This window comes from Cydia splendana, chromosome 20, assembly GCF_910591565.1.
Source record: "Cydia splendana chromosome 20, ilCydSple1.2, whole genome shotgun sequence".
Lineage (NCBI taxonomy): Eukaryota > Metazoa > Arthropoda > Insecta > Lepidoptera > Tortricidae > Cydia > Cydia splendana.
This window is the reverse complement of record NC_085979.1, coordinates 7,680,517-7,918,997: the sequence shown is the minus strand read 5'-3', so window position 1 is coordinate 7,918,997 and position 238,481 is coordinate 7,680,517. Positions and strand designations below refer to the sequence as shown.

Genomic DNA, 238,481 nt, shown 5'->3' with positions numbered 1-238,481 from the left:
ATATTAAAACGTTATACTAAAATGAATTCTGTTTATAGGTAAATAGAATTCATTTTTAGTTTAGGGCGGCCAGTTACTAAAAGCGGCCAGTTACTGGCGAGTTACCTTATATTCGCAATATTTTTATTTACGCGCAGATAAAACACATGAATATTTCGAGAACCTCGTATTATTGTGACATCCATAGCTAACATATATTTGGGTTGGTATTCTACCTATCCAATTTATTTGTCCAATATCAGTGCGTTTCACTCTCTTATTAAGCAAAATGTGAGACGCGATACACAAAACGATGGACATGAACCCAATTATGGACATATTTTATGGACATATTTTTTTTCTTCAATAAACTACGGAAGTTATTCTTATTTTAAAGAAATTAAGGGATGCATTTATTAACCCTTTTCCAGGCATAGTACGATTTATCGACCACATACGCGCCAGACCAAAATTTCAACTTTAGCATTCCGATTTAAGATTCAAATTAGATTGCACTTTCGGGAAATTTGACTTGTCTTCAAATGAATCATCAAAGCTGGATTAATTGGAATATATTTGGATTTTTCGAAAAAAACATTGTAGATTGGTGCGGCCTGGAAATGGGTTAAACAGCAATCAATTTATAGCCGTAAGATCTTTAACCTTTTGAACGCCACAGACGGCAATTGACGTTAACGCAAAATCGTGACAACGACGCCAAAGACGGCATTTGACGTCGATCGTTTTTTGATGAAAATCTCCTGAAAAACTCCATTTTTAGGTTGGCATTATTTATTCATAAAACTAAATTTTACCCCCGTGGCGTCAGTGGCACGACAAATGGATGCGCCGTTTGGCGTTCAAAAGGTTAAATTATGTAGTGTCCATCTATGGCCTATGCCATTATAAAGAGTCCATTACTGGTCGAGGTCACAATATGCGGGTTCTCGATGGAATATGGCAGCGTCATCAAATTGTCATAGCGTTTTTTCCAGTTCTATAAAATTTGTTAGGTTTACTTAAATTTAAGATTACATTATGTGTCATACTAAGTGTGGTGACGTAACAAATAAAACGAAATGATGTATGCGGTTGTTTCATTTTAGCCAAACCTTTTTAGGGTAAAAACGGGACCCTATTACGAAGACTCCGCTGTCCGTCTGTCTGTCTGTCACCAGGCTGTATCTCATGAACATGATAGCTAGGCAGTTGAAATTTTCACAGATGATGTATTCTGTTGCCGCTATAACAACAATTACTAAAAACAGAGCAAAAAAATATTTAAGTGGGGCTCCCATTCAACAAACGTGATTTTTTTGCCGTCTTTTGCGTAATGATACGGAACTCTTCGTGCGCGAGTCCGACTCGCAATTGCGACTGGTTTTATCTAACGTTTAATCTCAAATTAATCTTTAGCATATTCAATGCGAGCGCGAGCTGCCCTACGACCGGAGCTGATAAACAGGAAAATCCCTATGTAGTGAAAAGCGACTACGAACAGATAATCCTCCTAGTAGGTCGGCAGTGAATGTGTTAAAAATAACGTTTTTACAGACTTATTTATTTTGCATTCCACAAGAACGTTGGTTAGAGTCTTAGAGCACTTAATAACTGGAGACTTGGCTGTCATTTTCTGTACGAAACAGTGCCGATTTTTGCGGGGAGGGGACGTCAAATGTATTGCTATTTCTACATGATTTGTACGTAACGTACAAATAGCCATGTCGATACAAAAGTTTGCACAATTGTGCAAGTTTTTCGGCAGAGGGGTAAGCTCTTAAAGGCGACTCCAGTTATTAAATGCTCTAAGGTTAGAGTAGAGAAACGGGTACCTAACAATAAAAATGCATTATATGATGGATCTATATTTATTTATCGGAACAATTCACTTTGTATGATATGAAACCAAACAACTTTTGGCATTAAACATCGAGACATGTCTAATTTCTAACATTGCACGTTCTATTTTGACTAAATCTATCTAAAATACTAAAAATAACACTACGACATTAACAGATTTATATAAAAATCAACAGAAAGTAGGTAACAATTTCAAAGTACCACTTCTAAGGAAAAATATTTTTATGAAGTGGCACTTTTTATAAAAAAAGTAACAAATTTATAATTATTCCAATAGTCCTAAAGATTTTATATAAAATAGTTCTGATAATAAATTGTATTAAAAATCTGTCAGATCTAAATAAAATAATAGGTAACACAGATAAGGGGCTATTCATAAATTACGTCATTTCAAATTAGGGGGGGGCGGGTCTGGACATCGGATGATGGTAGCATGACGTAGGAGGAAACGGGGTCATTCGAAGCATGTTTTTTGGATGATTTTAAGGGGGGGGGGGGGGGGGTCAAAAATCGTTAAAAAACGATGACGTAATTTATGGACAGCCCCTAAACTGCAGTGTAATTAATATAAAGTAAATGATATATGTAGGGTAATTCGCCAGTAATTGGCCACCAAATGAATTCTATTCACCTATAAACCAGGGACCGAATACCGGTATATTTTTCATACAAATTAACCGGTATTCAATTTCGGTATCTTGGTTGTTTATGTATATTTTTGCACTTAATTTAGCTAATTTGATCAACCACTATCCTTACCTAAATACTATTCTATAATATCAAAGAAAATAAATGAATTCTGTTTATAGGTGAATAGAATTCATTTTTAGTTTAGGGCGGCCAGTTACTGGCAGATTACCCTAGATGGTATAATAGGGTCATTGCGCTAGTTTCCTCATGCCTCAATACTTTTTACAAATAATTTATTGCATGGACATACTTTTATGATGAATTTCATGTAATATTTTGTATTGTTATTGTACGAACAACGATATATGAAAAGTACTATTACTCATAATAAATATTAAATATAATATATATTCTGCCAAACAACGGGTCTGAGTAGCAGAGGGCCTACCGCGAAAAATGAAGAACGAAATTTCGATATCTGCCTCTTTATCGCACGAATACGCTTATATATAGTTTGTCAAAGGACTGTCTCATTTCAAACATAGAGAGAATCATACTATCTTTGTCTTAAGTACTAGAACCCAAAAGATAAGGATGAGTATAGTTTCTTTGTTCTTATTTACTGACAAATTTGGTTTGACCAACTATAGCTTGGCTAGTGATAGAGTCAGATAACGAAATTTCGATTTTCGTTATTCGTCCTTTTAATAGGTACGTAAGAATCTGACTGCCATTACTAGAATCATTGGATGCCAGTTAGAGTCAGACCAAGAAAAGTCTGCAGCGATTTTGATAGCCCACGCAGTGCAAATGTCATTTTAAACGTCAAACTTCTAGGAAATTATGACGTGTAGGTGAATAACACTTGCACTGCGTGGGCTATCAAAATCGCTGCAGACTTTTCTTGGTCTAATTCTAGGACAACTGATTTAAGTAAGGGCATGCAATAAAATAAAATAAAATGTGAAGAGTTTCTTTCAGCGGCTTCAAGGCCAACCGTATTTGATAAACTCATTTCCATCGATAGTAGAACAACAACAAATACATAGATATGAAAACGACGTTATAATAAGAAACATTTAACAGTGTATTTATAATAATTCATTTAAACTTCCAATGTCATGGTTTAAAACTTAAAAACAACATGTACTGACCAATACTTAAAAATAAATTCTTTCGAACTAAATTTTCATATTATATCGCTTTTTCAACGTGATTTTAATTTTATTGTCAACTTTTACCAAACGTAACTTGACGTTTATTCAACGTTTTTGAACGTAACTAATAACGACTAACTGTCTAATACAAAATATAATAGGTACATTATTATAACAAATTTTGAAAATTATTCGCTCTTAAGATTTCATATTAATATCATTTTTATATTAATTTACTTAAGACATAAACGTTATTTTCACGTTTTTAAACACTTTCTCACATAACGTTTTTTTTTTTCGTCATATAATAACGGTTTATTATTGTATCTAAACTTTAGTTATTACAACTATCACAATATTTTGTGACATACTTAAATAAATACAATACTATTTTACAAAATTGGAAGACATTTGAAGATTTTGTTGTATACTTTTTACATTTAAATTAGGTATTATGCCTAGTAAATTACTTAGATTTAATTAATAGCTATTATGATTTAGGATTGTTTTATGGAAATCTTTTATGTTGATGATTTTTCCTGTATTAGCATTAGGGCAATCTAAAAAATAAGATAAATCCTTTCTTTACAAAAATAGTAAAATTTTAAACAGTCAACATGATAGAAGAAATAACTAGGTAATTCTATAACTTCTAAACTACGCAAGCCAAATATAACAGTTTCTAGCTTATTATGATAAGCCCAATCAGTATTTTGGCAAGAAAGGACCTGTATTTTACCGTAAATAACAAAGTCAAATCTGGCTTGGCAGGCTCAAGATGTATACGCCACTTGAGCATATTGCGAATCTTAGTCTAATGAGCAATGTTCAGTTAAAATAACACATAGTCAAAGTCTTATGTTTTGAAGATTTAAAATCATATTAATATGGACTCAAACAAGTATTACGTAACTTTAATCCTTTAATTTATACAATAATCACGAGAAAATGCTCAAGTAGGTGAAAAATCTTAACTGTATGGCCTATTTCTGTAGTAACAAAATTCTCGATTTATTTAGCTATTTCTAATTGAGCGTTGTCTTAAACTATAAGTCTAGTGTATAATAGATATTATTTTGATAAAATATTTATTTGGTTTATTTTCTACAAAAATAATTAACAAACAGCACCGTTTATATATCACTGCGTTTCGTTGTTTTTAGATTAAAATATTATATAGTGAGAACTCAGAATACAAAATAATGTATTCAACATATTTGAAGAATTCTGTGAGAGGAACTACTTAAAGAGATAAATACATTTTTACATAAGATTTATAAATAAGATATGTATAAAATTGTAATAGATTTGCACGATTTACGTTTTGGTAGAATCTGTAAATGTTATAAAAATATTTGTGAAAATTCTTGCGTACTGGTACACTAGTTAATGTGCCACTAAATTATTTAAAAATAACAACAGATAAGTATATAGATTTTTTGGGAAATAACATCGAAATATTCAGAAAATTGCAAAAACGTAACGTGTAGCTTACCTATTTATAAATAATATGTTTGTAATAAAAATAATATCATAATGATATAATTATTTGTCTGAAAATATCACTATATTTGAGCCATTAAATTATTATTTTGTTAGACATTGATGGCAAGTGATGTTTTACTTTCTGTTGCATAAATATCTAAAAATACAATTTTCACATTTTTTTAAAAACTAAGCATCGCTGTCAACATATTAAAATGACACGTATGCTTGTAACGTTCAAAAAATATACACAATGAATAAACATCATGAAATAGACTATCAAAATATTAAAAAAATAATGTTCATTAATTTTTAGTTGTGTTGTGATTACTACGGTCTATACGAGTAGGTCCAATTAATTTTGAGCCAACAAGAAGCTTGACTAATTGACCATGTATATGGGCCATTCCGGACAGGCCGCGGGAGGGGGGATGGGGAGGGGGGACCCGCCTCCAACTGACACCACATCCGGCATCTGCAAAACAATTAAACATAGGATTTCATTTTTAGTTTCTATCGCAATTGAGTTTTCATAGTAAGCTACGAAAGAAGAAAAAATAAATACAATTAAAAGTAATTATTTTTCATAAGTGACTGAAACTGGGCTAGGCTACGAGAACTGCTTACTCTCAGGCGGGCTGTATGATTTTTTGCAACCGACTTGGTATAAAATTAAAAAATCAGCAGCTGATTGATTTTTCGCTCACCGTTCGTGCGCTTGCAAAACACGAGTGTCGACTATACTTATATTGCTTGGCAAAGTTAAGGTCTTTACATCGAATGGGGTCCGCACGCCGCTACGTTGTGCGGATTCGGATTAGTTTTGTGTTATAAAATAAGGTAATTTAGTAAAATTTTAATTTTTATCAAGTAGAAGTCTGCAAACGATGCTATTAAGCTTAGAATAAATTTAAAAGTGGAAAAATTACTCATACAAGACATTACTTTTTCCACTTTAAAATTTAAATTTAGTATGATATACAAGAACTCGTACAAGTGTTCGTTACCATAGTCTGCGGATGGTGAGGCGGGTGGTAGTAGTGGGCGGGCGACACGGGGGGCGTGGGGTACGTCCAGTACACCAGCGGCGGCGGCAGCGTCGGGCCCATCGTCGGGTAGTAATATGTGAGAGGCCCTGTGCATAAATATTAATTCAGCATGCTTATATGTATGCCATGTTATAAAACGCCATAAGTATATAAGTTTATAGGATGTGAAACTATAAGAATTAAACATTATTTAAGTTTCATAATCATCAGACTATATGTATAAGTCCTACTGCTACATATCTAATTGTGTTGTTTATCTCGATGTTTAAAAAAAAACGTAGTTAATTAATATGAGTCTAGGTTTTGACGACACAACCTACGTTTTGGGATTCCTTAGAGCTTGCCTACCAGCACTAAGTTATCTATAACTATTTTGATTACTCTTTAAGCGTAGGCCATGAATTCTATGAACTTAGTTATGTTTAGCAATAAAAATGTTCATATTATATTACAAATAACTAAGTCTTTCAAGAAAATAAATGAGCGCACAAGTAGGTACTTCTTACTCATACGAAAATGAGACTTGTGTAAATGACATATGACCACGCATATTCACTTTTTTTATAAGGTCGATTTATTGTGATAGTCTATAGACTCTAAAGTACTAACTACATATTACAATTTTGCAAATATTCTAATGATTTATTACGTTTATATTTAATGATGAATTGATCCATGGTTTATGATTGATAATTTCGTAAAAATGTTTCGTTTGTCAAGTTTGCGATTACCAATGGAGACGGATCATATAATATTTCAAGTAACCATTGAAGTAAATAAACGGTACACAAAATCAGAATCATGCATTTTTGTTAGTCACGCAATAACTACAAGGTACTATATTTAGAATGTATGACGTATTTCATTTTTCGGAATTAATGTTAATATTTTAGTATAATTATATAATATGCCAAATGCTATTTCCCAATAGGACCCACCAATGTATTTCCTTAGGTGCTTATAGAGCCCATATAAATAGATATGTAGATATTTTTTCTTGTTGTGAAGGTTAACATGTGTAACTGAGAGTTTTTGGCACTTATATTAATAAAAAAATTAATAAACATTTTTGCAAAGAAAAATTTACACAAAATGCTTAATAAGTAATATTAAAAACTTAATAACGTTGTTTTGATAACGGTAAAAAACGAGATCCACCAAAATCTCTCAGATAAACATAGAACGTCATTGCGTAAGTAACGGTACAAAGAGACATACACAATGTATGTATTAAAAACAAGATGAACACTCACCATCAGAGTCTCAGTACGTTAACAGTCCACCAAAGCAGTGCGCAACTTACACCAATCGGTTACACACGGCGCCGCCGACACCAAGCTGCGGACTTTACCAGACTTATGCTTGCCTAGTACCCTACTACGACCTCAGATTAACTAAAGCTAAGCATGAATCCCTTTCAATAATATTATGGATTTTATTGGTCTGCCTGCAGAAGTAGGTATATGATAGAAAATTTATTTAAATAAGATAATAAGTATTATGCTGAAACACGGAGTTGTTTTTAAACGTAAAAATATAAAATGTAAAATATAGTGAAGCAGATGACAACCTTAAGTAACTATTTAATACAGAATTTTGCAACCCCGGAGAACTTAATTATCGACCACCTCACGTTGCATATTTCCAATTTTAACCAATTTTTAATTTCGTACTTAGATACGCTTATTTCAAAAGCACTGTTAGCAAATTGAAAAGCAAAATCATTAAGCTGAGGTTGTAGTGCGATAATAAACAGAAGGAAACTTTGTTGTGAACCCTCAACAATGTATACTTACTTCTCCAGCTGTACGCTACACCTGGCCATTAAGGGACCCTCTTAAATCCACTATATTAAGCACAAAAACAGTTCTTCTACAACACACTAAGCGGAGATCCCTGTTATACATGTTTATCCATCTCTGTCACCTGTACATGCATTTGGAAGCAGGTCATGTAAAGGCAAGCATAGACTGCGACATGAATAATGTCAGTCCAGTTAACTTTGTGACACGCCACGTTGTTATAATTCATATATATTAGGGTGTTGGTTTGGCTCCACTTTATAATTCTGCAAAATATCTGAAAATAATGTAATTTCTTATATTTTGCAAAATATATTTCTTTGTTTAGTATCTGTAGAGCGACTACTGACGTTCTAATTACGCTGTTTTCGTGCAACATAATACCTAATCATCAATTATTATTTATATCAAATAAGTCTAAGAAAATAATCGCCGTAATTAAAACGTCAGCAATTGTACCCACCACATAAAACATGAACAATAATGTCGTAATCTAAGCTGGCCTTATTGTACGTATTATCCTTTATGAAACCTGTGCTTTTTTGTGAAGGAACCTTCCCCCGGAGACTTTTTAGCCAATGTTCTAACTAGGAAGTCTTTTAACACATATATGCATGTCAGTCTGCATGATCCTCGAACAAGTCCAGAGCAAATCAAGGAGCCGTAATAATGTTACATATATTTAGGTATATAGGCATTATCTACGGGTTACTAGACTGCAGCAGCTCTGTGATTGGTTAATTGACTTCAATTGGCCTTCCAATCAGAGAGCTCCGCCTGTTAACCGTCTAGTTATTGGCCATAAACATAGTTAATTTAAGCTATATGTTAGGGGAGGACGGGATGATTGTGCTATTTGAGTAATGACTTGGTCACCTGTGAAGGGAATATTTTGTGATAACCTGCAAATGGATAAAAAATGTGCAGTGGTTTAGACATTTTGCTCCGTGAACGATTGTACATGTGTAGTAATGTGCACCCTAAAGAATTTGAATATACGGTATAATGTAATTGTATTCCATAAGTAAGTACCTAAATCTATTATTGTGTACTTATATCTACATGCCTGAAAATAAATCAATAGATATTATTTTAATGGTATGGTTGGTAAATAAAATGATTATATAGCAGTAAGATATATATATAACATATGTTAGTAGAACATATATTTACGTCAATTTGTAGGGCGAGGACAAGCCAAGTGTGTTAGACCCTTCACAGTACCAATTCTATGGACACAAGCCTACGAAGAAACAAAAATAGCACAACCAACCAACCAGAGAAACTTGCAATATCACGAAGATAATCGCTTTATTTAAAAATACGCAATAAACTATAATTAGCCAACTAAAATAATTATAATAAAAATCAATGCGACACTAACAAGGTGATTAAATTACACGGAACGCCTTAGTTCTACTTATTGATGTTTAAGAAAGTAAAAATAAAAGCTAAATTTCCGTTATAGTGATTTCAAATATAAACTGCGGGCGTGTTTCAAAAGTAGCAAGAAATAGCAACCGATAACCGAAATTAAGCTTGTATTTTTAATCATTAATAATGTTTCCGTTAAAATTAACCGTTAATTTAACCGTTATGCTGACGAGAGTTCTACCTATTCCTCACACCACTTCCCCCAGTCACTGTTTAACAAAACTATATTTCAACAAGTTTTTGTACTAGATCGTTTCATATTACTGTGTTCAAACCCATATATGCGTTAATTACCGTTAACTATAAGTTACTAAATTTGATGTTAGTCCATAATATTGAATCATAATTCCAAGAAAGTTCCAAATACAGTATGACCAACCACTCCACTTTACGTAACATTAAAAATAAACCGATCATTTTAAAAGTCATTAGAAAACATAACTTTTATAAAAATCATCAATGACGCAAAAATATTTTTATAGCACTAAAAAGATCGTTGAAATATATAATTCGAAGTGAAAGCATATAAAGGCTCAGAATAGCAGAAGAAAAAGCTGTGGATATAGCGCTAAATGACTGGAGGAGACCCGAATACCTAGTCAGAAATTGACATTATGGTCTCGATAACCGTTATCTTGGTAAATTGATAACTCGTTAACTTTATGTAGAGTCGAGTTCTAAAAGAGTAGACTTATGTTCATAAAGAACTCTATTAAAAAAGATTATTCTTTATATAAACATACTAAAGATGCCAGTACAAATATGTATTGATATTTAAGTACATACTTACTTCTATTAGCAATATAAACCTTAATTGTCTATCAGTAAAAGAACGATTTTAATTATAAATAAGCGTGAGTTTAAAATAGAACTTACCAAGTAAGGTTTAGAGACCATATTACCAAGTATAGAACGTTGTACAATTAATAGAATATGTCGTTGTATCCGGCGGCTGTGCTGTGGAAAACGTTCACTCTACAAAGCGAAAGTCACGTCGAGCCATGCAACCCCGTCCTTAAAATAAGATAAATTAAGCAATCCATGCTAACCTTATTTCTATTCAGAAATTATGAACCACTAATCGAGTGACGAGTCTGCCGAACAAGAGACATTTTTTTAGAGTAGGTACTTTAACAATAACGTTTCTCTGTGATTTTTAAGGAAACGAAAGAGTCCGATATAATATTATATATTGATCACTAGCGACCCGCTCCGGCTTCGCACGGGTTAGCAAATTATAAACCTAATCCTTCCTCAAGAATCCCATATATACACATATATCTATTGATAGGTGACAACCGCATGATAATTCGTTTAGTAGTTTTTGAGTTTATCGCGAACAAACACACAAACAGACAGACGCGGCGGGGGATTTTGTTTTATAATGGTAGGCGGGAACACGTAACAAGAGCGATTTATTTTTGTTTGGAACTGAGGGTTCAAAACAACAAACTGTGGAATAATTTGATGCACAGCGTTAGACTCTTTTTGAAACGTTAAAAAATCACAGAAAAAACGGTATTAGTCACCGGTTTCGTACAAAACGACAGTTCTAAAAACTAGTGATTACCAAAATCTCGAATAGAACTCTAAACGATCAGAATGTCCTTCATAAATATATATAGTAATGAGTGCAACTTACCGATTTACCACAAAACATGCCCATTTTCCAAAACACGACCCCTCGGATACACCAATTAAGTTACACACTTCATCGCCATGTAAACAATTCCATGGTATACTTAGTACGTATAATATTATGTTCATTATAATTTTGTTTAAAGCAAAATCAAGGTTATAATGAACACCCATAAACAAATTTTCATCGACATAAAGTATCCTCTCCCTCTTACACATGTAAGAGTGAACGGATCACTATGATCGATGAAAAACTTGAACCAGGGCAATTTATCAGTAAATACATTTTAGAAATGACAGAACAAATATATTAGCCTTTCCACCGTGTGAAAGCCCAGGACCTATAGTGATTGAGACATGGCAACACCATAGACAACATGACGTTATTTTAAGGAATACTAAGTTCATTATACAGGTCACCCAGTTTAGTACTAAATTCCAAAACTAAAGTTCATGTTTGTTGCAAAATAACAAAGCATTCGTCACTTGGTTACCATAGTGTGAAAGAGACACACGCTTTATATTTTATACAAAAACTAAATATGTAGATGTAGTATATGGTATAACGTTATATTTTAAGATAAACGTTATCGAAACGTTTATTTTTCGTTATGACACTGCTGGTAGTTTTTGGAATTTCGTACTAAATATCTATTGATATTTTAATACCTTTTAAACTAAGTGGTGTGAGGTAAATGATGATGACTTTAAGCTTGGTATCTATGCAAAAAATTGTTAAAGTGAATGCGTCCTAGAAAAGGAGGGAAAGGAATCAAAGGAAAGAGAGATGGGAATAGCGATGCTTCACCTATTACTAACGACACGATAAACCTAATATAAAATTGCTGCTCGAATAACCAACTGCGCTAAGCAAAAAATAGGACGTATTTTATTTATAGATATATGTAGCTACGCTTGTGCAAAAACGTCTTAGCAAAAAATTCGAACTCGTATAGAATGTATAAGTATAAACAAAATATGATTTACAAATGCGAAATCTCGCGGTATATACTAGGCATTTAATATTACTTAAATTGATTCCTCGTGCTAAAAACGCAAAAAACACAACATCTATACATATACAGACGCCTAACATAAAAAGTGTATACTAACCACAAAAGTGCATTGTACTCATAAAAACGCAAAAAAGTACTAACATAAGTACATAAAAGAAATCAGCATGTTTTTCAGACTTCTGATCAGTCTCTAAAAAAATTGGCAAAAAACTTTGTCTTTAAATCATGGAATGTCTAAAGTTAAAAGTAATCACATTTTAACTAATCACACTTAGGTATTCTAACTTGTCATAATATAAACAACCTCTGATTTTTAAAATGCTCTATCATCTCGGGAAACAAAATTCAGCTAAATATTATTTGGACATTTTTATTTAACCGTACTAAAGGCAAATAAGTAACCAGTTATTTATTGATTCATTAAAAGCTCTGGCAGTGAAAATCGCCCAAATGATATACCGGCTAAAGGTATTTGACGAAATGATGGAACATCCCTTACTTATATTCTTATATTTAATTGATTAAAAACACGACGATTCAACAACATTAAAGTCAGTATAAATTCAACAAGAACTTGATTGTAGTATAGTAAGTACTTAACGTAACGAAAATATCAAGCTGCTAAAAATAACTGCCGTTAAAAATAACCGTTAAATGTTAACATAACTATAGATAGTTTGCGTGCAAAGTTCAAAGTAAAGAGAACACTTATGATTTCCATTAAAGCGTAAGAAATAATGTGCCGAAAATGCCAACGTATTTATTTTGGAATGTGTCTCCTAAACGCGTCAAACTGGTATATTTAGCTTAAATCTATAGCTGTCTTATTTTAATAAATTCAATAAGCTACAATATCAATAACACGGACACAACACTGTTAAACTTTGAGCTTGGTTTACCCTGTTTCAACGAATTGTCGATAATTTTACGATATTAGTACCCTAGTACTCTAATACTAATTAATCTTCCTATATTGTTGTTATTAAAACGGGGGATTATTTTTATAAAATGTACTTAAATTTTACTTAAAACCCGGATAACATCCAAGGCACTGTTCCTTAATTCAACAATAAGTATTCTAACTTTTTAAGTAAACGCATTTTTCTGCTATACAAAGCGCCTTAGATCATAAGGATCGAGGATCGTATATTTTTCTAAAGTTAACCATAGTTAACTTTATAGGTATACTTAGTTAGTATTCTCATTTCGCTCTCATCAGATAAAATATCTATACGTATTAAAAACTTTCGTATACATCGTCTACCGTTTGACGTCAATCTATTATTGATATGTTATAAAAAACGCAAATTCCTAAGCTTTAAACGCCAGGGTAGTACGGATACATGGATTGCAGCATTGAAAACGTGGCCGGAAACGGCGTAGTCATAGTCGGAGGCAACGCCGCCGACAACGCCGTACCGTACCCGGCCGGCATGGCCGCCGGTAACCCCGCCTGAAGCGCGTTCGCGTACGAGAGCATCGCCGGACTCGTGTTCGCGTAGGAGAATATAGGAGTGGACGTTCCGTAGGACAGACCCATAGGGAGGGACATAGAGGGTGCTAGCTGAGGCGGTAGGTACTGCCGCTTGGCCGGAGGCGCCTCCGTAGTTTGAGTGAAAGCGCGCTCGTAAGACCTCTTATTTGTGATCGGAACGACCGGTTGGGGTAGGAACTGTTGGAGCTGATACTGCGGCGCCGGGGAGGGGGAGCGGATCTGGTAGGTGGGCAGCACGGGGAGCATGGTGGGGGGCGGGCGCATGGAGGCGAGGAGCAGGTTCTCGTGCTGGCGCGCGAGCAGGCTCTGGTGCGCGATGTGCTGCGCGAGCAGGCGCGGCGCGGGGGGCGGGGGGGAGACCAACGTACCGGGGGACAGCACCTTGGGCGAGGTGGCGGGCGTCACGCCGCCGGTCAGCACCAGGTTCATGTCGTCGCCGGAGCACTGGAACACCTGCCAATAACGTTTTCATCAGAAACCGGCTACAAATATCTTAATGACTTGAAAAAAATGTCTAGTCCGTGACAACTAAAAATAAAAAAATATTTACTAGTTACCCTAAAAATAACTTCGTTAATTACCGTTTTCTAACAACGGTATGACTTTATTATTACCTCAATGTACCGCTGCTTCTTGCCGAACGTCATGTACCGGTGGTGCTTCTGCTGCGCGCACAGGAACGCGCTCGTCTCGCTGTCCATCTGGATGAACGCTTCGCCGCTCGGGTGACCCTGGGTAAACAAACGGTTGTAACAGTTTTTCAGTTTTATAAGTCTAGTGAAACGGTTGTAGGTATTATATGAAATGACACAATCTCCTAAAATCCTAATTTTTTGTTGAAGATATTAAATTTTATTTCAAATAGCAGAGAGCTATATGAAATTAAAAAAGAATAAGAGGCCTAGCGGAATTTAAAGTAAGAGTAAGTAAGAGGTATACCTACGTTTGGATAAAGGATAGAGTAAGAGCACTCAGCACTTCATTTTCTATAGAAAGTTGATCACCGCGGCTATCTATAGAAAATAAAAAACACCTCGGCATGGGCCCGGACCGTTCTAACGTGAATGAATCATCCCTAAACGTTTTGAATCAGTAAACACACGGTCAACGGTCTTCCGAACTGGACTAACCTGGGCATTATAAACCATGTGGACGCCCTGGACGACGATATTCTTTGCAAACTCATCCAAGAAAGTTAGGATGTTTTCAACCTGCAAACAAAATGTTATAATCAGAAAGAATTATATCAGAATCAGAAATTGATAATAGGATAGGACGTTAAATGCGTTTTATAAGGCAGATCGTATATGCCATATAAGGTGGTGGTACTGGTGCTCGACGCGATCCCAGTACATGTCATCTTGAAACTTAAATCATTGTCAATAGAGGTGACAGCAGGGTGTCATCTATTAGGCATTAGCATGTCGAGCACTAGTACCACCACCTTACTCTGCTTCGACGGTTGAAAGCGCCACCCCCAGCATATTATCCGTGCCACACACTCATCTTGTTGGCAAGGGAAGTAGCGAGGAAAGTAAGCAGACGTAGTGTGGGAACGATACTCGTCATGCCGCACATCATACCCACCGATCCCTATTTTGTGAGTTTTTTGGCACGAGTCAAGGGACCGGCAATACATATCTAGTGCGGAGCGTTAGGATTAAATGTGCGAGTAGAGCATTGTGGCCAGAGAGGGCAGTCGTGGCAGCGCGAGGAGCATAGTGTGGCGGGGATAAGTATTAAGTTTTCACAGATAGCAGTTATAATATCGTAGGTATCGTAGTAGTTAGGGTGTCGTGTTTCGGAGGTTCCGGAGCAAACTGCCGAATCCGACACAAGAGCAGCCGAACTAACGGAGCCTTGCCGTGTTGTCCCTTAAATAGTGTTTAGTTTTAAGTTTATGAAATACATATGTATGTTAGTCTGTAAGGTATATAAGGTATAGGTATGGGCCTTGTTGCCTGATTTAAATTTTAAATAAATATGGTATCCCAATTTTTTATCCAACGGTTGAAAGCGATGACATTACCTGCGCTTCATAAGGCAGGCCGCGGAGCCTGACGCAGTCCTTGGCGGTGCCGGAGGTGATGACGTGCTGCGGCACCAGCGCCACGGGCAGCAGGCCCTCGGCCGGCGCGGGCGCTGCCGGCGTGCTGGCTGGCGTGCGCGGCTCTAGCGACCGGTTCAGCACCTGTTCAATAAAATAAATTTCTTAATCATCAAATCTATATACATAGTTTGGCAAGCCAGTTCCGTCAGTAGAAAAAGGCGGCATATTAAAAAAATGTAGGCGCGAAGAGTTATCCTAATGAAAAATTTAATTTCACGCCTTTTTCTAGTGACTAAATGTGTTTGCCAGATACATTAGGATTGATATTGGCTAAAAAAGCATTTTTATATATAACCTCGTAAGGCCAACATATTAAAATTATCCATTATTTATTTTAGATAGAGGCGAGAATTTGGTAAAAATTTGGGACGAATTTCGTTTGTTTAAAACAGCAACGAAATAAAAGAAATGCCACCAATTTGTAATGCACTGCACTGGGCCTTACTAGTTACGATACATTTTTTACTTAGTTACCTATTATTTAATAGTCCTTATAGTGTCAGACCTAATGACCTACCAAGAAATGCTTACCGTCTCTCTTTGGCTGGCTATCAACACAAAATGATTCTGATCAGACTTTTAAGTAATTAATAGTTGTTTCTTATATCTATCTCTTCTATGAGTACCCCGTTTTTTTAAAGATTAGAATTTTTATAATCTAAAAGTATAGTTCGTTTTTTTAGCATTAGAAAAAAGGTAAACAATCTTGATGTGTTTTTTAATTGAAAAACACGATTTAAAAATAAGTCGATATGAATCTAATACGATCATTTGTATTATTCTGCTTTCATAAGCAATAGTTACTGATTTTTATAAGGCTTTTTTTAATTAAAAGACATGTCAAGATTGCTTACCTTCTTTCTAATGCCAAAAAAATTGAACTATGTGGTAATTATCTTTTTCTTCCGAAATGCTAGGGTTCCTATGATATATAATATCGTGGTACAATAATATGTAAACGACACTATATTTCCGTACATATTTACTCAGATTTAATTTTGGAGGAAAAAAGTTACCACTACTTTTGAGATTATAAAGTTTGTAGTCTGAAAAAAAACGGGGTTTAGGTATATAAGATATAAGTACCTAGTATATCGATCGAGTAAAGTGAGTTCTTAGGGTCAATTAATTATTACAAGCTTTTATTTACTTTCACCTGTCCCGTTGTCTGTAATCAAATCTTGCAAGTTAGATTTGATCCACTTGCCGGTTTCCGATTGAGCTGAAATTTTGCATGCATGTATAAATCGGATGACAATGCAATATTATGGTACCATCGAGCTGATCTGATGATAGAGACAGGAGGTTGCCACAGGAACTCTGTGATGAAACAACGCAACCTAATTATGTTAGGGGTTTTTAGAATTGTCTCCATGAGTATTAGTTGTCTGTCGAAAAGTACAGTCAGCGATAAAAGCTTGTACCAGAAATGAAATTTTTGCCAAAAACTTATTAAGAGTGCAGTTTTCATTTTTGTATGTTACATGTTTAATAGATGATACGAGTCTTGAGTATTCTTTATTAAAATTCATGATATTTGTGCAAGCAGGAACTTAAGTAAATGTTTTAAGTTACAATACAAGAATTGAATTAGAGAGATCAAATCATCAAAAAGATCTCCATTCAGTTCGATCTGCTAGTTAAATAATATAATTTTCTTATATGAACCCTTGCGTAGGAAGCACATACTGTATGTATTATTTACACGTCTGCATATAGCGGTGTTAGTATTCGATAACATTATGTTCATGTGCCCGAGCGTTAAGTATACCTATCGATACGTTATCGAAAGAATTGCATACCGATAAGAGCACCGTTTTAGATTCTACACCTTGGGGTTTGATTCAAGGAAAGTGATGGTTGTTTTGCTATTTTTGATGGTTTTTTTTTACACTATTATACAGAATAGAAAAACAGAGAGGCAGAGGAAGACGTGCGTCTCGTTATACCAGGCCAAAGAGAAAATCAACGTAGTGACGTATCAGGAGCTAAAAAAAATGTGGCAGAGAGAAGAACGGAATGGCGATTACTACCACCGACAAGAGCCAGGCTCTTATGAATAATGATGATAATGACTTTTTACACTAGAACGATTTTTATTCGTAAATAGTATTTTTGGAATTTTTTCATTTCTGGTACCAGAAAGGTACATTTCTGGTACAAGCTTTTGTCACTGACTGTTGTTGTTTTTCATCCACAGGCACTCATCGAGACAATTCTAACAACCCTAAACACAATTTGATTGCGTTGTCTTATTACAGAGTTCCCTTGGCAAACTCCTGTCTCCGTCATCAGATCAGCTCGATGGTACCATAATATTGCATTCTCACCCGACTTACATATGTATGCAAATTTTCAGCTTCATCGGAAACCGGAAAGTGGGCCAAATTTAACTTGCAAGATTTGATTACAGACAACGGGACAGGTGAATGTATATAATAGTTATTTACGATACAAGTGCGAAAAATAGGAAATTCGCAACGAGTAGCGAATTTTAAAAGACGACCGAAGGAACTGACTAAAAAACATTTCAATTTGTTCCAATCTCTAATAAACAGTGTGCCTAGTATTACAGTAAGTACATACAAATGTCAGTTAAATCAAAGAGAATTGTTAAATGATGAAAATAAGTGTCTACGGCCGATAAGAACCAATTAAACCGTTTTATGATTGATCGTAAGCACCTAAATGGCTTCTGGATTTGATTGGAGAGTGGCTTCGGAGAAGCGATGACTAAACAAGTATATTATACAGGAAAGTTTTCCATAAGTATCTTATATAGGAAACAATGCAAGTGGGCCACTAAACTACTGTCGTGAAAAGGGAATATTAGACAAAGCTCTTGCGTAGGTGGCACCACTAGCACATACAGTAAACAAACCTCATTGACATCATCAATGACACATCATGCGTCACTAGGTCAATCACATCCTGGCCTACCGCGAAACACGACAATCGAAACTATCGAAAGTTCGGTTTCTGGCAGTTTCGGCCTATCACTCTAGCTTATTCTATTTTCGTGTTTCGCGGTAAGGTAGGCCACCTGTAAACAAACCGCGTTGGTGCATCAATGTCATAGTGAAAACTTGTCAAAAAACTGTTTAAGGCTTAGTATGTATAAGTTACTCTATGGTTTACTAAACAAATTAGTGCTGCACTCTGGCGGCAGAACATTGCAGTAATACTCCCTATTGCGATAGTGGGATGCTTCATAAATTATTTCACACCCTAAAGTTTAGAAGTACAGAATCGTCGCAGGTGGCGCGGCCGTCGCATCGACCAAAGAGAATAGAGTGTATTCAAATTATCTTTGCCTCGACGGATGAACATTTTGTAGGTTTTAGGTGCTAAATTTTAACATGCCCTCATAAATATTAGTTGATATTAGTAGGTTGCAACTTGGAGATTTTTTCAAATTCCTTGTTATAAGGACCGCCTTCATCGCCATAGGCAACAGTGGAGCCATAGTAGTAAGTATAGAGTTAGACCAAGAAAAGTCTGCAGCTATTTTGATAGCCCACGCAGTGCAAGTGTTATTTATACGTCATAATTTCATAGAAGTTTGACGTTTAAAGTAACACTTGCACTGCGTGGGTTATCAAAGTCGCTACAGACTTTTCTTGGTCTACGCTACTGTAGGTATTTCGGTGTCTGAAAAACGCCTAGAGCAGCATGAAAACAGTAAGTAACTCATGAAATAAAGCTATTGAAACGGATTATATCGCGTATATTGAATTCATACTACATCCCGACTTTTAGAATCCTTTACAGCGTTCGTGGTCAACGGGTGACTGAAGAAAAACTACACAGTGCAAAAACTACCCACTTACAAAATAATGAACCATCATAAACTATAAATTTTAAGGCCAATTGTTTCATAAGGCTAGTTCAATAACAATATACATAGTTAATAGTTTTATTTCATGAGTAACTATCGCGGTAACCGAAGACAATATTCAGTAAGTACCTGTTGAACTTCAGCGGTAGTAGACCGGAACAGCTCAATATATCTCTGTCCGATCAGCTTCCGATGCCGCGACAGGGCTTTAGGCGAGTCCTCCTCCTTAGAGAACAGCACGAAGGCATCTCCGGTGGCGCGGCCGTCGGCTCGTCGGACGAATAGGACGCCTTCAGCGCCATCTAGCACTTGGACCGGGTCGTCGCCGGTTGCGAAGAAGTCGAGCTGGAAAAGAAGTATATGGTTCGGATGAGGTGGACCTCGCGAGCAGAGCTTAAAACTAATTCAATGTATGGCCAGTACCGTCTTTACCATAAGGGCACACGGGGCCCCCATCCTCAGGGGGCCCCGAAGGACAGACAGTAACAGTATATTTGATTACCCATAATAAATAGAAGATCATAGTAGAAAAATGTTAGTTTGATTCGCTTTCTTTACTTTCCAAAAGGGCCCCAAATTCTTATGTGCCAAAGGGCCCCAGCATAGTTAAAGACGGCCCTGTGCTCCGGACATACAAAAGCATTTTTGCCCAAGCCGAAATGGAGAGCTTTGCTAACGCTCGGTCAAACATGTATTGATACTACATACTGGCTTATCGGCCCGGAAATATACAGACATTTTCAGTGGCAGGTGTTTGTCGGTGCACAGCAAAAATCACCAGTACGGTTACCATCAGTTTGTCACTGACATAAACGCCGTCGAGAACGTAATTTACTTTCTATACATCTCGCTCGCACTCGCATATTAGTGCAAACGGGATGTATAGAAAGTAAATTACGTTCTCGACGGCGTTTATGTCAGTGACAAACTGATGGTAACCGTACAGGAGATAAGAAGCGACTAGAAGCATACTGACCACTTGCGCAGGGGTGGCGTCGTAGGGCAGCCCGCGCATGCGCACGATGACCTGCGCGCCGCGGGAGAGGAACGCGGCAGCTTCGCACGTCGCACCGCCCGCCACCGAGAGGAAATCCTCGCCGCTCGCCCGGTACACCTGACCACATTCATTAAAACACTTACTTTTAAAGGTTTGATAGAAACAAGATTGCTTTTGAGTCGTGGTTTTAGAGAATGACGAGAGTTACATGAGGCAACATGGGACTCTCGCGCAGGCAGCTTTCTCGCGCAAAGGATTGCCAACGCTATACAGCGCGGGAATGCTGCCTGCGCGATGGGCACCTTAGCTTTGAAGGTAGGTGTGTTAGGGATTTTTTTTGTTAGGTTTAATTTTAGTTATTTCATTTTATAAGGTAGTTAAGTATTAAGTTTGTATTATTTACCTTAAATAAACACTGCCTTCTTGCTGCAAGGAAAACTAGAAAGTCCGTGTTGAGCAAAATAAAAACCTCCAAGCACCTTTCAATCTGTCACAGACAGCCCTAAAATTGTTTACTCATAGCACCAGATTAGGCTAAATTTAGGACAGTCACAACAAGGATTGCTATTTAGTAATCTTGGGGCTAAGTGGTCTTAACTACACCATCAAGAACATCTGTTGTTCCAATAATGGGTATTAGTAATATGGAAGATCACAATCTGCGCGGTTTTAAAGTAAAGGCGTGACTAGTAGGTAGATAACATATTTATGATTGTGTTACGAATGCAAATGAACGGCTTTACTTTAATCAAACATATTTCTCGCGCAAGTAACCATCAATGCCTGCGCACACTCCGATGTCGGGAAGGCGCCCTCATGCTAAAAGAGTTGGGCGAAGCCCAACGTCGTGGGGCGCTGCGCGCGCTTTAATACCAGGCACCTTCGGCACCTCAATACTAAAAACAGTGGGGAGACACTCCTGACTTCGGGCAAACTCGTCTCCGTTCGGCTCAGCATTGCTCCGAGCAATTATTAGAGTTGATACAAGTGATACAACTTGACGACCCTTTGCGTGCACGACGACAGATAAGATAATAACTTGAATTTCAACAACCCTAAATAGCCGAAAGGGATAGTGACATAAGTATGAAAGGGATATCATGATTCGACCCTGAACCGCTGTCAAACTTCGGTTTTGTAGGAAGTGTCCTTTCTGTACGGTAGTACTATTACTTATTCTGTGCTAAAAGCTACATGCGCTGAAGTAAAGCTAAGCTAAATGTCGAAAGCGGCCGTATATATAAAGCACTCAGTCCGAGATTGGCACAATATTGTCAGTGAAGGCTCACCTCGATGTACCGCGGGCCTATGTGGTGTTTATGCCTCTTGAGCGCCATGTCCCGGTGCTCCTGTGACACGAAACGCACCAGCGCCTCGCCGTTCCGGCGGCCCTGGGGGGATAGGCAGAGCGCTACTCCGCCCCTGTAAATAAAAAACAAAGTTAGGTGTGGTAGATTCTAATTCAAGTCAGTTTTTGAGGTTCGAGGACACATAAGACTTGATATGTACATATATGTAAGCAATTATAATTAAATAAATAAATAAATTATAGTTCTGCTAAGAAAATTTCAATTTATAAATTACAGGAAAAATGTAAAATTCATAGCTTCCAGCAAGATTTGAACTCACGACTTTCTGGATTAATAGTTAATTGGGCCCTATTTATTCGTATAGAGTTAGACCAAGAAAAGTCTGCAGCGATTTTGATAGCCCACGTAATGCAAGTGTTATTTATACGTCATAATTTTATAGAAGTTTAACGTTTAAAATAGCACTTGCACTGCGTGGGCTATCAAAATCTCTGCAGACTTTTCTTGGTCTAACTCTAATAAGCTTTTAAGTACAACAATAGATATACAGATAGAATAGGTACTCTTTATTGGCACCCCTCAGTAAACGATACAGCTTAAGGAAAAACAATAATATTTCGATAGCTGTTTCATTAATCGTTAATATTACTGGGAATACTTACACAGTCCGTTAGCAGGAATCGTATGCTTTTAGGAAATAAAGAAATAGTTAATAATAATCGGTAAAAAAACCTTTTTGAGGGTAGACGCATAACTTTTTTTTAGTCATACCTCCCTCAAAAATCTGCGATCCAACTAACAAATTGGTACAATTTGTAAAGTGGTTTTGCCTCTAACTGCGTCATTCAAATAATAGTCACAGTCAAAATGAAAGTTTTCGAAGTTATTTCGAACCATCGTTGAGAGATTTTTGACTAGATGAGAGACATAGTGAGATGGAGATATCTCCATCGTGTCTCACGTATAGTGGCGTGCCTGTCGTCCGCCTTCTCACTTCTACGTATTCCTGTGTCCCTGTCGTCAGTTACTACATTCGAGGTATAAATGATGACTCACGCTAGACCGGGCCGAGGCGTCTGACATGACATTTTCTATGACGACTGATCGGTGATCACTTGGTGCTTTCCATAGAAAAAGAAGCGCCGGAAGGTCCAGCCCGGTCCCGGCCCGGGCGGATTTGTATTGAACTGTCAAAATTCTCGTAAAAAAATCCACACCAGCATACGTGAATAGACGAAGAACCAACGTAGCCGTTCCGCGCGGTGCAGCGGCGCCGTGTGTCCGGTGTAGGCAGATTACCTACACCGCCTATTAAAGGTTAGCTGGAAGAGATCCCTTAAAGGAATAAGTTCGCCTTTGTAGACATTTACTGCATTCTCTATGTGTTATGTACATATTTTATGTAATAAAGTTTCTTCCGTGATACAAAATTACCGCTAAGTGGGTTCTTCGCCTTAAATTTAACGTGTACAGTCAGCAATACTATTCGCTTAGCACCTTGGCATACAAACTTCTATGCAGGGGAGGGGGGTTCACTTTCTGCAGCTGACTGTACTTACTTGGCCACATTGAGTCCTCGGAAGAATTTGGCGATGTCCTGGTCCGAAGACTGCCAGGGCAGGCCCCGCGCGCGCACTATGCAGTTACCGTCGATCTCATCGTCTTTTGAACTGGAACAAAAACATGTTGTTAAACAAAATACCGGCCGAGTGCGAGTCGGACTCGCCCACCGAGGGTTCCGTACTTTTTAGTATTTGTTGTTACAGCGGCAACAGAAATACATCATCTGTGAAAATTTCAACCGACTAGCTATCACGGTTCATGAGATACAGCTTGGTTACAGACAGATGGATAGACAGACAGTGGAGTCTTAGTAATAGGGTCCCGTTTTTACCCTTTGGGTACGGAACCCTAACTAGCTTTCACAGCCAACTGGCGAAACATAGACCATGAGAACATGTGACACTGACATATTCGCTAGCGTGTGCTTAACTTACTTTATATGCTTCTCGCTCGTACTACATCATATTAGTGCGAGCGAGATGTATAGAAATTGACAATGTCACGTCAGTGGTAAGCTCATGCGTAGTCGTACAGGTGTCTCTTTCAGTAACTGGCGCAATTTTTTATCATTACACCTCATAAAACAAAGTCCCGCGCTGCGTCTGTCTTTTTGTGTTTTTTTTTTTGTTCGCAATTAACTCAACAACTACTGAACAGATTTTCATGCGGTTTTCACCTGTCAATAGAGTGATTCTTGAGGAAGGTTTAGGTGTATAATTTGTTAACCCGTGCGAAGCCGGGGGCGGGTCGCTAGTAGCAGTACAAAAAAAGATGTAGATGATGTGTAGATGTGTGTGCATAATTGTTTGCCGTCGTATTTTCTCGGAAACGTTCGTATAATTGTCATGCAACTTCAGTCAACCTCAGTACTTATTGTATTGCGACTAACTGAAATAGCTTGACACATTCGTGCGTTTCTGTGAAAATACGATGGCAAACAAAATATGCACTAACATCTGTATTAACGTTTTCTTGACAGCCGTTATCTTTTTCCTTAAAAACAGAACATATGTACCAACTTACATACCTACTTTACATTTCATCATTCTTTAATCTTCAACTTAACATTTATGTCATCATTAGGTACTCTTATCGATAAAAATTGACAACGACCGATTACTGATCGATTGGATTACAAAATCAACACACTTTCAGCGAAGTTAAATTATACCTACTTGGCACCGATTTTCTTATCAATATACAAGTCTTTTACGTTATCGAAATTCGTTTATGTAGGTACCTTGTTCAACATACAACATAATAAAACTTGGGTAGATTCAGCAAACAAGCATACGGCCCACCAGATGGTAAGCGGTTGGCCGCCTGCAACTCCAGGGGTGTTACATGCGCGTTACCAACTCTTTAAAAAGCTGTACTCTCCTGCTTTGAAGAATCCTATACTCCTATAAAACCCCTATCCCTAAAAACATCGGATGGGAGCCGGACCGTTTTACCCTTTGGGTACGGAACCCTAAAAACGCACAGTGCGCGTTCAAAGTTCTAGGGTGTATGGATAAACACTCTGCCGAAGTGCCGACGGCGAGCGGTGTGTAATATTTAGGTAGTATTGTTACTACTACTACAATTATACTACTAGTATATGGGGCATTATCTATGAAAAGGATCCTTATTATCGATGGCGCTTACGCCACACAGCGTCGCGCGACATTGTATTTATATCGGAGCATCATTAACAATGGCGTAAGCGCCATCGGCAATAAGGTCCCTTTTCATAGATAACGTCACATATTATCTTGACCGTGAAGACACACAATTGAATAGTTCTAAATGCCTATATTACGACAATGACAAAATAACTGAACAGCGACATTACGTGCATTCTTACATCATTTTCATACCTATTGGCGTGTAGTCAAACAAATATTAGGTATCATACGTGTAGGAAAAGGTGGAGGGGAATAACATTTAATTTTTAAGATGGTTTGTTAGTACACACAAGTAAGTTGGGGAAACTTTTCAAATAGTTGAAAGGTAATAAAAATTTAGTAATAAAGAAACTTTCCATTTTGACAATAGAAAATATCGATATTTATTAAAATGTGAAATACCTATCACTAAGGTGGTGGTACTACATAGTGCTCGACATGCTAATGCCCAATAGATGACACCCTGCTGTCACCTCTATTGACAACGACTTAAGTTTCATGATGACATGTACGTCTGTGTTTGTATTGATCGCGATAAACTCAAAAACTACTGAACGGATTTTCATGCGGTTTTCACCTATCGATAGGTGATTCTTGAGGAAGGTTTGTGTATAATTTGTTAACCCGTGCGAAGCCGGGCCCGGTCGCTAGTTAGTTCATAATATTTAATATAATCTGTCGTTTCTCAGGGCCCACGGTGTAAGTACAAGACACTTGTAACACTTGACAACCACTAGTTATCGTGTAATGGGGGCAAGATTATCAGCTCGTTATTGATAAGGACTTGTAACGATCATCCGTTACCGCGATGTATTTATACATTCATTCCTCACACACGGACAGTCCGACGTTGCAGTTGCCGTGCAGTTCCCATACAAATTGCAGTCCGTCTGTATCGGCCCTTAAGTACCCATACATAGTCGCCATACAATCTGTACGTATAGAAAAGTGGATACGTATGTTAGGGAACCTACTGTACTATAGTGGGTCAAGCAAATCTTGTCAGTAGCAATGTAAAGCAAACTAAAGTAGGACCACACTCAAAGAGTAGTATTGCGCTAAGAAAAGCAGCAATGTACATCAAACCAAAACTTTTTTTCCGCTGAGCGCGCCCTACGTGCGTCATTTCAAATTGTCACTCGCAGTTTATTGAAAATGTTTGAAATTGTTATTAATATTTTGTATTATGTGTATTATAATGTTTGAAATTGATAAAATGATTAACAAACTTGAAGATCCTAAAATAAAATTAGAAGCGGACTATGCCGTTAAACAAGAATGTCCCTATGGATAAAATCATTGCTTCCGCAGGTAGATGTCCTACTGGATTTTAATATTTTATTAGATTTCGCAGTTGGCACTGTAGGCATTGTGGGCACCTTAGCTTTGCTTAAGGTCATGCACAATCTTATTTAATATACCTATTTATTGGTATTTAATGGTGACACAGCAGAAATATCTCTTGAAATAGAAACGATTCAGAGTGTAAACAAACAAGATGATGGCTGTCATTCACGATCCACATTCCACAGATAAAACACAGATGACACGCGATTTTCGAATTATTCGAACACAGTGTTGCTAACCCGCGATTTTTCAAATTTGCCGCCGTTTGCTACTGACAAGATTTGCTTGACCCAGTATATCTACAATCGACAGTTTGATTAACGTAATGTAATTGTTATGATGACCTCTATAGATATAGCTGTTGTAACTGATACTGTCAGAACTGCACAGATAGCTGCTAGTCTTAAGACCTGACTTTTATTCTATTGAAACTCTAAGATTCACTTAAAGGATGACTCACGTTAGACCGGGCCGTGTTCGGGCCGGAGCTTCCGGCGCATCGTTTTCTATGGAAAGCGTTACGTGATCGCCTGTCATGTCATAGAAAAGTAAGCGCCGGAACCTCCGGCCCGGACACGGCCCGGTCTAACGTGAGTCATCCTTTAAGGCTGCCTTACACAGAGGCGGAGATGCGAGACGTGCGGAAATCTAACTAACCAAACTAACTATTTTGGCTCAGCGATCCAAAGAGAATCTTGGCCTCCGAAACGAGAACACCTGTCCTGATCCTGCGCAACTTCCTGCCAGTTACTGACGCGAAGCTGAAGCAGATCCGCCGTCACACTGTCTTCCCAGAGATACCTGGGCCGACCCACCGGACTGGTAGCCCAGTCGATCGTCCCAAAATCGGCCTCTTGACAGCCCGATCCTCTCCTATTCTGAGTAGGTGAAACATCCCTGGATGTTGCGAATATTCGCATCCGCATACGCGGAACATCCGTAATATTTTCAACATCCGCATCTGCATCCGCATCCGCATAAAATCGATGCGGTTTCGTTTTTTTTAAATAATAAATGCTAAAAATGAAATATTTGACGTTTTTTAAGTACCAAATCTTGACATCCGCATCCGCGGATGTGAGGCTTTAAATATCCGCATCCGCATCCGCGGTTTCAAAAAATCTGCATCCGCAACATCCCTGGACCCAACCGTGAGGAAATCAAGGAATCAAGCAATATAATCAAGTCATCGTCTTCAGACATTACTGTGGTAATGTCTGAAGTCACTTTGTCATCAAATCAAATGGCGTGCAGAGTAAGCTTGGTCCGAAACTAGTGACCTATTCCATATGTCATATATTTTCTCGGTTTAAGCATGTTTAAGTAGGCACATGCAATTTCTCAATGAGTAGACGATTAAATCAATATGTTTACTAGATAAAGAGGTTGTGTGAAGGGCGAATATTAGTTAGATTGTGATCTGCCATTTCACCCTTGACTGTAGATACTAATGTTAATAGATGCACGATATAAGTGCATAGATAGAATGGAATTGGAAACCTTTTTATTGGCCTCAGGGCGGTTTGAGGATGACATCTGTTTCAGTTTTAACCCTTAAATGCATGATTTATTTTATTTTTGCCCGAAATTAATATATGTATCACATAAATTGTTTGCCGATTCTAGGAAAAATAGTACAAAAAATATATCATCGATTTTCACTGCGAAATCAGTGTTAGAAGTTGCATAGGCTATAAATCATATTTTTGTAAATATATGTATAACTATTAGTAAAGGATATTAGGAAAAATTCTACTGCCATCATAAAGGTACACTATTTGTGTCTGCAACAATCTGCCTCAAATCACATACTAAAAATCATCAACTTCCAGGTTTTTCCAAGTTTTCCGACATTTCGTCTTTAAACAAATGTAATTTTTATACATTAAAATACTGCGTAAATTTATGTAATAATTCAGAAAATGGATTAGTTTTACTATTGAAACAATATACAGGAACAAATAAAATTTGTTTTCATATCTCATGCTCTGAAAGTGGGTCGTTGTTGTTCTTAAAGGTGCGCAGAAAGTGATACGTTTATGCTCTAGCGCAGAAAAGTGGTGTACTCCTCTGCGTCCCCGTCCCACGAATAACTGGGTGGAAACAAAATGGAAAAATAGTGTCTTTATTTCCTCGCCTGGAACAATTGGTAATTGTTTAATTTTACTAATCCCACGTTGATCCTTTTTTTTATAAAAAATGATGTAAGTAAATTGTTAAAAACAAATTATTCTTGATTTTTTTCGTTGAATTGTATTTACTCGATTTCATATGGCGGGAACCAAAAGGAATACACCAAAAATATTTTTTTAAACCTTACACTTGCGTAAATGAGCAAAGGCAGAATCTTATCCAGCCACAGTTCAACGTTTGTACGATATTAAATGGGTTTTTAAAGTTATTTAGCACCATATTAATGAAAATAAAATAAAATACAAGATAAAAATTGCTTATATTATTCTTTAAATTGTTATTTAGTATTTAAATTATTTAAAATACTTTTATTCTGTTATTACGTGGTGCGGCGCACCAAGGTCGCGGTGCGGTCCGGTAGTCTGTTACGGCTTTTAGAACGAAAAAGTAAAAAATTAAAAAGTAAGAGGCAATCCCGGTGATTTTCATATTATAATGAACAAATAATTTTAAAATTACTCCAGTTTGTTAAAATATGTGTGTTTTCGTAAATATTGCAATCTATATGTTTTTCGCTAGGGGTTATTCTACCCTGCTAAGCCAAGGAGCGTTATCTCAAAAGAAGATCCATTTCTAAAATCATTTGTTTTTCAGATAGCGCTATTCGGCTTAGGAGGGCAGTATATTCTTCACACATGTAAAGTCTCCGATTGCAAGTAAGTCCTAAGGAAAAAATAATGGCCGTAGGTCTATTAGGTAGTTTAATTACTGATTTTGTGAAATTGCCTTGTCTTTTTGGTTTCCTCGCATTCGATATGAAAAGTAGAGTGTTTAACTCGGGTGAAAGGCACCATTTCCGTCTCGGACTATTGGCGCTCTCACTGCGTTCGAGCGCCAAACTACCTCGACAGAAATGGGTGCCTTTCAACCCTTGGTTAACAATCTACTATTAATTATGTTTAAATGTTTATGTTGTGATGTATAAATACACCACTTTGCATTTAAAGGGGCCCACTGATTAACAGTCCGCCGGACGGTATCGGCCTGTCAGTTAGAACAAAATTTTGACAGTTCCGAACAACTGACAGGCCGATACCGTCCGGCGGACTGTTAATCAGTGGGCCCCTTAAGGGTTAAGGCAGTGGGAACCAAAAAGATTGTAAGCCGTCAGTTTTGAAAGCACTATGCGAACAATCCTGTAAGTTTACCAATGTCGTCCATAACAATGGCGAACAATCGCCAGTCGCGTCGTGCTGTAATAACATTATGGATTTGAGAGATGGAGTGAACAATGACGTCAACTTTGGTAAGTAATGGCAAAGAGATTAAAGTGGATTACCGAAGTAAATTATGGAGCCACTGTAAATTTACTGCCATCTTTCGACAGAAGATTAAAATTGTTAGAACGCCATTTGACTTTGTCCCTTATTCTTTCACTGATATGTGTTAACTTGTTAAATATTAATATTAACGCCATCTACTCGACTGTAGGCCAAAGGTATGGTACAATCTTTTCGAGCGATGGCACCATAACCTTCAGCCTGGATTTTAGATGGCGTTAATATTAATATTTAACAAGTTAACACGTGAGTGAAAGAATAATAAAATGGCATTCTAACACTTTTAATCTTCTATCGGAAGATGGCCGTAAATGTACTGTAGTTAACATAAATTTACCATGACAGAAACTCTCTATTTCTCATTCTCTTTGGTAACGGTCAGCTGTTTTTAGTGCTCCGTACAAAACTTCGCTCACGGAGCACTTATGGGATCACCTCGGTGTTGAAAATCTGCTAAATGCGTTTTTCTCGAAGACCGTTTGACGTAGATACCAAAAATTTTGAGCATTTATGTTAACTACCACGTTACTGTGAATAGGTAAGTCAAAACAGCTTGTTTCTTATTTTAGGGGGAAATTTAGGGGGGTTGAGGGTTGAAAGAGATAAGCTAAATTTATTTTCAAATAATAAGATTGGATAAGACAGCGAAGGCTGAATACTCGGTGCTTAAAGGGTTTTTTTGTCACTATCTTCAACGGCAAATAATCAAACATTTTTATAAGGTGATGCTTAATGATGTTTATAAATGTCAACGAAAGGTACATTTTGATGAATGTTTTCGCACTTTATCCTCCGATATGATTCGCCCGACACGAAATCGGGATTTTGATTCGGTCAAATAGTGTTTTTTGAAAAACAAATTATAGCCAAGCATTCAATGAATGTAGTATGATACCTTTGGGTATGGTGCTTTATGCACACTAGTGACCCATCCCCCTGACGCAACCCCCCCTTTTAGCATGAGATATGTCCCGGTTGACCCATCTTGCTAGAATAAGAAGTTTTTTAAGTAGTTGCATCACTAAATAGTTCAATAGTCGGGTGGTACAAAAAAGGGACAAGACACTTTAAGCATAAGTGAAAACAAAACCAAAAAAAAGGGCAGTCGTTAACACCATGTGAAAGTCATCAATATTCGTACAAAAAACATATCTAACGTGTTAACCGATTCTCAACTTTATTACTTGACTAATAGGCATTAGACATTTTTATTTTAGAGACTGTAAAATGTTAAACAAATTCTGATGGTGTTTGCTCAATGGTTTCATACCGTTTTGCTGATCATAACCAATCAGACTGTTTACATAATTGCCACTGAAATTAGCTAAATGACAGAAAAATAATTTAAAAACGAACGTTCCTCAAATCAGCATTAAACATAAAAATCTAACCTTAGAGTACAATAAATAAAAATTACACTCGAATATCTACCTAATGCGAGACAAAAGAACGGCTACTTTACCAAACAACTTATGTTAGCTACTCAAAATCAGCACTAAATTTCATCCAATCTAAAACGTAATACATTCACAAATATCACAATCAAATAAAAACCTAACTGTGGTCCTAATAAGGTTTATTTTAACACGCAAACAGTTTTTAGTTAGGATGTAATACGCGTAGGTTTCCGAACGTGTTCGGTTACGCGCGCGGCGCGCTTGGGCAGGCAAAACGTGCTCGACCGACGTGGTGAGTCCGATTACATTCTGGCTAAATCATTAAGGCGATGCTATAGTTCCATAGTTTAACGGTTTCGACACAAATATACCTATTATAAGTAATAATAGTAGTCCTAGAGAGGATAGGTAGGAGTTAAATACTAACCACCCCCTTCTTCTACAAACCTCAATTAGCTAATAATCGTTTGTCTTTATCTGTCATTTGAGACTTATGTATTTGTAAGAAAGGGATAAAACAAAAATCAGGCCCGACTAAAGTTTTATGAATAAGGGTGTAAAACTACGAAATTTTGGAGCTCGTGGCCTTGACCAGCCGGATGTACCTACCTAAAAGTAGCCGAAAACACCTCGCGTGATTTGTGCACAGCCCCACAGAACAATAACAGGACGTAGAGTACCTAAGAGGGACAGGGAACGTTAAGATTCACAAAAAATACCAAGAATCATTGATCATTTTACTAAGAACAGTCCGTCCGTCACCTTCGAGTGTTTCTGTTTACGCTCGAGCTGTTAACTCGGAACGTGGGCTGATAAAGGCTAATTCGAAATACATTGCGTGTCGTTAAAAATAACATTAAGGTTATGATATGATAAGACCGTCTTAAGTGTGCGCTTGTTTTGAAAAAGTTTTGTTATAAATAGCAACAAACTATAACACTTCATGAACGGCCAGTCAAATTAGATTTTTCCGGGAATTAATTCCCAACAAGATTTGGTTCTAAATTAGATTAGTGTAATCTGAGTTTGCTCCATTCCAGGAGTTGTGGAAATTTTGCTCTTATTCAGTTTTTTGCTTGTAGTTCAAAAACGGTACGTCAGACGGAAAATTTGCTCTAAATAATCATGATAAAAATTTACATCTGAGGATCCGAAAGGTACGTAGGTACATATTCTAGGTATCATATATATACAATTGAAAAACCAGAACGGGATAAAAAACGAGGGAAGAAGCGAGATGGCGCCTTACAAATTTCTAAAAAAGTTTTGACACGTTTCTCGAATACGACGCAAGTATGATAAGAAAAACCTGTTCAAATCAATTATCTACATATGGGAATAGAACTAGAGCATAAAAACTATCGCTTCCGATGCGTATTTAATTTACAATAAGGAAAAGACATTTTCATAACAATCTTCATTTTACGACATCGGCCATTTCTCGGCAACTCTCGGTTGCTTTCGTTTGGCGGTGCTGCAGATTAGAACAAATAATCCGTAAGTTAAAGTAAACTAAATTATGTTTGTCATGTTGGTATACAGGTATTTCTGAGTTTTTTTACACGAAGTAAAATAAAAAGTGCTGTCAACCTCAACCTTAGTCTATAGAGCCCATACGAGTGATTTATGTCATATATGACTTATCATTCTTATCAATCAAAGTAATTACTATATTATTATTATCAATTTGTATTTTGTTGTTTTAAATTTATTTTTGAGTTATATTGTTCAGATTGACTTTCACGGCTTCGGCAAACATTGCCATTCGTCCGGGAAACGGGCTAAGAATGCTGAGATGGGCCAAAAATACAAAGTTGATAGTAAGTTATGTAGGTAGATTAAAGTGCATGTTCAGATATTATTGAGCGACCTGATAAAAATAAGCAAATGTACAGTCAGCAGTCAGCCAAATATCGTAATATAATTTTGTTGCCATAGAAATAAGGATGTGGTCCGATATAGTGGCGAAAGATTGAGAGACAAAAGCGGCTAAATTCAGTGGTGGCTCGGACACTTAGAGAGAATGGGAGAGGATCGTGCCGTGAAGAGAGCGCAGGTACTTGGGACAACAAAATGGGAGACGCCCGAGTGGACGTCCTAGGTACCGCTGAAACGACGTAGTTGCTCAAGACCTGCTCAACCTCGGCCATGGCGACTGGCGAGAGCTATCGCAAGACTGAGAGGACTAGACTACCTATGTTTGTATGAAAAGGCGATTTAAGGGCGGTGGTCGTCCATATTCGTCTTAAGGCGAAAATTAATCTAATGAACGTTTTTGCAACTAGGCTTATAAGAACAAATAATAATGTTATCTTGAAACAAGTTTTAAATAAATACGTGTAGATGAAAAAACCGGGCAAGTGCGAGTCGGACTCGCGCACGAAGGGTTCCGTACCATAATGCAAAAAAAAAAACGAAAAAAAAGCAAAAAAAAAACGGTCACCCATCCAAGTACTGACCACTCCCGACGTTGCTTAACTTTGGTCAAAAATCACGTTTGTTGTATGGGAGCCCCATTTAAATCTTTATTTTATTCTGTTTTTAGTATTTGTTGTTATAGCGGCAACAGAAATACATCATCTGTGAAAATTTCAACTGTCTAGCTATCACGGTTCGTGAGATACAGCCTGGTGACAGACGGACGGACGGACGGACAGCGAAGTCTTAGTAATAGGGTCCCGTTTTACCCTTTGGGTACGGAACCCTAAAAATACAATCTTGCCTTTTATCAAATCACATCATTTTTTGACAAATTTGCGAAATTATCCAAATAACGGCTACAAATAAGAAATCCCTATCACAGTTTTAAACCATGGCAGGGTTGAATACATAATAATGTCGGTATTTAACTAAACATAAGACGAACTCTTTATTTAAAAGATAAAGATTGTAAAAAACGTCCGCCACTTTGAATTTCTTTTTTTTTTTTTGTTTAAATCCGAAAAAAATTTCACCGGTGTCTGAGCCACAATCATTACTGGTAGTGACATTGTAATTTATGGTGAGTTCCTTCTATTACATCGTGTGGTTTTGTCAATCCAAGGTAATATGTATCTCCCAGGGCTCCCAAAATAGTTGTTAGGTACTAACTGATTTTAAAAAGAATCGTTATTGATTCGACTTTTTCTACACTACAATCGAAAGATGAAGATGATTAGCAAATTACGTCTATTTTTAACCGACTTCAATTTCATAGAAGGAGGAGGTTCTGTATTCGGTTGTGGCTATTTTTTTTTTTTTTTTTTTTTCTATGTACGTTCACCGATTACTCCGACATCCGTAGTCCGATTTGAGTAATTCTTTTTTTGTTTGAAAGGAGCTACCTCCGAGTTGGTCCCATTTTAATTTGGTTCTGTTCTGATGATGGGATCCATGAGAAATTGAGGGAACTCCTCAATTTTTAAAGGCACATGCATGGTGTTTTGGGCGTTTTCTTAAGCAACTCGAGCACTTTCTCCCGAAAACCACTAATTTGATGAAGTAGACCTGATGATGATGATTATTTTGATGATAATGATGATGATTTCTTTAAATGTAAGTATGTTCACCGATTACTCCGGCACCTGTGATCCGATTTGAGTAATTCTTTTTTTGTTTGGAAGAAGTTACCTCCACGGTGTTTCCGTATTATTTTTGGTTCTGGTCTGATGATGGAATCCATGAGGAATTGAGGGAACTCCTCAATTTTTAAAGGCACGTGTTAAGTGATTTCGGGGTTTTCTAAAGTAACTCGAGCATTTGCTTCCGAAAACCACCAATTTGATGTACTGCAACTGTAGCCTTACCACGAGTTTGACATTGACATATTCGCTAACGTCTTATGCATCTAAATGTAACTTTTTATGCATCTCGCTCACACTAAGGTTAGTACGAGCGAGATGCATAGGAAGTAAGTTACACACATGCTAGCGAATATATCAATGTCAAACTCGTGGTAAGCTGGTAAGGCTATTACTGATCGGGGGTTAGGGTTAGGAGTTAAGGGGTCAGAGATTAACGGGTCGGGGAATGGCGGTTGAAGGGTTGCTGGTTCAGGATCGAGGGGTTCCTGGATCAGGGGTTGATGTGCTGTGAGGTTGAGTGATCGGGGGGCTGAGGGATTGGGTCAGTGGCGGGGCGGGCGGATGGATTTAGTTGACAGGAATTATAATTTCCCAGACGGACTCGAGAAAATTCCTGGTTCAGGGTCGAGGGGTTCCTGGATCAGGGGTTGATGCGCTGTGAGGTTGAGTGATCGGGGCGTTGAGGGATTGGGCCAGTGGCGGGGCGGAGGATGGATTTAGTGTAGTAGTGACAGGAATTATAATTTCCCAGACGGACTCGAGAAAATTCCTGATTACATACATATTTATTAAAGTAATAGGTACACGAATTTAGTGTTAAACATGATCTTGTTTTTCATTCATGCGTCGCGCTCTTAACAATGCGTTAAAACTAAAAATGGAAAAATAAAAACTTTTTACAAAAAAAAGCAAACCGACTTCAAAAAGGATGAAATAAAATTTTATTCTTTTTGAAGTCTATGCGTTACCAACTGATATGTTTGAAGTCGGTGCCAAGCCAAGTAGTAACAATACCAGTCAAAATAATCAGCTTTATGGCTATAAATCCCATTAGAACTGCACTAATAACTATTACAAATGTGTAAGTAATTTTGTCTGCCTCTTTGTCGCCTTTTCAAGGCTAAACAACTGAACCGCTTTAGGTGAAATTTGGCAAGAAGGTAAATTTCTTAAATTGTTTTATATTTTGAAATGTAGTCCTCTGGATAAGGGACGGGAAATTACTCAGTCCCAATCTCACACTTGCGTGCTATAGACTGTTCGAGCATTAGTAAGAAATGCTCTTTAAAAAATACGACGAAAAAAATGCATTGGATTTCCACTAATGTGCCGACAAACATGGTACAGACTGCGCCAAGAAGGTTTGATCGTGTGTTCTGAGGTGTGTTCTTAAGCCTCCTCCACACTCGTGCGCGAATCGCGGCGCAAAGCCGCGAACGCGAGTGTGGAGTCCTGAACGCAGACCTGCGAAATCGACTCCACACTCGCGTTCGCTGCTTCGCCCGCGATTCACGCGCATAGTCTGGAGGGGGCTTTAGATACAATCGACGTCAAAGATATATTTACACTTTTGCACCTTACTCCTTTGTAATAAGGCGAAAAGTGTAAACATATTTTTAACGTCGACTGTACCTACAGAAAGTACGTTCATTGTCGTCGTGTAAGGCAATCCAACGTAGGTACCTTATCGAATCGCACCAAAATCATGGTATGCTTCAAAATTTGGCTTGGCACCGACTTCAAACATATCAGTTGGTAACGCATAGACTTCAAAAAGAATAAAATTTTATTTCATCCTTTTTGAAGTCGGTTTGCTTTTTTTTGTAAAAAGTTTTTTAATGAAGTGTTATATATAGTTGTTGTTAAATATTGATATTGAACACCGATCCGCTGATATGTTGTCTTAAGTTCCGAGACGCTGCGATCTTTGACCCTAGGTCTTCTAGGTTACATTTATCGTCGATATCACATGCGAGCTCAAGCCAGTTAGGTAATTGTATAAAAATACTAGGTTGTAAATATACAGACTCACGGACCAGTGATTTAGGTATAATGATAGGTTCTTGTCGGGTGTCCTGGACCCTGCCCCAAGCTAACATTTATTTTTATCGATACCCTACCGATTGGAACAGCTATAATATTGGGGTCATAGGCGCGATATACTATACTATATCTTTGGGCGCGACTTTGTCGCCCCCTTGGCGGCTATAGTATACCTACATTTGTAGTTACGAGTACTTGACAGTTGATAATGTCAAACTGGAAATATTTGACCACGAAAGTGGACATGGTTAGCTAGGCCGATATTTAAAAGCTAGTATACCTATACTTGTATTAAGGCCTATACTGACCGTGGTATTGCGTAGTTGCTTGACATTCCTTTTCAAGCACAAATATGTATGAAATATTGTAGTGATATTGCTAGTAGCATTCCAAACATACGGCGTATTTCAATGCGATATCCTTTGCAACGACATTTATGATATAAACAAAATGACGGTCTTTAATGAAATGACGTCAGTTAAATCTTGCTGGTCTTGCAAATCCGTCTAGAACTCCAAATGTTTGATAAAGTTAAGATGCTCATAAACCAGCGGGTTACAAACTGCCGGTCGCGGGTCGGATGCTTCTTGGACTGCCAATTTGGCCCGAGAAAACTAGAAAATTCTATATCACAATTCGAACCGCGAAATGGCCAGGCGGCTTTGGCCCTCAGATCAAGAAGTTTGGAGGTGGAACTTTATGTAGTCCATCTATCACTAGACATACATAGGTCTTCTGCTGACGCCGTAACCTGAGGGCCAACCGTGGACACCGAAGTTCGCAAATTGCGGGCATCTTATTCCAAGACTAGTAACTAGAGTGACAGAGAAAGATGCCCGCAATTTGCGAACTTCGGTGTTCACGGTAAGCCGTCTGCACAGAATCATACTGCAAGGCATGTAGCATTTCTTTAAAACTTGAGAGCGTAAGCCATCAGAGCCATGTTTGAGGCAATGTAGATCTAGATCTAGGTATAGATTTCTTTGCACTTGGTCTGCAGTTCAATAAAGAATCTAGTAGCATTTACAATCCTTAATAGAGTTCTTAGAAAAATCAAAAAGGTACGGTGCTCGACGAAGTCCCAGTACATGTCATCTTGAAACTTAAGTCATTGTCAATGGAGGTGACAGCAGAGTGTGATCTATTGGGCATTAGCATGTCGAGCACTAGTACCACCACCTTAGATACTGTAGGTAGAGTTCTTGAGCGACATCATTTAGTGTCTCCTCTAGGTAACCTTTAATTCAAGATGGGTATTGGAGGAGTTCCGCGGTCGATTTCTTGTAGAACTTAGCTTTGTTTCGGGCTAAATTTAGTTGAGGTGTTCCCTTCATCCTATATGTTTAGGTCATCAGCTTCTTAATTACAAGTAGGTAATATGATCATGTATTAAGTATCACTCTTCAAACGCAAATAGGTCGTGTCACACGAAAAATATAACCTCAGCGCGTCTTAAGATTCGGACCAAACTGCGTATGATTTTGCAATGATAGAAAAAGGGAGTGAAAATAGGAAGTTTATTGTGGCACCTTTCACACTTTGTCACGAAATGTTCGTGCAGAGTAAGATTGGACTTTACAAGTGTGTGTTTTTTCACTCTTTTTAATACGGTTTGGACACATTGCGTACACCAGTGCCTATTGCTCGTGTGATTTATTTTACACAGTTTCACCTCAAAGCATACTAGAGGTTAAAGGAATATTGCTTCAAAGCAGTCAATCTATGTCAGCGTTTTACAAGTAAAACTCCGTACAATAAAATGTTTTCTCGAAAACAATGTTTGGACACTTTAACCCATTAAGTGCGTTTTGACTTTTTAGACGCAAAGCAAAAGTCACGCGAGGATTATTCTGCCCTCCTAAGCCGAATAGCGCTAGCTCAAAAACAAATGATTTTGAAAATGGAATTCTCAGTTATAGAAACTAAAGTATAAGTTACTCGTAGTGTTGAATTTTCTTTTGAGATAGTGCTGTTTGGCTTAGCAGGGCAGTATTTAAGCAGCAGACGTAATCAAGAAGCTATCGGCACTCACCTCCTTATCGTTCCCGAAAGCACTAACAAGTAACAACACGTTATCACCACACTGTTTACCGACGTGCGCGCGAGTTGGCGGTTGGGGACGGAGTGGGGACGTGGTGGGGCAGACCGCAGAGCGCACACGGTAGATAGAACACTCCATGGTCTTCTATTCCCAGAGTGACACGGGCCTACGTCACAATAACATTGCCACTTTATTTCAACATAACATGTTACATGGGTACATTATACCTATGGTTAATAAGTTAAAATATTTCTTTATAATTTTATAATTTTCATTTATATGTATTTTATCTTAAATTTTACAATAACACGTCATTTTTAATTATTCGTTAGCAATATCTTCCGATTCACTAAAGAAATTTCAGATGTTCGGGTAATTCTGTTTACATTACTGGCAACACAGGATAGCGCTGTCACATTTGACAATTCGGATCTAGATAACTTCATGCCCTGACCGTCATCCTTGTCGAACGCGTGTTAATTGTTATTTCCTTCTCGCTCAGTGTCAGCAGTCGCAGTGTTTTTCAAACTTTTCACGTCGTAAGCTTGGTAATTAATGTGTAACTGTGAATTAGTTTTTCAAACGTTTGTCTTGTATAGATAAATAAAGTTTAATTTAATACATTAGATTTGTTTTATTTTACTATGTTTCTACATGAATAACTTAAAATTAATGCCGTTAAAATAATTTTCACCGTTGGTTAAAATTCTCCCACATTTTAAAGTTTGAGAACCTGTAAACAGCATGATGACGTAGGCCCGTGTCAGTTAGGTCATACGCGAATCTCGGAATAGAGTTCCAGGCGGAGTATATTATTATACCATGGAACACTCGAACAATTCAACTTAAGAGCCCATCAACGTGCAGTCGTGAATACTAGCGCCACTGCTAAATAATCGTGATTATTTAAATTTAACGATAGGTATTTAAAAAAAGGTGGCCGCTACGTACTATATTTTGTATTTAAGTACCTTTTGAATTCATCAATTACTACTACTAGTAGAACTAGTTTTTATGTTGCTGGATTCGTCAATCTATGCGTCCAAAGTTAAAACGGCCGTTTTTGTTTTGAGTTCATAGATCCACGAATTCACGATTATTTAGCAGTGGCGCTAGTGTGCACGTTGATGGATTAAAGCGCCTGGAGCTCAGGAGTTCAGGTTCAGGAGGCAGGGGGGCGCGAAAGGGGGCGCTGATCCTTTCGAGCATTTTCGGCTCTGTTCGGCTCAGCATTGCTCCGAGGAATTATTAGGATTGGCACAACTTGACGTCCCTTCGTGTACGACCACAGATAAGATAATGACTTGAATTTTGACAACCCTAAATAAATCACGCACACCGTAGACAGAGCATAGAGTGCGTCTAAAATTTCACACACCTTAATTCAGTCGTCCTAGCTGGCATCCTAATTAGGATCAAAAAAAAATGTTCCTACTTAATGCAGTCAGAGTTCAGACTCTTAATTAACTCGGATACACATTTACATTTAGGATTCTTTACATAAGTAAGATATGTGAAGCGCTTAAGCTAACTTTTTGCCGATTTGTTTTCATAGAAATGTGACATTAATGATGACATTGTCATGTTTTGTCATTACAAATGCCATGTAGAGTTAGCTTGGTCTACGCTAATCCAATGCGTATCCCTTAAGGCTCGCAAAATATGCCAGTCAGTCACTGATAAAATTTGCAAATTTTTAGATGTTTGTAGGTCTCTCAATAACCGTTTGATATTTATAAAATTTGTTCTAGTTAGACTTTCGGGTCTAAATAAATGAACAAAAAGTCATGTGTTTACAATAATATATTATGAAGGGGTCACAACTGTCACAAGCGGTTTCTACAAGATTTTAGAGAACGGAATTCGTAATTACAAATGGTAGATGAGAGCGAATCTTCGAAGGTTTAAGACGCACGACTAAAAACACAAACACAAAGAAGTGAAAAAGCGTCTCTACGTGGAGATCTTGAGTCCTAAATGCTTCAATGCGAAGTCTGCCGGAGGTAGTCTATATTTTAACGTCTTGAGTAATATTCTAACAACCAACCGAACCAAAACAGAAGAACCATTATAAGTTTGATCCCCAATTATACATAAGTATTATGGATTTTAGGTCAACATTATATTGGTTTGAAAAATGTTATTTTCCTGCGTTTTAAAAGCGATATTAAGAACAATGTTCCTGTATTTTATATGAGAGTTAAGTACCTATAATTATTTTTATGGAATTTGTGGTGGAAGTGTTTGCCGTGGCAAAAATGTCACATCTCGTGTGTTTACATTTTACAGCCTGGGAGAATTGCAACTATGGGGCAAATGCAACTACTCTAAAGGGGCCCACTGATTAACAGTCCGCCGGACGGTATCGGCCTGTCAGTTGTTCGGAACTGTCAAAATTTTGATCTAACTGCCAGTACGATACCGTCCGGCGTCCGGCGGACGGTTAATCAGAGTCTAGATCCGTGCCAAGAACTTATTCTTAGTTCACAATTTATCTCAATTTAAGGTTCAACCACAGAATAAGTAATAGCACTACGGGGCTGTCCATAAATTACGTCATCGATTTTTGACGATTTTCGACCCCCCCCCCCCCTAAAATCATCCAAAAATCATGCTTCGAATGACCCCGTTTCCTCCTACGTCATGCTACCATCATCCGATGTCCCCCTAATTTGAAATGACGTAATTTATGAATAGCCCCTACCGTACAGAAAGGACACTTCCTACAAAACCGAATTTTCTTCCTACAAAGGGTCGAATCATGCTGTCCCTTTCTAATGTATGGCACTATCCCTTTCTGCTATTTAGGGTTGTCAAAATTCAAGTGACTATCTTATCTGTGGTCGTGCATACAAAAGGACGTCAAGCAGTGCCAACCCTAATAATTGCTCGGAGCAATGCTGAGCCGAACGGAGCCGAGTTTGCCCGAAGTCAGGAGTGTCTCCCCACAGGTTCAACTCAGTCTTACAATAAATCATTAAAACGACTGTATGATGAATCAATCATCTCGTCATAAATCCATGAAAAACATTAATCATTTTATATTATTGTGCTATAAATGATCATATATTTATTGACAGTAATTATGGATTAAATTACTATCAATAAATATATGATTATATTTAACATATATGTCAGCGAATCTTATCAATGGGTATAATCATTATTTGATTACAGACCGATAAAGTCTGGCTAGCCAAAATTTGTTGACAGATATTTCGTTGTTGTATCACCAATTGTCTATGATTTAAAAAAAAGCTAAAAGTCAGTTGTCGATTTATGTCATTCATTTAAATTGTTTGCGGTTTATAAGGGGTTTATTTTAAATAATATTAATAAAATCCATACTGAGTGAGGTTCGCCAACTATTATTTAAGCTCGTAAATAATTACGACAATGTGCGAAGTCGACGTGTAGCGTTGTATAACGAAAACTGCAATGTTTACAACTCCTAAACAAATGTAAACAAACTAGGAGGTTGGTGCTCTATTAATATTTTGATACTTAGCATTTAGCATATTTGGCATAGTACTTATGTATTTTTTTTGTGATGGATTAATATTACGGTATTATTGAGCTAGGTCTTATTTACACTACATTTCATTTTTCGCCTTGTTACAATGGTATATGGTGAGAAAGTGTTAACATATGTGTTTATCGTTGACTGTACTATACATAGTGGTAGAAATTATGTGAGCTGACTTTGAGTGCACGTCAAATTATATTTAACTTATATCCTTAGGTACCTTACGTGTGCACAGAAAATCAAAAATATTTTCTAGTATCAAAACTATAATTCCTACTACACAAAGTGTGACCAGCCCAAGATTTTATGAATTTCTCGCCAAACATTTGTGTAATATTTCAGTAGCCAGACTCTAATAATGATAATAGAAGAAAATAAATCATTACAATAAAAAAACATTCTTAACGCCTGTAGATATGATACTGTAAGAATGGGTTTAATGTTGTATGAACAAATTATTGCTATGAGAAATAGCGTAGGCGCTAAATAAAAACTCTTCGAGTCAAATAGCTAAAATAACACTTTCCTAATATTATAATATTGTATTTACAAAAGCAACTTTCTTATGTATATATTTTCACAGAAAAAAGTAGAAACAATTGTATATTATAAATGTAGCGATTTAAAAACTAAACTAAAATTAAAATAAACCTACTTAAAAATTTAACTAATACTTATAATATTATATAAAAACTAAAATATACTAATAAAATATATGAAAATAAAAAGAAGTTATAAAGAGAATACCCCTTCTAGAACCTCCGCCTGCGGCATTGAGCCCATAACGCTGGCTGCGTTACCTCTCTGTATTGCCAGCGATATGCGCTGGGAGAGGTAAGCGCCAGCTCTATGGTCTCCCGAAGCGTCGACCAGCCGTGTCGACAGGTCCCCCATGAAAGTTTTCATGTCCGCCGACCAAGGACCCATTGTTTCCACTGCAAGCGCCGCAAACTCATAATCTTGCAGTAAAGATGAGTATTTGCGGCGCTTGAGTAGTTGGGCCTGGTCGGCAGCAGCGCCAGCCTGTGCCCGGGTAGCCTGGATGTGGGACTGCGCAAAGGTGTCTACGCATGTAGCGTCCCACACCAAAGGCCTACCCAGTCTCCACGGCACCAGTGTGGCTCCGTCCGGTCGCTTACCATCGTCTCTCGCCATGCCTGAGGGTTCTAAAGTAGCAGGCACAGAAACGGTAGCAAGCGACCGCCGGACCAAATCATTAATGGTGCCGTGGCGATATAAACGGCCGGCGCTTTTGATGCAATATTGTATTGTATTGTAGTATGCTTGTATAAGAGAGATACAAAAGTTACGGTGAGGACCAGAGGCGAATATATTGACATTTTTAAATTCATAAAAGTGATTATTGTTCGAAATTATACTTTCGTGAGACATATTTTAAACTGTTTAGACGACAACGGTTTCACTCACGAAGTGCAGCCGCCGCGAGCACGCGAGCCTGAGGAAGGACCCCCGACGGGCCCGAAACATGTCGCCAATAGCGACTAAAAATTCAAATGAGTGAAACCGTTGTCGTCTAAACAATGATTATTGTTGGTCAAAGGCGCCTAGGCTTTCAAAGATAGCATACACCAGAGAATTTGGAATGGGTGCCGCCGTGACCGGGTGGTCTAGTGATCAGGACGTTAGCCGCGTAAGCTGAACGCGGGTTCGATGCTCGCCTCGGCCAGCGGTGGACTTGGTCCCTTTTTTGGTGTATAATATCTATTTCATTTTATGATTACAATAAACTCACCATATTCCAGTTTCTAATACTAAGTCGACCGTTTCCGGCAGCTCTAACCGGAAACCTGGAAAGTAAATATGACGTTTTTAGTACAATATATGAATATAGGTACAGTCGAGCTCAAAGATATGTATACACTTTTGCATCTTACTCCTTTGTAGTAAGGCGTAAGATGCAAAAGGCGTAATATCCTTGACGTCGCGTCGACTGTACTGAAACAAATTAAAATGCAATTGCAAAAATATACGAATTATTACGATTTATATTAACTGTGCTATGGGTCGCTCAATTTTATATGCGCAAAATTAAGCCCTTTTTCTCTTTTTCCCAACACCAATATCCAATCGAAATAAGGACTAATATGCGCAGTTTATGTTTTTTTTTAATTAAATGCCATAATTAATATATCCATAACCGATTAATTTTGCTCCTAAGTTATCACATAGGCAAATTTAGTCAGTGGGCAAAGTTAAAAGATATTGGGCATGGGCAAAGTAACCCTCAAAATATTATTAGAATTAAATTTTTGTGAGCCTACGTTCACACACACAATCACATTGAATAAACATACACATATACGAAATACAAATAGACATTCAAAATAATGTAAATACATACATATAATATGTAATGAAAGCTTACCATCTGAAATTATTCTCCTAATGACACTGGCCATGTCTTTGACCTCAGCTGCGTAGAAATTGTCTCCCGTGTACGGGGGTATACCTAAATCTGATTGGAGGATGTAAGGAAAATTATATGATAACATTACTAGTAAACCAGTCAAATTAGAAAAGTAACTACTTCTTAATTACTTCAAGTAGAAACACTACTAATACTACTATATAAACATTAAACTATTACCAAAGACATATGTAACTTCGTATAAGACGAATAAAGTCTAAGGAAAAAAACGTGCCTCGGAATTCAAGTAAAAGTCATTCTCGAATAGATGCCGCACACACCTTTAGCCTATCCTCGGCTAGATGTCGTGACGACACCGTTTCATATTTAACAATTTTAACACATAGATATCAGTGAATGAACATGGATCAAAATGATATAAAAATAATAAAATCATTTATCCATATATATACATTTTTTGATAACTTTATACGTTTTCATTTTGAGTTTTAGTCGTGTGTCGATAGATGGCAGTAAATTTACAGTGACTACAAAATTTACAATGACAGGACCCCTCTATACTATCTATTCTTTTTGCTATTACTGACGTATATAACTGGCACAGAGAACCAGAAAGTATTTTGCGCCATGAGTTGATGTCGTTTTGACAACAAACCATAGAAGAGGAGCGTGAATCTCGCGACATAAACGCGTAAGCGCCATGAAATTTCACTGCGCTTGCGACGTTTTGGTCTCGTAGGCCTACTGTCCACGGAAGCGTAGCTGCATAGACGCGTATTCGTCATTGTACGCTTGGTGTACGCTTGCTTGCAGCCTCAGCAACGGCAACGTCGCGTCAGCCGCTCCGTGGACAGAGTCGTGCGGTTTTGTATGTAGGCTGCAAGCAAGCGTACACAAAGCGTACAATGACGAATACGCGTCTATGCAGCTACGCTTCCGTGGACAGTAGGCCGTAGTTACGATTGCGACAATTTCATTGTTTAGTATAGCTTTTTTCTGACAAGTTATTTATTTCATAGACAATTTAGGGGTTGCCTACCGTACTCAAATTGTTTATTTCGACATAACGATACTGCCCACCCCGTTATAGTAATGTGTGTGCTAAGCTGTCGCCCGCGGTATTTCCGGACCGATACGACCGTGAAACCCCTCCTGCTGTCGAAGGTGTCTATGAGCGACGGTAATTGTTTACTAGCCATGAACATTTGGTAAAGGATACAAGTAAGCATGTCTTGTAGCGCCGTGGGCTCGGGCGGCGGGACGGCGCGCAGCGCGTACGCGCGCATGAACTCCTTGCGCAGGTCGTGGAAGCGCGCGTAGTGCGCGGGCAGCGTTAACTCCTTACTGCATGCTTCCGGGTGGAGACATTGTCTGGAATGGTAGAAGGTATAGTTGGTCAAGCAGATCTTGTCAGTAGAAAAAGGCGGCAAATTTGAAAAATGTAGGCGCGAAGGGATATCGTCTCATAGGAAATTTGAATTTCGCGCCTTTTTGTACTGACAAGATTTGCTTGACCATCTATTATAAGTATCGTAAAAGTATACAACTTTGCCTTTTCACATAACTTTGCCCACCCCGTCACAGTTCAGTAAAAGCGAAATAACTTAAAAGTAGTTACAGATCAGAAAGTGTACTTTTACGGTACATATAATTATTTTATTTATATGAATATGAGCCTAGAGTGTCCCATTGCTGAGCAAAGGCCTCCCTCCTCCCTTTCCACGTATCCTGGTCTAATAGACCCGGCCTTGACACATAATTATACAAAATTAAAACATAGCCCAGTATTAATTGATTTCGCCCAATAGCCTAGTTCATTCTAGATTCCATCAACCCCCAACAGTCCTTACATCCTAGCGGATGCTGCCTCTAGGGCGGCCCATGACACGGCCAACACAGCACCCGCTCGGTGTACCCCTATTATATATCTTTAAATTGTTAAAAGGACCTCTAAGGCCTCCGCGTTTTCCCAGAGATAAGACCTAGCTAGATCGATTTTTCGACCCCGAAGACCCTATATAGCAAATTACATTGAAATCGTTAGAGCCGTTTCCGAAATCTCCGAAATATATATTATATAAACAAGAATTGCTCGTTTATGTAACAAAACTACGATTCACGATCAACAATACATTACAAATCCGGTTCAAAACTTCCCAAATGATTAGTGACGTTTACAAGCTAAACAATCGAAGTACGCAACACCAAATTGTCGATAAGGTCGATTTCCATTCCAACTTTTATGGCAATATCGTCCTATTGACTGCTGTCAATAAGAGCCGTTTTGCTGTAGTGCACATTTAATTGCTTTGTTTATTTAAATGACTCCAGGTTTACCCGTGACCCCTGGCGCAGGAAGCGAGACGCTTCCATTTTAATGCGTGAATGACATTAGTATCAGGTGCGACTCCATTGAACCGATGACGTGTCGTTCGAAACGATAACGGTTAAGCAGTTTAAACATAATACTCGCGTTTTATACCTATCTGTACACGATGATTTTTAATTGGTGATCAGGAGTAGAAAAATATTAAGGTAAATGTACGCTCCACCGAACGCTTAAGACCAGAAAGCACGTTTCTTTTTTTAATTAGCTCTGGTATTTTCATACGCATATGTTCACTACTATAATAGAAACACAGGTAAATTTGTCCTCATTTAAACATACCTATAAATTACTGAAATGATTGCACGTATATTAAAAACATTTTTAAAGTCATTATTCCGGTTTCCTTGATTTGTACCATTTACCGAACTAAGAAACGTGATTTGCACATTATACCGAATAGGGAGGCCGCATTACCGAACTAGGAAATAATTGTATGAAAATATGGTGTTGAGTGGTGCTCAAACTTTAGTAGTTCAGTATTAAACCCCTACTATACTTTGTTTTTTAGCATTAGAAAGACGGTAAGCGATCTTGACGTGTCTTTTTTTATTGAAAAATAAGTCGTACCAAATAGGTAGGTATGCAACAATTATAAAACATGTACGTATATGTATAAAAAAAATTTGGCTGTTTCATACATTTTAATTGGTCCATTTTCTATGGAAGGGTAAATTTTTTTTCGCGATTTCGGGGTTGGTCCCATAGTAAAAGTTGCTCGGTATAATCCCAAAACCTCGCTGACAATCGGAATGCAGTTATTTTTTAGGCACCCTGTATGGGAACCCCGGAATATCATAACAAAAGTTAAAAGTTTATAAAGTCACAATCGCCCACTCCACGAGAGGGTCCAAAAAAAATTTTGGACGTCAAGTTTTGGACCATCCTGTATAAAATATTATTGCTGTATTATTTTTATTATCTTATTGAGTTTTTTTGTTCACAATCGGAGACTATTATCAGGCGTCCAGTAAGTATGTCTAAAGTTTGAGAAGCGCTGGCATTGAAATCATAGTCACAAAAAATAAACATATAAATATCGACCTAGCCGTTATCGTAATAAGGATGATATTCTAATGAACGTTGAATAGAAACATGGCCAACGCAACATGAGTTCGGTAGCAGAGACCATGGGTACCATTCACCGAACGGCCGTTCGGTGAACGAACCATGGAAAATATGTGGAACCTATTTCGCGAACAGGTTTTGAAAATAGTATTTAAATCGTAATCAATATGGTATAACTACAAATATATTATTAAATTTAATACTTGAATCCATTACAAAACCGTACATGTATAAAATTCTGGCTAATACTGACGTAAAATATCTAAAATTATTGTTTGATAACAGTCTTGCCAAAAACCTTATTTTGATGCCAAAAAGTCGTAAAACATGAACATTTCTAACGCAGTTTTATAATAATCTATATAGGTTTTTGTTGTTCGGCAATTGCTCATAAAATTACAAATACATTAATTTATTTGTGAAATTAAGTAGTTAATCTAAATAGTTCGTAATCCACCACTAGAAAAATAATTTCAAAAACATACGCTTTCCCTGATTCCGGACGCTGTTCGATAATACCTTCCAATCAAATTGTTGGTATACTCATCACCGAACTCACATTAAGCTTAATTTCTAATAATATAACTGCACTATATTAATTAAATTTACTAAAATACACAAACTAATTAGGTAATCACACTGTAAAACCATACTTTGAAACACAGAAATAATTTTAAAAGGTTTTATGACCTTAACAAATATACGCAACTTGTTAACGATTTCTTTAAGGTTGCCCATACAAAGTGACAATCGGCAGCGATGATCCGTTTCGATCAGTTGCCACGTCCCAACTGCGGCACAAATTGGCCGACTCTGGGGCATAATGGAAGGGATAGGTATTTAGCTCGTGGAAAAAAAATACGCAACGAAATATCAGCTGTAGGTAATCGACTTATAGCCTAAAATAGAAGAAATTCGGTGATACGGACGGATTTTGAGCGTTCGGTGGAGCGTACATTTACCTTAATATCTAGCCCAAATTAAACTTATTAGGCCTGGTCTCAACGCAATTATCTCATTGTTTAAATAATTAAAAGTTAAAACATAATTAAAACTAATAACCACTAAATACATGGTTATCCTACATGAAGTAACTACGATACGTCAAGTTTAGTGCCATCGATATGGCGGGAAATTTGACGGATCTATGACTTTGTTTATGCATATGACAATGACAAGTTATTACTCATACATTATCAATTGCCATTAAGTTTGTAAAGAGGCTATAACTCATAGATACCGATTAGTAGAGTGACAAGGATTTTAGGATAAAATTGATCTCAAAATTAAAATTATGATAAAAAACAAGTTTGTTTCCATGTAATTACGACTTCAACGTGATCTACATCAATTACTGCGTTAGAAAAAAATGTTCCTGATCACCGATTAAAAATCATCGTGTATATCTATTTAATTTAATACCTTTAAACGAGCGATTCTTGTATATTTATTTATTTATACATAAGTACATATAATAATATCGCCCCCGAAAATCCCCATATAGCAAATTTCATCGAAATCGTTAGAGCCGTTTCCGAAATCCCCGAAATTCTTGTTAAGTATATGTATTCTTTTTTCTTATATTACAAATGCTAAACTACGGAATTATCCTATTTTGTGATTTTTTCTAGTTTTTCTCAAACTGGCAGTCAACACAGTGGGCAAAGTTGAAAGTTGGCACATACTTATTTTTGTGGTCCTCTAAAATTCACGCGCGAGTTCTAAAAAAACTTTGCTGCCCAAATACATGACTCATTAATGCAGAAAATGTGTAGGTTTACAAAGCTAATATTAAGCTAATATAATATAATATTAAGCTAAATTTATATGTTTGCGAGAGAATGGACACAATTCAGAAACCACACCGGATGTTTTGTATCTAGTCAATCTGTAAACTAGCGATAGATAATTTCGATATGATATACAATACCGTAGTTCAATTTTAATGACGTTTGGATGACAATATCAGTAATGACAATAGTATTGAAGTTTAAAAATAGACTTGATAGTGGAATCGTGGCATATATTCATATTCTATTGTGTTGGAATATTTATTTACATACCAAAAATGCAAAGATATGGATCAAACGGAAGAGGATAATACGTATTAAAATGAGAACGTAATCTACACTTAAGAGCAGTGAAACGGATTGTTTTGGCCATACAAATAGATCCAATATTTATATTTCATAAATTACGTCATTTCAAATTAGGGGGGGGGGGGGGGATCTGGACATCGGATGATGGTAGCATGACGTAGGAGGAAACGGGGTCATTCGAAGCATGATTTTTGGATGACTTTAGGGGGGGGTCAAAAATCGATGACGTAATTTATGGACAGCCACTAAGGCCAAGTAGCCGGGCCTAGGGCGGCAAATGGTGACAAAAAATTTGCTGATGATAACAAGAAATAACTCAAATGTAGTAAATATGATGGGTGGTGAAAATGGGGCGGCTATAGGGCCTGGGGACTAGGGCGGCAAAGACTGCATATCTACCACTGTATGTATCTACACTGGTATGCCTTGAAAAAGTGATAATGACTTCGTAAGTTTTATAGCAATTTTAGTGCAGCTCTCTAGAAATATATTTCAGCAATCTAAAATACGTCTAGTGATTATTAGTAAATAATACTTACAGTTAAGGGGCCCACTGATTAACAGTCCGCCGGACGGTAACGGCCTGTCAGTTAGAACAAAATTTTGACAGTTCCGAACAACTGACAGGCCGATACCGTCCGGCGGACTGTTAATCAGTGGGCCCCTAGACTAAGAAAAGTCTGCAGCGATTTTGAAAGCCCACGCAGCGCAAGCTTAAACGTCAAACTTCTATGAAATTATGACGTATAGCGTATAGATAGATCACTGCGTGGGCTATCAAAATCGCTGCAGACTTTTCTTGGTCTAACTCTATACAAACCTAAGTGGGGGTTGTCCGTCTGTGACTAGCCTGAAGAGGGGGGAGTGTGGGTCCACTTGTAACGAGCGCGCGAACTCGTCGAACTGAAACATGTTCAAAACAAAGTTATAAGTTATGGAAATAAAAACAAAGCTGGGCAAGTGGCAAAGTTATATAAGTTTAATTAGGTAGTTACAAAAAAAAATTGTAAGCACCTAACAAAATAACGCTCGTTATTAACTTATTAGGCAAAGTTTGTAATTATAAAATGAAACAATAGCCCATTCAGCAGGCGAAAAAAAATATTATTAGAATTGTTGAAGGTTTCCGAATCGTAGGAAGGTAACATTAAGACACTACAAAAAAGTTCATTATGTATTATAACGCCTGTTTCTATAGTCTGTATCTTTATGTAGGTATTTAAATAAAAGTAAACAAAATCTATCCTCAAATAGATCCTTAAGGCAGTTGAGGGTAGATGAAAACATTACATGATCAAAATAATGTAGGTTAAAGTCAGGTCGTTCAGTGACTGATCCAGGCGGTTTTGTATTTGGTCGGTTAACCAATAGATGTTGTAACTACCCTAAAATGTACGAACTACTTTTTTTAATACCTAAAGATACAGATTATACTGGTAATATCGTTGTGAAAACATATGATATAGGCAGACATTGCTACTGACGATGACATCTGTAACGTCATTAAATTAAAACATACAAATGTGCCAAAACTTTTAAATGGGAAGTATTTGTTCTATGGCAAAGTTGCTATTTAATGGGCAAAGTTGTACTATTTTATTTTGGTAGGTTTTAATTTCAAAATAACACCTTCCACTCATTATGATGAGATTATGTAAGTAAGCAGGTTATGGTGTACATTTAATTTTATTACAAATTCTGATTATTAAGATGTAAGAATAGATTATTTCCATGCATGCATTTCTATGAATCTCGCTCGTATTGGCATATCAGCGAGCGAGATGCATAGAAAGTAAGTTACGCACACGCTAGCGAATGCGAATATGTCAGTGTGAAACTCGTGGTCAGGCTAAAGGTTCGAACCACGATAACCTCCGGTTAGTTAACAATTAAATTTTATTGCAATAGGTATCAGTTTCTATATTTAGAATTCATACTTTAGAGCATTTAGTAACTGGATACGCCATGGCTGTCATTTCCCGTACAACACAGTCTGCCGATTTTTGCGTTACGTACAAATAGCTATGTCAGATAAACGTCAGTCCATACAAAATATTGCACAATTGTGCAAGGTTTTCGGCAGAGGGGTAAGCTGTTAAAGGCGACTCCGGTTATTAAAAGCTCAAAGATCCATACAAATACAAACGTGCCTAAAAACATTCGGCATTCTTACGTAATGCCCACGCAGTCGACGCTCAATGACGCCATCCCGTTGCCATGGCAAACAAACCACGGTTTAATTATAAATATGTACCAGTATATTGACAGTATCGCTTAGCTGTTCGTTACCGTAAAACTCACGAATTATGGTACAAAATTAACTTGAATAAGTATGTTCGTTAATTTAGGTGGGACTATTATTTAAATCAAAGTAGTTATATGGCTAAACATTTTAAAATGAAAAAAAAAACGCAGGCAAAAACCTAGAATATTGGTGCTTGAATGTGGACACTAATTAAATAAATAAATAAATAAATATTAGGGGACATCTTACACAGATCAAACCTAGCCCCAAACTAAGCAGAGCTTGTACTATGGGTACTAGGCGACGATATACATACTTGTATAGATAAATACATACTTATATACATAGAAAACAACCATGACTCAGGAACAAATATTAGTGTTCATCACACAAATAAATGCCCTTACTGGGATTCGAACCCAGGACCATCGGCTTAGCAGACAGGGTCACTATCCACTAGGCCAGACCGGTCGTCAACGACCAATATGTACAACAATTGTAGTACATATTGGAGTTGGACCATGGTACTCAAGTTTTATAACTGTATAGACTGCGAAACATTACTTTTACTAATAGTTTAAAACATTCCTACATATTGTAAATTAATAATATCATTTTAATCACATTTTGGAAGATTTTAAGGAATTTACCTAATTAGCATTCCGGGGTTATAAGACAGGGAATCTCACATGTACAATGTATGTACCTACTTGTTTCGTTGGCTATCCTTGTAGTAGTTTTGAATAAAAATAGAATAGTGGTATATTTTATAAAACAACTTACTTATAATTTATAAAATGGTTACATATTTTAGTAAGGGGACGAGATGCAGTGCAATTGCCGTCATTAGCGATAGGGCGTGGCTAGATGTCATAGCTATCATAGACTATTTTGTTAATGCAGCGTCACACTGTGTCTATTAAGATGGCTTTACACTCTATTACAATCCTCAGAAAAACCTTGTTGAACTATCTCATAATCAGAGATCGGACAAATTGGCGACATTGCTCGCAATAATGTGGACATGACTCCAAATTTGATTCAATAATTAATCATTTAATTATTTTTTTTCCTGAGATTTAATTTTGTTCCCCAGTCAATAAATAGCACTTAAATATATTTTTGATATAAAAAATGAGTACCTACAGAAAATTTGGAATCCATACTGATTATTTTCTTTAATAAATTTACATTTATAAGAAATCTTTGTGTTATTTATTGATTAGGAATCAAAAGTAAACCTCAGGTAAGAAATTAATTAAATGATTAATTATTTAATCAATTTTGGAGGCATGTCCACATTATTGCGAGCAATGACGCCAATTTGTCCGATCTCTGCTCATAATGTACCTCTCCGCCTAACTAGGAACCGACTTAAGTTGAGCGTTAGGCGTGTAGTTAATGTACCGTTTAAAATAATTTAACCGTATAATGCATGGAGTTATGGGTACAAAAAATAACCACCAAAAAACGTAAGCAAATATTGTTTACAATTACCAAGAGTTGTTTATATGCTAATGTTATGTTATTGTTTATACTTTATAGTAACAGTAATTAACGAATTGTTCGTCTTTAGAACATCCAATGGTCACGAACTAATCGTTTTATGCTTTATCTAATCGTTGCATGCATTTCCTAGTTTATTTTTTAATTATCTAATTTTAATTTACCGAATTTCCCACTAGATGTCGCTGTGTTGTGTGTGAAAAATTCTACTTCGCGCTATTAAGATTTTTCCTGAAAACACGCCGTCGCGGCGGTACCACAGCCGGTACCGTTGTACCTCATTGAATATGTTATAATATAATATGGATAGTGATAATTAATAACAATGCTTTTAGATATTTATGGAGAAAGGATAACTGTCAGTGAGACGTCTGAGAGCTTCAATATTACATTACGATACTAGTGCGAAAAGTAGGAAATTCGCAACGAGTGGCGATAAATTGAAACATGACCAAAGGGAGTGCCTTAAATCGACACGAGTTGCGAATTACCTTTCCGCACGTGTATTATACAACGTTTTACAGTACATATCGTCGGGTGACAAGCAAAAGTCACTAAGTAGGTACTATCAAAAAATTAAAGTAACAATGCACTTTATTACACTTGTAACACGGTTTATTGTCCAATAATTTCAATGGTGTTAGTTAGTGACTTTTGCTTGTCACCCGACGATATGGCCCTTTAAATTTTCGACATAAGCACGTATTGTGTGCTAGTTACCGCACTAGGGCGATAAAGTAGCACCATATGTAATATAATATTACGCCTCTGCGATTTCTATACATATAAACTACCTATTCGGTTACTAAATACTCGGTACTTGGCTAAGCACCCAGTAACGGAACAGCCTAAATTAAACAAGTATATGGTTACGAACCCATAACGTTTACGTATCTAACCTTCACTCAAAAACGCATTCATCTTTCTCCTCTCACACATACCAACATTACCAACTAGAAAGAGACGACAGCATCACAGCTTACGGTATTACGCTACATTCTACACGTGTCTATTCATTGACAGTTGAAAAACAGCAATGGCGGCCAGTGAACCCTTGCGCAAAACCTAACAACGACTGAATGTCGACCTTAACCCCTTACAATAAGGTTTAACCACAATCAGTGATAAATGTACGATGGTACAGTTACCGGGAACAGGTTCCTTTTCAGCCAAAACGCCTGTAATGTTCGTTTGAGCGAAAAACAACCCTGTAGCTGTATGAATAAGGTTGGGATTTAATTGGGTGAAGGTTGGTGTTTTTATTCTGCTTAAATTATTGGGAATCGAAATGGTGAGAGTTTCGGCTTAAAGTCGCAACTTTTTAAAGTAGGTATCTTGATTTATTCACTAACTACTAAGCCACCAATATTGGTATCGGACATCGGTATCGTTATCGTATCTGCAAAATCATGTATCGTTACATCCCTAAATCCCTATACTCTGTATCTTTAGGTATTTAATAATTTTATATTATAAGTAAACAAATAATTTGTACATTTTCGGGTAGTTATAACATTAATTGGTTAATCGACCAAATACAAAACGCTTGGATCTGTCACTGAACGATCTGACTTTAACCTACATTATTTGATCGTGTAATGTTTTCATCTACCCTCAACTGGGTTAAGGAGCTATTTGAGGGTAGATTTTGTTTACTTTTATTTAAATACCTACCTAAAGATATATAGTATAGTATACAGACCATAGGTACCTATAAACTAAAAGATTATATCTTGGCCTAGAAACAATTAAGTGTCTTAATTAATTAATAATTAATAGGTTAATGATTTTAGAGGTGATTAAGTCAGTCTCCGACATTTATCTCAGCTTATATCTTTAATACTACCTAGTCATAAAATAATTAAATAAATAAGGTACATAAATATAATAAGAATCATAACAGTAGTTACAGTAGTGATCTTATTTTATGATGACAATTATTTAGTAGCCCTACCACAAGTTGACACTTGACGTTTTCATTAGCGCATGCGTAGGTATTAAAACTCTACAACTGATCTATTGAGCGATAGAGAGGGAATGAGATCGAGTTCATGCAGTCGCTACTTGCAAACCACGTTCGTACGTTTCCGTGAAAATACGATGGAAAAAACAATTATGTACTACTACTGGTTGTAACAATTAATGATTAATATTACATTACTACAGAGGCCGGGACGAAAGGGGTTGCCGGCCGAATTCGCGAGGCCGGATAGGTCTGAGCGCGGGCAACCCCATTTCCCGCCGAGGTATGTATAGTGCTTTTCTCAAACATGCAATGAAATAAATAAAATAAAAAATCCACGAAACCCAAGTTTTATTTATAGAAAAAACTAAAAGTAAAGTACACCCAAAATATAACCAACACGGTACCTATATCATTATCACGCGTATGTTTTACACGAGTCGTGTATTTTTACTACCCGTATATTTTCATGTATCTTTGATTTTTTCGTCTTGTATCCGTCTGTCTGACTGTCGTTTTCGTCACATAAGTTTACATAGTCTTTCATGTTGATATCATGTTTCACATACATCGTTGCTTTATGCACGGAGTAAATAAGTATAATTTCCACAGTGTTGACGAATTTGTAGTTACATCCATTTAAAATATGCCACAAAACTGTTTCTAATAAACTGTAAGCCATTTTTCTTAGTTTCTCAAATAATAAAATTGCCATAAGCAACCATATACATACTTCGTCTTTGACTTGGCGGCAGAGGCAGCAAGATATTAAAATAAATTCTGCCTGCCAATTCCAACGCCTACGATTACAATTAATATTAATTTCATTATTTCGTCGGAACTCATATTAAAGTCAAAAAATCAACAACGCACCATAAATCCAATAAAACAGAATGAATATTTTTCAACTTTACCTCCATAACAACTTAACTAGATTTTGCCCTGTGCGCGGGGCCCGAGGGCCCCGCGGTCTTCTTGTAGTTTGTTGTTGGTGCTGTTGTTGATGTGTTGTTGTTGTTGGTGCTGTTGTTTGTGCTGTTGTTTTTGTTGTAGTAGTAGTAGTAGTAGTTTGTTTTCCAAAGGGAAAAAAATAAATAAAGTTGTACTTTTGCTAGGACGAAAAGATCCGCGTGGGAGCACTTCATTCCCGCAGCTCGGCCTTCGGCCTCGCGTGCATGGGAAATCTAAAAGGGACGCTCCGGGCCTTCGGCCCTACGCGGAGCTCGGCCTTCGGCCTTCGCTGGGTTCCGGAGCTCAGCGTCGGGCCTTCGGCCCGCCGCTTCGCTTATTAAAATACTTAGGATGGTTGGTTTTGCTTCGGGGCTTAAGCGGGAAGTTGGAGCTTAAACACGACCCTACGGCCTTCGGCCTTCGGCCCGCCGTTTCGCTTGTCTAAGACACTTTTCCTATTGGGTCGTGTTTAAGCTCCAACTTCCCCCTCTCGTGTGACGCTTCGGGCCTTCGGCCCTACGCGGAGCTCGGCCTTCGGCCTTCGCGAGCCTCGACGCTTCGCCGTCGGGCCTTCGGCCCGCCGGCTTCGCTTATCAAGACAGTTGACTTTGTAGAACGCTTGGGGGAACTGCATTCACGCAGCTCGGCCTTCGGCCTCGCGTTTTGGGAGTCGGGGTGGAGGCTCCGGGCCTTCGGCCCTCCGCCGGGGTCGGCCTTCGGCCTCCCGGCCTGAAGCTCGCCCTTCGGGCTCGCTTAACACACTTCTTGTATAGGATTTTGCTTTGTTCGTCATTCCCGCAGCTCGGCCTTCGGCCTCGCCCAAAATTACTGGGGGTGGGGCACGCTTGGACATTCGGGGTGAAGCTCCGGGCCTGACGGCCCTCCGCGGGGTCGGCCTTCGGCCTCCCGACCTGAAGCTCGCCCTTCGGGCTCGCTTAACCTACCTGGAAATTTGAATTTTGCCCGTGTCGCCCACCATTTTGGATTTTTCCAAAAATTTTTTTTTACATTGTAATGTTGGGCCCCCTAGCTCGCCGCATGCCAAATCTCAGCGCACTCGGACCAACTTGAAAAAAAAAAAAAAAAAAAAAGTCGGCCATTTTGAATTTTTTTTAATGCAGTTTGCTTTGTCTCGGGGCCCTCTATGACATTTGGTCGAGCACCCCCCACCTATCACGCACCGTTTAAAAGTTGCCATACAAAATTAAAATGACCATTATTTCCGCCATCTTGGATTTTTTCCAAAAATTTTTTTTTTCATAGGTATCTAGAGGCCTCTATCTCTCGCCATGCAAAATCTCAGCGCGCTCGGACACACTTGAAAAAAAAAAAAAAAAAAGTCGGCTATTTTGAAAATTTTTAAATGCAGTTTGTTTTGTCTCGGGGCCCTCTATGACATTTGGTCGAGCACCCCCCACCTATCTCGCACCGTTTAAAAGTTGCCATACAAAATAAAAGTGGCCATTTTTTCCGCCGTCTTGGATTTTTTCGAAATTTTTTTTTCCCATACGAATCTAGAGGACCCCGAGATTCCGTGACCAAAATTTCAGCGCGCTAGGACAAACTTGAAAAAATTAAAAAAAAAAGTCGGCCATTTTGAAAAAAAAATGGCGGCGTCAAAAACTGCCAGGGTCCCTCTATGACATTTGGTCGAGCACCCCCCACCTAGGTTTCACCGTTACGCCAGGCCGTTGAACATTTTTCTGACCGGAAGCGGTAGACCAAAAGTCGGAATTTTCTGGAGGTCACGAGACCGCCCTCTATACGACCGTACCAAAGTCAAATACCCCACGAACCCCCTTCTGGGAGAACAATTCTGTCATCAGTCAGTCGTGTTGCAGCTTTAAATAAGATTAAAAAATTAAAAAATATAACTACGCGTGTTTGAGTAGACCTTTTTACCGCTAACGTTTAGATGAAATATTTTAAATGTTTTTATTTGTGTAGGTAGTTAAATTTATAATTTAAAATTATAAAATTATAGAATGTATTATTTATTAAGTTCATGTTGATTTTATACAAATAAAACTGCAAATTATAGCAAACATTGTTTTTTGTTTTTTTTTATAGGCGTAGTCACTAGTAGGGTTGCCATAAGTGTGGGGACTCAGACCGGGACATTTAAAGAAAACCGGCCAAGTGCGAGTCGGACTTGCGTCGCGTTTAAAGGGTTACACAATTTGTAACAATGTATTTTTTCATGTGAAACGTGAGTGAAATGTCTATAATTAAGTCCGACTCACGCTGCACCTTTCTAATAGGTTTTCCTATAGATAGGTAAAGAACTATATTGTGTTTTTTTTTTTCAAAATTTTAGCACAGTAGTTTCGGAGATAAATTTTCCATGTGTTTAAATGATTATTCATTGACCAGTCAAGCTACCATGTAGATTCAGGGGATTCAGGGTGAACCAGCAAAAAACGCGAGCGCAGCGAGCGCGAAATTTTTTTGACAAAATTGTGAAAGCGTGTTAAAAAGGCCGGGCCGGGCCTAAAAATCCGAAATTCCCCAGTGAGGCTAGCATTCATGCGAGGTCGAAGCCGTGCTTCAGGATAAGCTCAGCTAGAGCATAGACGCCAACCAATGTCCATTGTATTAAAAAGCGAAACCGCAGGCCGAGCTTGGCGCAGCGAGGTCAAAGGCTAAGCTGAAGAAGAGGAGATTTGGAAGACAAACCAAAAATTTAGGTATAATGTGAGGCTGAAGGTCGAGCTCAGAAATCTCCACATTACTTAATAAGCCCGAAGCGTACTTATAACCAGCGCGGTGAGCTTTCATGCGAGGCAAAAGGCCAAGCTTCTCAAATCAAATTTTTATATTTGTTAAAAATTAAGCGACGCCGAAGGTCGATCTGTAAGAAAGCAGCGCTAGTGTTACTCAACAATAATATGTGTCATATGTACAAGAGTTACTCGGAGGGCCGAAGTTCCATTGATGAGGTTTTAGGCCCTTGGGAGCCTGAAATACGAGCTCTACATTACAGACTTTAAAAGGTATAAAATAACATAATTTACATAATCATCTAATTATTGTGTGTCTGAGAAACTGATATTGGACATTAGGTAAAAGTAGGTACCATAAAACATTTTTTTTTAATTTTGGCCATACGAAACGTAGAAATGTAGTTATATTATTATTTACCAAGTCCAGCCCCCTACTAAATAACTATGATTTTTAAACCGGGACAATTTTCTTATCGGCCGGGACGCCGGGACACCGTGCTTCAAACCGGGACATGTCCCGGCGTACCGGGACATATGGCAACCCTAGCGTAGTGGCAGAGTGTCATTACGAACCATAAAGCAAATACTGCCTCTAATTTTTTTTAATGGATGAATGCCACGATGCTGTGTCACAAATATCTGTGAAATGAAAATTAAAAAAGAGGACTTTGCCGGCCTAGGCCTGCAAGATGTGTATGAAATTCCATTAACGACCTTTTGTCCTAGCCGCACCTGAAACGTCATACTTCGCAGCCTATTATAAGGAACATAACATCAATATTTCATTGCATGTTTGAGAAAAAAATATTTATTGGTAATAATAATTATTATAATTATGCCAGTTAATACGAACAATAGGACGAACACGATTCACATTGTAAAATAGAATATTATCTGTAATACAATAGCTATAGGATGAGGAAGCAGGTAAAATTACATAAAAAGTACAAGTAATTTGATGTACAATCTATTGATATTAGACATGATTGAAGTCATTAGATACATAATATTCTCTCATGCTCAAGTACTTTTCATAATTATTTCGTGTCATTCTATGAAACTTGCTAACTATGTAAACAAACCGCCACATTGAAATTGTCAAAGAATGGGGTGAGTAGGGATTGCGTGGAGAGTTGGGTTATGAATGGGGAGAGAAGGGATGCCAGGGGGGTGAGATAGTTTCTAAAGGCTACTGCTACCTAAATAATGTATTCGTATTACAAATGGAGCATAAGAAAAAAAATCGATCCAACAATGTTCCAAAATCACCTTTGTATGAAATCCCATCTCACCCAAACTACCGGGGTGAGGAGGTATTTGTGTTTATCGGTAAAGTTATGAAATGGAACTACCCAAAATCATTAAAAAAAACTAAAATACAAACGTCCGGAACATTTATTATGCCGACCAGCGGTCGGCAACCTTTTAGCAGCCAAGGGCCAAATAGTAGTTACCGAAGTTGACGCGGGCCGCACTTTGGTAATATTTGTGATTTTAGCAGACATTGTCGTTTGTCAATATTACATACAAAATAGCCAGGGAGGCTCGGGGGCCGCAAGCGAGAGGTTCGCGGGCCACATGCGGCCCGCGGGCCGCTTGTTGCCGACCGCTGATATAAACCATTAGTTTACATATGTAAAAATAAAATGTTATCGAGGTTTGAATGTCAGTTTTCTCCCTACTCACCCCATTTGACGGTAGTAGTAGTAGTAAAACACTTTATTGTACAAAAATCAAAACAAAACAAAACAGGAAAAATAACATTCGTCATTAGTACAAAGGCGAACTTATCTTATAAAGATGTGAACTTTTAAAATCTATTTGTACTTTTTTTTTATTTTATTTTACGTGACAATAAACCCCACGCAGTGCCTTATTTATAATATATGTATATACAGTGGTACTACTAAACTAAATTAATAACTAGCTTAAATCTAAAATAGGCCCTTGAGGCATTGTACCAAGGATGCTGGCGGCATTTCCTCGCTGTATCGCAATGCTGATACATTGTGCGAGGTAGCCGCCAGCTCTTCGGTCACCAGTTACGTCAACCAGACGCTTCGCGATTTCTGCAAACAACTTGTGCGCGCTGGGACCCCATGGACCTAGTTTCAACTCCAAACTTGTACTTTGAACTTTTCACCTTCCCATACAAACGGAGTTTCGTTCTTATTTTGAAACTACGAGTTGGATTGTAATGAAACTTTGCACATACAATGACATGCATGAGGTATATCTAGCCCTGTAATTAGTTTATATAGCTCCAGTTTATAAAACAAACGAAATAGAGCAAAAACAAGTTTTGTATGAAAAACTTAAATTCGCTGTATTTTTTATCTGATAGAGATGCAACGGATAGTTGTTTGGCCGGGTACCGAATACCGGATATTCGGCCTCTCCATCGGCCGAATATTCGGTATCCGGCCGCCGAATATTCGGCCGGCGGAATTATACCTTCATTTCGGTTTTTCAGGTGCGCATTGTGCAGGTTTGACCTGTTTCGTAGTGAACGTTCGCGCGGACTCATTACTAGGTTCGAAATGAGTGCGCGTGCAAGTGAGTGGATGTTTAAATTGTTTTAAAATAATAAACGAGTGCGATTATGACCGTGACTGTTTCTTTAATCCAAATCGTTTACTCCGAAATCACGGAATGTTACATCCGGTATCTGGCCGGATATTATAATAATTGCCGGATAGGCCGGATACCGGATAGTAACCGAATAACCGGTGCATCTCTAGTATCTGAAGATAAATAAACTAATTACAGCAATAGATATACCTTATCCTATTGTAAGTACAAAGTTTCAGAGCAATCTAGCTAGTCATTTTAATGGGAGCGTAACTACGTTTGTATGGAGAACCGAGCTTGCCGAGGACTTTTATATATGCGCTATCACCGAATATTGCAAATTTCGGGCATCTTTCTCTGTCACTCTAATTACGCCTTAATTGGAGTAACAGAGAAAGATGCAATTGGCGAACTTCTGTGTTCGCGGTAGGCCCTCAGATCGCGAAAGTCACCGCCATGTTTTTTTTTCGATTTCGCTTCACAGTTATTCGGCTCGGGCGTATCCCATAATTAAGGGCTCCGAACTGGCTTTCACGAATGAGGTTTAGGGTTCCGTAGATACTCGTGTCGACCCTTTCATTTTCTACCGTATTTTGAGAGGTTTGAGATTAATTTCGATACCATACAACATTGCCCTAACCCTAGATGGTAAATATATATAAAGGTTTATATTGTTTGTATGATTGTATGGTATACATTTTAATATTCTAGCACGGCGGTCGGCAACCTGCGGCCCGCGGGCCGCATGCGGGTCGTGAAACTGTCACTTGCGGCCTGCGAGCCTCTCTGGCAATGTAATAGTGAGGACCGACAATGTCTGATAAAGTCATAAATATTAACAAAGTGCGGCCCGCGTCAACTTACTCGTCGTTAACTATGCTACTAAAACTACGCAAAAAAAGGTTGCCGACCGCTGTTCTAGCATATTTATGTATGTTAAATTTTAATTTAGCTTTGTGTTTTTTTTAATAATTTGTTAATAGTAGTAGTTCAGTGGCTTAAACGTGAAGATGTAATAGACAGATAGACACACTTTCGCATTTATAATATTATAAATATTATTGTTATTGTGTTGTATTTATTTTTTATGATTTTCGACAGTCACTTTCTGCTATTTTGCTATTTCGGCTAGAGTTTATGGAACCAACAAAGAACAGAGCCGTCTCGTGCTTGCCAAGTGATTTTTTCAACGAAATGAGGTAATACTGTCAACCGATATAAAGAAGAAAGTTTGTTTTAATCAACCCGACCTAAAAAGGTGGTCCTTATTTCTGCTTATGGCACATATAATTGTATTTTTCATATCTCATGCTCTGAAAGTGGGTCGTTGTTGTTCTAGAAGGTGCGCAGAAAGTGATACGTTTATGCTCTAGTGCAGAAAAATGGTGTACTCGTCTGCGTCCCCGTCCCACAAACAACTGGGTAGAAACAAATTGGAAAAATAGTGTCTTTATTTCCTCGCCTGGAACAATTGGTAATTGTTTAATTTTACTAATCCCACGTTGATCCTTTTTTTATACAAAATGATGTAAGTAAATTGTTAAAAACAATTTATTCTTGATTTCTTTCGTTGAATTCTATTTACTCGATTTCATAAGACGGGAACCAAAAGGAATACACCAAAAATATTTTTTTAAACCTTACACTTGCGTAAATAAGCAAAGGCAGAATCTTATACAGCCACAGTTAAACGTTTGTACGATATTAAATTGGTTTTAAAAGTTATTTAGCACTATATTCATGAAAATAAAATAAAATACAAGATAAAACATTCTTATATTATTAATTAAATTGTTATTTAATATTTAAAATACTTTTATTATGTTATTACATGGTGCGGCGCACCAAGGTCGCGGTGCGGTCCGGTAGTCTGTTGCGGCTTTTAGAACGAAAAAGTATAAAATTAAAAAGTAAGAGGCAATCCCGCTGATTTTCATACTATAATGAACAAATCATTTTAAAAATACAGCAGTTTGTAAAAAAATTTGTGTTTTCGTAAATATTGCAATCTAAATGATTTTCGCTAGGGGTTATTAATCTTCATACATGTAAAGTCTCCGATTGCAAGTAAGTCTTAAGGAAAAAAAATCATGGCCGTAGGTCTATTAGGTATACTTCAATTACTGATTTTGCGAAATTGCCTTGTCTTGTTTGGTTTCCTCGCATTCGATATGAAAAGTAGAGTGTTTAACTCGGATGAAAGGCACCATTTCCGTCTCGGACTATTGGCGCTCTCACTGCGTTCGAGCGCCAAACTACCTCGACAGAAATGGGTGTCTTTCAACCCTTGGTTAACAATCTACTATTTTACATGTTTACATTCGCTGGATGTCTTCGTTAATTTTTTAATGAGCCTTTTGTTTTTTTTTTTCAACTAAAGTATTGAGCCGAACCAAACAGTAGGTGATTGACTGTAAAGGTAGAAAAGTCTAGATTTTGAACAAATTTGTTCAAAATCGGCGGGGCACGATTTGTTCTTCTTCACATTCCATAGAAGCAAAGTCCAAAATTTGCCAGTGAGCCTATAATGTAGAAACTAGAGTTGATTTTATTTGTTTCAAAATTGAAAGAAAGTAAAGAAGTACAACTCTGTTCCAATTGAACTAAATTTAAATTTTATCAAACTTAATATAATAGGCAGGACCGTGAGCCTTAGGGTTTGTTGTACCAAACCGTCTGTCACCGTTAAAGCGTTCGCTAAATTTTATTGTATGGGAAGTTTCATAGGTACCTACTACACTGCTGATCTTTATCTGCTGATGATTTGATGATTAATCAGTTCGTTAAATGTGGTTGGTGTAAATGGCCCTTAGTGAGGTAGGAGCAGACTGTGGGTAGGAGGCAAAGGGCTTTTCCATAAGAAACCGGCCATGTGCGAGTCGGACTCGCAAACGAAGGGTTCCGTACCATTATGTATAAACACGGTCACGGTATCCAAGTACTGACCCCGCCCGACGTTGCTTAACTTCGGTCAAAAATCACGTTTGTTGTATGGGAGCCACGTTTGTTGTATGGGAGGACGGACGGACGGACAGCGGAGTCTTAGTAATAGGGTCCCGTTTTACCCTTTGGGTACGGAACCCTAAAAATGAGGAAAGTCGACATTGTGCCATGATAGGGCTGTACCCTTACAGGTCACGTTCTAAGCATATGAGTACCAGGTTGGGCAACGACTAATCCGAGCGAATATAAATGCCATACTTAACTCGGTTTTGGTAACATTTGGTGATGTTTGTACGGTCAGTGTACATGGGCATTTCTCGTATTTAGTAACGGCACAGAATAAGTAATAGTACACTCCGTACAGAAAGGAAACTTCCTACAAAACCGAAGTTTGACAGCGGTTCAGAGTCAGGGTCGAATCATGCAGTCCCTTTCTAATATAGCACTATCCCTTTCGGCTATTTCATCATCATCTCATCATCATCATCTCAGCCTATATACGTCCCACTGCTGGGCACATCAGGCCTCCTCTCATGAGCGAGAGAGCTTGGGCTATAGTCCCCACGCTAGCCCAATGCGGATTGGGGACTTCACATACACCTTTGAATTTCTTCGGCTATTTAGGGTTGCCAAAATTCAAGCTATTATCTTATCTGTGGTCTTGCACGCAAAGGGACGTCAAGATGTGTCAACCTTAATAATTGTTCGGAGCAATGCTCAGCCGAACGGAGCCGAGTATGCCCGAAGTCTGGAGTTTCGCACCCCTGATGGTTGACCTATATAGTTCGTTTTTTTTTTGGCATTAGAAATAAGGTAAACAATCTTGATGTGTCTTTTAGTTGAAAAACACATTTTAAAAATAAGTTACGGCAAATATGTAACAATTATGAATCTAATACGATCTTTTATATTCTTCTACTTTCATAAGTAATAGTTATTGATTTTTAAAAAGCGTTTTTCAATTAATAGACATGTCAAGATTACCTTCTTACAAGTTCTTTCTAATGCTAAAAAAAAACGAACTATAGATATCGCTACCTTGCATCTTGCATGCCATATTAGCAGTAAAATTTTAGTATAGGTACGTATAGCCGTATATCTAGAATCTAGATCTAACTATCAAAAGCACAGAAGTATATTTTCAAAGTGAGAAAAAACGCGTGACGGCTATATTTTCCGTCGCAAATTTCGCGCGACGAGCCATATCTTTTGCTTTCTTCTAATTTCCTAGCTTTACGCTCCTTTTTAGTTAACATCGACTATCATTAGCAAAACAAACAGCACTATTTTTTTTCCGAAGAACTAGCGAAACTGGTAGAAGCAATTTAAATTTTGCATATTTAAATATAAATCAACTTAATTACGGTATCTGGACAGCGATCTGTCATCAAAACTAGTTTATTTAAATTTTTATACAAGATCTCTCTTTGATTATCATTAATAATTAGATTTTAGTAGATTAATTCGATAACATGGAATATACACAGTGGCCAAAAAATAACTGCATGCCCGTTGGCCAACCTGTATAACATTATTATTTACTAAAACCAAAGAGAATTTGAAATAGACGCGCATTATTATTGACTAAAACCAAAGAGAATTTGAAAAAAAAAACGCGGATTGTCAAAGTAAATTATGTAGCCACAGTAAATTTACTGCCATCTTTCTACCAGAAGATTTAAACTGTTAGATTGCCATTTGACTTTGATCCTTATTCTTTCACGGATATGTGTTAAATATTGAAATTCATTATATTCCACGGTAAAGGTTCCACGGCGGTTGGCGCTTATATCGCGTAGCAACGCAGTATTGGGGCGTCGTTAATAATAGCGTAAGCGCCGACCGCCGATACCGACCTTTGCCCGTGGAACGTCACATATTTACTTAGAAGAAACGTATTGATAGATATAATACAAAGCAATCACCAAGTAGTAAAAAAGCGTCAGTTTTCACGCGAAGACGTCAGCTGCGCAAGAGTGAAGGTTGCCATGTAATTATTACAATGTTACCAGCCGTAAACACAAAGGTTTATGATACAGACTACCGGGTGTGGTAACATTCAACCTCTATAGCCTTTGTGCAGTTAAAGTTAAACCAAGAAAACTCTGCAGCGATTTTGATAGCCCACGCAGTGTGTCAAACGTCAAACTTCTGTAAAATTATTACGTTATTAACGATGATCTGAGATAAATACAATGCCGCACGACGCTGTGCGGCGTAAGCGCCATCGACAATAAGGTCCCTTTTCCTAGATAATGCCCCAAATAACACTTGCACTGCGTGGGCAATCAAAATCGCTGCAGACTTTTCTTGGTCTAACTCTAACATTCAACCTCTATAGCCTTTGTGCAGTTATTTTAGACTCTACGACCTACGTATGTGTTGAGTTGCATTAGAATGAAAATTCTTGTGACTTTTCGGTTTCATATTTCATATTTTTAGTGTTCCGTGCAAAACTTTGTTCACGGAACACTTAATGGGATCACTTCGGTCTTGCAAATCAGTTAGGTAAATGCTTTTTTCTCAGAGACCGTTTGACGTAGATACCTAAAATTTGGAACATTTATAGCAATTACCACCATTAACATTGTAAATAAGCCAATACTGCTCATTTCTTATATTAGGGGGAAATTTAGGGGGTTGAGAGGGGTAAGCTGATTTTTTAAAAATCTGGATTCACATTCTAAAAGTTCTCATGCCTATATTTTTTACAGTTCAGGTTCAGAGAAAGTGCATCTGATAACTGTGTGAGACCCAAACTCGGTATTTACTATTTAGCATACATTTGCATCGCGTTGACCTTCAAAAGTGTCATAAAAATGTGTTAAAAATGTTAAAATATGACCTGTCAACTGTCGTTTATGTATCCCAATTAAAAACATACAAACTAACCTGTTTTATTGGTATTAATTCCCTTGAGCGTACTCCGTAAGTTGTAAATTTTATGATAATCGGTTAGTTGAGCAATCAACGATTTATCTGAATTATACAATAAAATAGATGTCATATAATATAAGTACTAAGGAAAGGTGACTAAGCCATCCAGTGGCGGAGGCTGAGGGCCTACCGACGTGTTGCGTCCCTGTCACACTTACGTACTAATTTACAAGTGCGACAGCGAGGCAACACGTCGAACGTGGTTCGCGGAAGGCCCTCAGGATTCCAGCCGACGTCTTTAGGACTTGGCCGGTTCCAGCCGACGTCTTTAGCACTTGGCCGGTTTTCTTCCGTGGTTTTCATAGAGTCGGCCATAAAAGGGTAATTTCAAAGTTGGAAGCAAAGCCCTAAAATTAGCATAACTCACCTGTTGAACAACTACTTCTAGGGGCTGCCCGGTCTGGAGTTCCTCCGAGGGCCTCCGCGTCGGCCGGACGGCATATTCCCGTTCTCCGATCACCTGCAAACAAAATTAATAACATTAGAAGTTAGAACCTATAAGCGGTGGTGGCCGAGTGGATCTGACGTCTGACTTTCAATCCTGAGATCGCGGGTTCAAATCCTGGCTCGTATAGTCCATCGATTCGTAACTGGCCCCGATGGCTAATCCTTTGTCTATTGTCAAGTAAAACCGCACGTGCTACTTATACCTGCAAAAAAGGGTCTTAATTATTCTAATTGGCACTTGAGCGCGGGCTAGTCCAACGCTAAAAAAACCAGTGTAGGTGCGCTCTCCGATAACGCGCCTTTGATACGCATCTCGATGACACATTTTAGACTGGTTCTGTGGCAGTAACCGTAGTACTGAGTAACTCCACCAAAAGGACCACACACAGCCTAGAAAAATATTTTTCCATTAGTTCATTTTGAATCTTATTGCAATTTCCATAGGAGTTGTAATTCAATAACCGGTTAAAGTGAACGAACGATTTTTTTATGCAGGTGGTATAATATTATACCAATGAGTTTTTCGGAACTTATGTACGGAATATCATTTGATTCGGTGAAGGAAAACATCGTAAGGAAACCTGCATCCGCAAAAGGGGTTTAGTCCGTAGGCGGCTGGTAGAAAATTCTCCAACACAGCCGAGTCGGGCATGCTGCCGGATACCGGGCCGGCAGTATCCAATGAGGATTACCTCCACCTCTGACAAAAAAATCACATGAATTTTACCGTCTTCGGCAAATAGATTACAACTTCTGTAGTTTAATAAAATAAACAAATTAATTAACGCCCTAATAGCAATAATTGAAACCTCTGTCACCTTCACACTTATACTTATATATAAAAACGCTAAAAATAGAGGGATCCGTTACGTCACACGCCATTAGAGGATTCACACTAATTGGCTGTCAAACAATCCGTCTGTACGTATCCAAAACCGGCCAAGTGCAAGTCGGACTCGCGTTCCAAGGGTTCCGTACATTACCCAATTTTTAACAATGTATTTTCTACATGTGAAACGCGAGTGAATTGCCTTTAAAAAACCCGTATAATAGAGATCGGATCAAAAACTAAGTAATTAGTCCGACTCACGCTTGACTGCACATTTCTAATAGGTTTTCCTGTCATCTATAGGTACTATTTTTTTTTTTAGCCCGTCTAGTTTCGGTAGGGTTGCCAGATCGAATGGCACTATTATCGGGAAAAAATTTCAATTTTTCGGGATTTTGGGACTTAAGTCGGGAAAAAAAAAACATTCAAATTAAAGTAATTGTATTAAAAACAACGATATTTTACATTATTGGCACTACGTCAGCTGCTCTGCCCAATAGACGTTTTTATATAAAAATAGTATAAATTCTTTGAGATCTTGAACAAACAAAGTCTTCTACCTATATTATCAACGCGGGTCGCTCGCTCGCTCGACGACAGTTTGGAACATGAAATTATTGTTTTATAACCTGAAGCTGTTTTTCGGGACAATTTTCACTTTGTCGGGAATCGGGAACACATGCTAAAAATCGGGAGAATCCCGCCAAATCCCGACCATCTGGCAACCCTAAGTTTCGGAGATCCTATAAGGGTTCGGTTTTGTCCTTTTGAGGTACGGAACCTTAATAAATATTGCCACTAAAAACTCTAAAAAGCAACCTAAATCATACCTAAATGCAGTTGGCGCTTACGTGATGAAGTATCACAATTTTATTTGAATATCGATAAAAATGTAGTAACTGCCAAACACACTGATGTTGTAAATCACGTTTCGAAAGATCCTATTGGTATTTTACAGTTTTTATTGGCAATATAGCACCATTTATAGGTTAAATACACTCTTTCTACATCTTTCTACTAATACCTTTAAACGAGCAAATCTTGTTTATATATATATATGTATATATTTCGGGGATCTCGGAAACGGCCCTGACGATTTCGATGATGCTTTATGGGGGTTTTCGGGGCGATAAATCGATCTAGCTAGGTTTTATCTCTGGGAAAATGCGCATCTTTGAGTTTTTATATGTTTTCCGAGCAAAGCTCGGTCTCCCAGATATTAACTCTTATAAGGCACCAAAAAGATACAGGCCTAGGACTGTCTCATCCTCATCTCAAACATAGTCAGAGAGAATCATACTATCTTTGTCTTACGCTAGTACGAGCACCCAAAAGAAAGGGATGAGTAAGTATAGTTTTCTTCGTTGACTTCGTTCCTACTTACTGACAAGTTGTGTTTGCCAGACTTGATAAATGTGTCGTTCCAGTAATAAAGGTCTGTGCCTCGCGGCATTTATCATATACCCCACAAAATTTGTTATTTTGTTAATAATGGCGTGTACGTCATTCTACGAAAAGTCCCTTTTCTTACGGATTACATAATTTACATATTATGTAGTAATTTTATTGCTACAAATTAGTGGTTAGCTGATATGGGCAACATAGTTAAATTTTGTACTTTAAGCAAACGACCTAAGGTCATTAATGCAATACCACGATTTTTATTTTATTTTATTTATTTATTTAAGGTTTACCAACAGATACAACACTACAGAAATTACAGATAAAAGCCATAAGTACATGAATAAGTGTCTATCCAATTATAGGTAAACACGACATGCGTTAATTCTTAGTACATATCTAATTAATTAAGACCTAAAGTATAAAGTAATATAACATACTTATAGTTAAATTAGATCTTATTAGCATACATGTAGCTAGCGTTATTATACTATACTACACTATAGCATTTTTATACAAGAAATTCTTAAAACTACTTTGACTTATGGATAAGATGTCGACTTGGGAGGCTTTGAATAACTTGTTGTGTTCCCTACATATTCTGGGTATAGTGCCGTGAGATCCAAGGTTAGTTCGGTAAGTTTTAAGAGCGAAAGGACGGAAGTTGACTATACGAGAGTTTGGTCTTGGCACTGAAAAACTTATTTTACCTATAAGTTCGGGAGATTCAATGATTCCGTTCAAAATTTTATGTAGCAAGAGTTGATCTGAAATCCATCGGCGCTTCACTAAAGAAGATAATTTGAAAAAATTTAGTCGATCTTTATATGACGGAAGAGAACGGACTTTCTTTTGATGTATAGATAGGAAAAATAGAAACTGTTTCTGGATTCTTTCTATTCTATCTTCATGGCATTTGTACTGAGGGTTCCATACACTAGAACAGTATTCCAAAGTATTCCTTACTAACGAAGAGTAGGCGGTAATTAGAGCCGCACTTCCTTTAAAAATTTTACAGTTTCGCCACACAAAACCTAATAGCCTATAACTTCTTTTTACAATATCGTCTATATGGGCTTTATACGATAGCTGACTGTCCAATATGATACCCAAATCCTTTATTTCAGAGACTTCTTCAAGAGCGACAGTATTGATATAGTATGACGTAGCTAAGGGACATTGTTTCCTTGTGAATTTAATATGCTTGCACTTATTGATGTTTAACGGTAGTTGATTTAATTCGGACCATTCGACAATACGGGTTAAGTCTTCCTGTAATAAAATTGAATCAGATATAGAATTGATTACTTTGTAAATCTTTAAGTCGTCAGCAAAGAGTGAATAGTTTGAGTGACGTATTACTTTGGACATATCATTTATAAAAGCCAAGAATAGTGTAGGCCCCAAGTGTGAACCTTGGGGCACGCCAGAAGGAGCCTCAAAGCTAGATTTTGCTTAAATAACTAGCTAACGTCCTATTTTAAAATAGCATGATACGCCTGTCATTCAAATATAATCTTTATCAGTATTGTCTTAAAGTTTTCGTCTCTAATGCTCCTATATTTTACGGAGAAACGGTAGCCATATTGTTTCTCGCAATCCGAACCCACATGCGACCAGCATGTTCCAATTTCAAACGCCTGGCGAATGAGAAGCCGGCTTGCCAACTATTTATGCTGTAGTTGATTTTAAATCTTATAATTACGAAGTTAAAGTCTAATATCGTCGTAGTGAAATGCAATTTTCAATTTGAACTGTCAACCAATCCGCTCCAGTCAATGTTAGTAAACAAAAGGCGGGAATAATCTTGAGACTTTATTTATCTTTATCTTTACAATCACTAAGTATACATGTATTCATATTTTCGCTATCTTAATTTGAAATATGTTCTTATATTTTTCATCTCTAGGCAAATCGAAACTCTTTTCTGTCTTTGGAAAAGGGACCTCAGTACGATTGGCGTTTACATTACATTCGTAAATTTCGTAATGCTGATACCTACTAAAGTAAGCGCCAATAATTGCCGAAATAAAAAATATGTTTGTGAAAATATCGAAATAAAACATATGTTTGTGAAAATATAGTCACACAGACGCACACACAGAATAACTTTTTTTACATCTCGCAATTTATTGGTGTAGAACCTACAATATAGGTACTTACTCGTATTTTTATCGTAAAGAACTTAAATACCAAAATTAAAACCGACATGCCGACCTACTGTATTAAATCACTGCGTCCTTAAAAAGGAAAAAATAGAAAGTACGACACAAAATCACATTTAATTTTCAAACGTTTTCGCTATTCATCGCCCAATTTCCCATTTGTTTTCCAAAAGCAGAGAGCTTAGCGTTTTTTAAAGCATTGTATGCAAAGAGGGGTCGCGACACGCATTGCGCATGCTCGGTACTTACGGCCAAATGTCAACGTGACAATGGGCCGCCATCTTGGATCTGAGTACACAAATTAATTTAGATAATGCTACATCTATCTTTCGACATTGACATTAATTGTTGTTAAACATGGGTGTAGAGACAATTGTAGATTTGAGACCGGTTATGTCTTCGTTTTTTGTTTACTTTGCTACCGAATGGCTACCTAACTATTTGTTATTGCGTTTTACGGTAAAAAAGAGGCAAATAAAATTAAACAATCATCATCGTCACCAACCTGGATAAGTTTGACATCCGAGCAACTTTTACCAGACTTAGACTTAGGTTAGACCACGCTAAGGTTGCACAAACTTGGCAGTAAGAATGCATACCTATAAAACTCCATACATGACGTACCAGTTGGCATGAAAACCTAGCATAATGCCTCTAGAGCCCCTGCTAAATAATACCCCTGTATTATTGCGATATTGCGCCTCAGAAACTTTCGCGTGGGCCACCATTGGTTTTTGCACCGGGGGAGGGTGTCTAGTTGCTGCTGTTAGGAACAGTGCCATTCTCAATGAATGCTGAACCCCTGGAGCCTGGCTGCCGCGGGCCGGACAGTCCGCACTCGCTTTGGGTGTCGGCGGGCCGGATTGGAACGCGTCGCGGGCCGAATTTGGCCCGCGGGCCGGGGTTTGGAGACCCCTGCTCTAGACGCATAGGCCCTAGGGGCCCTATGGGCCCCTGGGGGCTATAGGTAACGTCACGGTCATATCAAAATGGAACTCGGATGAAGTCTATAATACCAGTCTATATTAATTAACTGTCTATGCTAATAATGTGCTAATGAGTTGCGGTCATTAATTTTTAAACTAAATGTTTTAATTGTTTTCTACTTTCTCTGCATTTATGTCACAGGATTGTAAAAGGTGATTTGGTATAAAACCGGCTGCGTGACGTGCACATGCGCGTGCGGCGTTGTAGTATGTAGTATACAGATCCTTATGAGAGACGGCACACAGCTTGCGTGACGTGTGCGTGTGCGGCTCCAACATTTAAGCGCACGCATACGCAAGCCGGTGTGCACAGGCCTTTAAATATTAGCACTTCTGATAGTAAACTCCCATGTATAAAAAAAGACCGGACAAGAGCGAGTCGGACTCGCCAACCTAGGGTTCCGTACTTTTTAGTATTTGTTGTGATTTGTTGTTATAGCGGCAACAGAAATACATCAGCTATGAAAATTTCAACTGTCTATCACGGTCCATGAGATACAGCCTGGTGATAGACAGACGGACAGTGGAGTCTTAGTAATAGGGTCCCGTTTTTACGCTTTGGGTACGGAGCCTTAAAAATACCGCAACCCCTTTGACTTTGACAAAATTGTATGGGTCTACTGCGACCTTCAAAAACTAAATTTTTTGCACCTATTTATTTCGTAACCCGAATTTAGTAAGAACGATAGAGATGCAGGGCACCTAGCCAAGGTGAAGATGGCTTGCGCTACGCCGTAGCGGCTACGGCAACGAACTACGTTGTCTACGAGGCCTGATCTGGGTGTGTAGCCATCATTCCAATGCGTTCCGAAGCGAACGAAACGCAACTGTCACCGTCGCACTAATATGGAAGAGTGATAAAGAGACACAAAGCGATTCGATGGCGAAGCGCAAGCGATCGTTACCTTGGCAATGCCGCCAGGTCAGAAAATCTACATTAACGGTGTCATCCCTCATCGAATCAAGATGATAAAGTAATCTATGATGATTACCATTACATAACATTCGAATACCACATTACATATCATCGGACCTAACAAGCATAGCGTGCGTGTGGACATCGGAAAATAACTGCTATCACTTAACTACCAGGGATGTTGCGGATGCAGATTTATGACATCCGCGGATGCGAATATTTAAAAGCTCACATCCGCGCATGCAGATGCGGATGATAAGATTAGGTACCTACATACTTAAAAAAGTCAAATATCACATTTTAGTCATTTATATTTTAAAAAAAATCGTTTAGTATTTGAGCAAGAATATAGGTGCGTTATATTTAATAAACAGTGACTTGGCCGACTTTTCTGGATCTAAAAGATTTCGTTATAGGTAATGACGAAATTACCTGTCACTTGCGCCGCTGCTAAGACGTTCCTGTACCAACCTGTTCCACATCCGCATCCCCATCAAGCTCCGCGTCGATTTTATGCGGATGCAGATGAGGATGTTGAAAATAATGCGGAAGTTCCGAGGTTGCGGATGCGAATATTCGCAACATCGAATTTAAACTGTTGTGAGACATACTAACATTGAATAATTTTACGGTTTAGACTCACTTGTTTTTAGTCACTCGCGCGACATGTTTCGGAGAGCCTAGGTCTCCTTTAAGTCTTTTAGGTCTCGTTTTTTTTTTAATTTTGTGATAGGACTTAATTGCCCATAAAGATCTGAATGGGACAGCACAAGTAGTAAAGATAATTCATCTATTGCACGTGCAACTAATGATGAGTCACATCTGTTATGTTTACAATACTTGTTTACTTGATATTGTTCATTCGTTTCTGATTTTATGAGAATGGAGATTTAAATAATGAATAGAGTTAGACCAAGAAAAGTCTGCAGCGATATTGATAGCCCACGCAGTACAAGTGTTATTTATACGTCATTAATTTCATGGAAGTTTGACGTTTAAAATAACATTTGCACTGCGTGTGCTACCTACATCGTTGCAGACTTTTCTTGGTCTAACTCTATCTACATATATCTAATCTACTACCTATCACAGAAATATTACATTGTCAAAAAAGAATTGACATAGGTATGTGACGTTAATGGGACGTTACCAGGGGGAGGAAGATGTCACAAGGATGAGGAGGGGACAACAAATCACGAAATTCTTGTGACGTAATTTATGGATGACCCTGATGAAAGAAGGTACTGGGCCTAGGGTTGCCAGATGGTCGGGATTTGGCGGGATTCTCCCGATTTTTAGCATGTGTTCCCGATTCCCGACAAAGTAAAAACTTTCCCGAAAAACAGCTTCACGTTATAAAACAATAATTTCAAGTTCCGAACTGTCGTCAAATTCAAATTCAATTCGTTTAATACAGTGTAAACGTACATGTCAATAAAATACAAAGAATAAAAACACACACACATCTACGTCATCACGTCGAGCGCGCGAGCTGACGTAGTGCCAATAATGTAAAATATCGTTGTTTTTAATACAATTACTTTAATTTGAATGTATTTTTTTTCCCGACTTAAGTCCCAAAATCCCGAAAAATTTATGTTGTTTCCCGATAATAGCGCCTTTCGATCTGGCAACCCTAACTGGGCCCCATACATTCTACGACTCTTCTCTTTCCGTATACAGACTCTAACAGAAAACATCAGATACATAGAAGTAGAACAGCATCTATAAAAATTCCATCTACAAGCAATTGTATTGGATATGCATGTAGATTAAGGTTGCCATACGTCCCGGTACGCCGGGACATGTCCCGGTTTGAAGCATGGTGTCCCGGTGTCCCGGCCGATAAGCAAATAGTCCCGGTTTTAAAGATCATAGTAACTATTTACTTAGTAGGGGGCTGGACTTGGTAAATATACATATACCAACAGTCCAACAATAAACACGACTAGTCTAACTAGCTAGGCTAATCGTACGTGGATAGAACGATGTAAGCGCTGACACTTGTCCGTTCACTTTTTACGAATTTACGTTAACAGTGTCAACACATTTAGTCTACTCGAGAAACTGAAAACGGTGAAAAATAGAGATACTACTCCTAAAAATACGTGTGATACCTCATTAGATTCGTAATGTTGTCTAGAAAAATGTATTGGATGCGTTTATTAGCACACAAAAAATATCAAAAGTTATTAAACAAATGGCAACCCTAATGTAGATGCAAGCTGTTTAAGGTGTGTTATTACACAAATGTATAGGTATAGAATTAAGGAATGTTGCTCTAATAAGGAAATGAGTTTCTAATGCATCTATTATTCTGACTAGGTTATTCAACTCGAGTGGAAAACCTTGATCAGTCATTACGCAGAGTCATAAATATAGGTACTAAAATTATATATGTAAATGTTCATATACATACCTAGATACCTACATATACATATACTACCTATCACAGAAATTAGTAATGCAGTCGGCATTGCTGCAAACGTCAAATTTAGTATCAGGATTTCTCTAGGGATTGCAATATGAGGTTCTTTAAAAAAGAAAAATTAAAAAAAGTACATTGACCCGCTGTTGCTATCTCTATTGCGCGCGCAAACTGTCCGTCTGTCTGTCACCAGGCTGTACATATCTCATGTACCGTGATAGCCAGACAGTTGAAATTTTCACAGGTTATGTTTCTGTTGCCGCTATAACAACATATACTAAAAAGTTCGGAACCCTCACTGGGCGAGTCCGTCTCGCACTTGACCGGTTTTTGAATAATGGGTCACTAAAACTAAAAACCAGATTTATCTGCTAATTGACACTATTAGTTTACCTTGGCTAAGACTTACGGCGATGTCGCTTCGTAAACATAACACTGCAACCTGTTCTTTTAACACGTAAACACAACAATCTCATCCTCCTAAGGCCCAAGGTCCTACCTATAGTACCTACCTCTTCAGTTCGATGAAATTTAAATCCTATTCAATTGGAACAGAGTCGCTTTTGCTTTGTTTCGTTCAATTTTCCAACAACGCAAAATCAACTCTATTTCCTACACTATAGGTTCTAATTTCAATGGCAAATTTTGGATTTTTCATTTGTATGGCTGGGCCTTAATTAGGAGGCTATTCATACGTATATTAATATAGTTATCAGTGCGATGCGATGCCAAACAGGTTTGTGTTATGAAGATAATCAGTGTTGCTAATGTGATTAGAGATTCCACGAATATTCGGGTGAATTACAGGTAATTTTGTTTTTAAACACTGATTTTCACACATTATAAAATTGTACAACGGGCCTTAATCGCGTATTTAAGTTTTAAGATTTACCTCCGACGTTTCGAGGACGGTGTTGTCCCCGTGGTCTCGGAGAAGACTGGCTAAAATTGACATCAACATCTAGCCGCGCGAGTTTTTCGAACTACCCGCAGTTGATCTGTTTATCAGTTTGAACGTTTTGCGCACTAGGATGTTACTCTGTCGACACACAACATTAACGATATTCGATTTATCGACTGTCTATATACGTATCCGTTTACATTTACTAATGACTGGATTCCATGTGGATGAGATCTTAAAACCCTCGTCTCGATTGAAATTGCAATGTTTTTTTATTTCAATGGCTTCCCGCACTTTTCTGCTGTAGAAATGGCGATCCGTGGAAGGATTTTAGGGTTAAGTCCCGTTGTACAATTTAATAATTTGTGAAAATCGTGAAAGTTTAAATCAAATAGAAACTGTTCTTACAAAAATGTTCATTAAAAATAGTCCCTATTGTTACCTTAGCAGAGTCCCTTTTCTTATGATCAAACATTATAAACGGGCTGTCGCCCACGCGCGTTACCATCTACATGTTACCATCTTCATTAATATGTACACATTTGTGTGCCTTATTCCTTTGTGATAAGGTCCTAATATGTACAGATATTTATACCTTTTGTTAAGAAACTTGACGGGTCCGGTGTGACGTAATGTTTGATTATATCTGATGGAAACCTTTCAAATTTGACATACATATTTTCCTTATTTTTATTAAAGCCCTTTCATTGAATGAATACGATGATTCTTTGTATAGGTAATTAACGAAGGCTTTTACAGCCGAAAAATGGAAGGTGCCAAATACCTTTCGAGCGTTTAAGGTAAACGTACTGGTGCTCGACGCGGTCCCAGTACATGTCATCTTGAAACTTAAGTTATTGTCAATAGAGGTGACAGCAAGGTGTCATCTATTGGGCATTAGCATGTCGAGCACTAGTACCTTATTCATTTTCTTTTCATCGTACTTGCTCATAAAGCGTGGTTTTTACGGAAGATTAGCGAGAGTTAATAATAGCCCATTTTATTCCCTAGCTAATTATAGATTTTGTTAATTATGACATTAAGTCATAATATATGAACTAAGAAGGTCAACATTTGTTAAAAATCAAGCATCTAGCTTTGGCTACAGCTATGTGAGTTTTACTTTCAAAATAGGTACAGTTAGCAGCAGAAGCGGGCGAGTTGTTCAAACTGATCTTGAAGCGACTTTATTGTTAAGAAAATAAGAGCGTGTCAAGGTAATTTTGAACACCTCGCCCGCTTAGCAACTTCTGCTGCTGACTGTGCCTATTGATGTCTATGATATAGGTAATTGAATTGGTTTACCTAGAATAATAATACAAAATATTAACGTGCTAGACCATTAGTGCTGACACGTTATAAGTACCAACTTACTGGTGTACACACTAGCGCCACTGCTAAATAATCGTGATTATTTAAATTTAACGAAAGATATTGAAAAACCGGACAAGTGCGAGTCGGACTCGCCCACCGAGGGTTCCGTACTTTTTAGTATTTGTTGTTATAGCGGCAACAGAAATACATCATCTGTGAAAATTTCAACTGTCTAGCTATCAAGGTTCGTGAGATACAGCCTGGTGATAGACGGACGGACGGACGGACGGACGACGGACAGCGGAGTCTTAGTAATAGGGTCCCGTTTTACCCTTTGGGTACGGAACCCTAAAAAGGGGGCCGCTACGTACTGTATTGTGTATTTAGGTACCTTTTGAATACATCAAACTAGTTTTTATTGCTGGTTTCGTCGGACAGGAACTCAAAACAAAAACGGCCGTTTTAACTTTGACGCATATATTGAGGAATCCAACGAGTGTGCACGTTGATGGGTTCTTAACCCTGGACCCAAAAATGACGTTTGACGCCAATGTCTGTGGCATCGTAACTCTCTAAAGAATAGATCGATTTCAACGCCATTTTTTTTTACGTTAAAACGAGTTTCCTTGGTGTTCTTAGCTATATTTGATCTCTTTTCCAAAATGATGTAAGGCATTTTTGGCATATATGTAGCTTTTTTTTTAAATTTAATAGTTTTTATAATTGCAGATAAGCAGTATAGGCTAGATGACAAATTTTCATTGATGGTATCAATCAATCAGGTTTGTTTTTAGGATCAAATGTCTATATGGGACCCATTGCATTAAAGCAATACAAAAGTCAGAAATGATAGTCAAAGTCCGACAGTCGTACTTCACTCGCGAAACGCCCCTAACAAAACGATAAATGACCGTGACGTCAAGGTCACTGAGAGTCCATCTTGAAGTATGAACACTATGAACAAAACAAGAAAATTGCGTTTTTGTCGGTGAAATATTGCGTTTATATATATACATAGTTGCTATACAATCTTTTTTTGGATAAAATGTGAGGAATCGAATGGTATCCTTACTTATTTTGTTTTTGGAAGTTAAAAAAAAACTTAAATATTGAAACTTTCAGGTGCTGTATTTTTGTATTATTTCCATTTTTTTTTTATATCCACAATATGTGATAAATTGCTCATTTGTTCTCTATTTTACTAGATTTTGTTATAAAATTCAACATGTGTCATCATCCCTATTGATAATGACCGATCAAGCTCCCAATAACTTTAATCTGTCATTATCATTATATGCCCGTTTTTTATGTGGCATAATAAGAGGAAAACCGCAGACGATGACGAAACAGTACAGTTGCACAACAACCTCGCGCACCAATAATTAACAAATATGAATTTATTCGATATTTATAAACATGTGGAGATTGTGGAGTGCGCGTCATGGAAATTAGACGAAAATAACTCTTACCTAATGTGTTAACACACACCTAAATCAATATTAATTTAAGCATGTAAACACGCCTTTATAGTAAAAACTGCTGCTGGCTTAAAGGACTCGCATCCAGGCCATAATTGTTTAAAAAAAAACTGCTGCGTGTTGCAACATTGGTTTTCATTCTCTGCTCTATCTGCTTCATAATCATACCGCTGACATCGTCAAAATGTATGGTTATCTAATTAATAAAACCTAGTAAATGTTAAAATATTATTGATTTCAACCCTAAAGGCTTCGTTACACAGGTGCGTTTTCCGCGCGGCGCGTGAGCATGGTGCGCCGCTTTGACATATAAAACGCTCACGCCCCGCCCGGAAAACGCACATGTGTGACGGAACCTTTATAAATAACTACCTTTCACTCGGTAGCAAAGTTTGTTCAAGCTTCATGCTTAAAACCTTCGCAATGCTCAAGATTCCACTGTTTTTCGCTGGCTCGGATATCAATAGCACGAGGAGTTTGTAAAACAAATAATTATTAGTTGTAAAGCAACTATGTATGTATGAACTAATATATTTACAGTTAAAATATTAACATGTTTTGTTTATACATATGTAATTATGTACATATAGCTACAATCAACATAACCCGCTAGACATTACGAAACTAGTCATATGTAATGTATTATATATTATATCTATCACAGTTTTATGCATAGGTATGTTCCATAGTTTACATAATAAAAGGTCGTTGACACGGCTAGCTCTGATCTCTCATCTAATTTTAGAATGTCTATCTAATGAATTTAACGGTGATGTTTTATATGATTCGTTGGTGCGAATATGACAGCAACGAAACGAAACGACGGACCGACATCGACACTTTTTAGTACTTATGAGTTAGCGTTTTTTTTCATCCTTTATTTACAAACAAGATGTACCTATACAGTGGTTCAGTGGTATTACTAAACGAAATTAATAACTAGCTTAGATCTATAAAAGGCCCTTGAGGCATTGTACTAAAGGTTCCGTCACATAGGCGCGTTTTCCGGGCGGGGCGTGAGCGTTTTAAGAATATGTAAAAGCGGCGCGCCCCGCTCACGCGCCGCCCGCAATACGCGTCTGTGTGATGGAGCCTTAAGGATGCTGGCGGCATTTCCTCGCTGTATCGCAATGCTGATACGTTGTGCGAGGTAGCCGTCAGCTCTTCGGTCCCCAGTTACGTCAACCAGACGCTTCGCGATTTCTGCGAACAACTTGACGCCCTGGGACCCCGACCTAGAGTTTCAACTCCAAATGGTACAAAACCGCGATAAGAGTGGCCAATAACTACTTATAGCAGTCACCCTATGTATTTATAAGTCGTGTTTTAATTGACCGAAGCGTAGCGAAGGTCTACGTTTTGACTCGGGCATTTTGCTTTTGTATGTCCGGATGTTCTCCTCTACAGGTCGCAATTCTTAACCGATTCTCGTGAAATTTTGTAACCGAATTCTATGATTCAATAATTTTTTTTTGTCGAGCCGGTATTTGGAAATTTTTTAAAATGGAAAACTTGTGACAGTTCGCGCTTAAACAAATAGTCGTATCGGTATCATAAGAGTGTATTATTTTTGAGACATGTTTACAGATTAAATGGCCAAAAATTCAGAAAATTTATTTCGCTGGTTTCGGAGGTATTGAGATATTTAATTTTAACTAATTTTAATTTGAGAATGAGTAGCTAAATTTCGTCAGCTTATCAAAGAACTATTTGGCTCAGTTTGTAAACGTTCGCTTTTTTTGTTTGCACAGAGAGTCTGGGTTCGATCCCCAGTATTTGTATGCTGGGATATAACTTTTTTTATTTTTTTACACTTAAATTTCGTATTGTTTTTTTTAATTTGCTATATTTAAAGCTCTTAGCACGATGTAATTTAAAGCTCTGCTCGCGAGGTCTACAGCTCACAGAGCCACTAGTTTATGTTTTATAACATATATAATCCGCTTATAGTTCGCCATAAAATGTATGTATTTTTCTCAGAAACCCATTTAACTTGTTGTTTACGTTGTTATTCTGTAGGTAATTATACCTGGTTTTCTGCTCTTGAACTCGCCCTTAGACCTTTGGGCCTAGGATTATTTTCCTTGGGGCTCTGTTTATGGTGTAACTTGTTATTGGTACAATAAGTATTCTCAAGATGTGTATTATGTACTTGTGTATAGTCGTACGGTTTTAAAATGTCGGTATCCACTTGAGAGATCACCTGCCGATGAATGGCATCCGCTAATTACCTGTGCAAAATAAAAAGCAATAACAACAAAAAATTCCATACAGATAACAACTTTACCGCTTAAAATAGAGTTAGAATTACAATAGCAGGTACTCGATACCTATAGGTAATAGGACCTTTTGGAATTTAGAGCCGTGGTCGCCCAGGTGCACAGACAAGACATCCTCCAGACTGAGCATAGTAGCTCTACCTCCTCTGCCACAATATACGGTAGTTTTACTCCATTTTCGAGTCGAAAGTGTCTTTGTGTGACGTCCGTGTCTTTGAACGGACCAATCACGGCACGGGACCTCGCTCACCTCGTCCTCCGCACCCCAGTATTTTTGGCAGCATCGGTTTCATGTTTATGTAATTTCCAAAAGGTTCTATATCGAGTACTTGCTATTGTAATTGAACTCTATCCTTCAAGCGCCAAAGATGTTATATGTTTAGAATCTTTTGTTGTTATTGCATTTCATTTTGCACAGGTAATTAGCGGTTTGGTTTAACAAAAGTTAACAATGCTATTCATCGTCAGGCAGTCTCTCAAGTGGATTCGGACATTTTATAATCATCCGACTATAACAATGTGCCAAAGAGATTTTGGCACATGGAACATTTTTTTGGCACATTTATATCTGTGGTCCAAAACCAAAAGCCAATACTGCTGGTAGGTAAGTACTACCTACAAACAAGTTCTCGCCAAAAACGCGATATTTGAATGTATTGCTAGTTATTAAATCCATTTGAAAGTCGTTTCCTGTAATAAAGTATTGAGGCTACTGCACTGAATTCTAGTTGCATATTTTCGAATATAAAGCGCTAATATTTATTCATACTTGTATCCGAATTATTCGTAATAATGCTTATTATTTGCCTTATTTAAAAAATTGCTTGAAATATAAATATTACTAGGCATTCAAAATGGCGGCCATTTTTAATTGCTTTATTTTTAGTACCATCGTGTAAAAAAATAATTCCTCTAAACGCTTTTTATGGATCTAATTTGATTGTCCTAATAATTAATGGTTTTATTTCAGGACTTTTACAACAAAATAAAAACACTACGAAAACTTATAAATAAAAAATTTGCCCTAAATCGTGGTCTGTAGGTAGGGTGCCCAGAAGGCTGGCCGCATTGCCCCGCTGGATAGCAATGCTGATCCTTTGGGCAAAATATTGGCCAGCCCTCTGGTCACCGGAGGCCTCTATGAGGCGCTTTGACAGCTCCTCATAGAGGCGACGCGCGCTAGGTCCCCACGGCCCCAGGGTTTCCACTCCAAACGCCGCAAATATGTAGCTACTACCTAGTGTGACATATTTGCGGCGTTTGAGGCTTTCGGCCGAGGATGCGGCCGCACCAGCGCCAACTTTGGTGCCTGGAATATGGGACGGCGCCAGGGTATCTACGCACGTAGCGTCCCAGACAAGTGGCCGTCCCATACTCCAAGGCACCAGCGTCATTCCGTCAGGCCTCTTGCCATCGACCCTGGCCAGACCGTTGGGCTCGAGGACTGCCGGTATCTTGGCACTGACAAGGGCCCTTCGAATGACGTCGTTGAGGCTGGCGTGGCGGGGGATCCTTCCAGCGCTACGGCTGCATGAGAGGCCGTGGTGGCCCAGATTATCAACCATATCTCCGCATTGGCACCGGTGGGGCATGTTTGTTGGTGCCCCTAGTCTGAGACATGTGGCCAAACGGAATGTTGTGTTATCCAAAAATGTGCCAACAGTTGTGGATGGTAATGTCTGTAACCACAGACCCGACTCCCATTCCGCAGTGGCAAGAAGACGAGCTCGATCTGTCGGACTATGTGCCGAATCTAGGAGACGGTTCCTAGTTAGACGGCAGAGAGGCTCGTCCCACTGCCTCTGCGAACATGGGTTGATAGGCGGGTCTGTGTTAGGACATGTTAACTGCCATACGTTCTTGGCCTCGGTACAGTGCGAAGCCTCCAGGACCCCAAGGGAAGGGGCTAAAATTTTCCCGATAAGGTTTTGAGCACCGTGTACCGAAGCCAAGAAAGCGGGTAACGCCACGCTGGAAATTTTGCGGATGCCCAGGCCGCCCAACCTAATGGGTAGGCTAGCCTGGGTCCATGTTCTTTCGCCAAAAGAATTGTTGAAAATGGTGGTGAGGGTTTCTAAAACTAAGTTGTCCAAGTTTGATAACAAAGAAGGGTGTTTCCAAAGGTGTGATCCGCGGAGAATGTATGTGAATTTAATGGATAATTAATGGATTCGTTAGGTACGAATTACTACGAATGATAGAGAGAATACGAATGATGGAAGAGTGATAGAGAGATAACTAACGCTACGCTACGGAGCTGTAATGATTGGCACGTTGGCTAGGTACCCAGGTCTGTTGTTAGTTCTACATATACCCTTGATAAAAAAAACCGGACAAGTGCGAGTCGGACTCACCCACCGAGGGTTCCGTACTTTTTAGTATTTGTTGTTATAGCGGCAACAGAAATACATCATCTGTGAAAATTTCAACTGCCTAGCTATCACGGTTCATGAGATACAGCCTGGTGACAGACGGACGGACGGACGGACAGCGGAGTCTTAGTAATAGGGTCCCGTTTTTACCCTTTGGGTACGGAACCCTAAAAAAACACATACCAGTCATATTTCTATAACTATTTAAGCACGTGTATTCAGAAATGGTCCGCGAATGGCCAAACCGGTGCCATTAAAATTAGACGTCTAGAATCCAGTCATGCTGCAGACTAGTCTAATTATCATAACCAGTATTTTAACTTAGATAAAAAGCGAAACGTGAGGTGGTTTCACCTCTGTCCAATAAGAACTGTGGTCCATAAGTTCAAAACAATTAATGAAGTGTCAATACTAATGTCATTTTTCGTATATATTGGGTGTTATTCGCCATTTATGAACTAATTCAAATAATAGTCTTTATTCTAACTAGACGTGCGCGCCGGTAGAAAAAAATCGGGCGGCGGCGCGCCACGAAAAAATCCACGGCGGCGGCGTAACGCCGGCGGCGTGGGATTTTCAACTTTTCAATATACGTATAATGAAAAACCAAGATTAACTCTAAATCAACAAGGGAAAAGATCTCAAAAAAAACTGTGTTACATCGTTTTTTTGGTTTATTGTAGAAAAAAAATCATGAAAAAAAAACTAATTATAATGTTGAAAAAAACATATGTCAAGTATGTTGGACGTTGCTATGATCGGTGTAAAAAAAAAGATATGCCGCGTAATGAGAATACGTCCAGTATTTTGGACACGCCGAGTATAGAGTACCTACCTACTGTATGTGTATAAGGGTTTTTTAGTCCAGTTCATTTTTTTTTTTTAATTAGAAATACACTTACTGATAATGTCAACTTATGTAATGAATTTAAGTAAGTAAGTGAAACCTATTATTTTTATATTTTTGCAATAACTTCATATCTCGTAGGTGGTAAAATTTTACCAGTCATTGACGTAATTTATTTCACATTAAATCTAACTTAGCGGGGTATCCTAGGAAGCAGTCACATCTGAGCAATGGTTTTTACAATAATGCATGCACTTTTATCTAAATTCTCGTAATAAATTTCTCAAATGAAATCGGGTCTGTCTCTTGATGAAAACAAATCCACACACACTCATACATACACCACATCCACAGGAAAAAAAAACCATAAAAATATATATTTTTAATCTATTTGGTTCATTTCGTTGTATTACCGCAAGTAATGACTTTTTAGAACGTTTAGAAACACCTAACATCCCTCTATTTAATTTATTTACCACAAAAACTACCAGAAAATTTAATAATTTTACTCTTCGCATACTTGGCAACGTCGCAACATATTGGACTTAGCAAAAGTGCCGTTTAATCGACAACGGGCAAAATAATGGACATTACACCTTTTACACTTGTTTTTACCCATAAACACAAAACAGTTTTATGTAAATCATATTGCCACGTAAAAAACAGACCAGTTAGTAACCTATTACACGTTTTAACGCTGCTTAATACTGTCATATAAAAAAAATGAAATAAGGGGAAAATGTCAGTCTGTCGGATGCTTCCTTGCAAGTTCTGCGTTCTGTAGGACTTTGACAAAAAGATTATGTTCACACTGGTTCCCAATATTTTCTTACTTAACGCAGAATTTTTTTCTTGGGATGTCCAGTATAGGTGACGTTATCGATTTAAGGGTTAAAATAAATCAAGCAATGAATTAAAAAAAACGGAACAGTCGGAACGCTAAAGCTAGGCACGTTGCACGTGCTTTATATCCATTGATTTTAAATTTGTACCCTCTTGCGGGTTATGTCTCGGCGCGAATTTTAGACTACCGGCGGCGGCGGCGGCGCGCTGTCTCCTTATGGCGGCGGCGCGCACGTCTAATTCTAACTTAGATGAAAGTGGATGACCCGTGCTTTTTCATACAAACGTAGTCCTCATTTTTCTCTTTGGATATTAACATTAGAGAAAATATTTTGACACAATTTGTTGTATATCAACCACAGCTATGCCCCTACATTAGATTTTTTTCGAATTTCAAATTATTATGATAGTTAGGAGCATTTAAAAATTCTATGATATCTAATTTTCGCTCCTAATTTTTACAATAGTCAAAAAATCTAAAAAACCGGACAAGTGCGAGTCGGACTCGCCCACCGAGGGTTCCGTACTTTTTAGTATTTTTTATTATAGCGGCAACAGAAATACATAATCTGTGAAAATTTCAACTGCCTAGCTATCACGGTTCATGAGATACAGCCTGGTGACAGACAGACGGACGGACGGACGGACAGCGGAGTCTTAGTAATAGGGTCCCGTTTTTACCCTTTGGGTACGGAACCCTAAAAAGTCAAACGTAGGGGCATAGCTATGGTTATTAGGTATACATCAAATTATCATAGACAAATTGAAATTATGTAAAAATATTTTCCATAATGTCAATATCCAGAAAGGAAAATGGGGAATACTGTTAGAGAAGCCACCGTCTCCTTTCCTCTTAAACTATCGTCTGTATCTTTAGGTATTTAGAAAAGAGTAGACAAAATCTACCCTCAAATGGCTCCTTAAGCCAGTTGAGGGTAGATGAAAACATTACATGATCGAATAATGTACATAGGTTAAAGTCGGGTCGTTCAGAGGCGGTTTTGTATTTGGTTGGTTAACCAATAAATGTTATAACTATCCGAAAATGTACAAATTGTTTGTTTACTTTTATTTAAATACCTAAAGATGCAGAGTATAAGATACAAGAGTTAGTGTTTTTCTATATTTTAGACTATAATTGGGTGGTTTTACGGTACTTATTGAGCCATTCAATATCTATTCTGTATCAGTCATTATAGTGCAAAAATGTATTGATTATACGTCGCGCCAAAATATCCGTAATTATCTACCTCTATACCAGTTTCATGGCTATTTGCTCCGAAATAACTGGTTACAACCGGATTGTGCAACAAAATAGACGGCAAAAACAAAATAAAGCTGACAACTTTACCAAAACAGAACGACCAATGTGACTTTCGTATAGTCGTAACAGCCGAGGAGAGTCGTAACACAAAGAAGGAACCATTGACGTAACTCAGGAGTCTCAGGACGGGCCTTAAGGGCACTAAAACTGGTACTAGTTCAGCGGAGTCACTTACAAATTCGAGCCAATAGTGCAGTCTAACGCAACTAGTTTTTTTTTTCGTGTAGTGCGTATGATGCGCGCCATCGCCAAAACGATCTTCAAGCTCGTATCAAAACCAGTTCAAATCCATAACAAAATGTTACATCTGAATCGGCCTACGGGTATTATGTTTTCGGCTGTTACGACTTTTTGGCAACGAAGTAGTCAAGAATAATTACAAAAAGACGAAACTCCTTATGCAATGCTTAGGTAGATACGACTTTTTGTAAATTATGCGGTAAAATTATACGACAGACATGAAAGTTGCCAGTTACTTTCTTTTTTAAGTACGTGCGTGTTGACTGGTTGTCAGTGGATGGAAAAAACATGGAAGCGAATCTCGAAATTGCCTTAAAATTGGTTTTAGGTTATAAAGTTCGCTTGGTTCCCATACTGTTCTGTTAAGGCGGGCACTGTGGCCGATCAGGTCTTGTATTCTGTATGTACCTATAGTATGGCAAGGCAATGTGACAGAAAAGGCGCAAAATTTAAAGGATTATTTTTAGGATTTTCAAATTTACGGCCTTTTTTGCTAATAAAATGGCGGACTGTTTCCATAAAGGTATTCTTTACCAGTCAATTATTAGGCTTTTAAAACAAAACTTTAATCTGACATAAATAAATTGCTAGATATTTATTCGGTACGGTACCTATTGTAAGATCGTTCGTTTTTTTAGCATTAGAAAGAAGGTAAGCGATCTTGACATGTCTTTTAATTGAAAAACGCTTTTTAAAAATCAGTAACTATTACTTATAAAAGCAGAAGAATATAAATGTTCGTATTAGATTTATAATTGTTACATATTTGCCGTGACTTATTTTTAAAACGTGTGTTTCAATTAAAAGACACATCAAGATTGTTTACCTTTTTTCTAATGCTAAAAAAACGAACTATAAAATATCGGGTGAAGTTTTCGGCTTTTGCTGATAGAATAAAAAATGTCCACCAATACCACTAGTGTAAATTTCATTCGTGACGTGACGTACGCGTTTGCTAAGTGCCATTGTTTATGGGATTTTGAGTTTCCAAAACGTCCCGTTTGGCGCTGTTCAAAATATCATACAAAAATAGACAACGCAAACGCGAACGGTCGTCACGCTGTCGTCACGCTATTGAATGAAAATTACACTATGGGTTCTGATATTAGCTCAACTATAAAGTGACGTTTGTTTGTTAGTATAATACAAACTTATACTCTGTATCTTTAGGTATTTAAAAAAGAGTAAACAAAATCTACCCTCAAATGGCTCCTTAAGCCAGTTGAGGGTAGATGAAAACATTACAATTTACATGATCAAATAATGTAAGAGGTTAAAGTCAGGTCGTTCAGTGACCGATCCAGGTGGCTTTATATTTGTTTGGTTAATCAATAAATGTTATAAATACCCGAAAATGTACAAATGTGTTTGTTTACTTTTATTTAAGTACCTAAAGATACAGAGTATAGTGTAAATACACAGTTTACTCTATTTATGACTCACTATTTTACTACCTACCGTAACTAGGGACAAAAATGCAAACTAAAGCAAATAAACACTCAGATTAGATTAGATAATTTAAAGTTATGTCATACTAGTCGAGCGGCCTCGTATGAACGTTGCAAAAGCATACGTGAATTGAATGAACAAGTGACAGGTGAATGGTTTAGGGCATTTTAGAACGCCCTTCCATTAGGGCTAAGTTGAACTGTTTAGACGGCAACGGTTTTCACTCACTTTAATTTTCGCTATTGGCGACATGTTTCGGGCCCGTCGGGGGTTCTTCCTCAGGCTCGAGTGCTCGCGGCGGCTGCACTTCGGGAACTGAGCCCCCCGCCCCCCCTGAGGACCCTCGACGGGCCCGAAACATGTCGCCAATAGCGAAAATTAAAGTGAGTGAAAACGTTGTTGTCGTCTAAACAGTTTAAAATATGTCATACGAAAGTTTAATTTCGATTAGGGCTAAGTTGGTCGGTTTTTTATCATCTGTCATCATGCCTGTCACTTTCTAACAAGTATGTAAATGCGAAAGTGACGCATGACATGACAAGTGATAAAAATGCGACCATGATAGCGCTGCAGTAATCCTGTAGTGCCAGAATTTGAGAATTGTAAAGTCAATAAGAGGAAAGCGGACGGCCGTTTCTCCATTATGGATGGATGTTTACATAATTTGACGACATTTTTAGAATTTTTGATTATTATAAGAATTGGGAGCAATTTCCATACATATTTTTAAATAATCCTAACTCTCATAATCATAATAATATTATTAAAGATTCGAAAGAATTTAAACAAAGGGGCATAGCTGTGATTCCTATCTATCTCTCTTAATACCTTTAAACGAGCAATTCTTGATTATTTATATGTCGGAACCTGACACCAGAAAGACGTATTGCAGCGTTATAGTTCATTATTTTAGACGCCTGTATAAAATCGATTAGCAATGTTGAGCTACGTATTATTTGGTTGTAACGAAGTAAATAAAGTTGCGTAGAGAGTAACGCCGTCTATTGGCGCATTGTTGAAATAAAGTTGCGTAGAGAGCCACCTATTGGCGTGTTGTTGAACTGAGATGACAGGTAGAAGGCTTTGGAACGTCGAGAGGTTTCTCTCGAGTGAGCGTAGGCACGAGTTGGCGTTTTTGTCGGTATGTTGGTAGACTGGTCGAGCAGGTTTGCCAACTTGACTGAGGCGGGAGCGGAGAGGCTCCGCCGCTGGTAGTTCTTCTTGATCGGACCGCGCTAGAGATCGGACGTACTCGTTAGCCAACCTCGTGCCTAACTCGCTACGTTCCTGAAGGCTTATACCTAAAGGATTATTCTGATAGCTTGTAGAATCCCGCGTTGTTTAACCATTTAGCTAAGTGTTTTATTTCAAGTGTTATTTTGATTTCTTATGTTTCATTAGAAGCTTACTTTTGTGAAATAAAGAAATGATGTGTTATGTGTTGTTTTAACTTGTTTTGAAAAGATTTGTCCCTCTGAGTTTGTTGCCGGTCCCATATTGGGATAAATCTTCTCATGTTAGAGGCGTAGGGTTGGAGCCGACCTAGTTTGACTTGAATAAAGATTTAAACGGTTTCTTTTTACTTTCATATCGCTCCCTTGAGTTAAACATAGCAATTAGTTCTTTTAAACATTTAGTACTGAAGTATAGTAGGCACTAGTATGGTTAACGAGTCCTAAGGTTTATTTCATGCACTGGTAGCATGGTAGCATACTGGTTTAGCTGTGAAGTAATACATTATCGTACTACCCCACGCGCCCACCGCCTTTAAGACCATCCGTATTCGACATCAGCAAGTGGGATTGCCAAGGTATCATGTATTGCTTACACAGCCACCTGGGAGCGTGGTGTATTTCTGGTGACCTACATTCCATAATCTGGACACGTGGTAATGGTAAGCTCACGTGTCTAACCTTGATTGAAAGGTGAGTGTAATTCATTGTTATTTGGTGAGAATTATTGTGAAAATGTGAATAAAATTGTGATTGAGGCAGTCGAGCATAGCGGTCGTTACGTGACGTCATCTCTGGGATCGTTACGTTTCTTTGTAATTAATTTTTGTAATCCATTTAAATCGAAGCGATCTTGAGTTATTTTGATTTGAAATCCATACTGTTAATTAAAACCGAGTATTAGCTATTACGACGTGATATTATTTTATCGCTCACTTGTGAATCTACCCTCAATAATTGATTTTTTATGAAGATAAAATTAATTTTTATAATCCATTTAAATCTAAGTGATCTTGAATTATTTTGAAGTGAAATCCATGTTGTTAATTACAACCAAATATCGGCTATCACGACGTGATATTATTTCATCGCTCACTTGTGCTTCTACCCTCAAAAATATTTTTTTTTTTTAATACAATGCACCGTTAGAAATGGATCCTGCTGATTTGCCAATGCATAGGATTGAGTAATCCCTACCCTGTAAAGTTTAGTAATTAGTAAAATTGCTACAAATTATTGCCCGTAATGCCGTGATAGATCACAAATCGTGCATACTATGAAAGCATGAGCTACGCATATGAAAATTAATGTTACAGTGTGCTGCAACCTGAGCAGGGACAACTTACAGACGCCATCACACCTGTAACACAGAAGCAGCTGTGCAGTATCGTCTGTTCTGGAGATTTGGAAATAAAAGGACAGGTTTCGTTCCAATTGTTTATTAGTGAATTTTATTATGAGTGTAATGGCGAAGCATAACAGTCTAACGTAACTAATTAGCTGTCACTTTTCGTATTGGCCCATTTTACCGTGTTACTTATTTTTGGAACACATGTTTGTTTGTTCATAGAATGAAATAAAACGCACTCATTGAAGTTTAAATTTTATTCTGAGATTTTTGAAGTCCCGTATACATTGGAAACATGTTTTTTTTGTCTGCTACATTGCATTTAATAAACCTTTGAGTTTATCCTGCTTACATGATAAACCTGATGCCGTGCTAATGATGATTTCAGTAACAGCCAGCTATGTTAAACTACATCGTGCATCTCGCCATCTGCCGCAGCAACGGCAACTGCAAGGCGGAAAGCATCAGCCTTCGTGCTTGGGTTGGACTTCACCACCACCTTTGACTGGGACGCGTGCATCATGCTTTATTAATCTGGTGAGCAGTTCCCATTCTGTTGGGATTATTTTGAGAGGATTTACTTCTGCATAGAAGTTTTGAGCGAGTTTCTGTTGTTAAAGCTAAAGTAGAAAGCTGAGTTTCTGTTGTAAAAGCTAAAGTAGAAAGCTATCTTTAGTGATTTTGATCAGTGATGTTCAGTTTCAGTTGATCAGTTGACGCTGATAGTACCAATGGTTCTGAGTAACATGATTTAAAGAACCGTTTTTATTTTCTTTTTGGAATTCACTCTTAACATTGTTTTTGCTTTCGATGGACTGAAAGCTTGTACTTTCGAAGGACTGAAAGTACGCCCGATGGACTGGGCACTACTGTTTTGCTTTCGATGGACTGAAGGCAAGCCCGATGGACTGGGCACTACTGTTTTGCTTTCGATGGACTGAAGGCAAGCCCGATGGACTGGGCACTACTGTTTTGCTTTCGATGGACTGAAGGCAAGCCCGATGGACTGGGCACTACTGTTTTGCTTTCGATGGACTGAAGGCACGCCCGATGGACAGGGCACTACTGTTTTGCTTTCGATGGACTGAAGGCACGCCCGATGGACTGGGCACTACTGTTTTGCTTTAGATGGACTGGGTATTGTTTAGTGACCGCATCAGAAGTGCCGGAGCATGTAAGAGGTGCACGTGGTCTGCTTTTTATGTGCAGAATGCTCTTTGCGAGGAGTAGCACTTACGCGGCTGAGATGGTTACTTTTGACGAGGGTCTGGTATCTACTGAAGGACTGGCAATGCACCGAAGGACTGGTGTTGTTTTGTTTATGTACTGTGTTCATATGAGTAAAATTGGCATTATCAAATCAGAATATTATTTGTTTTAAGATGTCTTACAAAAATTTAGATCACATATGACCAAAGATTTTTTTTTAATGCCAGATAATTTCCCCGTAAATTGATATTGATGACAATGGTAGTGATACTGCCGAGCAATGAATTAGAGCTGTTGTGATTTGTGTTTTTGATGTTTGAGATTGTTCTGTTTTCACATAAATTTGAGAGTATCCGCCAGATGGAGGCGATGATTATTGGAGTGTATCCGCTAGATAGCGGCGATGATTACTGATTATTTTTATTAAGTCGTTGCTCGATGGACTATTTTTGACTAGAGAAATGAGGATTGATTAATGACTTTGAACTATTTTTTGGTTTGATTGATAATAAAGTTTGATTTTAATAGTAATTTGAGAGAGACCCAAATTGTGGGTCAGGAATGACCGAGCGATGAGATACTGTGCTGAGTATTTTGTTACAGAATCAAATGCATACACCCACACACGAGGACGTGTGTAGCGCAGGACGGCCGTGTCGGAACCTGACACCAGAAAGACGTATTGCAGCGTTATAGTTCATTATTTTAGACGCCTGTATAAAATCGATTAGCAATGTTGAGCTACGTATTATTTGGTTGTAACGAAGTAAATAAAGTTGCGTAGAGAGTAACGCCGTCTATTGGCGCATTGTTGAAATAAAGTTGCGTAGAGAGCCACCTATTGGCGTGTTGTTGAACTGAGATGACAGGTAGAAGGCTTTGGAACGTCGAGAGGTTTCTCTCGAGTGAGCGTAGGCACGAGTTGGCGTTTTTGTCGGTATGTTGGTAGACTGGTCGAGCAGGTTTGCCAACTTGACTGAGGCGGGAGCGGAGAGGCTCCGCCGCTGGTAGTTCTTCTTGATCGGACCGCGCTAGAGATCGGACGTACTCGTTAGCCAACCTCGTGCCTAACTCGCTACGTTCCTGAAGGCTTATACCTAAAGGATTATTCTGATAGCTTGTAGAATCCCGCGTTGTTTAACCATTTAGCTAAGTGTTTTATTTCAAGTGTTATTTTGATTTCTTATGTTTCATTAGAAGCTTACTTTTGTGAAATAAAGAAATGATGTGTTATGTGTTGTTTTAACTTGTTTTGAAAAGATTTGTCCCTCTGAGTTTGTTGCCGGTCCCATATTGGGCTAAATCTTCTCATGTTAGAGGCGTAGGGTTGGAGCCGACCTAGTTTGACTTGAATAAAGATTTAAACGGTTTCTTTTTACTTTCATATCGCTCCCTTGAGTTAAACATAGCAATTAGTTCTTTTAAACATTTAGTACTGAAGTATAGTAGGCACTAGTATGGTTAACGAGTCCTAAGGTTTATTTCATGCACTGGTAGCATGGTAGCATACTGGTTTAGCTGTGAAGTAATACATTATCGTACTACCCCACGCGCCCACCGCCTTTAAGACCATCCGTATTCGACATATATATATATTTCTGGGATCTCGGAAACGGCTCTAACGATTTCGATGAAATTAGCTATATATGGGGGTTTTCGGGGGCGATAAATCGATCTAGCCGGGTCTTATCTCTTGGAAATCGCGCACTTTTGAGTTTTTATGTTTTCCGAGCAAAGCTCGGTCTCCCAGAATTTTATTGAAGATTCGAAAGAAGTCAAATAGTTATATAATAAGTATAATAACATTGCTCTAACTAAGCGTGTTTACTGTTGACCCAGGTACAACACTGCTATGCTGGACAACTTGATAATACACACGTATAAATAGGAAAGTGGATTTGCATAGCAAACAAGCAAATAACGAAAAGCATCCTTTACACAGTTAAAATATTCAGCACATAGACTGAGTTTTCTTTCTTACCTAAAAGTATGTTGTTTAAAACAGGTAGAGTTAGACCAAGAAAAGTCTGCAGCGGTTTTGATAGCCCACGCCGTGCAAGTGTTATTTATACGTCATTATTTCATGGAAGTTTGACGTTTAAAATAACACTTGCACTGCGTGGGCTATCAAAATCACTGCAGACTTTTCTTGGTCTAACTCTAGTACTCTGATCGTCTGTTACGTGTATATCTTCTGTAGATGAATTGATGTAAAATGTTTTATTATTTTATAAAATAGAGCGTGTAGATGTTTTGTATAACTAGTACAACGTTTACTCGCTGTACCTACATATTAGCATAATACATATTATATTACAATTCCTAGTAACGAAATGCCACAATACAATTACTATAGGTAGTTGGTCAAACCAAATTGGCAGTAAATAAGAACAAAAAAAACTATACTCATCCTTTTCTTTTGGGTGCTAGTATACTAGTACTAGCACATATAGCACACTAGTGTAAGACAAATATAGTATGATTCTCTCTATGTTTGAAATGAGACAGTTCATTGACAAACAAAATCCATGCAAAGTTTTATGTCATATTATATTATTACAAGGAAATCGTTTAAAAAGGGAAGCGTAATATCGATTATATTGGTGGGGGCTAGATTCGTGTGACGTTTAACATACTGTATTCGGGCCATTTTATTTAAAGTTGTCCCCTACACTTTTTTTTTTTAATTGGGATTTTTTTATGTTATTTCTACTCAGAATCATTAGCTCTTTTGATCCTAATAGGAGAAAAAAAGTGTCCCAAGATTTCCATACATTTTTCGATCTTTCCATTCCGAAACCAAAGTTTATGAAAAATGGTAACGGAATTGGGAAAAAACCTTGGGACACTTTTTTTCTCCTATTTAGGATAGAAAGAGCTCATGATTCTGAGTAGAAATAACATAAAAAATCCCAATTTTGAAAAAAAAGTCGAGGGGACAACTTTAAATAAAATGGCCCATTCATCTGGGTACAGTCAGCAGCAGAAGTTGCCAAGCGGGCCAGGTGTTTAAAATGATCTTGACGCGACTTTATTGTTAAGAGAATAAGAGCGTGTTAAGTTCATTTTGAACACCGCGCCCGCTTAGCAATTTCTGCTGACTGTGGGTATACCTGCACTGTGACACTAAACATAGCTCTTAGAGGCCAAAGGCCACTCATGGTGGCAACTTGGCAAGGACGGAACACACGTCAATCGCTGACGTTACATCATATACGCGTCACAAGCGTTTATATCATTTTGTTGGTGCCGCACACGTCACGAAAACGGTGTGCCGTCACTCATAAGGATCTGGATACTACAACGCGCACGTGCACGTCTACGTACACGCATCCGGTGTGCACAGGCCTTAACGAAAAAATATTATGAGCAACGCTAACTGACGCGGACGCGCGCGGCGGATTTTACCTACAATACAATGGCATAGCATAGTTTTTGAATCTCAAAATATTGTACGCCCAGACCATGACTCAACATACTGTAAGTGTATTAAGTATACCTGCACTATGTATTAAATATACTCGCGAAGCTCTTAGAGGCCATAAGGCCACTCATGGTGGCAACCTGGCAAGGACGGGACACACGTCAATCGTTGACATGACATCATACGTGAGATAAATTACCTGGAAAAGAAAATACACGTTATTTAACATGTTTAAGTACAATAAGTACACATTTATAATAACACACTTATTATATTCACTTATTATATTCACTGGAAATATAACAGGTCACAAAAAATCTTATATTATACCTTTAAACGAGCAGTTCTTGTATATTTATTTATATATTTCGGGGATCTTGGAAACGGCTCTTAAGGGGCCCACTGATTAACAGTCCGCCGGACGGTATCGGCCTGTCAGTTGTTCGGAACTGTCAAAATTTTGTTCCTTAGGATTTCGATGAAATTTGCTATATGGGGGTTTTCCGAGCAAAGCTCGGTCTCCCAGATATTGGGTCTTTTAATACAACTTAAAATAAAATGGCCACAATACATGCAACGTTGCAGCGTCATATTTCACGTTTCCTTGACGCTCACCATTTTTTAGTAGAACGCAATAGTATTAGAAGTATTAGAACAAATTAAATTATTTGCAGCCTGGGGTACCTACTGGAGGCCTTGGTCATTTTTTCTTAGTATATGACATTTATTTCAGTTTAGAACGCAATAGTCTGAAAATTGTTAGTTAATGTCCGCTGCGGTCACCCCATTTAGACCAGCCTGCGGTTTCCCTCGTAATCTGCTCATTTGAGATGATTTTAACATTTCAACTCATCCGTGAGGATGTCATCATCTTACTGTACAACCTCTCGCATAGAATGTCCCTATTACCATAGAGAGCATAAAGTGCTCACTTCATAAGGTCAATGTGGCTAATTGCGTCGTAGGGGATAGGGGCTATTCCGTCCACGAGCGTATATTTCTTTGATTTTTAATCGTAGGAAAAACAAACCATTTGCTTTTGATTGCTGAAACTATAGTGCGACATAAGATGTAGAAATAAAGTAAAATGAAAAAAAAATCCATACTAAATTGTTTCCATTTTACGTCAAAAATTAGTTTTGGTACTAAAACGACTGTTATTTTCGTAGTCAACATCTAGCATCGAGTAGCGGAATTATCAGTACCGCTACTTGATACTAGATGTCTCGAGTGTCGCGAGGTCGCGACTTGCGAAAATTGTATTGAAGTTCGGAATGCACGTAGTAGATTGATATTGGGCTAGCGCGCGTCAGTTGACGTCTTTGGCGACTAAGCGCTACTTGCACCATCCCATTAACCCGGAGTTAAGCGGTTAAACCTTTAACCCAGTGTCAAATTGTACTGGTAACCATGGTAACGCCAGGTTTAACCGGTTAACACCGGGTTAGTGGGGTGGTGCAAGTGGCGCTAAAGGGTTAACTAACCACGCCTATAAATAAGTTATCGCTCACTAATGATTTGCGAGGCGTCACCCGGATTACGAAGGCCTCACGCGTTCATATCGCCCTAGTACTTAGCTTAATGGCTTAACTAGATCTAGCAATTAGCCTAGGTGGTCTAGGTTTAACCGGCGGGTTAGGTCACGTCAGGTTGTAACATAATGAACGTGACTAGATAAAAAATTACAATGTATTTGTAAGAAAAACCTATTTTCAGTTTACTTCTCAGACGCGTTTGTTACTTTGCGTCATATCAAGCATTGGGTGGGTCAACTCTTTGGCTGGCAACTCCGGCAGCGGGAATGCCTAAAAGTATTTGAAATTTCTTTAGTCGATAGAAAGTAAAAATTCCCACAATTCTAAAACTGAATGTAATAAAATAAAATTCTACACTCAATGCAACAACGATTTTGGTGTAGGTAATAAACCGCTACTTCTTCTGAAATGAGCGTACCTATTATTTTCTAATTTTCATACTTTTACTTCTTAGACAAATATCTTTAAGTTTATTTTATACAATACCGACCAAAATAACCGTTCCGGATCCTCACTTCTTTATTTGCCTGTCACGCACAATATTTTTTAACCATAGTAATGCATTCCAAAGCAAAAAAAACAGTTTAAAAAAAGACATTGGCATTTTCAGATCTAGCTGCCGTTCCGAGTTCACGTAACTGTATAATTGTTTACACTTTACAGGTTAACTATCTGATAATAAGCAAACAGTAAACATAATTTCACTGGCCCATTAAGTAAGAGTGAGCGGACGGCGCCGTTTAAGCAAATTGCGCTAACTTAACTGTAAACTATGTTTAGACTTGATTGGACTTCTTTCGCAGCAACGCAGTTGTCAGCTGTTTAATTAGTTTTCTGGTGTATTCATTAACAACAAATAAAAACATAATACACCTTACTAAGTACAAAACCTATAGATAAAAAACAGGCCAAGTGCCAGTTGGACTCGCGTTCCAAGGGTTCCGTGCATTACACAATTTTTAACAATGTAGAAACGTGAGTGAAATGTCTTTAAAAAAATCGTAAGGGTCGGATCAAAAACCAAGTAATTAAGTCCGACTCACGCTTGACTACACATGTCTAATAGGTTTTCCTGTCTATAGGTCCCCTATCTCCGAAAGTACTGGGTCAACATTTTTGACCCAGTTGTTTCGGAGATAGGGGGCGGGATGGTCATTTAAACTATATTTATTTTAGAATTACGAAAAAAATATATTTGAGATTCTCAAAACTTGAAGCATAAGGAACCTGCTGTGATGGAAATCCACATTTTTTTTACGTCTCATCAGCTTTACTAGATATGCCATTGTACGATTTCTAAATATTTGTACTTATACTTTGTTTTAGATAAGCTATATAGCTAGAGTAAAGGCGTCAGTGCTGGGCGTTTGATTCTTTCAATAACATAAATATGTCGAAATTAGCCCATTCCCTTTCCATCATACCAATACAATCCATCATACACAAGGGACAAACGATTATTATCGGCTTGTCAACTTTAGTAAACGTTTATGAATAAGGGGGTAGATCTTTAACAGCTGAACCTGCTGAACGATTAAAAATTAAATTACGAATAAAACTAATTTGAATTTATAGCCATTTAATGCTTGCACTCGGTTTATGCGTAGGCTAAAACCATTAAAGATGTGTAGTAATAGACATTACATTACAGTTTTACATTATTATAATTAATCAATTAACGATAATATACAGGGTTACTTTTTTACCAGTACAATAAATCAACATACGTAATTGTTGCCAATAATAAAAAATACCAGCATTCTTTGTTACTACTATTTGGGAACAAAAAAACAAAAATACCAATGCCCGAACTTATCCGCTAAAGTACTAGAAAATGTGGATGCCTTACGCATCAATTAGCAAACGCACGAAGTGGCAACTGTTTGTTTACGTCATCGCGCGCGATTTAGCGAGCGGCGGCGGCACACGTATTGACATAAAAAAATACTACTTGATCCCAATTCTTCCTTCATACTTGCACGGGCTTAGGACCGTCAAAATGAAGATGTTGCTTTGTGTGAAGTATGACAAAAGGTCTCGAAATCTGATAAAATTACGAAGTAAGTCTGCAACATTTTTCATTGAGGCGTATTTAAAAAATTGGAATCAACTATGTACAATGATTGAAATCTACCCTACATACCTAATTAATGGAGTCCATTTCTCGTACTAATTCACATACTTAAGTAAATGTTCAAAATGCTGTCCGTGGTTTTGTAAACAAAGCCGTGCCCGTTTTTGTACGTTTGCTTCGATTCTTTCCAAGTAATTTTCACGTTTAATTTCGTCAAACGCATTGTCTTATCGGTCAAAGGGTTGCACTTTGCATTCGCAGTTTCCCGGATGCTTTGTTGTTGATGGTTATTTGTAAGATAAGTGAGAGTTAAATAAAACGGGAACAAATAACACAAACGTATTTTTGAAGGAAATCAAGAAGTGACGTGACAACACATGTCAGTAAGAACAGAAAAATAAAACCTATCTAATGAGGTTGCGTTCTTAGTCTCCAACAGTTGTCAAATCGTGCGCCGCCGGCCGCTCGCCCCGCCCCGCCCCTTTTACCTCATACCGTTGACACCTTGTAATTAGTGCAACCAGAAGTTACTAAATTGGTGAAGGATAAATTAATTGATGCGAAATAAAATAAAAAAAATTTTTATTTGTGCAATGTGATCTATTATCGATACCAATGATGTGGTAAAATTTATTGTACCGGTAAAAAAGTAACCCTGTATAATTATACCTATTATTATATAATATATAATTATATATTATCGTTAATTGATTAATTATAATTCTATAATTATAATGTAAAACTGTAATTTTTATTTATTTATTATATACTTAATGAATAAAGACATTAATTACATATATTTGTTTCTTTTTCTGTGCCATTATCACGACAATGCTAGGTCGCCTTTGTGGCTTTTTTCTACAAATAAATGCAATTATATGTACTTACTAGGATCCTAAGTGGACGATAAAAGCGATGCCATAGACAATTTATTGTTTTTATTGTCACAATTACGTTACCTCGTGCATCATTTAATTTCCCGCCACGTTTTGCCATTAACCAGCAATCAAACTGACTCCTTTATTTTATTTTTCTCCAAGTCTAAATAGGACGAAAAGGTAGTTTACAAAACTACTTAAACTACACATCTTTAATGGTTTTAGCCTACGCATAAACCGGGTGCAAGCATTAAATGGCTATCAATTCAAATTAGTTTTATTCGTAATTTTATTTTTAATCGTTCAGCAGGTTCAGCAGGTTCAGCAGGTTCATATAATTATATTATCGTTAATTGATTAATTATAATTCTATAATTATAATGTAAATTTATTTATTATATAATTAATGAATGAAATGAAATGAAATAATTACATAAATTTGTTTATATTTTTACAATATGTTCGCCATACGACTAGATAAATAAATAAATAAAGACAAGAATACTAATTACCTATAGTATATTCAGTGTTTATTTTTATATGCAGTAGCTGCTTCTATACTCTGTATCTTTAGGTATTTAAATGAAAGTAAACAAACAATTTGTACATTTTCGAGTAGTTATAACATTTATTGGTTAAGTAACCAAATACAAAACCGCATGGATCAGTCACTGAACGACCTGACTTTAACCATTTGATCATGTAATGTTTTCATCTACCCTCAACTGGCTTAAAGTAATAGGGTCCCGTTATTACCCTTTGAGTATGGAACCCTAAAAAGTAAGTTTTCTCAACCATGCAATGAAATATTGATGTTATGTTCCTTATAATAGGCTGCGAAGTATGACGTTTCAGGTGCGACTAGGACAAAAGGTCGTTAATGGAATTTCATACACATCTTGCAGGCCTAGGCCGGCAAAGTCCTCTTATTTAATTTTCATTTCACAGATATTTGTGACACAGCATCGTGGCATTCATCCATTAAAAAAAACTAGAGGCAGTATTTGCTTTATGGTTCGTAATGACACTCTGCCACTACGCCTATAAAAAAAAAACAAAATAATGTTTGCTATATTGTTATAGAATATATAAAATATATATTGCTATAGAGTCTTGTTTTGAATGTTGCGGTGTTACCATAAAGGATTCTAATGTAATAATTGTCTGTGTCTATAGGGCCCCTAGTTCTAACATTACTACCTTTTTTGAAAAATTAGATATAATGATATCAAGAATAACAAAAAAAATTAATCATAAAGTTATTTTGTGTGGTGATTTTAACATCAACCGCAACAATCAAAACTTAATTAATACTTCATTTGAATCTCTGTTGCTGGAATATAATTTCAAACTACAAATCCGTGAACCTACAAGGATAACCACTAAGACAAGTACTTGCATCGACAATTTTGCCTTTAATTTTAAAACCAAAAATGTTGCAGTTATTCACGATTTAAAATTATCTGACCACACTGCCCAAACAGTTGCCATACCTGCTTTAAATAAGAGAATATTAGAATCATGGTGTATTTGGAAACGCGACATGAACAAAAATAACCGTAAAAAATTTAGAGATTGCATTAATAAATTATCTTTTAGTGATACATTTAGGGCAAATAATGCTGACGAAGCATTCACGGAATTTCATGATCTTATTACTCTATTTTTTGAATTATGCTTTCCACTAGTCAAAATTAAAATATATAACACGAGAAAGACAAAATGGTTAACGCCCGGAATTAAGATTTCTGCAAAAGGTAAACGACACAGGTATCACAGATATATACATTTCCCCAATGAAAATCATAAACAAAACTATAAAACATATGCAAACCTATTAAAAAAATGCATAGTAACTTCTCACAAAATATCAAATGCAAAATATGTTGAAGGATGTAATAATATTGTGAAAGGAACCTGGAACGTTATTAATGAAAATACCAGTAATAAGGATTTACACGGCAAAGGCATAGAATCAATACTGGTCAACAACAATTTAATTTCATCACCTGACAAAATCGCTACTGCGTTTAATAATAAATTTATCGATCATATTAGTAATAACAGTGGACAGGGAACTAAATATACTAGTAATATTTTAAAATCTAGTATTTATCTAAAACCAACAGATCCATCCGAAGTCTATAGAGTTATTAAGAATTTAAAAAACACTAATTCAGTAGGCTATGATAATATTCCGACATCCCTCATAAAAGAAAATGCTGACCTACTGGTATACCCGCTAAACCATATTATTAATTTATCAATTAGAGATGGATGTTTTCCTCATAAACTTAAAATGACAATCGTGAAACCAATTCTTAAAAAAGGTAAATCTTCAGATATGGATAATTATAGACCTATCGCCCTTATTCCTGTATTCTCGAAAATATTTGAAAAAATAATGTACCATAGATTAATTGAATTCTTTAATAAATATAATATACTTACCAACGCACAATTTGGTTTTCGAGCAAATAAAAGTACGGCTTTAGCTGTATACGAGCTTGTTAAAATTGTCAGTCAATGTAGAGATGACAGGACTCCTGTATCTGCTATATTTATGGATATGTCCAAAGCCTTTGATCGAGTGTGTCATAAAAGGCTTCTGGACAAATTATATGCATGTGGGATACGTGGAAATTGTTATTCGTGGTTAATGTCATATCTCCAAAACCGATACCAGTGTACTGAAATTCAAGCACATTGCCCAATAAATAATACATTCAATAACTACAGATCCCAATATAAAAAAGTAATGTATGGAGTACCACAAGGCAGCATTCTTGGTCCGTTGCTGTTTTTGATTTATATCAATGATTTACCGATTATAACAAAACATAAGATACTGCTTTTTGCTGATGATTGTTCGATAATTATTCGTAGTGATGAGACCGAAGACTATGAGGCTGAAATCAATAATGTGTTTCATGACGTTAATGTTTGGATGGAAGCCAATAACCTTCAAGTAAATTTACAAAAAACCAAACTAATGGAATTTTACTCACCACAGGGCAAACAATTGCAACCAAAGATTAGTTATAAGGATTGTGAGCTAGAAAATGTTAACCAAATAAAATTCCTAGGCATAATAATTGATACACATAGCAACTGGCACCACCATACAGAGCATATTTTAACCAAATTAGCCAAATTCATATACCCTTTACGAAGACTAAAAAATATATCGTCAGAACAAACAGCCTTACTTGCCTTCCACTCATATATAATGTCATATCTGCGTTACGGACTAATAATGTGGGGAAACAGCAGCAATAAAGATAGAATCTTCAGATTACAAAAAAAATGCATTCGTTCAATTTACGGTATCAATCAAATGGAATCATGTAGACCATATTTCATTAATAACAGAATACTTACTTTCCCATCACTTTATATATATGAAGTCTGCATATTTGTAAAAAATAATCCAGATTTGTTTCCTGTAAAAAAGTCTACTACTCAACCAATCCGAACCAAATACATGTATGACATAATACGCGCTAACCCTAAATCGGCACTCTTATCAAAAAGCGTTATATGTATGAGTATAAAAATATTTAACAAACTTCCCACAGACCTTAAACAATTGGCATCATTACCTTTCAAAAAAAGCTTGTTTGATTGGCTAATCAAACGGTGCTTTTATAGCATAAATGACTTTTTACAGAGCTAGTACACGTTATTCATTATTATTGAGTCTATCTAGCATAGTTTATTGTTAAAAGTGTTATTGAAGTTTAAAAATTGTATTTAGTTCTAAGACAACTTACCAATATTGTACGCTTTTGTAAGGCAGGATATGGAGAACATAAATATTTTGTACCACCTTTGTAAACCTCACCCATAACCATACAATAAATATTTTTTGATTTTTTTTTTTTTTTGATATAATTTGCAGTTTTATTTGTATAAAATCAACATGAACTTAATAAATAATACATTCTATAATTTTATAATTTTAAATTATAAATTTAACTACACAAATAAAAACATTTAAAATATTTCATCTAAACGTTAGCGGTAAAAAGGTCTACTTAAACACGCGTAGTTATATTTTTTAAATTGTTATGGAGGTAAAGTTGAAAAATATTCATTCTGTTTTATTGGATTTATGGTGCGTTGTTGATTTTTTGACTTTAATATGAGTTCCGACGAAATAATGAAATTAATATTAATTGTAATAGTAGGTGGTGGAATTGGCAGCGTAAGCAGAACTGATTTTAATAACTTGCTGCCTCTGCCGCCAAGTCAAAGACGAAGTATGTATATGGTTGCTTATGGCAATTTTATTATTTGAGAAACTAAGAAAAATGGCTTACAGTTTATTAGAAACAGTTTTGTGGCATATTTTAAATGAATGTAACTACAAATTCGTCAACACTGTGGAAATTATACTTATTTACTCCATGCATAAAGCAACGATGTATGTGAAACATGATATCAACATGAAAGACTATGTAAACTTATGTGACGAAAACGACAGTCAGACGGATACAAGGCGAAAAAATCAAAGATACATAAAAATATACGGGTAGTAAAAATACACGACTCGTGTAAAACATACGCGTGATAATGATATAGGTACGTGTTGGTTATATTTTGGGTGTAGTTTACTTTTAGTTTTTTGTATAAATAAAACTTGGGTTTCGTGGATTTTTTATTTTATTTATTTCATTGCATGTTTGAGAAAAGCACTATACATACCTCGGCGGGAAATGGGGTTGCTCGCGCTCAGACCTATCATATATGTCTTCGGCCGGCAACCCCTTTCGTCCCGGCCTCTGTAGTAATGTACTATTACAACATGGTTGGAGTTAGACCAAGAAAAGTCTGCAACGATATGCACACGCAGTGCATGTGTTATTTATACGTCATTATTTGACGTTTTAAAATAACACTTGCACTGCGTGTGCTATCAAAATCGATGCACACTTACCGCACTCGTTAGACTTATCTAAGAAAGACAAAAGTGTTTTTAGAATAATGTTGTACCTAAATTGTCATTTTGTAGCTAACTGTACAGTCAACTGTAAAAATATGGGTGCACAAATCATCTCAAAAATATGTCCCATAGCTCTTATGTCAGCGAATTAAGAACTCTAATGGGACATATTTTTGAATAAGTTGGCTACACCCATATTTTTGATATTTTTACAGTTGACTGTAGATTGTCAATGTCATATAGGTATAGTAGATAAGTATACTCGCGTGTCATAAATAGATGCAATCATGGTCTAATAAAACATGGTCTTCTATTCCCAGAGTGACACGGGCCTACGTCACAATAACATTGCCACTTTATTTCAACATAACATGTTACATGGGTACATTATAGCTATGGTTAATAAGTTAAAATATTTCTTCATAATTTTATAATTTTCATTTATAATGTATTTTATCTTAAATTTTACAATAACACGTCATTTTTAATTATTCGTTAGCAATATCTTCCGATTCACGAAAGAAATTTCAGACGTTCGGGTAATTCTGTTTACATTACTGGCAACACAGGATAGCGCTGTCACATTTGACAATTCGGATCTAGATAACTTCATGCCCTGACCAACGCGTGTCATCCTTGTCGAACGCGTGTTAATTGTTATTTCCTTCTCGCTCAGTGTCAGCAGTCGCAGTGTTTTCCAAACTTTTCACGTCGTAAGCTTGGTAATTAATGTGTAACTGTGAATTAGTTTTTTAAACGTTTGTCTTGTATAGATAAATAAAGTTTAATTTAATACATTAGATTTGTTTTATTTTACTATGTTTCTACATAAATAACTTAAAATTAATGCCGTTAAAATAATTTTCACCGTTGGTTAAAATTCTCCCACATTTTAAAGTTTGAGAACCTGTAAACAGCATGATGACGTAAGCCCGTGTCAGTTAGGTCATACGCGAATCTCGGAATAGAGTACCAGGCGGAGTATATTATTATACCCATGGTATATTATTATACCCAATGAAAATTATAATATTATAAAGAAATATTTTAACTTATTAACCATAGGTATAATGTACCCATGTAACATGTTATGTTGAAATAAAGTGGCAATATTATTGTGACGTAGGCCCGTGTCACTCTGGGAATAGAAGACCATGTTTTATTAGACCATGATTATACCATGGATGCAATCAAATATTTTAGAAGCGTGACTGGATTATTTTACTAATTGGTCAATTTGACAATTATGACAAAAATGGCGGTCTCAATATGGCGACCAAGTCGCTGCCAAGGTCTTGGGAGTCTAGGGACAAACAGTTTGGACTTTAAATAAATTAGTTTAGAAAGGTCATACAACTCATACAATAGCCATACAGTTGCAAAGTTGTGCCTTTCTCGAGAACGTTCTCCGTTTACTATGGGAATATTCTCGAGCGAGAACATTACTTGATACTTTACTAGCCCCCGCTCAAGTCAGCCTAAATAATGTGACAGACGGGTAACTACCGAACCCTACACTGAGCATAGCCCGACATGCTCTTTGACAGTTTTTTTTACTGTATGGTGTGCCGATAATAGCTACTTATTTGTAATCACTGACCCTATTTTATCACCGTCATGATTTCTTCCTATTTGATGTCACAATGCACAATGGGATAATAAACTTTAGTTTATTGTTCATAATTGAGATGTTAATTCACACTTGTAATAAATATCTTTCAATAGGAAACATAATTATATTCACATAAAATTTGATTATAGTTATTTACGATACAAGTAGGAAACCCGCAACGAGTGGTGATAAATTAAAACACGACCGAAGTGAGTGTTTTATATCGACACGAGTTGCGAATTACCTATTCGCACGTGTATCGTACAACGTTTCACAGTAGGTACAGTCGCAATCAGATATATCGGAGCGGCCAAGGTGCTCAAAAATATCTGAACACGCACTCTGACGCCTTGACAATAGAGGCGTGTTCAGATATTTGTGAACGCCTCGGCCGCTCCGATATATTTGATGGCGACTGTACATATGGCTGTTTAAATCGTCATACAAGTATGACGGATGCTCTAAAACAGGGGTCTCCAAACTTTTTTACCTGAGGGCTATATTGCGCCTCAGGAACTTTCGCGCGGGCCACCGTCGGTTTTTGCGCCGGGGGAGGGTGTCTGGTTGCTGCTGTTAGGAACAGTTCCACTCTCAATGAATGCTGAATCCGGCCGGATTGAAACGTGTCGCGGGCCGGATATGGCCCGCGGGCCGGGGTTTGGAGACCCCTGCTCTAAACGAACTTGCTGCTTCCATCGAGCTGAAAAATAATATACACATGAGGACCTCTTTAATCCGAACCCTTCTGTAATCCGAACGCCCTCCCCCGCCCACTTCTTCACTCGCCTCGCAAATGCTTTTACGAAAAACGCGAGACAAAGCTTTTTGAAGTGAACACTTCTTTAGCGGCGCTGTGCACTTTTTGAGGTGGGGAAGAAATGTTAAACTCGAGACAGCGTAAGACGTAAGGCGTAACTCTCTCTTTCTACCGCGCGGCGAAAATGTATGCCTGAGCCTGCTGTTTCGTTTAGGCGGCGCAGGGCGCTTGCGTGATGTCACGTGTGACGGACAATGTCATTGTGTTTGATTTAAATGCCATCTAGTGAGTTTCCCTCAAACTGGTATTAATATGTAGTACTCACTGTGATGTGTTTAGGGGTTTTAAGTAATGCGACGAAATAACGCTAGATGGCGTTAACCTCAATTATACATAGTGCTGCAGACATTTTGCACTAGATGGCGCTGTTATTAATATTTTGAGTTACAATGTCGTTGAGATTTCACTTCTGCCGGCATTCCCGGAGTGCAACCCGTTGTTTTTTATTTGTCATTAAATACTACTCGACAAACTAAAATATAGGTATTTTTTAAAAGGTATAATGAATGTTACGTTTACAGATAAATACACATTTAATTACACAATATTGTTTGTTTTATTCCATAAAAATACCCGATAAATTCTCTGTAATATACTATAATCCGAACACTAGCCCAAACAGGGGGTAAATTTTCGGGGTTCGGATTAAAGAGGTCCTACTGGATTTGAAAAAGTATTGCATACAATTATAATCATGTCTTTCAATCTTGTACCATACTAAGGCCACTCAGCAAGCTCCGTGGCCTAAACACGGTACTCGGCTGTAAAGTTATCTATTATATCACGATTGTATAAAATACTAATTTCAATACTGTGTTTTTCCCAGCCTTCTCAGTGACGTCGACGCAGTAGTGCAACGTCATCATTCGTTGCAACGAACTTTATAAAATTATTATTTAATGTTGAATTTATATAGGTAGGTTAACTTTTTTTGGTTTTGTAAGTTAATATCTGGGAGACCGAGCTTTGCTCAGAAAACATATAGAAACTCAAAAATTTGCGTTTTCCCAGAGACAAGACCTAAGTAGCTAGATCGATTTATCGCCCCCGAAAACCCCCTTAAAGCAAATTTCATCGAAATCGTTAGAGCCGTTCCCGAGATCCCCGAAATATATAGTTAAATATACATATTTAAACAAGAATTGCTCGTTTATGGGTATTAGATTTATGTAGATTACCTTTGGGGTCATCCATTAATTACATCACACGTTTAGGGGGAGGGAGGGGGTCAAGAAAATGTGACATGTTGTGACAAGGGGGAGGGGGGGTCATAAACTTTGTGACGTCACTTTAACTTCATCAGTAACCGAAAATGTATTTAAATTATTTTATACGCTAATTGTCATTTAAATAACAAGGTTTTCAAACGATAATCGTTTTTCTTCGTTTAATTTAATTTCTTAATCAGTTTTGGGTTATAAAATTACTAACATTTCTTTTGTCAAAAATATTTTGATAAAATATTAAATAAATATTTGCCGATTTCGTTGAAGAAATGTGACGTCACACCAGGGGGGAGGGGTTTGCCAAATGTGACCAAGTGTGACAAGGAGGGGGGGAGGGGTAAAAAAACCTTGAAATTCGTGTGACGTAATTAATGGATGACCCCTTTTGTGTTTTTTGAACGATACCTATTATAGAATTATAAATTACATAAAGTTACTGTAATTTAAATCTTAGATACACAGATACCATGGATGCATCGAATAAATGATTATGGTTACGATATTAATACTATTTAATACCTACGTGTATTACTGAATACAGTAATATATACCAATACCAACATATGACGGTGTGTGTCGGCCTTACTTTCCCGCGCATCTAACGGAGATTCTACCACGCTTCCCCACGTAACGTCCGTTAGGATTCCAGTCCGTTTGCGCAAGAAAAAAGGAAGTTATGTGATTGTCTTTGCGTAGGAAGGCTACGTATGGTTTGTTGCTTACATCTACTGAGTGAGGATAGCAGAGATCTGCATCGTTATTAATGTGTTCTGTGTCTGCAATTTTCAACCTTTTTTTTTTAACTTGTTAAAAATCTTTTATTTACAAACAAGATATATACAGTGGTAATTACTAAAAGAAATTGATAACTAGCTTAAATTTAAAATAGGCCCTTGAGGCATTGTATGGCATACTGCATATACTGGCGGCATTTCCTCGCTGTATCGCAATGCTGATACGTTGTGCGATTTTCAACCTTAGATTTGTTCATTTGAAGCCATCTCTAAATTCGCCGAACCCGAAAAAGGCTTAAAAAAAACCCGGAATTTAGGCGTAAAATTGCATTTTTTCCCCGGACGTGTATTTATACGGTTTTTACCTACCTACTTTGTAGTTGTATTATAAAAAGATTCAACTCCTTTAAACCTTGCAAGAAAGGCCAGCAATGCACTTGTAACCACTGGTGCTGCAGGTGTCCATGGACGACGGTGATCGCTTACCACCAGGCGATCCATCTGCTCATTTGCCTCATAGGTATATCATAATAAACACCGATTTTCCTCAACGCAATAGGATATAGATTTGTACATTAGTTCTTACCTTCTAATATCCGTTTATCATTTTCCAAATGACTAAAACGATTTCGATGCGGCTTTCTAATCGATTCCTACATTAGCACGAAGTAATTAGAAGATATTAGAACCTAAGTGATATAATTAATTAATAATAGATTATCTGTACGGAATAACCCATTTTTGGTGAATGCTTAGGTAATTTAGACCTATAATGGAAATCTAAATGTTACCGTTATCGGTTGTGTGTACGACAGTGACGCCTGCATGTCGGCCATGGGACACTCGGCCCGGGCCGGACCGTTCTAGCGTGAGTCACCCTTAAGATGCAGTGTCGCATTTGAGTAATTGTTAATATTATCGCTATCCGCTTCAATATCCTTTTATATATTTTAATGAGTCATTTAATATACATTAATATTATATACTTATCTGAATATAAATATGTATATGTCAAATGCTTTATCCAACAGATTGAGTGCTAAATCTTATCAGTATCAAAGCAGGTATTAGGTTTTTTTTTATTCGTAGATTATGGACTACAGTTCAAAGAGTAAGTATTATCAGAGACAAGTAAATGTTCAAGACGTAAAACCTCTACAACACCGCGTTTTCCGCGTGCCCCATCATTGGACTTGTAGGAAAAGAACAGACAAGTCCAATTGAATGTTTAGATAGAAAAGGAGCAAATTATCGTAATAAATTTGACACTAAATATATATAAATGATAAAAAACTACATGTTACGACCTGAAAATTTAATCGACTTTAAGCTGTCGTGAGAAATATAGTTACTTTTAGTTTATAAGTTTTTAGACATATAGTCTGTAAAAGTTACTTGAAATAATTGATTTATTATTATTATTATAGTTGGTCAAACCAATTTGTCAGTCAGTAAGAACCAGGAAAACTATACTCATCATTTTCTTTTGGGTGCTCTAGTACTAGTGTAAGACAAAGATGGTATGATTCTCTCTGTTATATGATTGAAATGAGACAGTCCTTTGACAAACTATACTAACATTAACATGTCGCGCGAGTGACTAACAACGCGTGACATAAAATTATCTTATTCATAAAATTTAAGTTTTTTAGTTGTCAGTCTTCTTTATTTACAAGTATTACGTTGTATCGAAGTACAAAATCACTAGTTTTACCTTATTATTGTCCGTTAAAGTGCAAAGTCATTGTTGTATTATTTGTAATGGTTGCATTGTAAAATCTGTATCTGTTGTCTGTGTGTAAGTCAGATCTCTGGTAGAGCCAAGCTTCTAACTCTACAAGCCCCTAGCCCCTACTTCACAAACTCTTATCTGCACCTTAGTCAAAATAATTATGTGGCTTGGCCGTACCACAGAATAACTAATAGTACTGCCAGCAAACAACTCAAAATTTGCATTAGATTACTTTGCCTCACATGTGAATAAAATGCAAGCAAGTAAGCCTTTCCGAGCTGGTGTGGTGAAAATAAATAAATAAATAAAGAGAAGTGATTGTAATCAATGTACCTCTGGTAACAATAAATTACAAATACCTCAAATAGACCTCTAAAGCCATAATTATTGATTATGTGAATGACATCGTTTAACACCAAAGCTCTAAATGCTTATTGGTTCCTTGTTTCAACAATAAATATTATGTTTGTTAGTGATAATTATTACCAAGGTCCTCAAACCTTAGAGCATTTAGTAACTGGAGACCTCATGGCTGTCATTTTCTGTACAAAACAGTCTGCCGATTTTTGCGGGGGAGGGGACGTTAAATGTTGTGCTATTTCTACATGATTTGTACGTAACGTACAAATAGCCATGTCAGTCCATACAAAAGTTTGCACAATTATGCAAGGTTTTCGGCAGAGGGGTAAGCTCTTAAAGGCGACTCCAGTTATTAAATGCTCTAAGCCTCAAACAGCACAATGAAAACAAAAACAATCTAACATTGTTTTTTTGTGCCACGTCCAAGATTTTCTGTTTTGAGCCTGAAATATTTATGATTTCGCATATACGCAACGCAAGTAACGCAACGCCATCACAACGCGATTGGTTGATGAGTTCTCATCACGCGGGCGATTGGTCGCAACTAGTTGCGTTAGACTGCACGATCGGCTCGAATTTGTGAGTGACACCGCTGAACTAGCACCATTATTAGTGCCCGTAATAGATATATGACAATGTATGACTACGCGACTTATTGCAAAAACCATCATTTCATAGAAGTTTGATTTTAAAATAACACATGCACAATCGAAATCAAACCCCGAAACATGTCGCCAATAGCGACTAAAAATTCATGTGAGTGAAACCGTTGTCGTCTAAATAGTTTAACACTTGCACAGTCTGTGCTATCAAAATCGCTGCAGAGTTAGCTTGGCCTGACCCTAGACGTAGGTGTTCTTTCCGTGTACCATTCACATACTGAAGTGAGGAGTGACATTTCAGGTGTTGCCAGTTTTTTGCGTTCCTTAAAATAGTGTTGGACTAAAATCGATATAAATCGAAACCAGAGATTAGGCAAGAACGGTGTGAAACAGGTATAAATCCCTTTCCTACCTGTATCCAATTTCACATTGCACTCGTAATGGCATCGACACGCGATGCTTTAATGAAGCTATGGACAATTAGCGATGACCTCGTCGATGAGTTGCTTGTGTAAGGCAATGATTTACTGTCAATCAATCCATATGAGGAATGGCTTAAAAATCCTGTTGCTCGTTTTATCTGATTGCGGCAAAGTTAAAACTGTTAAAAGGATGGTGTGACTTTTTTTGGAGAATCCTAACCCGGCCATCCTGCATTCAATGTTGTCCTAAATTTATTTATTTTAAACTTTATTGCACATCAAAAAAAAAGTACAAAACGCGGACTTTATGCCTTGTGGCATTTCCTACCAGTCAACTATAGGGCCAAACAGAAAATTGAGAAGGAGGGTGCAGTGAGAACCGTTTAGAAGCAAACAAGTATTACAGAATTTATTATATCACGAACCAAGAGTTCCCAGTGCGAGAGCATTTTTAATTGAGAGTGCCAGATCGGTATGCTACGAACTTACGACCTTTCTATTTCTTTTGTTTTTTTAATTAAACGTATCGTATGTCAATTCGTCTACTTACATTTATGTAAGGTAGAGGTAAGGAAATCAATATCCATGTATCAAAAAGTGTCCGTCAAAAAACCTATAAGGCGCCTAATAGGTGGCGCTACAATACCTAGAATATTTGACAAAAAAATTCAAATCATTGACACGCACTTCACTCCGTCTACTCTGGAGAGATTTGGAACTATTATTTACAGCTAACTGCTGGACACTTTTTAAACTGTTCTACCATAAGAAATTTCGCTCCTTTTACTCTATACTCCATGCTTACATTTATCTACCCCTTATATGACGCTAAACGTCAAAGGCGTTTTTCGATAATCGATTGCCATTTAGGTTACTGCACTTGAGCCTATTTGGAAAATGATTCTTCTTTTTAGTTTCTGGTTACAGAGGTATACACGATAAACAAATTTCCAAAAGGTACACGGTCTATACCGCGAACCACGTTCGACGTGTAGTCTCTCTGTCGCACTTATAAATTCGTACGCAAGTGTGACAGGGAGGCAAGACGTCGAACGTGATTCGCGGTAGGCCCTAAGCTGCCTGACAACCAACTATATATGTATGTATAAATTCTTTTTCTCAAAAATGGACGGCAAAGTCGACTTTGCCGTTTAAAAAATAGGTTGCGAAGCGCGTAGTTTATGGTCAGTCAAAAATTAAAAAGTTAAAAACATTGCAGTCTCGATTTTGGGACTGCAATGTTGCATACAAATTCCATTATTTGTCGAGTTCCAAACTTTTTAAAAGTTGAAATGGCCATATCAAATGAAGGCACAGGCCCATTAAACAGCCAAACAGATGATTAGTACCGCGACTATTTAGCTGTCTCAAATAGGTTGGCGTATTTTCGGCAGAAAAATACACTTTTATTTTTTAATAAAAAAAAATAAAAAGGCGGCAAAGCTAATTTTTAGGGTTCCGTACCCAAAGGGTAAAACGGGACCCTATTACTAAGACTTCGCTGTCCGTCCGTCCGTCCGTCCGTCCGTCCGGCCGTCCGTCCGTCCGTCTGTCACCAGGCTGTATCTCACGAACCGTGATAGCTAGACAGTTGAAATTTTCACAGATGATGTATTTCTGTTGCCGCTATAACAACAAATACTAAAAACAGAATAAAATAAAGATTTAAATGGGGCTCCCATACAACAAACGTGATTTTTGACCAAAGTTAAGCAACGTCGGGAGTGGTCAGTACTTGGATGGGTGACCGTTTTTTTTTTTGCTTTTTTTTTGTTTTTTTTTTATATGGTACGGAACCCTTCGTGCGCGAGTCCGACTCGCACTTGCCCGATTTTTTCAATTGTTTCTACTTTTTTCTGTGAAAATATATACGTAAGAAAGTTGCTTTTGTAAAATATTTCTATGATATTTATATTTCTTGCACCATTTTTGAGAAAAGCACTATATATGACTCGGCTGGAAGGCTACTTGCTGGCTTCGGATTCAATTAAACGGACTCCCAAGGTCGTCCGTTTAAAACGAATCCTCAGCCTGCAAGTAGCTACTTCCGAGCCTCGACAATAATGTACTATTGCCATTCGTGTATACGTTATTGCATCTTACCAAACTTAAAAACGAGTTTGTTTACATCTAAGATAGACCTATAATGAAACATAAAAACCAACGTAAAACGCAATATTTAATTTGGTCAGAAAAAACTGACGTTTTTGCACAGGTCTTTGTATGTAAATAACAAATGAATACAATGTCTAAAAACATTACTTCTAAGTTATTCTACAAACAGGTAACGAGTTTTTTGGTTGTTTTGACATTATACCTGCCTAGCTAAATGTTTTAGCTTCCAAATACTAAAATTATAAATAGGATGTTGTCTGCTTTTTCAGTTATTAACAGTGATGTGACATGAAAAAAAATCTGTGAATTATTTGTTAATTGTGACACGCTGTCAATTTGTTAGTAATTATTTGTTAAACGTATATACTGCGCACGTGCAAAGTATAGGTAAACTAATTTACATGCCAATAATTATAAAATTAATGAATGAAATTCTACTTTCGTAAGAATTTATTAATTAGGTTATTTAAGTAGCCCTGTATAATAATTAAAATAAATTAATTTCGTTTAGTAGTACCACTGTATATATATTGTATGTAAATAAAGATTTATTTATTAAACACCTGATAATATAAAAAAAATAATAATAAAAAAAAAAATAAAGCGTTTATTCACAAGCTTACTTACATTTAGATACAATACATTCTTCTGCCAAACCACATAGCGGTTTGTTGGAAGATGTTGGATATACGCAAAGTTTGGTTAGAATAAATAATTCCATAATTAGCATATTTCTAAAGTCATCACAGCCCATAAATTTTCCATCAGGTGGTCTTTGTGGTTGTTTCACTACATAAAACTATAAATTAAATATAATTTGCTCAGTTTTCGTGACTACACATTATTCAACCGTGTAGAAGCAGTAAATGTCGTCGTAAAAACCATTTTTGATTTAAACGCCACTTCCCAACTAACATTAGGCGCTAAATTTAAGGGTTACAAGAGATTTATATAAGCGCCTATTTACTCTTTAGGTGTTGTTAGTACTCTAAAAATAGGAGTTATAGCCGGCTATAACCCCGTTTTAACCCCGGATTGGGCACAAATTTTATCACCGTAGATTTATAACAGTGCTACAGTAGGGTTAGGGGATAAAAAAAGAGACATAAGAGCGGTATAGTGGAGCTACAATAGTGTTAATTAATTCTTTAGGAGCTATATGGGTTGCATATAGGTGACTACAAACTGTTGTAGTAGAAGAGCGCTAAAGTAGTGCTGCAATAGCGTTGATTAACAACTTAGGATTTAAAAGGGTGCCAAATAAGCGACTACTAACTGTTTGAGTAGTAGTGTAGAGCTATATAGATGATACTTTCAGCTTTAGATGGTATATTAGCATTTAAAGTCAATATTTGTAACACTCAAGAAGGTAATTGCACATTTTTTCCTTAGCCCTGACTGCTTTGGTTGCAGATGTTTCCATTTTGTATTATTATTTGTAAGCTTGCACTGTGACAGCTTGAAGTGAAATGTAATGGCGGATAAATAAAAGCAAATAATTATTTTAGTTCACCGATGCCGGTGTTATCTGCGGATTTATGATGACGAAATTAATTACACTGTCAATAACTATATGTATTACTAACAAAATTTTAAAGGGCCTCTGATCCTTTGCATATTAATCTGAATATAATATTTTTTAAATTGTGGTCCACCGTATTTAATTTTCGCAAAATTACACAATATACGTGAAGTCCGGTTTTAAATACAACAATACTAACATTATGTCTATATTGAGTAAAATTATCGATTTTTATTAAGTATTTACGTTCTAATTAACAGTTTTTGTTTTGCTTATTGATTCATCGGTCATATTAACATGGCGCTATAGGCTTAGGTTGTAAGTAAGACTCTAATAACACTATAAGATGTACTAAGGTATTGAATAACGCCCGTCTGCGACTACATGATCTATAAAAGTGACTCATAACTTCTCTTTTCGACTGTAAGTGAGACAAGAGAGTTAAGAAGCGATTGCGAGTAGCGGAGCTATAAAAGAGTTTTTATCGCCTGTTTAGAACCTTAAGTGAAAATTGCAGCTGCTTATTACTCATATAGATGTTAAGGTGGTAGAATTCACTTTGAGCTATAACACTAGCTGCTTAAGATCCATTATAGCGGCCAAAACGGCTACTGTGGATCTTAAAGCTATACATGGACTTCTTAAAGACCTTGATGTCACCAGAGCCTGTAAGCTTAGAGTATATAGCTATTCTCCAGCCGTTATATGTCTTTAGGTGATAAAATAAGTGCTTTGTGTCGCCTAATTGTTTGTTGGGTTTGATCAGGCTCATGCATACTCTGTCGTAAAATAGTTAAGAGCGCTATTACATTTCGGCGTTGAGCGAGTTTAGGTATTTTACGCGCTGCGGCAGGCCGTGCGAGCTCAGTACGCCGATCCCTTCTACCACACTCGCACTACAATGATGGATTAAACATTCTTGATCCTTCGCGAAGCATATTGAAATCAACCATAACAACACTAACTGTACTTAACTTTTAAAGTTCTAAAACTGTTATTTGGTAAGTACGAAAATACTAAATGCAGTGCAAATGTACATAGGGGCTGTTCATAAATTACGTCATCTATTTTTGACGATTTTTGACCCCCCCCCCCCCTCAAATCATCCAAAAATCAAGCTTCGGATGAATCTGTTTCCTCCTACGTCATGTTACCATCATCCGATGTCCAGACCCCCCCCCCCCCTACTCCTCCCATTTGAAACGACGTAATTTATGAATAGCCCCATACTCGTACTTATGAAGGTATATTACTCGAAAGAAATTATAGGTACCTACTCGCTTATTTACATGTTTCGTCATTGCATTTGGTACCTATAGGTTGTAAAGTTTGTATCAACGAGGGTTTAAAAACGAACTGGTACTGAGGATCTGATGATGATTAAGGTGGTCACGGATACCAATCAACCATGTAGTAACATGATTAGGCTCGTTTGATTCGTCTCAACAAGATCTTTGACACTGAAGATACACAGGGTCTGATGATGGAGCTGGAAGGTGGCCACGGGTACCAGTCTATCATGTAACTAAACAACTTCGTGTTTGGGCTCGTTTGATTCGTCTCAACAAGATCTTTGAGACAAGACAGTACTCAGGGTCTGATGATGGAGCTGGGAGGTACCATTACCAATCAACCATGCAACTAAACCACATCGTGTTTAGGATCGTTTGATTCGTCTCAACAAGATCTTTGACACTAGGTGATACTCAGAGTCTGATGATGGAGCTGGAAGGTGGTCACCGGTACCAATCAACCATGCAACTAAACCATTTCGTGTTTAGGCACGTTTTATTCATCTCAACAAGATCTTTGACACAAGGTAGTACTCAGGGTCTGATGATGGAGCGCGAAGGTGGCGACGGGTACCTGTCAATCATCATCAGCTCCATCATCAGACCCTGAGTAGTATCTTGTCTCAAACATCTTATTGCGAGGAATCAAACGAGCCCAAACACGAAGTGGTTCAGTTACATGGTAGACTGGTACCCGTGGCCACAGTCCAGCTCCATCATCAGACCCTGAGTACTAACTTGTGTCAAAGATCTTGTTGCGACGAATCGAACGAAGCCAAACACGAAGTGGTTTAGTTGCATGGTTGATTGGTACCGGTGACCACCTTCCGGATCCATCATCAGACCCTCAGTACTACCTTGTGTCAAAGATCTTGTTGCGACAAATCAAACGAGCCCAAACACGAAGTGGTTCAGTTACATGGTAGACTGGTACCCGTGGCCACAGTCCAGCTCCATCATCAGACCCTGAGTACTAACTTGTGTCAAAGATTTTGTTGCGACGAATCGAACGAAGCCAAACACGAAGTGGTTTAGTTGCATGGTTGATTGGTACCGGTCACCACCTTCCGGATCCATCATCAGACCCTCAGTACTACCTTGTGTCAAAGATCTTGTTGCGACAAATCAAACGAGCCCAAACACGAAGTGGTTCAGTTACATGGTAGACTGGTACCCGTGGCCACCTTCCAGCTCCATCATCATTTCCTGAGTACTATCTTGTGTCTAAGGTCTTGTTGAGACGAATCAAACAAGCCTAAACACGAAGTGGTTTAGTTGCATGGTTGATTGGTACCGGTGACCACCTTCCGGATCCAACATCAGACCCTGAGTACTATCTTGTGTCAAAGATCTTATAGAAACGAATAAAACGAGCCTAAACACGAAGTGGTTTAGTGGCATGGTTGATTGGTACCGGTGACCACCTGCCGGCTCCATCATCAGATCCTGAGTACTATCTTGTGTCAAAGATCTTGTTGAGACGAATCAAACGAGCCTAAACACGAAGTGGTTTAGTTGCATGGTTGATTGGTACCGGTGACCACCTTCCGGCTCCATCATCAGACCCTGAGTATTATCTTGTGCCAAAGATCTTGTTGAGACGAATCAAACGAGCCCAAACACGAAGTGGTTTAGTTGCATGGTTGATTGGTACCGGTGACCACCTTCCGGCTCCATCATCAGACCCTGAGTACTATCTTAAGTCAAAGATCTTGTTGAGACGAATAAAACGAGCCTAAACACGAAGTGGTTTAGTTGCATTGTTGATTGGTACTGGTGACCACCTTCCGGCTCCATCATCAGACCCTGAGTACTATCTTAAGTCAAAGATCTTGTTGAGCCGAATCAAACGAGCCCAAACACGAAGTGGTTTAGTTGCATGGTTGATTGGTACCGGTGACCACCTTCCGGCTCCATTATCAGACCCTGAGTACTATCTTGTGTCAAAGATCTTGTTGAGATGAATAAAACGAGCCTAAACACGAAGTGGTTTAGTTGCATGGTTGATTGGTACCGGTGACCACCTTCCGGCTCCATCATCAGACCCTGAGTACTATCTTGAGTCAAATAAATACATATAGAATGTCAGGTCGTTTCAAATATTTTTAATCCTGTCCGGTAGTTTATTAAACTGTACCATTATAAATTATAATACTATAAAAACAGTGCTAGGATCAAAGTCTCTCGTTGCGGTTTACACGCACACAGTATAGCGTTTTACACGGCGCCCGCCGCACACAATGATAAAAAACCTCGTCGTCGCCGTTGAAAATGTGCGGAGCCGACCGACACACGTCCTGCCTCTACAAGCTCTGCCGCGGCACTGAGCTGGCGCAGCGCGCGTCATCGGTAATATAGAGTAGTTTTCAAAAAATTGCCAAAAAATTATAGTAGAATTTCATAAACACTAATGTATACCAACAGTATAAGCAAACGTTGCAGATTGCTTGAGTATGAAAATGACTTCGATATTAAGTAGATTTTCGTAGGAATTGACACTTGTTTCGGAGAGAAAATCGAGTTCGTTTTACTTTGATTTTCTCTTTCTTAAAGGTATGTAGGAAAAATATAGTTTGATATGCCTAAAGTACAGGGTATTAGTAATACAAAATAGCCAGGTTTAGCAGAGTAAAATTCTCAACATTTCCAAATAAGAGCTCGCCATTCAGTGCTTCACGGGGTTTTTCGGAAACGACCATCAGAAAAAAAATCATTACTAATTTAATAAGTCCTTTTTCTAATATTTACAACGATATTTATAAAGATAAGAAGACGCTTTTACTGGAACAAGTACTCATTGTTTCTAATAATGAGCGCAAAGTCCTGAATTTCGTCGACTAGTATCATCAATTTTGCATTATTTCGACTTTTCTTGTAAGAGCGCTCTTAAAAAACAATATGGCATTAGGTTTTAAAGTCTCGTTGTTCTATAATTCAGTGTTATTTTTATTTTTGTATTTTTGTATACAATTAATAGTTAAGATTTAATACGCTTCTTTTTATCTCTATTCAAATAAAAAAAATCTGGCTTTTAGCTGCAGGAAAGCAAGGGTCGGAAGAGGTTTCAAAGATTTCATAAGTATAAACGCATTGTAGAACTTTTCCAAAAACAACTACCGTGGGTACCGTAGACCTAGGGTTTACATAGGTGTACAGACATTTCCTAGCCTAGACGGTAAGTTACTTGTCATTAGACCCCTAATTCCAAATCCTTATTTCGCCAGAAAACGCTGTAGCTAGTAGCATAAAACCCTTTACTCTGTCCAACTCCAAACATTTAGCTTGCATTTAATTAAAATTTGTAAAAAAAACCCTGACACTCGCCAAGTCCCCCCGCAATCCTGACAAAGAACTTAACATCCTGAGTATCCTGACATGTCAGAGGAAATCCTGACGCATAACAACATTGGCAACCCTACGTAGACCTGTTTTAGGGTCTTGAAACTTTTGCTAATATCGATTGTAATAGTGCAATTTTTCGGTCGTCGGACGTATCTTATAACGATTCGTGCTTTCGTTGCTACTAGCAAAAAGTTACGTTTACGAGCGACACTTTTTTTTGTGCTTATGTAATTCTTTTAGGTGCAATGGTAAACTTGGAAAATTACTTGCTATTCTTGTTAAGGTACATAAATACACAAACGAGTTAACAATTCCCGGCTAATTAAATTTTATGAAAGTATCCAACCATAGACACTAATCGTAGGCGTACAGGTTTGGCTTTTGGCTGTCCAAGACTTGTTCGTCACAGCTCGTTTCTTCTTTTTTAGGCAATTTCGTGGGATATTGACCCCTAGACCATCCGCCATCTTGGAACTCGCTTAACTGAGCGCATCTCAGACTGACCAATGAAACAGTGAGCTCTGATTACACTAAGGGAATAGTGGACGACCGATACAAACGTAGTCCCCGTTTTCCTCTCTGGACATTGACATTATATCTTTACACGATTTGATGTATTTTCACTAAACCTTGTCCCTTCGTTTGACTTTTTGAATATTTAAAAATGATTTATTTATTTAAAACGAAAAACAAATTCCACACAAATTTATAAATGATCCCAAGTTTTATAATAATGAAAAAATCTAAAAAAATCAAACGACAGGGTATAGATGTGGTTACACATATAGGTACTGCATATTGTGTATAAATAAATTTTATATAGGTACTTAATGTTAATATTTAGAGAGGAAAATGGGGACTACTTTTGTATGGAAATGTGTTCGGTCGTCCACTTTTATTAGCTCCACAGATCTAGTAACAAATCTTGTGTGATTTTCGATAATTGCCAACTAAGTTAGGTGTAACGAGTTCAATCGACCGATAAAATGCCACAATGCACCTTGGAACTATACATAATCGCATGCAATTATTTGTATCGTCTGGCTCGCTAATATTGTTATAGGTATTTCAAGTTATGTTGGTTTTGAGGCAATGCGCAGTTGATGTGGGATTGTGGTAAACACAACTAAGAGAACTGGTGCTAATCAGCATTTCTATGATAACGAAGGGGCTGTCCATAAATTACGTCATCGATTTTTGACGATTTTTGACCCCCCCACTAAAATCATCCAAAAATCATGCTTCGAATGACCCCGTTTCCTCCTCCGCCATGCTACCATCATCCGATGTCCAGACCTGACGTAATTTATGAATAGCCCCGAATACATTTTCGTCGAAATAAGTTAGTAACTACTATTCGAAAGAGATAAATAAAAAAAGAAGAAGAATCTCTATACAAAGCCCGTTTATCGACATCATTGCTTATTTGCTAAAAACAAGGTAGACTTTGTAGACTAAAGTAAAAATATAAGGGGTCATCCGTTAATTACATCACACGTTTAGGGGGTGGCGGGGGGATTACAACTTAATTCGATTAGCCGATTTTGTTGAAAAAATGTGACGTCACACCAGGGGGGAGGGGTTTGCCAAATGTGACCATGTGTGACATGACAATGAGGGGGGGAGGGGTCAAAAAAGCCTAGAAATTCGTGTGATGTAATTAATGGATGACCCCTAACAGTTTGGAAAATATAATAGAGCTATTTTTAAAAATCCAGTCTATGAAATATGTATCTACTTACATCGGCAACATTTTGCGTAAATTACCAGTCTATCATGCCTACACTGATCTCTCACCTTTGGAATGCGAAATGATCTAATAATATCTAAGGTAATGATGACCCGTTAATGATTAACTTCACAATCGATAATTTATTTAGTCAAGGTTGTAGAGATTACGAATCAATATTATCAGTTGTTACAATGTGTTTATTTACTGTCAACTTCCAAATTATTCTAATAACTTCTGTCCGTTATGGTCGAGACAGTTTTTTTATTATTATTATCGCCCAAAATAAATCTTCAAGTGCGGGAGGACTTGCGCACGGAAAGTTCCGTACCGTCAGACAATTTTTTATAGTAACTCCTACTCTTTCACAATTGTAAGGTCGTAGCAAGTGTGAAAGAGAAAGCAATTATGATCCCGGTAGGACCGGTAGTCATTTCGTTGACACAAATGCACTTTAAAGTTTAAGGGCCACTTGCACCATCCCACTAACCCGAGATTAAGCGGTTAAACCGTTAACCCAATGTCAACTGGTACTAATAAACATGGTAACTTCAGGTTTAACCGGTTAACCCCGGGTAAGTGGGATGGTGCAAGTGGCGTTACATATTTATTAAAAGGTGAGAGTGGTGACTGGTGACTTAGCACTCTTAGTAGAACGAAAAATGCCCCTACGAAAGAAACGATAGCTACTCTTACTTGCTGAAACCGGTATCTGATGATGGCACATCACTATTTTCGTAATAAAGCTGGCAACTTAATTTGTCAGTGTGACAACTGTGACATATCAACATGTCCTTATAAAATTAAAATATTTGAATATGTATTTTAGCAATGAACACATTACCAATAGTTTAAACGTTATTCTTTGGTGGATACTGATCTACTGGATCCCTACGTATAGGTAGTTGACTTATTCAGCTTTGGAGATAAGACAGTCATTCTACCTTATATACTCCAGTAAAGATACGCTTACGTTAAACATTAATTAGTAATAGGCAATTTTTTTTTATTCCTGTTCTTTAGATCATTTTAAGATACTTTATTTTCGAATCCAAAAAACTTTCTGTCCGGAAGTAGGTATAAAAAAATAGTTAAAAAAAAGAGCCGTTCTTGTTTGTTAAAAATAGTAATAGTATTTTTAGTTCGTAAACGTGACGAAAATAATATTTATAATGAGTCGACAATGGAATCAGTCAAAATATTAACACGGAAAATAACTCATTCAATAAATGGCGGGGCCTCACGGATATACGTCGTGACTTGATATAAAAAAAAAGAAATAATTAGGTCTTTGATTGAATTACCATAAAACTACCTCATTAAGCTATTTATCCGAGAATCCGACATCAATATTATTTGTATCACTTGTATATATATTTACGCCTTAAACATGCTAGAAAAAATGGTTATAGATATAATTTCTTGCAGACTTTGTTCTGATAACGTTCAAAGTGATATTCAATACATAATCACACAAAAATATGGTCAATGTAATAAATATGTGCATTTTATCAAATTCGCTAAATGAAACTACCAAATTTGAACTCTTTGCGCTAATGCTAAGGATTACATTTCCTTGCGGCGCGCGGGGACAGTTTCAATGCGGGCGGTGGCGGGAGTTCGTGCCAAGGACGCGTGGATAGTATGTAGGTAAGTATGTACTTACCTACAAGTTGCTACAAGTGACAGGCCAATTCGAACGTGCGCGGGCGTCTCGCTCGCACCAAATATTTGTGCGGCCAAGTCTGAGCAAAATGAACGCGCGCGTGAATGATAGCTGATTAAAAATAACTGATATCATATCCAATATTATTGGTTGATGTTCAAATTATATTCGTAATTATATACGTCAATTATGACCCACTACAAAAATAAAAATTGCGCATGACTATCTATCGTTCTTATTTAATTTCAGAATGGCATAGTGTGGAGTGGCATTATAAAAGGAATACTTATTATCGTAGTCATTTGACAGTTTTGGTGACACTTTCACATTCTGTCACAGCGAAGTGTGTAGGCCCACTCTTTAATTTGATATTAACGTCTATCCAACAACTTTGTCAGTAGAAAAAGGCGCGAAATTCAAATTTTCTATGAGACAATAACCCTTCGCGCCTAAGCGTCTGTAGACTTTTTTTTTCAACAAACGTATTATATTGACTATTTCGTGCGCTTTCAATTCATAGTTTACGTTCCATAATAAGTATAACATAGTAAGTTCCATAATAAGTATAACATAGTATAATAAGAGTCGACGTGAAATATATGTTTACACTTTTGCACCTTACTCCTTTGCAATAAGGCGAAAAGTACGGCTTTAAAATGACAGCGTTTTACACAAAAATAAAACGCTAATTAAATAACTTACCATATTCGGAACCTAAGAATAAATAATATTGAGAGTGGCAACACTGTCGTAGGGGGCTATTCATAAATTTAAGTCATTTCAAATTTGGGGGGGGGGGGTCTGGACATCGGATGATGGTAGCATGACGCAGGTGGAAACGGTGTCATTCGAAGCATGATTTTTTGATGATTTTATGGGGGGGGGGGGGGCGACAAAAATCGTCAAAAATAGATGACGTCATGTATGGACAGCCCCTAGGTCGTATTGTCTTTTTCTAGCATATACCTCCCTCTCTACCCCACACTCCTACCACACAGGCAGGTTGCTTTGTCAGTTATACAAGACAAATTTTCAAGTCATTGTCTCAATATTATACATATTTGCACCATGCAGGATTAAAAATTTAGGTTCCGAATAGAGATGCACCGGATATTCGGTTACTATCCGGTATCCTATCTCGCCCTTATTTTAATATCCGGACGGATACCGGATACTAAAATAAGGGTACTAAATAACTATGCTTGATATCGGAATATAATCGTACTCGATTATTATTTTAAAACAATTTAAACGTTCCATTCACTAGCTCGCGCACTAATTTCGTACCTAGTGATAGACCTATATACCGCGCGAAAGTTCATTACGAAACAGGCCAAAACTTCCACAATGCGCACCTGAAAAACCTGAATATTTCCGCCGGCCGAATATTCGGCGGCTGAATACTGAATATTCGGCCTATGGTCAGGCCGTACCTCCCGTATCCTGTATGCGGCCAAACAACTATCCGTTGCATCTGTAGTTCCGAATATGATAAGTTATTTAATTAGCGTTTTGTTTTTGTGTAAATGCTGTCATTAAACAGCTGTACCGATATTCGGAACCTAAGAATAATATTGAAACATGTTTGTTATCGCCTGGTGGTGGGAAGACGCCAAACCAATGTGATTATACATATCCTATGATATACTTATTATGTGTATGTAATATAATTATATTATGAGTGTTTAATTAATAATGTAGTACGTACACCCTTTATTGTAACACCTGTGAGGAGAGAGATATTTAGTAAAGTATACAATTTGATAGGTGAAGCGCTGGTGGCCTAGCGGTAAGAGCGTGCGACTTGCAATCTGGAGGTCGCGGGTTCAAACCCTGGCTCGTACCAATGAGTTTTTCGGAACTTATGTACGAAATATCATTTGATATTTACCAGTCGCTTTTCGGTGAAGGAAAACATCGTGAGGAAACCGGACTAATCCCAATAAGGCCTAGTTTACCCTCTGGGTTGGAAGGTCAGATGGCAGTCGCTTTCGTAAAAACTAGTGCCTACGTCAAATCATGGGATTAGTTGTCAAGCGGACCCCAGGCTCCCATGAGCCGTGGCAAAATGCCGGGATAACGCGAGGAAGAAGGAAGAAGGATACAATTTGATAGGTACATTTTGTAAAATTAACATTTATTGTATTTATTTATTAATTCAAATAACAAATTGCACCTTACAGCTAATGCCAAAGCAGCACAATTTGGAACACATTAACAACATAAAGCATTTTTAACATTATTTATAACAATACAATATACAGCTAAGACACATGTATTCATTATGGTATGCTACTCTTAGGCATCTCTCTTTCTAATATCCTCTTGCACTTTCACATCACTATTCCGGATCGTTTTTATTTGCTAGATAATTTAACGGACAACTATAGTACATCGTAGGAGAGGACGGAAAACCGCTAAAAGATGGACGAGTGAGTTTGAGGGCCGACACATTGGTGGAGGCCCTCGAATAATACGACTCCATCTTTAGCGTTTCCGGCCGAGGCATTACATAGTGCTTTTCACGACTACTGCGAGGAAATAAGGAAACATTTGGATAACTATAAGTACTAGCCCGCGATTTCTCTGGTAGCAAATTACTAGCCACTGCCTGTGCTGTCTCTTGAATTTCGGTAGGCGTCAGCGTAAGAATATCATTTTCTTCACTAGAAGAACTCATTTTTATAGCGAGCGTAGATACGTGTTTCTTATATTTTATAGTACTATCCAATTCAGTGAGAATTTTCCGATCCCGCCTTTTTTCTTTTTTATCACATTTAAGAGGCGTTTTTATGTTGTTTGCTTCAAACGGACTCTAAACTTAGAAGCGTTTTTGCTAAAAAAACCACAAACAGCTACAAAAGTAAAAAACGCCTTAAGCGTGAATCGAATGAACTGACTGAATAAATGAATAGTTTGACATTTCGTTTTTTTTTAAACAAGAAATTGGTCCTATAAATAACCTAAATTTATTTTTGAAGGAAAAAGTTGCGCCAAAAAAGACCTTTTATTGATTTTTATGTTTTAAATTATACTCATTGCTGTAGCGAACTGTCACCAATGACAGATGATGATAATAATGAAACATTGTACACTCGCGTGCAAAAGTATTGCATCACATTGCATTTTTTCGTCCGCATCCAATATATTTGTAAACTGGTTAATTTCTCTAAATTATTTTAATGTAATCATGTTCCTTGAAGTTTTAGCTTTACGAAAAGTAAAAAAACATGGAAATCGGCCCAGTATTTTTCAAATTATCGGCATTTTCCCGATTTGTGAGCGGTTTCACGTTATCACGCGCACGAGTTGCGTTACCCTTGACCCTTATAAAACGGGGGTAGAGAAGGGGTTGTTATCAGTCACTTATCAGAAGTCGATCGTTACATATCTCCGCGTATTTTCCCGTGAAAAAGACCTGGAAAAATGGAAACCACTGAAGCTGAAGTCCGCCAAATCATCCAGCCCCTGCAAGCGGGGCGTAGCCAACGTTCAGTAGCTGCCGAGCTGAATTTAAGCCAATCTGCAGTTTGCAGAGTTTACCAGAGGTTCCAGGGGACTGGATCCTTTACTTCAAGACCAAGAAGCGGCCGCAGAGAGTGTACATCAGAGAGGGACGACCGCTTCTTTGTCACAACATCTCTCCGAGATCGACACCAGACCAGCATTGCCATCCAGCAGCGTCTGCGTGAGGTACGAGGAGTGGCTGCCAGTGAGTAGACAATAAGAAGAAGACTTAAGAAAGCGAACTTGACACCCAGGAGGCCCGCAGCGGTGCCCAGATTGCTGGCGCGACACCGTACAGCCTAAAGAGAGTTTACTGAAAATCACAAGGACTGGACCATTGAGCAATGAACCCCAGTTCTCTTCTTGAAAGAGTGCAGAATGTGTTTGAATGGATGTGACCGAAAAGGAAGAGTCTACAGAAGGCCAGAAGAACAGTTCGCTCAATGTTTCTTCTCCGAAAGGGTCGCCTATGGCGGTGGATCCGTAATGTTCTGGGGCGGCATTTCCTACGACGGGCGGACAGAACTGGTTTTCGTGCCTGGCGGGGGCCGTGACAGTGGATTGACCGCTGCCAAGTACATCACTGATATCCTGGAGGAACATGTTGTTCCTTATGCCGGTATTTTTGATGAGGGGTTCATCCTAATGCAGGATAATGTCCCGTGTCATACCGCTAGGGCCACCGCAGCCTACCTTCTCGAAGTGGGCATCGACACAATGGACTGGCCAGCGATGAGCCCGGACCTTAACCCTATTGAACACGTGTGGGACTACCTAAAAAGGAGGGTTCGAAAGCGGAATCCTGCCCTGGTCAATGTTGAGGAGTTGAAGGGAGCCTTGCCGGAGGAGTGGGACGCTATTCCTCATGATCACATTAGAAAATTAATTACGTCTATGAAAAACCACTTGGTTTGTGAAAGGAGGCCTGTAGGTGGCAATACCAAGTATTAATTTAATAATAATAAACGATATTGTATTAAAAAAATGACTTTTATTCTCAAATTTCCGGATTTATTTATGGAGCATTATGCGACTACTTTCAGTTTTATGATTTTTTATAGTCTTCAGATTCGAAATTTCATTGAATTTACCATTTTTCTAATGCGTTACATTATAAGCTTTCAGTTGATACCAAAATTTTCAGAATCGGGTATAGAATTACAAAGATATTGGGTGCGGACGAAAAAATGCAAAGTGATGCAATACTTTTGCACGCGAGTGTAGTAGTGGTGGTTCAAGTGCTACAGCTATTGCCTACTTTCCAGCTTGGTTTTAGACCATCTATTGCCACATTTCCGAACAGTGGCGTGAAAAATTTAATTATTTATTTCACACCAGCTCGGAAAGGCTTACTTTGCACTTCAAAGACTGAGAGCAAAGTTTCATTTTATTCACAAGTGAGGCAAAGGAATCAAATGCAAATTTTGAGTTGTTTTCTTATGTTTGCTGGTAGAATTGACTTTTAAATCATAAATATTTAATAAAATTCATTTGTATTTGATTTTGTATGATATTTTTACATTTAATATTTGCTTCGGGTTGGTGTGGTGAAACATTTTGTGTTTCACTTGGGGCAAATTTTGTTTAACCCTCGTGCTTTGAAACCCTCGCAACGCTCAAGATTCCATGTTTCGAATGTTTTACTTGCTCAAGTATCAATATTAGCACGAGCGGTTAAACAACAACTTTGCCCCCTTGTAAAATAAATAACTATTTCAATATAGTCAGCTAAACTGAGGTACAAATTCAAAAACTCACCAGCAGTTTAGCTTCACGACCTTCCAGATGGAAAAACAGCATGCCAATGACTTGAAAATTTGCCTTGTATAACTGACAAAGGAACCTGCCTGTGTGGTGGGAGTGTAGGAGCGAGGGACGTATATGCTAGAAAAGGGCAATACGACCTACGATAGTGTTGCCACTCTCAATTAGAAATGCAATGGATAGTTGTTTGGTCGGATACCGGATATTCGGCCCGACCGTCGGCCAAATATTCGGTATCCGACCGCCGAATCTTCGGCCGGCGGAACAATAAAAAAAATAAAAAATCATTTATTTCAGACCTTGGTTCATACACTTACACCAAAAAACTAATTAACTACAAACTAAATTTAACAATACCTACATTTCGGTTTTTAGGTGCGCATTGTGCAGGTTTTAACCTGTTTCGTGGTGAACATTGGCGCGGACTCATTTCTATGTTCGAAATGAGTAGGTACCTACGCGTGCAAGTGAGTGGATGTTTAAATTGTTTTGAAATAATAAACGAGTAATGTACAATATGACCGTGACTGTTTCTTAAATCCAATTTGTTTACTCTGAAATCAAGCCAAGTTACTATCCGGTATCCGGCCGGGTATATTATTCTGAGGTTCCAAATATCGGTACAGTTGTTTAATTGTTGCTTAATTTGGAGATTGACCCCAATTTCATTTCTGATCAAATCGGTCGATTTGATCATCCCGTCTGGACTTCACTTAACAGCCGTAACACATTACCGCGCCGTTCAGGGTCACGGTGCGCCAAACCATAGCCTGATGTCATGTAGGTATGTATAATGTACTTAGTCCAAAATTGTGTTATTTACTAATTATGTTATTTACTAATTATGTTATTTATATGCATTAAACGTTAAATCTGAACCAATTCGATTACTATTCTATAGTGAAACACATTCAGCTTGACTAGAAAAAGCGCGGCAAATTTAAAACATGTATAGCGTTAGGTTTCAATAGCGCTCAGAGACCTGACTTTTATCTCGATATCGTAATTTTCTAGCGACAAATCCATTATCTATACAAAACTGTCGCAAAAATGTTATCGCTTGTATATCGTGGTACAGGATAGGATGGAGCCATATACTTTACTACTTGCTTGCAAGTATCGTAATTAAACAGTGCTAAGTAGTTAAATACGCGCAATGTATTTTTATGTCATAAATAATGTATTTATTTAATGTTAATTTAGTATTAATTATAGTATGTATATTGTTTTATCCACAAATATGAATAATTGTAGTTAATTTACCAATAAAACATAATTTATACGGCCACAAATAAAATATTAAATGCTTCTAAAGTCTGTTTGGTTATTTCTACATGGAAACGAAGTCATTTCAAATTATAAAAACATTAACTGAACACCTTATTGCCGCCTGCAGTCACCGCTCGCCGCTCAGCTATCCGCTGTCGTTAATACCACGGCCTTACGTTTTATGACACTGAGTCGCGTCAGGGGAGCGACACGGTTCGGTGCGCTTGCGTTCAGTCGAGTTTTGGAATATTACTGCAAATTTTTGTTGTTTGTTAATTTGTTGGTTATTGTTGTTTGTTAATTTGTTGGTTGTGGTGTCGACTTTTATTGCCCTAGTCGCCAAATGATGTTACTAGTGAAATTTTAACCGACACCACACGGTAAAAATAAGTTTAACAATAATTACTTAATTAAAAATCGAATAAAAACGGTATTTCTAATGCATAACTTATATTTTTTGCTATTCAATTAAAGAGTACTAACAAAATCCTAACTCAATTAATTAGTGCAAATATTTTAAGGTTTGCGATTCCTGCTCGGCCTTGCGTCGCAAGGTGCCCGGTACCACTGTATTGCAGCATTAACTAGAAATGCTTACTTTGGGGAACATTAGCAACTGTCGTTTTTGATAATTACATTTTAGTGGTGAGGGGTGGTACTTAAATGACCGCTATTGAAACCTAAAGTTTAAACTTATAGGCGCGAAGATTTGATTTCCCTAAGAAAATTTTAATTTCGCGTCTTTTTCTGCTATCAAATTGGGTGTGTGTCAGTATAATAGCCCTATATAATTGGTCTATTATTGTATTAAATTTAACGCGCACGCAAAGACGGAAAGCCTGCAATTACGTAAAATTTACTTTCTTATTTACAGCACTCTTGCCCAGATTAAAGCTGATAATTAGTTCGAATCTAGTCTCCCATATTTTTTACGTTCACTGGTACATATGTTTTGACCGAGTAAATAGTAAATATACTAAATACTTTTTTAAATATTCGCGCTCGGGGCGATGGAAGTTTCATCGTTCCGTCGCCCCGCTCCATGCAACGACCAATCGCGTTAGCTCGCTGGCTCGTGCGCGGCAACTTTAAAGCAACGATAACGTTTTTGATGGTTTTTTGTGTTACGAATCATATTTCAAGCCGATTTTTACAGTAGTCGATGAAGGAGAACTCATAATAAAAATCCCATATGATATTGATCTATTACCATTTTTAACCAGGCAATTAATGCACAACCCCATAAAACCTCCCATACGGTATTATTTAGTGTACGATTAAATTGCAACGCTTGTACTTATTGTAATTTGGAAATAATGAGAGAAAAAATAGCCTATTACCATTTTTGAGGACGGAAATATACTGAATTTAATAATAACCGTAGGTTACTTACTTTAAATGTAGGATACAGAATTATTTTTTGTGTGATTCATGCTTAATGTCATAAAGCAAATATTTCTCTATGAGTATAAATTTAAAAAATGTTATTAATATTTTTTACAAACTTTCTGTGATTTTTTATATTTTTACATTTTTTTTAAATACCTAAATGTAATATATTTATTTGGATTATGTGTCGACGTAATCACTAGATTTATTATCTGTCCCATACACCGAAAATTTCAGCTATTACTAATTATTTCCATTCCGCCATACTAGCCGAGCGTACCTTTCTTGGCCTAATAATAGTTAAGTACAGGCACGCGCACTTGCAAAAATAATAAGATTATGTCATGTTCACCTTATTAGTAAGTTCGGTAAGATCGAGAGGCAGCTGTTTACTAGATAAAAATAGCCTACCTATCTATAACTGTGCTACTAATATTATTAATTTCTCCCTTTATTAGCAGATAGATAGCCGCCCACGCTCTTACAGGATTGAAAACAGAACCGAGCATGTTTTAGGTTAGGTTTAACTTTTTAAATTGTTTACAGTGGCAAGCTATTATAAATCCATAGGGTATAGGGTGGTTAGGCGCTCGTCTTATTCACATCACTGGTCATGAACTTTTTTAATTATGTTTATACACAGACTATAGGCCATACAGCCAATTGACGTGTTTCTAACAACACTCGACTTTAGTAAACGAGGAAAGATTCTTATTCTTACCTGATTGTTGCTCACGTCAATGACAATATAGGCCAGGTAGACAACTTCCTCCTCGTCCGAGCCCAGGGCTGCGCCGCCTAGGCCTGCCGTCCTCACGTGCAGCGCGCAAACCCATCCTCCAGATATCATCGTGCCATACAACGATGACAACACTTTAAAAAAAACTACACTCTCATGCCCGAATTCTCGTTTATGCCCACCGTTTTGCCGCTAGAAACTCGTTGAGCAATGTACCGCTAATCGAGCATCCGTTTTGAAAATCGAATAATCACATCACTTTTGCACGTTGCACTGTTTGGAACTATAGTTTTTAAAAACCCGCACGGAAAAACACAGACAATGGTGTTATTTCTTAAAAAATTCGTTTTGTTTTTTAAAACGGTCTGTCTGCGGGATGGTATGATCGAGACTGCGAGTGCCGCTCGCTTGCCCCCTTGTCAGTGCGTGCGCAGGTAAGCCAGGTGAGGCGACGTTGCCGCTCCGCCATTATCATTGATGAGATAGCTAATAGCTTGAATTTATCCACGCGTCGTTGCCAACGCGGTTCATTACCTCTCCGACAACATTCCAAATTCAAATATTCCCTTTTGAAACATCAATGGAACGTTTTGTTTATTTAAATATAAAAGTTACCGGCCAGCATTTTCGCCCCTTTTCACATGTCTCATACCATTCGATTTTGCACTTTAAGTCCTTACGAGAAGGCTTCTATTTGTATTAATGGAACATCCGGATTTGTTTATTTATTATCGTGATATTAGAAACCTATATCGCTATCTTGCTGTGTATGCGTTATTGATACGTAACGACTCAACCGGTTAGCGTTTTTGTCAATCACTAAGTACATTGCGGGATTTCTTTACCTAATTATATAGTTCTTGTGCTTATGAAGTACAGCAATGTATAAAAAAAAACATTATTATGGTATGGTGGTATGATGGTATCACTATTAAGCAGGATATGTCAAGACAAGTGGCTAAAAAAAAACGCTTACTAAGCATGATTTGGATTTTGGAGGAAGGACGATTTGGACTTCGCTGCCTAAAAAAAGCTTCTAAATTGTTTTTCTTCGATATATATATCTATTTTACATGTGATAAGGACGTATAAGTATGACTCGCATCTACCAATGTACAATTTATTTTAACCTACCTACTAACATGAATTAATATTCAAACAAAAATCCTAAAGTTTATTCTCAACTGCATAATGTCCTATTGTTAAATGATTTTCCATTATTCCCAAGGTAACATTGTTTACAAATTAACATATTTTCAGTATTTTTCCGTAGACCTCTCTTGACCTCATGTAAAAGACTTCAACGACGACGTTGAAACACACCAATGTTACTTGACCCTTAGTTCTCGGTAATCTATATACGGTTTAGAGTTCATCTTATATTGGAAAATACAATGTAGATGCATGGATAAAATAATTATTTATGTTTAGTATGTGGTAAGAGGTAATTATTTTATGTGACATTCAAGTAATAAATCTTGGATTAAAGTTGATTTTAATGGGCGTCACTAAAATGTTTTAGATAAAGTTTATATTGGTCCGTGTATTGGTCCATAAGTAACTTGGACATACTTCCCTACATTTTTAAGTCACTGTGTTAAGACTTGACTTGGGTATTAAGGTCGCCACTGTCGCCAGTAAATATTTATGCAATAATTGAATACCGAAAGAACCTAAGTACCTAATCTGCTGAAAATACAGTTAGCTGCCTTCGAGATTGGTAGACTTGGTACGCTGTAAAGACGTCTATATTATGTTCTACTAAATAAAATTTCGAATTCTCTAAAAATATTTACAAATACATCCAAACTTGGGAAAACATAAACTTAGCTCGTTTCAGAACAACAATAGCGCCATCTATCGAGTTATAACAGCAAAACCCATGTCAAAATCAAAACTCGAAGGGTACATGCTATGATTTATGATTTATTAATTTTATTATGATGCCCTCCTAAACCTAAATATAGAGAATGAAACGCGAAAATACATGTCTTTTACAGCTAGCCTATGAAATATCCCAACTAATCATTCTAATCAACTTCCAAGTTCTAATTCGCTAAACTCTTAATTTCGTCCATCTTTTCCCGTGCGCTACGCGCGCCGCCCCGCGCTCTCATTGGTGGGATTCCAAGATGGCGGCCCACCTCTCGCGTTACTGACACATTTATGTGACCCATTTCACCGAGTGTAGGTATGAATGAACCGAGTCCAATCAACGGTTTTAGAATGGTTGGTGCGTTTCAATTATTGCCAAGCGATATCGTATTAACATAGTATTAACTATACTGCAGCGGTCGGCAACAAGCGGCCCGCGGGCCGCATGCGGCCCGCGAACCTCTCACTTGCGGCCCGCGAGCCTCCTGGCTATTTTGTATGTATTATTGTCAAACAACAATGTCTGATAAAGTCACACAGTCGGGCCGCACTTTTGTTATAATATGTGACATATTATAACAAAAGTGCGGCCCGCGTCAACTTCCTTAACTACTATGTGATGTGGCCCTTGGCTGTTAAAAGGTTGCCGTCCGCTGAACTATAGGATTCAGTTATTTGGCTGATGGTCTTGCGGTGACTTTGCCACATAATAATAGCGACGTAAGTCACGTAAGTACCACATCTCACCTTGTGCCTATATGCCTTCATTAATTAATAGTTATTTGTTTTACAAGGGGGCAAAGTTGTTGTTTAACCTCTCGTGCTAATATTGATACCCGAGCAAGCGAAAGATCCCAAAATTGAACCACGAGCGTAGCGAGTTTTCACCACACCACGGCAAGGAAAATATTAAGTCATCATTTTCCTCGCGTTGTCGCGGCATTTTGCCATGGCTCATGAAAGCCTGGGGTCTGCTTGGCAACTAATCCCAAGAATTGGCGTAGGCAATAGTTTTTACGAAAGCGACTGCCATCTGACCTTCCAACCCTGAGGGTAAACTAGACCTTATCGGGATTAGTCCGGTTTTCTCACGATGTTTTCCTTCACCGAAAAGCGACTGGTAAATGTCAAATGATATTTCGTACATATTAAGTTCCGAAAAACTCATCTGTACGAGCCGGGGTTTGAACCCGCGACCTGATTGAAAGTCGCACGCTCTTGCCGCTAAGCCACCAGCGCTGTATAAGGTATAGGTAGTAGCTTTATTATGCAGAAGGGAAGTGTTTACGAAGCCCTTCAGATGCCTCGAGCTCAGCGGACTGGGCAAATATTGAAGACGGTTGTTTCACACCAAAATAAACGGGTAATTTAATTATAATAATAAACAAATAATGTGCCGAGCTGTTGGATGAGGCCTTGGGAAGGGTCACGTAGGCTCGCAGTCTTTATATATTTAAAAAGAAACTACTTATACCTATCTAAAGACACCGGTAAGGTTACTATAGAGTTAAAGGGGCCCACAGATTACCAGTTCGCCGGACGATATCAGCCTGTCAGTTGTTCGGAACTGTCACCTTTTGCATTTAACTGACAGACTGAATATCGTCCGGCGAACTGGTAATCTGTGGGCCCCTTTAGACCAAGAAAAATCTGCAGATATATTGACAGCACACGCAGTGCCAGAGTTATTTAAACGTCATAATTCCGCCAGGTGTTATTTCTAAAATAACAGCTGGTCTATCTCTAATAAATACTTTCGACCCTACATATAGGCCTCGTGCATGAACTATAGAGGGCAGCATAGATTATTGACGCGAGGCGTAAATGTGTTGTTTATGCTTCCGATGTAGCCCACAAGATAGCAGTAGGGCTACCGCCAATACCGAAAATCGTCAATTGCGGGCATTTTTCTCTGTCACTCTAATTACGCCTTCATTGGAGTAAAAGAGTAAGATCCCCGCAATTTGCGAATTTCGGTTTTCGCGGTAGCCCCTCTGAACCTACTACCTATGCACAAGGAAACGTACCAACGAGAACGGTAGATGATAGAGCACTTGCTTTGGCAATGTATGTAATGTACCTACCTACATGTGCACATATGTTTCCGATTCAGGCCAAAAGATGGCAGACCCTCCAACGCGCACGGTCCCTATACTACATTTTGAGAGAGGGAGCGGTATAATCAAAACAGACAAGCCAATTTAAAAAAATATAATGGTTGTATGTAAAGTCGGTTTACGGACGATAATTTTGCGTGATAACGTCATAAGAAAACATTACCATATATTACACTAGCTGTTGCCCGCGACTTCGTTTTCTTCGACTTCGACTTTTTCCGCGTTACTTTTCTTGCATTCTAATAATATGCTCTTATACAACGATTCAAGTCCCGCACTTTAAAAAATGTTTGACCTTCATACAAACTTTCATCCCCTTTTCACCACCTTAAGGGATGAATTTAGACAAACGCTTAAATTAGTTATCTTCTCTTTTAATGAAATAAGTTTTTACGAAATGAAATATTTCTAGCTTAAAATAAAATTTGAACCCTATACAAATTTTCAACCCCTTTTTAGGTATGAATTTTTAAAAACGCTGAAATTACTATTCTTGTATTCTAATAATATGCCCTTATACAAAGATTCAAGTTCCGCACTCACAAAATATTTGATATCCATACAAACTTTCAACCCCTTTTTCACCACCTTAGGGGATGAATTTTCAAAAACGCTGAAATTAGTTTGCTTGTATTTTAATTTAATACCTTTTTGCAAAGTTTCAAGTTCCTAGCTTAAAATAAAATTTGCACCCAAGACGAACTTTCATCCCCTTTTTAACCCTCTTAGGGGTTAAATTTCAAAAGACGTTGCAATTACTTTTTTAATCGGCTATTATGCCTTTCTAAGAAGTTTCAAAGCATTTGTAATGGATTCAAACTTTCAACCCCCTTTTAACCCTGTTAGGGGATGAATTATATAAAACGCTGAAATTACTTTTCCTGTCTTTAAATAATATCCCCAAATACAAAGATTCAAGTCCCGCTATCGAAAAAAATTTTGATATCCATACTAGACGTGCGTGTTAGATAAATGGATAATTTTTAAAATATTATATATTAAAAACTCAAAATTAATAGTAAATATTATTTTCAAAGCATAACTTGTCAGGAAGTTATTTATTTACTTTGATTCATAATTATGTTAAACTGCTTAATCAATAACTGGATACTATTTAAGTTTTAAGTAAGATAAATAAAATAATAAACTGATGTAATTGAAAATAAAACTGTTTTATTCAAGTAAATATTCCAATTTATTAACATTATCACCAACAACTTATAAACACAATCACTATTAGTTTATAATTCAGTAAAAGATGATTTAATTAATGATTAATTAATTAATCCATCTAATTAATCAAGTAAGTACATAATTATTACAATAATTACCAACATAGTATTTACTTAACTTTCAATATTCCTTTGGCGATGATTAACTCAGTGCTGCAGGGCAAAGCAGAATGCAGAATGATCAATAATGATGATGTGTTGTCCTTCGGCACCCTTTTGAAGGGGTGCGAGTGGCCTCTTCCGCCTTCCGGCTGCGGAGGCTGTATCCGGTCGCGCCCCACCTTGTGGGGCGGTCGATCGCACGTCTTTTTGGGGACGGCTGTGTGTCCAGTGTGGGCCAGCTTTTTCGCCGCCGGCCGTTATCCAACCCCGCGACCCCTAGCCTGGTGATACCGTTTGAGCGGGGCCAGGTTTCGGGGCCGCAGAGAAGGCGACCGACAGCTTAGGCTGGCGTGTGCGTCGTGCCTATGTAGGCGGTATCCGGTGTGGTGTGTGCGTGTCTTCTTCATGATCAATAATGGATCGGTCGGTCCCTTTTATACCCATTTCTACCTGGCAACTTGCTGATCATGCCACTTGTCATTCGATAAGTGACGTCACAGAAGTAGTTTCTCATGTACCTCGTCCATTTATCGAATTATGCAGAATAAAACTATTAGAACATCTTTTCAATAAACTCCGACATGCATAATTATTAATCAGTAATATTAATACGAAATATAATCACTTCAAAGTAGTTTACAAATCTTAGTAGTAGGTTAACTTACTGTTTCTCTTGTCAACCGTGGTTTCGTATCGTACCCACATAAATAACAAATTCTGTAAAATTCACGTGACGTTGTGTTAAGTGTTTAAATAGTGTAATATATTATCAACATTGGACGTCAAAGAGAAACAGGTCAGTTTCATACGTAATACAATTTGTACATAGAATAACAATATTCTAACATGCACGCCGCCGCGGCGCGCCGCCGCCATAAGTAGACAGCGCGCCGCCGCCGCCGCCGGTAGTCTAAAATTCGCGCCTAGACATAACCCGCAAGAGGGTACAAATTTAAAATCAATGGATATAAAGCACGTGCAACGTGCCTAGCTTTAGCGTTCCGACTGTACCGTTTTTTTAAATTCATTGCTTGATTTATTTTAACCCTTAAATCGATAACGTCACCTATACTGGACATCCCAAGAAAAAAATTCTGCACCAAATATTAAAGCATAGCGTTACTTTCCCCTGGTAGCGTACTTACACTACCAGGAAACTACGACTACTACTACTTGAATGATATGTTATTTTTAAGTAAGTAAGAAAATATTGGGAACCAGTGTGAACATAATCTTTTTGTCAAAGTCCTACAGAACGCAGAACTTGCAAGGAAGCATCCGACAGACTGACATTTTCCCCTTATTTAATTTTTGTTATATGACAGTATTAAGCAGCGTTAAAACGTGTAATAGGTTACTAACTGGTCTGTTTTTTACGTGGCAATATGATTTACATAAAAATGTTTTGTGTTTATGGGTAAAAACAAGTGTAAAAGGTGTAATGTCCATTATTTTGCCCGTTGTCGATTAAACGGCACTTTTGCTAAGTCCAATATGTTGGACGTTGCCAAGTATGCGAAGAGTAAAATTAAATAGAGGGATGTTAGGTGTTTCAAAACGTTCTAAAAAGTCATTACTTGCGGTAATACAACGTAATGAACCAAATAGATTAAAAAAATATATTTTCATGGTTTTTTTTTTCCTGTGGATGTGGTGTATGTGTGTGTGTGGATTTGTTTTCATCAAGAGACAGACCCGATTTCATTTGAGAAATTTATTACGAAAATTTAGATAAAAGTGCATGCATTATTGTAAAAACAGATGTGACTGCTTCCTAGGATACCCCGCTAAGTTAGATTTAATGTGAAATAAATTTCGTCAATAACTGGTAAAATTTTACCACCTACGAGATATAAAGTTATTGCAAAAATATAAAAATAAAAATCCTAGAAAAAAATCGGGCGGCGGCGCGCCACGAAAAAATCCACGGCGGCGGCGTAACGCCGGCGGCGTGAGATTTTCAACTTTTCAATATACGTATAATGAAAAACCAAGATTAACTCTAAATCAACAAGGGAAAAAATCTCAAAAAAAACTGTGTAACATCGTTTTTTTGGTTTATTGTAGAAAAATCATGAAAAAAAATCGAATTATAATGTTGAAAAAAAAACATATGTCAAGTATGTTGGACGTTGCTATGATCGGTGTAAATAAAAAGATACGCCGCGTAATGAAAAGACGTCCAGTATTTTGGACACGCCGAGTATAATAGAGTACCTACTGTACCTATGTGCATAAGGGTTTTTTTAGTCCAATTCATGTTTTTAGGGTTCCGTACCCAAAGGGTAAAACGGGACCCTATTACTAAGACTTCGCTGTCCGTCCGTCCGTCCGTCCGTCCGTCCTTCCGTCCGTCCGTCCGTCCGTCTGTCTGTCACCAGGCTTGTATCTCACGAACCGTGATAGCTAGACAGTTGAAATTTTCACAGATGATGTATTTCTGTTGCCGCTATAACAACAAATACTAAAAACAGAATAAATTAAAGATTTAAATGGGGCTCCCATACAACAAACGTGATTTTTGACCAAAGTTAAGCAACGTCGGGAGTGGTCAGTACTTGGATGGGTGACCGTTTTTTTTTTTTGCTTTTTTTTTCGTTTTTTTTTGCATTATTGACATCATTTATTTCATATTAAATCTAACTTAGCGGGGTATCCTAGGAAGCAGTAACTGGTTTATACAATAATGCATGCACTTTTATCAAAATTTTCGTAATAATTTTCTCAAATGAAATCGGGTCTGTCCCTTGATGAAAACAAATCCACACACACACACACACACACACACACACACACACACACACACACACACACACACACACACACACACACACACACACACACACACGCCACATCCACAGGAAAAAAAACCATAAAAATATTTTTTTTTAATCTATTTGGTTAATTACGTTGTATTACCGCAAGTAATGACTTTTTAAAACCGTTTTGAAACACCTAACATCCCTCTATTTAATTTATTTACCACAAAAACTACCAGAAAATTTAATAATTTTACTCTTCGCATACTTGGCAACGTCCAACATATTGGACTTAGCAAAAATGCCGTGTAATCGACAACGGGCAAAATACTGGACGTTACACTTTTTACACTTGTTTTTACCCATAAACACAAAACATTTTTATGTAAATCATATTGCCACGTAAAAAACAGACCAGTTAGTAACTTATTACACGTTTTAACGCTGCTTAATACTGTCATTTAAAAAAAAAAAGAATGTGAAAATGTCAGTCTGTCGGATGCTTCCTTGCAAGTTCTGCGTAGGTAGTCTGCTGTAGGACTTTGACAAAAAGATTATGTTCATACTGCTTCCCAATATTTTCTTACTTACTTAAAAATAACATATCATTCAAGTGGTAGTAGTCGCAGTTTCCTGGTAGTGTAAGTACGCTACCAGGGGAAAGTAACGCTATGCTTTAATATTTGGTGCAGAATTTTTTTCTTGGGATGTCCAGTATAGTGGACGTTATCGATTTAAGGGTTAAAATAAATCAAGCAATGAATTAAAAAAAACGGAACAGTCGGAACGCTAAAGCTAGGCACGTTGCACGCGCTTTATATCCATTGATTTTAAATTTGTACCCTCTTGCGGGTTTTGTCTCGGCGCGAATTTGAAACTACCGGCGGCGGCGGCGGCGCGCTGACTCCTTATGGTGGCGGCGCGCCGCGGCGGCGCGCACGTCTAGTTACCATGCAGATTTGTCCACAACGTTACCATGGAGATCCGTTCCACAACGTGACACTTTTTCGTGCATGCTACATGTTCATATGATGTTCATGATGTTCATCGTTTTTCAAGACGTTAACACGTCAAAAATGCGTTATTTGTAGAGATGCAACGGATAGTTGTTTGGCCGGATACCGGATACCGGATATTCGGCCTGATCGGATATTCGGCCGGCGAAATTATACCTATATTTCGGTTATTCAGGTGCGCATGTGCAGACTTTGATCCGTTTCGTAGTGAAAGTTCGCGTGGACTCATTTCTAGGTTCCAAAATGAGTGCACGTGCAATAGCGGAATGTTTAAAATGTTTTAAAATAATAAACGAGTACGATTATGACCGTCACTGTTTCTTAAATCCAATTTGTTGACTCCAAAATCAAGCAAAATTACTATCCGGTATCCGGCCGGATAGTAGGTCACTATCCGGTATCCGGCCGGATAGTAAAAAGAGGGCCGGATAGGCCGGATACCGGATAGTAACCGGATATCCGGTGCATCTCTAGTTATTTGTCAAATACCATGATAAGTTGATAACTTATATTATATAATAATAGTTGATGGTGAAAATCACTTAAAAGCAACTAAGTGCCTTCACCTAATTAATCTAGAATAGATAAAAGCTATTACAGAGTTGTTATCTTCAAGTGAAGTTATAAAAACTTACAATGTATTCTACCCTCCAGTTATTTTTATGAGTTTATGACGTCTATTGTGTTGTCGGGCTTACCAACAAACAAAAGATTGTAAAGTGTCGAGGTAACGTTAAGATGCAAGATGGTCCCTACATTTTTACCCGAGAGACGAAACAAGAGTAATAATTAGTCAATTTAATTGTGTTGTGGACGCAAAAGCTTACTATTTCATTGTAAGAATATCCCAACTAGCAAATCTATGTGCTATAAAAGTTGAGAGCACGTTTTTATTTTCGCTTTTTGGTGCTATAAAAGGTGTAAAAACAGTCGAATAAAAGTCCTGTAAGCGTTTACTCAACGCGAAAAGGCGCACTTATACAGACTAAAAGTGTTATAAAAATCGAGTAAGCGCTGTATAAGAAGCAAATCGATGCTGCAAGAGTTGAGTAAAAGTGGATAAAAGCGCTTCTAGTGTTTTAATAGCAACGATAGTGCTTTTATTCGACTATTTGTTCTATAAACATTAGCAATTTACTATTACTCAGTGAAAGTGTTCTATAAAAGCAGCCGCACTGCTTTTTCTCAGCATAAATGTTTCGTAAAAGTAGCCGAATTGCTTTTACTCGGCATTTTAAATGTGTAAGAGTGCAGTAAATGCTTTTATTCAACTAATATGTGCTAAAAACGATCTCAGGTAAGCGATTATATTACAATTATTTTATTATGTTTGAGGCCTAATCGTCTTCACGTGTCTAATAAAACAAAAAGGTACTTAAGTATTTTTTTACTGCTGTCATCCATGACATTTATTTTTACCGTGATTGTGTACATAAGTTTTTACTGTCTGTAAGTACACGTAATACAGTAAAACCTAGCGCGAAAAATACTTTATTGATAAAACCAAAGGCACTGGTTCATATATATATTCATGGGCCGTCTATTTTCTTAAATTTCAATAAAAAAATATTAATTAAAATAAGTAAAAATTTGCTTACACGATCTAGTTTCTCTTATATCTCATTAATTCGACTATAAGTCGAGTAACTGCGTTTACTGCTACACTTATAGCACATGATGTCGCCATGTTTATGGATTTATAGTCCGGTGGCCGACTGCATGAAACCCTACCTGATAAAAAAATAGAAAAATTCTACTCTGTAGGGGTAGCTGACTTTTAGCAGCTTCAACTGCTCTTGGACGGCCGTGGCTTAACTTGGCAAATTTTGCGCAAGTGGCAAAAAAGTGGTACAAATATTCATCAAAAAACAAAAGTGGTCAGCTACATCCTGTGTTGGCTGGTTCCTGTGTCCGACCGAATTTGTGGTACCAAGTGAGCTACAATTTACCTCATCGAAAAATAGAATGTCACTTGTATGGTAGGATAGCTGCCATTGACATTTTTTGTAATGCGGACGGACTGCAAAAGCTGCCAGGCTAAGGTGAGACCGACCAAGACATACGTCAACAAATTTAATGTAGGTATTACAATCAGTTTTTTTCAGTCTATTTTTCGATGAGGTAAATTGTAGCTGTCACGTTGTACCACAAATTCGGTAGGACACAGGAACCTGCCAACACAGGATGTAGCTGACCACTTTTGTTTTGCTGTCCTCAATTGTATTATACGATGGGGTTTTTTTTGATGAATTTTTGTGCCACTATTTTGCCATTTGCGCAAAATTTGCCAAATTAAGCCGCGGCCGACCAAGAGCAGTTGATGCTACTAAAAGTCAGCTACCCCTACAGAGTAGGATTTTTCTATTTTTTTATCAGGTAGGGTTTCATGCAGTTGGCCACCGGACTATATTGAAACGACAACATGGCTGACTTGTGCTGTTAATGTAGTTCAAAACTCTTTAAAAGTACTCTAAGCTGAATACAATTACCCGAATTATGATATAAGCGCGCTGTTACAGCAGCATTGTTGCCAAATGGTTATTGGATTGCTTTTAATAAGCTTTTATAGCAACAGAGAAGAGAATTGAGTAACAGTTGTATTAAAGCGCCTTATTCAGACAATTAGCTATTCTATAGCTGTTATATGATTTTAATAGAACAATTATGCTGAATAAAAGTGATTTAGTAGCGCTAACTCAGCATTTATTAAAAGGTGGAATAAAAGTGCTAAAAGATAGTGCTATAAACGTTTATACGACATGATTATAGCACTAATTAGCGAAAATTGCTAAATAGTCGAGTTAACCGCTATTATACGATATATTGGTGTTTCAACAACCGTAACTCGGCTGTTATACGATTACAGGCTGAGTAAATCAATTCTTATACGACTATTTTGCTAGTTGGGATGTGACCGATCAAATCTTTTTTTCACACCAAGCGTGATCGCAAAATCTTTTTTAGCTCGTAAAGACTCTCCTTATACCGTAAAACGGGGTCACCAGAAATCGCGGGGTGAATAGAGAATTTTGAACATTTTCGAGTAATTGAAGTTGAAAATCGTCTTTTCACCCCGGTTTACGGTACCTACTTTTAATAAAACTGGCAAGAGCCTGTCAGGCCATGCTCAATGTAGGGTTCCGTAGTTACCCGTCCGTCACAATATGCTGCCTTGAACTGGGACTGTTAGGGCTCGGTTACACGTACCGAGTAGAGTGGCGAGACAGTAAAACGAAGTATGGAATTTTTACTCGGCCGAGTAACAATCTCATACTTCGTTTGACTGTCTCGCCACTCTACTCGGTACGTGCGATCCTGGCATTAGAGTTAGACCAAGAGAAGTCTGCAACGATTTTGATAGCACACGCAGTGAAACTGTTACTTTAAACGTCAAACTTGTATGAAATTATGACGTATAAATAACACTTGCACTGCGTGTGCTATCAAAATCGTTGCAGACTTCTCTTGGTCTAACTCTAGTAAATAAATTCGTGCACGGCTGGATGAAGCCAAATCTCATAGAAAAAGGGGCAAGCTATGATGGCGCCATCTATGCAAACCTTTGACAGGTGCCAACCCCATTGCTCGGCGTCTCGGGTATGAATATTACTTAGCACGAGGGGTTAAACAACAACTATACCCCCTTGTACAACAAGGGCATTACGAAAAAGTTTGAAAACCCTTGCGTTAAATCATCAGACTAAAACCGAAAAACTTGTTTGACAACCGATAAAAAGTACTTAAAATATAATAAGTACACAAAATAAAAATAAAGTATGCTTATTAGAATCCACCGAAGTAGTTAGAATCTTGTTTTGAAGGTCGAAAAGGACATGTAGGTCAATATTACCTAGGTATGTCAAGGAGATTTAGTGTCAAAAGATCAATTAGAACAAAAGCGAGTTGATATTCATTCATACTTACAAGTCCAATATTTTGAGGCTCTGTGTTACTGCAAAACTGTTATGGCAAAAGGTACCTTAAGGCGGCTGGCGTTTACGTCGCATAGCGCCGCAATAATATTGGAGCGGCGTTAATAATAGCGTAAGCGCCAACCGCCATGAGGTACCGCGCGGGACCGCCATGTGGGACGTAACATATTGCGACTATCGTGCTTGGTCTAAGTATTTAGCAGATGGCGCCTGCATAGCTTGCCCTGTCAATCTCTAGCTCTAGAATTGTGTCAAATTTTTATTTTTGAAGTGAAAACTTCTTTAGCGGCGCTGTGCACTTTTTGAGGTGGGGAAAAAATGATGAACTCGAGACAGCGTAAGGCGTAACGCGTAAGGCGTCTCTCCTCTCTTTCTACCGCGCGGCGAAAATGTATGCCTGAGCCTGCTGAGGGCCTACCGCGAACCACGGTCGACGTGTTGCCTCTCTGTCGCACTTGTTAATTCGTACGTAAGTGTGACAGGGAGGTAACACGTCGAACGTGGTTCGCGGTAGGCCCTCTGTTTCATTTAGGCGGCGCAGTGCGCTTGCGTTATGTGTGACGGATAATGTCATTGTTTTTTTATTTAAATGCCATCTAGTGAGATTCCCTCAAACTGGTATTAATATACCTAACTGTAGTATCAGTAGTACTTACAGTGATGTGCTTAGGGGTTTCAAGTAGGGATCACAAAACCGTGCGTATTTTAGAAAACCGGTTTTTCGGTTATTGTGAAACACCAAAACCGGGTTTCCGGTTTTTTCGGTGATTTCGATTTTACGTATAATTTGTAAAATAAGCAAGTATTTTTAGGATCAATGCTTTAATATTAATTCTTCCACAACATATACACAATACCAGCTGGGGATATAGGAAAACTGACGCCAACGGGGAGGCGATCATGGACTGGGCAGATAGGAACAACACTGTTTTAGCCGTTTCGAACAAAGGCAAAGGAACGTTCAAATCAGCTCGATGGAGAATTGACCACAACCCGGATCTAGTCTTCACACTTCACATAGATGGTACCTCAGTGGCCTCCGAGCGGTACATGCTAGCGGATTTTCGACTCAATATCGCCTAGTATTATAGTTGTCATAGGTCTGAAAATAGCGATGGTTGAGTAGTATCCTGCCTAACACCACCTCGCGGAAGTTTGCTTATGCTGATGACCTGGCCCTTGTATGTGACACAAGAAGACAGCTTGGAAATGGGACCAAATACCCTGGAAAAGGACCTGGATCTATTAGATGACTATTTATTCTCTCGGTGGCGTTTGTGCCCCAGTACTTCCAAGACCGAGGTGTCCTGCTTTCACCTGTGTAACAAACTGGCCAACAAGGAGCTGAGAGTAAAATTCAGGGGCAATCTTCTCCGACACAACTTCCTTCCTAAATATCTTCGAAGCATCCCCCTAGTAGCATTTTCGTTGGGGCCCACGGTGCCAACGGTAGGGAAAACGTTGGGATGAGGTTCGTTCCGTAGCCAATATTAATTTTGTATTGGCCCACCATCGCATTTACCAACATTCGCTGTGGCACAGATGCCCAACAATGGGCCTTTGTGTATTTTGGTAACGTTGGCTAGTCAAGGATATCATCCGATGGCCCAATGATGACAAATATCGCATTTACCAACATTGGCTGTGGCACTGATACCCAACAATGGGCCTTTGTTTATTTTGGTAACGTTGGCTAATCGACGATATCATCCGATGGCCCAATGACGACAAATATCGCATTTACCAACATTGGCTGTAGCATTGATGCCCAACAATGGGCCTTTGTGTATTTTGGTAACGTTGGCTAATCAACGATATCATCCGATGGCCCAATGATGACAAAAATCGCATTTACCAACATTGGCTGTGGCACTGATGCCCAACAATGGGCCTTTGTTTATTTTGGTAACATTGGCTAATCAACGATATCATCCGATGGCCCAATGACGACAAATATCACATTTACCAACATTGGCTGTAGCATTGATGCCCAACAACGGGCTTTTGTTTATTTTGGTAACGTTGGCTAATCAACGATATCATCCGATGGCCCAATGACGACAAATATCGCATTTACCAACATTGACTGTAGCATTGATGCCCAACAGTGGGCCTTTGTGTATTTTGGTAACGTTGGCTAATCAACGATATCATCCGATGGCCCAATGATGACAAATATCGCATTTACCAACATTGACTGTGGCACTGATGCCCAACAATGGGCCTTTGTTTATTTTGGTAACGTTCCCATATAACCATTCCAGTCGCAGAATCACAAAGTGGTAACTAAATGTCAGATGTGTCGTAACAGAGTCCACACAATGTGTCTAGAATTGTTTCGAAACAAAGTGTCGTCGCCGTGTCTACACTTTTCCGTAACAAGGTGTCGACACATTTGTGTGCACTTTGCGTGCGGTTTGCGACTAAATCTGACAGCAAATTTGTGACAGCAAATGTCAATATAAAATACCTCTTGAAAACCAAGGTTTGTCAAACTACTATTAGTGTCTCGTGTGCTCGTAATTCTAGTAAGTCATCATGGGCAATGCAAATGATAATAATCGACCGAAACCATATAAACACCCAACACCCGTCAACCTTTTACAGAAAAGTTTTTAAAGAAATTCAATAAGCTCCAATAATAATAATAATATATGCTCCAAAAGTTGTAGAGGGAAATGCTCGGAACACAATTTTTGACTCCGTAACTCGGTTTGACAAGTTAGGAGGTGAACATATCAAAAGTCCCCGGCCGTAGCCCTTGAGCGGGGGGGAGAGAGGGGGCTTTGAAGGTCCCATTTTCCCGTTTTTCGATTATATCTCGGAAACTATGCATCTCAGCGACATGGCCACTTATACAAAATGAAAGTTAATTTAATTTGTTACAAGTTTATTCAATCAATTTTTTCGATATGTTGAATAGTTTTTGAGATATCCGCTCTTAAAAGTTTATTTAGGGCTCTCAATTTTATCTTGATATATCTATATCAGTGAAGGTGCTAGGCCGTGTTTGGTATCGTTTTCGTATAAATCTGGGGTGCTGAATCCATTTAAGATATCACATTGACACCATTCCACAAAATAAAAATAAATCTTTTTAGGGTTCCGTACCTCAAAAGGAAAAAACGGAACCCTTATAGGATCACTCGTGTGTCTGTATGTATGTCCGTCTGAATACACAAAATAGTTCTTTACCTATAGATGACAGGAAAACCTATTAGAAATGTGCAGTCAAGCGCGAGTCGGACTTAATGTACGGAACCCTTAATACGCGAGTCCGACTCGCACTTGGCCGGTTTTTTTGAAACTCTTCTTGACGCTTAACCGCTGAACCGATTTCGTTGAAATTTGGTATAGAAATAGTTTGCGTCCCGGAACAGGACATAGGATAGATCTTATAATCAAAATCATCTTTTGAAGGTGTGAAAAGTGGCGTGGAAATTTGTACGGGAAATCAATAACCGCTGAACCGATTTATATGAAATTTGGGATGGTCTACATCTTTGATTTAGTTAAAAATGATGAAAAAACATGACTTCAAACCTAAACTTAAACAGTATTAACTTCAAGAAGTCAATTCTGAATTCCCCCCTACACCTCATTTCACACCTTTAAAGGATGATTTTTGAGATAACTTATTATATCCTGTCTCGGGACTCAAAATATATGTGTACCAAATTTAAATTAAAACTGTTCAGCAGTTTAAGCGTGAAGAGGAGTTTAAAAGAAAGTATTTTAATAAGTTTATATGTTTTTACTTCGGAATGGTGTCAATGTGATACCTTAACTAAATTTGGTACTGCGAATTTATACGAAAACGATACCAAACATGGCCTCGTAGCTTTACTGTTGTAGAAGTCAAAATAAAATTGAGAGCCCTAAATTCTTATTATTTGGCCAAACTTGTGTAGAAGGAAAAGGTAAAATAAAAGTCTTCGGCAGGAATATAAGACACACATAATTTTTTTTTGCGTTACTATTTCATTCATCAAATATAAACATACCTTGATTATACTATTCTAGTGAGATCCTCATAGATAAACAAAAACATTTACTTAAAAAATTACAAGGTCGAAATGTCACGGAACTTGTGAGAGTAATATGTGAAAAATAAAAACTTTTATGACAAAAAAAATCTGGACACAATTTAAGAATCACCCAATTGCGTCGAGGAATCATCTGTATTTTTGCTTGTTTCATTACCTCCTCGCTTCTTTTTTGTCCTTTGTATTCTGTAGCAATTTGTTAGATCTGAAAATAAAGATAACTTGCGTCGTCACGGATGTCGATTTATAGGTTTTAGGGAGTGCAGAATTCGAAAACGATGATCATTTTATAATCCAAGATGGCGGCTACGTATTTTGTCATAAAAGTGGAATCCAAAATAGTCAACATTTTCGAAATCTGCGCCCCCTAAAACCTACAAAACGATATCCATGACGACTTTTATGACATAGTGCATTGCCGCCATTATGAAATTGAAAATGTTATCATTTTCGAAATCTGCGCCCCCTAAAACCTATAAAACGACATCCATGACGACTTATATGACATAGTGCATGGCCGCCATCTTGGAATCCAAAATAGTCATCATTTTCGAAATCTGCGCCCCCTAAAACCTATAAAACGATATCCATGACGACTTTTATGACATAGTGCATTGCCGCCATTTTTAAATTGAAAATGTTATCATTTTCGAAATCTGCGCCCCCCAAAACCTATAAAACGACACCCATGACGACTTTTATGACAAAGTGCATGGCCGCCATTTTGGATTCCAAAATGGTCATCATTTTCGAAAGCGGGGCCCCCTAAAACCTATAAAACGACATACATGACGACTTTTATGACATAGTGCATGGCCGCCATCTTGGAATCCAAAATGGTCATCATTTTCGAAATCTGCGCCCCCTAAAACCTATAAAACGACACCCATGACGACTTTTATGACATAGTGCATGGCCGCCATCTTGGAATCCAAAATGGTTATCATTTTCGAAATCTGCGCCCCCCAAAACCTATAAAACGACACCCATGACGACTTTTATGACATAGTGCATGGCCGCCATTTTGGATTTCAAAATGGTCATCATTTTCTAAATCGGGGCCCCCTAAAACCTATAAAACGACATCCATGAAGACTTTTATGACATAGTGCATGGCCGCCATCTTGGAATCCAAAATGGTCATCATTTTCGAAATCTGCGCCCCCTAAAACCTATAAAACGACACCCATGACGACTTTTATGGCATAGTGCATGGCCGCCATTTTGGATTCCAAAATGGTGGTCATTTTCAAAATTGGGGCCCCCTAAAACGTATAAAACGATATCCATGACGACTTTTATGACACAGTGCATGGCCGCCATTTCGGATTCCAAAATGGTCATTAATTTCGAAATCGGCACTCCCTAAAACCTATATATCGACACCCATCTCGACTTTTATGACAAAGTGTTTTGCTACCATCTGCATGCAAGACATTTCTATTATTTTTACGTACAAAAATGGCCCCCTGTCAACTTTCAATCGAGATTTAATCGATAATTTATTCGATTAATATTCAGATTAATTCAATTTCAATCTATGTTAGGTCGACTAAACTAATCGCGATTAAAATTTGAGAATTAACTTTTTTTATTCCATTAATTAGTCGAATAAACAGTTAATCGATTAATGCCCATATCTGACCGCGGCATTTTTACACTTTGAGATATCTGAAAACAAATCAACACAAGGAGCCATTTTGCAAATCCAGTAACATACCAGTAACTTTGTTATTACTTTTGACAGCGCGTGTCATGTGTCAACACAGAGTCGACACAAAGTCGAAACATTGCAACTACTTTGTGACTGTAATATTTCTCAGCCTTGAACCATATTTATACATCACAATTAACAAGTTTCGTAGTATGTAAAGCGTTATTTCTGTTATTTAAGTATAGTATACGCATCGAAGTACTAAAAATGCTTCAAATAATATAGTTATGAACACAGGCACTGAGAAGTAAACAATTTCATTTCCGGCTAAACTAAAACAATGTGGTGGCGCGTTGATTATATTACACTTAGTTTATCAAATCACTCGAGCAGTTTAATTCCCCATAATAATTTAAGTCATATTGTAATATAAATGCAAACAATATATAATTACGTCTTGTAATCCGTTTTAGAGATGGCGTATTAATGTCACTTATTTTTATTTAAGTATTTTTCCATCTGACAGTTTCCATTTGACAGGAACAAAATGAACGAATGAACGAATGATTTTGGCATAAAGTAGTCGCAAACCCGAAACAATGTGTGCACACGGCGACCACACTTTATGTCACTTTGTGTCATGTGTCGACCCTTCCCCATTTCTGGTAACTGTGTCGACACGGCGACGACTCTGCGACTGGAATTGTGACCGAAACAGACGGTGTCGACACAAGATGTGTCAACACCGCGTCGTAACGGCGACTGGAAATGGTTGTATGGGTTGGCTAATCAACGATATCATACGATGGCCCAATGACGACAAATATCGCATTTACCAACATTGGCTGTAGCATTGAGGCCCAACAATGGGCCTTTGTGTATTTTGCTACCGTTCGCTAAACAACGATAACATTCGTTGGCCCAATGGTGACGAATACCGCATTTACCAACATTGGCTGTGGCACGGATGCCCAACAATGGGCCTTTGTGTATTTTGGTAACGTTGGCTAGTCAAAGATATCATCCGATGGCCCAATGATGACAAATATCGTATTTACCAACATTGGCTGTGGCACTGACGCCTAACAATGGGCCTTTGTGTATTTTGGTACCGGTGGCTAAACAACGATAACATTCGTTGGCCCAGTGAGCACAAATATCGCATTTACCAACATTGGCTGTGGTACTGATGCCCAACGATACCAGTTGAGTTTGCTTGTGGCGTCACTAGATGGCGTTACTGTCTCCAAACATCGAAGTTATAGTTATTTTCTCGATTATTCCGGATATAATCATAATATTTTTTTAAAGTAACTTATAAATCTAATAGCTATAACTATAAAATTTATACATAAATTTTAAAAATTGTATTTTACCAACATTTTCTCAATTTAAATCTCAAAAAACATAAATCTCGCTTACGAAGTTTCGAAGTGCGGTTAGTATATGTGACGTCCCACGGTCAAAGGTACCTTATAGCGGGTATGGAGTTATGCATACCCCAGTAATCTACAATAGATAAGCTATCGATAACACAAAAGATCAACCTTCTAGGTTGCGTAGTTACAGAGATATGATTTTTTGAAAATAATGTTGTGAAATGAGCAACTTTACGATAGAGAAGTTTTAAGTTTAGCCGCCTAAAAAACTATGTTCCTGCAGTAAGTTACATAGTTGACTACATATAATAATACCTTATATATCTGAGATTTAAAAAATATTGCGACTTGTTCTGTAATGCAAATAGAAACTTTTGATATCGACTGATTTATGTGTATACTAACCAATCTCTTGAAAATAAAGTTTTATTTCATTTTCACGATTGATTGCAATGAGCTCTCAAGATTTAAATTTTATCTATTAGAAAACGACACTGACAGACAGTTTAAGCAAAAAACAATACCGATTTAGAGGTGAAAATGTATTTTCTGACTTTTTCATATAAAATCACAAAATTGAATATTTTTACTTTTAATGTGACACACAATCAATTTTTCTGAGCACATATGAAAGAAATTCTGTCATTCAAATGAAATAAATCCTAAAACCCCAACTAAATACTATATTTAACCCCTTATGCCACTTTAAACTTACATAACAATAGCAGTATTTGCTCCATACATTTACGAAAAGGTACCTTATGGAAATAAATCTAATAACACATCACTACAAAATATCAATCATATTACAGTTTATCTTTTATGAATAGAAAATATTAATTTACATTAAACTGCCCCAAATTTAATTAGTTCTTCGTCATAATAATCTTAAAAAAGACCAATAATTTGTATGTAATGAAAAGGTACCTTGTGATTAAGTTACATGATGAGGCATGATGATGATGATGGAACAGTTAGGATAAACTAATAATATTTTGGGGTTAACCTGGTATAAATCGTCTATTTCTTATCAATAATATATTTCGGTTGCTATTGAAGATAAGCGGCATTGAGGTTCAATGACCTCAGATATTCCATAAGGTAATGCGTCGGGTATTGGCATTTTTCAGCAAACCAATGGCTGATTTACTGCATGCGACCAAACCAAATGAAGATTATTCTAGTTAAGAAAGACTTGACGAGAGTAACTTTGGTATAATAGCAGGCTACTTGGATTTGTGATGTCGGTCTATGTACGGTTATAATATTTGCGAGGCGCCCCAACCAGAACTGAAATTATCAAATTAGTTTTGCAGAATGCTAATACAGTTCTCTACCAAACTTCTTTTCCCGTATTGACTAGTTTTTTTGGGAATTTTCAATCTTTTTTCCATAAGGTACCTTTTCTACTAAACTCTGAGACGACATTACTAGGCTTATAACTAACTTATAACAAAAATAAAAACAGGTAAACAAACGTTACGCATTAAGGTTTCAGATCACACAATAAAAAAAAATTGAGCATTTTTTCACCTCTTTACAAAACATTTCATATCTCCGAAACTAGAAACCCTCATAAGGTACCTTTTCCCGTGGAACGTCACATATATACAAATTAGAGTGTATAGTAAGTGTACTTGCTTCGGCAGTACATATACTAAAATTGGAACGATACAGAGAAGATTAACAACAACTGCTGCCTAGCCTAGGGCCTTCATGTGGATACAACCAATGCCTACCGTAGTGTAATTGTAATATTTATCAGCAAAGGCCCAACGTCGTATTACACAACCACTTACTTAACGTAGGGTAACTGTAGGACTCGTAAACAAAAGCCCATTACATAATTAGACTGTAGGCACACTATAAATTACACAACTATTTACCTACGGTGGTATTGTAAGAATCCTACACAAGGCCCTACGTTAAAGTTACAATGTTGGCCCTTTGTGGGACAAGCTGTGTTGGGCCTTCAACCTGGTGCACGACTACCTACCGACCTACCTGACTTGCCGTTGGGTAATTGTTGAATTTGCAAACAGAAGCACAACGAAAAAATTGCCCTTTTTTATTTTTTTGCAGTTGGCCCTACAGCAAGCCATACGGCCAAATGTAACAATTAACCAACCATCAAACAAATGTGTATAGGCCCAACCACGGCCCAACCAAAACCACCACCGTTGAATAATTGTATGATTTATTTAAATAGCCCCAACGAAAAAATTACTCTAATGGCCCTCTGTTGGGAATCTTCGGGAGGGCCTTTGTCGAGGGCCCTCCAGCAAATCGTACGGCCAAATGTAACAATTAACCAACCATCAAACAAATGTGTATAGGCCCACCCACGGCCCAACCAAAACCACCACCGTTGAATAATTGTATGATTTATTTAAATAGGCCCAACGGAAAAATTACTCTTATGGCCCTCTGTTGGGAATCTTCGGGAGGGCCTTTGTTGAGGGCCCTCCAGCAAATCGTACGGCCAAATATAACGGTTGCCCAACTAATACGTAAACAAAGGCCCAACAAAATCCCTACAAGAAAATGCTATTAGGGCCTGAATTGAAGCCTCAATTTCAAGGAGCACCTAAGCAGCCTATCTGCAAAACTGCGCAAATAGACATAACGTTGGAGACTAAAAAGCTGTTTATTTATACAATTAGTGCGTATAATGTATTGTTTTTTCTTTTAATTTGCTCTTCAAAATAATGAACTTATATAAAACAGTAAAATCGAAAAACTCGAAGAAGCCGGTTTTGTCAAAGTGAAAACCCGGTTTTTGCAATTGGCTGTAAACCCGGTTTAGCCGGTTTTTTCGATTTCGGTGAAACCGGGTTTGTGACGCCTAGTTTCAAGTAATGCGACGATACAACGCTAAATGGCGTTAACATCAATTACACATAGTACTGCAGACATTTTGTACTATATGTTATTAATATTTTAGTTACAATGTCGTTGAGTTTTCACTTCTGCCGGCACTCCCGGAGTGCAACCCGTTGTTTTTTTTAATGGAATTTTTCTTATAGAATAAGGCAATGAGGGGCAAGCTATGATGGCGCCATATGCAAACCTTTGACAGTTGCCTTAACCCCATTGCCTCAAAACCACATGAATCTAGTATTTTAACTTAAAGGCATTTAATCATCAAAAATGTAAAATTGTAAAAAAACAGAATAAGCAACAACAAAAACATGGCGCTAGTGCAGAGTGGAGGTAGACGGGTTAGGTAGGGCTGCACCGTCATTGAGACCGAAGTAATGTTGGATGGCTTTGAATTTGTGCCGTGTCCCACGGATACACATACTGGTGGCTCGTATTATCGAAATTATAATTTTGGATTTTAGCCAGCCCATTACTACACTAAGGGATCTGTCCCAACGGTCAGCGATGGCTTCACCGGGATGTTTGATGAAGGTGGACATTTGCGGAGCGAAGACTCCATCTACGGATGTGACGAGGGGTGTGAAAGTTGCGTGACGCTTTTCACAGGCATTCGGGTATTTTCTTTTTTTCTCTTCTTCGGCGGATTTTAGGACGGATGCTACGGGACGTGAGATATAAGAAGGAGCGTCGGTGTCTACGACACGGATATCAAATAACGCCTCCCTCTGTGCATCCCAGACGCCGCGGCAGCAGAGATCCCCGCGAAGTCCACCGTCGCCTTCGGTGATGATGGGTTATTTGACCACGTTCCCCCAAGCGTGCTGACATAGCTCACAAAACAGATCTCTAATTTCGTTGTGGCGACGTGTTATTAAACCACCCGTTTTGCAGCAGAGGGCGTGGTCGACGTTGAAGTCATCATTGCCGCAGCCATCACATGATTTGGGCATGGAGACAGGTGTTCTGTGGTATCGCAGTGCCATTGCGTCTCTAAATTCTAGTGGCGATAAGTAAGTCAAAATGGTCTTTCCTTGTTGGTATGACGGAGAGCCAAATGGAAGATTTTGTTTTAGTTTTCGTGAAAATTGAACGCTCGATTGCACGTTTTTTTCTAGGAGAAAGTGTTTCTAGAATAGATTCCATTAGGTCATCGTCTTGAGAATCCTTCTTTTTCATGCATTCTTTTCTAGCTTCTCTGAGGGTTGTGTGATGTTGAGTGAGGTCCAGAGATTTATTTTCAATTAAGGCGGATGATAGGGTTGTGCAACCTTGTTGGTAATGTTTTAGGTAAAACGTGGTGTGGACAGCCATTGCGAAGGCCGAAGGCCGAGCTACGCTTATGGCCGAAGGCCCGAAGCGCAGAGGCTATTAAAAACGCGCGGACGAAGGCCGAGTTGCGGGAGGTTAGTGCTCAAACACAGAACAAAATTAGTACCTACTTCAAGCGTCTGAAACTCATCATCATTAACTTAAGAGATATTCTCTTGTCGGTGGGGTATGTTCCAGCTTTTTGACTTTTTGATACGACAAGACCCCTACTTTTTCTTTCACTTGCTCTAAAAAGCTGCGTCTAGGTTTTCCTCTACCCCGCTTGTATCCTATCCGCCCCTCCAGGATAGTTTTAAAGAAGTGGTCGTGTCGTATTAAGTGTCCAATCATCTGAAACTACAGGCCTAAATTTTGGAAAACACACGAAATATAGTTCTTTACCTGTTGATTACTGGAAAATCTATAAAAAGTCTGCAGTCAAGCGTGAGTCGGACTTAAGATTAAAAATAGCGGGTAGGCTGTATCAGGGCCACGACCGCACTTGTTTACGTGAAACGTGGTGTGGATAGCTAGTGCGAAGGTCGAAGGCCAAGCTCTGCGTGGGGCCAAAAGGCCTGAAGCATCCGAGAGAGCTGTAGGAGGTTAGTGCTCAAACATAGAACAAATAATTGGTTTAAGTAGCTAAATGAGAAGACCGAACTGCCGTGTCAGACGTATGTTATCTTATATCTTATCTGTTATCTTGAAATAACAGAGAAACGCTCAACCAACGCAAAAAGAATATAGGCACTATGCTTAACATAATACTTGAACAAAATTTTGGTTAAAATTAAACAAATTTACTATAGTTATTGCGTAACTAACTATCCTCTGACAGCTCAGTTAATAAAAACTTTTACAAAAAAAAAGAAAACCGACTTCAAAAAGGATAAAATAAAATATACTTAATCCGTTTATAAGTATATGCGTTACTAACTAATATGTTTGAAGTCGGTGCCAAGCCAAATTTGAAGCATACCGTGATTTTAGGGCGATCCGGTAACAATTAATGTTTGCCATAACAAGGATTGCCTTACACGACAGCAATTATCATACTTTCTGTAGATACCTAAGAACCCACTGTCAATCCACCTTGGCGCAGTCCGTACCATGTTTGTCGGTACTAGTATAAAACCAATGCGATTGCCGATATGTTTTTTAAAGAGCAATTTTTACTAATTTTCGAACTGTCCATAGTACTCAGGTGTGGGATTGGGACTGAGTTATTTCCCGCCTCTTATCCAGAGAACTTGATTTCAAAATATAAAACAATTCAAGAACCATCTACAGGGCTTTAACTTTTTACCTGCATGGCAAATTTCACCAGTTTACATGGCAGTTGTTTAGCTGAAAAGGTGACAAAGAGACAGACAGAATTACTTTCACGATACAGAAAAATCTTCGCCGTTCAAATTTAACCTATATTACTTTGACATAAAGTGCCCATGTCGAATACTAGTGCAGCGTTCTACTTTAGTTCTACCTTATTTTTAGGATTAAACCAGAATGACAAGTGAAGCCTATGTTGGCGCCATCTGAAAAATTACTGCCACTGCTACTCAGTACCGTCTTTACCATAAGGGCACACGGGGCCCCTGCCCAGGGCCCCCATCCTCAGGGGGCCCCGAAGGACAGACAGCAACAGTATATTTGATTACCCATAATAAACAGAAGATCATAGTAGAAAAATGTTAGTTTAATTCGCTTTCTTTACTTTCCAAAAGGGCCCCCAAATTCTTATGTGCCCAAAGGCCCCAGCCTAGCATAGTTAAAGACGGCCCTGCGGGTACTACTGGTACTAGTTATTAATATATTATGGGCTGCTATTTAACTGATCACCAGATTTAGTAAAATTTAATACCAAAAAAATCTATTTTACCACCCTAAAATAATGAATGATCACCAAAATTATAACACCATTTTAATGTGAAATGATTACCAATTTTATTACACTTTACTATCCTTTTAAAGGAAATGACACCAAACTAATCATTATTAACCCAAAAATACTAAATGATTACCAAATTTCAAACCCCATTTTAATGTGAAATGATAACCAAATTTTTACATCTTGCTATCCTATTAAAGAAAATGACACCAAAATAATCATTGTAAACCCAAAAATAGTAAATGACCACCAAAATTAGAACTCCATTTTAATGTAAAATTATAACCAAATTTTTAAATCTTGATATAATATTAAAGCAAATGACTCCAAAATAATCATTGTAAACCCAAAAATAGTAAATGACCACCACAATTGTAACCAAATTTTAATTAAAAATGTGCAAATATTTAATATAATTATCGTTATCCTATTAAATTAATTAATCCACTTGGTCACCTTTTTCTAGTAGCATTTTATTTCTGTTACAGTCGCAGTTCTAACCTAACCTAACCCACTTTTCTAGTAGCATTTCGTTTCTGTAAGGGTCGCAGTTCAAACCTAACCTAACCCACTTTTCTAGTAGCATTTCTTTTCTGCAAGGGTCGCAGTTCAAACCTAACCTAACCCACTTTTCTAGTAGCTTTTCGTTTCTGTATGGGTCGCAGTTCAAACCTAACCTAACCCACTTTTCTTATAGCATTTTTTTTCTGTAAGGGTCGCAGTTCAAACCTAACCTAACCCACTTTTCTAGTAGCATTTCTTTTCTGTAAGAGTCGCAGTTTAAACCTAACCTAACCCACTTTTCTCGTAGCATTTCTTTTCTGCAAGGGTCGCAGTTCAAACCTAACCTAACCCACTTTTCTAGTAGCATTTCTTTTCTGTAAGGGTCGCATTTCAAACCTAACCTATCCCACTTTTCTAGTAGCATTTCTTTTCTGTAAGGGTCGCAGTTCAAACCTAACCTAACCCATTTTTCTAGTAGCATTTGGTTTCTGTAAGGGTCGCAGTTCAAAACTAACCTAACCCACTTTTCTGATAGCAGTTTGGTTCTGTATGGGGCGCAGTTCAAACCTAACCTAACCCACTTTTCTAGTAGCATTTCGTTTCTAGAAGAATGATTATTTTGGAGTCATTTGCTTTAATAGAATAGCCAACCTAACCCACTTTTCTAGTAGCATTTCGTTTCTGTATGGGTCGCAGTTCAAACCTAACCTAACCCACTTTACTAGTAGCATTTCGTATCTGTATGGGTAGCAGTTGAAACTTAACCTAGCCCACTTTTTTAGTAGCATTTCGGTTCTGTGAGGATCGTAGTTCTAACCTAACCTAACCCACTTTTATAGTAGCATTTCGTTTCTGTAAAGGTCGCAGTTCAAACCTAACCTGACCTACTTTTCTAGTACCATTTCGTTTCTGTAAGGGTCGCAGTGCTAACCTAACCCACTTAACTGATAGCAGTTTGACTTACTTTTCTAGTAGCATAACGAAATGCTACTAGAAAAGTAGATTAGGTAAGGTAGGTATGCGGTGCGGGGTTAGGGATTGCAATCCGGATTATTCGAACTTCGAAAATCCGGATTATCCGCCAATTTTTCAATCCGTTTCTAAATCCGGATTTTTAAACCCAAATCCGAATTTTCGGATTTTTTGTTAAACTATTATACAATTGCCTTTTGCACCGTTAAAATGTTCTGATTACTGCAAATAAGCAAATGTACAGTCAGCAGTCAGCCAAATATCGTAATATAACTTTGTTGCCATAGAAATAAGGATGTAACACTTTAAACTCTCGCGTTTTGTACACATATTTAATTACACAAACGGGTCTACCGCGATATAATTTCATTGTTTTTACCTTTAATTCCGACGTTTCAGCTGAGTTGCACCAGCTGTGGTCACGGAAAGACAGTCAGTCTTTGTGTAATTAAATAAATAAGGATGTGTTACGATATAGTGGCGAAATATTGAGAGACCAAAGCGGCAGCTTCATTGGCTCGGACACAGAGATAATGGGAGAGGACCGTGCCGTGAAGAGAGCGTACTTGGGACAACAAAATGGGAGACGCCCGAGTGGACGTCTTAGGTACCGCTGAAACGACGTAGTTGCTCAAGACCTGCTCAACCTCGGCCATGGCGACTGGCGAGAGCTATTGCAAGACCGAGAAACATGGCGTGATCTGGTGTCGGAGGCTAGGACTCACTTTGGGTCGTTGCGTCACCGTAGCCGTAGTAAGTACCTAATGTTAATATCCAGAAAGGGAAATGGGGACTTGTATTAAAAGGCGATTTATCGGCGGTGGTCGTCCATATTTGTCTTAAGGCGGAAATTAATCTAATGAATGTTTTTGCAACTAGGCTTATAAAAATAAATAATTTCGTTTTTGTTGAATCAAGTTTTAAATAAATACCTACGTAGATGAAAAAATACCATCTTGCCCTTTCGCAATGAGAAATTTGCGAATTAAATTATCCAAATAACGGCTACAAATAAGAAATCCCTATCACAGTTATAAACCCTGGTAGGGTTGAATACATAATAATATCGGTATTTAACTAAATTTAAGAGCCAACGGGAGTGGTCATTTCTGCATACAAACGTACTCCTCGTTTTCCTCCGTGGTTTTTGAAGCTAGAGCAATGATTTTTTCAACACAGATTAATATTGTCAATATCTGTGTCGGACCGTTTTGCTTTTTTTGATATTTTTGTTTTTTAAGGCGCTAGAGCCCTTCAAAAATGGCCAAAATGGCCTAATTGACTATGCCGCAATGAGAAGCGTGGCATTCAAAACTGATATCAATTAGCCAAAAAAGCAAAACGGTCCGACACAGATAATTTCATAATCATTTAGATTTCCAAATTTGGTTACGATTGGTTAAGTTTTGGAGGAGGAAACAGAGGAGTACGAAACCTCGATTTTTGAGATTTTTACGCAGGATTTTTCGCCTTGTCCTTATCGCACTACTTTTAGGTGGCGCTTCCGTTAGCGAGACGAGTATATTTACCTAAAATATTTAAAACTCAGCTCCTGTTTCGTCTTAAGACAAACTCTTTATTTCACTTACGCGAGCGGAGCTGCGGGCCCGTCTAGTATAAGATAATATTTGTAACTGACGATTCGAAAGTGCTTGTTGCTAAGCCTACTCAATAAAGAATATTTTGACTTTGACTTCGGTTCCGCAACTTCCGCAGTGGAGATGTGCTAAAACCCCCAAGAAATTTTGATCTCAGTGTCATGACTGTAGGATTCTTAATTAAAATTATTAAACAAGATATTTTTTTGTTTCCAAGTTGCTTTTGTTATTGATATAATATAACTGTGTAATTAATATAACTTGTTATTTGATCATAAGACTAAAATTACAGTAAATAAAAAGACTAATTTCTTATTAGAAAGTCGTTTTTTTTTTTTATTCCAGGTACCAAGAAAACATTCCCTAAATCCGGATTTTATCCGAAGTTCGGATTTCGGCGTGAAAATTATCCGAAAATCCGGATTTTGTAAAATATAGATGGTCAAGCAAATCTTGTCAGTAGAAAAGGGCGCGAAATTCAAATTTTCTATGAGACGATATCCCTTCGCGCCTACATTTTTCAAATTTGCCGCCTTTTTCTACTGACAAGATCTGCTTGACCAACTATAGATTCGGATTTGCAATCCCTATGCGGGGTACGGGGGGTTGAGCGGGAGGGGCTAGTAATTATGGCATCAGTTTATTTGGTAATATGTATACATTTTTTGGTAATCATAGTGGTTTATTTAGGTGAAAATATCGCATTAATTTGGTCTTCAAGATTTGGTGATCATTAATGATTTTTGGTGATCATTCAATATATTTGGTATTTGAATACAATTTGAAGTGCAGTCGTAATTAAAATGGTGGTACTTTTGTATTTTTAGGTCTTATTTTTTTGGTGTTCAGTATTTTTTTTTGGTAAGCATGATTTTTTTATTTAGGGTACCAAAGTATTTTTTGGTGGTCATTATATTTGTAGCCATTAATATGGTCCGTTCCCCAACGATGCATAGAAATTAGAAATACACTTGTCGAGTTGCATTGCAACGGATAAACGAGTAAAAAGCGCGGGCGGCCAACCGTGACGGGGAAGGGCCGGTTAGGTCATGCATCGCCGAAATTGACATTAGATAGCTTGTTAAACAAGAACTAACAATTTCATACTGTTGTTTAAAAATGATAGGTATAGCACGGTTAACTTGTTTGTGCGGTATGGTGCCGTACCAGGGACAGGAACCGGTTACCTTAACCGGGGTTTTTCATAGGGTTATTTTAGAGGTGTTTATAAAAACCCCTACCATAACGGTAACCGCTTAATAAGGTAACACTTTGATTCGGTAACCGTATCAGATCGAGTTAACCTCTGTTACCGGTAACCGAAATAAAAACCCAGTCTATTCAGTTACCTCATTATGAGGTTTTTGATCAGTTCAAACGATTGTAATCTTTACGCACACTTAAATTCAACTTATTATTGAATAACCGAGGTTGGCATGGGCGGTCTATGAAGCCTCCAGCACAAACAAGTTTTTTTGCCTTTCCTTTGTTTATCTTTATACCTACCTGTGTGGTGTGTTCTTATTATAAATATTATTATATTATAACTAAAATAATTAAAATAAATAAATTAAATAAGTTTAATAAATTAAATAAATTAAATAAATTAAATAAATTAAATAAATTAAATAAATTAAATAAATTAAATAAATTAAATAAATTAAATAAATTAAATAAATTAAATAAATTAAATAAATTAAATAAATTAAATAAATTAAATAAATTAAATAAATTAAATAAATTAAATAAATTAAATAAATTAAATAAATTAAATAAATTAAATAAATTAAATAAATTAAATAAATTAAATAAATTAAATAAATTAAATAAATTAAATAAATTAAATAAATTAAATAAATTAAATAAATTAAATAAATTAAATAAATTAAATAAATTAAATAAATTAAATAAATTAAATAAATTAAATAAATTAAATAAATTAAATAAATTAAATAAATTAAATAAATTAAATAAATTAAATAAATTAAATAAATTAAATAAATTAAATAAATTAAATAAATTAAATAAATTAAATAAATTAAATAAATTAAATAAATTAAATAAATTAAATAAATTAAATAAATTAAATAAATTAAATAAATTAAATAAATTAAATAAATTAAATAAATTAAATAAATTAAATAAATTAAATAAATTAAATAAATTAAATAAATTAAATAAATTAAATAAATTAAATAAATTAAATAAATTAAATAAATTAAATAAATTAAATAAATTAAATAAATTAAATAAATTAAATAAATTAAATAAATTAAATAAATTAAATAAATTAAATAAAATTAATTAAATTAAATAAAATTAAATAAAATTAATTAAATTGATTAAATTGATTAAATTGATTAAATTGATTAAATTGATTAAATTGATTAAATTGATTAAATTGATTAAATTAATTAAATTAATTAAATTAATTAAATTAATTAAATTAATTAAATTAATTAAATTAATTAAATTAATTTAATTTTCGATCGATTAATTAAATTAATTCAATTAATTAAATTAATTAAATTAATTCAATTAATTAAATTAATTAAATAAATTAAATAAATTCAATAAATTAAGTAAATTAAATAAATTCAAAAAAAGAAATAAATTCAATAAATTCAATAAATTAAGTAAATTAAATAAATTCAAAAAAAGAAATAAATTCAATAAATTCAATAAATTCAATAAATTAAATAAATAAATTAAATTAAATTAATTTAATAAATAAAGTCAATAAAATTAACAAAATTTAAATAAAGTAAATAAAATAAACAATTTTTTTAGTATTTTTTTAGTTCTGACGGCACATCACTAAAACTACTTTAATGTAGCAAACCAGTAAGCAACCGATAATAAAGGTTACCATAACTGAATGAAAACCTGTTAAAAACCCTTAACAAAAACCCTATCGCGATGGGGTTTTGAGATTAACTCGGTTAAAGGTTAGGGTTACCGTTTCAATAAGGTTACCATTACAATCAGGTAACAGTATGATAGGGTTACCGAATGATAAGGTAACCGAATCGATTGGGTTACCGAATTGATAGGATTAAGCGTAAAGAGGGGTTTTCCGGTCCTTGTGCCGTACTTTTACTGGTTCTTATTCTCAAATCTTGAAACATTGATTAGGTACATTATTTATTTTGTTTGATACGAGACACCAGTTGTTGATGATTGGATCCATTAGGAATCGAGGGAATTTGCATTAAAATGTAGACAATTACTTAGCGATTTTTATATTTAACTCAATAAATTACGCATTTCCATTCGAACTTTGCCACCAATAAGGTACTATTATAAAATAATAAATAATCAGTGTATAAGTCTTTCCCAACTTAAAAAGAAGTGTTGCGTGCCGCGATTCGTGCGCGAATGTGAAGAAGCCTTAACATATATTTTTTTCAAATAAGCGCGCGAAGTGGGATTACTCTTGCCATGCTCATATTGAAAAAATATGAAAAAAAATTTGTTCCTGAGTATTGTTCCGTCATAAAATTAAGAGTAAATTTAGTAAACAAAGTGGTTGTTACATGATGTAATAAAATATTCAATTATATTTCTTTATACAGACTTAATTATAATGGTACAAAAGCCACAAAAGGTAAGAAAAAGGCGCCACTATTCCCGCTATTAACGTAACGCATGGCAATACCGTTAATGGTGACAGATGTTTACGCGCCAAACAACAATGGTTGCTTGACTCGCTCCGCCAACGTTTCATTGCGTTCCCTTTACACGATTTTTAGAAGTCTTTTTGTGTTCTTTTTCACTATTTATCATCGTGTTATTACTTTAAATACGCTTACGATTATTTGAACATATGATTGTTTGTTATTCGTGTGTATTTTGATTCAGATAATTAGATTGAACAAGATACGTAGTCGGTTGGTCATGTAACTCGACGCGGGTTACATCGACTTAAGTGTTTATTAAGAACTATTATAACAACATCTACGATGTCTGCGGTAACTCCGCGTCGTTCTTCAAGGCTTCCCCACAATCACACGCCAAAAATGAGTGAAAGAAAGAAGGGGCTCTTTCAAAGTGAATTGGAGGCGTCGAGAGAGTCTCTGACGAAGCATCGGAGGCTGCCGGTGGTGAACAGCGAGAGTGACAGCGATGACTGCGACCTGGGCATCATGGGCACGCTGGACTCTAGCTCTGGGGACGAGGTCGACCACAGCGTGCCTAAGACGCCAGAACGCCATTGGTGTAAGTATCAAAACAACAGTTTTTATTGATTTTAATCGCTAATCTGTGCCCAGCTATGATTGTTTAGAAGTCAATGACTGTCTGGTTGATTGACCTAATTTTTAATAGAAACCAGATGTTGTTACAGTCTGTTTTAAATAACAACACTTGTATTTGCCATTTTACTCCATTATCTTACTGTTTAAGTAACTAGACTACTACATTGCTTATTTCTACTCATACTGAAAACCTGCTGCATCAACTCATACATAAATATTATAGGGACATTCTTACACAAATTGACTAAGTCCCACGGTAAGCTCAAGAAGGATTGTATTGTGGGTACTCAGACAACGATATATATAATATACAAATACTTAAATACATAGAAAACGTCCATGACTCAGGAACTAATATCTGTGCACATCACTCGGCCAGACCGGTCGTCAATTTACATTATTACTAATACATTCAAGTTCACATGTTTAAAGTTATTTTATGATCATTGATCATAAAGTTAGGTTAATTTGCCCTTCAGTATGTTTTATTATATCCTCATTTGCCACTTTAAAACATAATAAACTAGACAATATTAGATTATCATATTATAAAGGGTTTATGTTTAAGACTAGTCCTCACGGGGGCCCGTAGGACAGACAGTAACAGTATATTTTATTAATCATAATAAATAGAAGATCATAGTAGAAAAATGTTAGTTTAATTCACTTTCTTTATTTTCCAAAAGGGCCCCAAATTCTCATATGCCCAAGGGCCTCAGCATAGTTCAAGACGGTCCTGGCTATAAGTAGCTTTTAACCCCCTTATTCATAAAACTTTACAGGCCTGATTTAGTTAAATTATGTTCTATACCTTTCTTACAAATACATAAACTCAAAATGACAAATAAAGTCAAATGATTTTTGAATTGAGGTTTGTAGCTCGTTTTACGCCCTTTACGTTTTACGGCCCACGACAGACCTCAATGGAAAGAGCTAGAGGAGGCCTTTGCCAAGCGGCACACTGAGCTTAGAGATATACTCTAACTCAGAACAAAGGGGCTAGATAGATAGATAGCTTGTTTTATGAATAAGGGTTAAAGGTTTATTATAAACCAAGGTTAACATTAGGGTTAGGTTAACATGTAAACAACATTTACATTTCTTTGTTACATACACAGAAGAAGAAAACTCCTCAAATCCAACCACTCCGAAATGCTTATCAATTAATTAATGAAATGAACACATCTTTATTTGGTGTTAACATGGAAAATACTCAACATATTACTTCATGTAATAATAATTTAAGAAACTAAGCTCACATGAAGATTCCCTGCATATTTTTATTTGTGAGCATTATGTAAAGAGCCAGACCCCTAACCAAATAACAGGTTTATATAATAGGAATTGCAATGGCCATTAACTCTTTCTGGTATTATTAATAATGTCCTATAATATTTATATATTTATTGCTTTAAAAGTAAAGTTGGCACAAATCATTTGGAACAACTTGTCCATATTATTATTTTAAAATCTATAATATAATTTAAATTATATTAAAAATTTCAAATATCCTTGATTCTGACAAACTTGATATGTTTAATAATACTAATTTTCTCAACAGATGGCACTCGAAGCTCAAAACTGCTCAAAGAAAACCACGATCTGAAGAGCTTCATCAAATCACCGTTCACTCTCAACAAGTACCATACAAGGTACTCCTGTCCGGAAAAATGTACCGGTTCTCACTCCACTCCAGTGACCCCACACATGCAGAACCACCCCGGGACACCATCCTCCACACATTCATGCAACAGTGTCCATACAACGTCTTCTACCTCAAGCAAGGCTCGGAAGAGCCTCGCATCCTTAATAGCTGACACGGAGAGCTGCAGCAGCTCTTTAAAGGATCTTAACTTCGATACGGATTCCGGTACAGACACCAAAGAGAACACACCAACGAAAACTTTAAGAAGGTCTAATAGAAACAAAATGACACCGAAACTACAAAGTTTTAAAGGTGTACTTCTAGAACAGAAGAAGAATGTTACGCCACCAAATAAGAACCCAGTTGTGAGCTTGACTAAGATGGATTTAGCTACAAACCTGTCACCAACACAAATGTTAAAAACTCCTCATACAACTGAAGCTACCATGTCACCTCCAAAGCTAAGTCACAACCGACGCTCTGTTGTTGAAATAGCAGAAAGCCCTGAATCATGCGAAAGTGAGATAAGCCACAAGAGACTGCGTAACAACAGCCTTACTGAGTACGGTCCGGTTTCTAAATACCCTAAAATCGATGCCAATTCGGCTCCTAAAGCTCGTCTGTCTCTCTTCAACAGCGATAAGTTAAAGATATCAGCCAAGTCTTTCTATGGCAGTTCTAGCCCGGACTTAAATAGCAGCATTACAAACAAAATTTCTAGCGCTTTCGAAACCTCAATAACAATCAACCGTCGCCTCTTCTCAAGCCAACCACACAGACGGAAGAAAAAATCAGGACAGATAAACATGGGAGTGAGACACAGAATCAGAAAGCCTAAAGTGCTGAAAAACAAGATGTTTGCTAAAGGCAACCGGTATATGAACAAGTCTGATTCTGCTGTTCTTAATAACAGCACAGTTTCAAACGTTTCGGCCAATAATCTAAGCATGAATAACGTTTCTATGACGAGTCAGAATTCCTCACAGGAATTGGACAAAGGTGAGCACATTTTTGGTTGACATTGCATAAATATGATTGTTTTTATTAGTAATTTATCGAAGCCTAAATTTCAATGAATGGCGTAACACAGGTCAACAAACGCATTTTATTCAATTGTCATCATCTTTTTAACTGCATCATAGTCATTTCATCATTTGACGACCGGTCTGGCCTAGTGGGTAGTGACCCTGCCTGCGAAGCCGATGGTCCTGGGTTCGAATCCCAGTAAGGGCATTTATTTGTGTGATGAACACTAATATTTGTTCCTGAGTCATGGGTGTTTTCTATGTATATAAGTATGTATTTATCTATATAAGTATGTATATCGTCGCCTAGCACCCATAGTACAAGCTTTGCTTAGTTTGGGGCTAGGTTGATCTGTGTAAGATGTCCCCAATATTATTATTTGTATCTCTTTAAGACTCACGGGTAAATACATCCCGGTCATTTGATAGGCGTGCGTGGGGATACAGATCCAACACGTAGAGGCCCTTTGGAGAAGTTTGCTGTTATGTAATACACCTGCTAGAACCCATTCACGGGTACAAATAGATACCCGTAAATCGGTGCCAACAGGTGTAGGGGCTATTGTAAATATAATTGAGAAAAGTGCCGGTTATGGTGTTGAATCTTGGCTGGTCAAAAGATTGGGCTATTGCTGAGATTCCGGACACCTGCCATAACAATGTTAGTACACGTTATCGAGGCAGGTGGTGACTAGCCGCTCCCCAATATTTATTATTATTATTTTATTATATATATTTCGGGGATATCGAAAACCGCTCTTACGATTTCGATGAAATTTGCTATATGGAGGCTATATCGATCTAGTTTTTTTGAGTTTTTATATGTTTTCCGAGCAAGTCTTGGTCTCCCGGATATTAACTAATTATTAGCATGAGGCAGGTGTCCGACTGGCAGCAATCGGCAAGCATTGCGGAATTTTTTTAGCGTGCAATTCTTCTAAAAATTCTAGCTAGTCGCTTTTTCGCCACTAGTCGGACTGTTGCTTAAGACTACTGCAGCCATTTTAGACTTACTTCAGCAAATACATATTTTGTGTCCGTATATTTAATAAATATCAACATTTTACAGATAAAGCGGACCCTTTTGGCAAAGAAAAATTAACCATAGAAGCGCTCCTCAGCCAATGGGAAGAGGAAGACGAACCAGAACCCAGACCTGAGCTGCCGTGCTTCAACAGTACTGTCATAGAGGAGACTAACCCAATCTTCCAGCCCGTTACCGCTATACCTGTGTCGGGGCAGGCCCTGCCGCAGGACGGAGCAGTTATCATAGAATTAGGTAAGGCAATTTCTTCGTTTTTAGCTTAAAAAGGGAGGTGTTATACGTTTGCTGTGTGTGTGCGTCTCTGTCTGTGGCACTGTAGCTCTTAAACGGATGTACCGATTTTTTGTAAGCAAGTTTTATGGCGTTTTAGATTGTCTAGTAAATTCAGTGATTAACACGATTACATACGAATGTAGGTATGTAGGCTTTTATTTTCTTTGAGCTGTAACAAAACCCAACTGCCTATATCGACAAAGTATGCAACAAAGTCGCAACGGCATGCTTCCTATTAAAACGGCTGGCGCGATTTCTCCCAAGAGAAATCGTTCGATCTTGCTACTTCGCGACCGTGCATGCGCACCTCCAATATGGAGTCGAGCTGTGGGCAACGGCTGCCGGTTGGGACAGGGTCTTTCGACTCCAAAAACGCGCAATAAGAGCCATAGCGCGCGTACCCCAAACAGGCTCAGCGAAACCCTATTTTAAATCACTTGGCATTTTAACATTGCCTTCACTTTTAATCCTGAAAATGGCAGTAACTACGCGAGAAGAGGTAGATGCGACACCCGCGATCACTAATGCGGCTACGCGCAGGTACACGACTCGCAGCACTCACTCCGGAAAGTTGCCTCTTGTGTCTCATAGACTCGCAAAATCTAAAAAGCTTACGAACATCATGGGTCGTAAGGTTCTCAACCACCTACCGGCTGAAATTACTGCTGCACTAAGTGCACCTATATTCAAAACAAAGCTCAAAAAATGGCTTCTCGAGCAGGCGTTCTACGACCATAGGGAGATTAGGGAGTTATTCTCTAGTACATAATTGTAAGACGCTGTAATAATAACTATGTAGTTTGTATATATTTTAATGTTGACATGTAATTGAATACTACCAATAAAATGAATAAATTAATATGAATATTAGAGATCGGCCGAATATTCGGTAATTATTCGGTACTCGGCATATTTTTCAATGTTCGTATTCGGCCGAATAGTTCAGTTCGAACTGCCGAATACTTACCGAATAAACAAATTCTTTTTTAAGGGCATCCGCTAACTGGCGCGGGTGCACTTCGGGGTCAAGCATGAGGCGGTTCCGTTTCTTCTTCTTATAAAAATTCCCGGACGGTCCAGAGGGGAAAGGTCAAAATCACGTGCGGCGATGGCAGACCTGTATGACCTTGTTTTCAGCGTTTTAGGCAGTTTTAGCCCAACCGAATATTCGGTTCGGTATGATCTAAACCGAATATTCGGGAAAGTCCATATTCGGCCCATCTCTTGTCCATATTAAGTAAATCGGTAGGAATCGACTTCCATGGACACTCTGCTTTCATATTCTCCTTTTCAGGCGCCGACAAGCCAGTGAAGCCTACTGAGGCAGCGGGGACAGCTGATGTGACCATGATGGAACTGCACAAGGCAGACCACGGCGATGTGCCAGATGGGCAGTTCCTACCCGTGGACGGCGGGTTCATACTAGTTCAAGATAATGTACCTGCAGGTATCTATTTAATCTATGATGTGTTTTAATGAAAAGTAAAATCTTTATTTTCTGGCAACTTCGAGGAGTTGGTGGCCGGACCCAATATCATCGGCGAAACGAAATCCCACAGACTTCGCTCGTTCGGTCACCTATTAAGAATGGGAGGGGATCGGGCTGCCAAGTGAGCGTACCTGGGAAGACCGACTGGTGGCCGCCCGGTAGGTCGGCCACCAGTCGAAGTCGGGCTGGGGAGACAGTGTGGAAGCGGATCTGCGTCAGCTTCAAGCCGATAATTGGCAGGAAACGGCGCAGGATCGGGAAAAGTGGCGTGCTCTCGTTTCGGAGGCCAAGACCCTCTTTAGGTCGCTGAGCCGTATTAGTTTTTAGTTAGTTCTGGCAACTACTGGCCCATAGATAAATAAATACCTTAAAAAACTAGCCTCCATATTGTAAAATATAACTTAATACTATGAATACTATTTAGGCGACAGAACGGCGTGGAAGTCTCAATTTTCATTCTTACTTGGGCTAAAGTTTATAGCTGTGCCAAAATCATTGGTCAATTTTCTCATTAGTGATAGCTACTACGGCTAACGCAAAACGAAAAACTGCTAAGAAAATAAATTAGTTACTTCATACCTACATTTTGTTCTTTAAATGGAATTTTTGGCCGCTAGACCAACCTAGAGTGAACACACGAGTTATGCAGAAGAGGTGCAAATATGTAAGGAAAATATGCCCTTAAGATTTGACAGTCGAACTAAATATCTCTATACGACGTTATACATTATACAGGTCAGGTTAGACTCTGTCGAAAAATAATATTTGATAATTTAGTTCCTACAAGTATCGCGCCATATCGTTCATGGAGCACGATTTCTTTCTTAGATTTTACATGTCTTCTGAAATAAATAATGCAAAAGGTCAACCCGGTGGTACGATTTGTTAACCTGTATATTTTGCTCACAGTACCTCAAGAAGAGCTGACCGATCTTGACGAGATCGAGCGCGAGCTCAAAATGCTGGACGAGCAGATTCTGATGATGACGCAAACTGATGCACGCGTCTCTGTACAAGCTGTAACTTCCACCTCCACTGTTACTCCTGGTAAGTTTACCAGCTAACTGTATTGTGTATTTAAGTACCTTTTGAATACATCTAACTAGTTTTTTTGTTGCTGGATACGTCAATCTATGCGCCCTAAGTTAAAACGGCCGTTTTTGTTTTGAGTTCCTAGATCGACGAATCCAGCAACATAAAAACTAGAAAAGTAGGTTAGGTTAGAACTGCGACCCCTACGGAAAACAAACTGCTGCTAGAAAAGTAGGTTAGGTTAGGTTAGAACTGCGATCCCTACAGAAAACAAACTGCTGCCAGAAAAGTAGGTTAGGTTAGGTTAGAACTGCGACCCCTGCAGAAAACAAACTGCTGCCAGAAAAGTAGGTTAGGTTAGAACTGCGACCCCTACAGAAAACAAACTGCTGCCATAAAAGTAGGTTAGGTTAGAACTGCGACCCCTGCAGAAAACAAACTGCTGCCAGAAAAGTAGGTTAGGTTAGGTTATTCTATACGAGCATTATGCATTTTGGTGTTAGATGTATTGAGTAATATACATTATAAATCTGAGATATTATGAACGTTATACATAATGATCGTTATATACAATGATATTATACTTAAATAACGTTATACTTAACAAAAATAGATATTTTGATGTTATATCTAACGTTCGTTATACACCTTGAACGGTATACAAAACAAACTTATACAATATGAGCGTATATAATATGAATATTATAGTATAAGTTCTTATGTCTTATATTACTTACCCATTCAAAAGGTACTTAAATACACAATACAGTACGTAGCGGCCCCCTTTTTTCAATATCTTTCGTTAAATTTAAATAATCACGATTATTTAGGTGCGGCGCTAGTGTGCACGTTAATGGGCTCTTAAGTGACCTTATTCATAAAACTTTGGAACCTCTTACAAACCCACGAGAGCAGTTGAACGCCTGGGGTTCCAGCCAAGATGACAATCGCTTTCGACTAACGCCAAACTAAAAGAAAGAAACCGGTCAAGTGCGAGTCAGACTCGCGCACGAAGGGTTCCGTACCATTACGCAAAAAAACTGCAAAAAAATCACGTTTGTTGTATGGAGTTCCCACTTAAATATTTATTTTATACTGTTTTTAGTAAATTTTTCGTCCCACCCTAATAATCATTCAGTCTACATACGTCCCACTGCCAGGCGTGGCTCAATCCGCGATTTCGTCGCTTTGTTACAGGTAGCTAAAAGTACATCCGTTCCACACCAATTTTGGTGGCTAGCTATAAGCCGCGCGTGGCGCTGTCGCCACCTAGCGGCCATATTTGTCCTGATCGTAACAGACGCGTTTTTGTTTAGAGTGAGTCTTCTGTACCTAGTACTATTATTTATTCTGTGCCACTGCACCATCTCACACAATTCTTGTTATGATCAAATCTGAGGGTAGTATTCTGTTATGTAAAAACTTAAACTACCTTCATAAAATACTGATCGCAAAGCAAGGTGTTCCTAAACGAAAATCCTAAAAATCTAGTGTCAATCTAAACAAAATCTACAATGCCACCAAATAAAAAGTGCATAACCGCTCAGGAGATAGTGATAAACGTTTTCAACCAGTTGTTGAAAGAAAAGGGGAATGTGACCGAGGCAGCTCTAGAAACTGCCAGATATGTTAATATGAAGTATAGTGTTGTGAGGACCATAATAGGGGAGTGGATGGATAGGGAAGAAATGGTGGAGCGTGGCGAATCGGGTGGTAGGTCAAACTATTTATCTCCCTTTCCCCTATACTATTTGGTCTGGCATCCTCTATCCATACTTAATTTATACTATGTATCTATATGTATCTATGTATCTATAGGTATTTATGTAAAAGTAAACAAACAATTTGTAAGTTTTCGGGTAGCATAACATTTTTGGTTAGCTAACCAAATACAAAACCGCCTGGATCAGTCACTGAACGACCTGGCTTTAAACTACATTATTTGATCATCATGTAATGTTTTCATCTACCCTCAACTGGCTTAAGGAGCCATTTGAGGGTAGATTTTGTTTAATAAGTATAGGTGTAGGTACTTCATAGGGTTTTGGGTTTCATGTGAAAATATATTAATTTCTAAAGTATTTCGTTGTAATGGGTGAATCCTGCCTGGTTTGCACAAAATAATCATTGTTATCTGCAAAGGGGGTGGGGGGGGCTTCACCAGTTATGTACGCAGCTACTGTACATCAGTAACTGCGAACCTGTGGTAAAATACACGCAGACGACGTATTTATAAAATTAAACCGGCTCAGCATATTTCAAGAGATCGATTGACAAATATGACCTGTACGGGACAGATATGAAAGCAATTTTTGCCAAAACTATTATTACTATTTATAGCTTTTAACATATAATATTTATATTTAATATTTATATTATAGTGTTGTGACTTCCGAAAATTTCGCTTTCGCTTGGTTTTAATCAAAAATAGGTAATGAAACTACTGATGAGTGAAAACCTGTGAAAACGATTGACCTTTGCACGGCATTGAGAGTGGGTGTACTTCATTAACATTTTTGTGTATTGTAATATTTGAAATACCAAATATAATTTAATTCTAAAATATGCACATTTTGACATCCCATTGTTTTCAGTTGAATATTGAAAATCTTTACGTCTGACTGTTTGTCAATCGAATCTGAATGGCAGAATTTTATAAAAAAAAACTTGTTTTTTTTTCAACTTATTTTGATATAGACCGCTGATTGCTTATTGTTGGCATATTTATGATACTCGTGTTTAGCCGAAAAAAGGTTAGAGACATAGACGGACAGTTATAAGGTATTTTACGGATAGGATCCATAGGATATACTCGTAAAATAATGTAATATGAGTAGACAATGTAGACATAGATATTTTTCTAGCATTTTCGCGCCAAATATCGGAAGGAGGTCACTAGCGTTGCCTTGTTCGTGCTAGAAAAATCCCTATGTCTAAATATGAGACTCTCCTTTTAATACTATTAGAACAGATTAAATTATTTACAGAAAATATGAATAATCCCTCCATCCAAAAATCATTCCTCCTTTTAATATTTCTATAGCTTTCCTGATGTCCCATTGAACTGAAATTTCGCATACCTACGTATTAACTTCAGCGACTATGTAATAGGGTGTGGCTAATTGAGTTTGTGCTTGTTATAATCGCATTGATGAGTTTATACCATATAGACCAGAACATTCAGAGATAAGAAAGAGAATATTTATATTTATATGAGCCTAGAGTGTCCCACTGCTGGGCAAAGGCCTCCCTAGCAGTTCCTGTCAAAGACTACTACTACTACTATCGTTTTTACTTTACTATAAGACTTTATTTTGGATTTCCATGAATTTACAACTTGTAATACTGTTAAAGTGGAGGGGCACTGTTTATCCTAAAATACAGGGTAACCTACTTAGGAAACGGCGCTTCTGATTTATTTTCAAGATGTCAATTTGTATAAGTTTGTTCATGAAATAAATAAATAATTTATTTAAGAGAAAAAAAAGACGTCAAGGTCATCTAGCCATCGCCGTCGTGGCTTGCCGCGACCTCGGGTGGGACCCAATTGCATAGAAAGAGATACTTATGTTTTTTTTTATTTGTTTTTTCAGTGCCAGAATTAGATGCAAAGCCAGATGACGCCACGAAACTGTTCCCCATATTCAGCAATCCCAACCCTGGGACCTGCACGCCTAGCTCTAAAGGTATGCATTATAACCTATATGAGAACCTATAATTGGCTCTGTGATTCTATTGTAATTTCTGGATATATATAGCGCTGTTGGTTTTCCATGTACTAATATAAAATAAAATAAAATAACGATATCTAGCTTTTTAATAAGGATAAAGGCTGCGTGTGTGTAAAATTTTTGAGCCGCGCACGCACACGTCACGCAAGCGGTGTGCCGTCTCTCATAAGGATCTGTATATTACAATGCGCACGTGCACGTCTACGCACACGCACCCGGTGTGTACGTGCTTTAAGCGTAGGCTACAGCCCAATGTCAACCTTCGTGGATTCTTACATGGTTTACGATAAATTGCCGCGTATGATAGGCGTGGCGATCCAAGCTGGTTTCACCATAATCTCACTGTCATCATTAACCCTTTTATTCATAAGATTTTACGGGCCTGATTTAGTAAAATTATGTTTTATCCCTTCGTTGCAAATACATTAGTTAAAATTACAGATAAAGACAAACGATTCATAGCTAATTCAGGCCAGTAACGCTATGAATAACGCCATAAATGTATAATGTGTGCAGGTAAAAGCAGTAAGAAGACATTATTGAAAGACGGGAGCAACCAGTACGTGATAGACGCAGGACAGAAACAGTTCGGCGCTACACAGTGCACGGAGTGCGGGGTTATATACCAGGTACTTATAGAACTATTATGATGAATAATAATATTTACAAAAAAAAAAGGAATTTGTCTTCATGAAAAATTCATGGGTTAGGTACACCATACAATAACGCTTATTTACTTTTCTGATAAGTATAATTTCACAATTTTCAACTAATCGAAATATCTTCCATGTTTTACATTATTAAGGGGCCGGTATATGACGTTTTCGATTTAGACCTCACTTTGTAACCATAATTTGTTCAATAAATGTTTGATAATTGCATTAAATTATACGTAAATTTGTTCACGAAGAAACCGTGTACCGACTCTTCATGCCATTATATTTTTAATTTGCTGTTATTCTCTACAAATCGACACTAAAAGTATCAAAAAATCAAAATATGGAGTTCCGTTTGAGACAGAAGCAAAACAATTTTGTCTGTGACAGTAATTGAATTTTTGTATGATTTTGGAAGCTAGATAATTCAGCTACCAATTTATTATCGATTTATATTTTTACTCACAAAGGCAACACAGAAATTCAATCTCAAATGTAAACTTTCGAACAATTTCCATACATTGACGACATCACTCAAAATTCTTCTTCAAGTCAGATGCCCGTTGGGGCTACACCGGAGCACACGTGTACTTCTTCAAATGAAAATGACAGCTTGATTTTCTTGCTTTTGACAATTATATTGACATTAAATCACATACGCACACGAGAAAGCATACCAGTAGATAAAATGTATTTCAAAAAATAGGGTACATAAATATCAGCTCGCGTCTCATTTAAATTTCATTTGCTGTTATTTACGGGTCATTATTGTTGAAAACCGCAGTGAACTATCTTAAAACAATACGATTACAGTCGAATTTAAGTACTATGTTCCTTCAAAACTCGCTTAAAATGAAAAAAGTTTAAAGACTCATCTTTACTGATTGGGATCAATTTTTATTATGCTGGTATCATTTTGCGTCATTTTAAAAACGTATTTGACTTCTGTATGTCAATGAATTTTGATGACAACTGTAATATTGTATTATATTATAGAACTTTTATATTAAAATATTGCCTATTAACAGGAAGAGTTATGTAATTCGTATAAGTAATACCTGAAAGTCTTGTACCTAGATCTGTAATACCATGGATTGCGACGAATAAATTATTATGATTATGCCGTTCGTTCCGTCTATATGTATAATGCGTGTACGTGCTGTTCTCTGAAAATCTTCAAGAAAAAATAACGGCTAGACCAGCACTAAGTACTAGCAAGTTTTTGCGGCTTTGGAGACCGAGATGAAGCTTACAGGCTAATAGCGTTGTGGCCTGGTTATTGTTATGTATACCTGTGTATCGAATGTTTTATAAATTTACTATAAAAAGCAATGTTTTATTTCGATTAGGTCTACATTTTGTGCATATTGCATATCTGAAGTATTTTCGTACTAAACTTGAAACTTTCGTTGAAACTAAATAAAATAATTATTTCAAATGTACAGTCACCTGCAATTTATGTTACACAACGAAGGCCGCAAAAATATCTGACACGATCTTATTTGTAGAACCATAAGAGCATGTCACATATTTTTGCGGCCTTCGAAGAGTAGGTACCGTCATTACTCATTATCACCAACTTTGCCCGCTTATTTTTTTTAAACACGAATTTCTCAAAAAAAATCACATCATATGACTTTTTTTTGCTCAGCACGTCCATTGTGATCAAACGCATCAGTTTATGTGAAGAAAACATTTTTTTATCGTGTTTTACCCATTTTTTTGCGTTTTAGAGGACGGGCAAATCAAAAATTAAAATAAAAAAATATCCGGGGTTTTCGCCAACATTGCCCACGTCAATTTGGTATTCAATTACAGCTCGTATGATGATGATGTCTAAGGATCACTTAAAGGTTTTGGGCAATCCTACCATTCCCTGTTAATAACTTAGCGATAAGTGTAAAAACTTTTAAATAAATTTGCTGGGCAATGTTGCCTACCCGTTTTTGCCCATTTCAAAATAAGGCTCGCCTAAGCATTTTACAAAGGCTAGGGTTGTCACTTTTGAGAAAATCTGTTACAATAGTTTAATGACCAAAAATATGATTTTTGTTGTGTTTTCATTCGTTAACGGGATAAAACATCTAAATAAAGGATAATAAGACAAATTAAATACAGTATATATTTATAAACTTATTTTAGTGTACAAACATAACCTTTTTTTACTTGCGAAGTTGGGTAAATTAGATGAAAGTGACAACCCTAATCCGTTTTTGGTGGTGGGCAATGTTGGTATGGATGCCAAATTACCGGATTACTTTTGCCCACCGCTAAAACTTTTGTGTATTTAGGCCTTTTTAGTTTAAATCTCAATAGACATAATCTATGCTTCATGTGTTATAACTGAAACCCGGAAATATTTGTCAAAGGGTTCTCAATTTTTTCTACTTGCATTCATTATTTATCATTTTTTTGCCCGCCGAAATATACCCTATATTAGACAACACGCTCAAAATTCCCAAGTCAAGTTATGCACAAGTTTGGCATATACTTTGTCAGAAATATAACCAATTTTCTACTAAAAACAGCAGGGTGGCCATAACTATTATCAATTTTTCTACATTAACGAATTTGTTTAAAATTGTCGTTTTGGGCAAAGTTTCCCTGGAGGCAAAGTTGGCGCTAATGACGTAACATATTATTGCAGGTGACTGTACATAAATGTTTCGGTGATTTTGAGATTATTTTCCAGGTTAGTTTACTAACAATCAAGTTATGCAGATACCAATTTCGTGAACGTGTAAGTAGTAAGGTACCGCTATTGTTTAGCGATACCGATTATTTTTGAAGGTAAAACTATACCGGTTGAAATATAAAGATATTAAAATTACAGCAGGGACAACCATTTTTTATAGGTGTACCTAAACCATCATTGGCCGAGCGTTAGCAAAGGTCTCCGTTTCAGCTTGGGCAAAAATGCTTTTGTATGTTCTCCTTTGCAGATCACATTTCTCAACTGATTCTCGTGAAAATTTGTAAGCAGGTTCGATAGAACTATTCTGTTTCGCTTTATCCGCCAAAATGGAATTGCCACCCTGCTGAAACTTTATTTATTTAAATTCCTATTGAATGGATTTTGCACCTTATGAAAAACCGTATAGAGTAGTAAATAACATTTTACACCTGACTTAATGACATCTTGTTTTATTCGCTTTAATTGTACAAAACGCGTATCTTGACAAAGCAATATTAGGTAGTAAAACAGTCAACAATCAAATTAATTAAATAGGTACGTCACGTGTGACATGAACAGATAAGGAAAGCAAGATTAAATGCATTGTTTCTCTTTCATCTTTAAATGGAACGCTTTTACCCTCAAAGGAGGCTAGTGGTCAATACTAAACTAAAAGTCCAATCTTAAAAAAACATGATGGGTCACTGACCTGTCCCAGTAAAGTGAGTTAGTGTGCGTGAAGTGCGCTTGTGTGTGAAATGGGGTAAATTGACAGAATCTGATATTTTACCTACCGCTACCGTCGCCTTAACTAGAGTGCCATATATGTCTAGATAGCGAAAAAGATGTGTTGTGTGTGACTCTAGTTAATAATGTAAAACATGGAAGATATTTCGATTAGTTGTAATTATCCCGCAGTCGAAATTGTCCAGCTGCACCTTACTAGTATTAAGTAAAACCTACAAATTTGTTGACGGGAGTTTTTTTTTCATTGGTATTATATTTCATTTTCATCGATAAAATTTTGATATCCTAATAAAGATTCGATGAACTCGACTCTGGACTTCGTTTTTTGACGGAAGTTTTTGAAGCGCAGAGTCTCGTAAACGGGTCGAGTTATGCGGATAGACCTTTGGCGATTAATAAAAAGTACTAAAAGTTTTTATTTTGTTTTCAGATCGGTGATCCTCAGGACGAGCATGACCATTTGGTACACCACAATGCGACTGATGTGCTCAAATTCAATGTAAGTAATTATTTTACACTCATTTTATCACTTCTGACCTTATTGAACAACTTTTACTATAGGGCCCAACCACGGAATAACGAAAAAATAGAGTTAGATTAAGTATGGTAAGACAATAAAATCAAACAAGGCTTTTTTAGGGTTCCGTACCCAAAGGGTAAAGGGACCCTATTACTAAGACTCTGCTGTCCGTCCGTCCGTCTGTCACCAGGCTGTATCTCGTGATCTGTGATAGACAGCTGAATTTTTCACAGATGATGTATTTCTGTTGCCGCTATAACAACAAATACTAAAAACAGAATAAAATAAAGATTTAAGTGGGGCTCCCATACAACAAACGTGATTTTTGACCGAAGTTAAACAACGTCGGGCGGGGTCAGTACTTGGATGGGTGACCGTTTTTATAGATAATGGTACGGAACCCTTCGTGTGCGAGTCCGACTCGCACTTGGCCCGTTTTTTTTTTAGGTTTCCATACCCTTAGGGTAAAAACGGGACCCTATTACTAAGACTCCGATGTCCGTCTGTCTGTCACCAGGCTGTATCTCATGAACCATGATGGGTACACAGTTGAAATTTTCACAGGTGATGTATTTCTGTTGCCGCTATAACAACAAATACTAAAAAGTACGGAACCCCCGGTGGGCGAGTCCGACTCGCACTTGTCCGGTTTTTTCTCGAATCATTACATTCATTACACACAACTTCACTAGCAGAGTAATAACAATATCTGGGAGACCGAGTTTTGCTCGGAAGACATATAAAAACTAAAAAATTCGCGTTTTCCCAGAGATAAGACCTAGCTAGATCGATTTTTCGCCCCCGAAAACCCCCATATAGCAAATTTCATCGTAATCGTTAGAGACGTTTCCGAGATCCCCGAAATATAGATATAAAGAAATGAATAAACAAGAATGACTCGTTTAAAGGTATAAGATTTTGTAATTTTATATGTTTCAGGGTTGGAAAGAAGAATGCGTCGTCGGCAGATGGGACGGTGCTCGCTGTATCCGAGTACGAGGTGGTGAAGCCAACTGGAAGCGAGTTGCGACCCTGCTCACCAGGGTTGTGCACGCACAGCTCGGGTACCACGCCGAGTTGCCGGGCGAGATACATACTTACACGGTGAGTGGTGACCCTAAAGGGGCCCACAGATCAGGGATGTTGCGAATATTCGCATCCGCATAAAATCGACGCGGAGCTTAATGCGGATGCGGATGTCGAACAAGTCGGTACAGATAATTGTTCGTCATTGCCTATAACGAAATCGTCTAGATCCAGAAAAGCCGGCCAAGTTACTGTTTATAAAATATGACACACCTATATTCTTGGGGGCTATTCATAAATTACGTCATTTCAAATTCGGGGGGGGGGGGGGGGGGTCTGGACATCGGATGACGGTAGCATGAAGTAGGAGGAAATGGGGTCATTTGAAGCATGATTTTTGGATGATTATAGGGGGGGGGGGGGTCAAAAATCGATGACGTAATTTATGGACAGCCCCTTGCTCAAGTACTAACGATCAGATATTGGAATTTATATCAAAACTGCTATAGTGACCTCACGGTCAAATCACCTACTTTTTTTTAGTTCTATCCAATTTACTAAATTGAAATTGCGCCAAAATAAACTTGCTATGTTTTTCTCATAATTATCTGGTGCTTTATTTCGTGCATGGTGTGAAATAATTTACTTTAAATACAAGAAACATCCCTATTATATAACTCACTGAATGCTAATTAATCTAATTATCCACAGGCATACCTATACATTGATAAGAAGCAGATTGCTGGATGTGCGATTGTTCAGCCCAAAACCAGGGCCTTCAAGCTCATACCCGGGGACCCTGACTGCTGCACCGTCGAGGACTACCCTGTCAAGTGAGTTATAATAATTAAATATTATAGGACATTATTACACAAATTGACTAAGCCCCACGGTAAGCTCAAGGCTTGTGTTGTGGGTACCCATACAACGATATATATTTCGGAGAATTGCTCAATTGTGCCATCTATCGTCTTCGAGAGGCGTTTTATCACGCAACCTTTGACAATAGAGCAAACTAGGGTGTTACGTACACCTGAGTGGCGTTCGACGCAGTTCCGCCAAGGCGTCATAGAGTGCGCTGTCAAAACAATTGAAGTCCAGAAAAATTGAAGTTATGCTGTCGATCAATCTTCAGATGAGAACGAACGGGAGAAGATGACGTCTGTGGCGGTTCCTGGGTCAAATCCACTGGTTTGCTTAAGATAAGAAACGTAACGTGTGCTATGCGTGTGCTGTGATTTGTAATGAGTCTTGTCCAGTAAAGATTGAGTAGTCGATGAAATACGACTAGAAGGCCCTCATCATCCACGATTGAAGGTTCTGATTTGCTGCCGATAGTATGATATGCCCACAATTCCCGACAAATATAATATATAATACTTAAATACATAGAAAACTACCATCACACAAATAAATGCCCTTAGCGGGATTCGAACCTGGGGTTTTATAGGCAGGGTCACATAACTTAGCTGAGTGGATCAGTCATTTTCAAAGTGCTGACTTAGTAAATACGCTAAGTTGTTAAACGTTATGATTCTAGTTTAATTCACTATCGGCCTAGGCATGAAATTTGACGCCGGCGTTTATTGAACGGCCTAGGCGTCTAATTAGCTGGCTAATTTAATCAAATGCGACAGATAAAGTGTCATTCTATGGAACTTGCTAACTATGTAAACAAAAGTCACTAGTAAATTCATCATTCAGAGACAATTTCAATATGGCGGTTTGTTTACATTGTTAACAAGTTCCATAGAATGACACTTTACCAGGCGTGGCTCACTCCGCGATTTCGTCGCTTTGCAACAGGTAGCTACAAGTACATCCGTCCCACACCAATTTTGGTGGCTAGCCATAAGTCGCGCGTGGCGCTGTCGCCACCTAGCGGCCATATCTGTCCTGATCGTAACAGACGCGTTTTGTTAGAGAGTGAGTCTTCTGTACCTAGTACTATTATTTATTCTGTGATTTTACATACAAATGTGAATTATTCCAGATGCGGCATCTCTCGTATCTGGACGCACTTGTCGCACCGCCGGCGGGGCGTCGCGTCGCGCCTGCTGGACTGCGCGCGCGCGTCCGTCCTGTACGGCGGCGCGGTGGCCACGCATGACATCGCCTTCAGCGCACCCACATCCGCCGGTAAAGCGCTAGCCACCAAGTATTGCGGTACTGACCAGTTTTATGTCTACCTTGATTGAGTTTCTTGCGTTTTCTATTGTGCTATACAGTGTGTCAACGCATGGAAGGCAAAATAACCCGAATATCTTTAGTTTTTGAAGTTCAGCACTATGATAAAGGCCGTTAGTGCCTTCACTTTGGCTGGTAAATCGCTAGCCACCAAGTATTGCGGTACCGACCAGTTTTATGTCTACCTTGATTGAGTTTCTTGCGTTTTCTATTGTGCTATACAGTGTGTCAACGCATGGAAGTCAATTTAACCAGAATATCTTTAGTTTTTGAAGTTCAGCACTATGATAAAGGCCGTTAGTGCCTTCACTTTGGCTGGTAAATCGCTAGCCACCAAGTATTGCGGTACCGACCAGTTTTATGTCTACCTTGATTGAGTTTCTTGCGTTTTCTATTGTGCTATACAGTGTGTCAACGCATGGAAGTAAATTTAACCAGAATATCTTTAGTTTTTGAAGTTCAGCACTATGATAAAGGCCGTTAGTGCCTTCACATTGGCTGGTAAAGTGCTAGCCACCAAGTATTGCGATACTGACCAGTTTTATGTCTACCTTGATTGAGTTTCTTGCGTTTTCTATTGTGCTATACAGTGTGTCAACGCATGGAAGTCAATTTAACCAGAATATCTTTAGTTTTTGAAGTTCAGCACTATGATAAAGGCCGGTAGTGCCTTCACATTGGCTGGTAAAGTGCTAGCCACCAAGTATTGCGGTACTGACCAGTTTTATGTCTACCTTGATTGAGTTTCATGAGTTTTCTATTGTGCTATTACAGTGTGTCAACGCATGGAAGGCAAAATAACCCGAATATCTTAGTTTTTGAAGTTCAGCGCTATTATAAAGGCCGTTAGTACCTTCACTTTGGTTGGTAAAGCGCTAGCCACCAAGTATTGCGGTACTGACCAGTTTTATGTCTACCTTGATTGAGTTTCATGAGTTTTCTATTGTGCTATTACAGTGTGTCAACGCATGGAAGGCAAAATAACCCGAATATCTTAGTTTTTGAAGTTCAGCGCTATTATAAAGGCCGTTAGTGCCTTCACTTTGGCTGGTAAAGCGCTAGCCACCAAGTATTGCGGTACTGACCAGTTTTATGTCTACCTTGATTGAGTCTCATACATTTTCTATTGTGCTATACAGTGTGTCAATGTAAAAAATGCAAATTAACCTGAATATCTTTAGTTTTTGAAGTTAATAGATAGCCCAGCGCTGTGATGTCAATATTGCATTAAAATTAAAGCAATACAAAAGTGTACTTCACTCGCGAAACGCTCCTAACGAAACGATAAGTGTACGTGACTCACCGTCCAACTGAGAACACACAACATTGCGATTTTGTCGGTTAAATATTGCGTTTATGTATATAGTTGCTGTACGATCTTATTTTTGATAAAATGTATGGAATCGAATGGTACTATTACTTTTTACTTTAAACTTTCAAGTCCTTTATTTTTGTAATATTTCCATATATTATTTTAATATCCACATTATTGTGATTAATTGCTCATTGCTATCTATTTTACTAGATTTTGTTATGAAATCTAACATGTGTCATCATCCCTATTTTTATTGATTGTATTATGCTATTTATTTGCAGGTTATTCCATGTTTGTTTGTATAAAGGCTCAATTGAAAGAGTTGTGTTATTTATAATTATGTAGTTATCGTGTATAGTATTTGTTTACCGAGTTTCTTTATTTTGTAGTTCTATTATTATAAACTCGGACGGTTTTGAGATATAGTCTGTTCGGAAAGAGAAGAGTCGTGGAATGTATGGGGCCCAATACATTCCACGACTCTTCTCTTTCCAAACAGACTAGCTATGCCCATTTTCTAGTACCTATATTTGAAATTGAAAGTCTTCATTGACAGTGATACTGATAAAAATATTTTTGATAGGTCTGTTAGTCTATTTTATTTTAGTTCTTCGAATACTCGTTTGTTAAGACATTTTAAGAATTTGGTTTATAAAAATGTGCAACACAATAGTTATTTCCGATACAAGTGCGGAAAGTAGGAAATTCGCACGTGTGTCGTACAACGTTTTACAGTACATATGGCACTTTAAATTTTCGTCATAGGCACGGAAAGTGCTTATTCCCGCACTAGTGCGGGAAAGTAGCAACTTATGTACTGTAATAGTAGATTAAGCTGTATTTTAAAACAGTTGACAACCTCTTTACTTGTAAGGTAGGTTACGTATTTTAATATCTTGATATTTAGTACTAGTTTCTATTCCATACAGATTTTATAAGAAACAATAACTAGGCGACTCGGTCGTTCTACCAATGACATAATTCTATAGACACAAAATGTTATTGCAGAGTCGAGGAATTTAATTTCAGTACCATTTGGTACCACAGTGACAATAGTATGGGGTCCCTGGCGAGTTTCATATTGATTGTCACTGTGACAAGGTAGGAAATGGTCATCATCATCATCATATCAGCCAGAGGACGTCCACTGCTGGACATAGGCCTCCCCCAAAGAGTGCCACAATGACCGGTCTTGCGCCACCCGCATGCAGCGGACTCCCGCGACCTTTACCAGCCGGCCTAGCCAAGGTTACAATCGCTATCGCCTTGACAACGAAAAGCATTATGTCTCTCTATCACTCTTCCCCCTTAAGGGGGCCAGTGACAGTTGCGTTTCGATGGCTAAGGAGCGTAAGCGATCGGCATCTTGGCTACGCGGCCAGGTCGTCAGTCCAGTCAGGAAATGGTCCTGAAATTAAATCATTTAACCGTACCCTGTGATTGATGAATCATTGTCTCGTTCGTGGTTTTCTATTTGCATTTTTTGAACTTAACCGAATGGAAGACTGTTGTTTTGAAAAGTGTGCCAATTTTCTTAATATATTCGATTTTGATATAGTGATTTTGTGTAGGTTATTTTATATTAGGTACTTATTGTTAAATTAACTGCCTATGGATAATAATTTTAGTGATTTTCGAATTGATACTTAATTAGGTTAAGTTAAGTGAGTAAATATAAGTACAGATGTAGTGTCATCGTATTTTAAATACCGGAAACGTTCGTATTCGTCATGCTACTTCAGTGAACTTAATTACTTTTTTGTACCGAGACTGACTGAAATAGCAAGACACGTTCGTACGATTCCGTGAAAATACGATAGAAAATAATTATACACTAAACTGAAAATCGTAATTCAAGACCAAAAAATGTAAGACAATGTTGCCATTGCAATAATTTGCTTGTAAAATAGTAAATTCCTTTTTATAAATAAACACGCTGAGATAATTTAATAATTGTTAATTTTACTCCTACGATTTAAAAAAATACTTTTAATTACTTATTTTTACATAAATACAAGACGCGCTAGTAAAAAGTGGCAACATTGTCTTACTTTTTTTGGTCTTGTGTTACGATTTTCAGTATACATCTGTATGAACGCCATCGTAAAATAGTCAATTGACCAATTGTAATCTTTATTGCAAAGAATTAAGGTATACTGATGGTCAGTGAACCCTTCTGATACCAATTATTTACGTGTATAACTTATATTACGATATATGTTTCTATATCGACCTCGTATGTAACGTAAGCGCGTAATGGCGTAAGCGCCGACCACCATTACCTTTCATCGTGGCACGTCACATGTGTCACTGGGCACCATAGGGTCTAGTGTGTTACTTAGTAGGTAGGGTCAAATACGACATACTCTTAAAGTTACACAAATATAAACATTTAAGCATATAGGTTGTTAATAATATTATAATTAAAGCTCTCTTTTTAAGTAGGAAAGCTTTTGTCATTTTTTTCAATACACTATTACAAACATAAAATACAAAACCGGACAAGTGCGAGTCGGACTCGCCCACCGAGGGTTCCGTACTTTTTAGTATTTGTTGTTATAGCGGCAACAGAAATACATAATCTGTGAAAATTTCAACTGCCTAGCTATCATGGTTCATGAGATACAGCCTGGTGACGGACGGACGGATGGACGGACAGCGGAGTCTTAGTAATAGGGTCCCGTTTTTATCCTTTAGGTACGGAACCCTAAAAATGTGCCAAATTTAACTTGCATGAACCTGCATATTGCAATTACCACTAGCTTCTGTATACCTTTCTTAACCTTTTGACCGCCAACTGACGCACGTGGCTTCAGCCCATTGTCACAAAGTTCACAATTACCCGCCGCCGCACACGATAGGCATGGCATTCGAAGGGTTAACAATGAATATTAACTAAATACTAAGAATTCCACTCATTTCAATAAGATTAAATATGTAACTCGACGACGCTTATAATTTAAAAACAATTAGATAGGGGGTCATCCATTAATTACATCACACGTTTAGGGGGAGGGAGGGGGTCAAGAAAATGTGACATGTTGTGACAAGGGGGGGGAGGAGTCACAAACTTTGTGACGTCACTTTAAATTCATCAGTAACCGAAAATGCATTTAAATTTTTTTATACGCTAATATACATTTTAATAACAAGTTTTTGAAACGATAATCGTTTTTATTCGTTTAATTTTATTTCTTAATCAGTTTTGGGTTATAAAATTACTAATATTTCATTTGTCAAAAATATTTTGATATAATATTAAATGAATAATTGCGTATTTCGTTGAAGAAATGTGACGTCACACCAGGGGGGAGGGGTTTGACAAATGTGACCAAGTGTGACAAGGAGGGGGGGAGGGGTAAAAAAACCTAGAAATTGGTGTGACGTAATTAATGGATGAACCCTAGGGTAATTCGCCAGTAACTGGCCGCCCTAAACCAAAAATGTATTCTATTCACCTATAAATAGAATTCTTTTTGGTATAAGGTGGCTAGTTATTGAAACCTTATACTAAAATGAATTCTGTTTATAGGTGAATAGAATACATTTTTAGTTTAGGGCGGCCAGTTACGAAAAGTGGCAGTTACTTACCCTATACATAAGATAGACATAACTGTACAATTCACAATAGGTTAAATCCCAGTGCTTTTGAGACGAGTATATGTTAACGATACAACGATACGTATACGATTTTCATTGGTCGATGGTTTTGCTTTGTGAATAACGCTGGGTTATTTTATATTTATACTTATATTATTTATTTTAAATGTAGACTGCATGATTTACCTACTTCATGCACTGAAAAAGGCATGCTCTATAATTTGATAAATAAAGAATATAGAAAAGACAAAGTCAGGCGTGCCTTTATGAGCTACAAGGGCGTCGCCAAAGGGAAGGGGGGAACACAGCTGCCCCCTTTCCCCTTTGGCGACGCCCCCCCAGCAGGGCAGCTGTGTGTCCCCGCTCCCCCCAGAGAATAAAATTAGTAACTGAATGTATGCCCCCCCTTGGTCATCGATCATATAAAGTAAAGCCTAATTTAATACCATTGAAGATATTTTCGAGCGTATATGAATATTATTCTTCTACTCATTTTGAATAATTTTAATTGCTTACACTTAAAATTGTAAATGGTCAGTGGTGATTAGGGTTGCCAACTTTTTTTTGGTGGAATATAGTATTTTCCAAAATAAGGCTAATAAATATAGTACATTTCAAAAAAATACAGTACTTTTAGATAAAATACTAAACATGAGTGTAATATACGTTTAATCGGAAATATAGTATTTTAGCGTACAAAATATTTTATAGTATTTTTCCAAAAGTATATAGTACAGAGAGCCAAAATATAGTACAATACTATATAATATAGTACGGTTGGCAACCCTAGTGGTGATTCTAGTGCCTTAGAATTAATTGTTTGCCGGCCAATTGTTCTAAAATATTTTAACATTTTTCGGTTTTCTACAGGGTGCCGAGCAGCAGATTACCGATTTTCAAAATTTGATTTACAAAATTCAATTTTTTTTTGTAAATTATTTTATCTAAATTTTGACCTTGTACGTACTCGTCCAACCTTTTCAGCATGTTTCGAAATGAAAACTTACGCTTTGCGATATGATATGAAAAAGCTTTCGGTACGAAACGGTAATTATACTAATTATTTGAAATCGAGAATCTGCCGCGGGACATCCTGTACTTTGGTCGGGCTTTAGTTAAGGCTAGAGGCAAGTCCAAAGACTTATCATAAGATGCCATATATGTACTTGTAAATATTTTGTTAGTTCTTTCGATTTAGTACTTACTCTTACTTTAATTATTTCACAATGATTCCAAGTATTGCATTTCATTTTAGAATTATTTTGATTTACACAATATTGTGTGTTCAGTTTTAATAAAAACATGTTTTTGAATTTGTTGTTTTATTTGTATTGTGAAGGACTAAACTCAACCCTAAAGCCGTTGAATTAGCAAGAACCTCACGAAATTTTACGAGAATTTGTTGAGAAATGCAACCAATAGCAGGCGTGGCTCACTCCGCGATTTCGTCGCTTTGCTACAGGTAGCTAAAAGTACATCCGTTCGGCCCCAATTTTGGGGTTTGCCATAAGCCGCACGTGGCGCTGTCGCCACCTACCGGCCATATCTGTGCTGATCGTAACAGACGCGTTTTGTTAGAGAGTGAGTCTTCTGTACCTAGTACTATTATTTATTGTGCCAATAGGCATAGCCAAATGCATATACACGGTGGCTAAATAATGAGTGCATTCCTGTTGCCAGGTAGGTTTCGGGATTATACTGAGCAACTTTTACTGTGTGACCAACCCCGAAATCGCGGAAAAAAGTTTACCTTCCCATAGAAAATGGACCAGCCGAAATGTATGAAACAATATTTTTAGTGAAATTTGCACAGTATAATCCCAATACCTCCCTGGCAAAGGGAATGCAGTTATTATTTAGCCACCCTGTATATTATTATACTCTTTGATAGCCAAGATCACAATCGTACAGTCGCCATCAGATATATCGGAGCGGCCAAGGCGCTCACAAATATCTGAACACGCCTCTATTGTCAAGGCGTTAGAGAGCGTGTTCAGATACTTATGAGCATCTCCGCCGCTCCACACATGACATTTTCATACTCTAGCGTCATGTTATCTGTCAACGATTGCCATTTTTTCTAGGCGACTTGTAGAGAACAGCCGGACAGACAGATTACATATAAGTGAGGTTGAAATGAAAAAGCACAATTTAAAACAACATTTATTTTTACATACATTAAGTCGGATTCAAAATGCCTGAAACATACTGATTTTTGTATACATCAGTTAAGATAGTTATTAATTTTATGGACAGTAAATTATACATTGCACGATCTATGGAAATAATAAAACTTAAGCGTCTGTTCATCTCGCAATACTACCATACACATAAATCATAAAAAAATTCATTTATCTTTAGGAATTTCATAATTAGGTATATATATAATATATATTTTAAATTAATTTCGATAAAAATATAGATTCTCAGTTATACTTAAGGTAGAGTGGCGCGGGCGCCTGTCCGTGTATACTAAATACTTAAATGTGTCGTTCCTCATAAAGAGGAACCTTAAGATGCATCCACACTGCAATTAACTTTTGTTGAGCAACATTACTGTCAACAATATTCATTATTGCACCACATACAGAGCAAATTCAAAACAGATTTACAATGTAAACAGGCGGTCTTATCGCTATAAGCTATCTCTTCCAGACAACCTAATAGTCATGGTGGTAACATAATGTTACCGTGTTGCACAGTCTTGCTCCACAAAACTTAACTGCGTTGTGGCCCCTTTACGGCGACAAGTGCACATACCCATGCGCCAATAGTTCTAAGGTCCCTTCTGACACGGAACGACACAAAACTACAGAATCGATACGATTGTGCTACGAAAGGAAACCTAATTGATCGCTATATAAATGCCGTCAATGTCCTAGGAAGAAACCACGACTAAGAAGGGTAAAATATTACCAAAAATATTTGCTGATACTGCACTTTGTAAACCAAAAGGGGAACCATCGCCTCACGTGCACGCTTACTACTATCAAAGAGAATATAGAGGCAGATTGTCTAAGTAAATTATGTAGCCACTGTAAATTTACTGCCATCTTTTGACAGAAGAATCTTATGTCGAAAGATGGCAGTAAATGTACTGTAGCTACATAATTTACCATGATAGTAACTCTCTATTTCAAATTCTCTTTGCCCTTTGACATCCAAAACATATGGCGCTGTACTGCCATAGATTTTGCAGTCAATTAATTGTCAAACGTCAACTTTTGACTAAGAGTTACCGCAAAATGTATGGAGCTGTACAGCGCCATCTCGTATACCTGTCTTCGAAGCACGAAATTGTCTTAAGGCGGGATTCGAGCAGTGTGCGGCACAAGCATTTTTGTACTGAATATGCTTGTGCCGCACACTGGTGGAATCCCGCCTTTACGCATCTTACTGAATCAATGTATCTTTGCTGCTATCAATAATATAAAAATTATTCAATGGTATTTGTGACGTTTTTACCCAAACTGTACAGTCACTGGCCACTTATTACGTGTAGCGTGCAATAATATATAACCACAACTTGCGGCTCACAGTAATAGGTACAGTCTAAGTTAACTGTGCACCGACGTAAATAGAGAAAAGTGAGAGAATGTCAATAGAAATGTCATATGCAAATATAACATTTGAAAGGCAATCTTCTTAAGGCCCCTGTACACAATGGGCCGGCGCCGGCCAGTCCACGGGACGCAGCCATGCGGTAGAATGAGATTGCAATATCACTTGTTCCCTCTAACGCATAAATGTGTCCCAGTCTGGGGGACGCATTTATGCGTTAGATGCCCACGCTGGCCCATTGTGTACAGGGGCCTTTACACTTTGTCATTGGGCGTGCAGAGTTAACTTGGTCCGTTTCTATCATTTATTTCTGCGCTTTTTTGTGACAAATATTGTATGTGACTGTACTCCTGTCGGTCGTCAGTAAGACCTAATTCAGGCCTTATGACAACGGGTAGTTTTTGAGTGGCAACGACAGGCCCGCTTTAAAAATGTACAAGCAAGAGAATAGAAACTATACCGTAAAATAGTCCTACTTTGCTCCTTGGTGGGTAACTATGCTCCAATTAAAAAAATGACTAAAACTTGTATATAAATGAAAACATAATATTTCTATATTATTATTTATATACTCAGATAAACGAAATTGTATATATTTTTTGAATTGCTACTTTAGTCATAAAATTAATCTCTTTTTAGGGCTTAGTAATTTGGCGCACAATGGGGTAACTTTGCACCCCTGAGTGAAATATAGAAAGGAGCAAAAATACCCCCAACAATGAGTGTCTTGTGCCCCTTATTCAGAGCTTCGTTTTATATAAAACAACATTTCATAAAGTTGATTTACCGAAAAGATATGCCACATGAGATGTTCGTCTTCATATTAAATTTGTCTGAATACCTATTTAAATAATGAACAGTTTAAATAATATTCAAATTTCCTTAAAGTGGAGCCAATTTTGGAGCAAAGTAGGACCATTTTACGGTAGGCAGATATTAGGTAGATTTTATATTGGATGCAGCGCCGTTCACCGGTCCGGTGTGCAAGCGGGACATTCCGGACATTGGTACAGATAAACGTGCATAGCGCTGTCTCGCTTACACCGGAGCGGCGTGTGGGTCCGCTTCAGTGTGATAGGGTGGTATTCCACCTGTCCAATTTCTTGGTCCATTGTGTATTTGCGTCTCACGTTTTGCTTAATGAGAGAGTGAGACGCAATGACATTGGAAAAAGCAATTATAGGTCGTTTTTTTTAGCATCAGAAATAAGGTAAACAATCTTGATGTGTCTTTTAATTGAAAAACACGTTTTAAAAATAAGTTACGGCAAATATGTAACAATTATGAATCTAATGCGATAATTTATGTTCTTCTGCTTTCATAAGTAATAGTAACTGATTTTTAAAAAGCGTTTTTCAATTAAAAGACATGTCAAGATCGCTTACCTTCTTTGAAGTTCTTTCTAATGCTAAAAAAACGAACTATAGAGATGGAATACCATCCATAACCACGTTATCATCTCACTTTAGAAAACAGCCTCTTCAAAACGCAAAACCGTTACTCTGGCACCGTTACGCTGTCAGAAGAAAAAGGCTTAAATTTCAAATTTTTCATTGGGGATCGATCCTCTGCGCTTACTTCTTACAAATGCTACCTTTTTCTACTGACAAGCCTAACCAGAGAGAGACAGTATAGTCTGACAAAAAAGAGTAGAAATTAAAAAGTGGCAATACTGTGTTGTTCCTTTCAAACCAATTTATAGGTATGAGAAAACGGGACGACACTACAGTATTGCCACTTTTTAATTTCTACTCTTTTTTGTCAGAGATGTCATCTGAATTTTCCATACAAACCAAAAATCTGATAATTTCAGCTAAGTGTGCGTAGTGTGTAGGTACGTCAAAGAAATAAATTGTAGCTTTGTAAAATGGGTGCCATAATTGCCTCGTTTCAGGGGGCCTACCACGAAAACCGAAATTCGTAAATTTTGGGTATCTTTCTCTTTGACTCCAATGAATGCGTAATATGAGTGACAGAAAAAGATGCCCGCAATTTGCGAACTTGTTTTCGCGGTTATAGCACAAACGTCAAATGAATTGCATTGCTGGAATGCATTTCCTAAATCCATTGACAAAAAAAACATTTCCTCGACATCTAACCCTAACCAAGTTTTCAATATGCTTCCCATTACCTTATGAATTCGCTGTTATAGTCTATCAAACAACTTGTCAGTAGAAAAAGGCGCGATATTTAATTTTTCTATGGGACGATTACCCTTCGCGCCTACACTTTTTAAATTAGCCGCTTTTTTCTACTGACGGAATTGACTTGACAAACTTTAGTTTTATATTGATCAGTATTTAACTCTAATCTGGCAACATTATTTAGGTAGGTAATTTTAAAATACCAAAAAAAAAACTTCTGCGGCACACCAAATTTGACAGTAAATAATAACAAAAAAACTATAGTCATCCCTTTCTTTGGGTAATTACTAATTAGTAGACAGTATGATTCTCTATGTCATGTTTGAAATGAGACAGTCCCTGGCCAAATTATATCTTCTGACTGCTACTTCGTTGGTGTAGACTAGTGATGATTTCCGTAAAAGTATAAAACTTTGCCCTTTAACATATCTTTGCCCACCGCGTTACAGTTAAGCGAAATAACTAAAAAGTAGTTACAGATACACTTTCTTTACTTTCTTCAGAAAGTGCATTTGTAACTACTTTTAAATTATTTCGCTTTTACTGAACTGTAACGCGGTGGGCAAAGTTTTATACTTTTACGGTTCCGTGTTAAAATTGAACCAAACTATCTCTTTACCGAATTTCATCTAAATGGGTTTAGCTGTTTAAGCGGGAAAGGATATCAGAGCGACAAAGTTGGCCACAGATATGTGAACACCACTCTTGTAAAGGCGTTTGAGTGCATGCTCACTTTAGTTTTGAGCATATTGAATAATAATAGTACAAGTGATATTTTGCCCATCCATTCAACATTGCCTAGAATTGGTGTTGGCGGAGAATGGAAGGGATTAGTTGGACCGAAAAAATATCAAATGATAGGGTTCTAGATAGGATTAACGAGAAAAGAAATATAATAAAGACAATAGAAAATAGAAGAGGAGTACTAATTGGACATCTGCTACGACACGACATGTTCCTAAAGAACATCATAGAAGGAAAAATAGAGGGAAAGAGAGGAAGAGGAAGACCGAGAATAAATTATTTCAACCAAATAAAAGAAAAGGTTCAGGTCGTGTCATACCAGAAGGTTAAGGAGTTGGCAGAGGACCGGACGAGTTGGAGATTGCTCCACCGACAAGAGCACAGCTCTTAAATATAAAGAAGAAGAAGAATTGGGAATGGAAACCAATATAGTCTGCAGCGATTTTGATAGCCCACGCAGTGCAAGTGTTATTTTAAACGTCAAACTTCTATGAAATGTCAAATACTTGCACTGCGTGGGCTATCAAAATCGCTACAGACTTTTCTTGGTCTAACTCTACTAAAATGTTTATCAGAATGGCATTTTTAAGACGCGTGGCATTATGAACTAAAGATAATCTTAAATTACCTTAGTTTCATAACTTGACATCGATGCTGGCAGTATTTCATCTAAATATCGAAAACATAGAAGATATGCTATATACCTACTACTTTATACATATTATATGAATCACTCGTTATTGCGTTTCCTTAAATTGTACGAGTAAGGGCGGGATGGCGCTAAAAACATATCGACACAATGAATCCATTCAACAAGGTACTCGTTCTCAGCCAAAGAGAATAGAGTGTATAGAGACGGATTGTCAAAGTAAATTATGTAGCCACTGTACCTAAATTTACTGCCATCTTTCGACAGAAGATTAAACCTGTTAGAACGCCTTTTGCTTTTGATCATTATTATGTGTTAACTTGTTAAATATTAATATTAACGCCATCTACTCGAAAATAGGCCAAAGGTATGGTGCAATCTTTTCGAGCGATGGCGCCATAACCTTTGGCCTACAGTCCAGTAGATGGCGTTAATTTCAATATATAACAATATTTAATAATGATCAAAGGCATTTGGCGTTCTAACAGGTTTAATCTTTTGTCGAAAGATGGCAGTAAATGTATTGTAGCTACATAATTACCATGGCAGTAACTCTCTATTTCAATTTCTCTTTGGTCTCAACAATATTTCACCGTTCTATTTCTCGACGATTGGAGTATCAGGAATTACAAGATAATCAAGCACTACGTCTTGTATTATAGAGCATTTCTAATATTCACTAATCATTAAGAGAATCAACGGTGTACATTATTAAAGTCTTTTTGACTGGGGTAAATGAATCAATTCAGATGTATAGTTCGTTTTTTTTAGCATTAGAAAGAACTTGAAAGAAGGTAAGCGATCTTGACATGTCTTTTAATTGAAAAACGCATTTCAAATTTCATTAACTATTACTTATGAAAGCAGAAGAATATAAATGATCGTATTAGATTCAGAATTGTTACATATTTGCCGTAACTTATTTTTAAAATGTGTTTTTCAATTAAAAGACACATCAAGATTGTTTACCTTATTTCTAATGCTAAAAAAAACGAACTATAGTGCGTAATTGTGTTCCTTCGTATTTTCACGGAAACGTACGAACGTGTCTTGCTATTTCAGTCAACCTCAGTACAAAAAGTACTGAGGTTGACTGAAGTAGCATGACGAATACGAACGTTTCCGAGAAAATACGAAGGAAAACAATTATGCATTACATCTGTATAACCTATTGGTGAACGCATCCAGGTAACCATAGTAGAATTGTGATGAAGAGCGATGGTGCTTCTGCGGCCAAGAACGGTAACTTCTACCTAGTAACTTTGCCCATAAAAGTCAATGTCTAACTACATTTTTGTTGGGAAAGATACCACAGAAAGCCCAGATTGGAGGTTTACACGATATAAAAAAAAATGTTAAGCTCGAGTCAAAATATGGATTTTTTTTCTTAAAATAAAAATATTAATCAATTAGATTTCTATGACCCTAAGAATTCATAACTGCGTTAAATATTACGAGGTCGATATTCGATCTAAATGCTATAGATTTAATTCAACCGCGTTTATGAAAACATGCAACTTTGCCCAAATGTACATTTTTATTTAAAAAAAATCCTTATATTGGGACCATGATAGTTGTAACTAATAAATCTTCTTTCGTGAACCTTACTACTTGGACATAAGGATCACAAATGATTGAACTGTACTCAGCAGAGAAGAAATAATTTGAACTAACCTTTACTTACGTATACGTTTGTACGTATAAATTAAGTACTTACATTTTTTGAGCCCCAAAATACTAATATTGTTAATCTACTATTCATGATAACAATTGTTATTGGGCAAAGTTGAAGTGTTTCGCAGTTACTTCCAAAGACTTTACAAAAGCACGTTTACGAAGCAATATACGCCTTATTACCTGAACGCTAAACACTTTTTCGACTGACTCGTTTTATTTACAATTTGTAGACATTATAAAACCAAAAAATCCATCGTAAATGATCTAAACAAACGTCAAATCACAAAGATTCGTACAAAATGTTGGCTCAGCGAACCATACTTACCAATTTGCCAAATATACATAATGAATATCTATTAGCCAATATTACCTCACTTTGACGACAGTATGTTTCGTTAAAGCTGTTCACGGATGCCTTGCCATTTGATATTGAATTCGATATAAACACGCAAAAATTCCTTGTTTAATTTGCTTAGAGTATAAATAGTTTAGGTCCATTATTATTATAACGTACCAGTTTTTTTTATTTGTATATATTATCATATTGACTCAACTCAACTATACTTACAGTTTTGAAATGAATTTTATTAATTTGCCGTTTATTAAACGAACATCAGTTGACTTTTTCAAAAAAAGTTACACTGGGCAAAGTTGAAATATTTGAAAAAAAAAACCGCGCAATTACAGGCAAAGCAACTGTGAACAGCGCTTCACGATTTGATCCGACTAAAGGACAGACTGCGGGACTTAAGACCTGTCTAATTTATTCATATTTGTTACTCTTGCCTTCTTTATGCGATACTCTAGGACTTATTTAAATAGCTACCAAATAGTTTTATTATTAATTTTAAAGATACATATACAATAACTTTAAGATGCCATGTTTTTTACACGATGGCGCTAAAGTGGTTGATTTGTGCGGAAGGAAGGTCGCCCGTTCTGCCGTGATCCCGAAAGCGCATCTTTCAAAGTACGGACACGTCTTTTCAGTCCAGCAGGGGCGTTTTTGCGAGTTTAACTACTTATGACACGAGACTAAGTCTAGTGAGACGCGAGCTTAGTTGCTATACGAAAAACGCCACTGAAACGTCAGCTAAAGAGGTAGGTTTTGCTAAAAATCGGTAGAAAATATGGACGACCCCCGGCGCGGCATAAAACCGATCCTACACCCAAGAAAATAAAAGAGAAAAAGAAAAAAAAAGTACAATTTCGGTAGTTATATATTTAAAAAAAAATAACGATAGTTTAGAAAAGCAAAATAGCATTGTTACTTTACACGACAGAGGAAGTTTAGCTTGCTTTTTATGACTCGATTTTTTTAAATATGGTAACATTTGATGGTATTCCGTTAACCGGGTATGGCACATCGATCAATCCTCGCCCGAAACATTCTTATATTAAGGACCATATTGAATCGGCTAAACAATATACAACGATATCAACAACAGACACAGTTTTCCGTTAAATTTAACAAATATTAGATAAGTTTAACGGAAAACAACGTCAAATAAAAATTTTAGATTTTACAGATTCACGAGTGAAATAACATTAAGAATAGAATTTTTAACGTAATTTTACTACAGTAGCTTAAAGGGTAAGTACATGAACCAATTATTATTTTCTCATATAAATAAGAATAATGCTATTAATTAATAGTTGTTAGGGCAAAATTGTTAGTAACATTTTGTACTTACGGCTAAACGTGTCCATCTTAAAAACAACGAAAAAACGTTTACAACTATACCGAATAATATGAAATATTGTTTTTAAATCAAATACTGCTATTAATAAGAATTATTTCCTTCCACATCACATGCGGGGTGTATCTTTGGACCTTACTAGTCTAAAAGCTCAATAGGTATATTAAAAAATATATTAAACTAATGTAAAACTATGCCAAGCTCATGCTAGTGTTACGATTTAGTCAAACAATTGTGCTACAGATAAACGTATACTCTAAAGATGCTAGTGGGCTCAGGTAGTCCTGTCATGACATTCTCACACACTACGACACATACGCATTACACAATAATGCCGGTTTACACATTACCAAATGTATGAACTCGCACTAACCAATGTGTAACAGACCTAAGGGGCCAGTAGCACCTGCTGCATTAAGCTGACTGATCAACGTCAAGTCAAAATCAGCGAACGCATTAACGTTCACAAATTGAGGGTTTCCGCGATCGAGATTTTCACTAGATGGCAGCACCGTGACGAGAGGTCTTTTTGACAGCTGCTGTCAAAATCCACCAATAAAAAAAACATGGTTGAACATGATTGGTGGATTATGACAGCTAGACCTCTCGCCACGGTGCTGTCATCTAGTGAAAAACTCGATCGCGGAAACTCTCAATGGTGACCTTTTTAGACTTCTTAAAATTGTCAAACAGTATTGTGACTATATTTAATTAATTTATATCACGAAATCATCATTTTTGGTTATGTTCTTAAATAATGTGGGAAATAGTTGTGATATCGCTGGCTCAATATTACAGGGTTCTGTTACATTTTCAAGACAATTGAAATTCGACTTAATGTCACTATGACAATGTTCAAATTTCGGTTCGATAAAAGTGAAACATAGAACCCTGTCATATTGGGCCATATGGAATAATCATCATCAATCATCATCATCATTTTTCGTATTCCGATTTGTGAAATGTAGCGCATGAGAATGACATTTAGAACCCCCTAAATTCCCACGCGTTAAACAATAGTTAAAAGAAAACTATACGATAATATTGGAAGACGTACAATTCATAAAAACTTAAAAAATAATTTGTAATCCTAACGAAAACTTCGTTAAACAGAACATAATATTAATATAATCGAAAATAAAACAATAACGAATAATTATTGAGAAAAAAAATAAACTAGGTATATACCGAAAAATATCTTTGTAGTCAAAAATATACAGACATAACAATTCATTAGTTTATAATAGAAATTATATTTACGTAAAGGTTCATCGTGCTAAAAAAATCTATACAATTGTATATATTTGACTATAATCACCTTCTGATATACGCATTGATGCCGGAAAAAGAAAACATTTGCATACAATTTATTGCAATATTCCCAAAATTGTATAAATAACCCAACCATTTAACAATAATCTAATATAATAGCAATTAATTAAATAATTTCACTATAAACCGAGTTGGGATATGTATGTTAACACACATTTATTACAGTAAACCATTCTAAACCGTATTGCATTGACATAAAGCTTAAATAATAAAAATATGATGTGCTATTTGATTTAAATTTATCGAAAACTTCACACAAAAGTATACCACGGCTTAAATGTAAGTATAAGTCGTACTAAACGTATAAATATGCAAATATTTTCTTCTACCAGTCTCAGCATACCTTTGACCGCCGTTACATGTGCATCGCAATCTAAACGTTAAGTATTACGTATAAGATTCAAATTCAGACGTTATGAGCGGCCGTTGAGTTAACTATTTTATTGCCTTTTTGCTAACTTAGACTTTTTAAATTGTATTTAGTCATATATTTAATTACACAAACGGGTCTACCGCGATATAATTTCATTGTTTTTACCTTTAATTCCGACTTCCGAGTCCACAGCCGCAGCACACTTCGGACACTTCGGAGACTTCGGAGTCTTTCCGTGACCACAGCTGGTGCAACTCAGCTGAAACGTCGGAATTAAAGGTAAAAACAATGAATTTATATCGCGGTAGACCCGTTTGTGTAATTAAATATGTGTACAAAACGCGAGAGTTTAAAGTCTTGTATTTAGTCAGTTTAGCTTTTTGGACAATTTACAACATGATAAAATAAGTTTGCATATTTTTGAGCACAACATCCAAAAATTTAATCGTAAGAGCGCAGTACCAAATACGTAATAAATGGGCAAAGTTAGAAAAAACCTTTGGTCTAACTTTGCCCATAGAAAAAAAAACGTATTTTACTGAATTGAAAAGTACACGAGGCAAAATGGGCAATAAAAGGGTTAACTTCAGGTAATACCAGTGTTAGAACGCTTCGGTTCAAAAATAATTTGCGATGCTTAAAAATGCTCTCATAAGATCGGGTATATTTCATTTAATAATGTCTAAATAAATAGGTATTGGCCTAACATTGAGCATACACCGTGTACGCTTAACATCGACAATAATTCACCATCAAATAAACATTTGCTCAGTAAAAGGAATTCTAGCCTCGAAAACACCACTTTACATTGATGATCCTTAATATAAACAATGGTTTTTTTTTACAGACGGTCAAAGAGAACGTGCAGACGTTTGACTCTATATAATCGTTTTAAATTGACTACTAATTGTTTTTTATAATCTTGTACATGGAATATGACAAAAAAAATATATACATATTTTTTTAATGGGCAATCTTGTAAATATATTTCTGTGCGGATTCAAACTTGTATGTAGTCAAACGTCTGTAACATTTTCTGTGACCTATAGATACCACGCTTTGGCTCTGAAGCCCAAACAACATTCTAAATATTCATTATGTACGAATTTTACCAGAATAGCGTTGAAATATTCAAGAATATGGCCAATTATCGCCATACATAATTCTATAATTTTGAAGTCCGATTAAATCTGTTTAATTAATATGGCGACTAAATTAAGCCAAAAACTCACATTCAACCGCTTAGACACATGTCAAAAAATAATAAATTTACGTATCCGTGGATTTACACTCGATAGTGTATTTGACATACGCTTTTTAGTTGCTAGCAATAGACAGGTCGCGTTTGGCACTCAAAATACCTACCGGTTAATGAAACGGAAACGTCACAGTCTCAATAAAAAGGTTAGACTTACGAGTATCACGAGGAATATCGTACACCCGCCTCTTTGCTCGAAGGGAGGCGGTATTCGCACTATTTCCCCTCTGCCGAGGTACAAGATTAGCGCGTCAATCTAATCTAGCGCGGGTAATAAAACTAGTTGCACTTGGATTTTTCACTAGACCGAGTCCAGACGCGCGCGTGAACACTGCTGCACAAAAATGCCTGTTTGCTCGGTTTTTTGTTATAAAAAGAGGTCGGGGACATCAAATTTACAAAAAGAAAGTGTTACATTTCACATGTAATATTTTTTTTTACATATCATACGTTTAATTACATTCAAACACAATTATTATATTTTAGTCTCATGTAATTGTTGGATTTATCGATTTTGCTCGCTCAGTACAAATTGCGGATCGGTCGAGCGACAAATCCGACTTCTCATCTCTCAGAATACAATAACATACTTCAACGAAAATGTGTTAGTGTGCGTGTTGTGACACTTGTCACTCGTCCGTACACAAAAAGAGATCGAGGTTTGCAAGATATGTCTTTGACGTGTGTCATTTTCTATGTATTTGTGTCGTCATTACAGATTGTATTTTGTATGTAAGTGTGTGAGAAGTGCGACTGTGTGCACCTTTCCCCCCGCGAAAAATGGCAGAAAGATTTGTACGGTGAGGTATCGCTTGGGCCCCTCCCTTCCGATGTGTCGGAAGCCGGTGTTGCTCGAAGACCCGCCCGTTCCTATCTTTATCGCACGCGCGTAATAGGATATTCTCCTACTAGTCACATCAGTTTATTTTTTAGAACTGTCAAAACGATTTGCTAATATGGAATTTATATGAAACATTACACAATGACGTCACGTTTAGCTCAGCTACTTTTTATATTTCTATCCGATGTTTTTCGATTATTATTATTCGATTTGACAGTTCGTGGATATTATTAGTCCACGAACTGTCAAGTCGTATGAGTTACCATGGCAACACACTAATAATATTAGACTAATAACGTTCGAGAAATGGGCCCCAGATAGTATTACGCATGGGACCGTACCTTTACCGGTGCGGCAAGTATAGTTGAATATTATATTTCACTACCGTGTTGCAATGGAAAAAATATCCTGGCAATACTGAGGAATACCGCGAATCATCTCTCTAAGTCGTTCGGCTATTTGCCACTCTATTGCTCAAATACGCAAGAGTGGCAGAGAGGCAGATAATGAAAGTCCCATTTTTGCGGTAGACCCTCTGCTTATTTTTTTAATGTACTTTTTTTAACCTGGCGAAAGCGGCCAATAAATATTAAAAGGACCATGGGCAAATTTGTATGGGCACTGTCCCCACCCACCAACAGAAATGAAACATGTCTCATTTAATAGATCTTGGCAAACTGATGATTTTTTACTATGACGAGAATCGCCCTATGTATGGGGTTTTTTTCTGTCCCTAAGCAGTTATGTTTTCATGGCGGTGTTCCGGTTTGAAGGGTGAGACATGGCAGTGCAATTACTGGGTATTGTGGCATAAGATCTTTACGTCACATGGTCAGTAACGCGTATTACGTGATAACCATGAGTTGTTACATCCGTCTATAGGCTGCGGTGACTGTTTACCATCACGCAGCCCCGCATGCTTGTTTATCAATCAACTAGTATAATAAAAAAACAAAAACTTTCAATGAAATGAGCAAAAAATATGTAAAAACAAAACACGGTTTTCCAAGAAAACCCCATACATATGGCGATCCTCGTCATAATAAAAAATCATCAGGTTGCTAAGATCTATTAAATGAGACATGTTTCATTTCTGTTGATGGGTGGGGACATTTCTGCCCATGGTCCTTTCTTCGGTTATTTTTAATATTTTTAAAAATTGTGACGTTCCGTTTCACATCAAATAAAAGCGTTAGGAAACACCACGTGAACGACTTGTCTGAAAGCGCTAGCTTACGGTAAACTATAGCATTTTATTATAAAAAATAATTATTTAAGTATATATTAAGATTAATACGACCATTTTTTTAATTTACCGCGTTGTTCAGGCGTGTCTTTGGTATTTTTTTTAAAAGCACATGCACTGACATTTCTTTTTCGTTCAAAGTGCAGTCGCCCCGTTTTTTGTAAGCCAAAACTTCAGATCTATAAGAAAAGTAATAATTCGAGAATTTTGGACATTTTTTTGACAATAAACTGCTATAGTTCGACAGATGGTTAGGGTCAGAAGGAAATCACAGTGACACAGGTCGACGACCTCACATCTACACCGCGGTCCGAATTGAACTACTGTTGTACTTACACTGTGGCAGAAATAAACATGTGCAAAGGTTTTTTATTTGTGCATCAACCCAAGGTAATAAGTGAAAGTTAAGTAGAAAAATATATTGGTAGTCTTCATACATGTTTTAAACTATATAAAAACGTTATCAAACGTTAGTTTATTACGAAAAATAAATATTTAAAAAAGGTTGCTGCATTTTCACTTACATTAAATGATTTCTTACTAGGCAGGATCTAACTCGCTCGATTTGAAATAGAAAGAGACAGCTTTATTTTTACGTGAAAATTAAGCTACTAAATAATCAAATACAAAAGAGGTGTGCGATTTTTTTATGCAATTTTCTTTTGATTTTGTGCGAACTTCACGTTTTGTTGTTTTAAAGAGAAATGTACAAATAATACAAGCGTTTGACTAATGTTTGTGCCGCTTTACACTTTTAACCTTTTGGACGCCAATGACCGATATATCCGCACCGTAGGTTCAACGCCAAAGACCGATTAATCCGTCACAGACCACAGAGCAACACAGACCTACGTGCATATATGCATAAAGTTCAATTTCAGTTTTGACACTTCGGTGACGTGGCGTCCGAGTGACAGGTTTTGTGTTTGACACGGCGTCGAAAAGGTTAAACGTTTATTTTTATTGTGCTTGGCATTTTAATGTATTAATAAAAAAAGACATCACATTATTGGTTTTGACTTTTGATTCAAAACTTTTGAATCAGTACGAGTGACCCCTTTATGCACATTTTAAAGTGAGTATGGGATATATTGATATATTTATTCTTCTAAGGCCCAGCCATATAAATGAAAAATACAAAATTATCCATTGAAATTTGAACCTATAGTGTAGGAAATAGAATTGATTTTGCGTTGTTGGAAAATTTAGCGAAACTAAGAGAAAGCGACTCTGTTCCAATTGAATAGGATTTAAATTTCATCGAACTGATGAGGTTCTATAGGTACCTCATCAGTTCGATGGGCCTTAGGAGCCTTAGGAGGTTAAAATGCCGCTCGTCGTACCATTTGAATCCATTACGCGGCAATATTGAGACTTCAATAAACCAATTTAAATATTTCAATATGTCGGAGTATCACGGGAGTTCTAAAGTGGGTAGTTCAATAGGGACTTGGGTAATAATACGTGTATACAATAGTAATACAAATGTAAATATTGCTGTGCCAGACGGCATTGGTGTCATACGGTCCGCGCTTCACTGCCACGCAGCATGGTTTTGTCTGAAATTAAAATAAATAAATATTTATACACATTGTGCACAATACGCAACAGTATCTCGTGGCGAGATGGACTAACCGTCCCTTTTTTATTAACATAGTTAGAAAAGGGCGGGTTTTCTATCTCGCCGCGAGATACTGTCGCGCCATGTGTTAGGCCGTAGAGAAAAAAATACATAGAGTGCTCACTCCATACATTTTCGTAGTCGACATCTAGCATCGAGTAGCGGAATTATCAGTACTGCTACTTGATAATGCGGGTAGCAGTAGTTTCCGTGTGTAACCTAACGGTGATAAACTGGTTCTGTATAGACACTCGCCTGTGTGATGTATCAGTTAGAGCAGCTCGTACTGCCGCAGGTGCATGCGCTGGATGATGTCGCGGCAGTCGTTGAACACGCGCTTGATGTTCTCAGTGTCGACGGCGCACGTGAAGTGCGGGTAGCAGTAGTTTCCGTGTGTAACCTAGCGGTGATAAACTGGTTCTCTATAGAGACTCGCCTGTGTGATGTATCAGTTAGAGCAGCTCGTACTGCCGCAGGTGCATGCGCTGGATGATGTCGCGGCAGTCGTTGAACACGCGCTTGATGTTCTCAGTGTCGACGGCGCACGTGAAGTGCGGGTAGCAGTAGTTTCCGTGTGTAACCTAGGGGCTATTCATAAATTACGTCATTTCAAATTAGGGGGGGGGGGGTCTGGACATCGGATGACGGTAGCATGAAGTAGGAGGAAATGGGGTCATTTGAAGCATGATTTTTGGATGATTATAGGGGGGGGGGGTCCAAAATCGTCAAAAATCGATGACGTAATTTATGGACAGCCCCCTAGCGGTGATAAACTGGTTCTCTATAGAGACTCGCCTGTGTGATGTATCAGTTAGAGCAGCTCGTACTGCCGCAGGTGCATGCGCTGGATGATGTCGCGGCAGTCGTTGAACACGCGCTTGATGTTCTCGGTGTCGACGGCGCACGTGAAGTGCGGGTAGCAGTAGTTTCCGTGTGTAACCTAGCGGTGATAAACTGGTTCTCTATAGAGACTCGCCTGTGTGATGTATCAGTTAGAGCAGCTCGTACTGCCGCAGGTGCATGCGCTGGATGATGTCGCGGCATTCGTTGAACACGCGCTTGATGTTCTCAGTGTCGACGGCGCACGTGAAGTGCGGGTAGCAGTAGTTTCCGTGTGTAACCTAGCGGTGATAAACTGGTTCTCTATAGAGACTCGCCTGTGTGATGTATCAGTTAGAGCAGCTCCTACTGCCGCAGGTGCATACGCTGGATGATGTCGCGGCAGTCGTTGAACACGCGCTTGATGTTCTCAGTGTCGACGGCGCGCGTGAAGTGCGGGTAGCAGTAGTTTCCGTGTGTAACCTAGCGGTGATAAACTGGTTCTCTATAGAGACTCGCCTGTGTGATGTATCAGTTAGAGCAGCTCGTACTGCCGCAGGTGCATGCGCTGGATGATGTCGCGGCAGTCGTTGAACACGCGCTTGATGTTCTCGGTGTCGACGGCGCACGTGAAGTGCGGGTAGCAGTAGTTTCCGTGTGTAACCTAGCGGTGATAAACTGGTTCTCTATAGAGACTCGCCTGTGTGATGTATCAGTTAGAGCAGCTCGTACTGCCGCAGATGCATGCGCTGGATGATGTCGCGGCAGTCGTTGAACACGCGCTTGATGTTCTCAGTGTCGACGGCGCGCGTGAAGTGCGGGTAGCAGTAGTTTCCGTGTGTAACCTAGCGGTGATAAACTGGTTCTCTATAGAGACTCGACTGTGTGATGTATCAGTTAGAGCAGCTCGTACTGCCGCAGGTGCATGCGCTGGATGATGTCGCGGCAGTCGTTGAACACGCGCTTGATGTTCTCGGTGTCGACGGCGCACGTCAAGTGCGGGTAGCAGTAGTTTCCGTGTGTAACCTAGCGGTGATAAACTGGTTCTCTATAGAGACTCGCCTGTGTGATGTATCAGTTAGAGCAGCTCCTACTGCCGCAGGTGCATACGCTGGATGATGTCGCGGCAGTCGTTGAACACGCGCTTGATGTTCTCAGTGTCGACGGCGCACGTGAAGTGCGGGTAGCAGTAGTATCCGTGTGTAACCTAACGGTGATAAACTGGTTCTCTATAGACACTCGCCGCCTGTGTGATGTATCAGTTAGAGCAGCTCGTACTGCCGCAGGTGCATGCGCTGGATGATGTCGCGGCAGTCGTTGAACACGCGCTTGATGTTCTCAGTGTCGACGGCGCACGTGAAGTGCGGGTAGCAGTAGTTTCCGTGTGTAACCTAACGGTGATAAACTGGTTCTCTATAGACACTCGCCTGTGTGATGTATCAGTTAGAGCAGCTCGTACTGCCGCAGGTGCATGCGCTGGATGATGTCGCGGCAGTCGTTGAACACGCGCTTGATGTTCTCGGTGTCGACGGCGCACGTGAAGTGCGGGTAGCAGTAGTTTCCGTGTGTAACCTAACGGTGATAAACTGGTTCTCTATAGACACTCGCCTGTGTGATGTATCAGTTAGAGCAGCTCGTACTGCCGCAGGTGCATGCGCTGGATGATGTCGCGGCAGTCGTTGAACACGCGCTTGATGTTCTCAGTGTCGACGGCGCACGTGAAGTGCGGGTAGCAGTAGTTTCCGTGTGTAACCTAACGGTGATAAACTGGTTCTCTATAGACACTCGCCTGTGTGATGTATCAGTTAGAGCAGCTCGTACTGCCGCAGGTGCATGCGCTGGATGATGTCGCGGCAGTCGTTGAACACGCGCTTGATGTTCTCGGTGTCGACGGCGCACGTGAAGTGCGGGTAGCAGTAGTTTCCGTGTGTAACCTAACGGTGATAAACTGGTTCTCTATAGAGACTCGCCTGTGTGATGTATCAGTTAGAGCAGCTCCTACTGCCGCAGGTGCATACGCTGGATGATGTCGCGGCAGTCGTTGAACACGCGCTTGATGTTCTCAGTGTCGACGGCGCACGTGAAGTGCGGGTAGCAGTAGTATCCGTGTGTAACCTAACGGTGATAAACTGGTTCTCTATAGACACTCGCCTGTGTGATGTATCAGTTAGAGCAGCTCGTACTGCCGCAGGTGCATGCGCTGGATGATGTCGCGGCAGTCGTTGAACACGCGCTTGATGTTCTCAGTGTCGACGGCGCACGTGAAGTGCGGGTAGCAGTAGTTTCCGTGTGTAACCTAACGGTGATAAACTGGTTCTCTATAGACACTCGCCTGTGTGATGTATCAGTTAGAGCAGCTCGTACTGCCGCAGGTGCATGCGCTGGATGATGTCGCGGCAGTCGTTGAACACGCGCTTGATGTTCTCGGTGTCGACGGCGCACGTGAAGTGCGGGTAGCAGTAGTTTCCGTGTGTAACCTAACGGTGATAAACTGGTTCTCTATAGACACTCGCCTGTGTGATGTATCAGTTAGAGCAGCTCGTACTGCCGCAGGTGCATGCGCTGGATGATGTCGCGGCAGTCGTTGAACACGCGCTTGATGTTCTCAGTGTCGACGGCGCACGTGAAGTGCGGGTAGCAGTAGTTTCCGTGTGTAACCTAACGGTGATAAACTGGTTCTCTATAGACACTCGCCTGTGTGATGTATCAGTTAGAGCAGCTCGTACTGCCGCAGGTGCATGCGCTGGATGATGTCGCGGCAGTCGTTGAACACGCGCTTGATGTTCTCGGTGTCGACGGCGCACGTGAAGTGCGGGTAGCAGTAGTTTCCGTGTGTAACCTAACGGTGATAAACTGGTTCTCTATAGAGACTCGCCTGTGTGATGTATCAGTTAGAGCAGCTCCTACTGCCGCAGGTGCATACGCTGGATGATGTCGCGGCAGTCGTTGAACACGCGCTTGATGTTCTCAGTGTCGACGGCGCACGTGAAGTGCGGGTAGCAGTAGTATCCGTGTGTAACCTAACGGTGATAAACTGGTTCTCTATAGACACTCGCTTGTGTGATGTATCAGTTAGAGCAGCTCGTACTGCCGCAGGTGCATGCGCTGGATGATGTCGCGGCAGTCGTTGAACACGCGCTTGATGTTCTCAGTGTCGACGGCGCACGTGAAGTGCGGGTAGCAGTAGTTTCCGTGTGTAACCTAACGGTGATAAACTGGTTCTCTATAGACACTCGCCTGTGTGATGTATCAGTTAGAGCAGCTCGTACTGCCGCAGGTGCATGCGCTGGATGATGTCGCGGCAGTCGTTGAACACGCGCTTGATGTTCTCGGTGTCGACGGCGCACGTGAAGTGCGGGTAGCAGTAGTTTCCGTGTGTAACCTAACGGTGATAAACTGGTTCTCTATAGACACTCGCCTGTGTGATGTATCAGTTAGAGCAGCTCGTACTGCCGCAGGTGCATGCGCTGGATGATGTCGCGGCAGTCGTTGAACACGCGTTTGATGTTCTCGGTGTCGACGGCGCACGTGAAGTGCGGGTAGCAGTAGTGCTTGCCGTCGCCTGACGCCGTGCTGATGCGCTGCGTAATCATATTATCACTATTAAAAAATGCAATGGCAAATTTTTGCAAGCGTCTATAGCGTCTATTTTCGTGTTTTTTTTAGCGATAAGACCGCATGTTGTCTACCTCTATCTTTAATCGATTGTGTTTCTTTAAGCTGTATCTTTTACTGAGGTGTGCAAAGAGTATTCTATTTATCTATCTGTATAAATAGTGATTTATTTTTGTAATAGTCTATATTTTGAAATCTTATCATACTGCCAGGTTAGCGTGGTCAAAGTCTATTCGTCTTAAGTCTAGTCTATTTATCACCCTTTTCGGATGAAAACATGTAGTTAGGTCATACTCACAAGGAACTCGTCCCGTATGAAATACTTGGCTCGCGCCACTTCCGGGTGCTCGCGCGAGTCCGGCGCCGCGTCCGGGGGAACCTGACACAAGAATTTGAAAAATAGATAACTTGCAATGTCAGACTTAGATATTATATATACGGTAAAAACACTATAACATCATGTTTTTGTACTTTTAGGGTTCCGTGACCTAAGGGTAAAAACGGGACCCTATTACTAAGACTCCGTCTGTCAGTCATCAGGCTGTATCTCATGAACCGTGATAGCTAGACAGTTGAAATTTTCACCGATGATGTATTTCTGTTGCCGCTATGAAATACTAAAAAGCAACTATAACAAATACTAAAAAGAACGGAACCCTCGCTGGGCGAGTCCGACTCGCACTTGTTAGTTTTTTTCTAATGCAAAATTTTTAGGACTGATGAGGCGATGAAGCTTGAAGAGTATATTTTTAAATCTGGCCCGTCACAGGGTTAACTGTAAGAGTCTTTCTAGGTATGTGGATATAAATAAATAAATATTATAGGATATTTTACACAAATTGACTAAGCCCCACGGTAAGCTCAAGAAGGCTTGTGTTGTGGGTACTCAGACAACGATATGTCGCAGACCGTCTATTATGAATGTATGACGGCTGCGTTTGATAGAATGTCAAGTATTGAAATAGTCTATGCTTGAGTGTGTTCGACTGCGATACAGTGACTTTTATTAGAATGACCCGAACAGCTTCTTTAATGGATTGGTTCCTGGCTGATTCTGAGGACAGCCCGAAATGAGATGACATCCTGAGTGGAACCGTCAGTCAGATTTGAATTGGAAAAGTGTCGCAGTCAACCTCGCTGCATTCCTATATTTTATATTTTTAGGAATTGTATCTTTTAGCTATGGCGTTCATCGAGTATCTTCAATTTACGTGATCGTTGATCCGTATCCGACAGATATATATATGTATAATATATAATTACTTAAATACAGACAACAACCATGACTCAGAAACAAATATCTGTGTCATCGCACAAATAAATGCCCTTACCGGGATTCGAACCCGGGGCCATCGGCTTCATAGGCAAGGTCACTACCCACTATAGTTCGTTTTTTAGCATTAGAAAGAACTTGAAAGAAGGTAAGCGATCTTGACATGTCTTTTAATTGAAAAACGCTTTTTAAAAATCAATAACTATTACTTATGAAAGCAGGAGAATATAAATGATCGTATTAGATTCATAATTGTTACATATTTGCCGTAACTTATTATTAAAAAGTGTTTTTCAATTAAAAAACATATCAAGATTGTTAACCTTATTTCTAATGCTAAAAAAAACGAACTATAGGCCAGACCGGTCGTCAAACGAATATAGTAAATTAGAATGTTAGTCGGACCTGGTAACGCGTGAACTCGGAGAAGTAGTCCTCGATCCGCGACTTGCCGGCGAGCACCTTCTCCGCCAGGAGGTCCTGCTTGTTCAGGAACAGGATCACCGATATCGTGCGCAGCCATCTGGCGACAAACATTTACGTTCATACATACATTAATAGCCGCAACTTATCGGTATTCTGTATTCCTCCAAGATCCCCACGTTACAGGGTAAGCCTAGTGTGGGGATCACTGTACTGCCTCTCTTAGATTGCTAATTTATTGAAATAAATATATTTTGAATTTAGATTTTTACTTGCATTTACCCGATTTTTTAACACCGTTAGGTTAAATTAGGTTCAGTTAGGTTGAACATGCATTATGGACCAAACCACGGAATAAATAATAATACAACCGTACAGAAAGGACACTTCCTACAACATTGAAGTTTGACAGCGATTCAGGGTCGAATCATGTCGTCCCTTTCTATATACGGCACTATCTCTTTCGGCTATTTAGGGTTGACAAAATTCAAGTAATTATCTTATCTGTGGTCGTGCAAAGGGACGTCAAGTTGTGCTAACCCTAATAATTGCTCGGAGCAATGCTGAGCCGATTGGAGCCGAGAATGCCAAAGGAGGAGTGTCTCCCCACTGCTGCTACCCAATTTTTTTGTCACCGTTAGGTTAAATGTGTTCAGTTAGGTCGACCTAGCCTAGACCAAACGGAACCTACCTATTGTTCCATATGCTCTTAAACAGGTCTAGGGACTCCCTCAGGCGGTTCTGCGTGGGATCTTCGCGCAGCACCATGTTGTAGGAGGAGCAGGCCGTCACGAAGATGATGGCCGTCACGTCGTTGAAGCACTGGATCCACTTGCGCCGCTCGTCGCGCTGCCCGCCCACGTCGAACATACTGGAAATCAAATTCAAGAGTTACCCGACTGTCATCTTAGTACGGAAATAGTTATTTGTTTTACAAGGGAGCAAAGTTGTTGTTTAACCGCTCGTACTACTATTGATAGCAAGCGAAAGATTCTAAAATTGAACCACGAGGAATTGAAATGGAATCTTGAGCGTTGCCAGGGTTTCAAAGCACGAGGGTTAAACAAAATTTGCCCCCGAGTGAAATACAAAATTTGGTGCACACAATACTGGGCGAATAGTGTGTAATATTGGGCGAATAGTGTGTAATATTCGGCCATTTTGACAATAATATGGACTTACTGGAAATTGACTTTGTCGACGATGAACTGCATCTTGAATATGCCCGAGGTGAGCACTCGGCAGCGCAGGATGTCCTGCTCCGTGGGCGTGTACGAAAGTTGTACTATGTGCACCATTATTGGGCGAATAGTGTGTAATATTCGGCCATTCTGACAATAATATGGACTCACTGGAAATTGACTTTGTCGACGACGAATTGCGTCTCGAATATGCCCGAGGTGAGCACTCGACAGCGCAGGATGTCCTGCTCCGTGGGCGTGTACGAGGGCTGTATTGTGTGCACCATTATTGGGTGAATAGTGTGTAATATTCGGCCATTCTGACAATAATATGGACTCACTGGAAATTGACTTTGTCGACGACGAACTGCGTCTCGAATATGCCCGAGGTGAGGACTCGGCAGCGCAGGATGTCCTGCTCCGTGGGCGTGTACGAGGGCTGCTTTATTGTGTGCACCTGGTCCAGGAAACTGAAACAGCGATTACATTGTTAAGACAACAGAAGACTGGCATAGTTATTGTATAATGTTTCTTTTTATGGCCAAGTAGGTTCAGAGTACGACATTGCGGCGGCGGGGGCGGTAACCATAGGTGGGAACGAAAGGTCCGATCGCTGTCTCGCTCCAACCTATGGAAGCCGCCGCCGCCAGTCGCGCAGAGCCGTAAGGTTAGAAGGACCGAGGCCGACAATTTCTCCATACAAATGATAAATAGATTGGGTTTAAAGTCACATAAAAAGTGACTGAAATAATTTTAATTTTACTGAAATAAAGTTAATATTTCGAACCCTTATTTTATTTTCAACTGAACCTATTGTATGGAATTCGCTTCTAACTCATGTTATAGTGCTTCTAACTCGTGTCAGCAAGATCCTACCAGACAATGTCAACAACCTTGGATCCTTCCGGATCTCATTCCTCATTCGATCTTGCAGAGAAACTCCAAGCATAGCTAAAGAAGAAGCCAACATAAATAAGTCTTCTTCTTCCTCGCGTTGTCCCGGCATTTTGCCACGGCTCATGGCAGCCTGGGGTCCGCTTGGCAACTAATCCCCGGAATAGGCGTAGGCACTGGTTTTTACGAAAGCGACTGCCATCTGACCTTCCAACCCAGAGGGTAAACTAGGCCTTATTGGGATTAGTCCGGTTTCCTCACGATGTTTTCCTTCACCGAAAAGCGCCTGGTAAATACCAAATGATATTTCGTACATAAGTTCCGAAAAACTCATTGTTACGAGCCGGAGTTTGAACCCGCGACCTCCGCATTGCAAGTCGCACGCTCTTACCGCTAGGCCACCAGCGCTTCAAGTTAGTATAAATAAACGTAGAAACATTTGGAAGGTCACTCACTACTTGGCGCAGTCTATGAGCTGGTACTCGTTGCTGCGTTCGTACGTGCGCTGCACGCCCTGGTCCTTCCACAGAGCTTCCTAAATACCAAGAACCTTTCCGCTCAATCAGCCATCAGTCCTACCAGCAATGTCAGCAAGATCCTACCAGACAATGTCAGCAACCTTGGTTCCTTCCGGATCTCTTTCCTCATTCGATCTTGCAGAGAAACTCCGAGCATAGGTAAAGAAGAAACTATAGTTCGTTTTTTTTGCATTAGAAAAAAGGTAAACAATTTTGATGTGTCTTTTAATTGAAAAACAGGTTACAAAAATAAGTCACGGCAAATATGTAACAATTATGAATCTAATACGATTATTTATATTCTTCTGCTTTCATAAGTAATAGTTACTGATTTTTAAAAAGCGTTTTTCAATTAAAAGACATGTCGCTTACCTTCTTTCTAATGCTAAAAAAACTACTATAGCCACATAATAAATAATAGTGCTAGGTACAGAAGCCTCACTCTCTCACAAAACGCGTCTGTTACGATCAGGACAGATATGGCTGCTAGGTGGCGACAGCGCCACGCACGGCTTATGGCTAGCCACCAAAATTGGTGTGGAAAGGATGTACTTGTACACTTGTAGCTACCTGTTGCAAAGCGACGAAATCGCGGAGTGAGCCACGCCTGCTACAGCATATATAAATGTAGAGACATATTTGGAAGGTCACTCACTACTTGGCGCAGTCTATGAGCTGGTACTCGTTGCTGCGCTCGTACGTGCGCTGCACGCCCTGGTCCTTCCACAGAGCCTCCGTGTGCTCATAGAACTCCATCGGGTAGTCGAAGTCTGGCTGGGAGGCTACATCCTGGAAATGATAATAGCGAGTTTGAATAAATATTAGAGATGCCACGAATATTTGGCAACTATTCGGTATTCGGCCTGTTCGTCCACTTTGCCGAATATTCGGTATTGGGCCGAATGTCCCTACTATTTGGCCGAATACCGAATATCTGTTGGACCTACCTTAAAAAAATTACACAGTAAAAATAACCAAAAACTTAGATATATTTTAATATTTAAAATGTATTCTTGGAAAGTTATTAAATAAGAAGACCCTTTTCTGAGAATTTAAAGATTGCATAATATTTTATTTTTATCATGGGTCTGATTGATTGACAATAACTAGGTACTACATTCATTAATTATGTTCAACAAAAAATATATCTTATTATGTTTACCCTCCTGTACATTTAACATATAGCATGTTAGCATGTCTGTTACGCTGCGTCTTACGTAAGCGAACAACTCGCGAACGCGACGCGACGCGGCGTGGCGCGGGGCGGCGGGCCCAAGGCGTTCGCAACGAGATCGCCCACGTAGGCCACTTCTATAGGTATCAAAGGATTGATTCACCCCGCGCCGCATCGCTTCGCTTCGCGTTCGCGTGTTGTTCGCCTGAGTAGTACGCTGCGTTAGTGTTAATAAGTAATTAATAATAAAATCGATATTTGCAGCAAACTATAACCGGTATATTAGACTTGCCTGTATATAGTCGACGCGGTGCTTGTTCTCAGGTTTCTCCAGCGGTATCGGCGGCGTCAGGGTGCTCATGGCACCCGTGATTGTCTGTAAGGAAAAATAGGACAAATTAGAGGAATTCATTACAAGAATTTATACCGTTTAAAAAATAGGTCGCGATGTACGTAGTTTATGGTCAGTCAATAATTAAAAAGTTGAAAACATTGCAGTCTAGATTTTGGGACTGCAATGTTGCATAGAAATTCCATTATTTGTCGAGTTCTAAGCTTTTTAAAAAATCAAATGGCCATATCAAATGAAGGCCCATTAAACAGCCAAACAGATGATTAGTACTTATTATTATAATGTTGGTACCGCGACTATTTAGCTGTCTGAAATAGGTTGGCGTATTTTCGGCAGAAAAAGACACTTCTATTTTTTTATAAAAATATAAAAAGGCGGCAAAGCCATTTTTTTTCAATTGTTTCTACTTTTCTCTGTGAAAATATACGTTAGACCGTTGCTTCTGTAAAAAAAATATTATATTTATATTTCTTGCACCATTTTTGAGAAAAGCACTATATATGACTCGGCTGGAAGGCTGCTTGCTGGCTTCAGATTCAATTAAACGGACTCCCGATCGTCCGTTTAAAACGAATCCTTCGCCTGCAAGTAGCTACTTCCGAGCCTCGACAATAATGTGCTATTGTTATTACTATTTTATGCTGTATGTTTTTCTAATCCTTCTTCCTATACACGGAACAATATTTTCCCGCGGGTAAATGATCGCAGACATTTAGAAAGCGAGTGCCGTGTAAAGAACATTTCCAAAATTAAATGAAATGTAAGAGTATAACGCTATGAAAAGTAAACGGATCGAACATATTTGGTTATTGTTACCTACAGAAAACTACTTTAGGTTATTACTGTTATTAGATGAAAATGCTGTTTTTTATTAAACTAACCTACTCTCATATCTTATATCTGACGGGATAACTTCACTCATGCTTTCAGTAAGAGCAGCACACTGCGATGGCAAGGTCGCCATGTGGTGATACGTGTTCAATTATTTTCTGATACTAATACCTATTTTCTTGGTAAAACTATCGAGAGTGACCTCAGACCGGACTGAAGCGAGGCCAGAAGGATCGCTGAGGAAAGGAAGGCGTGGCGCGAGCATATGAAGGCCTCTGCACCTCTTGGGTGCTTTAGGGCAACAACAACTGATACCTATTAATGCTGGGATGTCGCGGATGCAGATTTTTTGAAAACCTCAAATTTAAGTAATTTTTATCTAAAAAAACGAAACGTTAAGTATTTGAGCAAGAATATAGGTGCGTTATATTTAATAAACAGTAACTTGGCCGACTTTTCTGGATCCAGACTATTTCGTTATAGGCGCTGGTTATAGGTAATGACGAAATTACCTAGCACTTACGCCGCCGCTAAGACGTTCCTGTACCGATTTGTTCGACATCCGCATCCGCATTAAGCTCCGCATCGATTTAATGCGGATTTTGAAAATAATGCGGAAGTTCCGCGGTTGCGGATGCGAATATTCGCAACATCCCTGCTATAATATTGACGACCGCTCTGGTCTAGTGGGTAGTGACTCTGCCTGTGAAGCCGATGGTCCTGGGTTCGAATCCCAGTAAGGGCATTTATTTATGTGATGACACAGATATTTGTTCCTGAGTCATGGTTGTTATATTTAAGTATTTACATATTATATATATCGTTGTCTGAGTACCTACAACACAAGCCTTCTTGAGCTTACTGTGGGACTTGGTCAATCTGTGTAAGACTGTCCTATAATATTTATTTATTTATGCCCCTCTCTCCCCTGGCTACATAGTCATCTTTTTCTCTGTAGGAACGGCGCGTTGCTGGTCAGCTGACGCGAAACGCTTCACTCGCGATTTAGGACGTCGACTCAGACAGAAAGGGGAGGGCCCCCGCTCCGAGTCGTTCCTTGTGCAAAGGTTCTCCAAGGTGATCCAGCGAGGAAATGCTGCGAGCATCATGGGCACCTTTGCACCGGGAACGGCAGGGAGCGGTTTGTGTTTTTTTTATTTATAGTTTTAATTTTTATTTGTAAGTCTTAGTTGTAATCAAAGGAATAAATAAAGTTATAATTATTTATTTATTTATGTTTCACTTACAAGTATCGCATCGCGTATATTTTTCTTGATGTCCTCGATCTTCTCGCGCCGCTCCTTGTCCGAGAACCCGTTGACGTGGAGGATGCGCATTTGCTTCACTATCGTGGACTTGCCGGACTCGCCGGCGCCTAGTAGCAGTAACCGGTGTGTCGCGCGGTAAAGCTGAAATAGTAAAAGAAATAGCTGTGAAATATGCACATAAATACAGGGCGTTTTTGGACAACTAGCCATATTGTGCGAGGTGATTATATAGGCGAAATCTCAAAAAAAAATTGGCCTTCCCATAGAAAACGTCGACATCCACTCGACCAAAATGTATGAACCGGCCAAAAATTTTTTTGTGATTGCAGAGTTGGTCCCATAGAAAAAGTATGGCCTATATAATCACCTCGCACAATATGGCTAGTTGTTCAAAAGGATCTATATCTGAATCCCTAAAGTCTTTTCTCCTATCTTTGCATTCCCTAATATTGTTTGTCATAATGATCAGTTGTCCTAACATTAAAAACCCTAATTTTGTTTTCACCTCAGCAGCTCGAACAAAGGTACTTTGCTTCTTAAAAACAGTGAGCAAAATGCGATTTTGCTCACTGAGTGAGACAAAATGACATTCAAGTGACCTTTATAGTCAAATGTCATTTCAACATGCGGGGTTTAATACAAGTTCGAAATACTTGGGTTCTATTATCTCTGTCCCTTTCACACTGTTAGCAAAAAGAAACAGACATAAAAAGTTCAAACGACATTCAACGGTATATTGACTCTTTATAATAGACCCCCGAAAAACGTCAGAACGCATCGTTCCAAACCACGTACGAGTATGAATTCTTAATAATTAATTAATAAAAATAAAGTTTATGACTTGATAAAAACTGATAAAAACACTATATTTTAGGTATTTTAATGTACAATTAAAATAATTAATTCAAAAAATACACAGATTATCACGCAAAATTAATTAATCTACTTTTAAGACTTTCTACTATGATTGACCGTAGCGTAGCGAAGGTCTACGTTTCGACTGGAGCATTTTGCTTTTGTATGTCCGGATGTTCTCCTCTACAGGTCGCAATTCTTAACCGAATCTCGTGAAATTTTGTGACTGGATTCTATGTCTAAATAAAAAATTTTTGTCCGTCCGGTTTTTTGATTTTTTTTTAATGGCGGAGTCGTGATAGCTCACGCCTAAACAAATAGTGGTATCGGTACCATACAAGTGTTTTCTTTTTGAGATGTTTATAGATTAAAAATTCAGAAAATTTATTTCGCTGGTTTCGGAGGTATTCAGATATTTAATTTTAACTAATTTTAATTTGAGAAGGAGTAGCTAAATTTCGTCAACCCATCTAAGAACTATTTGGCTCAGTTTGTAAACGTTCGCTTTTTCTGTTTGCACAGAAGGTCTGGGTTCGATCCCCAGTAATTGTATGCTGGGATATTATAACTTTTTGTATCTTTTTACACATAAATTTCGTATTGTTTTTTTTTTCTAATTTACTATATTTAAAGCTCTTAGCACCATGTTATTTAAAGCTCTGCTCGCGAGGTCTACAGCTCACAGAGCCACTAGTTTACAAATAGTACGTATCCGCAATTCGGACCGTATCTTACGAAGTATTTTTTTTTACAAAAAAAAAGTTGTCGATTGAAGTTTCAATTGATGTTCGTTATTTCCATATATTATTATTTTACGGGAATTTATTATTACGTTTTGTTTTTGTGTTCGATTGCGGTAATTAAACTTAATTGTTAGTATATCTTAAGAAAACATGAGTGCATAGGTATTAAGTGACGAAGGAGGATTACATTGTTCAAGTTGTCTAATAGGTATGATCTCAATGCTCCGATGAAAAATTTTGTGTATTACACGAGATCAAAGTTATTTACATCTCGTGCGCTTTTGAGTCCCTTACTACGCTCAAGATTCTAAATTAGATTCACTCGCTACGCTCGTGAATCTATTATAGAATCTTTCGCTTGCACGGGACTCAAAATAAGCACTCGAAGAAATATCAAACTTTGATCTCTTGTTGTACAAATAACTATTTCCCTATTATTGATTACTTATCCTAATGTTATTAAGCATATTTTCTTTTTTGCGAGGGTCGCAGTTCTAACCGTAACCTAACCCACTTTTGTGGCAGCAAGTTCTAAAACCTAATCATTTTTCAGAACCTTACATTATGGAAAATAATCGTTATGACAATTGATCGTTAGGGCATGTGCCCATTAGGACAAACCAGTTAGGGCAAGTGACTTTAGGACAAACGTTGTTAGGGATTCAGAATGACACCCGTTCAAAAAACGCCCTGTATAGTCATTGTCAGCTAAGAGAGACTAGTCTTCATCATCATCATCATATCAGCCAGAGGACGTCCACTGCTGGACATAGGGCCTCCCCCAAAGAGTGCCACAACGACCGGTATTTCGCCACCCGCATGCAGCGGACTCCCGCGACCTTTACCAGGTCATCAGTCCACCTTGTGGGTTTAGGGGGGGTCTACCCACGCTGCGCCTTCCGGTACGTGGTCGCCACTCGAGAACCTTTCCGCCCCAATGGCCATCGGTCCTACGGGCAATGTGCCCTGCCCACTGCCACTTAAGTTTAGCGATTTGGAGGGCTACAGTAATAAAATAAATTGAAAAGGTTAAGAGAGACTCCACACTAGCGTCTCCCTAGCGTCTCCCAAGCGTCGGGCGTCGGCGTCTAGTCAACTCTATGGCTGCTGCTCGACGCAACGCAGTCGGCAATCAAGTTTGAGCCTTGATGCCCTGTCATAAGGTCGAGGTTTATATTCGTCTGCAGATGTTGAGAAAACTACAAACTTTACCAGAAGATTTCGTGTAATGTAATGACATAGCTCCTCTTACTGCGTCCTGTCTTTCTTATATGTATCTAATGGGCGGACGATGGATGCAATATACGTCAAAATCATGTCAAACGATATACGTAATTTGATTGAAATAAGACGTATATTGCATCCGTCGTCCGCCCATTACTTATATCTTATATATGACTCAAGCATCCTATGTGCGGATTAACTCAAAACCTTACCTCGATGTACCTAATAGAATCCATAATTAACTGCTTTATCCTACTGCACTTGTGTAAAGCCATGTCGTTGGGCCGTTACCCTTCCAGTATGGCGACGCTGCCATATCACGGCGGATTAAGTTGGACTTTAATCCGTTGTCATAAGGTCGATAATTACCTGCTTATCCTTCTGCAGTTGTCGTGTGATTGCATCGCTGCGCCGTTTCTGCTCTCTGGGGTCGCCGCCGTCGGCTCCACTTTTGCCGCTGGGCGACCCGAAACACCCCATGGCAGACCAAGCTGCCCACCTGTGGGCAAAGAGTGGACGTTCTTAGACTTCTTAGAAAACATCCGAATAAACGAACTGTGCTAGGGCTTTCTTTTTGAACACATCTTTGCTGCCGTATTTGGCTGTCATTTTCTGTACAAAACAGTTTGCCGATTTTTGCGGGGGAGGGACGTCAAATGTACACTCGCGTGCAAAAGTATTGCATCACTTTGCATTTTTTCAACTGCACCCTATATATTTGTAAACTGGTTAATTTTGCTAAATTATTTTAATGTGATCATGTTTCTTGAAGTTTTAGCTTTATGAAAAGTAAAAAAACATGGAACCCGGCCCAGTATTTTTCAAATTATCGGCTTTTTCCCGATTTGTGAGCGGTTTCACGTTATCACGCGCACGAGTTGCGCTACCCTTGACCCCTATAAAATGGGGGGTAGAGAAGGATTTGTTATCAGTCACTTATCAGAAGTTGATCGTTACATATCTCCGCATATTTTTCCGTGAAGAATACCTGGAAAAATGGAAACCACTGAAGCTGAAGTCCGCCAAATCGTCAAGCCCCTGCAAACAGGGCGTAGCCAACGTTCAGTAGCTGCCGAGCTGAATTTAGCCAATCTACAGTTTGAAGAGTTTACCAGAGGTTTCAGGGGACTGGATCCTTTACTTCAAGACCAAAAACCGGCCGCAGAAAGTGTACATCAGAGAGGGACGACCGCTTCTTTGTCACAATATCTCTCCGAGATCGACACCAGACAAGCATTGCCATCTAGCAGCGTCTGCGTGAGGTACGAGGAGTGGCTGCCAGTGAGTGGACAATAAGAATAAGACTTAAGAAAGCGAACTTGACACCCAGGAGGCCCTCAGCGGGGCACAGATTGCTGGTGCGACACCGTACAGCCTAAATAGAGTTTGCTGAAAATCTTAACGACTGGACCATTGAGCAATGAACCCCAGTTCTCTTCTTGAACGAGTGCAGAATGTGCTTGAATGGATGTGACCGAAGAGGAAGAGTCTTCAGAAGGCCAGAAGAACGGTTCGCTCCATGTTTCTTCTCCCAAAGGGTCGCCTATGGCGGTGGACCCGTAATGTTCTGGGGCGGCATTTTCTACGACGGGCGGACAGCGAGCACAGAGCTGGTTTTCGTGCCCGGCGAGGGCCGTGACAGTGGATTGACCGCTGCCAAGTACGTCACTGATATCCTGGAGGAACATGTTGTTCCTTATGCCGGTATTTTTGATGAGGGGTTCATCCTAATGCAGGATAATGCCCCGTGTCACACCGCTAGGGCCACCGCAGCCTACCTTTTCGAAGTGGGCATCGACACCATGGACTGGCCAGCGATGAGCCCGGGCCTTAACCCCATTGAACACGTGTGGGACTACCTGAAAAGGAGGATTCGGAAGCGGAATCCTGCCCTGGTCAATGTTGAGGAGCTGAAGGCACCTCGCTGGAGGAAGGGGACGCTATTCCTCATCAACACATTAAACAATTAATTAGGTCTATGAAAAACCGCTTGATTTGTGTAAGGAGGGCTATGGGTGGCAATATCAAGTATTCATTTATTAATAATAAATTATATTGTATTAAAAAAATGACTTTTATTCTCAACTTTCCTGATTTATTTTTGGAGCATTATGCGACTATTTTCAGTTTTCTGATTTTTTTAAGTCTTTAGATTCGAAATTACAATGAATTTACCATTCTTCTAATGCATTAGATTATAAGCTTTCAGTTGATACCAAAATTTTCAGAATCGGGTATAGAATTACAAAGATATTAGGTGCGGACGAAAAAATGCAAAGTGATGCAATACTTTTGCACGCGAGTGTATTGCTATTTTTACATGATTTCTACATAACGTACAAATAGCCATGTCAGTCCATACAAAAGTTTGCACAATTGTGCAAGATTTCGGCAGAGGGGTAAGCTCTTAAAGGCGAATCCAGTTATTAAATGCTCTAAAGTTGTGATATACTTGGCAAAATTGGGTATCACAAACTATTTAATACTGATTGTCATAATGAGTATGTGTTGTTGCACTTATACTCGTAGATTGTGATCTGAGAGTGTCAATTTTTCCGGAAAGAAAACCTTACGATTATGCAGAGTTTTCAGGGTTCCATTTCGGTTTTCCAAAATCGAGCACATGAGTCTTTGCCGCCCTAGGCTTCAGGCCCTTTCTCAGCACCCATCATATTGACTACATTTTGAGTTATTCCTTATTATCATTATCATCAGCGAATTTTATGTCACAATTTGCCGTGCTAGGCCCGGGCCTACTTGGCCTTAGGGCAAATCCGCCACTGCGGAATTTATAAGCGCATCAACGGCTAAAACGGTTTGTGTTGTGTGTAATGTCAATACTACTGAGCCGATTTTGGTGGATGAGGTATGAAACAATTGGTTTTTAAGACGCGGGCTATATTTTGAAACCGGCTTTTGAAATACGAAGACGTTTTTTACGAATAAAAATTGTCGGCTAAAAACTTATCAATCGTTAAATTCTTGTCAGTTGAAATTTGGATGCACAGAAACAGTATTTAAAAAACCGGACAAGTGCGAGTCGGATAAGCTCACTGAGGGTTCTGTTCTTTTTAGTATTTGTTGTTATAGCGGTAACAGAAATATATCATCTGTGAAAATTTCAACTACTCTACTCGCATCACGGTTCATGAGCTACAGCCTGGTGACAGACGGACAGAGGAGTCTTAGTAATAGGGTCCCGTTTTTACCCTTAGGGTGCGGAACCCTAAAAAAGAAAAAAGTAAAGCAGCACTTGAAAATTTTATGTCCGTTATGCCGCTTTCCCACAGTAAACTTTTTAACGAATAAATTAAAGACCTGGCGACCTAGCCAAGGTGACAAGCGCTTGCGCTTCGCCATCGAATCACTTTATGTCTCTCTATCACTCTTCCTTATTAGTGTGACAGTGACAGTTGCGTTTCGTTCGCTACGTAGCGTTAGCGATTGGCATGTTGTCTACGGGGCCTGAGGGCCTACCGCGGACCACGTTCGACGTGTTGCCTCTCTGTCGCACTTGTAAATTCGTACGTAACAGGGACAGGGAGGCAACACGTCGAACGTGGTTCGCGATAGGCCCTCAGTTTAGCCGTCCGATGTCTATCCAAAAAAGCAATATCGCCGAAATAGGGTAGGCTATAAACCGAAATAAATGTCATATACACGGCCTCCAGTGCCCCAGGCTGGAATCGAACCAGCGTCGTCTGCTATCGCGGCAGGTGCCTGTGCCATTCGGCCACCCGGCCACAGAGGCATAGGTCGAATTTATAATATAGTAGTGTTTTTACTTGAAATAAAAACAAATCAAAATATTTTCTGAAAATAATGCAATTTGTTCTAATACTTCTAAGGGTAGGCTATGTATGAGTGAGTATTTGTTAGAGTATATAAATGCAACCAATATGCTAATGAGGCATTATGTCGACGGCCTTTGTCACCGTGAACGCCTGCTAAACGATCTTCAACTAATTTGATCACACATGTTTCGGTTCTAGAATTTTTACTTATCTAAAACTAGCTTTTGCCCGCGACTTCGTCTGCGTGGAGTTAGTTTTATCCAATCTGCTTTTTATCGATTCCCCATACAAACTCCCAACCCCCTTTTCACCCACTTAAAGAGCGATATCTGTGATAAAAACTACCCTTTGTCCTTCCACGGGACTCATAACTATTTCCTTATCAAATTTCAACTAAATCGGTTCAGCGGTTTAATCGTGAAACAGACAGACAGACACACTTTCGCATTTATAATATTAGTATGGATTAAGGTGTGGAAGAAATTAACAGACCGTACGGTGCTGAAAGTAATGTTGATAGTTCTCGAAAAATTTTATGATTTGCAATTTTCGTCATAATTGGTATTACTTAAATTTTTCGAAGTGTGAAATTTCGTTTTGTAAATACATCGAACAATCCACTTTTTTTTTCGTTTTTTTTCCATTTGCATTGAAAAACACCAATGTTAACATTTTTTTAAATAACCTGAAAAAACAGGATATAGATAAGATGGGCTAATAAGAATATTGGGAGATCCCTGTAAATGTGTAGGCATGATTCACATTAACTCGTTCGAGCCGGGGTGCACTTTGCTAATCAAAGAGACTTGAAGCTTCTTCACAGTCGTTACGTTCCAAATTTGAGTGGCAGCGTCAATGGACGCGAAAAACTGCGGGTGTGTTACAGCCGCTCAAATATGAAACGTAAGAACTGTACAAAGGGCTCAAAATCCTTTAACGCTATTAAGGTACGCTCCGACTCCTCTGCCGATGTTAATCGTATGATTATTCTATTTAATGGAATCGATTGGCAAAAACCAAACAATGGCGTGGGATTCTATTGCCTCAACAGATCTATATATAGCGTTAATTATTATGTACGTAATTATACCAGCTGTTATACATTGCTATGTACTTAATTTTGTCTTTAATTGAAGATGTATCATTGTATCATTGAGGATTCTTAGATCAAAATACTAAATCAGTGGTTCTTCCGTCGGTCTGCGGATTACTGGTAGCATAGAGAAAGAAATACATAAAGTGCTCACTCCATACATCAGTTTTAGTACCAAAACGACTATTATGTTCGTAGTCGACATCTAGTAGCGGAATTATCAGTACTGCTACTTGACAATAGATGTAGCACCGACCGAAAAGTCTACAAAGTAATGCTCAACAATTTTCAGCTAATATTATAACCGGATTAACCGGAACTCTATTTTAAACGACTTCTGTTTTTAATATTTAAGTTGTAAATTTTTGTTCATACAATTTTCGTGAGTCGCGACACAAGAGAATTCTAGTATCGAGTAGCGGTACTGATAATTCCGCTACTCGATGCTAGATGCCGACTGCGAAAATAATAGTCGTATTGGTACCAAAACTGATGTATGGAGTGAGCAGTGAGCACTCTATTCTTACTATATTTATCTATGCTGGTAGTCCCTGGGAGCAACGGCAAAGGTCCGCGAATTTATAATCAGAACATATATTTCTTGAATTTATTGGATATTAGTATTAACTTCTAAACAGTTGGTGGTACATGGCAAAAAATGTCGTCGTATGGTCACTTATCGTTTTCTCTACTGACTACTCTATCTCTTTCTACTTTCTCGCATTTTATTTTAAACTGTTTCTTCCTAATGCGAACCCCGACAAATGTCTACAAATGTTATATTGCTGTGTTATGCAAAATATACTGTGTTATATACATTACACTTTTGACAAACATCGTTAATATAATTATGATATATCGATTATGTCATTAATTCCGACATTTAGAGTCAGACCGAGAAAAGTCTGCAGCGATTTTGATAGCCCGCGCAGTGCAAGTGTCATTTTAAACGTCAAACTTTTATGAAATTATGGCGTATACATAACACGTACATCACTGCGTGGTCTATCAAAATCGCTGCAGACTTTTCTTGGCCTAACACTATTCAGGAAAGGAAAGTTCGAGAAATCGACCCATTCGTCAAGTCCGACTCGCAAAGATGAATATACTAATTAGAGATGCACCGGATATTCGGTTACTATCCAGTATCCGGCCATTAATTTACTATCCGTCCGGATACCGGATATTGACCTACTATCCGATCGGATACCGGATAGTAGGTAGTAGCTTGATTTTGGAGTAAACAAATTGGATTTAAGAAACAGACACGGTCATAGTCGTACTTGTTTATTATTTTTAAACAATTTAAACATTCCACTGACTTGCACGCGCACTCATTTCGAACCTAGAAATGTGTCCGCGCTAACGTTCACTAGGAAACAGGTCAAACCTGCAGAATGCGCACCTGAAAAACCGAAATGTAGGTATAGTTCCGCTGGCCGAATATTCGGCGGCCGGTTACCGGATATTCGGCCGATGGTCAGGCCGAATATCCGGCATCCGGTATCCGGCCAAACAACTATCCGTTGCATCTCTAATAGTAATTGCAATTCCTATATGTTGATAGAGGTATATTACGTGTAAGTATATCAGTTACAAGAACTATGCGCAAGGCTGTGGTCTGTCAAGGTCTTAAACCTTGCACTCGAGGCTTATATGAGGAGGTAGCTCTGGTAGCTACACTATCTACCTGGTAGGATGAGAAAGTTAGGTATGTTACCCAGCTAAATTTATACACGGTGGCCAAAAAATAAGTGCATTCCCGTTGCCAGGGAGGTTTTGAGATTATACTGTGCAACTTTTACTATAGGACCCACTCCGAAATCGCGTTGCAGTATCGTAAGTGTTGCCAGTGGGGAGACACTCCTGACTTCGGGCAAACTCGGCTCCGTTCGGCTCAGCATTGCTCCGAGCAATTATTAGGGTTGGCACCACTTGAGGTCCTTTTGCGTGCACAGATAAAATAATGACTTGAATTTTGACAACCCTAAATGGATAGTGCCATACATTAGAAAGGGATATCATTATTCGACCCTGAATCGGTGTCAAACTTCGGTTTTGTAGGAAGTGTCCTTTCTGTACGGTAGTACTATTACTTATTCTGTATTGCCAAAGTATGAAGTGCTTCTAGTTTAATGGACATTCATAATTAAACCGTTTTCGAAGTTGTCCCAATGCACCTTAGACACCTTAACCTATGTATTAGGGGATTCCCGTCCACTCCTCAAAGACTTCATTATCATACCTTACTCATTCCAATTTTAAATGGGTTAAAAATAAACTTTAAAAAAAAGTTGTTTACAAACCTAGTTCCATTATCAGAAGCAACGATACTAAATACCTAATGTGATTCATTTTTGGTTTTCCCAGTGTATTTGCTAATATAAATATGTATTAATATGGTGAAATCATTAATCTGCAATCACTTTCTCTCTCACACTCGGAATAAAGAGCGAGTGAAACAGCATTGTGTCGGACTGAAAAAATAAAGAATATGATGTACCGGGCTCTGAACCGGTTTTTTTGTGAAACCCGAAATAGCCCAATATTTTAAATTATTTTATGCTCTTAACGTAGTACTGAATCATGTATTTAGTTAACGACTACGTATTATTAGACTGTTCCATTAAAAATTAAATAATAAACCAAAGTACGAAAAAGCACGTAATATCGGTATATTTTTGTTTAAATTGTTTTTTGACAAGTTTTCACAGACAATAAAATATGACATTGATGCATCAAGTCGGTTTGTTAACAAGGGCCTGCCGGGAAAAGCGAAAATCGAAATTTAGTTATCTGGCTCTTTATCGCTTGAATTTGCAAGAGTGATAGAGAAAAAATAAAGAATATGATGTACCGGGCTCTGAACCGGTTTTTTTGTAAAACCCGAAATAGCCCAATATTTTAAATTATTTCATGCTCTTAACGTAGTACTAAATCATGTATTTAGTTAACGACTACGTATTATTAGACTGTCCCATTAAAAATTAAATAATAAACCAAAGTACGAAAAAGCACGTAATATCGGTATATTTTTGTTTAAATTGTTTTTTGACAAGTTTTCACAGACAATAAAATATGACATTGATGCATCAAGTCGGTTTGTTAACAAGGGCCTGCCGGGAAAAGCGAAAATCGAAATTTAGTTATCTGGATCTTTATCGCTCGAATTTGCAAGAGTGATAGAGAAAAAATAAAGAATATGATGTACCGGGCTCTGAACCGGTTTTTTTGTAAAACCCGAAATAGCCCAATATTTTAAATTATTTTATGCTCTTAAGGGGCTATTCATAAATTACGTCATTTCAAATTAGGGGGGGGTCTGGACATCGGATGACGGTAGCATGAAGTAGGAGGAAATGGGGTCATTTGAAGCATGATTTTTGGATGATTATATGGGGGGGGGGGGTCAAAAATCGTCAAAAATCGATGACGTAATTTATGGACAGCCCCTAACGTAGTACTAAATCATGTATTTAGTTAACGACTACGTATTATTAGACTGTCCCTTTAAAAATTAAATAATAAACCAAAGTACGAAAAAGCACGTAATATCGGTATATTTTTGTTTAAATTGTTTTTTGACAAGTTTTCACAGACAATAAAATATGACATTGATGCATCAAGTCGGTTTGTTAACAAGGGCCTGCCGGGAAAAGCGAAAATCGAAATTTAGTTATCTGGATCTTTATCGCTCGAATTTGCAAGAGTGATACAGAAGTTAGATAACGAATTCTTGTTTCGCGGTAGACCCCCAGATTGTGATGGATAGTTGTAGTGGCGCCCCCTACGCAGAGTTTTGCGTAATATTTCTTATTGGCTGCGACATATGCACAAAATATAGACAGACAAACGAGATAAAGTATTACCCCTTCATTCATAAAATTTTACAAACTTCCATTGACATAGATATCTAGGGACTGGCCTTACGGGCAATAATAATGAGGCACGACAGGGGCCAGTACAGCGGTGTGACACCGCTACAACGCGATTGGTTGATGAGTTCGCATCACGCGCGCGATTGGTTGATGAGTTTGCATCACGCGCGCTATTGGTCGCAACTAGTTGCGTTAGACTGCATGATTGGCTGGAATTCGTGAGTCACACCGCTAAACTAGTACCATGTTTAGGGTTCCGTACCCAAAGGGTAAAAACGGGACCCTTTTACTAAGACTCCGCTGTCCGTCCGTCTGTCACCAGGCTGTGTCTGATGAACCGTGATAGCTAGGCAGTTGAAATTTTCATAGATGATTTCTGTTGCCGCTATAACAACAAATACTAAAAAGTACGGAACCCTCGGTGGGCGAGTCCGACTCGCACTTGTCCGGTTTTTAGTGCCCGTAAGGCCAGTCCATAGATACATACACATAGATATATACGTTAATGCAAACTTCGTTCAATTTTGTCCCTTTCTATCAAACGCAAATGTCAAAATGACGAATAGATAAATTATTATCAACGGCGATGAAACATCTTGGCTCACAGGATAGGGGTCATCCATTAATTACATCACACGAATTTGTAGGTTTTTTGACCCCTCCCCCCTCATTGTCACACTTGGTCACATTTGGCAAACCCCTCCCCCCCTGCTGTGGCAAAAGTGTGGAAAAAAAGAAATACAAAGTTTGTGACCCCCCCCCCCCCCCGTAACCGTGTGATGTAATTAATGGATGACCTCATAGTGGGAGTAATAGTGTGAATAACCCGATATGAACGGGGATATGTAATGTATGAGTGGGTGAATGTATGCAAATACATATTAAACCGACTCATTATAGTGAGTCAGAGGTTTTTTTTTTAATTAATTCATAAAAACACTTGATTCATATCTCACGTTGTTTGTAAACAACACGCACGTAGTATATTTGTGTCATTACATGTCACGCCGGCTACACACATGGACAGTGGGGACCTGACTTCGGGCAAACTCGGCTCCGAACGGCTCAGCATTGCTCCGAGCAATTATTAGGGTTGACACATTGACGTATCTCAGGACTGCCCTTACGAGCAATAAGAATGGTGCCAGTACAGCGGTGTGACATCGCTACAACGCGATTGGTCGATGAGTTCGCATCACGCACGCGATTGGTTGATGAGATCGCATCACGCGCGCGATTTGTCTCAACAAGTTGCGTTAGACTGCACGATTGGCTCGAATTCGTGAGTGACACCACTGAACTAGTACCATTTTTACTGCCCGTAAGGCCAGTCCTTAGATATATGTCAATGGGTTGACAGTTGACACAACTTGACGTCCCTTTGCGTGCACGACCACAGGTAAGATAATTGCTTGAATTTTGACAACCCTAAATAGACGAAAGGGATAGTGCCATAAGTTAGAAAGGGATATCATGATTCGACACTGAATCGCTGTCAAACTTCTCTCGTGAAATTTTGTGACTTCTATAATTATATAGATTATTTTTTACCGATCCAGTTTTTAGGAATGTTTCAAAATGCGGAAATTGGCATAAAGGACTTAAGCGCTAATAGCGTCTATGGCGCTAATAGCGTCTATGGCGCTTACGACCATTGTGAGTTCACTGTGATAACAACTCAACAAACTAAGTTATTTTCACTTTAACTTTTCTACAGCTCACAGAGCCACAGCTGCTGTGTCACTCATTGATTATTTGCTTTAATATTTAATTTTTAGGGTTCCGTGCCCAAAGGGTAAAAACGGGATCCTATTACTAAGACTCTGCTGTCCGTCTGTCTGTCACCAGTCTGTAACTCGAGAACCGTGATAGCTACACTGTTTAAATTTTCACAGATGTATTTCTGTTGCCGCTATAACAACAATTACTAAAATAAAATAAAATAAATATTTAAGTGGGGCCCATCCCATACAAGAAACGTGATTTTTATGTCGTTTTGTGCGTAATGGTACGGAACCCTTCGTGCGCGAGTCCGACTCGCACTTGGCCGGTTTTTAGTTATGTTATCACAGTTTCTACAAGCCGGGCAATGTTTGGCATGGTGGGCAATGTTGAGCAAGTTTACAGTAGGTACTGTACTGACTGAATTTGTTTTTAATATGGCTTAGCTGGTGACTAGTGACTTATGGCTGACTCAGTATTTATTGACAGTACTTTTCATGTTTTCCTTCATATACTGTGACTAGTCATTTTATGCATAATATTCTAGGCCAGTGGTGGGCAAAGTACGGCCCGCGGGCAATCTGCGGCCCGCGAATGGATTTTATCCGGCCCGCCGCCAGTCCTATGAAATAATTAGTATATGGGCTATATGGCAATTGGCATTGGCCCACGATTATCGCAAATGAAAATAAATTTTGGCTACAATTCTGGCCCTCCACTTAAATTTCCTAATCTTTCTGGCCCCCATGAAGAAAGTTTGCCCACCACTATTCTAGGCATCTTATAAATAACTAGTTTAATGGTATCTTAATAAAATAGTACCAAGAACTGGGGTTACTTTGAATCGCGTGGAAACATTGATTTTTGATAAAAAGGAAATTGATCCTAAATGCATTTTGAAACCAATTCTTTTACATAGTTTAAAAATCAATTATGAGTATTATGACAGTGAACAGAAACAAGACAAAAAAATAACAGTAGATAAATTATTAATTAAAATACAGAAATGTGAAATAGGCAATGAACGAATATTGAAATAATACACCTAAAAATATATGAAATTATAAATATTGTAAGTTAGTAAACTATCCTAAATGCATGAAAAATTGTATTATGGTTAAATATATCATTAGAAAATTGAAAAAAAAAACAGACAGAACAATTTCATAAAACCTGTGGCACAGTGTCATTAAAGGGTTATTTAATGCCTTTTTATACAGTAAGACATATTTTATATTTACATTATTTTATCTCCTTTTTATACCTGTAATGAAGCATATTGGATTTGGGGATAATGCAGTACCACACAACTAAAACAAATTGAAAAGAGTAAATCGCAACAATGCACTAGGAAATTGGCTCTTACTGCACTTCTTATATGTATAATGGCTATTTTAAATTTAACAACCATTTATGTGTGTATAGATTTATCTTTATAGTAGTTTGAGAGTCTGACCACAGAATAAATAATAGTAGTACCATACAGAAAGGAAACTTCGAATGGAAGGGTCGAATCATGATGTCCATATGGCACTATCCCTTTCGGCCTTGTGGGTTGTGAAAATTCAAGCTATTATCTTATTTGTGGTTGTGCACGCAAAGGGAGTCAAGTTTTGTCAACCCTAATAATTGCTTGGAGCAATCCTGAGCCGAACGGAGCCGAGTTTGCCCGAAGGGAGGGGTTTTGCACCCCTGGTCTGACTGAACCATATGTAAACTTTTGATTTTGACCACCATTTGTTATATTCAAAAATTTACTTTGACCACCAATCCAGGTTTTTAAACTTATTTCAATATAGTTTCAAATTCAAATTTTGTGTCAGTGATTTAAATTTAAATTTGGCATTATGCTGCGGGTGTTTAAATGAAATTTGACAGTTTGGCAAAACAAGTTCAGAGTTTAACCGTAATATTCAGATGACAATATGATTGGTGAATGCTATCAAACATTATTTTTGTTTTACATGTACAGTAAAAACTCTATACAGTGAAATCTCTATAATCCAGCACTAAAATTTGAGATACAAATGATCATTCTGTCCTAATTTACTATGTGCAATTAACATTTTCACCCTTCAATCTCTTTATAAATGGCTAAGTTCCAGAGTAGAATTTTCTTTGAATTTAGTATATTAGTAAAATGTATTTCTACCAAATACTAAAAACACATCAATAATATAATACAGATTTGCTCTAACTTCCAGTAAGCCGAATTTTCCAGTAATCCGGCTCTCTTGTGTCAGCATTAGTGCCGGATTAGTGAGATTGTACTGTAATATGACATTCAAGGGACCAAACGCTGTGTGATGTTACTTAGAGTTGTTATTAAATAAAGAGAAATTAATATTAATGTAAACCAACCGGAGCCAAAAATGTTGACGTTTTAGGAAGTGACATGTTACTTCTAGTGACACTATATGGAGTATATATACACTGTGTTATTACTTAACAGCCAACAGGCTAGTCAGGTGAATTCACCAAAGCTAATGAAAATTTATCATCAACCTCCATGTACAATAATCATTTAATTAATACATATTATTGGACAATCTTAAAGAATTTAACTCAGTCTCACCAAATGATTAATAAGGCTTGTTATACTGTAATACTAGTTGACTATAATAATATATCAAATTAATAAATACCTAATTACATGGAAATAAATCACACAAATACATGTATTTAAACCCAAGTTTACCAGTTTCATAGGCAATGTTACAACCAACAAGGCTAAAGAGGTTGATAAAAAGCATTTGGATATAGTATAGATTCTTTCTGTCATTTTTGTTAATTAACACCAGGTTGGGTGAATCACTGGGTACCAGGCTAACAGAAATATGTAAGAGCACTCACCAGCAGGTGGGGGTGGCGTTATCCACGGTGTCTTGGTTGGCCTGCGAAGGAGACTCCGCTCCCCGCGCTCCGCCCGTCACTGACGAAGCCGTGGTGTCGTGCCCGCTCAGTGGGCCATCTTCACACGCACAACCACACAGATATTACCTCCACAAATACGATACTACTCGCATCGCTACCTGAAAGCACCATTTATCACATCAGACCACTCAAAAACTCAGTTAAACTGCACTTTCAGGACGGTCTCGCGATGTTTCCACTCTGGGGAAACCACTGGTTTTACACTTCCGACAACCGAGCATGAAAACGCGCTATAGCATGCTCTTGAGCTTCTCCGCGCGACCGCGAGCTCTAAGAGACATGATCACGCCCAAGAACACTGATCTACAATATCTACCACGAAAAAATGGCAACCTTCATAAATTTTGTACGGACAGATCACACACTTGCACTGTGTTATACTTCAATATTTAAACTTTCACAGGTTAATTATAGACCAGACGTTACTATTAACGCTTGAATATAAGTAAAAGCTAAGAAAATAATATTTATAAATAGCTTCAGATTATTTTGATACAAATCTAATTCGGTCTAGTCTAGCATCACTGCATACACACCCTCGACTCGGGCGGAGTGGATCCTCTTCTTCCTTTTTACAATACGTTCAACATATGAAAATTAGCACGGATTAGTTAATAAGAATACAATTAAATGACCTACACCCTGATAACTACAAAGACATTTTGTAGCAATGACAGCAATCCGTATCGGCTTCACAGAACCTGTGAAAAAATCAACATGTCGCCAAAAGGTGTTTTATCGTTGATATTTCAGTGCAATCGAGATAAAGGGGCGTGGTCAAATACAATCTAGATAATTTATTACTGTCAAAAAGTTTCAATGACTTTAATCTCTACATTATATTTAAATAGTTAAACTAATGACCATAAAAACAAAAATTTATAACTTTTTCCACCGGCATAGGGAACTTACAAGCCTCTATAAATAAAAATGTCTAATCCTGGTTTTTAAGAGCAATACATTAAAACATAATGTATAAGATTTAAATGTCTTAAATAAAGTAAACACAAATTCAAAACGAATATTTTTTGCAGGATTATGCAATAATGTATGCAAATTTTTGTTAAACCAGTTAACTTGGCGTTAGGCTCCTACCAGCTCCTACATGTGAAAATTGGCAAAGTCATTTTGATGAATGGGAAGCCTTAAACCAGTGACAATAGACTTTTAGCTGTCAAAAATATTTCTCTGGCAACACAGATAATAACCGTCAACCGAATGTCAATGTCAAAATTGTCACGATCGTGTAAACCCGTGTACATTCGCGTGCGAGCCACGGGCTGAGCCGCGAGCGGAGACGAGCCACGAGCCCACCACTCGCGTCTCGTGGCTCGGCTCGCTGCTCGCACGCGAA

At 38.0% G+C, this 238,481-nt stretch overlaps 3 protein-coding genes across 6 annotated transcripts; 1 reads left to right on the top strand and 2 right to left on the bottom strand.

The window, feature by feature from the left end:
- Window positions 1–1,828: 1,828 nt before the first annotated feature.
- Window positions 1,829–135,350, bottom strand: LOC134800708 (RNA-binding protein fusilli). 3 transcript variants are annotated; one of them, XM_063773216.1, is made up of 16 exons: window positions 134,887–135,333; window positions 68,569–68,661; window positions 51,183–51,265; window positions 46,029–46,180; window positions 44,807–44,896; window positions 44,174–44,228; window positions 23,360–23,470; window positions 21,780–21,912; window positions 20,470–20,607; window positions 19,623–19,838; window positions 15,575–15,736; window positions 14,676–14,756; window positions 14,160–14,276; window positions 13,914–13,998; window positions 6,106–6,246; window positions 1,829–5,586 (listed from the first exon to the last, which is right to left on the bottom strand). In XM_063773216.1, the coding sequence occupies exons 1-16, from the start codon at window positions 135,013–135,015 to the stop codon at window positions 5,417–5,419; spliced, it is 1,956 nt and encodes a 651-aa protein (XP_063629286.1). In that variant the 5' UTR covers window positions 135,016–135,333; the 3' UTR covers window positions 1,829–5,416. The 3 variants fall into 3 exon arrangements, with proteins under 3 accessions (XP_063629286.1, XP_063629287.1, XP_063629284.1); XM_063773217.1 differs by having other exon boundaries at window positions 6,119–6,246; window positions 134,887–135,328; XM_063773214.1 differs by lacking the exons at window positions 1,829–5,586; window positions 6,106–6,246 and having other exon boundaries at window positions 9,257–13,998; window positions 134,887–135,350.
- A 32,427-nt stretch (window positions 135,351–167,777) lies between these two features.
- Window positions 167,778–186,486, top strand: LOC134800633 (N-acetyltransferase eco). Its single transcript, XM_063773118.1, has 12 exons — window positions 167,778–168,387; window positions 169,987–171,069; window positions 172,165–172,374; window positions 173,708–173,860; window positions 174,812–174,949; window positions 176,462–176,647; window positions 178,528–178,620; window positions 179,182–179,294; window positions 183,173–183,241; window positions 184,202–184,366; window positions 185,000–185,121; window positions 186,282–186,486. The coding sequence occupies exons 1-12, from the start codon at window positions 168,132–168,134 to the stop codon at window positions 186,484–186,486; spliced, it is 2,793 nt and encodes a 930-aa protein (XP_063629188.1). The 5' UTR covers window positions 167,778–168,131.
- Window positions 186,487–212,776: 26,290 nt separating this feature from the next.
- LOC134800765 (guanine nucleotide-binding protein G(s) subunit alpha) lies at window positions 212,777–237,920 on the bottom strand. 2 transcript variants are annotated; one of them, XM_063773311.1, is made up of 11 exons: window positions 237,664–237,920; window positions 237,047–237,225; window positions 224,076–224,205; window positions 220,864–221,025; window positions 218,726–218,809; window positions 217,915–218,048; window positions 216,189–216,317; window positions 215,358–215,537; window positions 214,649–214,766; window positions 213,269–213,349; window positions 212,777–212,936 (listed from the first exon to the last, which is right to left on the bottom strand). In XM_063773311.1, exons 3-11 carry the CDS (start codon window positions 224,184–224,186, stop codon window positions 212,790–212,792), a joined length of 1,146 nt encoding a protein of 381 aa, XP_063629381.1. In that variant the 5' UTR covers window positions 224,187–224,205; window positions 237,047–237,225; window positions 237,664–237,920; the 3' UTR covers window positions 212,777–212,789. The 2 variants fall into 2 exon arrangements, with proteins under 2 accessions (XP_063629381.1, XP_063629382.1); XM_063773312.1 differs by having other exon boundaries at window positions 237,767–237,913.
- Between the last annotated feature and the right edge of the window lie 561 nt (window positions 237,921–238,481).

Coding starts and splice junctions, on each gene's coding strand:
- LOC134800708 (XM_063773214.1), bottom strand. CDS start 135,015: ATGATATCTGGAGGATGGGTTTGCGCGCTGCACGTGAGGACGGCAGGC. Junction 44,229..44,806: donor TAGGAGAATAATTTCAGATG/GTAAGCTTTCAT, acceptor TTTACTTTCCAG/GTTTCCGGTTAGAGCTGCCG. Junction 14,757..15,574: donor GCCTGCCTTATGAAGCGCAG/GTAATGTCATCG, acceptor TTTTGTTTGCAG/GTTGAAAACATCCTAACTTT.
- LOC134800633 (XM_063773118.1), top strand. CDS start 168,132: ATGTCTGCGGTAACTCCGCGTCGTTCTTCAAGGCTTCCCCACAATCAC. Junction 184,367..184,999: donor GCGAGATACATACTTACACG/GTGAGTGGTGAC, acceptor AATTATCCACAG/GCATACCTATACATTGATAA. Junction 185,122..186,281: donor GTCGAGGACTACCCTGTCAA/GTGAGTTATAAT, acceptor GAATTATTCCAG/ATGCGGCATCTCTCGTATCT.
- LOC134800765 (XM_063773311.1), bottom strand. CDS start 224,186: ATGGGGTGTTTCGGGTCGCCCAGCGGCAAAAGTGGAGCCGACGGCGGC. Junction 218,810..220,863: donor ATATACGCGATGCGATACTT/GTAAGTGAAACA, acceptor TTTTCCTTACAG/ACAATCACGGGTGCCATGAG. Junction 213,350..214,648: donor CCGAGTTCACGCGTTACCAG/GTCCGACTAACA, acceptor TTCTTGTGTCAG/GTTCCCCCGGACGCGGCGCC.